The sequence below is a fragment of the Myotis myotis genome, unplaced genomic scaffold (assembly GCF_014108235.1).
Source record: "Myotis myotis isolate mMyoMyo1 unplaced genomic scaffold, mMyoMyo1.p scaffold_m19_p_9, whole genome shotgun sequence".
In the NCBI taxonomy this organism is placed as follows: domain Eukaryota; kingdom Metazoa; phylum Chordata; class Mammalia; order Chiroptera; family Vespertilionidae; genus Myotis; species Myotis myotis.
In genome coordinates, this window is record NW_023416401.1 from 42783675 (window position 1) to 43021174 (window position 237500).

The following is a 237500-nucleotide window of genomic DNA, read 5'->3' on the forward strand; positions in this document are numbered from 1 at the left end:
ACTAGGTGGGCGAGATGAGCGTGGACTGTCCCCCCCCCAAACTCCTGGGAGAGAGGGAGATGCACTCTCGCTCTCTCCTCTTTTCAGTGAAATATAACACACATTCCGATCGCAGAGCTTTCAGACAGTCTCAACTGATAGACAGACACATCGAGCTGCTTTTCCTGCTTCAGTTTTTACTCCTCCTCCTCTCGCCAACGTCACCCTGACAATTACAAATAGGTCTCTCACAAACCATACCTGTCAATCTTTTTAATTGCTTTGTTTTCTTTTTTTCCTGGAGCTAAACAATATGACACAAAAAAGGAAATCTTAATACAGCACAACATAAAAGATTGTAGTTTGGGGAAAGACACAGGGGTTTGTTATTGTAATCCACTGGCTGATACTGGGTAAAACCATGTGTTCTAAAGCCAAGTTAAGTAGACACTGGCAGATTTTTAAACCAGTTAGTACCCCCCCACACACACCTTGTACATTCATACCACGTACCCACATAGACATAAACTACCCTTGGATGAAAAATGTCCTACATTTAAGATAAAAATACCTGTGTCACCTTGGCAATCTTAGTTTGGGAGTTAAATTTGCTTGGGGATGGGTGGCTTTTATATTTTAGTAATTCATGGGTAAGTGCAAAGCAAGAGGTTTTTAAAATTGAAATGTATACTTTTAATAAAAAATTCAAGATGGACTTAGCTCATCACACGAAAATGTGGAAAATATTTAATTTGGTCCCTCTATGAAAAGTGAATTGATTATTTGGTCAATACAGACAATTAGGGAGAAAATTGACACACTGCTACTGCAGCTCTCTCTAGCTAGGTTATAAAATGAGGTCTTCATACATCATTGCAACGTCTCCAATTCAATTAAGTCCTTCAGCATTCCCACCTAGAAGTTTAAAATGTTTATGTGCTCTGGGAATTTGGCCCTCTGGTTTCCAACACGTGTGTTCTCTCCCAATGGGTAACCTGTATCTGTCTTGTAGAGAGGCTACTTTAAAAATTCATGGAAAAACACGAAATCTAGGCCAAAATAAGTAAAATGTCTTAGTTCATACAACTTATATGGGGCAAACTGAGGGGCAGAGATGCGAGCAAGGCGTTTGGGGGACAGGGGACCAGGAGCCTGGGGCTCAGAGGGGGCACTGAGCGCCTCCTCCCCGCCCCCCCGTTCGGTGCTTGAATGCGCTCACCAGCAGCCAGGGATCCCCACGCGGCTCAGGGACCCGGCCGTGCCCCGCCGCCCCGGCCGCGCTCGGGGTTGATTCGTACCACCTTGCAAGGAAGTGAACGCTTCGCACGGGAAGGGGAGGCGCCTGTGCCGGCCACCGGCCGGCGCGCCTCCGAGAATGCCCGGAGCTGCTGCCGGCTCCCGGCCGCGGTGAACGTGGGACACACGGGACCCCTCGGCGCCCCCCTCACCCTTCAGAGTAGTCAAATCCGGCTTTTAGAGCGTGGAGAGGGTGGGGATATCCGGTGCCTCCCCGGCGCCGGAGGAAGGGGGAGGGCGGAGAGGCTCCCTGGCCAGTCTGCGCCGATCAGATTCAAACCAAAACAAAAAGATTAAAGGAGCAGCTACCGGGGCGGCTGCGATCCTCCGGCCAGGACCCCGGGGGTGGCGCGTCCGGGAACGCCGGGGGCTGCGAGGACTCCGGGAGCTGCGCGCCTGAGGGGGAGCGGGCGCCCAGCGCGGAGGGGAAGGGGGGGAGCCGAGGGGAGGGCGAGGGCCGGAGGAGGGGCGGACCCACCGGCTCCGCCCGCGCCAAGCCGAACTCAGCTGCCCGGGCTGGTCGCGACCTTGGCCTGCAGCGGCTCAGAAAGCCGGCGGAGGCGCGGACCATGCTGCGGCTGGCGCCCGCCGCGGCCCGAACTATCGTGGACATGTCGTATTCCCGCCACTTCCTGGACTTCCAGGGCTCCGCCATCCCCCGCGCCATGCAGAAGCTGGTGGTGACTCGGCTGAGCCCCAACTTCCGCGAGGCCGTCACCCTGCGCCGGGACTGCCCGGTGCCACTCCCCGGGGACGGAGACCTCCTCGTTCGAAACCGGTGAGCCCGGCGCGCGCCCTCGCCCCGGCCCCGCCTCTCCCGGGCCGTCCCGTTCGCCTGCGTCCCCACACCCCGGCGCGCGGTGCACAGCCTGACTTTGCGAGATTCTGGGAAGTTGAACCCGCCGCCATCTGGCGAAGGCGAATGTAATGTGACTGTTGCTGTTGTGAATATCCGATGCCGCCGAACGTCCTCATAACTGGGGGTTATTTTAATTTGGGATTCCCCTCCCCTCCCCCAGTCCTCCCTCCTCCCCCTCCCGCCCCCGAAATAAAACCGAGGGGACCCAGAAGCCGAGGCTTCCCGCCTGGCCCACCCGCGCGCACCCAGGGCTCCTGCGTTCACATAGTCTTTAGGGTGGAGCAGGGACAGCCTGGACCCAAGCTGCGACCTTTAGGTAACGTGCTTTGAAGAAAGGAGGCCGGGGACCAGGCTGGTCTTCCTGTCCGCTCCAGGTTGGCAGTAGCCGCGCAATGGCAGAGCCTGTCTTTGAGTGTGTTGGTGTGCACCTCGCTGGTGTCGTCTGCGTGTTGTCAGTGATGTGTGACTGCTGTCCGTGCCCCGGAGTGTAACGACAGGTCAGGCGTGTGGCGCGCGTCCTCGGCGTCTGGGGCGGGGGCATGGCTGCGTTTGCCCGCTCGTTCTGTAGACCTTCGGGGACGCTGGGGTTCTTGCCTGACCTCTGTCTTTTCCTCCCCTACACTCCGCACCTTAATGTGTTTCCGCCTCACTAATCTTGGGTAACTGGTGAGGCAACAGGAAGGAACGAGATCTTACTCCGTGGAGCCAGGCCCTCGGGTCTCTCCGGGTGGGTCCACTCCCCGCGGACTTGCAGGCGGGGCGTGCCTGGTGGCTCCATCCCCTTCGCAAGAGCAGGACTTCTCCGCCTGCTCGGGCCAGTCCGAGGGGTTACAGTGTTGCATGTATCAGGTTGAGTAATACTCCGAAGGGAGGAGAAAGTTCTGATCGTAACTGTGTTGTAAATTGTGTGCTAGCAAGTACTTTCAGACCCCTGCAAGGAGTAGCTGGATGCAACGTTTAATGAGTCCATTTTGGAGATTCATATCAGCCTTCCAAATAATATTGCAAGACTGAAGAATTCTGCTCTCAACGTAAAACTTTTGGAAACGTGTTGGAAATGTAAAAATTTAGTGAACCAAGGATGGGATTGAGTAGAGATGGGATGTGTGTGTCCTTTAAAAAGTTTGCTACCGTGGAAACAGCTTCAGAGGATTTTCTTCATTATGGGATGCAATGCTAGGGCTGTTCAGGACATGGGTCCCGCCAAGATAAAAAGGAGGGCTTGTGTGTGTTCGGAAATACAAAACACACCAGTGACTTGCTGGAAGCTGAGAGGAGCCCCAGGCTGAAAAGGCAAAAAGTTTCAGATAGGCTTTTGTTTCCTTTTTCTGATGAAGTACACTATTGATTGATCAGTGATATAAACACACACAGCTGCTTGAGTAAAACCCCTTTTAGAAAGGGGTTATGGGATGGGAGGGGGCCACTGAGCTTGGCGGAGGTGGGGGGTGGTTAGAGCACTACTGGCGGCAACTTGAGGTTGGGACCACCCTCCAGCCCCGCATTGGTGCTCTCCTGGCCTCTCCGCCAAGAGTGTACATCAACTTCTAGGATGCCCCCCTCCTGAGACTCCTCTCCCTTCACACTCACAGTCCCCCCTCACTGCCCCCTTCCCCACTGGGTGTCAGGGCACCCCTGGAGCTGCATCACTAGCTTGAGTCTTGGACTCCAGGTCAGTGCTCTGGACCACCGACTCTCACGTTTGGAGCTCATCGGTTTGGGTTGCTTTAAGATCCATACCTGTTCCCCTCCACCTATGCCAAGAATCTCTTTAATATAAATAGTATATTGATATGTACAACTTGACCTCTAACTTTTACCTGGAAGCCCACAACAGAAAGAAAATGGAGTCAGTTTTCTGCCTGTTGGCAGGGGGCAGAACCTCTGCTTCCCCTCTCCCCTACTCTGCTGGCAAACCTGCTCCTATCCCCCAATTGTAGGAAGATCCTTTATTCTTGCACACAAGGTCAGCGGAGGTGGCATTTTACGGTCTCTCTCTCTCTCTCTCTCTCTCTCTCTCTCTCTTTAAGAATAGAGGCTTAATAATTCACTGAAGGTTAGTTCATCTTAATTCTAGGCCAAATCTCCCCAGAACAGTGTTAATTACGTGAAAATTTTATGCATGCGCTTCTCCTTTTTATCATGATAAAACTGCTCTGGAATGAATAGATTAATCCCAAATTTACTTATTTGGAAAGGTGTGTGGAGGTCTGACTTTTTCTTTCACTTGGACCACTTACACATCTCATAACATTTCAACAGAAAATACAGATTCTCTCTTCGCAGGGAGGGAAGTGCTTTTGAGCTCCACAACCATTAGAATAATCAAGTTCACCATTTAGGAAAGGTGTGAGAAGGGTACATAAACTCCCCCATAGACCTACAATTGATGTTCCTTTCTACAGTTCTCACCTTCCTGTTTCATACATCGGAGGACAACTTCAATGTCCTGTCCATTACCGGATCTCAGAAAAGGAAAAGACCTCCGGTGAAGTCAGTTTGAGCGCTATTTTTAGCATTTTTAGTACCATAATGACACATTATTTCGTTTCTAAATATTTCTAACGATTTTCTGCTCCTGTGTAAGAAAATGGGGCTGAGTTTGCGGGGAGGGAAAAGAGAAGGGGGAGGGGATGGGGAAGGCGTTTTTTGATAAAGGGTTTGTTGCTCACGGGAGGGGAACAGTAGTATTTCTTCGGATTCTCCAGGCCAAATTGTTTTTCTTTTTCTTTCTTTCTTTTTTTTTTCTTCTTGTTATTTATTTATTTTTAAAATAAGTAGCTGGTTTGGACGACTTTGTCTCCCAGTATTGAAGGCATTTGCTTCGGACTAGAGTCTTCGCCTTGGGTTTTGTTCAGAAGCGTCCCGCTCTGCCCCGAAGGACTGCCCTGTTTCACAATAAACATGACGAAGGGGCTCAGCACTTTTTAATATAAATAAACGGGCGACTCTAGAAGGGTCTATATTGGGGGAAAGCCCACCTTGTCCTGAGGTTTCTCGACATTATTCTTTTGAGTGGATCCTGCCGTCGGGTCGCTGGAACCCTCATTAAAAGCACATATTTTAAATTAAAGGGGCACAAGCGAGCCTCCCAGCGCGCGCATCCTTCCCAGTGGTCTTTCCCCTCTCGCTCCCCCTTCCTGTCCCCTGCTCCCGACCCGGGCCCCCCTGTTCCATGGCGCGGCTGCTCTTGAACTTGCTTCTGGTGGAGTGGAGCTCAAGGGCTCCGGACCCCCCAGGCAGCTCTTCCCAAACCCCAGATAAGGACCTAGGCGCATCCGGGCCCTGGCGGGTCCCCACCACCCTAGGAGGCCTCGCAGAGTCAAAACAGGGGTCTGGGGAAAGGCGGGGGCCACGCCAGAGGCCGGGAGACACTGGAGAGGGCGAGGTTTGGGGAATCTAGATTCGCCACCAGCCCGAGATTCCTTCACCGCTATGCAGGCGATTTAGAAGAAGACAGGGCAGTTGGGAGGGGGGGGGGGTCACGAAATATGGGAGTGTCTAGGAAGCCAAGGTCAAGGTCCAGCCTCTAGCGGGTCTCTGTCCACGGGCTTTGCGCCTAGCCACGCAGGGTGCTCAGGGCTACCCCAGAACTTGACCTGCCCTGGGCTGGAGCGCCATGGTGAGCGCGCCCGCAGGACCCCTGCCTAGCCCCGGAGGCCCGCCGAGGTCCCGGGTGCGGACCTGGGCCACGGCCCCTCACCCCAGCGCTGGCTGCACTGCCCCAGCCGCTCCTGGAGTGGGAGACAGTGATCCTGCCTCTAGTTGATGGCGGTGGAGAAGCCACGCGGAACCAGAGGGTCGGGCAGTCAGAGGCGGCCCTTAAGTCCAAGGGAGGCTGCCGGGGAGCACTGACTGCCGGCACCCAGCAGGCAGACCCTGGCGCACCAGGGGGCTTCCGGGGAGACGGAGACAGGAGGCCACCTGGACGGGGCGTGCGGTGAGCCTGCGGGTGTCCTTCCCTGCTCTGGGGTGCGCCAGACGCAACCGCAACCTCTGACTTGATGTTTTAGGCAAAGCCCCCATGGAAAACTCAAGCTTCTGCTGATCGAGGGCAGCCACCCCAGCTCCCAGCAACGCCCCACTGCCCCCTCCCCCACCGCCATCACCACGCACACACCTGGCCCTCTGTCCCCTTGGCGTGCGTGCCCCCTCTCTCAGCGTTTCTCCTGATACGTGCGCTGCTGGGTTTCCCACCTCTCCGCTTGGAAGCGGTAAACCACAGCCTAGGGAGGAGAGGAGCTGGGGCTGAGTCCTCCAGCACCGCTTTTCTGCTCAAGGATTCTAGGTGGGGAGTGGGGAGGGACCCGAGGGGCCGGCCAGCACCGTGGAGTCCCTCGGAGTCCTAGGCGGGGTCTCCCCACACAAGAAAGGCGCCTCTCCAGCCGAGACTGTGGAAACGCCAGAGGGACCAGACTGAGGGGGCTGGGAAGGGTTAATTGCGGACTCCCCACTTCTCAAGCAAAACCTCACTTCACTTTCACTGCAGGAAGCCTTCCCGGAGTTTGCCTTACAACCTAGGCTGGGTCTCCGAGAGGCGCTGCAGCTGGGCTGGGCCCTGGCTGCTTCTAGGAAGAAGGCAGCTGGCTCTGCTCTGGGGAAGCTGGCCCTTTTTACAAAGACGGGGCCTTGAGAACTGAGTAAATTTCAAGGAGAGAGAGAGAGCAGCCTCCCCCTCCTCCCCAAATAGAATACAAGCATCTTGGCATTAAATGCCAAATGGGAAACCTGCAGAAACCATTTCCCCATTTCTCATTACTGCGTATCCTTTATGGGAATGGAATTCTGTGGCTCTTAGAACTCAGGGAGGCTGTGTGGTATGCTAACTTCTGAAAGCTGCCTGATGAGCTAGAAAGAAATGGTTTCCTGCTTTCTTTCTACAATATGCAGAGAGCTCGCAGTACTGTAGACACACAAGGCAGAAGCATCAGGGAGCATTTTTAAGGGCAAAGTATTACCGATAGACCTGTGGAAGTGGATCCTGGCACAGAGCAGTTTTGGTTTATTAAGTTAAATTAAAAGTGAATTATTTTAAAATGACCTACTTACCAGCTTTGCTCCTGCCACCAGATAACACCATCCTTTCAGTTCATTACAGGTGGAAATGACATTTTTAGGATCCTCCATTATGTGCCTAAGCCACCTCCTGACATCCTTAGTTGACGACTTTTTTTCCCCCCTTATGTATCAGGATATTTCTGTTATGAGGTATTCTTAGATGAAAAAAAGCTGGTAAAAGTACTGGCCTCGCAATTAAATTGACTCTGGATACCAAAGTGAAACTAATCATCTGGTATTAATCAACTTATGTCTCTGCTTCTTGTTGAGGGAAAATAGAGTGACGATATGCTTTCCTTTTCATCTGAAAAGGACTGTAAAATGTTGAATGTTCCATAAAATCTCTCTCCTCTTATGAGACAATTTTTGCTCAATTAATCAAAGTGCATATTTTCACACTGGACATCGTTACATCAGAAAGAAAATTTGCTGCAGCCACTCTAACAATGTTTTGAAACCACCCCTGCAGTAATGACCTTGCACATTCCATCAATCTTTAATAATATCATTGTCATTACTATTATTATCTGAAGTGTTAAATTGTGGCCAAAATCAATACTAGTGTACTTGGTTGAATATATTTTATCCCACTGTTGTTTTTAACATCTTTGTTAAGAGGCCAATTAATTTCCAACTCAGCTCCAGTGAAGTTTGTGGATAAGAAGGCTTCCTGACATATTTGTGGGTGTGTTTTGTTTTTTTGATTTATTTCTCCTTTTAAAAGAAAGAGGAGGGAAGTAAATGACATATGAAATAAATAACTTGATGTTTTAAAGTGATTGAAATTATTTCTAAACTGATGACAGCAAAACTCTGGTGGCAAATCACTGTTGAACTAAATACTCATTTAATTTCTTTTCCTCCACTGAATATCAGGACTGGTTTTTTCATATTCTATCAGAATGTATGGCTAAGCCAGCCCCCCACAGTCACCGAATTAGAGGGATTTTTTGAAGTGGACTATAAAGGCCTTGAGAACAAAACACCTTAATATATTTTTGTGATTGTTTTCTTCTAGATTTGTCGGTGTTAATGCATCTGACATCAACTACTCAGCAGGACGATACGACCCTTCAGTCAAGACCCCCTTCGATGTAGGTTTTGAAGGTGTGGGTGAGGTGGTCGCCTTGGGCCTCTCTGCCAGTGCCAGGTACTCAGTTGGCCAAACTGTGGCTTACATGTCACCGGGCTCTTTTGCTGAGTACACAGTGGTGCCGGCCAGCATTGCCACTCCAGTACCCTCTGCCACACCCGAGTACCTCACCCTGCTGGTAAGTGGTACCACCGCATACATCTGCCTGAAAGAGCTCGGCGGGCTAAAGGAAGGGAAGAAAGTGCTGGTGACAGCAGCGGCTGGGGGGACAGGCCAGTTTGCCGTGCAGCTTGCAAAGAAGGCCGGGTGCCACGTCATTGGAACCTGCTCTTCTGATGAGAAGTCTGCTTTCCTGAAGTCTGTTGGCTGCGATCGTCCCATCAACTATAACACTGAGCACGTGGGTACCGTCCTGAAGCGAGAGTACCCCGGAGGCGTGGATGTGGTCTATGAATCCGTGGGGGGTGCCATGTTTGACTTGGCGATAGATGCCTTGGCCACCAAAGGGCGCCTGATAGTAATTGGGTTTATCTCTGGCTACCAAACTCCTACTGGCCTTTCTCCTGTGAACGCAGGAACATTAACCGCCAAACTGCTGAGGAAATCTGCCAGCATCCAGGGCTTCTTTCTAAACCATTACCTTTCTGAGTACAGAGCATCCATGGACCACTTGGTCAAGATGTGTACCAGTGGAGACCTCGTGTGCCAGGTGGACCTGGGTGACCTGTCCACAGAGGGCAGGTTTACTGGCCTGGAGTCCGTGTTCCGGGCTGTCGATTACATGTACATGGGGAAAAACACGGGGAAGATTGTAGTTGAATTACCTCACCCTGTCAACAGCAAGCTGTAAAAACCGAACAATGGCATAAATCAGAAGAAAAAGGAAGTGGGTACTTGATGCTTCAGAATCACTCAAATCAATTTATTTTCAGTCATTAATGGAGATAATATTTCTTAAAATGAAAGTAAGTTGTTACAACATAGGTTTCTCTTTTTCTTCCCTTTTTTTCTTTTTTTACCCCTCTCTTGAAAAAAAAAAAAAAAGTGCTAATAAAACTTCCCTCCATGGCTCAGAGGTAAAACCTTTACATTCAACCCTTTGGTCATGGACAGTCTCATTCCAGATTTTATTGTTCCTGGGAACTAAATTAATTCCTGATGGGAGAGCTGATCAAATCAGTATGTCTTCAGCTTGATGAGATTTTAAAATTGGTCTTAAAAATAGTTCACAAATTCTTTGCTTTGGGAGAGTTTGGTCTTGGGCTAATGAGTAGTTAATAAGTGAGAGACACCGCAAAATATCAGCACTATTTCCGAGTGCACATTCTGAGGAAATGGCCCTTTGTAGCCTATAAATCACTAGCCAACTATCCAAACAGAAATTTGGAGGGATTCTTCCAAAACTTTGATTTTGTTAGATTATTAGCAAAAATGATCAAGCAAATACAGACCCATCTAAAAGAAGTCAATTGTATTAGAGGCTTTTGTGCCTGCGAGGCACATGTGGAATGGAAAATTTCACTCCTCCCTTAAGCAAATCGGTGCTGAAAACGTACACAGGCAAAAAGCAAGGTTGGGAGAGAGGACAACATATTCGGGGGCTTTAAGAACTTAATACATGTCCAGGAAAGGTGTGTGTCCCATCCACAATGAGGGTCTGCCTAACAGAACATGGGCCACGCAAGGGGAGGCCGCTCTGGGCACACCGTGGGAGGGTCCTCGCAGACGCCGGGGCAGAACAGAGCAGACTGCACGGCGCACAGTCGGGACCAAGATCTACAGCAAGAACACACTGGCTCTGTGTCAGGCTGTCTGGCATGGAAGGTGTGTTTCACCTCTGATCATGGGAACAATAGCAGCCCCTGCTCCTAGTTTTCCGTTTGACTTCTCCCAGGTTCTGGTGGAGTGAGATGCCTCTTGTCCCGGGCATCTGATGTCACACATGAACGTAACGAGTCAAGTGCCTTCTCTTCTGAATCATGCCTGGAGCTGATCCGCCCGCCTGCTAACCTTCAGCTCACCAAAGACGGCTGCAGCCTTCCTTGTGGACTAGGAAATCCCACGGTGCCTCTCTGATCGAAGGCAGAGCCCGCCAGATGATTTCACAGCCCGGGGTTTCCGCATCTCTCACGTGCTAAATAAATAGGAAGACAATTAAAGGCCCAGAAAACTTGGTGACCATATTTAATTTTTCTTGCCTTCCATCTGAGGAGCAAGGGACTGCTACTGCCCCATAGCTGTTTGTATCTGTTTTACAAGATTTACTCATTTTCAGGTACCTAATGTCGCTGCTAGCATGCATGCACAACAATACAATTTATATGGTAAATGGGACCAAATCACGGCTTCACTGAATGTTATGGCTGCACTGAAGGGAAATGTCACGGTAAATAGCTGCCAAATTATGGATCATGCCGAAGTGTCACAACTGCACTAAAGACAAATGGCACTGGAGGCTATTGCCACCGCGGGCCTGTGAGTTATGAGGAAGGGTAGCGGCCTGATGCGAGGCTCTTTGTGTCCTCATTATAGCAGAGGGTTACCGGTGCAGGGGACAAGGGAAGCCGGTCCAGTGCGGGGCTTGGTTATTAATCTGTCCCTTTCAGCCCTAGCGGCTGTGGCAGAACAGAGAGGGACTCAGCCTGGCTTTCAGATACACAAACACACAAGGGAAGGGGACAAGTTTCACGAGCGTAACCACCGGAAATGGCTGGTCACGGAAAACCGTGTCCATCAGACCATCTCATCAGAGCATAGTATTAAATTGAATGCAGTGTGTGTCTGCTGGCTGGGTTGCTCCTTATGCAGGTAGACGTGTGACGTGGGAAATCTAAGCAGAAATGCACTGCTCCCTTTGTGGAGACTTGAGGGGGGAGGACATCGCCAACTAAATTGCTTCTTCTAAACTGAAGTGTGTCCCGGTTTCTTTCATTTTAATGGGAGGGTAATAAAGATGAAAGACCAACATTTTTACTGATGGACCCCTTAAGCTACAGAATAGAAATTTATTGTGTTTTTGAAGGAATACACTAAATTCAGCTATGTAAAAAAAAAAAAAAAAGTATTTTTTTTCAAACACCCAGGTTTGAAATAAAATCTAATCTGAAACCCTCATGTTTTCTCTCTCCCCAAACTAAGGAACCACAGCACAGGCTGTTTGCATTTAATCTCAGGAAACAAGCATGAAAGATTCCGCCCATTCAGATAATGCCAAAAAGATGTTTAAACTTTTTTTTTTATTCTTCTGAAAAATGATTTGTAAATTGAGGGTCATAGTTCAGCACCAGTTTCATCTTCTGGTATTATCATTCAAGACTAGCCTCTAATGGGAGGTGAAGTGGTGCAAAGCTCTCAACACCTTTCTTCTGAACTGTATTACATATCACAAAAGTACATCCATAATTCAGGGCAATTGTCAGTCTTTGTTTTAGAGACAGGGCTGGGGCTGGGCGACCGCGCTGGATGAATTATTCCTTGGTTCTCAGGGTGGCCTCTTTGCACGTCTGCCTGGAGGTCTGGGGCTGGGCAGATGGAGGATTTGCCTCTGGTTAGTGCACAGAGAGGAGGGATTCTCATCCCTCACCATCCCCTCGATTTCACATTGGTTTAGCATGCAAACACTACAACGGTGTCATTTCAATCCCTCTGACGGTGACTTCTGCTGTTGACTGATTTCAGCATTTAAAGAAATTGGAATAGTTTACAAAACAACACAAGTTTTGCATGATCTGTTCGATAAATTGTTATTCTGTGATTGCATCTGAGTGGGGTTTCTCAGGAGCAGGACCGAGTTCTGTAAGTGGAATTACGCTCAGTATTTATCTAATGAAAGTGCGGCGACAAGTAGCTGCTTGTGATTAAAATGAAAATCCCGCGTTATGTACTTAAGGAACATTCCTGCTAATGAGGATGTAATGCCCTCACACAACACAGCCCTTCGTTCTGTGTTCACGGCCACAAGATGCTGGAAACTTGACAGATGATGTCATTTAAGACACATGCCTGCCGTAGGGACCTGCTTTTTGGCTTCCTGTTTCTGGCTTTTATTTGGTTAACATTTCTAATGGCCACCTGACTGGTAGTGGGTAATGTTTTAACCCCTTTGTAGAATTCCCAATTAGTCCAAATTTACTACATTTGGGGCCTTCAGAATGGGGCAGGGAGTGTCAGTGCTGAGAATATTTTTTGTGATCACTTTACCACAAGGACATATGGGATAAATACCATCTTTTAGATTTATATAAAAACAGATGAGCACTGTGCGACTTCCAGAAAATATATGATACAGAAAGAGCAAACACAATCAACGGTGGGGGATCATTTCCTCCGGGTTCCAATACAAGTTTTATGAATGTGACCCAGATGCGAAATGGCCTGATTTGATAGACTTGTAATTACTGTTCCCTATACTTTCCACTCTCTTGTTTTATTAAATAACATTTGTTATTTATGGTACTTATTTAAAGACACAAAATTTATCTATGAAAACATGGCTAGTTAATTTGGGGGGCTTTTAGAGCACTGTGTTTTTTTTTTAAATTAGATTTTCTGTAACTAATTTTTTTTAGTTATGGCCCAGAATTAAAGATTTAGCATCATCTTTCAGAAGTCAAAACGCAAAACTCGGGGTTATCAATGTTGTTGGGCATTTTTTGACTTTGAATTGTTTTCCAAAACCTTTATCATTATGTTATTTCAACTTATAAAAGGAGGAGGGTTTGATATGAGAACTGTATTGCTGTTATCATGAGCGAAGTATGGGACATTGGCAAAAATTATTTTTAAAATGCTAAACAAAGTACATAATGAATATTTGACCGACATGTTTTAGTTCACATAACTCTTGACCTTAGAATTCATTGATATTCAAAGAACGCCAGACAAGGTGCATATTTCAGTTACGCGTGCTTGCGTGTTCTCTATCAGTCAGTCCTTCACTGGGTCTGAGTGGCTGGTGAGATGCAACAGACAAACCGTGGCCTGGGATCCACACCATCCTAAGCATCTACTGTTGACACCGGATGTGCCCACAGCACGGCTGCCCCGCTGTGCTGGCTCAGAGCATCCTGGAGGCACAGCCCCTCAGTCCCTCAAGCAGTAGGGTGAGGACTGCATGGGGTATAGTTTGGGGAAACTAGCAAGTGCCTCATGCGCCTGGGGAGCCCTGAGCCAAAAGTGCAGAGGCTCCAACGGCCCCCCAAAGGAAGCCTTTCCCTTGAAGGGCACTATCTGACATTGTCTTTCTGCCAACATGAAATTAAAGTAATAATTAAAACACACCCTGCTGACTGGTGGTGGCATCCAACACAAAAAAACGGAGCTGTGCTTAGAGCTCAGGAAAACGTCCCGTAAAATTGCCAGCTACTATCGTGCGTTACCCCCTCCACATACACAGCTCAGCCGCCTCAGGGTGACTTGGACGACCAGCTTCCTTGGTCAGTGGGAGTCGAGGAGCATGCTTAGGGAATGAAGGGGGTCCCATTAAGGTCCCTTGCTTTGCCCTCTGCCGCACCTGGGTGATCAGCCAGCAGAAAACTAGACCTGGAAACAGCCGGGGTGCTCTGTCCTTCCTAAAGGAGAAGACGCAGGTGTCCTTTAAAAGGTAAAATTTGGGATATAAGGGCCATCTAGTTCTGCCCATTTTGTTGAGACAGAAGCCGAGACTAGGAAGAACAGGTACCTTGTCCAAGGTCACTGGACCCAGAAATGGAGCTGGAGCGCAGATGTCCCCAGTGCCAGGCCATCTTTGTAGGACGCCCTTTATAATCCGCCAAGCTCCCTCGGCATGTGCCTGAGTAAAAGTGTCACAGAATAACAATTGGCCTTTATTACAAAGATTTTTGTGGATGAGATGATGACCAACCCAGGAAGAATATCACAGTTCTGACCTCAAAAGTGTGTTCCACTAGGGACCCCCTTTAATCCAACACAAGGGTCGAGAGCATTGGATTCTGTCATCTAAACATCACACAACATTTGGGGAGTCGGGGGAGAGAGAAGTAACTCAGTGGAATTAATGTCTGAATGCGCACAATTTAATTTTAATGCTACAAAGAAGGTCTCCTTGCCTATCAAGGGGTGTCAAATAATGAAAATCAAATCAAGAAAAGCTTTATTTTCATGTATTGGTGTGTTTTTTTCTAGAGTGGCTATAGCTGCTTCTATTATCACCTCTAGAAAGCTGATAACGTTTGACCATCATATTGTTAACAGCAAACTAGCTAGAATCTGAATTTGCTCCCCTGAAATGGAATTCTGAGTCCCGCTGACTCGGGGCTGTGATCGGTGGATGGATGCGTTCTTGGCAGTGGGGAGCGCAGGAAGGTGAGGGGGTGTGTCTGGGGAGAGGCACGCTGGGTCCCGCATTTCATGCTCACGTGTGGCAGAATCTCATGTTCTGTACAAATGACAGGTCATAATTAAGACTCAGAAACAAGCCCTTCAGAACCACACAGCATTGAACATTCACGTCTTTCTACATCACTTCTGTCTTCCTTGAACGCATGCATAACAAGCGTAAACTTTCGACTTCACACGAACAAATCCTTTCCCAATAGAAACAGCTTCCCTTAACATTGAAAAACCCTTCCCGGGAACGGCAGCAGTGACAAGGCAATCTCGTTCTGTACAAAACCTCATTTCTCACCGGGGACCGGACGGGATAGCGGGCCCTCGCTACGTTGTCCGAATTTACATTTGGAAATTGAATTGTCTCCTTGAGGGTTTTTTACTCAAAGTAACTTTTGGAGAATTCCTTACATCGGGCACATCCAGGTAATTGGAATGAGACAGAGCTGGAGGAGCCCCCTGTCCCAGCTCATTCTCTGATCAGTAGAATTAAAAGGGCTATCATTGTCATTATTGAAGAATATTTATCGTCTCAACTTTTACACATGCTTTATGTAACACCTTGGAACTGATGAATTTGATGTATTAGCATACAGTGTCACTAATTTCACCTCTGCACTATTAAATAGAAAAAGACTGTTGATTTCCATTCTAGAGATGGGACTTCGTATTGAAATAAAGTACAGGAAATGACTCCCTGGATTGCTGAGCCCCTCGTCACGCAGAGATGGGGTCCATGGACAGTTCTCAGACCGAGGCTGTTTGCACTGGGGCGGAGCTTCTCCGACGTCATGGCTCCCACGCAGCCCCTGCTGCAACATAGGGCCCGGCGCGGCAGGTCCACAGCGGGGCCTGGGAACCTGCATTTCCCAGGCAATGCCCAGGCTGCTGGTCTGCAGACTGGACTTTGAGTAGCAGGAGCTGGATCAGAGCCTTTGAAAGACTCCCATCTTGCAAAATGCTGTTTTACTCTAAGGCGTTTCTGAGCCGCCTGGAGGCTCCCTCTGTATGAATTTCCAAAACCAGCGCGTAGTTGCCTTTTATCATCACAATGTCAACTTCTTTAAAAGGACCGTCCATGGGCTGTCGGGTACTATGGTGGAAACTGTTTCCACACAGTCCTCCTGGGGCAGGAAGGACGTTCCCAAGGGGTACAAGGTGTACCCTAGGGCGACTCAACTCAGGTGACCCCAGACGCCCTTTAACTACAGGCAGATCATGGAAGGACCGGAAACTGCTGGGTTCCTCCCACAGAGCTGGCATGCTGCTCCTGGGAGTCAGAGGACCTGAGATCGAGTCCCCTTTCCCAGGATGGGCACCGCAACACCAGGGAGACTTGGGACCCACGGGAGCCCAGATTGCTTCTTTGTCTCTTTTCTGTCATCCTCTGTGGGGGGGCTAGAACCACACTGTCCAGAGCAAGGGAAGCACCTGGGGGAATGTCCCAGCCACGTACTAACGCGCCAGTCCCTTCCCCTCTTTGCCTTTGGGATGACAGAGGCACAGAGGAGACTGGAGACGGTGTGGTCGGAGGTGTTCCCAAAAGGAGTGGAGACTGCTCCCCACACCGTGAAGCCAGACCGTCGGTTATGGCCCTGTGGCCTCAAGAGACGTGAGATTAGAAAAATGAGAGGAAACACGTGAAGCAGACAGCAAAGTCTTGACATTCATTACCCCTGTGATCCTTCCCACCCAGAAGTAAAAGAACCTAAGTTTTCTTTTTAAGTATAACACAACTAGTCTATGACGGGTGCACGGTGGATCTTTATTACGCCCACAACAAGTATACAGAGTAGTGGATGCGCATATTACCCTAAAAAGTTAGGATGCTTTGGGGTGCCAAGTGTCAGAAAGTCCAACGGAAACTGGCTTAAACATTAAGGAGAGTCACGTACATGGCAAGTTCGGAGGGAGGGCAGGCTTCAGGCGCAGGTTCATCAGGGATCCAGCTCCACTTCTCTGGGACCCTCTTCTCAGACTGCTCATCAGATGGCTGCTGGCAGGAGCAGGCTGTACTCTCACTCCGACCACACCCCGCCCACCAGCTCTCCAACAAAAGGCCTCCCCTTATGCTGGATCAGGTCAAGGGACCCTGTAACTGTGTCAAGAAGAGTATCCAAACCGCTAGAAACGAGTGGTCCTGTTCAGGAGGGGCAGGATGGATCCTGGGGAGGCAAACTGCTCATTGCCCCATGGAATCAGTTCTGGTCAACTGTGAGAAGGCGGGAGCCCCTGTTAGGTGGCGGGGGGTCCTCATGAACACCCTTGGGCTCCTTGAAGCCAGGGACGGAGTATGTCATGGGGTCTCCACACCTAGGAGCACGTCAGGCGTTTAATAAAGGTATGTGTGTATATTGCCCTGAGCCCAAGCCAGGCTGATGCTGGGTCCCTGCATGAGGAACCTCAGCACAGAGCCCAAGAGCCCTCACCCTCCCATTTCCTGGGTGCTGGAAGGTCCTGAGTGCACCTGACCCTGAGGAGGGAGCAGCTGGCTGCTGGGCGAGGCCATAGCAGGGGTCACCCAAAGGACAGCTCAATACCCCCAGTTTTCTAAAAAACAAAAAAACAACAACCCACTTAGAGCAAATGAAGGATGGGTCATTTTGCAACCACAGAAAGAATGGAGTTGTGTGTGTTAGTGTTAGTGTGTATCTGTGTGTCCGTGTGTCTGTGTGTGTGTGTACCCATGTGCCTGTGTATCTGTGTGCGTGTTTGTATGTGAGTGTGTGTATGTGTGTGTTTGATGGCAGACGTGAGGCCCTATACCCTGTGTATTCACCTTGTCCAAGCCTGTGAAGGCAGGGTCATTGATAGCAGCGCCCTCCACCCAAGCACTATGTGCGGGGCTGTTGCTGGCAGGAGCCTCCCTCCATTCCATCCTGCTGGCCCTCGCCCTCTCTGTCAACACTCAACTCTCGTCCACAGCAACCTGTCCAGGCTGCCAGGCTGCAAAGACGGTAGCATTATTTGTCAACACTTCCGGAGGCCTGGGCCACCTGCTCATTCTCAACTGACATCTTTGGGTGTTCAGTTAAAATGGACCCGGGTGCTCGGTGCACAGGCAGGCTCCCTCGAGTGAGGACTCCACGTGGAGTGGGAGCCCTGCACGAGCAGCAGCAGCAGCAGCAGGAGGAGCCAGCTCCCGCGGCTGACAGCCCACTCCCCACACACGCGGCAGAGCAAGGACGGCCCCTATTACATGGCTGAGCGGGGCCCGCGCTGGCATGCTGTCATTCTAACGTGTGCAAGTCAGCAAGCTTAATTGCTCTTGTCCTTTCAAGATGACTCTCCACCAACAATCTCATTATCGGACACACATGTTTATTTCCATTTCCAGAGCCTTCGTGCAGACCCGAATGCAATGAAGGAGGAGAAAATATTATGTTAACCAACAGCATTGTTTGTTCTCTTCCTCCCCTCCCCCCTCAGAGCATCCCGTGCTCCAGAGCTCCCACTCCTCACGGTGGGAAGGTCAGAGGCCTGGCTGGGCCCCAAGGCCCCAGCTTGGGCTCCACTGTGTGCTTGGGTTGAGCAATGGGGGGCATCCAGCCAGGTGACACTTGTGGTAAGGAGCTCCAGAGGACACCCACATACAGGATAGAGGCCCCATTTGCCCAGCTCAGCGTTTGAGTCTCTACTGTCAGGTGCTGTCTTAGTCGTGGGAGCGGGATCCTGTCTGCAGGAACCTGCACTTCATCAGGGAGGGGGCACCTGCCAAAGAGCCAGACAGGGCACTTAACAAGCACCTACTAGGCACCAGGCTTTGTGCTAGGTGCTTGGTCCATTCATTTCACTTCATCCTCAGAACAGTGTGCTCTGGACTGACACTGTCCAATGGACATGAGAAGAGGCATCAATGCAAGCCACATGGGAGCCTCAGCATGTTCTAACAGCCACATTGAAAAGGGTGGAATTAATTATCCCAATATATTTTATTTAGTCCAATATATCCAAACTATTATGCTGCAGCTTATAATCAATATGGAAATTACTGAGATACTTTATTTTTTTTCAGTTTGAATTAGCCACATTTCATGGGCTCACTAGATAAGAAGCTCATGACTTCACTGTGAGGTCAGTTGGGTTCTTAACTGTGAGCTCAGTGGGACCCTAGACTGTGAGATAAGTCAGGGGTTCTAGACTGTGTGATCACTTGGGGTTCTGGCTGTGAGGTCAGTGAGGTTCTGACTGTGGGATCAGTGGGGTTCTGACTGTGGGATCAGTGGGGTTCTGACTGTGGGATCAGTGGGGTTCTAGCTGTGAGATCAATGGGGTTCTGGCTGTGAGATCACTGCGGTTCTAGGCTGTGAGATCACTGGGGTTCTGACAGTGAGATCATGGGGGTTCTGACTGAGATCAGTGGGGTTCTGGCTGTGGGATCACTGCGGTTCTAGGCTGTGAGATCACTGGGGTTCTAGGCTGTGAGATCACTGGGGTTCTGACAGTGAGATCACAGGGGTTCTGACTGAGATCAGTGGGGTTCTGGCTGTGGGATCAGTGGGGTTCTGGCTGTGAGATCACTGCGGTTCTAGGCTGTGAGATCACTGGGGTTCTGACAGTGAGATCATGGGGGTTCTGACTGAGATCAGTGGGGTTCTGGCTGTGGGATCAGTGGGATTCTGGTGTGAGATCACTGGGGTTCTGGCTGTGGGATCAGTGGGGTTCTGGCTGTGAGATCACAGGGGTTCTGACTATAAGATCAGTGGGGTTCTGGCTGTGAGATCACTGGGGTTCCGGCTGTGAGATTATGGGGATTCTAGGCTGTGAGTTCAGTTGGGTTCTGGACTATGAGCTCAGGCACCATTTTTTAAACTCAGTAATACCTAACCTATCTCACAGTGTGGTGGGCACTGACTTAACTGCTTATGTAATATCTTCTGTAATCCAGATAACCACCTGTGGAGCAGGACCTATTATTACCAACACCCCATTTTACAGATAGGGGAACTCAGGCACAGAAAGCCACAGAAACAGACTTGAAGCCACGGAGCTGGGAATAAAATAGCTGGGCAGGGACCCAGGCAGCCTGGCTTCAGGCTCTGCAGATTAACCAGCAGGTCCCGAGTCCTTTCAAGACCTCACACAAGCCAGGTGTTCAATACACATGTGTAGGATAGGTGACTGAGGGAGAGACTTAATCTCCAGTCAGTGATGAAATTGGCACCAAGAAGTTCAGTGGATTCGTTCCCTAATGTCACGCAGCTAGAAAATAGCCGAGTTGCTGTTAAAGTGGGAGTGTCTGACTTGGGAAGGTGGGGAAATCCTAGAGGATGTCCAGAGGGAGAGCGTGCTGTTTCCGGTCATTTCCATGGTGATGGGCATTTAAGTGCACACATCGTGATGGGGAAGGAATTTCTGACAAGGAGAATGAGACAATCCAAGGCCAAGGGTCAGGCTTCACCCATCCCAGTCGGTGCAGGGGTGAGGTAGACGAGGATGACACAGGTAGTGCATGAGGACCCTACAGGGCCTCGATGGGAGAGGGGTCTCGGGATCCGAGGGAGTGACCACCTCAGCCAGACCTCAGAGGAGAGGGACACTGTGGTCCTCCACAAGGCTCGTCCCTCCCAACACACACTCCAGGCTCCCCCGCCACATCACCAGCCCTCAGGGAAAGCTGTCAGACTCACAGTGAAATCCCCCACAGGAAGCAGACAAGCGGGATTGTGGGCACCAGCCCACCTGGTGTGGAAGACGGAGCAGGCAGGGTCTCACCTGGTGCTTGGTGTGGTCTGGGGGGAGCTGTGGTGACTGCCTGAATGCCTGCCACTCCTTTAGGGGCGCACCCCAGCAGACCCAAACCCTTGGCCCATGGCCCCAGGAAGTAGAACCTGCTCTGCACACGAAGGAAGGAGGCTGGGCAGGGACAGAGCCCCTTCCCCCCCCCCCCCCCGGCTCCCTTTCCTTCTTTCCTTGCTTCTCTTCCCCTCCCTCCCTTCTCCTGTAGAAAAAAAAAATTGAAAGTGGGAAAATCTTGTTCCCTACCCATCCCTGCATATTAATTCAGCATAAGGTTCAAAGTCCTTTTAAATATTTCCCAACCCTAGGATTCAGATCTCAACTTTATTATTCTTTTATGAAAGAAAAACTGTAGGTACACTTTCTGTTTATTAAAAAATGTGTAAAATGGCACTTTTTGGTGGCACAGCTCTCCTGGTATATTATTTATTGCGAAGAAAAATTATCGTGCTGATAAAAAAATAATGTCACTTAAAAATTAGGTGGTTCCCAATCAACTTGTGGCAGTAATTGCTGCGATGTCCTCTTTGATTTAGATATAGTAATATCAATGTAATTGCCACTGGGAAAAAATTATAATGGCTGTTAATGATCACTAACACATAAACGGCAATGAGCAGGAACATGTATTTTATATCAGATTCAACCCCAGAGCAGCCGTAGGAAACCCAGTGGCTCCAGCAATCTGGCACCAACCCCTCAAGGAGCCAAGCCCCTGGTCCTGGCTAAATGAGGGGGTGGGTGGTTACGGGAGGGCAGGGACGCCCTCGGCCTCCCCCGGGCTCCATCAGGGGGCTCCTCTGGTCTTCCTGCGGCAAAGTGGGGAAGCACTGGGAGAAGCCAATGGCCCAGAACCTGCTTCCATCACAGGGCTGCACAGCGCTCCGTGTGTGCATATGGAGGCCGTGCTCTGTGCCTCTGCTCATTCATTCTTGAACTCATTCACCTGCACGCCATACACTGCACTAAACCAGCATTCAAAACCCAGAAAACGAGGTCTCTGCCCCCTGTTCTTCCCTCTCTCCCCCCCGCCCCACTCTAACCCCAGGGGCCAGCACTGCTTTGGTTTTGCAACGTCTGGATCTCCCTTCCATTCGCCACCCAGGCCTGTACCCAACAGCCAGCCCACCATGGAGTGGGTGACAGATGAGATGAGCAGCCCTAGTGCCCACCGTGGGTGGTGCCAGGTGGGCACAGGGGCCACGTAAGTCATGGACACATCCACTGATGGGACAGGCTTCTCATAAAAAGAGGCATCATTTTAGCTCTTACAAAGATGAATTCCCTAGACGACACTAGAGCGTAATCACTAACCTGTTGAACTTGTTAGCCTGGGGCAATGAGGCTCCAAGCGGAGACAGTGTGGGAAATGAGGGAATAGGAAGGGACCCACCTGGCCAAGGTGGGACCAGGGACCTGGGCGCTGGACTAGACTGGGCCCTGCTCCTGGACACGGGCAAGTCATTTGGCCTCAACACCAGCAAAGGGGGACTTGGGCACACAGATGGTTCGGAATGTGCAGTGGGCCCAGCTTCTCCGTGGAGGTCTGTGAGCCTCTGGCCACAACACTGATGACCAGTCACTACACAACCTTATTGAACTTGGGGCCAGTAGCTCGAACTCCTTCCTGAATGAAGCCCATCCGACACACCACCTTCTCACGAGGCACCTCACGGTCTCCGGGCACTTAGGAACACCAGCTGGCACCAGCACCAGGCTGGGCAGTGTTTTGAACTGCAAAATCATCACAAAGAGCCCAACCGGAGAACAATGGGCACTAAGCAGACACGAAATGACACGTGTTCACAGGTGCGAGCCGAGGCAGGAGGCAGAGCTCGCCTCACTCACCTCTGCGGGGAACGGCACATCACATGTTCCGATGCTCTACACCTGTCGAATGACCTGACGGGACCCTGAGTACTGATTTGGGGTTACAGGTAAATTTTGGTGAGAAGGCAAATTCACAATATGGGATCTGCTAATAGCGAGGATCAACCGCACATATGCAGAGCTCCCGGTCCCTAGGAGGCATCCTGTGGACTGGGACCCCTCAATCACTCTAGGAACACCACTGGTGTCCCTTTGAAATCCTACCATCGGGTGAAACCTGCAGTGGAGAGTAAGCAGAGAATGTGGGAGGGCCGGCGTGTTTTCACTGACCCATCCATTCTTGACAGACATCCACTGAGGATCCATTCTGTGCCATGCATAGGGGACAGAGAGCATGGTACTGTCCTCCGCAAGCGGCTTAATGACCACACAAGTGGGTGGTTTCTGACACCGTCACTACAACTGTTGATAATGTCAGACACTCAGATGGCACTTACTATGCCCAAAAGCTCGTCGCTCCTCACAGCAACTGTATGAAGTAGGAACTCGCGTTACTGTCTCACAGATGAAGAAACCTAGGAAGGGTAAGCAGCTGGCCCAGAGTGTCCTTACAGGGTCTCCAGAGTCTGTGCGCTTAAGCAGCACTGTTTCCTCTGACCACAGACTGTGGCTATTGCATCACTGGTCAGTGACCAAATATTTGAAATACCATGACCCAAAGACGGCTGACCGAAGGCTGAGGCCTTGACAATGTCCTCCATTGTGTCTCCATGATGCCAGCTCATCAAGTAAACTCATTTAAAAGTCATTCAATTTAATAAACATAATTAAATCCTCTGGCAAAATCATGTGTTGGCCTAGGAAGAGTTTCACAGTTCTAACCGTTGCTCAGCCTGTGATGTACAGGGAGATACTGGTTGTGAAGGAAAAGGGGGACAAAGCTGCACTTGGGGGTGTCTGCTGCTGCACAGGTGGTGCCTGGAGAGTCTTCACCTCTCTGGGCTTCAGCTTCCTTATCTGAGAAGTGACTTCCAGGGCCCCTCCCAGGTGAGCTTTCCCTGCCGTTCATAGTAGAGACATGATCAGTATCACTCGAGGGTATATAATGCATCCACTAAAAGTCTTTAAAGAAATTCCTGATGCATTATGGGATAAAAATACCAGGTTATACGGCAGCACGAATAGCATGAGGCTGATTTTTGTAAACCATCCACGTGCTGAAAATGGCCTGGAAGGAAGCTGGCTAAGATGCTGACAGTGGTTCTCTGCCAATAACAGCAGCAGAACTTAAGTTACTTCATATGCTTTCCTGTGTTTTCTGAATTTTCTATAATAATAATGTCTTTTTAAATATATATTTATTTATGTCAGAGAGGAAGGGAGAGGGAGAGTGAGATAGAAACATCACTGATGAGAGGGAATCACTGACTGGTTGCCTCCTGCATGACCCACACTGGGGATCGAGCCATTCGGCATGGCTTCCGGCCATCTCAGGGCAGGTAGCTCAGGGCATCAGTAACAGGGTGGGGCCATTCCCCAGAGGGCAGTCTTGCAGGGATTGCAGATCCCATGGCGGCTGCGCACTGATCCCTGGCCTGGTAAGTTGAAGAGCCCATTACCTGTGCCTAAGACTCAGCAGGACTCCAGCACTTTACCAGGGGGAAGTCTGAAAATCCCCAACCTCTTTTGTCGGCACCTGAAACCTCACCATAATCTCCATGGTGTTGGAGACACTGGGTTGGCAGCCCATTGCCCCTCGGGGCCCGACTCGGTGGAGAAGAAGGAGGTGACATGTGAGAGACCAGTGGACTTTCTGACAGTCAGAATATCACACACCCTCGTCTGCAAGGAACACAGACGGAAAAGCCTACCTTTGTTTAGTGAAAATAAAAGGGCAGAATGAGTTGAGTGTGCACTCAGAATAAGTGACCGTGCCTGGGTTGGAAGTTAGTTCTGGGTGGGAAAGCTAAAAACCACCGCCCTGGGCACCAGAGGACTGAGGACTATGTCCATGCTGGCGGCTCTGCCGCTAGGTCTGAATCACTATGACTTCTCGTCCTTCATTTATCACTATCGTTCACCTCTGCTCGGGGCCCGGTAACTTGGTCCAGGCTTGAGTTTGAGCAATCCATGGTGTTTCCTCAAAGGCTTTGCTGGACCACTCCATAAATTCAAGCAACCTGCTAAAAGGCTCCAACTTCAGAAATGCCTGCCATTTCACTTATTTCTAGTCCTGGAGGGAGGCTGGGGTTCATGTGGTAAAAATGCTCCCCAGCCTTGTCCCCTCTTCCTGCGGGACTAACCCCAGCCCTCTCTGAGGCCAGTCGTGGCCCCGGCTGAGGCCGAGCCAACCTTGTGGGCAGAGGAGCTGTGGACCACTTCCAGGCCGGGAGGACGAACCCCCACCTGGGAGCTTCCCCTCTCCCTATGCCCCACTCAATGCAGCGGGCTCCCTGCCCTTTGGAGAGCCTGGGGCCCCGAGACCCACACAGCCTTGTGCCTGGCACTGGTCAGTAATGCCCATTGGTTAGTCCAGTGAGAGCAAAACCTGTTGTGTTCAGCCTGCTAATCCTGGGCTATCCGTTCCAGCAGCGATTGCTAGCCCAACGAACGTGGATGGAAACCCAAATTTCAGCATTTTCTAAACAGATGCTCATGTGTTGTTTGAGGTTTTTTGTTTTTTCAGAAAAATCACAAAGTGAGGAACGAATGTGCTCAATTTCTCTAATGGACTTCCCTCCAAACAATTCCTGCCTCAGGGAAGAGGGAACCAGCCCAGCCTTGTGGGATCCCTGAACCCTGAGCTCCATCGGCAGCCTCCCAAACAGGGCAGAGAATCACCTCCTGAAGAATGCATCCCGGGGGCCTTGGTCTCAGCGCCCCCTTCTGTTACGATAGCTTCCAGCTTCTACAGTGTTAGTCCCCCCTCTCCTCTGCCCATGCGATTTGAGGTTTACTAATCCCCATCCACTCCTCCTTTGTGGCTAGACCTCCAATTCCCCATCCCTGGATCCCTGTCAAGTCCACACTGCCTTCCATCGCCCTTCATGTGGGCTCCCACTCCTAACCACACCTGTTTCCATGCTCCACTGCCCTCACCGTCATCTCATTTTCAGAAGAAAACTTTACCTTCTCCTGCACCTGGAAGGCAGAGGAGCCATCTGGAAGGAACCTGCTCCCCCCCACACACCTGCACCTGCCTCAAACCCACGGCCTCTACCTGGAGAGCACGCGTCTGTCCTCACACCGGGTCCAGCCCCTCACCCAGCTGGGGTCCTCCTCCCGCTCCTCCAGGAAGGGCCTCGTTCTCAGACGTGCCTTTGCTCCTTCACTCCCTCACCGCTGGCCTTCCCCCCTCCAAGCAGAAATGCGCTCCGTATTCACGCTCACAGTGTCCTTCATCTGAGCAAATGCTCACAGTCACCATGTCAGGACTCAAGTGCCCGGGCCCCACCGGTGCTCCAGGGTCAGCAGGGGACAGTGGGTGGACCCTGACTCTTCCCCAAGAAGCAAGGACAGGGGAACCTGGTGACACACAGATCAGACCAGGCCTTAGCCCTGGCACACGTGTTCCCCACAAATCGGATCACAGTTAACTTTTGGGGCATGCATCAGTCTCCTAGGGCTGCCATAACAGATCACCAAAACCGGGGCTTAAAACAGAAATGGATTCTCTTGTTGTCCTGTAGAGGACTGGGGCTTAAAACAACAGAAATGGATTCTCTCATTGTCCCCTAGGACCAAGATGTCAGGGGACTGCAGTCCCTCTGAAGGCTCCATGGGCAATTTTCTCTGGCCGCCTCCAGCTGGGGGAGGTTTCTGGCCAACCTGGCCACTCCTTGGCTTGTAGACGCATTGCTCCAACCTCTACCTCTGTGGTCACGTGGCTTCTCCGCATTCTGTGCCTACATGTGTCTTTTCTCACAAGAATGCTATTCACTGCATTGGGGACCACCCTACTGCATTATGACCTCATTTTAACTCAATCACCACAGCGGAGACCCAATAAGTCACGTTCATAGGGTCCGGGGTTAAGACATCAACCCATTCTTTGGAGAGATACAATTCTACGCACTACAGAGCATTCCTGAGATACCAGGCTCTCTGTCACGGTTTCTCTCTTGAGTTGTTTAACTTCACCTTTCTCATGGGCCCTCCCATTCTACAGACGAGAGAACCCAGACTTAGAAAGTCAGCGTCAACAGCCCAAGGTCTCACAGCTCACATACTGCAGAAGTTGTTCTCAAATCCAGGAGTCACCCTCCAACCCAGCTCTTACCCATGGGACCAGGTGCTAAAGGAAAACCCGTAGATCATTTCAGCCTCATCAGGATCCGTGATCTGCGTCCAACGGCCGCTTGAACCCAGAGTCAGGACTTAAGGGGTGTTGGCAGAGGCTCTGGCTGGTGAGGGAGGACTTCAATCCAAGAAAGCCAAGCGTTGTCAGGATGGAACCCATGCACAGAGAGCCTTTGCAAAAGCAATTGAATGCTTCCAGCCCCCACCCCACTCCTGCTCCATAAATAATTGTCAGCAAGGGCCCTCACACCTCACCCCACTGGTGTCCCGCCAGCCCCTCCTCACGCCTCCCGCATCCCTTCGGCGGACTCGGCTCAGGCCCACAGGTAGAAGCGCCAGCCATGCGTCATGGTGCTGGCCTGAGTGTAAAGCTAACTAAACTAATTAATCACAACAGATTAATAAGAGTGACAAGGTGAGAAAGGTGACATTCTCCCAAATCTCCAATTTGGTTTGAGTGCACATATTTTTTTAATCCCCGCAGCAATTTATTTTCTGTGGAGCAAAGTTTCTCCAAGAATGTCCCAAAATGTAGTCAAGGTTAACTGTGCTGTGAGCTTATTCAATATTTATGATTCTTTTTATTTGTATTACTAGGACTTTTTGGGGACTCCAAGAGGCCCATTAATCAAACAGAGTGACAAAATGAGCCATGTGACAATTGGAACAAAGGCTGCATATTATTATGATTACATATAGATATATAATATTTTTGATTCAAGAATAAGAGAGCCAACTTAATTTCATCAACAGTTCCTGATTAATTGTTACAAAGTGTCACACATAAATTCCCTTCCATCGAATAATCCTCTCGGACGGTTAACCATGTCCCCAGCGAGCTGGCTTTATTGAGGCTGAGTTTCCGAGAAGAGAGAGGGGTGGGTGACACCAACAGCTCGAGTGACTGCAGACAGTCGGTGGACAGCGTTCCGGAGCTGACAGTTCTGAAATACAATTATCAGCGTGATCTGCTTAGGAATTCATCATCAGCTCCTGCCTTCTGAAGACTTAAAAAAATACCGAGACATACAAAGAGAAAGAGGTGATAAGAAGGCATCATTTTCCTGCAGCCTCATAACTGTAAATTGAAGAAAATTATTTTCTTTGCCTGCAGCTCATTGGCATATAGGCAGCATTATATTATAATTTCATAAGCATAAATCCTTTGAATAAATTTCAGAAGAATAAACTGAATTAGAAATGCAAGTAAAGTGTCTAAAAAACTTAACTGCACTGGGCAGGGAGAGGAGAGTCGAGAGGCACAGGGAAGAGAAAGCCGTCTGGGTGCCTCTCCTGGGCTCCCTGGCCTGGGAGACCTGTCTCGGGGAAAGGCAGGTTTGACCCCATTCTGTGCCCGATGGTGAAGACAATAACCTCCTCTCCTCCCCCCTCCCCTGTTCCAAGGAATCTGAGTCCTAATTCATCATAAATTAATTTAGAAGGAACAACAGGCTTGGGGCCTGTTATAATTATTGTTATTTGTTTATTTATGGTCATGTTAACCATTATTTATTATTATGTTAAGCATATGTGAGATCACAAAGGTTGCTCCCTGTGGTTTCCTAGCAACAAGTCCGTGAGCTCTTCTCCAGGTCCCCAAACTGCCCACTCCATCAGGGTGGGTGGGGCAGACACCAGGCTGGGGGCCCCTGGCTCTGTTTTCCTGAGGGCCTGTGGATGGATTGTGGGGCGAAGGGGTGTACTGGCCCCCAGGGTGACGGCTCCTAGCTGCACAGCCGATCATTTCTAAACAAAGACCATTTACAGGCAAACCCCGGCCCCAGACGAAGAACAGCGGCTGGCGTGGGTTGGACAGAGACGTGCTTTCCAAGGCCAGCCTTGGTCCTGGGGGAGCTGGCAACCAGACACCCTCCACTGGCCAAGGGGCATCTGGGAGGAGCAGGCGGAGGGTCAGGAGGGGCAGGGGACTCCCTGAGGTCCTCACACGCCCACACCAGTCTGGGGCAGCCACATGCTACTCCTGCCTCCCCAGGGCAGCCCGGACTGGCTTCCCCAGCTTGTCACCACGTGATGGGAGCACAGGGACAGAGTCCCCAAGTTTCCACTGTGTTCAGGCAACTCCTTAGGAAGATGAATATCTATCTGCAAAGTCTCTTGTGTTCAGGCAGAAATGCAAGGAGGGACTGGGTTTCCATTACTTCCTGCACAGGACCCCCCTGTGTGAAGGAAACTCACTGGGGGCCCACACAGCGGATGGAGGAAGATCTTCGGATGCAGAAGGACTTCAGGGAAAAGCTCAGGAGATCTGACCAATGTAGAGGCCTGGCTGGTCCTTTCTCTGGCACCCTCAGAGGGCCCTCCCCACCTCTCCTGTGGGGGCCTTCTAATCTGGTTAGAAATTCCTGGCAAAGGGGCTGGGGCTGCAGAACATTCTCAGGATGGGGAGGCACCCCATTGCACACCGGAATCCCCCTAATAAACTTTTAATTCTAAAACAGTTGGATTCACAGAAAAGTTGCAAAGACAGAACAGAGCTCCCATATACCTCATACCCAGTTTCCCCTGTTACTAACATCACCTATTACTGTGATGCATTTGTCACAGTTAACGGACCAATATTGGCACATCATCATTAACTGAGGTCTCTACATTGGTCAGATCTCCTGAGCTTTTCCCTAAAGTCCTTCTGCCCCAGGATCCCATCTAGGAGACCATGTGACATCTCCTTTGGCTCCTGTGGGCTGGACAGTGTCTCAGGCTCCCCTGGGACTGACGACCTGGGCAGTTTGGAGGATGGTCTGGTATTCTGTAGGCTGTCCCTCCATCTGAGTTTGTCTGGTGTTTTTCTTCTGGGTAGTATTACTGACTGTGCATTTGTTCCCCAAATTTATGTTGAAATATAACCCCAATGTGACTGCTTGGAGGTGGGGCTGGAAGGAGATTAGATCGTGAGGGTAGATCCCTCAAGAATGGGAAGAGTGACCTCATAAGAAAGGGCCAGGGAGCCAGAGAGCTCCTCTTCCTGCCACGTGGAGTTCCAGCAGAGGGGCTCCTGCGTGACCCTGGGAGCAGGGCCTTCGTCCCGACGGTCTGCACGGGCAGCAAGAAGTAGGAGTGACTCTCGTTCTGTAAGCTGGAACTTTGGGGAGACTTGTTGCCATGATATAACCTAACTTCTCCGACTAGCAGTCCCATCCTGCTCCTTCTCAGAATCATTAGGCCCTCGTTTGTGGGTAGGAAGGGGGGTCATAATGATAAAGCTAAGTAACTGAGTGTGGAAACACAATTTGTGCAACACATCGGCTCTGTGGTGCAGGGTGACTGAGCGAACGCACGCAGACACCGGAGAGGGCGGTGCAGACTTTCCTCACCGGCAACTTTTCATGCTCCTAGGAAAGCTGGTAATTTTCCTCACTGGAGGTCAGCCAGCCCGGCTCCTTCACCAAGCGCCCACTGCAAAATCCCCCCAACACTGTTCCTCAACTACCGAAGGGACAGTCTAGAAGGCTGGGCATCTTCTCTCAGCGAAAAGGGAGTCAGACAAGAGGGCATGCTTCCCTTTCTCCCTTCCTTTTCCTTTCTTCCCTAAAAAACGGAATGATGTTGGGATTAACTTGCATTTCGCAGCACAGTGGATATGACGGTCAACCAAATTAATCCCATTATGCAAAACCCAGTTCACAAATGGTTTTGCATTTTTGCAAAACTATGTCAATTTCCCCATAAATTGGAGAGACCATGTCAGTTTTCTGGACTGCATGTGGACGCTCCCCGGTGCTGTATGTCTATATTCCTCTAACGCAGTGGTTCTCAACCTTGTCTGCACATTAGAATCACCTGGGAATCTTTTTAAAATCCTGATTTCTGGGGCTCATCCTCCGGAAATTCTGTTTCTTTGTTACTAATGTTGTGGCCCCACCCCATAACAAAGAAACAGAATTTCCGGAGGATGAGCCCCAGAAATCAGGATTTTAAAAAGATTCCCAGGTGATTCTAATGTGCAGCCAAGGTTGAGAACCACTGCTCTAACGTGAAGGAATTGGAGCTCTGTGGCACAAGTCAGGACTCATCGCTTTAATGCTGGTATTTTTGTTTACATGAGATGTGCATGAGAATCCCCGTTTATCTTCACGTTCATTTAAAATCTTCCTCCGCATCATACTCACCATGGTGGGGAGGAGAGAGAGCACAGTTAAAACGAAATCTTTAATTATCTTGATATTAAGAACACGGTTTGTTCCTCCTTTCCACGTGGGGATGCAACCCACCTCCCCTCCCCAGCCGGGGCCTCCGCTCGCCCTCTTGTCTGCTTTGGAGTGGTCGCCGAGCAGGGACAGTTTCCCAACTGCTGTCCCCTTGGCCAGCGCAGACATGCCTGTTGGTGGCCAAGTCTGCTTGGCATGGACTGTGGTCTGTGAATTCCCTGTGACTGGACCAGCTTGTCAAATTAAAGCTATTCCGGTTTTGAGCGGCAGAGCAGCCCGGATCTGGAAGGCTCCGCTCTCTGACCCCTGTCACCAGCCCTGCAGCCTCTAGCATCTGCTCTCCGGGCGCTGGCCGTCTTTCACCTGGTTCATTTCAGATGCAGCCGCCCCCTCCCCACGAGCTGAACCTCGCCTTCTCTCTTTCTCTCTCTCTCTCTCTCTCTCTCTCTTTCTCCCCCCCCCCCTCTTTTTTTCTCTCTCTCTCCAAGGGAGAAAGAAAAGCTCTCTTGTTTTGAAGACTGGCGCACTGAGGGCTAAATTACTTACTGAATTCAGAAAATCTATTTTCTAATGGTTATTCTTTCTTTGCATGGCACTTTTCATTCCGGTAATGCTTTCCTAAGCGGCGAATTGTTGACTTTTTATGCTTTAAATTTATTAGACATGTGTCAAGCTGTCAACCTCCTACCGTTTGCATTTGTGTCCACCTTGCAAACAGCAGGGAAAAATACTTTTTTTTCCCCACAAACGTTCACTTCTTGGCAGTTCTGAAACAAATTTCTGAACAGTTGCTGTTCCTATTGATAGCAATAGTTTGATGTTTCAAAAAAAAAGCAGGGTTTTATTTTCCCCTAAATTTTTGACGTGTTCTGTCATATCATATCAAATCACACCCCGATGCATCAAAAACATGAAGGAGGGGCCCAGCCTGCTCCGCTCCCCCAGATCACGCGCCTTCACCGAACACCCACCCATCTGTTCACCGCTTCATCCTTTTGTTCTGTCTGCAACGCTGGTATTCCTCAATCAATTCTACCCCTGCTTCTTCGAGGATGCGGCTCTCCAGCAAGGCATCCGAATCTTGGTAGAAAACAGTTTCCAGGAATTAGGACACTATTCAAATGCTCCTACAGCTGGGTGACTAGGATTTAGACACAACCAAAGAACCAAATACAAACAACAACAACAAAAAAGGAGGAATAGACCAATGAAAACCAGTAGCCTCAGGCAAACATCACCTAAAATAGCTGAGACTGAAAAAAAAGTCAACAATCAAATGGCTTCTTCCAGAATCTTCCATTCCCAGGAAGGGCCTCCTGCTCTGCCCTGGACTCCTGTTGTCCGTCTGTCCAGTCTGTCCAGGAATGCAGGAGGACTTCCTGGATGAGGTGGTGGGATCATAGGTGTGCCCCACCCCAGGCCCCTTCCCACACCGCCTGCCCAGGACACTGCCTGCCCATTCTCCTTTGGTGCAGGTCACCTTCTGACGTTCTAGGTGGACTTGTATTTGGGGGAGACACTATTCACACCGTGACACCTGCACTTTCTCACTGATGTAGGAATTCTTCCCTAAAACAGGCCCCAGCAGAGACTGCGTGTCGGCAGTCACCACAGGTCAGCGAGGGGAAAACAGAACGTCCATGTCTGTGTGGGGGTTGTTGTTTGGGTCAGTGTGCAACATACACATTATAATCGTTCTGTGATACATGCATAGAACTAACAAACACATCCACACACACTGTGGCGCTCACCAGCTTCTAGCCATGGGGTCACACACTCAAAAACACAGAGTTGCTGCCTCCATGAAGTCTCTCGTCAGTGCCGCTGGTATTCCCCTCCCCCACCCACAATGAGCCCAGCTCTCAGTAATTGCTCCTGTGCGGTCAGTAAGTGGGACTGGATAGAAGGAGAACACCTGTGGGGCATTTTCACCCTCTGGGACACATGCTACTTAGTGGTTTTTGTCTCTGGCTCCGGAGTTCAAACCCATGGCTCGGCCTGGTCATGCCGTGTGATCTGGGCAGATTATCTCACTGGGCTGAGCCTCAGTGTTCCACCTGGGAGGGATGAGAACTACCCCCCAACCTCACCTGCTGCCAAAGCGGATGACGTAATACTTTATGTCAAGGACTCAGCCTCATCCTCACCTCCAAAACACTTCGCAAAGATGGCGAGTGGGACTAGGAGGAGCAGGTGTGCGGCCCCAGCTCTGCCTGTGCTGCCTGTGGATTTGCACGGCCCCCGGGGCCCTACCTGAGCACTGGTGCTGGCCCTTCAGGATGCGGTACAGTTCAGGCACCTCCTTCCCACGGAGAACAGGGAACTTTGGGAAGCAGGGTGGAGGCTCACCTGGAGCTCTTTCACCCTCAACTCCAGCCTCCCTGGCAATGAAAACATTTCAGGTGAGGTAAGCTGAAGCTTGCATGTGTGCATGTGCACGTGCATTTGTGTGTGCATGTGCACGTGTATGTATGCATGCGTGTGTGCACATGTGTGTATGTGCACAGAGAGAGGAAAAAAGAGATTACGAGCTCCCTCCCCAGGCTAATGAGGCCTCTAAGCATGGGGCAAATCACACTGGACCATTTTCCTGCGGAAAAGCACAGCAGAATTATAACTGATTTGTTGTCCGACATTACCCATAGGCCTTTTTTAGCATTTCTTCTTTCCTGGCTGTTACTGCCCATTGAATTCCAATGTTCTGGATTAATATCCTCTGGTTAAATCCTGCCGTTTTCCACACTGGTCTCATTTTCTTTCTCATCCATATTTCCAGGCTCTTTGAATGATTTCTCTGCCATCAGTGGTCTTCTCAGCACCTCCCAATTTTGTAGAATCTGTGAATTTAATTGATAAGTCTTTATCTTCTCACCCAGATAATTAAGGGAGATGTTAAATAAAGTCGGGCTGAGTGCTGACCCCAGGGGCACCACGCTGGACCACTGGACGTGATACATAGCTACTTGTCATCAACTTTGTTTGCAGGCCCTTTCGCCAATTCTGGTCAACGTGGGAGCGCTCACATATACATGGGAGGGAATTCATTTGGTGGCACCGATCAGAGCAAACCCAGCACCACAGAATTGGCTCTGGTGGTGGGTCATGTACCTACGGGCCCCGGGGCCCTGTGCATGTAGCACCCAGAGCATTTAACCAGGTGGCATCTGGCTCCCGCCCCTGTGAGTGTCTCAGGTTCCCTTCTCAGCTCCTCTGAGGGCAGCGCTTCCTTTCTGGGCCAGACCTTTCCCAACATTTGAATATAAACAGGCCGCTCACGCAGATCCATGCCTTCACACCCCTCAAACCCAATGATCCCCTGTCTCCCATTTTCAATAAGAGCCAACGCCCTCCTGGCTCAGCCCAGGGATGTCAGCATCGTCCTGGACTGTGCTCTGCCCTGCACACCCCAAAGCCTGTCTGTTAGCAGTGCCCATTGGTGCCGCCTTTGGAGTGCGGGGCTGGGAGATGAGTCCTGGGAGCTTCTGGCAACCTCACAGGCTAGAGAGATAAGAGTCGGATCTCAGAGATCCCTGAACAGAATCAAGGTCTCAGAAGAAAGAGGACACAAAGAGTTGAGTTTAACATTCATGGCTTTCCACCCAATTAGCCAAATTCTTGACCTGAAAGTAAATAGAGATCAACGGAAACACAGACCATACTACTGTGTTTTGGCCAAACAAAAATAATCAGATTTCTAGAACTACCAACTAGGAGAATAATAATGTTGGATGTTATTAATTAATCTTATTTAGTACATAAAAACTGTAAGTTAGACTAGAAACAGCTCAGTCCGTATTTGGACTAATATGATATGTTCCATTCTAACAGACTACCAGAGGATAGAGTGAACCATGTCTGGGGTTTTATACTCTCTCTGTGGCATTTAGAAAATAATAATAATAATACTAATCATATCAAGAAACAAGACCAAGATGGAAAAAAGGCAATGGAAATAGATAAATGACCTGACTAAGGATTGTAGTTGTCAGATACTCACTTTGACATAACTGTGGTTAATATAGTCAAGAAAATAGCTGACAATGTGGAGAACTTCACCAGAGAACCAGAATCCATATAAATAAATTAAATAAAATTTGTAGAAATGAAAGATGAAAAAATTTAAGGAATCAATGATGGGCTTAACAGAAGATTGGATTTGGCAAAATAAAATAGAATAAAAGAATAGAAAACACCCACACTGAATCACAGAGAGCAAATACAGCGAACCATATTGGAAGAGAATGAGATACATAGGGCATAGAGAAGACTCTAACATATATGTAATTGGAGTCTCAGGAATGGAGGACAGATAGGGGTATACATCATATTTGAAGAGATAATGGTAACCATTTCCTAAAAATGATGAAAGACATCAATCTATATATCCAAGAAACATTATGAGACTCAGGTAGGCTAACTACAAAACCCACCATACCTAGATGCATAGTGATAAAACTGCTGAGAAAATCTTAAAGTAGAGAGAATTAAAAGGCACATTATGTTTAACTGTGCAACATTATTACTAACAGTCACTTCCTCAGAAAAATTTATGGATGCCAGAAGACAAGAAATAAATCAACATTTTTAAAATGCTGAAAACAGTCTAACTGCCAACCTACAATTCTGTACCCAGCAAAAATAGTTTTCCAGAATAAAACAAAATAAAAATATTTCCAACAAATAAAAGCAGATACATTTTATGAACAGCTAATTACACTAAGGAATATAAAATATTCTCCAGATAGAAAGAAAATATACGAGACACATTAACAATGGTACAGAAATGAATGAAAAGAATGGGTTTATGTAGACTTGATATACATATACTTAAATAGAGAATGAAAAAGTGATAATGATAATGCTAGGTGTGGTCTAAAATAGTAGCAAAAACGCATGGCCTTATTGGCCTTATTATCATGACCTTGAGGTCTGGAGTGGGAAAATGGAGTTAAAAGGTTCTTAGGTCCCAGCATCCCCTAATAAGTGACAAAAGCACTAAGATATTCAAAGATTATAATCGCTATGGTAATTATTAACAGGACAGTAAAAGAAGCTATAACCAACAAGCTATAAAGAAAAAAGAAGGAATAATAAAAATATTTGAAAATATTTTGAACTCAATTATAATAAAAATGTGACATATCAAAATGTGTGGATTTCTGAGCAGCTAAATCTGTGCTTAGAGAAAAATGTATAGCTTTAAATGCACATATTTCTTTGAAAAATTTGAAAGGTCTACAATATACATGTTCATTGCAAAAAGTTAGGAAAAAAAGAGCAATAAATTACACCCAACTAAAGCAGAAGAGGGGAAATAATGAGGATGAGAGCAGAATCTATGAAGTAGAAAATATGCTTATAAAAGGGAGAATTAAAATAGAGTTATTTGAAAAGACTAAAATTGATAAGTTTGTGAAAGAAGGCACAAGTCATCAATATCAGTAATAAAAAAGAAGGTATTTATGGATTCTTATTCTATAGGCATTAACTCTCCTTTGTTGCTGATGGGTATGCAAAATGGTACAGCCCCTTTGGAAGATAGTACGGTGATTACATTGTGTCTGTTTCTTATAAAACTATACTCTTACCCTCTGATTCAATAATCAACTCCTTGATATTTACCCAAGGGAGTTGAAGATTATGTGCACGTAAAAATCTTCACATGAATATTTATAGCAGCTTTACTCATAATTGCCAAAAATTGGAAGCAAGCAAGATGTCCTTTAGTAGGTGAATGGATAAGCAAACCGTGACCCATCCAGACAATTCAGCACTGAAAAGAGATGAGCTACCAAGCCATGGAGGGATCTTATGTGTATATTATTAAGTGAAGGCAGCCAATCTAAGAAGGCTACATCCTGCATGACTCCGAGTATAAGACATTCTGGAAAAGGCAAAACTATGGACACAATAAAAATATCGGTGGTGGTAGTTAGGGGTTGGTTTGATGGGGGGGAGGGGGAATGATAGGAAGAGCATGGAGGATTTTCACGGCAGCGGAACTACTGTAAGATACTATAAATGTGGACACATGTCACTAAACATTTGTCCACACCCAAAGTATGCACAGCACAGAGAGTGAAGAGTAATGTGAAATAGAGACTTTGGGCAATAGTGATGTGTCAACGTAGGCTCATTGATGTTCACATATGAGCCTTCCTGGGGGGATGCTGAGAGCTGGGGAGGCTGTGGGGGGTGTGGGGGGCAGAGGGCATCCGGGAAATCTATATACTTTCCTATCAATTTTGCTGTTAAGTTAAAACTGCTTCTTTAAAAGTCTATTAAAACTTTTAATACATTAAAGCAGAAATAAAGTCATAGTGCCTTTTTAAGTAGCAGCATGCTTAAGTGTTTTAAATAAAAATGTGGGTGCCCTGGCACACGGGTCCTACCCCAGACGTCCTCTCTGGCATATGCAAACACCGTGGCTGGTGCAGGGAACCTCAGCAGTGGTGCACTCACTGGGTTTCCTGGGTCTCTATTTACTCATCTTTAAGCTGCCACGGTGGGGTGGGTTTGGATTAGATCATGTCTAAGGCCTCTGGCAGCTCTGAATTCCTCTTATCATCACATCATCTATTTCGGCAGAGTGTTCACCACCTATGAGGCACAACAGCCTGGCAAACAGAAGGCGGGTGGTGAATGTTTAGGAATGAATGTGTGAATAAAGGAAAATAGATGAGTGAATGAGTGAGTGAGTGAATGAACCAGTAAATGAATGAATACGTGAATGGATGAATGAGTGAAAGAGTGAGTGAGTGAAGTTGCAGGGCTCAGTTGTGCCTTCGAGGAGCCCCCTTCTGGTAGGAAGGCTGCACTGTAAGCAGACGGCCACATTAGAGTGACTTGTGCTGTGATAGCAGAGGCACAGGGTGCTAAGAGGGTGTGTGTGCTTGTGTGTGTGTGTGGGGGGGGGGGCGCGGGGAGTGGGGATGGGAGGGGACACTGACCTGTGTGGGGCCCGGGCGTACGATATGAGTGGCTTCTTAAAGGACAGCAGCAGTTAGTCAACTCTGGTGGAGGTGGACAGGGGAGTTGAATGTTTCACCTGTTCACGCTGAAATGGTCCTGAGTGATGGCCAAGCCTCCCTCACTCTGTGCACAGGCTCAGTGAGTGGACCCATCGTGGTGGAATCTGGGTGTGGAGAATATTTTGGGAAAGGCGGCTTCGCTATGGCCCTGGACTCTGGCCTGGCATTGGCTGCTGGCTTGCCCGTGTGCCAGGGTGGCTAAGGCTGGGCACAGTCTCCTGCAGGAGCTCTGCCTCTCAGGGCTCTGTCCAGGCCCCACAGCACAGCCCTGCCCTGACTGAGGCACAGAGTAGAGGTGCTTCTCCTAGGAAGTACCGAGGTCACTGCCGTGCAGCGGGCGGTCCCTGACACAGCCTCTCGCCTCAATGCAGGTCACTGGAAGGACTGAGACCACAGCCTGGCCTTCTAGAACAGCAGCCACTCACGGGGAGAGCAGAGCCACGGCTCCAGGCCATTCCCTATGTTCTTGCTTCTGCCCGAGACTCCAGCCTTGCAGGTGCAGCAGCCCCCACCTGCCCTTGGCACCTGGGAAGAAGGCAGGTGAGACAGGGCAGGGCTTTGGACTTCTTAACCCCATGTGAATGAACCACATCTCAAACAACACAAGGCTTTGCAAAAAGTGCTAAAAAGGAGAGAAGGAAAGAACAAGCCGCAAAAGCTGAGCTGTTGATTCAGCCAAAATGCCAGGAGAGGCGGCAAGTCTCCCAGTAGGAGCGCCCGCCCGCCTGGGGCACTTCCTGAGGCGCCAGGTTTCCCCGCTGGAGGGAACTGAAGAGCAACATGCAAAAGACTCTTGCTGGGGAGGTGTTTGTATGAAAAATGCAATTGCTGTGCTGATGCTGGTGGTAATTCCCAAACACTGGCCCAGGCCCAGCCCAGCCCAGCCTCCCAGGGTGGTGCTGCCTTTTGGGGAAGGGCTGACTGCAGACAGGAATTCTAGGGACACACAGGTACCCACTCACCTCTGCAGACTCCCGTAGAGCAGCCCAGTCACTTATTGCAATTTGAAAAATACGCCAGACATATCTCACACTCAAGAGATATGCTTGAAACCAGGAAAAATTGAATTTTTTCCATATTCACCACCAGAGATTGCCGCGCTACACGGCCATATGCAGATAGGGGACACTTTCCTGCTTATCGTGTCGATGACAGATCCCACCTGTCTGTAGAGGAATAGATCATTAATTTCACCGGTGCGGGCTTCTTCCACGTGCAGCATAGCTGTTCGCTTTCAACCACCTCTCCCATTTGGGAAGACACTGCGTGACCTGTGGGTGCCTGGGCCGAGGGATCTGAGCTATTTCTTTTAAAAAATAAAACAGGCCATTGTTGATAGGGCATTTGCTGTTTGCTGTTTATGTTGTCATTTTTTAAAAATATTTTTTTATTGATTTCAGAGAGGAAGGGAGAGGGAGAGAGTGATAGGAACATCAATGATGAGAGAATCATTGATCAGCTGCCTCCTGCATGCCCCCTCCTGGGGATCAAGCCCACAACCTGGGCATGTGGCCTGACCGGATTTGAACCCACAGCCCTTCAGTCCGCAGGCTGACACTCTATCCACTGAGCCAAACCAGAGTGCTACTTTGTCATTTTAAAGCAAGTTTTTATTTAAAGATTAACGTGGAAGTTACATGTGATTGCGGGAAATTCCAATAATTCTAGAAATTGGAGGTAAAAATGCACACATCTGTGCAGGACATGAGCAGGTCGCCTCCACCTGGGGCCATGCATGGTCCCTCCTCTCCTTCATCTTCTACGGAAGCATTCTGAAAGTCAGATGAGACTGGTCAACCAGTTGTCTCCTTGTGCCACCGCTGTGCACTGGGAGTAAGTCACTCACCTACCACCCGTTTATGCCCGTGGTCACTATTGTGACGATTGTGGGCCAGGCCCTGCTGGTGCTAGGGACCCCCAGACGCAGGAGGACTGTGTCCTCCAGGGTGTGCGATTCAGGTGAGAGGAGACAGGAGCCCTGTGAACCTGTACACAGGGTGGTTGCCAGTGCTGACCTGAGAGCCTGCACAGGGGTGAGTGGTCCTGGGGAGGATGGTCGGGGAGACCCATGGAAGAGCAGGGGTGGAGCACCTGCTGGGGGCTCCAGGCAGGGCCTGGGTGCAAGGAGTAGACTGGTCTGTTCAGGGCAGGTGGCCCCCTGACTGCTGGGTGGGTTGGTGGGGAAGGAGATGCCCCAGGCCTCTGGGTTTCTGGGAGCCCCAATTCCAAAAGCTCTCCCATCTCCAAATAGCCTGTCCGACCAAGGCAGCGACTGGGAAGCTGTGGTTGGTTTCGGTTCCTCGGCCCAGGCTTTTAGGAAGCAGTTTGTGGTCCCAAATGCTCCTGCCTGGAGATGGAGTTTCTCCCAGGGGCAGCGGAGCCCAGGGCAGTGTCTGCTCTGGAGAACTCCGGGAGCTCCCTGTTGCAGCTGCAATGAACCCCCATGGACTCAGTTGCTCAGAACAATGTCATGTATTATCTTAGACTTCTGGGGTCAGGCGTAAAGTGGGGTGTGGGGCTGTACTGCTGGACGCTCAGGGGAGAGCATTTTCTCTCCTTCCCAGCTTCTCGAACCTCTTGCACTCGCTAGTCTGTGCCTCCTTCCTCGTCCGAAGCCAGCATCTTCCGACCTCTCCTCTCTGACTTCTGCTCCTTCTCTCAGTCTCAGGCCTCCTTACAAGGACCCGCTCATCATGGCAACTCTCCCAGAATGCTCTCTCCATTCAAGATCCTAAACCACTTCTGCAAAGTCCCTTTGCCAAGTAAGGAAAAACCTCACAGGGTTTGGGCGCTAAGGCGTGGGTGTCTGTGGGGAACATGATTCTGTCGATCACAGGGATGACCTAGTACACAAGTGACAGTAACAAGTAGAGTGCACTGAGCCTATTTTGTGCGGGTACTTCCTGGAGGTTCTGTGTGACTGCTGCCCCGTGGGAGACACCACTCCCTCCCATGGGACTGCAAGGCGGGCCGCCATTCAGACAGGAAGGACGACGAGAGTCTCCTGACCAACAAGGACCCACAGGGCGCAGCCGTGCGCCTCCAGCACGCTCCACCGAAGCGGCCCCTCATGCTCAGCTGCGGTCACAGCTCCGGGGGTGTGGCTGCTCCGGACTCAGCCTGGGGAAGCCGTCCCCTCCTGAGGGCGCCCTGATTCAAGCCCAGTGTTCACCAAGCATGCACGCCATGCCTGCCAGTACCAGGCTCTGTGCTGAGCCCAGACCCGGAGAGCACAGAGCCCCGATTCCCTGGGCTCCGCAGCCTTGCAGGAGACAGACGGCCCTATGCTCCCCCCATTACCTCTGCCTGGAAAGGTTAGGGAAGATTCCCAGAGGAGGAGACATTTGGAGGGGAAGAACAGGAGGAGTTTATCATGTGCATGAGGCCTGCGGCTGGGAGGGAGAAGGAATCTTCCAGGCACTGAGAGACACAGAGAGACAGACAGAGATAGAGATGGGAAAGAGAGAAAGAGAGAGAAAGAGAGATAGATAGAGAGAGAATGAATGTGCTTAAGAGAAGGAAGGGAAGCCAGATGTCCAGAGGTGGAAGGGATCGCCGAGGGCAGACAAGGGACAGGGAAGAGGAGAGTGAGAAGCCTGCACAGTAAGACAGCAGCCTTTCCAGAAGCAGGGCCATGGGGAACTGAGGGCGCTGAGAATGCAGACGGTGAACAGGGAGAGAGGCTCTTGGCACAAGACAGGTACACGTCAGAAGACCTGGCTTAAGCCGGCTGCTCCTACCCGCTGGGCCACCTCGAGGCGCACGGGAAAGAGGGAAGGAGGACATCGCTGCGAGGTCTCCAGGCTCACAGGTGCACTTGGTGGGGTGGAGCCTGCACCCTCATTGCAGTGGTTACTCTTCCAAAGCCATGGAGAGGCTGCTAGTGGCACAATGGCGTGAGAATTGGGGACCTGCCAGATTCCCGGGGCCATCAAAACCAGAGAAACCCCAAACCTGGAGAGACTCCCAAAAATGAAGCCCTTAGGTCTGGCAGCGGAGGCCTGAGCTGGAGACTGAGAACAGCTGTGTCTCCAGACCCAAAGGAGGACTGCTCCTGCTCCCGCCACCGCTCTGGCCTGGGAAAGATGGTCCTCATCCACCCAGAGGGAGGAGACAGATTCAGGCATGTTCACCACCCACGTATTATCAACCTAACACAGAAAGCACCTGATTACCCTCCCCCGCCCCCCCCCCCCCCCGCCCCGCCCAGAGGACAGCCAGGAGAGTGCATGCACCTGTAAGTGCTGCATTTTGGGGCCTCAAAAACACACGTTACTGAAATGTTAATAGCTTTGGGGAAAGCTCACAGCAAACTATTGGGTGGAGGGGGGACAGTTTACATTTTCTGGGTTTTGAACCATAAATATGAGTTAACCATTCAAAATTAAATTTTAAAAATAATAAAAATGTGAGTGTTTGATAACAACCACTTATGTGTCCAAATATATAAAGACATACATCTGTGAGTGTGTGTGAAAGACAGAAAATGCCCCGGAATGTTAACAGATGTGATCCCTGGGGAGATTGTTACTTTCTTCCTGTTTCTCTGTATTTACGAATTTTCATAGTGAGCACGCAGTGACGTTTTATTCTGAAAAGAACTGGCCCATGGCTGCAGCTCGTTGGGCGGGGGAGGCTGTGCCTTGGGGCTGGGCCCAGTGTGGCTGGCACTGAGCAGCGTGCTCCCAGGCCGCTGCGGTCGTGCTGAGATGCGGCTCCTGGACGGCTGTCCTGCAGACCCTCGGAACTAAGGAGACCGTGCCACTGCGTCCATCCACAGAGGCACAACCAGGCGAAGAGACGCACGCTTGCAAAGCAGCGAAAAGCATTTGCTTCACAGTTAACGTGGCTGCACCTGTCCAGGGTTCTGGGACTGGGATGAGCCTCGCTCGTCCTGCCTGGAGCTGGGGAGACTGTGCAGCCCCGCGGGCGCCGTGTTGAAAAACTGAAGGTCAAGGCCCCATCCCCTGGTCTCCCAGGCGTTCTGGTCCAGGAAACGGCTCCTGGGAAATTCCTGGTGGACTCCCGGGCTCTCCAGAGTGAAGAGATGCAGGGAGAGATGGCCAGTGGGTACACAGCCACCCGGCCCCTGCCCCACCCTGTGCGGGACACCTCACATCCCCGTCCATGGAACCTTTTGGAGACTCCTGTGTGCCCAGAGCATGTTCACTACCTAAAGACAAATTGGCACAGTGCTCAGACTGTTCTCCCTTCAAACTCCGCCTCTGTGTTATAACGATTCACATCGAGACTTCAGAGGAACAGAAAGTCTCTGTAAATACACTCCTCAAAATTTTCATTCTTCATCTATCAGTCGCTGTTCAGTTCATTACAGTGTTATTAGTCAGTCTTCATAAAAGTGCTATGCATCTTTATTAAAAATGGAAGCTCACATCATTTTATGTTCCCATAAAAAGGGGTGGTGGTAGCTTTGATTAATTTCTTCACATACAGTGAACTTTACAGCAAATTGGACAGTGTAATTCAATTCCTATTTCTGCAGATTTTTTTTGTTGGTAGAAAATTGATATCATTCATATGTAATCATATTGCCTTTGCAAGAGATATTTAAGAAATAATATCCTGAGGTAATGATCGCATGGCTTAATTATTAATAGCGTACTTTCACACATGGGTAGTGTGCGTTCCTTTTGTCAGGCCTGACGTCTATCAGAAAGTATTTCTTCAATCTGAATTCAGCTGTGTGCCACCAGTGTGAGCGCGTGAACTCGCTTCTTAACTTTGTCTCTTTCCTTAACAGCCCCAGCATCACTTCTAGGGCAATCATTCGTTTTTAGTGGTTTAGTAACCTAACTGTAAAAGTCCAAGCCAGAGGGAAACTTCAAAGGTTGGTTTAAAATTCAAAGTCCCCCCTCCCCTCAAACAGCAAGGAAGTATATTGGGTCCCTTTCGAATTAAGCAATTGCCAACCAAAGAGTTTTCTGGCTTTGATGGAAGAGAGATAGAGAGACAGAGACAAAGACAGAGAGACACACACAGAGATAGACAGACAGACAGGGTGAGATTCAGAGGCTGGTTCAGGCAGCTGTGAGGCTGGCAGTGGGGGCGGTGCAGGCCAGCTGGCTGGCCGGAGACCAGGAGTGGTCGCTGTGATGGCCTTAAGTCTGGCCTGTCCCTGCAGACAGGATGGACCCACCCTCAGAAGGAGCTTGTCCCTCAGAACTCCGGATGGGAGGGGGCACCAGAGGCGGGACTTGGGGAGCCAGTTACCCAGTGCATCTGTCTGTGGCTGGGGCCGGCTGGGGTCTGCAGGCCGCGCGATGTGTTTGTGGAGTCTGGTTAGACCCAAGAATGTGTGCGTAGAAAAACTCATGAATGAAAGATTGCTTTGGGGAAAAGGTGGCTAGATGAGCTACCAGCCTGTGAGTCCTATCTTCTTAATCCTCTTTTCCAGACCAGGGCTGGGCTTTGAGGCTCCTACACCAGGTGGTGGCAGGACGCCCAGCCCCAGGAAGAAAGAAAACAACACTTTACCTGAGCAGAAGGGGGGGCCTAGACTTCGGGGCCCCTATTCTGACCTGTGCTGGTCCCTGAGGAAGACACTGGACATGCAGAGGGTGGGGAGGCAGGGAGGCCGAGAATGTGGGTACAGCCACGTGGGACGAGGTTCCGGCAGGAAAGCCCATCATTCATGGGCCCTGCAGGGCAGCTCTTGGACAGTATTTAGGCCTCTGATTGGAGCCCCAAATAGAGAGGCTGAAAAAGATCATCTGACCCCATAAATCATTACCAAACTTATTTGAAAGTTGCTGAGCTGCACGTGTGACTCAAGGGGCTTTGTCCCTGACGTCTGGACAGTCGAGAAAGAGCTACTGGGGACTTTCCCAAGTAAAGGGAATCAGGAGAGAGAATAAGGGTTTGAAATAAACACGTGAGACAGTAGAGTATCGGCCACTCGTCCAAGGGGAGGACATTTCAGCCATGAGTGGCCGGCCGTACGTGCCGCAGGAAAAGGGGCGGTGAGCTTGGGAATGACAGGGCTGCCTCCCCAGCTCATCGGGGGACGTCCAGAAGGAAGGGGCCCCCTGGGTTACAGGTACATGGCGAGGGGAAGCGGGTCCACAGAGCGTCCCTCCCCACGGAGAGCGGGCCCCGTGCCTCCCTGCGTGCTCCTCAGCCTCCCGAGGCCCTGGGTGGGCGCTGCCTTCTGCTCACGGGTGAGCCTCAGAGGCTGGGTGACCTCTGCTAGTGGCAGTGTTGGGTTCTCCACTAAATGGTAGAACTCTTAGGGAAAACGAGCCCTGCTAGGATCAATAAAACAACAAAAAACATCTCACTATTCTGCAAGATGTCTAAAATATGAAAATGTGTCCTCTCTTGCTGTTTGAAAACAAGCCACCCCCCATGGCGTCCAAAAGAAGAGAGGGGTCCGGCCGTGGTCCCTGGGGCCAAGCCGGGCGGGGCTGGCTCCTTCGGGACCCGTTCCCTCAGGGGGCCTGTGTGAGGCAGCTCTGCGGCGACCCGAGGACGGAGGTGCCCGGCACGGAGTCCCCTCGTGGCCCTCGGCTGCTGTACTTCTGCGAAGGTAACGAACCCCAGGAACTGCCGGGTGCACAGTGTCATTTCAGAAGCTGTTCGGGGGCCCGGCTGTAAATCGGCCGTAAACACTTGCCGAGTGCAAAGGAGGGGTTTTCACTTTGGGTTTTGTGTTTATCGTTTCTACGCTGGAAACAGAATTGAATTCGTCGCAGCAGAAAAACAAAGACAGCTCTGAGTTATACTGTAATTCACCGCGGGAGATTTATGAATATTATTTTCCTGTAAAACCCAGCATTTTTCTCTTTACTACTTGCAACCTGTACGTGGCGTGAAGCTGTGCACCTAGCAGGGTTTCCGATCTCGGCCGCGCCAGGCCGCCCCGCTCGCAAGTGTTGGCGCACACGTGGGTGTGCGGCCCCATAAATCCTGCCTTTATGTTCGGCTTGTCCAATCAGCTGCCCGTATCCAAACTTCCTAAGTGGCTGCTTCTCATTCAAAGGCCTAGTAAAGCTGCGATGACTACGGCTGCAGGACGCCTTGTTTCAGAAGTGCATTAACTAGTTTTATAGACGTGGTTGGAACACTTGTGTGATTGTGTTTATGAAAGGGAACCCCGAGACAGAAAGGTAAGTGGGGAGCGATGAGAACTACTCAGGCCTCTGCAGCTCCTATGTGCAACTGAATCGGCATGATATGCCGGCGACACTGCAACAGAAAGCTTTGCAGCCAAGTCTGGGTGAGCAAAGAAGGTGAGGATTTTCTTGGAACATAAAGAACTAAATACACGAGGGTCTGCCTCCCGGCTGGGGACCGTTTGTGGCCAGAGGTGATGAGCATGCTCCCAGGTGAGCTTAGGGACGGCCAGTTCTCCCCAGACCCGACCCAGGAACGCCAGGCCACCAAGTGGGGTGCCTGGGGGACATGCTCTCCTGGCACATTGGGAACTGGGTTCGGGTCCCCAGCAGCACCCCCTGTCCTGCCCGCTGCGGGGTTCAGCTCCAGACACAGAGGCCTCCCCGCAAAGATGGATGAGGGCTCCCATCCCTCCATCCGCTCAACACTGCATTTTCTGTAAAATGAAATCTCAGATTTGCTGTAAATCCAGACCGGGGAGGCCCGAGCAGATGGGCAATGTTTAAGTTACAGACCTAAGGGAAGCTTTTGCATTAAAAAAAACAACAACTCTTAAACTGCAGCTCTTAAAATACAGAAAGATCTTCTGTTTTCCATAGTGACTCACTAAACCTTTATTTAGACAGTTGGTAAAAACACCACATCACATATTTCACATGTTTTTTTCTTTTTTCACTGCTGCAGTTTAAAACAGCACCGTAGTTTTGTGTTTTTTTTTCCTAGAGGGAAGCAGAAGTCTACAGTAGGGCATTTTTAAAGCGAAACCTCGCTGTATTTTGGAACAGCTCCTGCTCCCGCCAGAGCCGCGCAGCACCCTCTGCTGCACGGAGTGGGGAGAGGACCCGGGCAGGTCCGGCTTTGTTCCTCCCGGCTCCACGCTTCCCAGAGAGGAATGTCAATGCCCATTCATTCAGAAATACAACACAAGCATCAGGATCTGAAATCCATTAGCTTCCTGTTCTGGCAGTTTTCTCTGCTTGTTCTCGCCGGGTTGTGGGTGAGCTGTTTGAGCAAAAGGAATCAGCTCCCTGAGGCCCAGCAGGTGGGTCCACTGTGACCCTGGGGCCACGTGGGCTACAGTGCATGGGGTCAACAGCCAAATGGCCTTCTTGGATCAGGCCTCCCAGGGTCTGGACAAGGAGTTCAGGGGTGCCGGCTGGCCGGAGATGCCTCTGAGCCAGGTGCCCACCTCCCCGAAGGCCTGGGTGTGCATGGGAGCCTGGGGTTAGCAGAACAGGCCAACACCCTCGCCACTACCAGGAGCGTCATGCAGAGTACCTTCTAGCTCTTCTGTAGAAAGAGGAGGCCAAGTGTCCTAGTGCACATTTGGGAAGGGTACACACACACACATACACACATATACTTGTAGACATACACACATGAGTATATACAGGCACATGCACACACACAGACACATGCACACACACAGACACATGCACATGTATACATACATGCAGCCATGTGTATACACATGCATACACATGGCCATACATGCACATGTATATCCTTATGCAGACATTTGTGCACACCCATGCATGGAGCACACACACACACACACAAACACACGAGAGACATAGCTGGGCCTGCCGTGTGTGTTCAGTACCAGGAGCAGAACCTCAGTCCCAGGCCCCCTTTTGGGTCTCCTTTCTCCCATGTGGGGGTGGGGGCACCCTGAATCCCTAAGCATTTCCTCCAGCACATTAACCCCACAGCAGGTATGGGACGAAGGGAGGAGCTCTCCTTTTTCCCAAGGTCAGAAAGGGCTTCCTGCGCCTGCATTGGGGTTGACCTCAGTGGGTCCCTCTCCCAGGGGTGCTGCTCCCCACCCCGACCACCTCCCCAGTACTTGCCCAGCTTCATGGCGTCCTGGCTGGAAGGGAAGACCCCCACTGAGGGCACCTCTTGGCAGGGCCCAGGGCCATTCCTGTCCTGAGGGCCTTTTGTCCCAGGCCACGGGGAACAGAACGAGTCCATGGTTCCCAGACAGCCCAGTCTCTGTCCCACTTCAATAAACACCTGCTGATGTTAACGCAGACCTGAGCCGGCCCTCATGTCTCCATGGGGAAGGGCTGAAGTTGGACCCCAAGAAATGCTCCCATTAAAGGACCTGAAATGACTTGGCTCATCAGGGACCATTTCTTATTTTCCTTTGTCCAGAAAACGGTATTTTTGTGCAAGCCCCGTAGTCCTGTGGAATGGGAACTGCACCTTCCCCGCCTCAGGGGTGTCTATGGGGTCATAATAACCATGGGATCCCACTGCCGACTGCTGCTCTGTGGCACCCACAGTGTCAACACCACGCCTCCTGGGCGCCAGCCTTTCCCTCCAGGAGCTGAGCAGCCCCACCTCAAGGCTCCCATGGAATGGAAACAGGTGTTCTGAGGCAGCACAGCCAGCTCTCCCGCCCACACGGGCTTGTGACATCCCAGATACACACTCCTGGGCCCTGGGCCCACCACAGCAGGTCCACCCAACGACGGCTGAGTCCGCATGCAGTTCTCAGGGCCTGAGTGCACGGGACTCAGTGGAGGGTGCCCTCCCTGTGTCAGCAGCCCCGTTGTCCCACCTCCACAGGCACCTGAAAGCTTTCACATTTGCTGTCCAGGAATCGAGTGCCTTTGTAGGCTTGGAAGGCACATTCCGACAGGAGGGAAAACTCTGTCAGGACGCCCCTTCTTCTTTACAGAGGTCGAAGACTGACTGCTTTGTAGGAGCAAAGAGGCCCTGTCAGTCACGGGCAACCTGTCCCCTGTTACAGGGGACCCAAGGCCTGTGGCTGTAGGGCCTAAGGGGGAGCCACAGCACCAGGCTCCAGGAGGTACAGGCTCTCTCAACCCTGGGGACATGCCTGGGGGGCTGGCATGTGGCCTGAGGTGAGAATCCCTGGCCCCCTGGCCCCTGACCCATGGCCCCTGACCCCTAACCCCTGGCCCCTGGTCTCCACACTGGCCGGCCTGGGCAGGTGGGCCTGGGCTCTGCAGCACTATTGGGGGAGCTGGGGTCCAGACCCTGCCTTTGGGGACCAGGAGTATCTGACACCAACTCATCTGCAGAGAGGGCCAGGGACACGAGCCAGCCACCCCCAGGTGGGTCCAGTATGTCCACCAAGTATCTGTGAAACCTCATTGAAGATGAGGATCAGCTGCTAATCTCTCTGTTACTTTAAATCTTTCCTACAACAGGGAGCTTGACCCTGGTGCATCAAGGAACCTCAACTGGGGGTTAGTGAGTCACTCACAATTCACACTCAAATTCACACTCACAACTCACACTCAAAGCCACACACATGACTCACGCAGTGGGGACTTGGCCACCAGGCTCTGGCTTCCATCTGCCCTGTGGGCTGAAGACCTCTTTGAGGGGCATCTGTGTGGCAGCCCCTCGATGCCTGGAAGGGGCGGGGTGAAAGGCAAAGGTCAGGCAGGGACACCACGCCCACAGCAGGGCAGCCTGCAGCAGGTGACTCGACCTCACCGCATGCAGTGATTGACGCTCAGGCCTCTGCGAGCCCTTTGCCACTCCCCATGGCCACTGGGAACAACCAACCCTGAGCAGGCTTTTTACAGTCATTTCTTCACCTCACAGAACAGAAACCACCAGGAGGGGCAGCGTGGGCAAGAAATAAACAGCCTGCCAGGGGCTGCCGGAGGGCAGGGCTGCCGGGGACACCTCTGGGCTGGCGCCGTGCTAGCTCACCTGTTCCCAGGTGGCCTTCCTCATCAGGGCCAGGTGGGGTGGTGGCTGCTGGCCCCACCAGCTGCAGTTGGCCTCCCGTCTCTCTAGAGCTGGGCCAGGCCTCAGGTGTCCCCTGGACCATGGGGGGACAGAAGCACCTCCTGGGGCTGTGGGCCAGCGAGCAAAAGCCTTGCATAAAAAATGTCAGGTCGCAAAACAGCAGAACCATTGCCAGGACCTTCTAGCACTTTCCTTTGAGAGACGCTTGGCTCAGGGCCACCTCACTTCGTCCAGGGGTTTCTAGGACCCATTTCTGTCATTGTCTCCCTGGTTCTCCCAGCCATACCCCTTCTCTACCTTGAAGTGTGGGGGGCTGAAGGGCCTCTCGCCCCCAGACCTGACTCAGGGTGAAAGACAGACTGCTCAGTTGTTCCCAGGAGGAACCCAGGGAGCTTGTCAGGTGCGTCACACCCACGTCACGGCTGAACCCAACGTTTGCCTGGCTTCCCTGTGGTCAATGGCGATTTCTGTCTCCCGTGGCCGGTCACAGAGCGTGGCTGAGAAGAACAAAGACCCTGATGTTTATAAAGCACCCATCCCCACACTCCCAGGATGGCGGAGTCTTGCTCTCACAGTGAATATTTGCGGGATGTGCTCGTCTTTGACCTTGAGTGGTCCCTATGGACCTTTATCCTGTTCATGGGACCATCTCTCCCTGTGGCTCAGATTTGCGTCTGGGATCCCACCAACCCGCCAACAGGCAGACTGGAAGTGCTTCCCGCGGCAGACCCGAGTCCCTGCAGCGCCAGCAAGATCTGACCCCATGGAGCCTTCCCCGCTCCACGCGTCCACTCTGACGGCCCCACAGCAGAGTCCCTGTGACGTGACCTCCGCCCCCAGGGCCATGACAGGTGCCGAGGGGAGGCTCTTGTTCGTTTGGGCGCCATTGATTAGGGGCTGGGGGTTGGAGTAGAGAAAAGAGAGACCTGAAAAGTGGCTGTCAGGGCTGGGGAGAGAAGTCGGGGGAGGTCGGCAAAGGTCCCGACTGGGCTCCGAGAGGAGCAGGTGACTGAGGTGGTAACACTGTGTGGCTGGTTGAAATCAGCCCCGAGAGCAGGACTCCGAGGATCTCCTGCACACAAAAGCGTAGATATGTGAGTGATGGTGTGTTCGTGAACGCGACGTGCCTGGCTATCAGACCATCACCTTGCACACTTTCCCTTTCACGGTAACTGTTACGAGGGGCTTACAAATGCTGAGGGCCAGTGCAGTGTGATGGTATCTAAGTCCAGAAATAATTCTAAGGCGGAGCACAAACTGCGTTGAAGCCGCACTTGGAGAGGATCGCGGCTGGTAATATATAAGCCAGGGAGGTAAAGTTCAAGTGGTGTGTAAATGTCACCAGGCCGTGATATTAAAAATGCCACTTCAGAGCGTGCACCGTTTGGGTGGAGCTGGTGATGATTAAATCTCACGTTGCACCAGGCAGCGCGTTCGGAGTGTTATTCCTGCGCGGGCGCGTGGACTGGGCCCGGCCAGGGCTCGAAGAGCAGGGCCCACACCGGCAGGAACAGCCCGGCCAAGGGGAGCTTCCAGGCCGCTGTCCAGTGGGAAGGGGCCTCTGACGTCCAGGACAGCAGGGCCAGCCCCTGTGTGTGTCCAGGGACGGGATGGTCTACTTTCTGTCGGGGTGGGTTGGTCACATGGGCACTGGTTCGTTATTTTTGTACAATTTGAACCGACCATGCATTTCCTTTCGCTCTGACAAGCACTCACGGAGTGCTGCTGCTGTGGGGCTGTGTTGGGTCATGGGCACCTGCTTACTTCTCGGTGGAACGTCAGAACGCAGGACAGAAACCAAACTCCATCAATGCGAGTATGATGCTGCTGGTCCTCACAGATATAATTCAAGACCTGAGTGATCGCCCCGGTGCATGAGCCTCTGAGAGCATTCAAAGGCGTTTGCGATGTTCAATGGGCCCATTGAGGCGGGGGTGGGGGGTGAGGGGGTTGGGGGATTGTTGAGCATGTAAACATCATGGAAATGTGCAATCTGCTGCCGGATTCAGAGAGTAGTGTGGTCTCCTCAGTGCCTGATGGGAAGGAGTGGCTGCAGACTAGCTGGGTGCCCAGGAGCCTGACACAACCCAGGTGGGACCCTCTGCATCCCAGGAGATGGCCCACTCCAGACAGAGCCAGGGGCGTGCCCGAGGTGGAGAACCTGTGAGAGCCTCCGCCCCTCACACAGTCCGTGGGCAAAGCCTGAAGTCCAGGAACAGTGTGGGGGCCCGGGTTCATCCCCACCTGCGCAGCTCAGCGTCTAGGGAGGAACAGGAATCCCCCTCTCCCAGGAGACATGCACTGCTCCAGGAACGTCGGTGACGCTGTGATGTCTGCCACAGACCAGCCATGTCTGTCATCGTGACTGCACTGGAATGTCCCCAAACTATTCTATTTGCAAGCCAATGAGGCAGGTGAGGGCCCATCACTACTCCTGGGATGCTCTAGTCGGGCTCCCCTGTGCCTGATCCTTTGTTAATTTCCATTTCAAACAGGCTCTGGATACAAGGGAAGCCTGGACAGTTGTGAGGAGTAGGAGCGTTCCTCCCAGCAGGAGACACTGTTTTCCAGAGAGGCTCTTGGGAGCTACTCCCTCGTGGGAGGTCCTGACCCCTCCTCCTGGAGGCCGTGCACAGGCTCAGGGACTTGTGCCCGACATGGAGACCACCTTCTGTGTCCTTTTCCAGGAAATGAAGACACCTCGGGGGAATTCGGAGGGAAAGCCACCTTGTAGACCAACAGGAGTGACAGCCTTCCCCCTCAATGCATCTCCCCTGGCCAGAGTCCCAGGGATTCCACGACTTCCATCGACCTTCGTCCCCTGCGGCTGCTTCCCTCTGCCCCCTCCGCAGAGCTGCTGGCCGGTGGGGTCTCCTGCACCCAGCAGGAGTCTGTGCTCTACTCTGGACCTGCTGGGCTAGGCTGCCCAACAGTGAGGTGACAGCCCTATGCGCTGTGTGAGCAGGCGCCGGGACAGGGTGCGTCTGCTTCCAAACTGATGTCCCTTCAAGGAGGCGTCATCCCGGCAAAACTGATGGCATTTATCGATCCTCTCTGCGGGCTGCAACCTGATTTCTGTTGTGGTTCTGGCCTCGTGTCAGTACTGCCCACAGTAACGGCCCAAACCACTGCGCTTTGTAATGAAATTATGCTCCTTCGACGTGTTGTAAATCAAACAGCTATGACATCAGCCCCATAACTATATATCACGGCTTACCTTTGCACACACAGGGCCTGATATGGCTCCGCTGGACCTGCCACATTTATTAATACTGGGTAGCCACAGCCCCTATTACATCACAGAAGTCTAATCGGTAACGCACTGGGAGAGAGGAACACAGAGGTGACCTGGCCCTGGCTCGGAGGGAGGTGGGTGGTGGCTGCCTCCTGCCCCCTCTGTCCCTTGCTGCCAGGGTCTGCCATCTGCGTCTGGAGGTGTCTCTAGACCCTGCTTGAGGCTCACATTATGTCACAGTCACAGGGTTCAGTTGCAGTGCAAAATACACAACTTCTCAATACTTGGTTCGTTGGTCAGATTCCTTGATAAATGGTCTCTCCTCGTCCTGGGAGCCTGGGATTGCACTGCCCTCGGGGAGCACCCAGCCTCCCAGGTTTGCATTTTCAGCGTTTTCATAAAATGCAGGCCCAAGAGAACGGGGAGACAGTAACCAGAACAACTGAGTCAAAATATTTCATTGAATTCTTATTAGTAAAATGTTTACATTTTGGGCCTCTTATTAGAGGTGCTAAAATGCTCCACTGACAGGCTCGAAACTGGCCCTCCTGGGCTCTCCCCAAATGCAAAAGTGCTAAACAGCGGAGGGTGAGCACCGTAGTTTCCAGGAGAAACCAAAGCGCAGCGACACGGAAAGTCACTCAGCACCATCCGGGCGAGCTCGTGAGTGGCCCAGACCCTGCCGGTCCTCCCGAGCTCGGGGAGGCTGCTGCCAGGCCCAGGCCTCCCACCAGGTGCAGCAGGTGCCCCGGGCGGTACCGGGGAGGGCCTGGCCAGCAGCGTCTCCAGGCAGGAGCTCTGGGGCTGGGAGGCGTCACATCCATCTGAATTCACAGCAGCAGGGGCCCTTGTGCCAGGGCCATGGGGCCGTCATGGTCCATAGAGGGCTGGTGCCATCTGTGCGAGTCCCACCTGTGATTCTGAGCAGGTCCCATCCTGCACACCTGGGAGGACGGTGGCACGCAGGGGCCGGGGACAGGCTGGGGAGGGTGTGTGGGGGGGGGAGGGGTGCCAGCTCGAAAGGGAGAACGGCATCCGACTTCCCGAGACCGTGGAGCCCACGGAGCGAGCGAGGCTGCAGGTTTGGCACCCACTCCAGAACCTTCCGGCTGAAAAAAAGGTTGTCTTCATTAAGAGCATTAATATTCATGCGGCATGGTAATTTTGACACAGAAAAGGTCTCTGTAACCTTTTCTTGTGTGAGAATTTTTTACTTCTCAAGGAAATTACAGTCCAGCAATGACTTAATTAATGCGGGTGTCTCAGCCAGGTTTGGACGAGCTGTCAGTTTGGGCTTCGGAGCTGTCAGGCTCGGGGCTGGGGCTGCAGGCGGGGGAGGGGACAGCCACCCCCACCCCAGGGCTCCCGCTGGGGGGGCGGGCACCTTCCCACATTTGTTTTAATTTAGCAACCAGCTTTCCCTAATGCTGGGCCATTTATTATTGGGATGGAGGGCAGGGCTTGAATTAATAATCCATTTTTCACCAGGCATATTTATTCTTTCTGTTGTAGCGATTTTGTTCCTAATCCCTTTGGCTCTGGTAAATTTGGGCAGAAGTGACAACCTCCCAGAGAGCAAAGAGGAACCATCCTCATCCTTAAAGAAACACCGTCATCCCAGGAAAATGGCCCCGACAAGATAAGGGGCCAACAGGTCAGGGTGCCTTTAGGTTTCCCCAGCACCTGGCTGGATTTGACAGGAGCCAGTGGGGGCTGAGCACAGGGCCGCCACTCCAGTGGCCCTGCTCCTGCCCCGAGAGAGTCCTGGCAGTCCGGTGGGGCCACCTCCCTGAGAGTGGCCGTGGGGGGCGCTGTTCGCCTCTCTACTCTAGGCTGCCTTTGCCTCTGGGCCTCCGGGCCTCCTGGGCTGCAGCCCTGTCCTAGGATCCCAACAGTGAGGGGGTCTTGGGAGGAGATGCCACCTGAGGAAGCAGCAGGCTTGGGCTGCTTGGCCCACCGGCTGGGACCTCAGAGCCTTCCTCCCACGCCCGTAAATCCACGCGCGGCCACTCCTTCCGGTGGGACTGGGTCACCCTCTGCACAGCCTCCCAGCTTCCCATTTCTAGAAACACCGACACAGTCGGGCGTCGTGCTGCAACACCATGCGGGGAAATACCGGAGAGGCGGCGTCCTGAGCTTCTAAATGCCAGGGGGCTTTGGGACAACAGGATTCTCCAATACCCCAGGCAACCTGGAAGCTTCTGGAAGGCTGAGGGCCAGAGGCCTGGCTCCTCACAGGCGGATCAGGAGGACGGAAAGATTCCGGCTGCTTTCAGAGTCCTGGGGGAGAAGAGCAGGAGCAAGAGGAGCCTCCACTGCAGACAATGCCACGCGTCCCGTCGCAGGAGCGCCAGCCGGGCCAGCGGTGGTTTAAAGCTACCGACTTCCTCCTGCTCCCAGAGCACAAACCCAGGGCTCCTCACCCGGGACGCGCACAGCGTGGGGAAGGAACGGTCTCTGAGAACCCCGCACACTGTGTTGGGTGCCCCGCAAACCGAGGGAGGAAGAGGGGACATGGACGCCGGCGTGCTGGGTGGCACAGGCACCTGGGACTCCATTCAGTTCGTGTGACTACCCTGAGGCACCGAAATTCCAGTGGAAACATGGGCTCCCCAAAGCCCCCTACACGTATGTAAACTTACGTTTTACCCTGTGATGGAAGCTCTGGGAGGAAGGAGCGGCCCGCCCTCCAGCTGCCCAGTTCTCCCTGAACCCCGGGGGTGCACCTGCTGCCAGACCGTCCCCGAGGGAGGGCGGAGGACCCATAATGCCTGCCCTGCCCAGGCCCTGTGTCCTCAGTCAGGTACCCAAATAAAGCCGCACTTTATACCTCCTGGGCCAGGGCAGGCGGCCAACGTGGTGGGCGCTCCCACCGCAGAACAGAGCCAGAGAGGAGAACCACTCCAGGCCCTGCATGAGGGCGGGAACAGCCTGCCCCTAGGGACAGCCAGGGCCCAAGGCTTCCCAGCACTGCATTTGCGGGTTTCCCAGGACATCAGTGAATGAGCCACATCCGCCCTGTTCCTCAGACATTTACTGAGAAGCCCCCTGCTGAACAGGAACCACAGGAACTGCAGCCGGGAGGAAGGAACCCTAACCCAGACCCTCCCTCATCTCATCCTGCAGATGCGAGGTGGAGCCTAGGGAGTCAAGGCTTGGCCTCCTGGCATGTGCAAGGGCGTTTCCCGTGAGGTTATCTGGACGGAACCCCTCTCTTCTCTAAGGGGCTGAGACCAAAGGAGAACCCTACACCCAGGGCACACCCACGTTCCAGGGCTGCCAGCCGCTCACTGCCCACTCACCTCGCTGGCACGCAATCGCCCGAGACACAGGGACCCCGGCCGGGAAGCCAATGGAAGGACATGCTCTGAACACACGTCACTTAAACAAACCTCCAACTGCCCCTCCTGTCACCAGAGAAGCGGTGAGTGAAGGACACGTTTCTCTGCTGAGCCGAGGGCTGCGTGTGGGACAGGGAGCCCGAGGTGCTGGATCACGGAACATGGGACCCTCCCCACCCAGTGGGCCTTCCCTCCTGCCCACAGGACGGATGTGTGACCTCCTGGAGGGTGAGCTCGCAGGGCAGCCCCAGCTCGGGGCAGGGTGGGGACTGTGGACAGATGGATTCTGGGTTGACATCCCTGTCTCAGCTCTGAGAGCAAGCTGCTTCCAAGCAGAGAATATTCATAAACTGCTTACATAACCCGCTGCTGACACAGATTTTTCCTGCAAACGACAACAATAATTTCCTCGTTATGTCATAACTATAGGGCTGTACTTCATAGCTGTGACATCCTAGCCTGGAAATATGATCATATCCTGCATGGAAATGTTATTTTTATTTTCAAAACACTTCCCGATGCATTCTCCTATGTCAGTCTCCCAGTGTTTTTATGAGATAGGCAGGACCCCAACTACTAGCAAGGGGACCCTGCGTTGGGAAAGGGGAAGTGGAGGCAGGCCACGCGAGAAACCGGGGAGTGGTGAGAGGGGCACGGAGAGGTTCTGCGGCCAGGCATCGTCTCAGCCAGTTCCTCCTCAGGTCAGGGTCCCCTCGGCCGTGGGTGGAAGGTGCTCCAGTCTGCGGACGCCCTGCCAGAACCTCTGGAGACACAGACGGGGCTCCCGGGTCCTGTGCTAGAATCATTTCTATCAAATGAAAGAATCCTCCAGAGCCGACCCCGCACAGGGCCAGGCCTCCCTCTGCATCTTCTCTTCACAGGCCAGCATTCTGGGCCTGGTGGGAACAAGCGGCTCCGTGGGCGTCAAGGGCCTGGGAGTCCAGGGGCTGCAGGCTTCAGGGTCTCCCGCCTCTCTGCTTCCCCTCCTTTCCCTGCCCCTGGGGTAGATTTTCCTCGGGCTCCCCTCTGGGCCCCTTTCCCTCTGCACTGCAGTTCTGTCTCCTGTCTGACAAAGGCCCCATGGCCTGGTCCAGCCCAGCTTGCCTCTCCAGCCTTCATCCCAGGCTTCCTGCCCATCTTCCCCTGGAGGGCACTCCAACCCCCCATGCAGCCCACAGACCAGGCATCCTCGTCGCCCCAAGCCAGCTGTCCCCTGGGCACATCCCTTTGTCCTGGATTCAGCCCTGGCTCTGCCCAGACTCCTTGCTCAACTCCACCCGGCCCAGCCCTGGCCCCCGTGTCCACAGAATACACACAGGTGGGCAGGACCCCATAATCAGAGATGTCAGAGACTCTGTAACTGCACGTTAGAAACAGGCGGGACCTTTAAGAGAATCTGGACTCCGACCTCCTGTTATATGAGGACAAGAGGCAGCTGGAGAGGGGCCGGGTGGCTCAGGGCCACGGGGCTAGAAATGGGCAGAGGAGGACATGACTCGGCAGATGAGCATTCTTCCGAAAGGTCCCTCCTAAGGCACATGGCTGGGCCGGGAGGGAAAGGCAGACACCTGTTCATCAGGTGACCTTCAGTCCTGCTCAGGTACCCAGTCCCACCACAGCTAGACATTCTGTAGGCGGCTTCAGAAAAGGAAACAAAACACACACACGTTTGCTGGTTGAGCTATGGGCTTCCCACAGTTTCTGAGAGCAAAACACAGGACTGGGCACATTCAGAAAACCCATGAACAGGTGAAAAACATGTCACTGTCAAAACAAAAGAAGGGCAACCGAAGTCTGTCTCAACCAAGTTTGCTTTCAGACCAGGCAAAGTACAGCATCCGGTCATTTTCATTTCAGCCGTGTAATGTCACATTTACACCCTGTTGTCCAATTTCTTAGGGGAAAAATATCCTTGTTTAATCGGCACCATTTCCGCTGCTGTCTGCTCTCCGCTGGCCGCCGGCTGTGGGGATGTCTGGTTTTCCACTTGGTGATTTAGATGCTCGGATGACACGTCCAACCTTTTAAATAAATCATTCATTTTTTTTAAAGGTTGGCGATGTCATCATGCTATGATGCACCCAATTTTAAAATAACTGTTTATTTGATGTCAGGTACACAAGACATAAAAATAAATGTGACTTGGTAGAACTTAATACGAAAATTTGATATCTGATTTGGATTTCCTCAGTCGACAAATGGAAAATGTTTGGCCAAGCTCAGGGGGAAACGGGAAATTACAGAGCGTGTGTCTTCAGTGCCCAGGACGCTCCTGCCCGTGGCTCCCTGCCCACTTTCTCAGGTGTCATTCAGCATCTTCCCTCACCTCTGCTCTCAGTTCCTACCCAGACATTCACATGTGGCTCCTACGCTTGGGTCAGGGCCGGCCTGGCCCAAGCGTTGGAGCCACACAGCACGTGTGTGTGTGTGTGTGTGTGTGTGTGTGTGTGTGTGTGTGTGTGTGATAGGAATTGGGGGCTGGCAGTATTGTGTCTTAAGTCTTCACCTCTCACTAAGAAATGAAAACTCAAAGGTATTTGAAGGAGATATTTGGGACAAGATATGGGAAGATCAAAGTTACTCAATAAGGCAAATGTGGAAAATGACCCACCCGGAGCCTTCTCCCTAATCTCCGTGAACCAGGGAACCATGATTCACGCTTACTTTCATGCTGTGAGTCCATGTGCAGGGCGCGTTCATGGATAAATTCTGGACAGAGCTACATGCATTGGCCTCCACGGCACCCAACTGCAGCACTGCCATGAGGTCTGTGTTGTTTACTGCAGAAGGCTTACTACGGTAAAGAGCACTGTTGGATTCTTAAGAGCAGTTGGTAAATTGATGCATCTCAACATCACAATGCTAGTTACCTACTTTGTGTTGGTGCCCCTGGCACACAGGATGCTCACAGAGATGTTCTGACACTCTCACTGGGACCACGTCTGTGATACTATTCCTGGAAGCCCTGCCACGGCTACAGTATTAGCCAGTTCATGACTAAGAAGAAACAGCACCTTCGGGCATTATCTGCATGCAGCAGAACATGACCGTGAATTTTAACTCGGGGACTTTTCCTGCGCGTATGCAACAATGTGGGTGGGCTGTCTCAGTTTCGTCTCCTTTAGCTAACAGGTGGGCAGGAGCCAGAAAAACCCATGTTTTCAGTTCTGGTCTCACATTATGAGACAGAGGCAGATAGAAAGCTGCAGGAATCCTAACAATCAACAAGGTTGAGACAAACACCATCAGGACAAGGAACGTGAACTCTAACTTTGCTGAGTAGGAAACTCCAAAGTACAAAAGGATATCACGAAACTCTCAGCCCCACTAGTAACCAGAAAGAGAACAAAAAACAGACATGAAATAGTGGTCCAGGAGGGGATGAGGAGGAGGAAATGAGATAAAAGGGGGGATCAAACAAACAAACCTCAGAGGAGAGGGGCCTCTCAGGAACTGACAGTAACGTGCCATGAAGTGAAGAGCAGGGGAAGCACTTCCATTTCCACCTGAGGTTAAGAAACGGACTGAAAGTAATGATTTAAAAAAACTGGAGGAGGGGAGATTCTGGTTACTAGGTGAATGTTAAAAAATAGTTGTATTTCTGTATACCTGCAACAAACAGAAAATTATATTTTAAGATGACACTATATACATAGTATTTAGGACATCAAATATATAGAAATAATCTAATAAAATATATGCAAGTCCTTTTCACTAAATGGTATAAACTATTTTTGAGATAAAACAATGTTAAAGACAGACATATATAAAGGGACATACTATGTTCATGAATTGGAGGTCTCTATATACTAATAATGTTAATTCCCCTCAAATTGATTTATAGTTTAAATACAACCCTAATCAAACTCCCAGCTGTTTTCTTTCTCTGTGGAAACTCAGAAGCTGATTCCAAATTAAAACGTAAAAGGGGCATAGATTCTATCCTAGAAAGACATAAACTAATGAAACTGACTCTAGAATTAAGCAGAAGATCTAAATATAGCTATGAGAAGTAAAGAGATTGAATTAATAATTTTTAAACTCCCCACCAAGAAAGCTCAGGCCCATATTGGCTTCAGTAGTGATTTCTACCAAATTAAAAAAAAACAATGAATACCAATATTTCTCAAAATATTCGCCCTCCCCCCCCCCCAAAAAAAAGAATTGAAGAACATTTACCAACTCATTCTATGAGGTCACTATCACCCTGATACCAAAACTAGACAAAAACATCATAATAAAAGCAATCTACACACCCAAATCCCTTATGAATACAGATGCAAAAATCCTCAACAATACACTAGCAAGCTGAATCCATCAACACGTAAGAAAGATTATGCACCATGACCAAGTAGGATTTATCCCAGTATGTGAGACTGATTTTATATCCAAAAATTAATGAAGTGCCCTATGTCATTAGAATAAAGAGTAAAATCACATGGTCATCTCAGCAGGTGCAAAAGAAACAACCTGACAAAATCAAACACATTTTCATGATTAAAAAACGCCATAACACTCAGTGAACTAGGAATATATTAATAGATGAGAACCTCCTTAGTTTGAAATAGGACATATAGGAAAAATCCAGAGTAAACATCACAGTTAGTGGAAAGAGATGAAAGCTTTACTCCTAATGATTGAGGCAAGGACACCACTCTCACCACTTCTAGTCACTATTGTACTGAGGGTTCCAATCAGGGCGATCAGGCAAGAAGAAAATAACAAAAGATATCCATATTGGAAAGGAAGGACTAAAACTTCACCTGTTTTCAGATGACACGATCTTGGATATGAAAATTCTAAGGAACCCACGAAAACCTTTGAGAGCTAATGAACTATTTCATTAAGGATGCAGGATGCAAGAGTAATATGCAAGTGTGTTTGTATCTGCTAGGAATGAATCATCTGAAAATGAAAATATGAAAACAATTACATTTACAGCAACGTCCCATAGAATGAAATATGTAGGAATACATTTAAGAACATAAAAGTAACATTTGAGACACCGTGAAAACTATAAAACGCTGGTGAGAGAAAAGAAAGTCCAATTAAATGGAAAGATATCCCATGTTCATGGAGTAGATGACCTCCTAGTATTAACAAGGCACCCCCACCCCACTTTGATCTACAGATTCAACAGAGTCCCTATTAGAGTGCCAACTGCCTTTTCTGGCATAAATGACAAGATGATCCTAAAATTCATATGGAAATACAAGGGACACAGAATAGCCAAAATGATCTTGAAAAAGAACAAAGCTGAAGACTCACTTCTCTATTTCAAAACTTAGTACAAAGTTATAAGTAATCAAGATCTTGCGGTGCTGGCAGGTGCAGTGTCCCCCACCCAGCCCAGCCTGGAAGATGCCGTGGGTGATGTGGTGGCAGAGGTATTCCAGACTTGGGGCCTAACAAGCTGTTTTGGTCACATTTTACCTGCTTAACCCTGGCCCTCAGTTGCTTCCCTCTGCTGCCCCAGGGGCTGAGGAAGCCTTCAAGCCAGGTCTCCGTTCCAGATCTGCAGGATTCTCCCACGTTCAGCCACGTGTCTGCAGGGAGAGCCCCACCCACCGCTCCGCCCTCAGAGACACCAGAGGACCTGCAGTGCCCTGAACACTGAGGTCGGAGGTGCGGGCTCTCCCTCAGCCCACTGTGCCCTCCTTACTCCAGAGCCTCCTGGGCCATTGGCCCCCGTGACCCCAGCACATGGAGGCTGTGCTGGCCTCAGCCCCGTGGCTTGTGGGTGGGCGATGGCTGGAAACACGGGTGCTGGCCCTGCAGTCCACGTGCCACCATGCTGCACGGGCCACGTGAGCAGATGTCTGACCCTCTCACCTCCCGTAGCTCAGGAAGCAGGGCCAGCAGATTCTCTGAGATATGATGTGAGAACCTGCTGCAGCCCGTACCCTGACCTGAGGGACAGGAGGTGGGAAAGGTGGACAGGGATGAGGCCTGGCAATTTCTTGTAAAGATCTGCTTAAAAATTACATGTGCCAAGAGAGTGAGCTGGGGTGGACGCAGCGGTGGCTCCTCCCCGGGTCCCTGGGAGGAGTGCGCTGGCCTGTCCCTGGGCGGGACCACCGCAACCCCACTGCAGAGTCCATGTATCAGACAGTTAAGATTTTGAACAGAAGGTAGCATTTCCTTTATCGTCTCCCATAAAAATAGCAATTTGCTGCAGCCTGTAGCTGGTGGGCTGGGGGTGCGTTTCCTGATAACACGGCGATGACAGATAGGCCTGCGCGGGAGGCTGCTGGTGGCGGCTGCGGAGCATAATAAATTGCGAGGCGCCAGGAGAGGACAGTGCCCCCGCGCCTCCTCCAGCAGCCCAGTAACGCGGGTGGCTCCGTAATGATGCTGCGTGAAAATATGGGATTAATTAGATGGGGCTCGAACACGCTGTCCTGCCATTGAAGGCGGGCGACCACGGCTGCCCCGAGCGGGCGGCGCTGAGGTGAGACAGCCCTCCGGCTCTCCTCCAGCTGATTATCCCACTTAAGGTCACGTAGGCAGACTCCCGGGCAGGCCTGGAGGGGCCCTTTGTCACATTGATTTCATTATTTTACCTGCTTTACGGAAAGGCAACACCAAAACATGACGATTTGTCAATAAAAAACGGTCGGTTTGAGGCCTGAAAAGGCAGGGAGGGAGGCTGGGGGAGGGGGAGGGAGGCAGAGCCCACCCACAAGGAGCATTTTATGTTTCCTTTTGAATTTAACCACTAAATTCCCCCTTCAATGGACAGAGGGGAAATCAACCAGGGTGGCCTCACAGGAAGAGGGTCTGGGCTGATGAGGCTGGGTTGGCCCGCTGAAAGAATGTTCTAGAATGGCCAGCGCGGAGGCCTGGGTAGGCAGGCCGGAGTCCCTGCCCGAGGCTGCCGTGGTCTCCACACTCGGGTCTGAGGAACATGGACACAAGAAGTGCTCCCTGGGCCAGGCCCCAGCTTCCTCTCGAAAACCTGATAGGAGCTAAAGGTAGTGAAGACAGGCCGCTGCTCAAAAGACCTAGGACACCCGTCCCTCACTGCGGACTGGCCAGGGGCCTGTCTTCTCCAGGCTGGGATAGCAGTCACTCCACTCCAGGAAGAAGCTGCGAACAGAACCTTCTGGAAAGAGCCAGCTGGAGGGGTAATGTCACAGGAGCTCAGAGGCAGATCCCCCAAAGCCAGGGAGCCCACTGGATGGATTTCTGCTTTCCCCATAGACAGGCACTTACATTGCACTTACATACACATTCACACAGCACCAGCACATTCGGGCATACACAGACTCTCACATAAACTACCATGTATACTCACATATGAACACACACAAATGCACACATATACACATGTACACACACTCTCTCACAGACTCCTATTCATACTCATATATTAGCACACACACATGCATGCACACACATGGGTTGTGCACACAGACAAGAGTTCCATATGAACAGATGCACACACGAGCACATACACACAGGCTCCCATATGAACACACACAAATGCACACACATACACATATGCATGCACATGTACACATGCACACACACCCCAAGACCCAATGGGATGAAGCCATTTGATGAGCCTCATTTAGTTCTGAAAGTTGCTGGGGTTTAGAATTTGGCATCTCCGCTACAAATTCCTAATCCTCTGAGAAGATAGTGGATTTTATATTTGGGGTCTTCCAGATTCATGGCAGGATTTCTGTTGTTGTTTTCACTTATCCTAGAAATATGCCTCCCCAACCCTGCATGGCCAGGCTATGAAGACATAAATCTATCCTTTAAAACAGCAGATCTAAGGAATCACTTCCATCCAACTCCACAGAGAGCTATTAAGAAGAGAGAAGTCCTTGAAAACCGAGATTTAGAGGAGGTGAGCACGGGAGTGGGCAGGAGGGGCTAGAGAGGGACAAAGAGGAGAGAAAAAAATGTCGATTAGAAAATAAAGTAATTTAAGCTGAATTACACTTAAAATGACCTTTGCAATAGGTAATAGGCAATCTGAGACAGGAAGGAGGAGCGGAGACCCAGCAGCCTGAAGTGGCTTGAAAAATGGGAAATCTGAGAGAAAAAGGGTGAGCGAGGAAAGAGCGAGATGTAAAATGAAGGCTGACAGGAGAGAAGTCATTTTGTGGAAGGTTAGGATCATTAGCACAGGGAATGCGATTAGTAGCGAAGTTCTCAAAATTAAAGAGACTTTTACGGAGGAGAAAGCTGGCGGTTGTTCCCACGAGAGCAGATGACGGGGCGAGCGTGCTGCTTGAAGGCCGGCAGGAGCACCGGACCACGCGGCCTGCCTCCGAGGAGGAGCACAGGGTGTTTGTAAACGAAATGCCCTGTGTGGTTTCGTTGGTCTGTTCTGGATAAAATCCTCAAGGAAAGGTGAATCTTTTCAGCAAAATAATGGCTCCTCGGAAAAGAATGTATTGTCAGCTTCCCTCAGTTCATTTGAAAAACAAGCACCTTGATTTTCTCAAATTCATTGTTCGGTGGTGCTTTTACTTCACTGGGGTTCAATTTCTTACTTCGTGGGGTGTGAGCAATTTTCCCAGAAATTTAGAGACTAGGTATAAAAATATAGCTTTGCACTCAAATTACTACATGAAAACATACACAGGTTTGTTCTGTGGGAGTCATGTCAATGACGTCACTTGTCATGTGAGAAAGACCGCCATAGGAGGGTCTGGCGCTGAGCCAGGAGGAAAGAGAAGGCGCTCTCAGCATCGCTTCTGACCTAGACCCGTAGCAGCTTCCTCGTTCATTCCCCAGAGTTCCCAAAGCAGGGGCTGGGGTTTCCAGACGTGTTTTCCAGGTCCCTCTATTGCAGACGGAAGCAATGCCTTGGGGCTGTGGCTGGACAGCCGTTCGCTCCGGTGTGGAGGCCTGGTGATGGCGAGAGCGGCCTGCTCTCCATAGCTCAGTCCACGGCGGACGCACACGGAGCAGCACCAGGCAAGGGACTTCCTGACACTCACAGGTGAGGGACTACTTAAAGTCACCCACCGGGAAGGGCCTTGCAGAAAGAGGGACAGGGCGTGGGGCTGAGACCCAGTGACAAGAAGAACTGGCCCTGCCGAGCCACAGCTCATAGGCCTGTGTAGCCAGGGGGTGGGATGCTCAGTGAGCTGTGCGTGCTCGGGAACCAAAAGGTGGGCGTCACTCGGGTCTTCTAGCAGGGCGGCAGGGTGCTGTAGAAAGTGGCCACAAATTCTTTGATGTTCCTTCCAAAAGGTGGAGTCAAGTCCCCTCCCCTTGAGTGGAGGTGGGGAGTCACTCCCAACAAGCAGCAGTGCCAGGGTGTGACCCTGAGGGCAGGTCACAAACACTGCCGCCTCGCTCTCTCCACTGTCTCCGGCACGCTGTCTGGGGAAGATGCTGCCCTGTGCTGAGGACACCCAGCAGCCTCAGGCAGGCCCCGGCGGAGACGCAAGGGAGCGTGCCAGCTGGGAAGAGGAGCCTCCAACCTGGGTCCAGCCTTCGGGGACACCAGCCGCTGCAACACCTTGACTGGGAGCTCCTGGGACCCTGAGCCAGGACCACTGGTTAAGCTGCCCCGGAAGCCTGGCCACAGCCACTGTGAGAGGGTGTTTGCTGTAAAAGGGCATCCTGGATTGTGGGGAAGGAACAGAAGCAGCAAGTGAGGCAGAGACGGCGGCCGGAACGAGGTGGTGGCTGTGGACGCTGGGAGACTGTGGGCTTTGGAGCCCCCTTTAGTACCGTGAGGGGCGGGAGGCCCAGGGTGGCTCCTGGCGTTTGCTGAAGCACTGAGAGATCCAGGCACCATCTACGGTGTGGGGAAACTTCCGGAAAGAGCAGGTGTGTGTGGTCAACAGCTGTATTTAAGAGGGACGTGGTGACGATGATGATAGTGGCTCAAGCAGTACTTGTTCTCTGACCGGCACTCTTGTGAGAGCTTTGCTATATCAACCCAGACAGCATTTCATGGGTGAATGTTTACAGAGACATTAAAAGACAATTATCAATGAACAAAATTCACTGAGGCTCATGAAGGGCTTCTTATTGAAAGACTTTAGCGTTCACCAAAGCATCCATTTTCAAACAAACAACCCCCCACTGAGATTTGTATTAAAATGTAGACTCCTGGGTCCTCCTGGGGTGAGTCCCAGAAACCGTATTTTAATGAAGTTCTAAGGACTTCGGATGCCAACGGTCCCAAGGCAGTGACTTCAAGAGCAGGCTGGGACTCACTGGTGTGTCTTGAATTTGATCGAGGGAACTGTGACAAGCAGTTGCACCCAAGTTAGATGGAACAGAATGGACAGCCTCGGGGTGTGTCCCAGGAGTGAGGGTAAGAGCGGTTTTGTGAAACTTCTTCCCGTTACATCAACATTTATGTGTGTATATGCATCATGCGGTCGTCATAAGAAATACATGCTTCTCTGTGGATCACAGTCAAAACAATTTCAAAATCCCTGGCTTAGGAGACATACTTTGAGAAATGCTGCCCAAGGCTGCTGAGCACGATTCACACAGAAGCACAGGGGGCTGTAACCTGGGCTGGGGCATGACAAAGCCCCTGGGGACTCGCTGGGGTGAGGTGGAGGGGGGGCAGGAGAGCAGCCATGTGGGGACCCAGGCAGTCTGAGAACTGAGGAGCCCTGGGACCCTTTCTAGACCCTGACCCAAGCTCCAGGGGACCCGGCTAGTTCCACTGTTTGGATTAGCATGTCTTGGTGGTGGAGACATTCATGTTCTCTCTTCACTCTTCTTACTGTGGGGACCCAGGTTTCGGGGTGGAAACCTGAGGTCTAACTTTCAGTGTCATGTACTGCTGTACTGTGGGGAGGACCCTCAGAAGTCCTTCCTTGGGGAGCTAAAGAGCCAAAAGATAATGTCCTTTTCTTTTTATTCCACGTTCAGGACCAATAGAGAAATAGGATGCCAAAGGCTACACTGCTAATAAGCCGATTGGAGGACGTGGCTTTAGACCCAAGGCTAAGAAGACTGCTAACTTGCCCGGTCCCTCCAGCCCAGTGTAGGCCTCGGGTCACCCACCCGTCTGGGAAGTCTGGCTCCGAAGAGCAGAGCAGTTACTCAGGAGAGAAGAGGTAAGAAAGGAAAGCGAATTGCTGGTTCTCCCAGACTCATTAGACTGGCTCCACGAACAACACTGGGGCAGAGTGAGCGAGCAGGTAGGGGACCAGGACCTGATTCCAGCAGAGGTCCTTCCTGTGAAACATGATGCCAGGGAAAAGGCACCCCACCCTCCCCAGGCTGGGCCACCAGGACTGTTTCCTTCCTACCATTGCTGGGATGTCTGACTGCCAGGGCCGCCCACGCCGAAAGCCTTTGTGAGCCGATTGCCTGCGGAGAGATGATCACCCATAAGACCACTGCCCTGATACAACATATTTTTCAGGTAGAGCAGATGCAGAATCCAGATCAGGGGACTGGGTGCCCCAAGGTTTCACTGAGGCGATCGGCGGCTGTTGAACACCTTCAGCGACGGCCCACTCTGGAAGTCAGTGCTGCTTAGGCTGGAGGACCCTTCCACCCCAGCTGCCAAAAACAAAGCAACAACGACAGTTTTAGTAACCAAAACCACAAAGAAAACTCAATGGCCTGCCTGAGACCATTCTTCTCCATGAGTGCAGCGCCCAAGATCATGGGGCGCACAAAGGTTCTATCCTACGATGTTCTCCTGTCCTGGCGGTTCCTCCTTTCTTGGTTAGAGCATATTTATAGGGCCCCCTTCTCCCTCTTATGCCTTCCAATGAGGATGTGCAAATAGACTCAAGATGGCAAAGGGTGTCAGGGGAACCATCTCAGACATGAAGAGGTAGGGGTGGCTTCTGGCCACTTCTGACTATTTAAATATATATTATAAAAGTTATTTGGTATACAATGGTATGCAATTTAGTCTCTTGCTCAGATAACTAAACATGGCCAAGATGATTATTATACAGATAATTGGTAGGAATTACCATCAGTCCATTTGAAGCAACTGACTCAATTACTTTCCAATAACGGGGGCAAGGAAGGGGGTGTTTCTAACACACACATCAGAGACGGGGGAAATGAAACGCTCTCACTCCACGGGCTGTGGACCGAAAATCTCTCTTTGTTTGGACATCTTGCTCCATGGCCAGTGCTAGGCATCTCTGGGCTGATTCTTCAGGGCAGAGGGGCAGACAGGCATGGCCAAGAGCCAACTTCCAGCCCAGGATGCAAGCCAAGTGGGAATCCTTTCACGTGCTTGGCTTCCTGGAAGGAGAAATGTTCTTATTTAGTTATTTTTAAACACAGAACTATTCACTTCTTACATCACCATTAACCAAATTTACCTACTTTTAAAAATGTTCAGACAACCATAGCTATTCAGATACTAAGGGTAATACCCTGGGTGGAGAACTCGGATTTAAGCTGCCAATTCCCCCAAGGCTGCCACCTTTTTCACCCACCTCAGGAGTCTGCAGAGAGTGCCAGAAGCTTTGCTCTCCTCTAAGCTTTCCTCGTACAATGGCTGTAGCTGCCCTGCACCCTAGACTCAGCCCTCTCTCCACCCAAACACCCAGCTCCAAACAGCCATGACAGCGGGTTGCTACAACTTCCTCACTCCTGCTCCGTCATTTCTCTAGGAAGGGAGGTGGTAGCCCATGCTAGTTTGCCATCTAGTCAGGAAATGGCTCTTGCAATTTACTGACACTCAGATTGATGTGTCAAACCTGAGACATTGTCTATTAATGCCCATTGGAACCCATGAGAATGAGGTACTTCCTCTCCTCTTAGCCACTCCTGCCCCCTTATCCTCCCAGATTAATTATAGTACAGTCTTTGTGGAACTAATTTCCAGAGTGCATATTATGACCCTGTAAATGTTGTCCACAGTTGATTTGACTTCTGTCTTATATACCTGTTTACTTTTTCTGGCATTAATGTCACTTGACTGTTTTTATTGGCTTACATTTTTAAAAAGTGGTTACTCATTCTTTCCAAACTATTCAAATCTTCATGATATATTTTCTATGCAAATGAATCACTAAGTCATCTAACAGTTCTCTTTTCCTTTTCATAGAGCCTCCCTTTATCTTCTCCAATAAGCATAACCCTTGGAAGGATACCTAAGAGGTAAATCTATGGAGAGACTGGGTATCTGACCATGTCTTTATTCTACCATTATACTTGAGGGACAGTTTAGCAGGATATAGAATTCTTCTTTGATAATAAAATGTCCCCTTAGGACAGTGGTTCTCAACCTTCTGGCCCTTTAAATGCCGTTCCTCATGTTGTGACCCAACCATAAAATTATTTTCGTTGCTACTTCATAACTGTAATGTTGTTACTGTTATGAATCATAATGTAAATATCTGATATGCAGGATGGTCTTAGGCGACCCCTGTGAGAGGGCTGTTTGACCGCCAAAGGGGTTGCGACCCACAGGTTGAGAACCGCGGCCTTAGGAGTTTGAAGATACTCCTTTTTTTTTTCTTCCCTTTTAGTATCCAAGACTGTTTTTAGAAGTCTGATTCCATTTTGATTTCCCATGTGTGACCTCTTTTATTTTTCTCTGCCTATTCTGGGTTTCTGGAATTTCATGGATCCTTCCCATTCATTTTGCTGGATACTTAATGGGTCCTTTCAAACTGGAAAATCATATCCCTCAGTCTGGTAAATATTCTTGACTTAATTCTTTGATAATTTCCTTATTTCTATTTTCCCTGTTTTCTCTTCCTAGATTTTCTCTTAGTCAGTTGTGGGTCTTCGATACTATCATTTTTTTAAATCTCCTATATTCCATTTCTTTGTCTTTTGGTCTTACTTTCTGAGGACTTTATCTTCCAATTTTTTAAATAGTTTTTAAAAAATAGCATCTACTTTAATCTCCTGGAGTTCTTTCTTGTTCTCTTACTGTTCCTTTTTTTTAAAATACAAACATTTGTTATTTCATGGAAGCACATATTATCTAAGTGCAGTTTTTGAAAATTTCTGTAAATGTGAATTCCTCCGCCCCCATTCATTTTTGATCTTTTTTATTCATGTTGGTTTGGGCCTTATGCCCATATTTAAGTAAGGCACTAAGCTGGCGGAGGCTCTGTGTGGGGCTTCTTGGTGGTCGGCCACAGTACAGACAGATCTGCAGCTGGCCTTTTCACTGGCAAATCCTCAAATATGCATCTGTGGAGATCTCGCTAGGGTGGTGCAGTCTCTCCAGAAAAGACCCTCCAGTATTCTACCAGGGGCCACATATTTGGTTTCCATGGCACAGGAGCCCAGTTGGGGAGTGACTATGGAGGTCAGTATATAGAACTTCTTCCAATAACATTGTATACATGGTACAACTCTCTTCCCTCTCCCCCGACTCTTTGCTGTGTCCGCAGCCCCAGAGCCTTTCTGTTTAGATTCCTCCAGAAGAAAAAGCTTCTAGTTATCTCTTGGATTAGGAAGTTTGGATAGGTACCTGCCTGGCTGCAGAGGTCAGGTAGAGGGAGGGGCCTTTTTCAGCCCCAACCCCACTGCCATCTTCTGCACTACCTGTGGCATTGATGCCTGAACTTCTCAGGGCTTTGGAACAGATGTTGGCACCTCGCTGATTGGGACCTCCCTCTGTGGGCACTGAGGGCCTGTTTTCTCTTTCTGTTCCATCAGCACCACTCCTCCAACCCACTTGTGGACCGTGGCCCCTCCCCAGACTGCTTCTCTGCCCTTTCTTCATCTCCAATTATAAAGCAGTGCCAGGTTTTCTCATCAGCCGGTGCCACATCTCCAAATGGCTTTTCAGTGGCAGGCCTATCAGGAAATTAACTCGTCATGCAGTGACAGCTGCTAATTTTTCCCCTTACATGTCAGATGGATCGCCTGCTGAAGCTAAGAATGAATCACCAATCCCTGATTAGAAGGTGCTTCCGAAACCTATAACTGCCATCTGAGCTAACTTTTTCCTTCATGTAAAATGATATCACCCTCGAGGAGAACAAAACGAATTGTATTCTTCACCAAGAGGAACAGGAGAAGGTTGCTTAAGTGAGCCCCATGCTCTCTTAAACTATGGGCTAATATTAAACAGTAAAATAAGTGAAAACTTAAGTTCTTTTTTCTTAGTTTGCTAAATAAATGGCCTTTCTTGTTCCTTAATTCTCTCCCCACAACCAACTCTGGGTTAGGATTCTAGGCTGGTTCTTCCATGTTTTCCCTTATGCAATTAGTTTATGTTTAGGAAAACAAAGTTTGCCAGACTTGGGAAATGTGAATGTTGCTCAATGATCACAGAATTTTCTAGACGCTGTGCTACTGGGCAGAGGGGCTCTTGTTTCTAGAACAGTGGTTCTCAACCTTCTGGCCCTTTAAATACAGTTCCTCATGTTGCGACCCAACCATAAAATTATTTTCGTTGCTACTTCATAACTGTAATGTTGCTACTGTTATAAATCATAATGTAAATATCTGATATGCAGGATGGTCTTAGGCGAACCCTGTGAAAGGGTTGTTCGACCACCAAAGGGGTTGTGACCCACAGGTTGAGAACTACTGTTCTAGAGGGAGTGGTGGGTCGGAACTGTGAATTTTGGCGTGGTCATGGCCAGGCTTGGGCCTTGATGGTTCTTTATCATGACTCACTCAGCCTGGGCCGCGATGGCTCTCCACTGACATCTATGAGGTAACTGAGTCTGGATCCACCAAGGATCCTTAGCCATCTTTTTTTCTGGGATTCAGGATCCACATTTCAGGACTGAGCTGATACATGACAGTGGAGCTTTCAGTGCTACTAACACATTCTTAGCACTTTTGCTTAGTTTTTGAAGCAAACCAAGCCACATACAGAATGTTCTTTGCACTTATCAGGTGATGTGGGTCTGTCTGCCTGTGTGTTTGTGGTGTGGTGGGAGATGTTCGGTGTCTCCTCCCTCAGATCCAACTGGTCACGAAGGCCTGTAGCCACCAGAAGGACACCTGAGTCACAGTATCTCATTAAAGTGGCCTTATGTGGCCAAAACTTGCTTCTCATGGCAACTGCCATTCCATAATTCTGTACCATACACAGGGAGCAGTGGCCAACTTTCGCCGTAGGGCCTTAAATCTAAACCATGCCTCTGTTGACTTGGGCAGGGCAGCTGGTCTTCCTTGCAAGCCAAACATCCCTGAGGTACAGTCACTTAATTGGATATAGCTTAACACCAAGGTGGCCTGTCTGAATTATAGTCTCCAAGGCAATATTTTGTTTGCTTTGTTTTTTACTTCTTTAAGGTTCTATTATATTCTCCAACAAAAAGTTCAATAAAAGCAGTAACCTGGCCATGTTTCCTTCGTGGATAAAATGTGCTGGGTGACCGTGCCCTGAGCATAGCGGCCACGCTTCATTATTCCAAGGCACACGCTTGTGTGTAGGCTCCTTGGTCCCTTCTGTGCCTATGGTCGTGCTGTGAGAAGAGACGTACTATTAACCCAGCTCCAGCGGTGATTATAGGAAACAATGCCCACTGAATCCGTCGCAATCCTTCTGAGCCTCAAAACACCTTCTGCACAGTTTTATTTTTATGCAAAGGCCTGCTCTTTTCATTGTGTGTACAATGTGATTGCTGGTTTGACATTGCAGGCTACACTGGTTTGATGAAGGATTAAATGCCACCTGAGACATATTTATCCTAAATAAATCACACACAGTAAACTGCAGCGTGTCAGTGTCAACAGCCTGGACTGCGGCAGAAAGGTTAGCAGTACAGGCCTGAGCACAGGGAGGAATTAGCATCGTGCCGACCACAGCTACCATGAACAGGGATGAGCACGAAGAAATATTTCCAGTGGAAAACATGCCCCCTCCTTTCTCTTTTCTTTTCTCTCTCTCTCTCTGACTTTTTTTTATTATTAACATGTATGAGAAGCCTGGAGAGGGGCACCAGTTTGTAAAGGTCACCTTTATCCTGATAACAAACGGAGTTGATCCTGTCACTGTTTGCTGGAAACAGTGTTTAAGAACTGACTCGCCCTGCCATTTTTAAGGAACATGAGCAAGTCATACTTAACTAATTATGAATCTCAGTGTTGAACTTGAAATCTTACCTTTTGTTTTTTGGGGGAGGAGTGGCTGTGTAAAGGGCGGTGGCCCTAGGACAGACAGGACTCCAACTCACAGAGACAAGGTTGGGCTCTCAGGGCAGAGGGCTCGGCTTCTCGGGGAAGCTCATCCCCCTGTTCCCAATCCATTCAGAAAGGTGTTCTAAATGGTACTTCTAATTAAACTAAAAAGGGACCATTCTCTCTTCCTTTCCTCATGTCTGTTCTTCACAGTTTTTAGATATTAACCATGATAGAAGACATTACTGTCACCAGAACCTGCCTGGGTCCTGTGCCCACCAGGCCGTGGAGGTGCCGGTGAGGAGCCAGTACACCCGACAGTGGGCAGATGGAGGGGAAGCCTGTGTCAGACAGAGGCGCGAGCTCTGGTTACTTTTCACAGGTGCCCATTGGTTGACTGCTGGAAATACAACATCATCATTCTCTTTAATGCTATAGTTTTATTTCAAAGAAAAAAGAAACAGAACAAAACAACCTGTGCATGGGGGAAGTGGATTATTTTACAATTTTGGAAAAGGAAGAAGAGCAATTTTATCAAGAAACAAATGACTGGGACGTAACCTTGCACTCCACAGCTACAGTGGACCCAGAGCCTCACAGACAACGCGGGTCAGGGCGGGCTGCAGGTGGGGCTTCCTGTTGGTAATGTTTAACGTCAGTCTCACACTGACATAAATTACAAATAAATCCCTCAACAATGACATAGATATGAACGTGTTATAAAAAGCAAAATATTGGCATGAACAGTATTTTCCAGAGTGCGTGTTTCATATAGAGACTTTATTATATGAAATGAAGTCAAAATTAGAAGCATTGGGTTGACTAAAACAGGGTGCATTTTAATGAAACATGAACGCCAAGGCTTTCCTTAACCGCAGGCTTTAGAAGGTTCTTTTAAGCAGAAGGCAACCAGAGCTCTGAATACACCTGCCATGTCTGAAGAGAGCAAACTGACGCGGGAGATGAATGACAGGCTTCCTTTGGTCTGGGGACACATTTCAACAAAATGAACAGGGGTGGGTTACATCAAGACAGTAATACTTGCAGTTGCAGTTTTAACCGAATATAGAATAAAATGTGTAAACGGCTACATGCTGGGTTGCCGAGCAGACAGGTCTCAAGCCACAAACACACTGTGCTTACACGTCCACCAGTGGGGCACGGCCCTTTGGGAACTGAAATGGGAAAACATTTGTATGTGTGTGTGTGTGGGGGGGGGGGGTGATGCAGAAAAGAAAACTCAGATTCTCCTCGGCACAATAGATAGAACAGAGGGAAAGACCTTTAACAAAAGAACCGAACAGTGAGCAGATCTGGGGTGCAGGGCCCTGCCTCCATGTGCAGCTCTGCCGCTGGCCCACTGGCTGCACGGCTCTCATCCCTCCACTGGGGCGTCCTGGGACTGCGCGCTTTTAAGCAGCAGTGTGAACCTCGGACGGAGAGTGTGTCTGGTGCTCCTTTGAGCTACACTCATTGTTGGGCAGGGACCACTGTGTCCACATGTGCTGATCTTTCCACACATGACCTCTGCCTTAGGCTTCCTGGAGTTCATGACTCTCTCTTTGGCTCTGAATGACTGTGGCTGCTGGGGAGCCCTCTTGGGTGTAAATGACCATGCTTGTCAACTGTTCCGCTCCACTGGGGACCATGGCCCCCGCTTGCAGGATCTCCTGCGAGTTTGCTGTCTCTATCACAGTGTGGGAGTACATGGCCGTCTCATCCTGCACCCCGGGGGGCAGTTCGGTCACAATATAATGGGTTGCGCCCTCCGGAAAGTTGCCACCAGACTCACGAACCATGGCCTGGACCAGCTCCTCGGTGACAATGATCTGTGAGATCTCCCCGTCCTGCTCAGCCAGCTCCGCATGCTGCCCGGGGACCCCCGCCTCCTGCATGACGATCTGCGAGCCCTCCCGGGCCAGCATGTGGACCGCGCCCTCCTCGTTCACGATGACCTGGGTGACACCCTCTTTCAGCAGCTGCCCGGCCGCGGCCGAGTCGCACACAGCGAACTGAAGGACGCCCTGGACCATCTTTTTGAAGGCCACCTGGGCACGCTCCTGTGAGGCGACAACAGCAGAGGGTTGCACCACCTGGGTCAGGACCTCCATGGGCTCCATGGTGGCTGGGCTCCCCTCCATGTCCGGGAACACGTGGACCTCGGCGGCCTCAGCGGGAGGCACCTCCTGCCCGGGCAGCTGGACCAGCACATCTCTATGGCCAGCCCTGCCCTTGTCCACAGGCCCAGCCCTGCCATCTGCCCCTCCCAACTCACTGACCGCACACAGCAGGGCATCCAGGGCAGAGGCCGGGTCAGGCTGGGGGATGGCCCCCTCGCTGAGGTCTAGGATCTCCTGCTTGGTCACCTGCTGTATCACCGCACCACCAGGGCTGAGGGGCTCGGCCATGTGACCTTCCATTGAGCCCCCCACCACCACCACCTGGGTGGCTTCCTCCGCCATCTGCTCCGGCAGTACGGGCCCCGACGCCCCACTGCCCATGTGGGCTCCGCTGGGGCTCGCAGCAATGACCTGGCCGTCTTCCGTGATGTGCACCACGCGGGCCACCTGGCCGGCCAGTGCCAACGTCTGCAGTGTGGCCGCAGCCGTCTCCTCAACGGAGGCATCCAGGGCGAACTCCCCGTCGTAGCCCTGGATAATGATGACCTGCTGCACCTGCTCGGGCGCTGCCGCTGCCCGCCGGCCACTGCGCAAGGGCCTGTCTTTGACCGGGGACTCCTCTGCCAGCGCGGCTGCAGTGAACGGGCTGTCCGTCTCCACGAACGTGGCGCCTTGGCCCTTCAAACGGCATTCGTAGGACTTGGAAACTATGCCTGTGGGAGACAGGGCTAGTTAGAGCCAGCGAATGAGTTTATTCTTTAAAGTAAAACAATTCTCCCGCAGATGCTTTTGAACCTCAACAGAAACATCACTGTGAACCCGGCTCAGGAGCGGTGTCCTCTCCTGGCTGGGATCCCACAGAGGCAGCCACCCAGGGGCCTGGCAGGCGCTCCTGGTTCAAGAGCGAATATAGCTGTGAAGGCGCAGGCCCTTCCCACATCCTGCTCTGACTGCCCCCTACAACTCTTACCTGTGTTTGCGTTCCAGTGCCTGGGAGGGAGCCAGGCTCCCTCACCTGCTGTCATTTCTAAGACTGTCAGCCACTGGAGGGAAGTGAAGATCAGTACAGTCAGCAGCAGTGTCTTTGGACCCAGAGGAAAATCTTCCTTTAATGTCCAAATATTAGACAGGGTATATATTTGTGTACTCAGCCAAAAGAATGAAAGCCCTGCATATCAGATTCTAAAAATATGCCATCAATAAACAGCCGCGTGAGGACAACACAGCAAGTATTTACTGAGCAGCAACCATGCTTCAGACACAAACTCCAGTGAAAAGCCGCCTGCTTGTCCTGCCATGGGCCACCGGGCCCGACAGGATGGGGCTGCAGCAGGGCTCCCAGCTCTCAGGGCTGGAGACTTGGGCTGCACTCTGCTTTGCGGACAGGAAGTTCCAGAAGCAAAGCTGGGACAATGGGCAGAGAACTGAGGGCCAACGCCAGGCAAGGCGGGATATCAGGCCTCAGGCAGGGGCCCAGGTGAGTGCACATTTGCCTTCCCCAGTGTCATCCACGATGCAGGCTGATGTTTAGTAACTGGAAATATGAATGAAAATTATAATCTTTATTTTCATTAAAAAAGAGACTGACTCCTCAAAGAGAGTTCCTATTATTTTCTTTAAATCTCAAAATTTCTATTGGTTTCCTTAATATCAGCACCTTCCTTCCTACATAAGAATGATCTATAAGTGATTCCCATTATTTCCATATTTCAGTGGCAACTACATTGTAGAAATATTCCACTTTACTCCCTTTAATGTGCTTTTTTGTAATCCTCACCCGAGGACATTACCCCCACCTCCACTGATCTTTAGAGAGAGTGTGGAAGGGGGGCAGGGAGAGAGAGAAACATCAATCTAGGAGAGAAACATCGACTGGTTGCCTCCCGCATGCTCCCCAGCTGGACGCGGGGATCAAACCTTCAACCGAGGTGACAAAACATCCATGATTCTAGCAAAATGGCCACCTAGAAACTCTCATGCACTGCTGCTGGGAATGCAAACTGGTGCAGCCACCATGGAAACCAGTATGGAGCTTCCTAAAAAAATTAAAAATGGAACTGCTTTATGATCCAGCAATTCCACTTCTGCGACTATATCTGAAGAAACTCAAAACACTAATTTGAAAGAATATATGCACTCCTATGTTCACTGCAGCATTATTTATAATAGTCAAGATCTGGAAACAGCTCAAGTGCCCATCAGTAGGTGAGGGGATAAAAAAGCTGTGGTACATTTACACAATGGAGTACTATATGGCCACAGATAAAAGAACAAAACCCTACCATTTGCAACAGCATGGATGGACCTGGAGAGTATTATGCTAAGTGAAATAAGTCAGTCAGAGAAAAACAAGTACCATATGATTTCACTCATATATTCAATCTAAAGAACAAAATACACAAAACAAAAGCAGACTCATAGAGACAAGATTGGACTGGTGATTGCCAGAGGGTGGGGGTGGGGTGGGAGACTGGGTGAAAAAGGTAATGGGATTGAGGGGTACAGATTGGTAGTTGAAATACATAGGAAATACAGTCAGTAATATTGTAATAACTATGTATGGTGGCAGGTAGGAACTAGAAATATTGGGGGAAACACTTCTACAGTATACGACTATCTAACTGCTATGTTGCACACCTGAAATGGATACAAAAGATACTGCATGTCAACTGTAATTGGACAAAATAAAAATAAACGGCTCCACAAGCTAGAGTGAGCCTCTGATTTCTCGTTTACTCACCTAGCAGAGTGAAGACAACAAGGACCACTAAGGAAGCCACCAGCCAGCTCCCCTAGGGCTCTGCAGACTGTCTTGAGGTTATATGAGCATCAGGAGAGCTTTGTGGGAATCAGCCCCATGCTTACATGGACCTGCCTGTTGTGCCCTGCTATAGGGATCCCCTACCCGACCCTCCTGCTTGACAAAAAGCACCCAGCCTCAGGCAGATTCGGGGTCAGAAGAATCATGAGACCAGGTTAAAGCACTGGATCCTACCGAGAAAGGGCTGCTCACTGTCATCCTCTCAGCTTTGACCCTCCCTGACTCTTTCTCCTTGGAGGTCAGAGACCAGGTTGGGTGGGCGGGGCACTGCTGACCTTGGTCTGTGTGCTGTCCACTGGACCCCCAGCTCCTGGCCTGCTGGGCTCCCCAGATGGCTCCGGAAAGCCTGCAGCTCCTCTCCTGGGATGGGGCATGCTACTTACCTTCACGATACGCTGGACTTGGTCCTCTGTTCCTGCCCATTCTGTCTTCCTTACACCCTGCACTTAAGTTAATTTCAAGGTCACTTTCAAACTAATTTAGAGTATGAAAAGAAAATGGACACAAAAGTAAAGAAGACAGCCTTCAAATCACCCCTCCCCAATTAATTACAGGAGAGAGCATACTGCCTTTTCATTAGACAACAGGAGAAGCTACTGTGGTTGGGACAGATGAAAATCTTACTCTTAGTTGCCTCTGAAGGAATGCTCGCGCCCAGTGCACGCAGGGTCCAAGTGGTCTCCCCCGCAGTCTGCACTGGACAGAGACCCTCAGGGCAGAATTACCCAGGGCCCTTCATAGCTCTGGCGATTGTGCCCTCCTGAACTACTTATTTTATTTGCATCTGGAAGTGGGTGAGGCCCCTCTAGACCATTACAGTAAACCACATGGGTAAATACTGCTGTCAGGTGGTATGCTGAGGCTCGGCAATGCCAACATCCTAACCTCGCCCTCGAGCCTCGCTGTCCCAGCACAGTTCATAAACGTGAGTGCAGGTCCATCTTTTGATTCAGCAATTTAATAACTTTGCGTGTGCTGTCAGTACTGCTTTGAAAAATAGCACCTATAAAATGTAACAGCCTCAATCAGATTGAAAAAGATCCAGCCACTGAAGATTCGTCCATTCTGACCGTAATGAATTAATGTTGAGCCACGTGGAGGTTCAAGTGTCATTTAAACTAATGCGAATCTCTGCTGTGACTTTAAATTCTAACTGGATGGTGCCCGAGAATTCATTGGGCACATCGACTTCAAATTCTGAGATCTTTCTAGTAAACACGAACTGGAAAGCTCACCAGTGCAAACGGCCAATGGGCGTGGTATTTGGAAAACAGGAATGCCGTACAGGTTTGTCCTTACCTGCTCAGTCACCATGATAGCCCCAAACCTGCACCCATTTTAATGGATCTCAGATGCCCAAAATAATATCTGTTACACTTTACATTTTTCAAAGACAGTGTTAGATTTCAGGATAATAATAGCAGCTTATAGCTGGCGTGTCTGAAGCAGTCCTTTTTGGACCCATTTCCAACAGGACAGTACGTGGCTTTGTGGAGAAGGTGCAAATGAAGCTAAAATGCAGCCTAGTGCCTGCTTATGAAATTCCAGCACACTGCTCAGTTGCTTTGACAAGAGCAGAGGTACTGCCCTCCCTTTTCGTACTAAGCGCACTGAACACTTACAGCCCAGGGGGAGTGGGACGGGTTCTGGGAGGGTTGAGAACCTGCTTTGGGAAGTGATTTCTAATCAGGCTCACCTCTCCCGGAGCTCATCCTGCAGCCTGGCGCCTTCCAGCCCGTCCTTGTTGAGGAGCCAGTCTCCAGGGCTGACAGCACACACCCCACCCTGCAGGTGCTGGGGTTAAGTGGCACGCGCCTCCCCGAACCCTGCTCCCGTCTGCTGCCCGCTGTGCCCCTGGGACGCTGCAGACAGGGCTCAGTCCCTGACTGCTTCCTGGCTGTGTGTGTGCTATTCTCTCCTCACTGTCATCATTTTTTCCCACAGAATAAATACCTTATGCTTTTGTTAAGCTTACATTTAATTAAAATGTACAGAATTTGTGCAGTAAACTCGAATGAAACAAATAAAACAAGGGCCCCCTCTCTTGAAGGCATACGTTGTGAATGAAAAATGTCATTACAGACTAAAAAATTTTGCAGTAAACAGGGCCTACGGAGAGAAGTTTCCCCTGTAATGACATCCATAAAATACACAAATGGCACTTTTAGTACCATCCTGAATATGGCATTTTCTGTGCTCTACACACAATCTAAATGGTTTGATCATAGAGCATAATACTCCATTGGGTTTATAGAACAATCAATGTTCCATAAAATGATGTATTTATCCAATAGTAGGCTCAGCAGTTACTGGCGGGTGACATTGCAGGACACGGGCCGGCCTCCTCGGCAGTGCGCGGCTGTAAAACTTATCTAACACCCACTTCAACAACTTCATCTCATCTGCGTCAAGTAATTTGTTGAAGCCTCAGCTTGGTTTTAAAAAAAACTTGTAATAAAAATTCATAGAATTTTCAGGAGAATGAAAGCCGATGACAATAGAAAGGTCACATTGTGTCTCCACTAAAGGGGTCAAAGGTGGCTAGCAGTTCTAAAACCGAAAGTAGATTTCATGCATCGCGTAGCAGATAAAGATGGCATTAAAAATAAAAAGACTTGTGTGGGTGAAACGCCTCGCACGTTAGGGAAGCTGGACAGTATCCTAGGTGAGCCGCTCTGTGGCTGTAGCCTGAATTTATTTTAAATTTCTAAGCTTCTCCTGAATGGCATTCATGTGTACACATTGCTAGGTGGCGTCTCAAACACTGTGTGTGTTTTAGACTATATTTTGGGAGGGCATAAACTTTAAAGTGCTAGGTTGGCTCCTTGTCATCATTAAAAGCACCCTGGATGTAATACGATTAAAAATGTAATACTCTGCGTATAAAAATCGGGGGCACACATGACTGTGGTTCTTGAGTCACATTTAATTTTTCTCAACTTCAATTTTAAGATGTAATTTTAGCAAGAGTGTTAAGAAAGCATACTTAATGTCTATTACAATGAAACAATATTAACAGATTATGTTAATAAATTAGGGCCATATATTAATGTCACAAAGCTTGTAAGTTTCTCAAATGAATGCAGGAAAAATGATAAATAAAAATTCAATGAAATATAACCACCTACAAAATTCAAAGCTGGAAGTAAATTATTCTTGCAATAGCAGTTACTAATAGTTTAGCCAGTCAAATCGATAAGGAGAATTGCTCTATAGTGTATCCAGGTTTTGGAAAATAATTGCCTGGTGTAGGTCAGGACACCCCGAGGAGGGCTCCCACAGACTCCTGTGTGCACAGGTGAGTGCCTTCTGTGCTGATCCTGCACAGGAGCAGGAGTCCACCCCACATGGAAGGCTCTACACACCCGTCTGTGATCGAGACTCTGGTTACAGAAACCTCTCGGTCCTACTGAAATGACAGTTTCACCAGCATTTTTCTTTTAAGAGAATGGGGAGTGTGTGGGAGGCAGCTGGCTGATCAATGTTTCTTTTTCACATCGATATTTCTCTCTCTCTCTCTCTCTCTCTCTCTCTCTAAATAAAAAAAGCATCTTGGTAAATATCTGCTTTATACCACTCCCCCCCCCCCCCCTCAAAGATATATGTTAAAAGAGTTACAGTAAAAATCTGCTCTGCCTTCAATTTCATGAAGGCCATCCTATATAATAAAGAAGGCATATGCTAATTAACCCTCACACCATTGCAAAGATGGCGGTGCCCACAGCCAATAAGGAGGGAATACGCTAATTGACTGCCTTGCCCTCAAAGATGGCAGCGCCCACAGCTACAGGATGGCGGTACCCAGTCCCCTCCAGAATCTCCCAACCCCCTAAGCCCCCCAGCCACCCAGGGCTGGCCCAAGGCGCAGGTAACCAGGGCCAGCTGAGGCTTGTGCTGCCGGCAGTGGCAGCAGCACAGGTGTGATGGGGCGTCGCCTTCCCCTGATCGCCAGGTTGCCTCCTGCCCCCGAGGGCTCCCAGACTGTGAGAGGGGGTAGGCCTGGCTGTGGGACCCCCCCCCCCCACTCCAGTGCATGAATTTTCATACACTGAGACACTAGTTGTTTTATAAGAAAGATCAGAAAAATTATTTTTCTGTGAAAAATTAACCAAAGTCCACATCATTTCTGAGAGACTATTTCAAATATATAGTTCATGCTGGGCAAGTTTTCCTAAAAATTTCCAGGAAGCCTGGATACAATTTTAGATAGCAAGACTTTTAGTCTTTTTTCCTTAGTTAGCATTAGGACTGCATTTAGGGTTGGTGGTGTTTTAAGATGATCTTATAAGACCCCTGAAATAAATTCTAAGGCATTTAGAAAAAAAACACAACTAAAGATAATTTTTTTCTCAAGTGGGAAATGCATAATGAGCTAGGATTCAACTTTACTGTGAAGAGTCTCCATGGGCCGAAGTATTTCCACGGGCACTGATGAGTAACAAACAATAAAAGACAACAGTTTACCTTTAGAGTCACAAACCCTAAGAAATTGGCTTCTACAGAGGATCATTTTCCTGCAGGAAGCTCCCGCAGTGGTAGGAGCCCTGCCTGCATGCACATCTCACTCCAGAGCTAGGCATGGTCTCCCATGTGCAGGTGGCAGCTCTGGGAGGGACTCTGATCTTGTCACTGACCACTAGGAGCATGTGTCTCCGGTACGGGGGGGATGAGGAGGGAGGGGCTGTCAGGGTCCATCACTGGGCCTTGGGCTCTGTGCACATCTGGATGGCGAGGTCAGCCCCAGGCCACTGGGAGGGGACTGCCTTGGACGCTTCCCTTTTCTCCTTCCAAGAGCTCCACCCTTGGAGTGCACGGCCCTAGGGACCCAGCCCTCACCCTGCCTCCCTATGTAGCATGTGAAATGTAAGACGTCCGCCACATTCCTACCTTCGGGAACCCAGGGCCTCAGGGAGTCTTCCTTCAAAGATTGCCGGTACCCTGCAGCCTAGCCCACCGACAGTCAAGGCTGACTCCGCTGGACTTAATTAAATTAAAACAGGCAGTGACATTCCTTTTCATTATGGAATCCCAAAATCAGGAATCCCAATAACCTTTCCCTAAATGCCCTCTGAGAGTCTTATAAAACTCCCAATATAGATAACACAATCTTAGGAGACAAGGCCTATATTTCAAAAGTTGTACAGGTTACAGACAATTAAAGGAAAAACTATGCAAATAAGGCCAGCCAACCAGGTCCTGGGCACTCCTCTAAGGGGTGGACCAAACGTGTCTCATTTTGTTTTCCTGGCAACCCTGTGAAAAGATCACATTCCTTTCCGTAGGCACGTTCCGATTTCCTGCGTATTACAGCATCTTCATATCTTTCCCGGGGAAACAAGAGGAGACAGACATTTGTCTTCATTGCAGACACTTTTGCATGAAGGTAAAAAGCAAACCGCTCCTCGGTAACAGCACAGAGGCACCATTAAAATCAAATTTACAGTAAACAGACCTGCAGCTGGGGCAAAATGCGCACCGTTAGTATTTTAATTATCAGCAAAGCTTTCGGAGCTCTAACATCTGCTCACAGCCGAGGGACACAGCTGCTGCCTACACTGAAACAATGCGGATTCTCCACATATTCAAATGGGTCGGCTGTGCTGGGCACATAGCTCTCCCTTCCCGTTCAGCCAGCAGGCAAGTGTGAGGGTGCCCTGTGCATCCAGAGGATAGGAACCAGGAAGGCCTGATCTCTACCAAAGTCTGAGATCCAAAGACAGAAGGGCTCCTTGAGTCTGGGCAGTGAAACACTTTGAGATGGTGCCGAGGTCACTCTCACCTGGGTGCAGCCGCCAGGTGCTGAGGACCTGACTCTTGTGCTCAGAGATTTCTAGGACAAGCAGAGTAAATTGAGGCCCCTGAGAGCCTGCTGACTGAGTCTGTTAATGTAAGAGAGAGCGGGGGGCACGGGCCTTCCTCAGACCTTTTCAGGTTGACTCAGGGACAGCACTGGGCGTGTCCCTGATGTGCGGCTGGGCCTAGCCCTCAGCCTTTGTGTACATGGAGACAGCACAAAGGAGGTGGTAGGGCCACGGTCAAGGTGGAAATAAGAATGGATTTCCATGTTAACCAGTGAATGTTACAACCTTTACTTTTAACACCTTTCTAAATATCAGTTAAACTCCTATGTAAAAACTGCAGCAAAACTACATACCTGGAATAATAAATTTTAAAACTGGTTAAAAATACCAAACAGAAGACAAATTATAAGGCTTGAATCATTGCGCTGAGATGAGCAGAATGAACAAAAATGAACTTACAAATTACAAGGAGAGTGGAATGCCAGCAATGGCCCCGTGGGTTGATCAGACAGTGACTGTCCGTGTCCCCTCCACACGCCGGGCAGGTTTTCCAATGGGAAGTCATGAAGATGCAGCACCTGGGGCGGGACACAGGGCCGACTGCAAGGGTGCCTGTGTGTCTAGAGTGATGCATGCCATGGTCAAGTCCTCAAGCAAATGCCCATGGTGTGCACTTGAAAATGGGTATGTGCTTAGCAAGGTGGCATTATAGTTGGGGGACAGGGCTGTTTTGGGAAACTTGGAACCCATCTCTCTAAAATTATTCGTTCCCTAAGGAGTCTCCAGGCTTTGGTAACTGGGCAGCCCCAATTGCCTCTCCACTGAGACACTGTTTTACAATGGATGCTACTGCAGCCCTCGAGCACATAACCACTGCACCAGGGTATCACTCCACGAGGGGCACACATGAGTGCCCAGGTGATACACAATCCATAAGGACCTCCTGGAAGATGTTTTGCAGAGACCAGTGATGTGCACAAGTGGGCAATTCAAATCACATGGAATCAAAGCTCAGAGTTCCCATGAGCATGGGGACGAGATACAAGTGACACGGTGTTCCTATGGCCACACAACCGCTGGCCTGCATGGAGTCACCAGCAACAAAGCTCAGGGAAGAACATAGGGTGTGTCCTGGTGGCTGCTCTTGCCTGGGAATGTCCCAGGTCACACACACAAAGCTACAGGCCCAGAGCTTCCAGGGCCGTGGGCAGAGAAGGCAGGCTCCCCTAGCTGCTATGATGGGAGACGGGCCCTTCTCTCCTGACCTCTTTCTGTGATCAACAGGTGCCTCATCTTGATACTCGAGGGGGTGAGCCAATCAGTAGTGAATGCATGACTCCTAGACAATACTGCCCCCCCCCCCGCCCCGTCCCCCTAGTCCCTGCCATCTCCAATCCTCCCAGGCCAGTTCTGTAAATCTGGGACAGTAGGCTGGTTGTGTGCATTGCAAGTGAGAGAGGTTCACCAGCTCCGGGGTTCACCAGCCCCTCCCATCAGAAGCCTCTACAGGGCCCGCACCTGGGCCAGACTAATGCCTTGCAGCTGGAACTAAATCTGCGACCCAAGCTGAGCGACACATGTTAATTCTTTAACAGCTGTTCAAGTTTTTAAGGCATAGGGCATTTAAGGAATTAAAACCTCTGAGGTTCGGAATTTACTTCCGTATTAGCTCTTCACTCCCACTAGAGCCTTGACTCAGATCTCCTCCCCATCGTGCAGCTTGAGTGTAATTCCCGAGTCTCACTGGGGCTTGTCACCATGGGAAGTAAGAGTACGCAGTAGACAGTCCTGAGGAGGAGTCCACGCGAGGTAGAGGAAGGCAGGGACCTACCTCGCTCAGTACCAGGCTTAGAAGGAGAAATACCCAGTGAGGTCAGCAGCATGACTACTAGCATAATGGTTGGTTCTCCAAAGGTGATTTGTGCCCGATGCCTTAGGTGAGAGGCTGCCCAGTGGGAAGCTGAGCTATTCGACACCAAGAGATTTGCTCCGGCTCCACCACGCTGACCTCTGCCCAGCCCTTCACACAACAATTTATTTGGCCCACACATAGCTTGGACACACTGGAGGAGGAAAGGCACATCGGGGAGGAAAACATCAAATCCCGAAAAGAGGTTTTTTAGATCAAACCTTCACAGAAAATGTGTACCTGGAGAGAAAGCCACCCCCCCCCCCCCCACACACACACACTTAAATTCAACACTCTGAAAAGGAACTATAAAGGAAGGAGGCAGTTAGCACAGAGACCGCACAGCCATTCAGCGGGCCGAGCCAAAGGCAGTCTGTTCTGCCTGTACCAGATCCCCAAGTGGCTGGTGGGGTTGGGACTACACCGTGCTGACGGCCACACTCTGGCAGTGGACTGGCTCAACTTTCTGTCGGATTATGATTTTAACTTTAAGAACCAGACTATTAAACTATAAGACAGTTGGAAGGTGAAGCAGTGGTGGCTAGAGTGGGTGGAGGGACCCTTAGCTACTGGGCTCCGCTGGTCTTTGTGAGAAGGCGCAGGGTTTGAAACCAGGGTTACATGTCTCTCAGGTTCCCCTCCTGGTGGAGTACGTGACTCCACAACAGTGCTGACTGCTGCAGGGACTGATGAACGATGCCCTCCACCACTGCTGAGGCTACGGAGGCCCCCCTACTGACTGTCACCGTGAACTTCCCCAGTGGGAGGGTGCAGTCAATGCCTGCCTGTGGGTCATGAATGACAAACATTTTCTTAAGTATCTGACATACCTCCACCTCCACAACACAGCAGCTGACTGTCTTACTTTGATTTGGAAATTAATGGGCTGACTGTAGCACTGCAGCTCAAATGGACTTACAGTTATCATATTTGGCCCCATGTGATTTCATATAAGAATTACTTCTGATCATCTGAATGGAAACTCAGAAACATTTAATCTGGCCGGTTCACCACATGCAAAAATACCATGCGTTCGGATGGGAAATGCCCATGCAGGAGGAAAATGAAAGCTGACATCGGTTTAATGAAACAACAGGGCACAATTCTGAGGCTCACACGAGTGTCCACCGGCTCCTTCTAGTGAAAAGCATGCTCCCCTGGCCCATCCCATTCCTGCAGGATCTGCAGCCCAACACAAAGCCCTGTGGTCTGCTAGCATGAAACCTCATGAAATTACTCAAGATTCTCGACATCCAAGTCCCCATGTTTTAAAAAGAGCAGGGTACAGGGTGACAAGTATTATAGCTGCGAATAAACAGTGCGGCACAGAGAGGCGCGATCAATGGAGGCCCAGACTCCGCATTCATGAAGCAGCCGTGTGAATAGCACTGCAGAGAACAAAAGACAGTGACGATAAAATTGGGGCTTTTGTTTCATAAGCTGGCACAGATGGGCCTGGCATGCTTCATGTTTCATTTTCATGAAAATTCAGCCACATTTCAGGGCAACATCTCCACTGTTTGCAGGCAAAGGGGCACACGCAGGAGGCCGACAATGTGCCAACTGTTTTGCTGAATGCCCCGACTTGAGCCAGAAAAGGGAATTAAACACGCTCTGGGGTGAGTGCTTAGAATCTCATATAAACAATGTAAACGGAATGGTTCAGTTATTAACAGGCATGTTAATTAAAACAAGTGACTGTTAATTTCTAGTTAGACATCGAGTTCTAATATAAAACTTTCTGTTGAGATGACCATAGCTACGCATCACACACTTGTAAGTGCACACACGCACAATACTTTTTTCCTAATCAAGCTGAAAAAACTGTCACTCCTCATTCAGACACACATTGCTACCCTGCATCCCTTCACTGAATGACAATATCTTAGAGGGAGGGTCTTTGCCACCATGGCATCTGCACCAATGTGCTTACACTGAATGCTGAGTGCGGCGTTAACCAAAGCAAGTACCCAGAGAACCCTGATGGACAAACATCTTCAGTCTTGGCTCCAAACAGTAGGTACACAGTGCCCTTTGAAATAGCACCACATGTAACAATCAATGATAGCTTTTTTCCCCATAAACCAGTCAAATACCACATGGCTTTAGTCATATCTGGAATGTTTAAGTAATTTACTTCCAATGCAATACAATTAATATATTTCACACCACCTATCTTAAACAGAACAATGAAAATCTCATTGTTACTAACGATTTTCAAACCTTAGACAAGGGCCATGGAAATGGTATTAGCACAGATCTGGTTCCCGATTGGGAGTGTGACAGGTTGCTCCGAATACAGGCAGAGTAAGAAATGATGAAACAATGCAGCAAACACTGAGTGACGAAAACCTAAATCAGCCTGAACATGCTAAGGTGACAGGGTCCATGAACAGTATGGAACCTTCTGGTGGCTTTTTGAAGTCAAAGCCGGAACTATCAAGGCATCCTGCTCTAAGGGCCTGTTCTCCTTATGGAAACAACACCCTTCATGATGCTGTACGTAAGCAAGTTAACTCTGCTTCTGCTCAAAGGGAAGACATTCTCCCCAATACCATGACACACTTCTGAAAACGGACCTAACACTAACTCTGTAATTACGAAAACTTTCCCTCAGGCCCTCAAGGTGCCAGGACAAGGCCCACCGTCTTACTGCTGGGACGTCTGCAGTTGTGGACAAGCTCATGCAGCCATGGCTGCACATTTCTCAGGCCTTTCACAGCAGTGTACAGCAGACGCCAGAGAGTAAAGGGGCCAAACTTGTTCACAACTGCCCAGCAGCTCCGAATGTCCCAATGTCAACTTAGCAATTAAAAATGCTGTGACTGTGACAAAACCGGCTGTCTCCACAACAACACTTTCTTGTCCTGATATCTGATCTGTCGATTATTTAGACAGTTGGAGGCTGGGTCTGACATCAGACGCAAGGCACTGTACTTGGCCAGTTAAGCATTTTTTCCCAGTAGCTCAGGCAAGGCCGCTTTCTGAGGGCAGTTTATTAAATGTGACCAGGACAGCATGTTTTAGCTGCCGTACAAGTGAACTCAGTGCCTGGATGCTTTGAGAAAACTCTGTGGGTGGGAAAGAGAGCCCTGCACTCAGTGCCAGGAGGCATGGTTCACCTGAGAATCTGACTCAGCGCTCAGGCCAGACCACAGCCACTAGGGCAGGTCCAGAAACCGCCCCTGAATGCGGGGTCGGGGCAGGAAGCAGACAAGAGGAAGCTGGCTTGGCCAAGCTGGATCTGGGGGTGGAAGTAGGAGCCAAGAACCATGTCCCAGTTCTGGGGAGCTGGCATGTAGAGCAGGAGCTGCATCCCCTGTGCAGCTCCAGGTTATCAGAGGTAGGTTTTAACTCACTAGGAGGAAGACTTTCCTAAAAATGAGAGCAATGCACCCAGGAATACACACCATGAAAAGGTGCTCAACACCCTCAGTCACTAGAAAAATGCAAATTAAAACCATGAGGAGACACCACTACACTCTCACTACAATGGTTGGTGTCAAAAAGGCAAATGACACCAGTGTTGGTGAGGATGTGAAGCAACTGCAACTCTCTCACATTGTTGGTGGGACTGCAAAACGGCAAGGCCACTGTGGACCCAGTCTGGCTGTCTCTTACATATGACCCACCCCACTACCCCATTCCTAAGGAAATGAGAACATTCGTCCACACAGACCTGCACCCAATGGTTACTCAGCTGTGTTCATAACCACCACCACTGGGAACAATCCAAATGTCCACCATGGGGAGGGAGAACCACCTGCCAGTCTATGCAGGCGAGGAGCACGCTCAGTGATGAGAGAACAGTGGCTGCTGGGTGTAAACAGGTCTGCAGACTGAGGGAAGGCGACATACTGCTCAGTTCCTTTCATGTGACACCCCGGAAGAGACAATGCTTCAGGCAGGGCCAAGAACTGGATGCTGGGTGAAGAGATTTATTACAAAGGGACACGAGGAGACTCTGGGGGGACAGAATGTTCTGTAACTAGATTGTAGTGATGCCACATGACTGAGCACATTCGTAAAAGCTCATCCGATTGCAAACCTAAAAAGGATGACGTTTATTCTGTGCAAATTGAACTCAATTTTAAAAGCAAGTGCATGGCTATACAAACACTGAGTTCCTCGTCATGAAAGTTCTTGAGCAGCACCTAGATGATTTTCTGTCACAAGTGTGTGGGGCGAGAGTGAGAGGAACCGAGTGAGCTGTTATATGGACAAAGAGAGGGGAGATCCACAGCTGTCCCAGTGGTCATTCATGTCTCCCTTAGAACATGCATTTGACAGTCACAAAACACGGAAGGGTTTTCTGCCGGTGATGCTACCTCTTCCTTACTAATGCATTCATGTGGACTCCAAGACTCAGGAGCTCCAGATGAAAACCCACGCTTAGCCCCCAATGAGCTGTACAGGCCTGGACAATTTATTTACCTGCTCTCAGCTTCAGTGTCTTTGTCTTTAGAAGGGGACAACGACCATGGGAGGGTGTCTTAAGTTTTAGGAGCAGTGCATGAAGCAGCCAGAGCATCGTGCTTCATGCAGGGTCAACACCCTGCTCCTGACTCCCTCTGAGACATTCACATCTGAACCACGATCTCACTAAGAAAAACCCTCTGCTATGAGTATGGCCAGGGCTGTGGCACACACCTGAGCTGTGCCGTGGCGGTTTCCCGAGCGGCTTTTCCCAGCTACAGTGGTGTTGAGAAGGCTGTGTATCAGAAAGTGTGCAAAAGTTACTGAATTCACAGTTAATCAGTGGAGGAGGCATCAGTGTGGGTTAATTTCAATGGTGCATGTTTGGGGAGAAGAGCTCCACAGCAGCTGTGTGTTCTGATAGGCAGACAGAGTCTACTAACTACTAAATGCAGAACTCAGTTACAAGTATCAAGGCACTTATAATGTTTAATGATTTGATTACCTTTGGTTGAAATCAAGTATAGTCCTTGCAACTCTTGACCCTGCAACTAAGATGATATGTAAAACTATTCTGTGAACTCAGACAATTGGACAAGAAATGGAGAATATAGATACACAGAGATACCAATCCACTGACAAGGTAGAAAGGAAGAACCTTTTGCCCCACTGTGAATCATGGGGAACCAACTCAGTGCCACTCAGTTTAAACCAGGTTTTGCTTTTATGTGATTGCTCCCTACAAATACTCAGTGTCCAGGTTCCTTTACTCTCCCATCCCACCTTCAGACTCCAAAGAGAGCAAAAGCGGGCGGAGTCACGGGGCCCAGTTCAGGGCCTCCTCTGGCTGGAAAGGGCATGCCTCCTGCCATCGCAGCTGCTCCACCCATTCCCCTGAGCACCCCAGGGACAGAACACAGTGTGGGCTCTGGGAAGCAGAGGCTGACGGATGACATGCTGTGAGGAATGGGCTGCTATTTACAGGAAGTTGAAGGCCAAACGTTCCCACTGAAAGAAACAGGGAGGGGAGGCCAACACAACACCGAGTGACTGTGCCTCCAGCTCACACCCAGCTAAATTTAACTGTGTACAACCCCTCTGCCAGGGCTGGCACACAATAGGTTCGACTTATGAGAAAACTGAGAGTTAACCAAATAACTTCCCTGGGGAAATGTATGACTATGATTTTGAAACTTTAACCTGCATCAATTCAAAGCACCATCAATGACTGAAATCAATCGCTGAGAAACACTCCATAATGGATGAGAGAGAGAGAGAGAGAGAGAGAGAGAGAGAGAGAGAGAGAGAGAGAGAGAACGAACCTTTGGCAGCTCTGTTTGGAAATTGGTTAACAGATAATGTGCAAAACTCAAAACTTCCAAGTATTCATAAAATATAAAAAATTTAAAACAAATGATTTGACAGCTGCAAATGCAGGCTAACACCTAGCTGGATTACAGAAACAGTGTGGATAATTACTTTTTCCAGCGGTGGGGCCCATGCACCAGGTCCTGTCTGAATCCCCTGCAGCACAGTCGGCGAGCAGAACACAGAGCCCTGTCACGTCACCACGGCCTCCTTATCACCGCACATCAGGGAGAGTGACGAGGCTTCCCGTGACTCCAGCAGTCTTCCTTTGAAGGAGCCACACGTTAATTACTGTACTAATTATGGTTTTTGAATAACTAACTGAAGCGAGCAGCCTATGGGAGGTGCAGGCATAAACCTAAGGCTGAGAAAACACCAGTTACTGAGTCATCAATGTAGTGACACGTGGAGCAGGTTTAAAAGGAGTGGAAGCAGGAGATTTTAAAAGACAAGCGTCTTCAATAATTAGGGCTCCGTAAAGCAAAAAGAAACATTATTTCTTAATGGCAAGTGCATCTAAACTGTGATCTAAAGATCTGAAGGTAAGCCTGCTTAATTCACGGCTTCTTCTTTTGTTATTGGGAAAACATAATTGTTCCAAATAATTAGCACTGGAGTACATCACCAGCTGACAACAAAATTATAGAAATCTTCATATTCGGTTCCCTCTCACTGGCTATTAGGAGCCGTTTCTGATCATAACCCATTAGCTGAAGTGCTGCAAGTTCCTGATTGCCACCCAGTCACCTCAGATATCTGCCTCAGTTAACAGCCCCACTTACTCGCGTCTCCTTGACAGTGAAATGCTCAGGATTGTTACAGCTGCCACACAGAACGGCGCTCCACGTGTGCACTTAGAGATTAGGTGATACAATCACTGAAACCTGGCTCTTAAATACACTTTTAACTCAAAACCCCACATGAAAACCCGAAATGACACTTCTCAGTTTTAACAGTGGGGCCACCATCTCTTAGAAACCAAGAGGGCCCTGTTTCTTATCCTGCGATGTCCATGTTAATTTAGTGCCTTGTACTTCTTCCTTTTACACAATATTCCTTCCTTTTATACTCTATCTCTTTAATTATTAAGTACTCTTTAACACTTAACTGACAGGTACAACATTTCAAATTTTTTATTAGTGAAAACAAATCCCCCATTTGCGAACAATGTCGGTGTCTACTCAGCTTGTTCCCCATCATTGTAAACTGGCTCAGGGGCAGCCTCTACTCTGCCTGGTGCCCAGACAGCTGCTGGGACAGCTTATTGATAATGTACCACGTGGCCAATGAAAATGTGCTGGAATAATGCCGTGATCTTGTAATCAGTAATGCCATTCTGAAGTTACTTTGGAAATTCTTCTATGCTAACAGCTTAGCTGATAAACTCACAAAGCTTTATGTTTTATCCCATGAGGGACAACTTTGATTACTCTAGTAATTAATGATGTTGGAGAGTAATATGGATTTTCTGTTAAGATTTGAGTTTGAAGTTAATTAGTCTTCACGTTATGATTTGCTGATTAATTATGGATATTTAGTTATAAGGAGATGTTAATTATTAATCTCAAAAAATCATTTAGTGTAATTAACTAAAACTCTGACATCAGTTAAAATTCCCATTGAGGATAACTTCTAGGATTATCATTTATCAGGAAGAGCATGGAGCATGTGCCCTATGAAGGGACCCGTCCCTGCTCCCAAGAAAGGCTAGGGTCACCCCTCCACTGAGGGCACTGGCCCGAGTGCCAGCTGGGAAGCCGTGTGTGCCAAGGTACAGAGCTCAGTCTTTCATGGCAAATTCTCACCGTGTGGAAAACCTCATTTCAGGGCGATGAGACAAAAGGAGTCCCAGTCTGAGCACCGCCGTGGAGCCCTGACAGGCGCCGGCTTAGCCTCTGAGCATACTATGCTCTTGAGATCAACGGGCTTCATTAGCTCTGGGACTCGGACATGAACTTCAGTGCTGCATGGATCTTTATTTTCAGTGGCGGCAGCTTCTGCAACTATCAGGACGATGCTGCAGCACAGCGCTAATTAGTGCTCTAATCCACAGAACTCAAGTCACCTTTGTGCAAAAATACTCTTCTTTCTTCATCGTTCCCCTAATCTGTCAGCGACACACTCTCTGATACCCAGAAGGGGAGAGGGTGTGATTAAGAAAAGGGTTAAACCAGAAAGCATCATTGGCACATCACTGTCCTGGAATTTCCCTGAAACAGAGACTCTGAACAGGAATCTGTTTACATTATCTCTGGATCATCTTGACAATATTTATTCTCTATTTACCTAAATGAGGCAATATGATGATATTTATTGCTCAGAATGGCTAAATATAGACTTTTCTTGAGCACTCAGTCCCGTGGTGGGAGGTTTAGCTCTAATCTCCATCTTCAAGCTGACAGGCAGGAGAATTCCTAATGAACGCCTCCTTTCATCTGGATGTCTGTGTGTATCTGACAGTATAAATATTTAGCAATATCGGAGTCAGCTTGTGATTCTACCCAGATGGACTGATTGACGCCTTGGCTCGACACTGCCAAAGACAACCCATGCAGTTATATAAGCAATTTCCCTCTTACTTCCTCAGAAGCAATTAGGTGGCCAAAGGCAGCAATCCCAAAATAGTAGGAATACCTCCGGTATCAGCTGACAAGTCTGAGGGGTAAATAAAATATGGTACTTAAATTATTACCACTTTACTTTCATGAATCATGGGATTAAAGCTTTCACTTCTAAAGTACATATAAATTGCAGGGTTTCTTATGTCTGTAATTTGCAAGAATCTAAGTTAAAATACCAGCTAATCAGTCAGCTCACATTCACCTTGGGGAAAGCACCACCCTTTCTTGTCATTTCTGCAAATTGCATGCCTAAGCACCAATGTTATTTTGAGAAGAAAAGTCGCTCGTTGTCAATAACATACATTGCAGTCTAGTTAAAACAACATTTGTTAAGATTTAATCGCAAATGTAATCCTCTTTTAAAGTTTAGACAGAATGCTCTGAGAAATTCAAGGGACAGATAATAAATCATTTTCCTCATCGTGGGTGTGAACAGGTAGATCTGATTCATTCAGGTATTGTCGTTCTGACAACAAATGGGATCAGTTCTCCCTTGTGAAACAATAAGGACTCACACTAAGAAGGAACTAGGTGACACCACCCCCTCCCACAGCACAGATTTTATTTTCTGTCTGCATTGTTTTCTTCTACGTGGATCATGATGGAAATGAAATAAAAGAATTACAGTATTTTTCTCATCACCACTGCAGTCAGGTGCTAAGGTTGATAAGCTCCCGTTGAACTCAGAATGGGGTTTGGAGCCTCATCCTCACCTCTGCATTAGGGACCCTCTGTGTCACCTCAGTTTGCATAGTGTAAGATGCCTATCGTGGTTATGTAGGGACTTGCGCACTCACTTCTGCTTTGGGAGAAAAACGCTCCATGTTATTTTTGGCACCAGCAATGCTGTGGCTTCCCCCACACCTCACCCACTCCTGCCCCCTCTGCTTTCTTTGTTTTCTATTGACTCATCCCAATCTTTGTATAACCCATGCAATCACCCAGCAGAAAGGGCAGGCGAGACATTATTCTTCTTGACACTAATACCTACAGATCCTATTCTGGTGATACCTCTCCCTATCACAAAATATCTCAGCGAGCAGAACCCTCAGAAGTCAGAGACTGGCATCTGTAATGTATTCCAGAGGCGAGCGGGAGGTGATGCCCACTGTAGCCGGATACGCACAAGGCTTCCCTGGGAGGAGCTGCCCAGCTCTGACCTGGAGCAGCTTGGGGCACGTCAGTCGTACCTTCTTGCGCATGGCAGTTTTTTATTTCTAAAAAACTACTGCATGCCTCTGGCTGCCAGAGGGAAATAAATGTCTAAGGTCTTCTATTTGTTGGATGTGATTAGTAATGAACTGGTTATTGATCAGATATAGAGGGCCAGGGTCTGAGGAGCATTCTATTGGTATCTATTCCATCGGCCATATTGCACTTCAATCAATAAAGTTAAACTATTATTTGCTTTGAATCCTGATTTGAGGGCTGGAAGCACTGGTATGAAATGATGGAGAATGTAAGAGGCCACTTACATAATGTAACAGATATCTACCTTTCTCATAATTGTTGAAAAAACCTCTGTGTTCAGAGATGAATATGATGTTCAGCTGAATTGGGGAACAACAATGGGAATTAGAAATAAAGTTTTGAATGAAGAGCACTTTTTTTTTTTTTTTTTTGTCTTTGGGATGGTTTTGGGGGGATGCAAAATGACATGACTCAGAGCTTAACTTCATGGTCCCACTATACATTCCAGGAAGGCTGGGCAGCTAATTTTTGCGGCGCTGCGCTAAGTGACAGATGAAATGTCCGAGTGGCTGCAATGATGAGTTTCCATCTCTCTCCCATGGCTGAAGGTTACCCACTCTAATGAGGTACAATAGCCTACAACGGCACTTAACCTGGTGGTACACGTGGCAGGACTGTTTACCTAGAGTTATGAAGAAGAAAAGCAAGTCAAGCAAGGCATCTGCAGTGTGTCCATTAACCTCCTACACGACAACAGGATTTCCCCCAAGAGGTGATATATAGCTGAGCCTCTACTGTTCTCCCTTCTACACAATGGTATTATGCTCCAAGTGACCAGGCACCAAAGTATGTGTTTGATAAAGTGATCACCTAATTAATAAATCTGAAGTGGTTAGGGCTAAATGAATTTTGGTTTTATAATTAATGAAATTATATCTATAACAAATAATTCATAAATTCTACTGATAGGGCTAATTTTTAAGAATCCAATATAGAGCAAACACATGAAGTTATCTCACTACTTCTATCAGACAGTAACGATTGAGAGGATGGTCAGCACTCTGAGAAACTCTCTCCTGGCCAGGTCCTGCTGCCTCCACACCACGTCACAGGCCATGGACATGAGCAGAGGGCTCGGTTCTGTAGTGCACAAGGCCATTTCTAATCCTTTCCAAGTGAGTCAAGCTAAACTCTGATGATCAGGGTTATGGAAAACAGGACTTGACTGGTCATTACCACTCCTGCCATCTTATCACATTAGATGAATAAGAAGAAGATATAAAAATAATGCCGTTTCACTATAAATGCTGATCATCAGGTTTAATGTGATTATCTCAGGAGGGTCAGGGGAAGGGGAAGGGACGAGGGCATGGTTGTTTATCACTGTTTCTTTTAAAAATGATATATCCCACGGGAAGTCATTGACAGAAAAACTGGAGACAGAAAACTCTCTCCAGCTGAAGCCAGTTTTGGAGAATCTGATTAGGTCTCGGCTGCAGTGCTGGGTTTTCTTCCATTTTTGCCAAAGGGCCAGCTATGATGATTAACGTCATTTGTCTGAATCATTACTCTGCACCTTGGTTCGGCAAACACTAGGAAGATGGCATGGTAATAAATGACCGCCGGATCCTTCCCCGCTTTGGCCTCTCTTTAACTGCCAGCTCTCCTCCGTCTGCACCATCTCTCTGGACCTCTCGAATCCCCAAAAGGGACGGGGTGTCTATTTGTTTTCCACTAGGTTACCACTCTGTCTATTGTTGTTTGCACTAAAGGGTATAAATTCAATTCATTCTTGTGACAGAAAAGCACTGATACAGTAAATTTTCTGCCCAAGAGAAGACAAAGCGAAGTTGCTGGAAAGGAGCAGGACCTGGAGCACCAGTGTGTGCGAAGACTCTGGCACCCAACGCCCTTCCCTGGAGTGCAGGTCCTGGGGAGGCCCACCAGCATGGACATGTGCATGAAGCTTTCCAGCCAGTGTCTGGGCTAGAAGGGGTTTTGTGAACTATAGGGGGCCACCTGCATCTATCTCAATGTCCAAAAAAAGCAGAGAAGATCTGGAAGGCTCTGAAGGTGCTACGTGAGAAGACTCCCACCTTTGAACAAAACAAAAGCATGGTAACCTTGACTGGTTTTGTGGAGAATCAGGCTGCAGTGGTGAGAACAGCCACCAGATGGAATTCTCTACATATCAGGTTCCTTCCTGCAGTTCTGGGAAATGGGTATATGATCTAAATGAGGCAATAAACTGGAACAGGAGCCCCGATCATAGCTCACACAATCAGTGATGTATATAAGGTGACAAAGCCCTTGTTGGCCACCCACTGACACCAGCTTCCATCCTGACTTCCGCTGAAGAAAAACCCTACATGTCCCAAAATATATGTAAGCGTGCATGCTTGGGAAATTTAAATTACACAAATAGCATTACAGACCTTGTTTACCAGTAACTTTTCTTTGCCAAGGGTAATATACTTTGCTAGGTAGGCTGTTAAAACATGAGTTCAATGCTGCAAACCCTAAAGAATAGCTCCAAGTCCCTACCTTCTCACACTAGGTCCAAGTCTCAAAAATACTTGCTACAAAATGAATCTGAAATCCTATAATTGCCCACAATTCCAGGAACATTACCTTGTATACAACTTTACTTATTATGAAAATGTTCTGTAGGTCTGCCAGAAGTTAAGAAGTTATCACTTGAAAATCACTGGCTAATCTAGCCTGTGCTAAGATGGATTTTTAATGAAAGTTTAATGAATGATAAATACTCGTTTCTTGATAAATGTTTAATTATGCCAATAATTACCAACTGCTGAAAACTACTGTTGTGTTAATAATGGCATTTTAGTACACATGCAGTTTCATGAGTCACGGTGCAGTTAAAGATCAGAACTCCATCTGTCTCATGCAAACCAGCAAAACAAAAGTCTAATTAATATTTTGATCAATTTTCTCCACACTCTAAAGACTATCAATGACCTTTTAAATTTTTTTGATGTTTTCCCTTTTATGGGAAATAGGTAAAGAAGAAAATGTGCAGAGCCATTTTAAAATTAGTTGATGCAAAAATTGGTTCGAGAATAAAAAATAAATATTATTGAAATCCACTGGCTTTATTAGCTTACTGCATTATTAAATATAACGACCATTTTCATATGACTTAAGGCGATTTTTAGGAGTGATGAACACTGAGCTATTTAATAGCACAGTTGAACATCCCTTAACAGGTGCTATATGGGACCTACCAGGTGTTTTTAAGACATGCGCATGGGGTCCTATAGGTGAGTGAACTGCTATTTGAAGGAGGGAATGACAGCTTTTAGGTCAGCAAACCCCAGACTGGCAAACTGTTAAAGAGAAGTCACTGTGGCTTCATGGGAGTGGGTAAAAGCACCCTGCTAGGGCTGGGTTAATAGGCCAGCACAGAGGAGAGGGGGTAGCTGGGAGGTGCTGTCTGTCTCCCCTGGGGGCAGGCAGCACAGCAGGACCTGGGCTCACCTAGCAGCTTTCCGTGCACTTCCTGGGCGGGGCCCACACTCACTGTACTGCTTACACAGCCTCTCTAAGCCCCCTGGGCAGAAGAAGTACACAGAAAAGAAAGTGTGCTGAGGTCAGCAGAGTCTAAAGCATTTATTTTCAGTATCTCATCAGGCTAGAGAAATTAGGGAAATGTGGCATGTATTCTAAATGCCAGGCTGACAATTCATATTTCCAATAACTTCCACTTTGAAAGCAACTCAAATTATACAGATAATTCCCAATTATGTGTGAAAGTCTTAATTTAATCCACAATACCATGTGTGGAGATACAATCGCAATCCTTCTGATATTAATGTATAATAATAATGTGCTGTACTTTCCCAGAGACAAAGTGAATCCAGTGTATGGCTTAGATGGTTGGTGCTGCAGCTATTAAAACTGATGAAGTTCATAGGTAAATTTTTAAAATTTCCAACTTGAAAATTCAAAATTCAGGTGTACTAATGAGCTTGGCACAATCACGCTCAGACCACTTTTCTTTTAACAGTCCATGACCAAGCTCTAAAAGATTGTGTAACTTTCAAAATTAACTCTTCTCCCAAAAAGACTTCCTTTATATAGCACTTAACCTGACACATCTAGTTTTAGAAATCCTTCCAGTACTTCACTGTTGCCACTTGTTTATACTCCCATGGTTCTTAGATGGACTCTGAGTTATCCTCCTGACCTGACATCACACGTGTGTTCCTGTTGCTGCAGGAGCCTTTGTGGGAGGAGCTCATCTTGCACTTGTAGTTTGTGTGCTTTGAAGCAGAAGCTCCTTCTTGTTAGACAATTGCAGCTCTACATCTATATTTAAAGTATCTGTTCATCTTGACAACAGTTCGTACAAGAATACATCAAATCATAGAAACAGGCAATAAACTACGTGCTGAAACAGGCACACAGCGGGGAACACGAAGGTGGGGAAGCAGTGAAGGGTGGACACGCTCACACACACGCACTGCCCCATGGAGGTACAAATGTGTCCCATGTCCCACCTCATTTAATTCAGGGCCCTGTGTCCTTGAATTGCTAGTTCCCACTCTTCCTCAGAAATACCTTCCCCAAAGAAGGAACAAGAACCCGACTCCTGCTCAGGTGTCTCTCACTCTCCGTCGCCGGCTGCCTTTCTCACAATGTATGGTGATTTTATATGTATTCATACCCAGAGTGCAGACTCCTGGAAGGCAGGGACACGAGTGCTTCCTGATGTTGCCCTGCATGCAGCACGGTGTCCGACACAGCAGATGCTTGATAAACACTGTGAATTAGTGAACGAAGCACCGTCACCCTAAAACTAGGGCTGCTGTGAGCTTCCCTGCCCAAGCAGCCTGCAACCGAGGCAGGAGAATTCTCCTGTCACCATACATGAGCTACGCTCAAAACGCTACCTGAAGGTGTGCGTGTGGCCAATCACGAAGACTCGTAAATGCTGCAGCTACCCGGAAAAGACAGCAGCCACATCAGCGTCACCACCTCCTGAACTGCATTTCGAATGGGTCTGCAGGAGTTGCTGGTCCCTGAAATACCCTCGCTTATGACTGACTGGATCAAGTGTAACAGTGCAGACGAGGGCCAATGTGCTCACTGAAACAATGTCTGCCTAGGGTTCATGCGGTCCATTTATTTCAATTACGGACACAATTAATACTGGCCTTCCTGACGTGGCATTGCTCCCTTTACCAACGTAAGACGTTCATCTGATCTTCACCGGGTGTTTAGATAATAATCAGAAACACAAAACTTAGACTATTAGCAATGACTCAGGAGGGTGAGTTATAAAGCATTCCGTGGGATTATGACAACTGAAATTAACTCTAGTATTTTAATATTCCTTGTCTAAGAGCACTAATAATGCGATGTGCTGAATGCAAAGATCAGCAAGATTAAAAGGTTTTTAGGTAAAAACTTTTAGACATCTGTCGGGTATGACAACATATTAAAATGTGCCTTCGTTGTCTCTTTACTTAACAGAATGTTGTCACATTTTCTGTTTGGGCAAGAAGAGCTGCCCATCCTCCCCTCGCAGCCCATCTGGTTTCTGCCCCAGCTGCCTCAAGACAGCACTCTAAAGAGAGATGTGCTATTTGTGGGTGATGCTAGTACATGGGACACTGCACTGTTTACTACACACTGAAGCCCTTACCGCTCCCGCCCCCCACCCCCCCCACACACACACCACACACGGTGATCACCCTCCACCAAACAGCACAGTGGAAAAGGAGGCACCTGAAGATCACCAAGCTCACAAGGCCTCACTTAGGCCAAGGGAACCAGGCAACTTGGCAGCATGATGACTAATTATTTTGTTCAAAAGATGGAAAAGTTGCTGAAGAAATTTTACCATTGCACTCAAGGCAATTCTCACAAGGGGTATTTGGAATTAGGAGAAGCCATTTTTAAAAGCCCCTTCCCACCAAAGAAAGCCTTCAAAGGAATTGTTTTATAAACAAGAAGAAAACCCTTTTCCATTAAATGCCTTTGGGGGAGGCCTGGTGGAGCAAAGATGGGAAGGGAAGGGGAGGACCAAGAATGGACAAGGGTGCCAAGCGCAATGTCCCGTACTTGCACGGACCTGCTCCCTGAGTCCGTGCAGAGCTCACCCCATGAACGGCACATTTATAACACTATGCTGATATTCAAATGTTCTGTCTTAAGCTAAAGAAAGATTGAATACCCTGCTGTTGTGTGGCCAAGATTGAAGAGGTGTCTCCCTGACATTGTTCAAAGTTTATGAAAATATATGAATGCTCAAATGTCATTGGCTTTGCGCCTCCAACAGACTGTGGTTTTATGAGAAATCAGTCTTTTAATCAAAATGATTGAATACCTTAAGGTCGAACCCAAAGATATCAGTTAATATCTAGAAACGTGCTATTTCTGCAAAGTTTGCCAAGCTGTACATATTGTGGTACATTTTAAAGTGTTAATTTGTGCATTCCATACTGAAAATTGATCTGGAGTTGTAGCTTTTTGTCAAGCAAAAACATATGGTTCGAGCTCTGTGCATTTTCCATGATGGCTGTTGAAGCTGTCACATGTGCAAACTTGATAACCGATGTGACACATACGCAAATAATTTGCTTGTTTAGTAACAATTCACAAATTCATTATTCATGCACACACAGTTTTAAAAATGATCAGATGGAAATAGTCTCCGTTTTGTACAACTTAGTCTGGTTGGTGTGCAAACCCAGATAAAATAAAGCTGGGAACAAAGTGGTATTAAACAAATCCAAGAATTTGGGTATTTTCAGATAATTATTGAACCAGATGGTGTTTTTTGTTAATTCTGCCATCAGTCTGAGAACTTGATGTCTTACATCTGCACTTGGTAAAATAAATTTTACCACTGACATTATTTCAGTTTTCTTAAAATATTTCAATCAGCTTTAAACCAAAATTTGCAAACATCTGCCACAGTATATGCCATGAGATGGAATTATATGAAAAAATTCCTTTAAAAGTATACGCCATTACACAAAGTTTTAAATTTATCACCCTTTAAACTAAGTTCTCAGAATTACTGGTCTGAATGCTTAATAAAAAGCAAAATGAGAATAAGATGGCACATTGGAAATGAACACGGTTAATAGGTCACAGAAAAGTGTGAGCTCATTTGGAGATACCGTTGGAATTCCACACCATGTTGTTTCGCCACCTTGACTTAACAGAGAAACACTAAAAAATTCCTCTCTGCATCCTCTAGGTAAATTTCCATGCTGTGGATACAAATAAATGGTGGCTCCCTCAATCAACAGCTGATGAAGGAACTCACTTACGCAGGAGTTAGTGAATGTCTCGGCACCGCTGCTCAAGGGCTCTGGCCCTGGAACAAATGAGCAGGGCTTCGGAGACACAGGGGAACCTCCCAAATAACTTTAAGGTAACATTTCCACTAAACCCACAAACAAACCTCATTTTCCAGCTGAGTCATGAACTCACACCTTCTGGGCCAGTTTTAGCTTCCAGGCCAGATAATGAACTTGGAGGGAAGGGCTGAAATTCCTACCCCCCACCCCCTTTTTCTCTTCTTCCCCAAGCCCAGACCTGACACAAAACTGGCTCGATCACTGCGCAGAGTGCTTTCCAAATGGAAGGCACTGAGTGCTGTGGACGGAACAGAACTGACCATCAGAAAGTCTGTGGGTCACACGAGAACAGCTTTGGAACCATGGCAGGGCCACAGAAGTTCATGCAACGAGATTCCTGTCTGAAAGGGGGCTGTTGTGTTTCTCATGGACACTGATGAGAATCACTCCCACCACCCAGACCTGTATTCACACGGTGCTCAGAGCCAGAGGCGCGAACCTCCGCAGCTGCGACTCCTCAGCCCTGAGCACCTGTGCCTCCCCCATCGCTGAGAGCTCTCCACCAGACGTGACGTTACCCCGAGAGAGTGGATGTCTGGCTACAGGAACAAGTGGTCAGCTGTCAGAGTTAAGTCACAGGCAGCTCTGAGGAGCCAGACCCCAGAATTCAGTGATGTACTTACTGAGGGCTGCTTCACCCCTCAATCACTCAGACAGGGGTTATTAAAATTTGCTACCATTAATTATTAATTACACTCATACATGATACATTATTAATAATGTTACATAGCATATATTATTAATTATAATTAAGAATATAATTTGTATCAGTTGATCATAATAGTTAATTATTTGTTCATTATAATAATTAATGATAACAAATTAATAGTTATTACTTCAAGGCTTACCATATGATGTGTGCTAAGTGGTAACCTTTACATGCATTATTTTATTCATATATCTTAGATGGTACATTCTAGTATTACCCCCATTTGACAGATGAGTAAATTCAAGTTTAGAGAGGTTAGGCTATTGCCCAAGGCCATGCAGCTGCCAAATGACAGTACAGAACTTCAACCCTGGCTGGTCTGACTCTGAGCAGTGGTCACAGCACTGTGTGGGACAGTCCACTGTGGTTGTACGACATCCAAAGTGATGGTCAGGCCTGCACTTCCTTCTCCCATGACATGTAGGCTACTTTCAATAAACAGCTCTTTAGAAATATTTCTCTCTTTCTCTCTCTCTCTTTCTCTCTCTCTCTCTCTTTTCCCTATTTCTCTTTCTTACATCAAAGGATAAGAAAAAAATGTAAGACACTTGTCTCATATAGTCAGGTTATTTTCAAAAAAAACGTGAAACAACTGAACTATGACCTGCAGTCGCTGTCATCACACAGTTGCTGTGCTTCTCTTTTGTAATTTGATGGAAGAAAAGATATATAATTGTTTTCTCTTTAAAAAAAAATAGGTTTAATTACTGGCGATGGTGAAACCTTCCCAGATGCTTGTTGTAAGTTCTATTTCGTTTCATGATGGATCTGTCATCTTCTCTGCCTGCTGTGACTGAGCTTGCAGTGCTTTCTGACTGACATGTATGAGCTCCTTATATGAAAAAGATATAAAACCTCAATGTGTTATTTGATGAAAAGACATTTTCTCAGTCTTCTAGTTGCCTTTTTATTTTGGAAACTTTGGACATGCTATTCCTTTGTTATTTTTTGTTATTTTTTAAAATTCTAGGAAAGCTTTCTCATTGGGATTTTCATCTCTTTTCAAATATATTTCTACATAATTTTTATTTTATATTTAACTCTTCAGTACATCAACATTTATCTTTGTGAATTGCGTCCAATAAAACGCTAAACAGATAGTCTGCTATTCTGATAAGTCCAACACAATGTATAAAATATTAAATGATAGATCCCTTCTACATTGATTTGCATCTTTAGGAATGCAAGCACACATGCACACACACATATACCCCACAAAAAAAAATACAAATATACTAGTAGATTACTTGATTAATCTGCTTGATCTCGCTTTCTTTCTTACACTTTCTTGGAGCTTTGGTACCAGATGTACTCAGCTTTGAACCCTGGTTTTGTCATTTAATACATCACAGACAAGGTTCAGTTTTCTCATCTTAAAAGGGGACAGGATGTACCTCCTATGGCTGATGTGAAGATTAAATGAGGTGAAATATGCCAGGCTCCTGGGCTGTGTCCAGGCCACAGGAAGTGCTGCTGTCTTCCATCCTTGGCACAATGTTTTAATTAACATAACTTTGTTTGCATATAACTTTAGTTCCTCTGCTCACAGTTTATTAGGATTACCCTATAGACTAGGTTAGGAGGAGCTGCTGTCTTCCCATTGTAAAACACTGAACATCTTCTATGCTCATTAATAAAAACATTTCCAAATATAGAAATCAACTTTTTTAAATGGTCATGGACAATGTTCTCTATTATTATTATTATTATTATTATTATTATTTTAGAATTTGTATGGAATTATTCTGCTAGTATTTTTGTATATTAATCTTGTATCCAGCCATTTTACTGAGATATTAATATCAGAGTTTTAAAATTCTCACAGAACTTCCCAGGCACATAAAAACATCATGAGCAAAGTGGATCTCTCATCCTTCTATGAGGCAGGGTTATGTGGGAATTGGACAAAAAGTTTCAACCTTCCTTAAGCTGACACAGAATATATGAATTTTAACTCTTAAAAACTAACTTCCTGCAAGATTAAAGTTTCCTTCTAGCAGGTACAGAAAACCTGGGTGAATTGATTGCATCCGCTTAATTGAGTCCTGTAACTGAAAAGTACTCTGTGAACTGCAAAGTCCTTTACAAATGCTTGTTAGTATGCATTATTAGTAATTGTAATGGTAAATCGCTCACATATTATTTTACCAAGATCTCAGACAGAAGTACACATTTTCTTTCTGCACCTGAAACACAGCAGATACTTAAGAAATACTTGTGGAAGAAAAAAAAAAAATGAATGACTTGATTCTACTACCACTCAGTTTTATGTTAGCCTTACTCCTGAGTCCTCCAAATCTGCCAGTGAATGGATGGGTCAGATAAATGAAGTCCTGCCACTTGGCCTTCAGGGCAACTGGCTACAAATGCTACTGCTTCTCTCTCCTCAGCTATTCTGTTGTGCTTCGATAAAATATAGAGGTAATATTAACAGTACTGGCCCTGGATAAAAAATGCTAGGATGAAATTAAGTTGATGTCATCCTATTGTGGAAAATCAGAAATAGAAGACAAAAATATGATTTTATTATAACTGGACCAAGAGAAAACTCATAGGATGAAAATCACTCACAATTATAATAGGTTTGATTTAACCTTAATTATCACCAATACCCTTACCCTAAATTCCTTGTGCTCAGTAGGACAGGTTGGAAATTAATGCAGTGCAGCATTATTAATCTTACCATGCCATTAAACCTCAGCTGCCACTCAAGAAAAACCACTCCACATATGAGTCCGAGGAGCTCGGAGCAGCATAGCACCAGTTTAGTAAGCCTGGGATCGGGCTGAAGCTGGCAGTCAGACATCCCTCTGGCAGCATGAGAGCCCTCGGGGGATGCCTGACTACGGCTTAGGCCCACTCCCCGGCACTCGCAGCTGTTAGCCCGCCTTGTGGCTGAGCAGAGCTCCCCCTGTGGGAGTGCACTGACCACCAGGGGGCAGCTCCTGCATTAAGCATCTGTCTGCCCCCTGATGGTCAGTGCGTGTGATAGTGACTGGTCATTCAATTTGCATATTACCCTTTTATTATATAGGACTAGCGGCCCGGTGCATGAAATTCATGCATTGGGGGGCGGGGGGTGGGGGGGAGGTGTTCCTCAGCCCAGTCTGCACCCTCTCCAATCTCGGAGCCCTCAGGGGATGTCCGACTGCCACTTTAGGTCACAGAGATCGGGCCTAAACCAGCAGTTGGACATCCCTCTTATAATCCAGGACCACTGGCTCCTAACCACAGGATGGCTTAAATGTAGTTCCTGTCTACTTCCATGCTATTAAAATTTTTTTAAGTGGACAAAAGAGCTTTTAAAAATATACACATAGCCAAGACTATCAGTTTATGGTATGTTTTTATTTCTTGCCGGTAGACACCATTAAAAGTTATAAAACTACAGCAATTGCTTTCATTTCTATCTCTCCGATTACCCTGATAGCTGCAATGTCTAAAGAACTTCAAGATCTGTAAAGCCTGTCACATTATAGAAACATGTCTCTTTAAACCAAATGTGAAATTTCAGTAATTGAAGTGATAAATCTGGTGTTTTTGCCGGGGTGCTTTTGATGAGAACTACAGCAGTAAATTAGGACATATTCTGGGCTGCTGTATCATGGTAAAAGCCTTTCCATTACCTGTTGTCAGTCACCAGGGATGGGCAAATAACTCAGTTGTCAATCTAGCTAGAAAGCTCCACGTTCTGTGTGTTGATCAATAGAGAAAATATATATGAACTCTCCATTATCTTCTCATAATTCTTTAGACAACTCTGTTGTTTTCATCCCTGTACTGGAGCACATCTCATTTATTCAGAACGAGATCGGAGATCTCGGAATATTTCATTACTTTATGGCTCGTTATGTCATCTTGTTTTCAGTGGTACATGAGTGTTCATTTCAATAAGTACAAGCATCTATACCTGGGTTGCCGAGGGTAATTCTACACATGATAGAGACTTAATTAAATCACTAATAACTGCTACCTCCATTTCATTATTGATCTTTCAGCGAAAATATTTATTGCCTTATATTTCTCCTTTAAAGGTCTATTCTTTAGCATTTCTCAGATCACAAAGTATTCTAGAAGTTATATCCCTGTTACATTATTCTAAACAACAAAAGCAAAATGCAAACATTTATATTCTCTCCCAAATCTGTGTGCTTATAGGAGAAAGAATAGGCAATCTACCATTTCAGTTACCACAGGTGGTCTACTCAGCTCCACCAGGGTCCCCTGCAGGCTGGCCCAGTGCTTGGAACCAGGTAACAGGATGTGTGCTTCCTGAATGACTGGAAATTCCAGCCCACGTGGGAGAGCTGCTGTGTTGGAGCACAGCACTCATAAACGGACTTTCCATCATCTGCACAACCCTGTTCCATTCTCACATGGTTTAAAAGAAGAAAACATAGCAATAAGGATACATTATTTCCAAGTTTTACTTTGTCAGCTTGGATAAGAAAAAGAGTGAAAGTACTTAAACTATCAATGAAAAAAAAAGATGATAGGGAACAATGTCACTCCTGTCCCTAATCCTGAACACAGGAAACTTCATCTATCACATTTGTTATTTTGGTTGATAATTAAAAATGGCCAAAAGAAATAAGAATCTGACCACTTAAAAGGATAAGTGGGGAGATTAGAAGAATCTTTATCTGGAATGAAAAGGCCAGGCTTGGTTAAGAATGTGCAGTTGTCTGCAACTTTATTAAAAGCAAACTCAGAGTTACTTGGAGGAAGATAAAAGGCAAAAAGGAAAGGAGAGAATGGCCTGACCTTCAAGAAGGTGTGAAGACTTACTCAGGTTGGAGGAATTAAAATGGGGCACTCAGTGTCAGCCGGAACTGGAAAGGACAGAAGAGCATTTCAGAATGGACGCAACCGAGAAGATGGAACATCCCTGAGCACCGTACCTCACAGTCAGCTAATACAGGAAAGTCTGCATTGCTTAACACCGAGGCCCAAAGGGAAACTGTACCTGCTTCCTTTACAAAGAGTAAAGCTCGACAAGCGCAAACCAGGGGACTCTGGGTGAGTGTACGGATTAGCCTGGCTCCTTTTGACTTACATCTTGACTAAGCTGGGACCAGGGGACCAGAACAAGCAGCACCACTCATCTGGTAGCAGTTACAAGTTCAAGGCCTTTCTTAGAAAATAGAAAAGATTCTGTAGGATCAGACCTGCCATCTGAAGACTTTCTGGCAACAGAAATGTTGAGGAATGAATAAATTTCTCCAAGAAATCAAGCTAAGGAATAGTGCTCTGTGCACAGGGGTGCTGAGCCTAAATGGGCCAACTTTATGTTCTGGATGGTACTCATCTGTAATTGTAAAAGGCAGAGGCAAGAACACATGCAGACAAAACTAATCAGACAAATGGAACACCTGCTTAATTTATTTTGAGAAACTATATGCACTTCAGAAAAGTTTTATCAGAGTTTCTTCGGGGGGAGTCCCCTTGTGGTGCTGCACACTCCCCCCGGCCCCCACGCTGATGGTCTAAATGACACAGCTGCCCCTTCCACCGGGACCCCAGGCCTCAGTGAACACATCTCACTGAATGTGAGCTTCTGCATCCACCCTGCCTCGTGGCAAAAGTCCAGAGAACATTCCTGCTGGTGTTCTTTCATCTCATGAAGAAGCCACATGTTTCTCTCTTTTAGACAAAGCCTTTTGGGGGCTCTTATTGGAGCAGAATGAGGGGGGAAATGGGGTGTGCTCCAGAATAAAGAGGGTCCTTTTCTCCACTGCCATGTGAATCTGTCATTAAAAGTGCAAAAAAAAAAATGACTGCTCATCACTTAATAAATATGGACCTACAACAATCCCCATTGTGAAACATCATGTCTTCTCTAAGAGAGAGAAAAATGAGTTTCTCCTGAACCTGTATTTGAATTTACATGGAACACACTTTCCCCAAATTGCCCACATGTCACTGCACCCATTTTTATTTTTAAATCAGGCATTAAATATACACCCCAACTCTGACGTAGGCAATCTGCAGCCCAGCAAAGTGACTCTGTGCAATTACAGGCTAAATACAGAAAGCGAATAGTAAGGGGAAGAGCTTCCAACTCTACCAACTCCATGGCCATCAGGCATGAGCCTCTTCCCTCCCAGAATCAGGTGCTCTGACAGTGACAGTCTGTGCCCCGAATTATCTAGGAGCTGCTACAAAAGATGAGCCCCTCTGTAATTATAGAAACTGGGCTACTTTGGGATGTATTTAAAGTGAAAACAGGGTTTATTTTAATGAACAATATAAGCCACTTGTGCAGTGAGGTAATTCTACCCCCTTTTCTATTAGGTTAACATCACCAAAGCAACTCAACTGCACAACCACACATGCACAACAAAGCAGGCCTTCTCTCCCTAGTCCCTGCCGGACTGCGAGGTTTTAGAATAGTCAAATCCTATCTATCAAGACACTGAATCAGTCGAGCTCACGAGGAGTACCTGCTTCTAACCTGTTCATTGTTACTAATTTAACCCAGGTTTTCAATAATTGGGAAGAAAAACTTTTATTTGAAGTCAACAAAACCAGAAAACAAAATATTAAGGGTTAAAACCATTATAAATTACTTAAGCACCACACACGCCAATTCCCCGGCCTGCTAGTTCACGCTACTGGTTCTGATGGTGCTTTAAAGCGCCCAACATTCATTGAGGCAAATTCACAGAATGGGTGGAAGTGGATTTCTGTGCAGGTGAGACAACAGGCCCAGCTGTACCCAGCGAGCACTGAGCCAACCAGCGGGGAGGGCCCAGTGAGGGCAGAGGTCTGAGACCTCAGGCACAAACACACCCCACAACGTTCACTGCATACTGATAAAAAAACTCAACTAACCAGGAATCCTATATAATAAAAGGGTAATATGCAAATTGACCCTAACAGCAGAATGACTGGGAATGACTGGTCACTATGACACACACTGACCACCAGGGGGCAGACGCTCAATGCAGGAGCTGCCCCCTGATGGTCAGTGTGCTCCCACAGGGGGAGCTCTGCTTAGCCACAGCCAGGCTGACGGTTGCCAGCACAGCGGTGGTGGCGGGAGCCTCTCCTGCCTCCTCAGCAGTGCTAAGGATGTCCGACTGCAGCTTAAGCCTGCTCCCCGCTGGCAACTGGATATCCCCCAAGGGCTTCCGGGCTGCCAGAGGCATGTCTGACTGCCAGCTTAGGCCCGGCCCCCCAAGGCGTGGGCCTAAGCCAGCAGGTGGACATCCCCTGAGGGGTCCCAGACTGCGAGAGGGCACAGGCCGGGCTGAGGGACGCCCCCCCCCCCCCGAGTGCACAAATTTTTGTGCACCAGGCCTCTAGTATAGAATAATTCTAATCGTGGTGGCAGCTAATAACAAGTGTGAACATATAAAGAGTGAAGCAAAAATGGGAAATCCACAAATCCATAATTTCATTGGAAAATTCCAACAGTCATCTCTCAGCATTCCGTAGACAAGTTAGTAAGGATACAGACTGGGGACCACACAGTAAGCTTAATCTAGCACATCACCTAGAAAACACTGCCCAGAAGAGGCAAATACATCCCCTTTGCTTATATGGAACACTGTAAAGATGTCCATCTACTAGACCAAAAGGCAAACTTTCACAAATCTCACAGAACTGGCTTATACAGAGTGCAGTATCCAACCACAATGCAATCAAATTGATAATAAGCAGAAAAATAAAATAACCCACAAACATCAATAAGTCCAAGAGCAATTTAAAATAACTCGAGATTAAATATAAAATCAAAACAGAAATCAGAAAACATATTGAACTGAAAAATTTAAAAAATTCTAGAGTATCAAAACTTGTAAGGTGCGGCGAAGGCATTCCTTAGAGAGAAACTCAGGCCCATGAGTGTTTGTGCCTACAAAGACAAGAAATTAGAAGAGTGATTAAGCACTAAAGAAATTAGAGAAATAACGAAAGTAAACAAAAATAGGAAGGTTCAACAAAGCTAAAAGCTATTATTTCCAAAAGACTAATAAATTAACAAACCACTCTCGAGAAAACAGAGAGGCGGTATAGAGGAACAACACTGGGGGGAAAGGGGCAGAACCCACAGAGGGGCTGAGAGGCACACACCTTGCCCACGATGGCGCCCTGGTCCCTGGAAATCCCCTGCCACCCAGTGAGCTAGTGAATGCCTCTACTGCAGCCTCCCACAGGGATCCCAGAATATTGTAACAGAGATTCCACAAATGGAAATTCTTTTTTTAAAAAAATATATTTCTTTATTGATTTCAGAGAGGAAGGGAGAAGGAGAGAGAGATAGAAACATCAATGATGAGAGAGAACCACTGATTGGCTGCCTCCTGCACACCCCCTACTGGGGAATGAGCCCGCAACCCAGGCATGTGCCCTTGGCCGGAATCGAACCTGGGACCCCTCAGTCCGCAGGCTGATGCTCTATCCACTGAGCCAAGCTGGCCAGGGCGGAAATTCTTTTTAAAAGTCAGTCCTATGTTCTAAGTCACCATCAAAATGCCTGTGGACTCGCCGCTCACTTTCTGAAACATACTTCCCCAGGTCAGAGGCATGCTGTCCTCTGAGGTGTAACCCAGCTGGTCACCTTGAGCCATAAGCTGGACAGTGTCTCAGGAGTGTGGGGTCCAATGCTATCTCTAAAGTGTCCCACTTTGTCAAGGACCCTCCTTAGGCAGAGTGCATGACTGATGAGAAAGCAATTCTAAGTGTAATTTAGAAAAAATTTTAAAAAGAACTTTTTAGTTCAAGGAGGCAAGAATGTAAGTTTAGAATTATGTTTTCTAGAGAAGTATGGATGTATACATATGTTCAAATAAGCAAATGGATGTGATAACCTCAGAAAAAATAAGGCAATCTATATCTAAGGTTTTCAATCTCATTAATAAGAAGAAATATTCCACATAGCTTGTAATTTTGTAAAATAAACCTCTCTTAAGGAAAACTAAGATTACCCATCAATGACAATATGCCAGCTAAGCCTGGGACCGGGCCTGGGCTGAGTCAGCCTGCTCTACACGAAACCTCGTATAAACAAAAGCTCTTAGGAAAAAAAAGGGCAAGTTCTTTTGTTTTAGGGACCAGGAGTGCAACAGAAACAAAATATAATAAAAAATGAAAATCCAGGTACAGGAATTATGCATTTCACACTGAATAATTATTTCTGGGCTGCCCGTAAATCCTCTCTGGTAAGCTGTGCATCTAAAACTCACCGAACTGCCAAGGGGTAAACGCGGCTCCATCCATCAAGCAGCCACTTGACAAATACATTCCATAATAGAAGTTTATTTTTATGGGAGGCTGAATCAAGGACTTTCCCATGCATACAAAAACTTGTCAAAATTATTTATGAGTCTTGCTGAGACACACAATATGTCATATCAAACTCCCACTTCCCTCCCAAGCACAGACTGTCAATATCACTGCTACTATCAATAACTCGGGCCTCAGGTAGAGGCCGGGCGGAGGTCACTGTCCTCCCACTGGACGAGAGTCTCTGACCACGTGCAGCTGGGGAGAGGCCACTCACCACCTCCAGAAGGAGTCCTTAAGGTAAGCACGGGGATGGCACCCAGAGACTTTGCAAAATGGGAATGTATGCCTGAAAAATTATGGTTGATTATGACGGAAGTAAAACAAAAATAACAGAAGATAGCCCATCATTCATTTTGCACACAAAATATTAGTTAAAGCTGACAAAACAAACCACTGACAATCAGGACAGCAGCCCTTCCTGCTGAAGGCCTGTTCCGAAAGGTTATTTCCGTGGCTTGAATGAGATGGGATGAGGTGTTTCTCAGGCGGGGAGGAATATGCGTGTGAAGGCCATGTGGACTTGGCGCTGTCCTCCACTCCCGCTATCATTTTATTTCAGAGGCAGCATTTCTTTTTAGTGAGTCAGGCCTTCCGTTGCTCTGACCTGTCACTGTCCCCAACACAGGTTTCTCACTGAGAATCACAGAAAGTGTCCAGTGACCCTGGAGAGAATTTACAGCGATAGTAAAGGTATTCTTGTTTTCAGCTTTGCGGGCAAAGGAAGCCATGTTCTCCTAAATTAGCCCCAGGAACTAGTCAGACAGAGTGAAAGGGTGAGTATTTCTCAGTGCCCCCCCTTATCCCGAGAAAAAGGCTGTTTCCTCACTGCCATTCACTCGGGAGCTGTGACACACACCAGGAGAGGCGGAGAAGCCCGTGAACTGGCTGAGAGCCCACATCGTGCAGACCAACAACACTGTGGCTTCCTTTGGGCCATGAGGCACTGGATAGGCAGAGAGTGAGACACAGACTGAAACATGCCCTTGTGGAATCTGCCCACAACCGACTGCTCGCTCCCATTCCACTTGTATAATCAGGGAGATAAGCAGTGGCCAGATGTTCCTGGTCCCAGCACCACTGCCTGTCCTGCTGTGATGGCTCAGCTGCCTCCTGGGACATCCCCTCCAGGGGGCACTGGCCCCAGGTTCTGAGTAGGTTCTGACTTCAGGTCAGATGACCTGGTCATTTTCATTCCTGTGTCTGTCCCAGCGTTAAGCAGAATTTTATTCACACTTGACACTATAGAATCACACTCAGTCCAGAAAACAGGGTCTGTACTGGGAGTAGACAACACAAAGTGAATGGCCAAGCATCACCCTGGATGCTAGAAATGTGACTTTATCCTTGCATGTGGCTTAAATTCACTAGTCTTGATGTATGAAATTAACCTTTAATTTGATTCCTGGAATGCCTAAAGTTAGTACTTAAAAAAATTAGAGTAAAATGACAGAAGCCTACCTTTTTCTGCAGAAATGTGGGATGACTACTTGCCAAAGTAAAATTTCCCTTCCCGTAATCCAGAAAAATTCTCGCATAAGAAGCATCTCCCTTTCGGTTTTGAGGTGATTTGAGGCATCATGCAGAGCTGGGGTCTGAGCCCAGTTTCAGGCCTGCCCCTGGAGCCTACAGTTTGCAACCCGCAGCTGGCTGTCTCCTTCCTTTGAGAGCTCAGGCAGGTTTCTCGGCCTGGCCGCTGCTGGCCCTTTGGGCTGGAGAACTCTGAGGGGGCCCATCCTGTGTACTGTGGGGATCCACAGCACCCCGTCCTCTCCTCTCCATGCTGGTGGCAGCCCCCATCCCACCAAGTTGTGACATCCACAATGTGTCCAGACATTGCCAATGTCCCCAGGGAGCAAAATGCCCCCATCCTGGTTGGGAATTATTAAGGGTCTAATCACTGACTGAAATGACACTCTCCTACTTTTCACTGTCTATTTTCTGCCCCATCTTTACAAAAGACACTCGCAAAACCTTGGTTTCTTTGTTGTTTCTGCTCTTAACGTCTGGGTATGGTCCCTGCAGGTTGGCATTAATCAGGTGACCAGATAAAATGCAGGACTCCAATTAGAATTTCAGGTAAACAACAAATAATTTTTTAGTATGTCACAAATATTGCATTACTATTGTTTATCTGAAGTTCAAGTTGAACTGGGTGTCCCATATTTTTATTTGCTAAATCTGGGACATCTCAGGGTTGAGAAAAGCAGAATCTCGCCTTGTGTTTACAGGTAGATAGAAATCAGCGTCAGAGATACAAACTTTGCATTTCAGATAACTTCTGAGGAATGGTGCTATCACATGTGTTAAATATATTGCTTTCCTTTGGTAGTTCTTACTGACAGTGCGTTAGTATTTGCTAGTTCTGTAACATTGGCATTTTTCATTATTACTTAACCTAAAATTGTGCTTTGTCCAGCGAGGCTGTTAACTGTTGTCTAATAATGGTTTGTAACTTTTAAAAAAAGTCTCTCTTTAACAAATGTCCATTAAATATGTAACTTTCTGGAAATTTTATGGTAACATCTTTAGGTTCTCAGTCCAATGCCAACTAGGAAGCATCTCATACTATCCTGACATTCTATACATGATATCAGTCCATTTACTATACCCTCTAATCTTCTTATACTCTAATGGTTACCTTCATTATGCCCAGAAAATTACTAAGTGCATGAGTTTTCGCTCACTTTACTCCACCTATCTTCCATTCACCTATCTGCTCAATCTTTCTCTTCCTATAAGTCAACATCAATTTTCTCTCTCCCACTTAAAGCTACACACATGAACACACACCATTAAAACAACTCAGACAATACAGATATACATAGTAGCCTACACATGAACACAAACCACTAAAACAGTTCAGACAACAGAGATACATGTAGCAGAGAAGGTAGGTCCCCTTCAGAGCTCTGTGCTCATTACTCTATTTGCAGACACACTAACAGATTCGTGCAATACACAAGGTTTACATCTTCATAAGCAGAACGGAATATTACCCATTTGGGGTTCCAGTCTGTGACAGTTACTGGGGCCTTTCTAGCTTACCCGACCATGCCAACCGTTCAGTGTTGACTTCTATTGTCATATCAACAGTGCAGACATGGCCCCACCTCCCTCCATTTTCCCTCTGTGCCAGGAACATGAGAAGGAAACATGAACATGTCTGGTGCCTGCCGCTGGGGAGCTCAGGGTCTGGAGGGACCTCATCTGACGGGCACTGATGATACGGCATAGGAATTATCCACCTGTAGCAGGGAGCTTCAAAAGGCAGTCCTGGAAGACAGCCCACAGAGCGCATGGTGGGTGGAGCAGGGACAGGGGTTCTGGGAGAGTTGAAAAGGGAGAAATAATGAAAAAGTAAAAATGGATGGATCTTTATAAACTTAAACCCAATGGCTACTTCTTGGCAAGTTATCGCTTTAATCACCTAAGAATGGATGTGCCATGTTTGTCTTTGAAGGAAAAGTTGTCTGCTGAGAACAGTGACGCAGGCACACTTTAGTTCAGAAAGCCATGTTGGCCTAATTCATAGTAGGTGGATGACATTTCAGTAGTAGTCTTTGTGGGCTGGGCCCTGCCTGGTCTGACCGTTTCTGCCTCTGTAACAGGACCTACCGTGACCGTGAATAATAGCCACCCTTTGTAACCGTGATAACGTGACAAACTGAAAAGCACTTCGCAACCATTTTCACTTTTTATCCTCCCAAGAATCTTCTGAGCCAGGACTATATGATGCCGTCTAAAATTAATTATTTGTGGCCCGGCGGGCATGGCTCAATGGTTGAGGATCAACCTATGAATCAGGAGGTCACAGTTCAATTCCTCGTCAGGGCACATGCCCGGGTTGTGGGCTGAATCCCCAGTGTGGGGCATGCAGGAGGCAGTTGATCAATGATTCCCTGTCATCACGAATGTTCCTCTCTCTCTGTCTCTCTGTCTCTCTCTCTCTCTCTCTCCCCCTCTCCCCCCCTCCCCTTCTCTGAAATCAATAAAAATATATTTAAATAAAATAAATTGTTTGTGACTAGGCAATACAGTCACCTGATTCAAAACTCAATAATTCAGTAAAGATAAACATGAGACTATAGCGAAAATGAGTAATGCCCTAAGTATAATGTGTACAGGCAAGGTGGACAGACTCTCCTGGGAAAATGACCTGGACAGACCACATCACTGTGCTGGAATACAGTCCTCTAGTGGAGGGACAGGGACCTTCCCACATTGCAGGAGGCCAGAGGTGGTGGCAGGCCTGCAAGGGAAAGATGGGGCCAGCTACAGAGGAAATTCACTTGATTCAGAAAGAAATTTTACTTGGTATTTTCACTTTGCCTTCGCTGAGCTGGCTGGGGAAGAAAAGGAGTAAAAGCATCCCTGCCCCAGGAGAACGAAAGCCTTATTAAGAAACACTGCCCATAGGAAAAAGGTTCTTCGATCTGCAATGAGAGGCCCATGTTCACACTCCAGCTCCAACACCAATGGGAAGTGACACTGTAGGGACCACAGTCCCCTGGGCCAGCCCCAGCTGACAGCTGTCACCCAGGCTCCTCACCTTGAAGATGCAGATAAAACTCGCAAGTCTCACATGTGTGACAAAGACTCCATGGGACCATGAATGTGAGGGTGATTGGCCTGAGATGTATAAACGTCTGGGTCACAAAGAACAGTGGAGAAGAATACAGAGTAGCATGAACAAGTTAAGATTTGGTAGGAAATGTCTTAGGAAAAGGTGATGTCTTCCCAGCTGGCTCTGAGGGCTGGGGAAAGTCTGAGTGGGGACATGGCACCAAAGCATCACAGAGTTTCGGAGCTGAGTGACCTCAGTCATGTCTATCATGAACAAGTGGACACTGCCTTGGCCAAGATGACAGCAGCCAGCCAATATGGGAGCAGCTAGAGCCCAGGAACAGGACGCCCGGGCATGGTGGGAGCAAGCAACTTCAGGGATGAAGAAACATTTAAACAATTTTAATAACTGCATACTTATTTCAGTGGTCAGAAGGAAAACAGTCATCTAGTCCATCAGAGCTGTGATAGCTAGGGTTGTAGAAATGAGGCAGAAAGCAAGAATTCCTCACTGACAGGGAGGAGAGTGTGTTAGGCGTGCACTGGAACTGTAGGCATGGATGGCTGGAACACTTGGTTGGGGACAAAAATGAGGTGCTTGTTGTGTGTGTGTGTGTGTGTGTGTGTGTGTGTGTGTGTGTGTGTTTAATTTGAGAGGCGGGTAAGCAGAAGTGGAGGGAAAGAAATCTACTTGGAACGGGAAGAAGAGAATAAACTGAATCCAGTGTTTCAACTAGAACAAATGTTTACCCCTCTGACCTTCCCAGTGCTTAGGACAGTGATGGCGAACCTATGACACGCGTGTCAGAGGTGACACGCGAACTCATTTTTTTGGTTGATTTTTCTTTGTTAAATGGCATTTAAATATATAAAATAAATATCAAAAATATAAATCTTTGTTTTACTATGGTTGCAAATATCAAAAAATTTCTATATGTGACACGGCGCCAGAGTTAAGTTAGGGTTTTTCAAAATGCTGACACGCCGAGCTCAAAAGGTTCGCCATCACTGGCTTAGGGAAAGACGGCCAGAGCTGTCCCATCACTTTCTTAGGCAGGTGAGCAATTAAGTCCCAATCACTTCACTGCATGCACACAAATTATGGTGATTCAAACCTCACTTGGAATGGTGAAAATGACCTTCTCATGGCATCGAAGGGGGCTAAGGGGAAAGTCCAAACTCACGCACCGCAGTACATACTGCATTACCTCCTTCCTCAGAGGCTCCCCTTCCCTCTGCAGTGCACCTGAGCAAACACTTCTCTTTCCTTCTGTTCAGCCCAGTGACTCAGTGAGCAATGCCGCAGGACAGGGAGCCACCGCAGGCCGACAGCGGCCCCTAATTGCAAGGCTCTTATGAGTGTGAACCTGATCATTCACTGAATTGTTGAGCTGATGGGATTCTTGTAACTGCTTATAAATTGATAATCTAAATTAATTCATTCCAGCAGAAATCGATTTTGCAGCTCCTTGAGAGCATGTACTAATGCTTACCTCCCACTGCTCGCCGCATCCTATGCTTCATAAAACTGGTTGGAAACAGCTGGATCCAGGTGACCTGCTAGCTCATTAAATCTGTTCCATGTTCCTTCTGGTAAATGATATTAAGCTGGAATGTCCTAACGTTGATTTTTTTCTTTAATTTTATGACAGAAATAACCTAATTTGTAACACAAAATAACAATCTCCTTGGATTACTTTGCCTTGTTAAAATATTTTATGCATTTTTCATTTACACAAAGGTAATGGAAAAATGCTTAAACTATCTGTTATTTAAACCACAAGAGAGATGTTACTGAAAGTCTGATAGCAACAAAAATGATCGTCTCTTCATAGTCTTTACTTTATATCTGCAATAAAAGGCGGACAATTCAATTCATTGGTTAGTAAATAAAGTGCGATGGTTTTTATTTTATTTTCTCTGCATTGCTGGAACTAAAATCAGATTGCTTTTTAAATTCATTTAGAAATAGGATTCATTACTTTCCTTTCCTCTTTCTAATCTAGAAACTAATGTCCACTCAGAACTTCACGTTTTCTTCATCAACAGGAGTTGTAACCTAATTCTAAATCTTATATTAAAAGAATCATTTTCCAAGCTACTCTCTCCCAGGTTACTGAGGTTGAGGAATGAAATCTGAACACCTGCTGTTGTGCAGGAGAGTATTAGATACTCACTTCTAGTAACCTCCTGATTTCATATCCGTTTCCTAAATAAATTATAAACTAAAAACAGGTAGGGTGCCAGATCAACACAGGGAAATTTGTCATAAAACCTGTCAGGAGATAGAGGGACCACTTACTTTTATTGCTATATTAGGTGACAGGTGTTTCTCCAATCAAGGGAGGTGACCAATCAAAGCCCCTGATTCTCCTTCAGATGCTCTGACACTGACAGGAGTCACACTCATCATTTTATAGCCTCAAAAGCTGGAACTGTTAACTAAGAAAACCCTTCTTGGTCTGCCTTTCTAAGAGGAACCACCTAAAGGCAGAGACTTTAAACAGGTTGATCCTCATAAAACAACCCCTAAATTTATAAACATTTTAAGACTGAGCATTACTTGTTTAGTACTAAAAATGAACTCTAAATACTATCCCTAGCACCGAACTCATCATGTGATAAGTTAAAAATATCTAAAGACCCTAACTACTTATATCACAACAGTTAAAAACAGGATTTTAGCCCAGCTGGAGTGCTCAGTGGTTGAGCATCGATCTACGTATGAACCAGGAAGTCACTGTTCAATTCCCAGTCAGGAACATGGGCTCGATCTCCAGTAGGGGGCGTGCAGCAGGTAGCCAGTCAAGGATTCTCTCTCATCATTGATGTTTCTATTTCTCTCTCTCCCTCTCCCTCCCTCTCTAAAATCAATAAAAATATATATATTTTTAAAAACAGAATATTACCATATTAGGAATAAGTGACTATAATCCCAATCTTTTACAGATGTTTTTAAAATTCATTTTTGCTTTGAGGTACACAGTTCATGATAAAAATAATGGCACAACCACACACTCAAAATGCACGTGGATTTCTGTGATCTAATGCAGTTTTCTAAGGCAAAGAAGAAAGCCCTTAGCATCTCTCAGCTGGGAATGGCATGTAGCCTTCAAGTCTGTCCACTTCTGCATCTCCCAGCTGACTCCTTCTTCAATGCCCTCCTTAAAACGAATGCAGAATTCACTGACAATTTCTTTGAATACTTTAATTTAGAAAAGCAGAGAATAGAAGCACACTACTGCACAGCGGGATGTAAGGCAGAATGACCAGAGCTACATGTGCATTGTCGGCAAAACACTCCAGACCTGAGGCAAAGCGCTGCTTTCAAGGGGAAGTTTCTCTGATGGTATAATGCCTACAGCTGTGATCTTGAACTTCCCTCTTCACAACCTGCCCACCCAGACCCCAACCCAGTGCAGACTGGTCACTGTTGTGCAGTTACTGTGGTGGCTCCCATCCAGAGTGCACAGGGATGTCTCCTCGGCAGCCAGGGCATGTCAATGTCTGCAAAATTTCCAGATACCATTTCTCTGAAATTTTTATTTTATTCACTTTTGTGTCCTCAGTTATTTCTTCACAGGAAATCTGTATGATTTTCAGCAACTAGTACCTTGACCCAATTTGGTTTTCACTTTTCATAACTTCTTACTCAGAAATAATTTCAAACTTAAAATTTGCAAGCAATAGTACAAAGAATCCCCTTCCACTTTTGTCTCAGTCCTCACTGTAAACATTTTGCAACATTTGCTTTCTCTACTCTCTCTCTATACACACATATTATTTTTTCCGTTATAAACCACTTGAAAGTAGGTTGCAGAACTGATGTTCTTTACTTCTAAATATTTCATTGTAGGCTTCCTAAGAACAGGGACTTTCTCTTCAAATTATATAAAATGTTCCAGTATTTTCCTTTACAAGAAAACCAACAAACCCACACGATTCCCAAACCCCAAACAGACAAACACACACAGGATACAAAGACAGAGAAGTCTGGGTCAGGACCCACACCAGTCCGTGCACTGCACTACCTGGCCTGCTGGTCAGCTCCTCTATGCTAGGACAGTCCCATTTTCCGGATCTTCTCGGCTCTTGTCATTTATTAAAAGCACAGGCCAGTCACTGAGCAGAATGTTCCTCTATGTGAGTTCACCTGATCCAAACTGTTTTCTACATCCTGTACCCACAAAGCATCTTCCATTCACTTCAAGCATTTAAAATCCAGCTCAAAATACGTTTTTCCAAAGAGCCTTGCTTTGGTTAGAAAAAAGCAGGGCTCTTTTGCTGCTACTTTCTTGCTGAGTATTTTGTGTTTCAATGTTTAACACTCTTGCTTCCAAATGATTTTTTAAAAAACACCCTTATTGAGGAAATACTTATAGTCAATGAATTAGATACAATTTATATGTGTGGGTCAATGAGTTTAACAATTATATGACCCTTGTAACCACCACAAAAAATAAGATAAGGATATTTCCATTACTCAGAAATGTTTCCTCATGCCCCCATTCCCGCTCCAGGAAACACAGGTCTGGAGCACGTCACTTTCAATTAGGGTCACTGTTACCGATTTCACAGTAAATGGAATTGAATAGCTTACTCTTTTGTACCTGCTGAGTAATATTCCACTTTATGGATAATTGGCCTACCTACCCATCTGTTGGTGGCACTGGGGTTACTTTTAGCTTTGGGCTGTTACGAGCAGAGCTATGATAAGCATTCATATGTAAATCTTTATATGGACATATGCTTTTATTCCTCTTGGGTAAATTCCTAGCGGTGGGATTGCTGGGTCATATGGTAGATGTATGTTTAATTTTTTAACTTTATAAGAAATTGTTAAACTGTTTTCCAAACTGGCTCTAGCACTTACATCCCCACCAGCAATGCACGACAACTCCAGATGTGCCACCCTCACTAACATTTGGCATTTGCAGTCTTTTTCATTTTAGCCACTAGTGGCTGCATGTCATTATAGTTTTAATTTGCATTTCACTGATGACTGGTAAAGTTTATTAGCATCATTTTATGTGTTCTGGGGTCATCTGAACATCTTCTCTCACATATTCTCTCTCATCAATGTTTCCTTTTTCTGGGCTGGACTACTTGTGTCCTAGCTAAGAAGTCTTTGCCTACACTACACCAAGGTCAAAAAGACTTTCTCCTATGTTTTCTCTTATAAATTTTACAGTTTTAGCTTTACAGTTGGTCTATGATTCACTTCAAGTTAATTTTTGTGAAGAGTGTGAGGTAAGGGTGATAGATCATTTTTTGTTATTTATTTTAGCCCTGCCGTGGCAAGACACTCGGGCAATGGACATGAACCCTCTCCAGTTGGGCTGCAGGACCTTGAAAGTAAATAAACTCATTCCTCCCAGTGGGGGTCCATCAGCTGCACAGACTCCCACTGGGAAGAATGAGTTTGTCTGAGTTCCACCTCACACCATTCCTACAGTTCATTTTGACATGTACACATGTTGCTTTCCCGCCTTTCATCTGTTTCAATCACTCTTCCTGCTCAGAAAACTCTGGGGCCAGGCAGATCCTTGAAGAATTCCCTCCCAATGTAATACCATGGCTGCCTGGATCTGCACCCACCTGGGTCCACTGCCAGAACTCCCAAACCTGCCATTCTTCCCCGTTCTCGTTTCCACAGCACTGCACCTTTAACAAACCATATGGCCTACTTACTTATCATGCCTTTTGTTTTGTGTCTGTCTCCCTCCAGGGAGAGACGTGCTCCACAGGCAGGAACCTTTGTTTTGTTGGTTAAAGTACCCTCCATGCTCAGAACAGGGCCGAGCTTAGTGCTCAGGAAACCTGTGTGGAACAAGTGAGTCTCCTGCAGCCCTCACCGTGGCAATGGTACACAAGCACAGATTCAGTTCTCACGATGCTGCGGTCCAGGTGAGAGGAGATGAGAGTCCTTGGACCTGGACATCCGACCAGCACCCCTGGTTCAAATCAAGGTTGGGAAGTGCTAATTACATGAGGTTCGTGCAGAAAAGTGAGCCTGGATCTATTCTTGTCTTTCAAAATTGTGTGATGGGACTAACCAGTGCTGGAGGATTCTAAAGAGGGGACTTGCTGAACTTTAGGCTTTAGACCAGCCGTGGGCAAACTACGGCCCGCAGGTCAGATCTGGCCCGTTTGAAATGAATAAAACTATTGAAAAAAAAGACCGTACCCTTTTATGTAATGATGTTTACTTTGAATTTATATTAGTTCACACAAACACTCCATCCATGCTTTTGTTCCGGCCCTCCGGTCCAGTTTAAGAACCCATTGTGGCCCTCGAGTCAAAAAGTTTGCCCACCTCTGCTTTAGACACTGAGTCTAGGAGGCACCTGAGAGTTTAAGCAGATGAAGTGAATTAAGTGAAGTAGCAATGGCCACAGTGAAGATTTACTGGGCTCAGAAATGTTAGAGAAATCACTGGACATAAAGCTCAACTATTTCATAATACTATGGAAAGCCCATTAAGGTAAAGATAAATTTTAGGAAGTGCTAAAGAAAAGCCATGTTCAATTAGTACCAATATTGAACTTATTGATTTAAAAAAATATATGTACATAAGGTATAATGCTAGCACTCCATTTTCAATAGAATAATTATTGCACATGACATCTCTTCACTGAGAGAGATTACTAATCTTAAAAACAGAATTGTCAGATTTCTACTATATTTGCATTTCTCTAAATGTTAGTAGTGCCGAAACATTTAAAATACATGGTTCTACAAGCCAAGCATATTATAGTAGGTAGGCTGGTTAAAAACAGAGCCATGTGATGTCTTTCGGCCCTCACTCCATTAAACAGAGCCCAAGTGGAAGTGTGTGCCTAGAACCAGGGACACTGAGTTTGTACCTAGTCTCTTCCGCTTTCCGCACATTTTGGTCTACAGGTGTTAATCTACATGGCACCCAATTCCTAAAATATAACTTTCTCATGATTTACTTGAAGTGTTATAAGCAGATAATCAAATAACTAGGAAAATGTCTAACTGAAAATTCAGTGTGCAGTCAGTGAGACACGTCCCACAGTGGTTTAATAGACTACCGCCCTTGGTGCCACGCCAGCCCTTCCCCAGAACTTCTCAGATTTCATCAATCTTTGTTGACTGGCAGCTCAGCAGCTCCCTCACCTTCACTGAGCCACAAACATGTCTGGGCCATCTGTGTCCTAAAGACAGGGAGGACATACCGGCCTCCCCTCCCCCACAGTCCAGTTGACATTCTTCAGTAAAATACACAGAAGAACAGATTGCAGTTCACCCATAGGGCAGTTTCACATTTCGCAAAGCTGTATGGTGCATAAGTCTCATCCATCCCCATCTGAGGTCGTCTCAGACTGGAGGCCAAAGTCACAAGCCGAGTGTGAGTTTTGTTTTGCTTCTGTTGGGAGAGTGAATATGGCAGTGATGAAAGCTCAAGAGTTTCCCACAAACCACTGCTGCAAAAAAGTTCAAAAGGAGCTGAGCCCTAACACTGATGCTGTCTGAATCATCTGTGGAGCTATAAAAACCATGGCTGACTGTTCAGGAAACCCTGTCAATTCCTTTGCTTTTGAAAGAGATTTCTGCAGTCACCTGCACAGTTTCAAATGTTTAATAGCATTCAAAAAGAGAAAATAATCAGGGAGTGCTAGAGTGAGTCAAACCCAGGAATTTAAGGGAGAAAAGATAAAATTAAGACAAAATTTACTTTAATGACCACAATTTTGCTGTAATTTTTTTTTCCCTTGGCAATTGCCCAATTTAACCAAAACCAGTCCTACTGAACTTGGTTGAGATATAGTAAGTGACTAAGTACAACATTTGGTGATGAACTTCAGGTTCACAGAAGGAACTGAAATCTGCACAGTGTCTCATTTGTCTGCTCACTCTCCCGTGACCCCAGGGACCTCAGCCTCATGGATGCTACTGCCTTCACTCAACAATATCAATAACAAGTCACAGAGGCCACCAAGACTTTTCCTAAAAGTTATATTTTTGAATCTGGTAAAATATAATTTAAAAAAGTCTTAGCTCAGGACCTCATAAGCTACTTAAGGGTAAGTGAATTTATAGAATATCTATTTAAAAATTAAAGTTATGGATTCAGCATATAGAAGGTAAAGAAAAATGTAAAGAAAATACCTATCATAGAAAAGGATCAATTTTTTGTGTTTTTTTTATTGACTAACAAATACAATTCTAATATCTAAAATGCCAAGTTCATAGAATTTTCAGAATAACAAAAAATTGGTTCTTGCTGCATGCCTTTCTTTCCTCTCGTGCCTTATGAATAATCTGTGTTATTTCACTGTATACAGAATAACAGCAAAGGGAGCCCAGGCAGAGCGAAAACTGCTGAGTTTTTACAAATCTACTCAGTCGTGAAACCACCACCACCACTGAGAACTGGGACATTTCCATCACCTTGAAAACGTGTGGGCTGTTGCCATCAACTCTGTGTACCCCTGTAGTCAATAACCTTCCACATTCTGGCAACCAAAGACATGCTTTCTGTTATCAAAAATGCCTTCCTAGAGTTTCACATACATCCATTCATTTGCATCTGCTTCTCTTACTCAGAATAATGGTGCTGATGGTCATCCATTTTGTGAGTTCATGGCTTTTCTCACCAAGTAGCACTCCATCACCATCTTCTTTTGATGGGTGTTTGAGTTGTTTATTCTGAATAAACTTGCTATGAGCACTCCTGGACAAGTCTTTAAGTAGACACATGTAGACATGAGCAGGAGAGGCTATTGTTGTGCTTCCCCCTTTCCAGCACACACTCTTAATTGAGAAGATAGGACTCTACACTTGAGCTTGGCACTTTACGTAGATGCTCACTGGGTCTGGTAATACAGTATGACCTATAATAGTAAGCCCACCATTCTCTTCATATTGCTGCAATAAATTTGACAGACATTGATGATGTTACCATCTATCAAAGAAGCTATAAAATAAATGTGATCTTAACACCTTTAGACTTATCGGTCTATAGATTAAAAGCTTGAAAAAAAGTCACTTGTACTGATAAAACCACATGATTTCTAGGCAGTATTAGCTTCTCAATGTTAAATGCATTTTAGGAATAAGCATTTAAAAGTATTTGTGGTACTTTATCAACTACACTTACATTTATACATTGATTATATATATATATATACACACACACATATACGTATATGTGTGTATCTGTATATATATATTTCAAATATATATGCGCATATATGTATATGTGTGTGTGTGTGTGTGTGTGTGTATAAAATTTTTAGTCAAAATGTGTGGTATTCAGGTTGCCCATCAAGAGCAACGTAGAGTTTTAAGAGAGATGATTAATTAGAAAACTAAAAACTTTCCTGGTTATTTTTACAAAGGATAACACTAATTTAAATGATTGTGAAAATTAATCAGGAATACAAAAAGCTAAGTTTTGCTCTCTTGTTGCTATCATAATCAGGTGGTAGACTCCAAATTTTCCTCATTCAATTACATCATAAAGAAAAAAAAGGATGTTGAATTAATATGATGTTGAAAATAATTGCAATTTTAAAGAAACTTGCATATATAGGTTTAAAATATTAAATTAGTCTTTGAGAAGTTGATTTGTATTTATGTAGTTTTCTTTATACTCCATTTTTCTAAGGAAACTAATTGTATTAAAAAACGGGCAGTATTTTTCCAATTTTTCTTCTGAGTTTTTTGCCCTGAACAAGATCATATTAATAGTTAAAGGGTATTTTAAGAAAGCTAAAATGACCAGAGTAGTGAAAAAAGTGAAATATTAAACTCTTTATTTAATGGGGTGATTCAAATAAAGAAGTCAATATGATACCAGTAAAAGATACTAAATAAAAAGGATCTAATCAGAATTGTGCTCAAATACTGAAGGTATATTCAGGCTTTTTTTGTCACTAATGTATTACTGCATGTGTTAGAAAAGGTCATTTGTATGGCTGTTAGTATATATCCTAAAAATATTATAATAGATTTTTCTGATATACTGAGGAATTGAACTAAATGAATATACCTTTAAAAGGTGAACAATTCAATTTTACTTCAATTCAGAATCAAACCCAATGATCTTTAGTGAACCTGAGAAATCAGGTCCGTGGTCATATGTTCCCTCAGACACTGGCCTGCTGAGGAAGAAATGATGAGTTCACCATGGATTTCCATGGAATATTTGATCACACAGGACTCCTCTCCAAAATCAAACACAGAATTCCCATCCCTGTCCCACTAATTGCTATGTTTGCAAAACTACATTTAATTTTATTTAGTTTTGGAAATAGCAAACATTTCTTCTGTAATGAAGTCACATGCTTCATAACTACCGAGACTGCCTGATTGTTTAAATCATTCAAAACAGTAACATTGACAAAAGCAACAACACTGAAGGTGACTGTGTGCTCGCCCCTGGTGAGGGACTGGGCAAACAAACCGAGAGGGCTCACAGGGTATCAGTTCTTTTGTTTCCCATTTTATCATGGGATTCCAGCACTTCCTATTTCATTTGAAGTGAACTGCCAATTCTTTAGCAACCAACATTGTGTGCTGCAAGACTGATGGATTACACAGTGCAAGGCGATGTCTGCCTATAACAGCCCTGATCTGTACACTCCCTGAGGATAAGGGTAGTGACAAGAAATGGGAGATCTGGAAGTGAGCTCTCAATGACTGGACCACAAAGTGTGAGACAGTTAAAGCTGGGACCACTCACACTGCCGCCCTGACTGAGAGACGCCACAGTGAACCTGTGAGTATTCAGGGCGGCAGGTTACTGCAGATCCTAAAATCAGTCAGGGATCAGAACAACAAGAAAGTGTCTAGGCTACACTCTTCTCCCTCTGACCCACAGGGCATAGCTGCTGCTTGGTTTTTGAAAACATCATGTCCCCAGTACATAAAAAGCGATTAGATATAGTAGCAACATTATCAGGAAAACTAAATGATGATAAAAGGTAAAGAAAATTCAGAGAACTTTACACCTGAAAGAAGCCTTTCAGGAGTAACAATGAGCCGAGCTGATGAGTTTTCTTTGGGAAAAAAAAGTGTTCTAATTCATCCATTTTTAAAAAATGCAACTGAATAGAAATGACAAGACCTATCAGTGCTAAAAGTTTCTTTTTTATTTTACATAATTTGGAACCACCAGAGACAGATTTAATTTGCCAATTTAGAACAAAGTTTCAATGTCTGCTTGGTAGATGCTACAATATTTTTACCTGCATACCCGCTGTGTGATGAAGAGAGGAAGCAGAGGTAGTGCTCACAGAGACAGTGATGGAAAGTTCTTCACTTAACAGGCACCACACTGATTACTGGCCACTGGAGTATTGGGAGGAATACATCACAGATGAATAGCAAGGGGCCTCGGATAACAGAATCTGAGCTTTTAGTGCCTAATGAGTGTGCTGAACCTAATGCAGATTTGTTCAAATCAACACTGTCATCCGAACATGCTAATTACAAATTAGCTTGATAATTATTCCATAATTGCCAATAATAATGATTGGATTTCCTTAGTTATCGAGAAGAAGGTAAGTTAAAGATTCAACAGCAGTGCTTTGAGAGAGGGACTGTTTATTTTTTATATGCTGAGGTATTTTAATAATGGGTTTGAAGGTTAGATTACCTTTAACAGAACACTTTGTAGAAAACTGTAACAATTTTTATAGAGACAGGTAATTTCCAAACCTTTAAGGATATAAGGGGTGGAAAAGTTACAGAAGAAGGGAATAGTCCCCGGATGCTAATAAACACCCTGGGCGTGTAGGTATGAGTTTTGAAGGTGCCTCCAAAATGAGCACCTTCACCAGTGGGGACATCCATGAGTCTGCAGCTCTGCGAAGATCAAATACCATCTTCCTCTGAGGTTATTCCTGGGAAGGAGCCATTGTGAAGACTCAAAATGGTTTTGCCGCATCCTGAGCTCACATTTCAAGCCAACAGAAAGAGTGGGAAATGGGGAAATGTACTATTTCAGAGCACAGTTACAAAGCCCGTAAATCATGAAAGTCTCATGCCAACATTTGGCTATGAGTTTTGATTTTATGTGGCATATATTTTAGAATACATTTACAGCATATATTTATTGTTTTTATAGCTTAAGGCAAAGAAAAATTGTAACTGGAAAACATCCACATTTGAAGTGAAACCTGTCTGCTTGGGATTCTTCTCAGAGACCAAGTTTTGGAGCATCTGCCTTTGCCCATGCATGTCCCAGTCCCTTCCTGCTCCTCCTGCAAGGCCACTGACACTCTTAGGGCCTCAGAAGAGACTTTCTGAACTCTTCGAGCCCTCAATCCCTCATCCTTTGAAGTCCTTTAGCATTTTAGCCTGTATTACATGACTTAGTCGTCTTCTATTACTTCATCATATTCCTTAATAGTCTTCCACAAAGCTAGCTGGCCTTGTCTGACACCAGAAGTGGGTTACGAACTACTTGGGAGTTAGAATGCCAGCTGCACTTCCCTGGGAGACCAGTGTCTCAAGCTGGGTGAGAAACACCTCGTTTGCAGGCTGCCCAGAGCTATGCAGACAGCAGAGGCACCCGGCAGGGTGCACCTCTGTTGGTTAGGTCTACACCCTGCACTCCGTTTGAATCTGGAATAAGCAGAAGATTTCTGACTGATCCAGATGGTTCAAGTCCCTGCATTTTAACTCGCAGGCGTTTCCTGTTTGCTTTGATACATACAAACTTCCATTGTGTAAAGGGCTACTGCCAGCATTATCCAGACCACCAGCAAAGCCATCAAATGTATCAGGGAGTAAATGAGTACATTAAAAACACATTAACTGGGGCTCAAAAACAAAAACACTAACTGCATAAATGGTTAAAATTCTGTGCCCAGGACACAGCAGTCCTTACTGGTCTCTGCCTGTCTAGGTGCACTGCTCCTCAGAGGTAGAGTGGCCTGCATGCTAGCAGTTAAGCCTCAGGAGCAGTTCGAAGGGCTTGAACTTGTCAGTAGAGATGTTTTCTTCAGAGATCAGGGGAAATTCCCCAATTTAGTTAATCCGCCAACTTTAAATAATCTGATGGTTCCTGTCAGACCTACATGACAGCACGATGTGGGGATATCTGCTGCAACAGGACCACTCAAGCTCAGTATGAAAGCACAGTGCTCTGAGAGGCTCCCGTTAATCTCAGCAAGAGATTACACTGAGAGCCAAGGGCAGAACCTTCGAGACAGAATGTCAGGTTTCCTGCTGGTTAGGCATCTCCAACTCTGAGGCCTGGGAGTCAGAGTCTGTGAAATTACATGGGATGGGCTCCTGGCGGCAGCAAAGTTTCCTTGTTGTTTATTTAGTTCCAAAGGCGCTCCCTCTTTGTGCCAAATGCCCTGGCTGACAGCACAGGAACCCTGCACTTTGTAGACAGGGCGCACTCATTGAATTACAGGCCGCAGGTCTGGAATCAACCTGTAGGGCTGCATGTGTGGGAAGACATCCTGGCCAAGCAGAACAAAGGACTCAATATAAGCAAATGTCATCTCTATAAATAACATCATAAAACGATGAACTTGGCAGAGGGCATAGGGACATCTATAGACGTGTCCCTCTGACGAGGAAATAATAAAGGACCATAGCATTCCCATTTCTGATGTGCTTACTCCTGACTACAAGGTGCTACCTGGCACTGGGTCAGCCCATCTGCGTTGAGGATGTGAGACACTCCACTTCCATTGAAACTGGTCTGAAACATGCAAAATTCTACAGCCTCTAACTTTGTAAAAGCAACATAGACTGAAATGACTAAAATCAGATTATATGTGTATGTGAGAAATATTTTAATTGTAATTGTGAATTAAAACATATAAATAAAAGGAGAATGCTCCTAAGTTAGCTGAATGGGAAAACCTTTCCCTAATCTGTTGTGATGGGAAACCTCTTCAGCAATGTTCAGCTCATGTTTGGACACTGACGAGATTACAGCAGAAAGAAAACGTCACCAAGAGATCTGAGATGCTCTAGTCCAGAGGTGGGCAAACTTTTTGACTCGAGGGCCACAATGGGTTCTTAAACTGGACCGGAGGGCCGGAACAAAAGCATGGATGGAGTGTTTGTGTGAACTAATATAAATTCAAAGTAAACATCATTACATAAAAGGGTACGGTCTTTTTTTTTTTTTTAGTTTTATTCATTTTAAACGGGCCGGATCCGGCCCGCAGGCTGTAGTTTCCCCATGGCTGCTCTAGTCTCAGGCACTGTCTTGTCTCTGAACATTACCTATTAAGCAGATATCACATCATTACGCCCCAAAGACCTCCTTTTGCAGGTTGAAATGAGAAAAATCAAAGTTTCACTGGTATCCCCATTGATATTGACCATTTGGGCTCCTATTTAAATAAGTATTGAAATTTAATCTGCAGAGAAATGGTGTTATCTATAAGTTATTATCTCCCTACACCTATTATAGAAAGTGTGAATTACAATAACATTTTTAAAAGTAAACAAAATGTATGAAGAATGAATCTTTTGTTTATTTTTTAAATTCCAAAAGCTCAAAGTAGAGCTTCTATTAAGCCTTGTATTTTTATGAATGACCTTCAATCATTGACAAATCCTTCTCAAAGCTACTTGGCCACAAGACACATCTCCCACAAGATAACATATGCTTAGATAACACTGTATCAGCCAATTCAAATACACATACTGTAGGATATTTAAATGTGTAACCACAATACATGGGTTACCATCAAGTTCTCATGGAGCAAGGAGCTATTGTGCAAGCCACTATTGTGACATAAGCAGACTTACATGGATAATATATTGCTGTAATTCTGCTTCAATTAAAAGCATATTTCAGCAGGAGCCCAGGGTGTCGGCTCTATGCATTTTAATAACACCAGCCTACAGTTCTGCTTATGTTAGATGTACATTACTCAGATGGTTCGGAACTGTGCTTCACATAAATAAAGACTGAGCATATTAAGACAAAATCCTGCATGACCTAAGTATGTACTAATGGCATGGTCCCAAAATCTGCTGGTGGGTCTACATATTGTGCATGAAATTTGGTAAATCAATACCATATAAGATTTTACTAGTATTTTCATTTGAAACCATTTCTCATTCTTGTCCTCCCAAAGACAGACAAAGCAGAAGCCTATAGCAGAAGAGAGAATTCTGGAGGGGGCCAAATTTCACCAGATGTGAGAAACACAGCATGTAACTTGAGAGTTACTGAGGCCATAATGATTCACCCTACATTTAAAGGAATAAATCAGGAACTCACAACTTTTATTGCACTGTGACAGTCCTACATTAGCGACACCTCATGCCCCATCCACCAACTTCTTTGTAGGGCATTTAAAAAGTTTTAATATAAAAGAAACAAACTACATTATTACTGGTAGTTTTTCCTATGTATGTTATAATACCACAGAAGCAAAAATATAACTTACGTAAATTCTAACATCTCAAAGCAAGGCAGTTTTATGTTTAGCATGATTAACACAACCAGGTAAAGTTGCCCAGAGTAAGTTGGTACTTGGAAAAAAGTGAGATGTCCTTAGAGCCATCTTTAAATGAATAGCAAGTTAAAATATGTCAATGACATTATTTTTAAGATCTCTCCTATTTTAACTCTTTATTATTAAGATTTATATTGGTAATTAAAATTTTTCAAAATGAAAGAGTTGAAAGCTGATGCTTACTAAAGCTGTGGTTAAAGAGTGATGTGGCAAGTGTTTCAGGACCAGCAAATCACAGCTGTGCAGTAAGCTGCCTGATAGCACAGGACCATGGCATCTTCACGGGGCACACAGGATTTGAGGGCACATCATTCCACCTCGCATTTGCATGGATTTATAGTGTCCAAAGTCCTTCCATAATAGCAATTAGGATATATCTCTGAATACTTATGTCTATATGAATACTTATATGTACTATGATGTATTAATTCAATTGCCATAGGTTACGGGTTGGACTGTGTCCTTCAAAAATTCATGTGTTGAAGTCCTAACCCCCAGCATCTGACAATGTGACCTTATTTGGGAATGGAGTCAATGCAGAAGTAATTAGTTAAGCTGAGCTCATACTGGTGTAAGGTGGGCCTTTCAGTCAACATGACTGGTGTCCTTGTAAGAAGAGGAAGTGTGGACATAGTCATGCACACAGACAGAATTCCATGTGAGAACTGCAGTCAGACTGCCACAAACATAAGGACTTGCAGAAAGTAGCAGAGACATGGACCAGCTCCTCCCTTAGAGACGTCAGAGGAGGTGGTCTTGTTTGCACCTTGACTGTGGACTTTTGGCCGCCAGAGCTGTGAGAATACATTTCTGTTGTCTAAGTCTCTTAGTTCATGATACTCTTTTACAGCAGCCCTAGAAAACTAATATACCATAATTTGTTTCAATTATCACTGTAAGTTTTATAAGATCAGCAATATCTAGCAAAAATTATAATATTGGGAAAGTGCAAAAGGATATTCAGTTGTCAATGTCTGTCCTGATGGTGTTTGCCGAACCACTTCCAGCAGACCTGCCTTAGGGAACCAAGAGTAGTTGGTACAAGTACCATCAATTAAGCTTCAGAAAACCTGCTGCTAGTGACTCAGTGCCTGTTCTGCAGTGTGTTTATGTCATAAGTCTCCTCTTGAGTCCACTAACTTATGTCTGATGACAAAAGCAGGAATTATAACATTGTCTGATGTTGTTCTCAATGTGTGTAGGTACACAAGTCTATTCCAAATGAGGGATGATAAAGGGTAGGAAAGGGAGGCCAAGTCCCTTCACTCAGACTGCTAAATCGCTGACACCAGGCTGTGATAAGCCATGCATAGGTAATGCAATACTGAGAGCAATCACTGAAAAGGCTATATAAGGTGAAACACTCAAAATCAAAACTAAAATCTACAGTGTTCAGTAAACCACTGGAAGGCAGGGAAAACCTGAGAAGTGAACAACAAAGAACAAACAGAAGCAAAACTAAAATGGCAGATGCAAGCCCTAACATATCAAAATTACGGTGTGTCTAAGTCAGTGGTGGGCAAACTTTTTGACTCGAGGGCCACAATGGGTTCTTAAACTGGACCGGAAGGCCGGAACAAAAGCATGGATGGAGTGTTTGTGTGAACTAATATAAATTCAAAGTAAACATCATTACATAAAAGGGTACAGTCTTTTTTTTCAATAGTTTTATTCATTTCAAAGGGGCCGGATCTGGCCCGCGGGCCGTAGTTTGCCCACGGCTGGTCTAAGTGGTCTAATACACTAACTAAAAGATGGAGGTTGGCAAGGAGAATGTAAAAAATCTGGTCCAGGGAATATCTGTTTCATTTCAAATATATGTAGGAAAGAAAATAAGAAGGATAAAACAGAACACATAAACATTAATTAAAAAAACAAGACTGGATATATTATTATCAAATAGAATAGACTTCATTGCAAATAAAATCACTGGGGTGAGAATGGGACATTATGTAAGAAGAACAGGTCAGTGCACAAGGAAGATAGCAATGCATCCATGTCTGCACCAAGCAAGGAGCTGTCACGCATGTGAAGCAATAGCAGTGCATTATCTGGATCTGGGAGCTTGTGCAGACTAGGTGTGACCGAGTCTGAGTGGTGGTGAAGCAATGGGGGCTCAAAATGAAGCTGCAGTCTCTTGCTTCAACACTTGGGCAGTAAAAGCATGAAAGGCGGACTAGAAACCTAGGAGGAGGGAGATTTATGGCAGGGGGAAGTAGGGGGTAGGGAACACACATCTCTGTCCCCTGGGCATGTGCTAAATGTTTCCACATGGATTCCTGTGTTTGAAGGAGAAGGTAACAGTAGTTGTGGATATGTCAGTTCCAAAAGTAGAAATCAGCAAAGTGATGGCAGCAGAATGAGAAGGGAGTGGAGGAGGAAGAACTAAGGAGACTGGTAATCACGGTATTGAACGAAAGAGACCAGGAGTAAAAAGGGAAGAACATCATCTAAAAAACATCTCCAGCCTGGCCTCTGTGGCTCAGTTGGTTGAGCATCGACATGAACTGGGAGGCCAAAGTTAGATTCTTGGTCAGGGACATGCCCGGGTTGTGGGCTCAATCCCAAGTATGGGGTGTGCAGGAGGCAGCTGATCAATGATTCTCTCTCATCATTGATGTGTCTTTCTCTCTCTCCCTCTCCCTTCCTCTCAATTATACACACACACACACACACACACACACACACACACACACACACACACATTTTTAAAAATCTCTAAAGTTATGGAATCACAGAGATATATAGCTAAAATACAGCCCTCTGAGCCCTACTTAAAGCCATTCTGACTCTTGGGGTTGACTCTGAATTTGGGCAGACAACCTCCACAAGTGACTGTGGTATCAGCAGCATGTGTATCAGACTTTGAGAAATACTGGAAATACCAGGTGTACCGGTTAATAATGAGGATTTTGTAATCAAAGAAAACACGATAATTTCAAGAGAAATATCAAAAGTGCTTTATTCAAAGTAATGTCCATCGCTAGCTACACATTTTCCCCATCTTTCAGGGAATTTGTGGATACCGTCCCAATAGAACTTTTCTTGTTTTGAGGCAAACCATTCAGAGACCCAATTTTCCACTTCTTCAGACGTTTTGAAGTGCTGCTCAGAAAGTGCGTGTGCCATCAATTGGAACAAGTGGTAATCTGAATGAACAAGGTCTGGTGAATACGGCGGGTGGGTTAATACTTCCCAGGCAAGATCTTTTAACGTGTCTTTAACTGGTTTTGAAGTGTGTGATGGTGCGTTATCATGAAGCAAAATTACTTTGCTGTGTCTTCTGGCCCATTCTGGTCGTTTTACAATCAAAGCGTGGTTCAAATTGATTATTTGTTGTCAGTAGTGATCAGTATTAACGGTTTCACCTGGTTTTAGAAGCTCATAATACACCACACCTTCCTGATTCCACCAAACACAGAGCATTGTCTTCTTTCCGAAGCGATTTGGCCTTGCAGTCGATGTTGATGGCTGACCTGGATCAACCCATGATTTTGTGCGTTTGGGATTCTCAAAATAAATCCATTTTTCATCACCAGTCACAATTCAATGAAAAAAGACTTTCTTTCATGCAATTTTACTGATGACTTTTCGGTTTTCCATTTGTCTTTCATTCAGTTGATGTGGCACCCATTTTCCTTCCTTTAAAATCTTTCCCATTGCTTGTAAATGATTGGAAATTGTTTGCTGAGCAACGTTTAATCTTTCTGCAAGTTGTTTTTGAGTTTGACATGTATCTTCATCCAATAATACTTATAATTGTTGGTCTTCAAACTTTTTTGGTTGACCTGGACGTTCTTTGTCTTTCACATTGAAATCATCACTTTTAAAGCGTTTAAACCAGCGTTCATAAGTATCTTGAGATGGAGCATGTTCACCAAAGGCTTCCTGAAGTATACAATAATGTTCAGAAGAACTTTTCTTCAAAATAAAGTAATGAATTAAAACTTCCTGCAAATGCTCTGTTTTTGGCACGAAATTCGACACTTTTAAGCATAAATATATCTATGATGTTAACACCTTCAGAAAATTTGACATATGAAGTTTTGAAGCTTGTTGTCAATTCAACAAATAGCATACATATCAAATCACATATGTATCCACATATGTGTAACTCCTTCTATTGAAAAAATCCGCACTAGTAACCGGTACATCTAGTAAATGAGAATCCACTGGATCAAAAAGCAAGAAAATATTAAGCTTCACCACCAACTGTAAAATGAAAACTGAGTTAGGTGTGTGTAATGGAAGACAATATATCTAAAAATAAGTCGAACTAGAAAGATAGAAAAAAAAGAAAGGAAAAAGCAATCTACAAGTTTAGTTATAAGAAGCTAGTTCAAAAGAGCTAAAAAAATTAAACAGAAGATAGGTTATTGAATCAAATATTTCAGATGCATTCCCAAAATTTTCTTAGCTGACAAAGCAGGATGAATTACTATTAGCCTATTCATATAGAAAAAACTCCAAGGTTACAAAGAAATGAAGTAGTTTTTGAACCAATCATCAGATTTGTCTTCATTCACTTCCTTAGTGATTTTTTAAAAAAATATATTTTTATTGATTTCAGAGAGAAAGGAAGAGGGAGAGAAACATCAATGAGAGAGAATCATTGATGGGCTGCCTCCTACACACCCGCTACTGGGGATCAAGCCACAACCCAGGCATGTGCCCTAACTAGGAATCGATCTGTGACATCCTGGTTCATAGGTCGATGCTGAACCACTGAGCCATGCCAGCTGGGCACTTCCATAAGTGTTTTTATTGCAAGCCATCTTCCAGCTTTCAGAAGCTGATGGGGTATAAAACTGATGCATCAGATACAAGACACAGTCAGGCAGAGGGAGGTCACATGCAGGTGACCATAGGCACAGTGCCATCGGACTCTATGGCGTGATCCTTTCAAGGACTAAGTCTTCACCCATAGACTACTGCATCCCCTCATTTTGTGTACGCTGCAATGGGCTACATAAGCAAGTCTGTTACACAATTACTCTGCTTCTTCTCATCTTATATCCAGTGCTTATCTTATAATCGTCTAAATCAGTTTCACAAAACAGGTGCAGGCAATAAAGGTTATAGGCACTGACAAGTTTGACCATGACTGCAAAAGCCATTCCTATTCCCCAAGAGGGCGCCAAAAATATTCCTGTTCACTCAAGGTCAACAGGCAGCTGTTAAATGCCTGGCCTTTGACCTTGGCTGCTTATTTATTATTTTTTTTTAATGAAAAGCAATCCAAATTCAACCAGGCATTGGTCATTTTACTTATATGTTTATATGCATGGAATTTTTCATGAAAAGATGGGAGGGTTTTTGCAATACTTTTTTTTTTTTTAACATATATTAATTCTCCAGTGTAAAATCTGCAAAGTGTGGCAAAATGTAACCATTCTAATTTTAAATATTAACTAGCATAAACACTGCTTTATAATGATGTGAATGGTTTGAAAAGCTGAATATAAAACCAATAAAATGTATAATAATTTGCTATCAATTAACATTTTCTATTCCTAACAAATTTCAAGAGTTACATGAATGAAGGAATTTTACTATAAAATTTGGATCTACTACAATGTAGAAAAATGAGAGTTCACTAAATGTTCTTCTGATATGTAAAAAATTTAAAAATATGGTCAGTTCCTAGCAATTATATCAGTGTTTGACCAAGAAAGGTAACAAACATATAAGAGTTACTAACATGACTAATGGTTTGAAAAATGTCCCACTCAAGAACCAAGCAGGTTCAGAGAATCCTCCCAAAAGAGGCCAGCTGCAATGATTTCCAAAGTTATAAATGGATTATCACATGGGGCAACATGCACAGGCTTTCATTTTGACCCATATTCCAAAGACTGTGAAAAGCCAGAATGGAAGAAAGTAATTTTTGCAAATTAGCATTCTAAAGTGCTGGAATGTACTCAAAGTTTGTGAACCAAATCATTACCTATTTCAGAGTGTCTTTTAATGAACTGGATATTCAAAGCAACACATATCCCAGTGGTTTGTTGCAGTGCTTGGAATGTTTTATTCTGGGCAGAAAAAGTAATGAAGGTTAATTAATGGAGGAGAAAGAAAATTAGAATTAAAGAAAGGGTGGCAGAATTTTACAAGGAAACTGGAGTAAAGGCTGGTGGCTCTAGGATTCTATGTAGAATGAAGACTAGATGTTCAGTGTCAGAGCAGAATAAGCCATTTTTCACAAAAGAATAAGAAACAGTTGCAGTGCAGGGAATAATTGATAGTCTGTGATCAATTAAGATTTCCTTGTTGGAACATGAGATGCTAGTAGCATTCATTCATTAATTCATTCAACAACCTACTTAACCAGATACCAGGCCTTCAAAGGGTTTGCAGTAGGAGAGACGAACAGCTAAACCAGCCAATTCACTGCACTGTGGTAGATGCTAAGGAGGGGTAAACACAAGTGCTTTGGGAGCCGAAAAGAGCAGACCTAGCCTTGGAAAACCAGGCAGTCTTGGCTTCCCATGGCAGTGGGCTTGGCAGAGCTGTCCTCACCAGGCATCTCAGTGGCTGAAGCTACGGATGCAGAGAGGATAAGGAGTGATGAGCGGAAGGGCCGGGATCGGTCCCGAGGTCCTGACTCACCCACTCCTACAGTAGACATCTACGGACCACAGTAGACATCTACAGACCTCCTCGGTGCAGGTGCCACACAGGCCACTGGATAGTTCACAGGTGGGAAAGACAAATAAGGTGCCCACGCCCAGGGAACTTAGGGATCTGGCAGATTAAATTAGAGACATTTACAGTTTGGGGGTACATTGGGAAATGGTTTAGTCCCTGAAGACAACAGAGGAAAACAGCAATGGGGATTTTTGTGTGCTCGGGAATTTTCAACAGAAAGTTTGAGTGCTTCCCATCAATGAGATTCCTGATGTATAGATTTCGGTATGAGAAAGACACATCACTGATACTGCGTCAAAAGCCAGGAATACAGAAAATTGTAAACAAGGTTCATTGCTTAAGTGTTTACTGAATAAGCAATGAAAACAGGACACATCATAGAGAAAATGGTTTTCCAGGCTCTGATGAAAACTCTTTTTAGTTAAATGCGTAACCTAATGAACCTAGTTTTCCAACTGTGTTACCATTCATAGGCCCAAACTAAACTACTGCTGTTCTCCAAACTTTACAGAAATGTAAATTCATACTGCAAGTTAGGCCCGATCAGAGTGCACAGGAACTGGCAAAAGAACACAGGGGCTGGATGGGTGATTGATTCTGATCTCCAAGATTAGTAAATACTTTTTTCGAAACCCAACTAAACACCCATAGAAACCTCTCCGTGGGAATTTCTGAGCACTTTACAAACTTCTGTTGGGGCAGGACCATGTCCTCCTCCGGCAAATGGCTCAGAACACAGACTCACAGACTCACAGACTCTACAGCTAGACGGCCGGCAGCTACATGCATCCCGCTTACATATTGTGTCATCTTGGATAGGGACCCAAAATCATAGGGCCTTGGTTTCCTCAACTGCAAAATGGACACAGTAAGTATAACAGAACTGTTGTGAGGAACAAAGGGACTCTATGAATATGAAATTCACAAAAGTTAGAAAATGTAAATCACATAAAAGACCCTAGCCTGAGGTCATAAAATAGAGATGTAAGAAAGGAAGTAACACTCCCTGAATTCTTTCTGTGCTTCAGATGCTCCACCCAGAGTTTAGCTTTGACTGATATTACCTGGTTTAAGCCTGCAATGAAGAGGTACTGTTACCTCACTAAGGGTGGATCTTATTTGAGGATTTCAATGTCACAGAAAACCCCAGATGCTCAATTCTACAAAACCAGGGATAGTAACACAACTAGACTGTGAAGTGTAAGCACTTGTGGTGTTAGTAGCCGGTCAAACATGTTACACAAACACACACAAAACTTAGGCCCTGAACTTGCATGAAGCAGCCAGACTGCAGGGTGCAAACGGCCACTGCCACGAGCATTCACTCCAACAAGGCCCACACTGAGGCCATCATGCTCTCAAATGGCACCGTGCCTGTGACTCTGATCACTTCTCTTACGGAGAAACCTTGAACCCCAAAATTTTCATTTGTACTTTAAAGTTTCATCGTACATGACAAATGGCAGAAAATGTATCAGTCCATGCGAGTTTAAACCCAGAAACTACCACTGAGCAAGGCAAGCTAATTAAAGCACAGCTCAGCTGGGAGAGCTCGCCCAGAAGAGTAACAAAGGGACTCCCTGGGGATTCTGCTGGGAGAAGCCAAAACTGGCAAGTCCACAGCAGGTGTAGAGGAGAGGTTTCAAAGATGTCCAGAAACACACCTTCAAGAGGACAAAAGGACACTGACATGAATCAACTGAGAATTCCTTTCAAATGCGGGATGGACACATGCGCGTTAAAGAGGCAGAACTGTTCTGTCTAACCAAAGAGACGGTGTTAGACCCGAGAGGGTCAGGAGTCCAAACTCAAACCATGGGCTCGGGAGGAAGGCAGGGTGCCTGACTGTGCTGCTTCCTGAGCCATCCCTCTGCCTAGAGAGCTCCTGTCCCAGGGCTCTGCCAACTCCTCATCGAGCCCAGCATAGCTCAGGCATTCTCTCCTCAGGCCTCTGCGTCAGCCACTGGAGGTCACCTCTCTGGACTGCTCTCACAAACCCTGATTTCCTGCTCTTAGAATATTTACCACTATCTCCAATTAGCTTGCTTGGGTATTTGCTTTTGTCTGACACTCTTCACACACACACACACACACACACACACACACACACACACACACATGCGCACACACACACATGGGCACTGGTCCCCTTTCCTGACCTCTGACACTGCTCTGACCCTAGGACGTACAGGGGTTTCTCACAGATAACAAGGACCATAATAAACACTTGACATTAAATGTGCCATCAGTACTGACACTCACTCGTGAGCACTCAAAGTGGCGAGTATACAGTGGTTCTCTGACCAGTGCTCCCCAAGGGTGCCACGGACAGCTTAGGAAGCAGATGACGCTCAAACTCATCTTGAGAAAGGTGTCCCTTCCACCATGGACAGGGAGCAGCGGTGGGAAATGCACTTTCATGTGAGAACAATGATAACCATTTTCCCCAAAGCACTTATACTGCAGTAAGAGTTGCTGTCTGTGAAGTGCCCAGCATGGGCCAGAGGAGCACTGCGTGTATCACCTCTTACATCCCGACGATCTGTACTATCACTCAGCCTAAGGACAAGAAAGCTGAGGTTCAGAGAGTTTCAATACCAGCCAATGGGAAAGCTCCCTCTTCCTCCTACAGCAGAGCCCATCTCCACATTACTCGTGAGTGAGATAGGAACTGTCAATGCAGACATCAGGAGTTCACTAATTAGATACTTGCTTCATAAATATCTTTATGTTTACACAAAGTGACATTTCCAAGTTCTTAATCTCTATTAAGAATAACATATTGTAACCCTCTCCTGTTTACTCCTTAGAACAATTTCAAAATTCAATCCTTCATCTACTGTTCCATTAAGAAGATAGAGAAAAAAGACAGTGAACCACTCAAAAAACAAAAACAAACAAACAACAACAACAAAAAATACCACAACCCAGCAGTTAATATAATTAATGCAACACATTGCAGAGAGGCTGGCCAAATGTACCTCCCCCATGGAAGAGCATCCACCAGAGGAAACAGGTAACAGGGCTGACTCACAGCTGACCCAGGGACATCTGAGACACGGTGTGACCCTGTTGGCAGGTAAGGCTGTGGCACTGCTGGGGGTGTGACGAGGACATTAAAGACAGATAACCCCAGGTGGCATTCAGAAAAGGACACACACCTGGCACACCGCACCCCCCAGTGCTCAGGTCAGGGGCATCCTGGAGACACTTCCAGGATCCCAGTGCCACTTTAACTCAATTGTTACCTGATCTGGTTTCCAACTCAGTAAAGCAACACTGATTATGAATGGGTTCACAGGTAGCTTTCTACAGGAAGATGTGTTGATGATGGCTGACATGAGAATTCCAGTCTGCTTCACTATTATATGAAGAATAACATTCCAGTTTATACCATTATCTTGCACAATTTAGTTATTGTGACTTGGTCAGATTATGTCTGGTTGTGGATAAGATCGTTTGGGAGAACTGCAAACCTGAGAGCCAATCCTGCAAGCCACTCAGGTCTTGTCCTGTCTTAGTAGCCCTCAACAAGAACACAACCTCCACCCTTAAAGTCCTTCCTGTTCCTCAAACACATTCCCTACTGCCTTCCATTCACTACTCAGAACTCATCTCCACCAATGAACCAACCCAGAATTAAGTCACCTGTCTCCACAGTTGTAGCATCACCTTTACAACAGCCAGACATATAATACATCTCTATATCATACTAGGGGCCCAGTGCACAAATTCGTGCACCTTGAAAGGAACTGTGGGCTGTGAGGCTGCGGTGGGCACAGGAGAGGGTCTCAGACCACCCTCTGCGCCCCCGCCTGGCCCCTCCCGCCGCGGCCCCCAGTTCCCTGTCTGCAAGCAGCTCTGCGCTGATGGCTCCGGCCCCGCTCGCACCTGCTGCTGGCATGAGCAATTGGGGCCAGCACCAGCAGTGGATATGAGCAGGGCTGGTGCCTTCAGTGGGTACAAGCTGCAGCTGCTGCCCTGGTCACACCTCAGGAGCAGGGGGAGGTGGAGAAACCCTCAGGGGCAATCGGGGCCAGCAGCCACGGCTCCCACCCGCTGACAGTGCCGAGCAATGGGGACCAGTGTCGGGCACCGGCAGGGGCTGCAAGTGGTGGCTCCAGCACCGGCAGCAGGTGCAAGCGGGTCTGTTGCCGGCAGTGGGTGCAAGAGGCGGCTGCCAGCCCTGATGGCCTCTCAAGAGTAGCTGGACTGTGGTGCGTGGGTGCAAAGAATTTTCAGTAACCACCAGAGGCTCGCCTGGATGACAGCGACCCACACCTCGCCTTCGTCTGGTGCCCCCTCTCACCTGCTCCACCATCCCTACGCGGCCGATGCCCACCATATTCCACGCGCGCCCCCTGGTGGTCAGCGCACATCATAGCAACCAGTTGTTCAGTTGTTCCTCCCCAGCCCCAATAGGTCTATTTGCATATTAAGGTTTTATATATATAGATATGCTAAAAAATACAAACTCCACTTCATATATATGATATATAATAATGTATCTCTATAAAACATTTGGTATTGATACATCTCTTTATAGATAATATATGATATAACATATCTCCACATGACATACACTATATAATACATCTCCATAAGACATCTGATACATTATACATCTCTACATCATATGTAATACATATAATACATCTCTCTAATACTTCTGATACATATGCATCACTACAGCAGCTGGAGCTGAAAGCTGTCCAGGTGTCTCCCCTGAGGACCAGACCCTGTGCAGCCCTCTGAGTTGCCTGCTGGTCCTTCACCGCTGCAGCCCACCTCACACCCACAAGGTCATTCTCCCTTGGGGTCCACATGCTGTTCTCAGTGACACATTTTCCAGCTCCTGCTTCGCTTTGTTCAGGTCTCCACTCAAAAGTCACTTCCTTACAGCTTTGGAGATGGGCATGTTCATTATCTTCATCATGGTGACTGTTTCCAGGATTTATACATGTGTCAAAATTCATCACATTCTCCACTTTAAATTCATGCAGTTTATTGTATTTTAACTGTTACTCAATAAAACTGTTTCTTAAGAATCATTTTCTTAGAGACTTTTCCCTGATAATGTATGAAAGAGTTCTAGCCCCTCCCAGGCAGACTCCCTCTCTCATCCAATTCTGTTTTGCTTCTCTTCTTACCTCTTTCTCAACATGGCATGGTGGTGTGTATTTATTATTGATTTCCTTATTACCTATCCTCCTGAGAGCTGGGCCCTGTCTCCAGGGCCAGGAGCCACGGCTGGTACCAAAGAGCACTGAGAAGCCAGGGCACACTGTGGGGTGACTCTGGTTGGGCCCTGCCTCCCTGCACAACCTTCTCCTGATCTCCACTGACAGCGCAGCACTGTGGCCATGCTCAGGAAGAAAGGAGAGAATGTCTGTGGGCACAGCACAGAGCCTGGAACATACCCAGTGTGAGATGCCATCAGCTACCAAGAATGCACAGAGAATCACAAATGTGATTCTCAGCCACTAAGTTACACAGTCTTTCTATTCACAAGTTAGTCATTGCTCTAAAATGAACAAGGATTTTCTTCCCTGGCCTCCAGGGCTGTTGATCACTTAAGTGATGATTTCTCATTAATGGCAAGGGGTAGGTATACTACTTTTGAGTAACAAATTCTAGGAAAACTCCTTACAATGCCCTGTGATTGCTCTAACAATGCTTCCTAGAGAATCCCACTGAGAGATTCTCATTTGGTGTGTATTTTAAATTTTCTAACTTAATATCTGTTCATGTGTCTATTAAATCTGATGAAAAATTTCCTAGAATTACTGTCCACTCTCCATGCATCCTATTCTGTACAACTGTCTCATTCTCCAATTATCCTTGGCCTTCACAATGATCTCAGATTCCCTGGAAACTGTAGGCAGACTTTTAGAAAAGTACCAATATTCTGAGTTTGTGCTTTCCTCAAAATCTCAACAATTAAGAATTATGAAAGAGATTACCAGGAGATTAGGGTTGTAATGCAGTATTATTTGTAATCTCAGAAAATTACAGTGCATCGTTCTGAGAAGACGCAGTGAGCTCATCTATTAAAATATTATCTTTTATTTCAGGGGAATTAAAGCAGAGAGGGGTTAAGTGCTCACCTATAACAGGGACCCTGAGCAATAGGACCAGCTTCCAGACCCATAAGCTCCTGGTTCAATGGGCTTTTCATTCGTCAGTGTCCTTGCTTTTATAATGTCCAGTGGTTCACTTAAGTATCTGATTTCAAATGTGTTTGCCTGATAGAAGCGTATCTGCTGAAAACATCCTAAATGGCTTATGTACTATGTCAAATATTCTTCCTCTGTTTATCAGCCACATAATGTCATTGCTCATTTTCTTCTGCATCTGTTCGTTGTGTCTGCTCTATAAAGCAACACAATGGCTAACTAGACTTGAATCTTTTTAGTTTGCTTTCCAACTTTTTGAGTGCCTGTCCTTTTCATATGCTGGCATGCTTTCTAATTTGCCTGCTGAAAACAACAACAACAGCACCTTTACATAAAACACATTAAGAGTTCAAAGTTATGGTATTTCTTCTTTATTTCTGACTTTAATTCTGGAATGCATAACTGATTTGAAATCTTATTTTAAGGCCAGGTGTTCTTGCTGTTGTTTTCTGATTTCTAATTAAAGTTATCTACATTTTAACATGGCTTTCTTACACACAGCCAAGATGCTTAGAAATTTCGAGGTATTGTTATTTTAACGCCCCCTCGTACTCTTTTAACATTTGTTTTCCCTCTCTTCTCAAAGGTGAACTTCATTTTTCCTTAGGATTAATAACAAATGGATGTGATAAGTTATTTTCTTAAGAAATGTAATTTTCAAAAATCCAAATATAATATTTCAGAATGAATGATAAAGTGATAAATTAATTTGGTATTGCTTGAAATTCTAAGTTTTCTATACGGGAATTCAGAACTAGACAAATAATTTGGACAGAATTAAAACCTCAACAGTGATGTCTATGGATACACAGTATTGTGTAAGAAAGGAGAGACTAGGGGGAAAGTCAGCTAGAAGCCAGCAATCTGAAACATGTTTTATAAATAAACTGCACAGTCTGAGTAATGAAGACTAAAAGCAGGTGAATGTCAGTGGACACCTCGGATTAACAAGCAGAAGGTCATAATAAATAACAGAAAGACAGGATATTCCCACGGCACTTGAAATGAAAAAAAGTACCAATGAGAAAAGGCTCCCATTAGACAAAATTAGTGGACAAAGGATTATGAGATGAATTTACTCTTCTAAACAGAGCAAGGTAAGCAGAAAGGAGAAGGAGCAGGGAAAATGCTACCTTCTGCGAGACAGAAAACTCCTTCTTTACAAAGGTGATGGGGAGTCCCAGCTCTGAGGGGCGCCTGGTCCACTGCCCACTGAGAGAGAGGTGTCCTGGCTCCCACCACTAGCCCTGCACTTCATTATTTGACCTCTGAGGTCATTCTGTGTCCCCCTCTGTTCTGTGGGTATGGATTTATAGCATGTTTCCAGTGTTCTTGTGTAAAAAACAGTACAAAGGCGCGGGGCTGAGAGTTCCTAAGAAAAGGGGAAAGCACTAAAGCACTGAAGGAGGCTGGTGGAGACAAAGGCCTGGCGAGGGGCGGGAGTCCTGCTCTGAGAGCAGTGCTGCTCCGGCTTCCTTCACAGGGAACTTGAGAAAGGCTGGCTGCAAACCCCGGGCCTGCCGACCTATGTGTCTGCACGGGGCTTCCTTTCAGTGTGAGCCTGTGTGGCCTGGGCCTGGCCCCTGCCCAGATGACAGCACAGAGACAGGGGCAGCCACTGAGGGGGAGGGGAGCGCTGCACCCTGCTGCTGCAGCTGGTGCTGAGCGCCCATGACTTTCAGGGCTGAAACATTTCTCAGATTTATTTTTTAATTTAAATGATGCCATTTCACATCACACTCTACTGAAGGACTCTGTGGACTTTGCCAGGTCCAGCTCTAACAAAAATGACACTTTAAAATTCCCAAACGAGCTGCAATTAAGAAATGGCTCGGCTAAGGCTGGCATGGAAAACATCTTGACTGGGTCTTCTTACTGAACAATATTTTTAATTCTCCCAGGTCACATGAAACCAGTAATAATTTCAGCTAAAATTAGGTGATACAATTCACTAGAAGAAAGAAAGCAAACTATACAGAAGAGACTGGCCTGAAAGATCCACAAAAGTGCTTGTCCCCTTCTTCACAATTACACAAACACAGGATAAAAACAATGAATTGTCCTGGAATGGCTTCAGCATCATCCAGCTTGGGACAATGAGTGCGACAGCAGAATCTTACCTGTCAGGTGACAAGAATGACCTGCTTTTTCTGATAGTCAAATTGATGAGGTAAACCATTTATACTACTAACTCCTGCTTCAAGGACTAAAACAAACACAGTTTTTCAGTGAAAAACTGTTTTTGAGAACTATAATGGTATTAATCCAAAGCCAATCACACTTTGTATGATTAAGCACAGTTAAAGAGAACTAAAATATATTTAGAAATCTCACTCTCAAAGATAGCAACATAGATTAGCTGTCCAAAAATGAAGCTTAAAAACTATGTTATTTTAGTCATTATTTCCTAGGATGCTTTGTTGTTATTATTTTTACTTTTAAAAACATGTTTTCATTTGCCAGATTTATGCTTAGTTTTTGTATTTAATTTTTAATGTATGTCTAATATAAACCAAATCACTAAAATCCTGTTTAGTTTTTAGTTTCAATCCAAAAAAAGAAAAGAGAACCATATGAATTGTTATGAAACATGCATTAATTGTTAAAATGTATATGTTATTTAGAAATAAAATATACACAAAGTTAAATAAGTAAATAAAAAATTTAAAATGGGGATAAAATATCTCTCTGTTCACATTTTCTGACAATTCACAAAATAAAGTACATCTTTTAAATCAGTAAATTTGAAACTGAAAAGCAAATAATACGTTTGATAAAAAAGAGTGATTCAAATGATGTACTTCTTCCTGGGGGCTGGGGCAGAAAATACATCCCACAGTTATTAGAATTGCACAACCTCCCTGATTCTAACAGTAAGTCTGGCTTTGTGAAATTTGAAAATTTCACATTTAGTCACACTATTATTCACAAAACTTAAAGTGATTCTCTAATTTGGAATGAATGGTTTGAAATGGTTCTCTTTCCTCTTTCAGTTGAGTTGATTCTATAAGGTGCTCTGGCCTGTGTCTCGCTGCTTTTCTGTTGTACATTCCTAAACAGGGTGATGCACAGTAAATTAATAATATCCTAAAACCTCACACATAACAATGATTCACTTGGGGTGAGGGAGTTGTGCACACCAGTGACCGGCCTCTGGCAGCAGTGTTTAATTGTGGAAGGAAACAGGGTGCTCAGGGAGCCTGTCACTGGTTGCCATCTGAGGGTTTCAGGTGAGCAGGGGAAACCAGAGAGGCAGTGGGAGGGGGGAGACAGCACAAACAGGCTGCTCTGGCAGGAGGAATAGCAGTGTAAGGAATGGGGCGCTTTAAGGAAGCAGTTTTAATTATTATGCTATTACTATAAGACCCGGCTTTGTACTTATGTAAAAGAGGGGGGTGAAGGGAGAGAAAGGAGGAGAAAATTAGATTAATGACAATCAACAGAGAATTAATAAATTAAAACTATATAAAAAATTAGATTTATTTGACACTGGTGCTTATGAAGAAAATTTTAGCAGTATTATATGTAAGACTAATAAAATGAGGGGAAATGAAGCCTTCCTTACAGAAAACTCGTCAAATTGTGAATGGCATTTAGAACTGATTCAGGAATTTACTCAATCTTTTTATTTTTTTAAATTTTAGAATTAGAGTTGCCATATATTCAAATAATATTTAAACTACAAGAGTGGTTTTCTAGGAGATTCACGCTTCCTTTTCACGAAGCAAAACTCTTCCTTTTCTTCAAATATGCATAATAAAATGGGCAAGAGGTGTGTGAGGGAAGAAAAAAATCGCAAGCAACACAAGACTGGGGGTGGCTCTAAAAACACTTACAGACACTCCGAGATCCATGGAGCTGGGCAAGCAATTTGTTCTTCTAGCATTAGGATTTCCACTACATCTTGCAGAAGGATATTCCAAACTTGCTTTAAAGTCTCAAATCTAGGAGGAGACTTTTAGTTAAGCCTGGGGTTTTGAGGGCTAGGGAGGAACTTCAGCGCACTCTGTCCATAACTTCTGATTTCACCTATTAGGAACTGGAACCTGTGCAGTGTCACCCAGCAAGCATGGCATGAGTGAAGGAAGTCAGCAGAGGTACAGGAAGAGGTCAGGGTTGCTGGCTATTACATGTGAGACAGGGAGATGCAGATAGAGACTAAGGAAAAATCAGGTTCCCCTAATGTTCACCCACAAGCTGCCTCCAGAGATTGAATGCATGGTTCCAAGCTGAGACTGCTCCTTGGCTCCTGTGAACACTGGTGTAGCACTCAAAATGTTTCTTTGAAACTTCTTTAAAACAACACAGGCTTTTCCCTTTCTCTGCTAATTACATACTTTTTTTTCTAAAGAAGCCCTTCATTGCTCATAATTTCAGCTCTCACTTGCTTGGAAATCTCCTCAGATCAATAGCATACAGTCAAGTAAAGGCTGAATGGGATTGCTGTTTGCAAAGCAAGGATTCGTTTTTAGTTTTTAAGTGCTCTTGTGTTTCATGTTAAAACTAGAGGCCCGGTGCATGAATTTGTGCACGGGTGGAGTCCCTTGGGGTGGCCTGCGGAGATCAGGCCCCAGTTCGCACCCCGCCTGGCACCCCACCTTGGCGTGGCACCGCCCCTCACCTGTTTGACCATCCTGCCTGCAGGGCGATCGATTGGGGCCTGGCCCCCCACCCCTGCCCAGCTCCCTCAGCACCTGGGAGCCGGGCGGCAGCCCCACCCCCTGCCAGTTGCCATCTGCAGGGCAATCAGCTGTGTGATCGGGCCCTCACTTGCACCCACCTTGGCAGGACGCCACCCGCTCACCTGCTCCACTATCCTGCTGTGGTCCCGCTCTCATCGGGGCCCATTGGGGCCGACAGTGCCTCCACTGCTGCCCGCTGCCAGCATCTCACCACCGACACCTACCATGGCCCATGCCACCCCCGGTGGTTAGTGCATGTCATAGCGAGTGGTTGAACTCCTGGTCTCCTGATCAAACTCCCAGTCGAATGACTGCCCGAGGGGACAATTTGCATATTAGGGTTTTATTATATAGGATATTAAATTCAAGTCCTAGCTGGTTTGGCTCAGTAGATAGAGCATCGGCTTGCAGACTAAAGCAGTGGTTCCCAACCTTTCAGACTTTACAGACCACCAGTGGTCTGTGGACCACCGGTTGGCGACTGCTGGACTAAAGGGTCCTGGGTTCAATTCTGGCCAAGGGCACATCCCCGGGTGGCGGGCTCAATCCCCCCCTATAGGGGGCGTGCAGGAGGCAGACAATCAATGATTCTCTCTCATTATTGATGTTTCTATCTCTCTATCTCTCTCCCTTCCTCTCTGAAATCAATAAAAAAAATTTAAAAAAAATTAAATTCAAATACAGGTAGCTGCACATTCAGGGCTTTCTGTTAAATACCTGCCATTTTTTGAATCTTGAGTTCTGGCCTAGGTTATAACAAAGTCTAGTGTGCGCTCTGCAGTGGACTGATTCCAGGGCTGCTGGCCATACATCTCGGATGGCAAAACTACATGTGTTGCAGCCCAATGGAAATCAATAAATATTAACCTTTCCTGGCACTTGTACATGGATGCTTTATCAATTGCTGTCAGGTAACAGAACGGTCACTGATGAACTGTCTTTCTCAGCTAAAGAATCCATATAAATTTAGAAATCAATGTAGAATAACACACTTTTTAAATTCAAAAATCATCAACAGATTTTATTTTCTATGAAAAGAATGTAAAAGCTAGCTCACATCTGAGTAGATGCCTTTGGTGGGCAATAAGTATAAGCCCCACTATAATCCAAAGCACTAAATATTCCACATAGCTTTCAGACCCCACAGATGTAATGAGTACACAGGTTGTATGTAATCTGGTTTCAAACATTTGGTAACATGCTAACAAGTGGGAACACTTTATTTGATTACAACACCCTATTTCTGTTAGCGATCCACATTCTTCCAGGTGAGCCGCAGATAATACACAGAATAGCCTTGTAAAGGTTTAAATAAGGGGAAACTGTTTGGCAGAACCAGTGTCACTTTATGAGGCATTTAGTGTGGTCAATTTATGAGGCATTTAGTGGTGACTCTTTCTCCAATCCCATGCCCCTGCAGGGCCACACTTAGTAGGACACTGTCCTTTCATTACTTACCCTGTTTGTCAAGAGAATGGATTTCAGGCTGGAAGATTCCACTCACACACTAGGCTCTTCATTCTAGTTACTTTATGAGGTACATTCTGGTTCTCCCAAGACTTTGATTGTTGTAGCTGTGGTTCAATTTGATTGAACAGTACAATGTATCAACCAACTTATGAGGTCCATTCAAGCCTAAACTGTCTCCTTTGAATTTGGGGCTTTAAATACAAAATGTACCTGCATTTGTGATCTCGCTCATCAGTAGATCCATGTCTGAGCCTCCATGAAGAACAAACAACCTGTGTGTTCGTGGTCCAGTTCCCCTCAAATATACTGTGAAATTTCAGTAGGGCAGTGACTTAGACAAATAATTCAATCTTCACATGGAAAATGAATGCTCATGCACAAGGTAGCAGCTGTAAAAGAACTCCAATGTGCTAAAACATTGAGTAACATAAAATCTAAACGTTAGCTGTGGAGGTAATAATTTTACACTTGTTATTCTTTCAGTGACATCTATATTTTTAATCTCTAGATGAGTTGATGTAAAAAAAATCAGAATTCTTAGGAAAATAACAATATACTAGTTATATGTAATTAGGTTGTAAATTCTAAGCATGGCTTTTTCAGTGGAAATAATGCTAATGAATTCATTTTCACAATAAATATTAACTATCAGGCCCAATGATTTTTAAGGTGACTGCTTTGGGGATAGAATCTAGAAAACCTCTACAACAGGGTAATAATAGATCTTCCAATAGGATCTAATAGTCATTAACTCTTCAAAAAGAGGTTGGTTCTTAAAAGATGGTGGGAGAAGAAAAAACAATGAAAAAATACCCCCAAAATATCAAGTCCTTGGTATCACACCCAAGACTTGGTAAACGTAGGACTTTCCTATAAAGGAGTGCACCAGGCAGGTGTGGGCACTGACCTCACTTACAGGGCACACCTAGAGCCTGGTTACTGCAGGCCATCAGTGACCTACGAACATGTGCTTCAGGCCCAAACACCAAGTGCCTTATAAAAGCATGTGTGGAATGGCTTTATTTATTTATTTATTTATTTATTTATTTATTACTTCGGATTAAAACGATTTTTACAAACCATTCAAAGAAAGTCTTGTCTCTGTTGTAAGGATAAGTTTGATTAGATCTGACCCCACACCCATGTGTCAGTAGGTACATTTCCCAGCCTTTCTATTGTTATCAAAACTTTAGCTCAGAAAAGAAACAAACAGAAGAATATAAAAATCTTGCTAGAACATCCGAGATTATGAAGAGCTCTTAAGACAAGTGTGATGATCTTCATTCTTCTCTGGTCACCAGCATCCATGAGGCTCTACATACTTTCACGACCTCAAAAAGCCCACCATACATTTTGCAGGGAAGATACATGCACAGGGATTCAGGTGCAGATAAACATTGCAATATCCTTTTCTCTGACATTTCTACTAATAGTTTATAAACTCAGTGCTCATCAGCCTCACAGAGTACCTAAACTCAGCCATGGAGATGATTTTTGAGGCTGACAGGTTTTATTCATGCCTGTTCCTGCCATTTTGCAGTTATTGAGAACATAAAATCTCTGTGTATAAGGAGGCTTGAGAACATGAAGAGCTCTGAGTGAGAATATGAAGAGTTTTGTGCAGGAGGAGGAGGGAGAATATGAAGAGCTCTGTGCGTGAGGAGGAGTGGGAATATGAGGGGCTCTGTGCATGAGGAGTAAGAATATGAGGAGGGAACTCCTCCAAACCCTAGCAGAGCTTTTCCAACTTTCCATATGAAGGAATAAAACAAGCATTAATAAATATAGCACCATTGTTGGGGAAGCTTTTGCTCTATTTCGTAGGGTTCAACTCAAGGCTGTGTATTTTCTCTTCTACAAGCATCTTTGATGTAGCTCTACATTGATATCATCAAACATAGTCTTCATGTAATAGGAAATAAATGAAGGGAAAAAACCCAGTAACTTTATTTACTAAAGAAAGAATAATTTATATACTTAACCCATTTAACTGTACTCTGAGAAATTCTGATTTATTCTCATTCATTATAACCCTATTTTCTTTCAGATATTCAAATACATGCTTTCCAATGCATTTTATGCATTGATTGTGGGTGTGTATCTGTTTTTCCCTGCACATCTAGAATACCTTCCCAACCTCTCAATCAATGGATCCTTAGGGAGCAAACCTACTAAGAGCTCCAGCTTCATGAATGCAGGTCAACCAGGGAGCCTCACCTGCCCTGGGACCCATCTGGCTAAGGGAAGTGTGTGAGTGATGGACCGCACCAGCCCAGCAGGGGGAGGAGGCTGAAGTGCACACGGTATGGATACTGAAGACACCTTCAAATAAATGCTTGAGAAAATTCAGGATTCTGATCAACAAGCAATTAGGGATTAGAAGGAGTGGTTTGTAATCATGCAGGGCATCACAAAAATCACTGAATAGTGTTCTGGTGACAAGTAACAGAAAGAAAAGGCATCCAACAGGAAAGCCTCGAATCAAGAAGTTTCAAGAGAGAAAGAATGATGGGGACACTACCCCCTGAAGTGTCTCCAGCCTCGATCCCCCTCCACCCCAACTCCACTGCATGATTCAGTCAGCACCTTCTGGAGCCTTCCCTCACTACTATCTGACCTGAACTAACAGAGGATGTGTCTGTGTAAACACCTGAAAGACAGAAGGAAGGAAGGAAGGAAAGAAGGAAAGAAGGAAGGGAGGGAGGGAAGGAAGGAGGGAGGGAGGGAGGGAGGGAGGGAGGGAGGGAGGGAGGGAGGGAGGGAGGGAGGGAATGCATGGTTCAAGTAACCCAATTAAGAAATAAGCAAATATAAAAAGAAAAGAAAATGTGCCCTGTGGTGTGTGTCAGTGGATAGAGAGCCGGCCCATGCACCGAATAGTCTCACATTTGATTCCTGGTCAAGGGCACATACCTGGGTTGCAGGTTCCACCCTAGGCCCCTACTGGGGCGTGTGCAGGAAGCAACCAATCAATGTGTTTCTCTTACATTGATTTCTCTGTTCTTCCCCACCCCCTTCCTCCTTCCCCCTCCCTTCTATTCTCTCTAAAAATCAATGGAAAAAATAATCCTCGGTGAGGATTTAAAAAAAAGAAGAAAAAGAAAATGTAGTACATTCAAAATATAGAGTCCCCAACACAGTTGGTGCTGTGACTTGCTGTTGGGAGAGGGACTGGAGGTCAATCGAAGGATGTGGACATGTGAGGAACCAATCTTCCCTGAGTGAACTGTATGTAACAGATACCTCATGGACACTTGTTTTATTTTCCTCTTACAAAGCAGGACTTATCGTTTCAGTGTTTGAGGAGACAGACAGCAAAGTTGAATACTTCACAGGCACAAAGCCAGTGAATGACACAAATCTCACCAGGTCACCCTCCATTACTCCCCCAGTTTCCTTACACTCTGGCTCCTCCCCACCTCTCTGGTCCCATCTGGAGCCTCTCCTCTCCAGCCCTGGCCAGTAACCCTGCTGCCAGGACCTGGCTCTTCCACCCAGAAGGCTAATCTCTGCCCTTTCCTTCCCCAGCAAGTGCCCTGCTGAGACCCTTTATGCATTCCCTGTTTTACTGGAATCTTAGGAGAAAGTAGATGATTTAATTGGTGAGTACTATTTGAGGAGCATTGTAATAGAGACTTTACGTGATGTAGTAAGCTAATTCCCATGATCTCCATGACTGGACAGGTTTCTGAACCCATTTCCTACATGCAAAACCTGAAGCTAACAGATGTGCTAAGTGTCCCATGGCCACACGCAGGGAAGGGCCAGAGTCAGCTCAGAGTTCAGGCTTATCTCTTTCTAAGACAATCATTTTGTCTACCATACCATACTGGCCATCTTGACATCACTGGCAGGGAGGGACCTACTTCCTTAATTTTGATTCTTCAGGTGTTCAGAATAGTTTTAGTAGCATTTGCTGCCTTCTCTTTAAAATATAACAAGCAACATGTTACAGAAAGTACAGAAAAGCTTATATCTTTAGGTCCATCATTGTTTCTAAACAAGTACATACATTAAAAAATAAAGCTAGGAACATTCCCAACATATCATTTTAACATCTTTCTAGAAGCTCTTAAATTATAGAAGTAACATGTTTTTGTTATGAAGAAAAGCCACTGGAATACAGTGTTCCATAAAGAAAAAAATGTGCAGCATCCATTCATCATCTAAGCTTGTCCCTGGGATGACCAATATCAACAGGCTAGTGCATGTTATCTGTATGAGTCTCTGCTCGTACAAATATACATGCAGGGTGCTATTTCTCCACCCTTTTAAAGAAAGAGATAGTCACAGCAGGTCCATTATGTGCAATCTCCTTTTCTGCATGTAAACACTTGTCATGATCAGGTGAACACACATGCATCCAGTTCATTTTAACAACTGTGTCTTTATCCACTCTATGAGTAGTCCCCTCCTGATGGCATTTACATGGTCTCTGGCTCTTGGCCATTATAATAACTGACAACAAAGTTTCCTCACACACTGGGACACTTATTCCACAGAATGATGCTTAACAGAATTGCTGAGTCAAATGGTATGTGCACTTTAAAATTTAAAGTACGTCTAAACTCACTTTCCAATAGTGTTAACAACATACTCTCACGCCTGGAACATATGAGATTTCCAATTTTCCAACAAGTGCTCAATCACTGGTTATTCTCAACCTTTCAGGTTCCTGCCAATGGATAAAAATTGGCATCTTATTGTCTTGAGGTACTGATAATTAATGAGGTTAAACATCTTTGTATATACTTACTGATAATCTGAATTTTAAAATGCCTATTGCAATTTGCCTTTTTTTTAAAAAAAAAAAAATCAATTTGAGAGAGGTTTCTGTGAATCAGGAATAGTGACCTTCAGAGTGAATACTGGGCTATATTAATCCTATCTCTGTCCTACATGTTGTCAATATTTTCTCATAATTGATTGTAAAACTTTGTTTACTTATCTTTTCCTATCTAGTTCAGTTCTTCATGTCTTATGAAACCCTGAGGTCATATATATATTATGACATTTATCTTTATCATCACTTGACTATGTAAGAATTTAAAATGAAAGTGAATATTTCATGTGAATATTTTTAGAACAAAGATATAATGCCTTTTTTATTAATTGACATCATTGCCTTTCTTCTTCACACTTCAATTATTAAGTGTTTGAGGTTTATAAGTAAAAGACTTGGAAACACAATAGTCCTAATTGGACTTCTGATGTCAAGTTATTACTGAGCTACTGAATATCATTATACATTAAAAAATCTACCTGCTATCTTACACTTTGTATTTAAATAGAAAATATCATAGTGATTATCTGTCAATATAGAAAGTTTTAACTAAAATAACAAAAGATCAATTTTCTTGTATTTCAATTCTAATTTTCCAACATATTCATTCTCAAGAGTCCAGCTTACAGAGTAAAATATAAGAGAAATGTGGAGTGTGGCAGTCTAAGGATGCTTAAGTATGCCTGTTTAGATAAATGTCTAGGTATTGCAAACAACAGAAACTATGTCCTAAAATAATAAACAGATGACATGATCAAAAGTGCATGTTTAGAATTTAAGGGACTTCTTGACCTACCTTCTGGATCAAAGGCATCCCTGCGCTAGCTTGTATTAAACCTTGGATCACGTCTTATCCTGCAATGTCAACTCTGTCTCCATGCTCTAAATGATTATTTTTTCTCCTCGAGCTTTTATAACCTTGCCAAGGACAGGGAGCTAGCTGTCTTTCTTCAGTGGGGTGACTACCACCTAGCCCTATTTTGCTTGGTGCACACACAGGCAAGTTCCTTTGTGAGCTGAACATTTGCTAGAGGTCATTCAGACCATAATTTCAGGTCCCAGCCACTATCCTGATGGTCCTTCTTAGGAAATTGGACCCAGTGGGAACGTTTTCTCCCTCTGCTTAGTCTATGGGTCAGCATTTTCCTTCCCTTGTAGTTCTTAATTCCCTTAAGTGGCAATTATTTAAGACACAGTTAGAGAAGGTGCAATCTACATTCATCCAATAAAACCTAAATATTAAAAAGGACAGAAAAATCCAGCATGATTACTAAGGATAAATGAGACAGCATTTAGCATTTGAAGGTACCAATGAAGTGGTACATGAGTAAATGGATACAATTTTTAAAAAATGACTGGAGGTTAAAAAAATTAAGACGAACTAAAAGGGCATGCTATGTGTCAAAGAGACAGAGCGTCTTAATTATAAAAGGTTAATATCACAGTCACAGTCAAGAAATAGGTAGAAAAATCACTGTAATAACTACTACCTGTAAATCCACCCAAAGGTAGAAAATAGAGAAAATCTAAATTTTAGAATTTTAATAAATATCTGATAAAAATTAGTTAGATTAGTACTATGGTCCAAAATACACACTCTTAATAGATACAACCTATTACTGCTAAAAGCATTATGCCTAGAAATGAAATCACCATGTCTGTGAAAAGACATATTAGAATAATTATGATCACTGCATGGACATAATAAATAAATGAATTCTAAGGTCAAAGGTTCTCAAAGAACCAAAAAAAAAGAAAGGTAAGAATTCTGAATTTTATATGGTGCATTCCATAAGCAAATGGCAAAATTACTGGAATGGGTAAAAGATAGGGCATGAATTAAAATGGCAACCCAAGTCATGAAACACACTGCAGAAATTCTAATAGGAGTATTATGCATATAATAATACTAGAGGCCTGGTGCACGAAATTCATGTGGGGGAGGGGTGTGTGTCCCTCAGCCCAGCCTGCACCCTCTCCAATCCCAGACTGCTGGCTCCCAACCGCTCGCCTGCCTGCCTGCCTGTTTGGCCCTAACCACTTCTGCCTGCCATCCTGATCACCCCCCAACCACTCCCCTGCCAGTCTGATCGACGCCTAACTGCTCCCCTGCTGGCCCAATTGCTCCCAACTGCCCTCCCCTGCAGGCCTGGTCCCCCCCCAACAACCTTCCACTGTAGGTCTGGTCCCCCCTAATTGCCCTCCCCTGCTGGCCTGGTCACCCCTAACTGCCCTCCCCTGCAGGCCTGGTCACCCCCAACTGTCCCCCTGATGGCCTGGTTGCCCCCAAATGCCCACTCCTGTCAGCCATCTTGTGACCACATGGGGGTGGCCATCTTTGACTACATGGGGGCGGCCATCTTTGTGTGAGGGCGTGATGGTCAATTTGCATATTGCCTCTTTATTATATAGGATAGCATGTGAACTATGGGTATTTGCAACAGAGTACTTCCAGGTCTAGCAAGTATCATCTTTATGAAATACTAGAGGCCCAGAGCACGACTGAAATCGTGCAAAGAGGCACCCTGCCTCCTGCCATGTGAGGAGGCACCCCGTGGGGGGCCGGGACCCGTGTAGCACCGGCCACCGCGTTGTGTTGGCTGGGGTGGGGGTAGGCACTCCTGTGTGTTGTGTCTCCGCTCCAGCCCACCCCCAGCCCCAGCCTCTCCGTGTGTTGTGTCTCCACTCTGGCCCATGCCCAGCCCCAGCCTCCCGGCAGCCACTGGGGTGGGGGCAGCATGCAGACTCCTCCCGCCCATCTGAATATGCAGCGCCTCCTGAGCAGTCGTGATGCAGCCTTCTCCTGAGTGGTAGTGATGCTTGGCTAATTAGCATATTCCCTGTTTATATATATACTAGAGGCCCGGTGCACAAAAATTTGTGCACTCGGGGGGGGGGGGGGTGTCCCTCAGCCCAGCCTGTGCCCTCTTGCAGTCTGGGACCACTCGGGAGATAATGACCTGCTGCCTTAGGCCCACTCCCGGGTGGCAGAGGGCAGGCCCAATCCCTAGGTGCAGCCCTTGGTTGGGCTCAGAGCAGGGCCGATTGGGGAGTTGGGGCGCCGCCCCCTGTCCTGCACAGAGCAGAGTGGATTGGGAGGTTGCGATGCCACCCCTAGTCACACTCAGGGTAGGGCCGATTGGGGGGTTGGGGCACCGCCCCCTGTCACACTCAAGGCAGGGTCGATGGGGAGGTTGCGGCGCCACCGCCTGTCACGCACAGAGCAGGGCCGATCAAGGGGGTTGGGGCGCTGCCCCCTGTCACTCACAGAGCAGGGCCAATAGGGGAGTTGGGGCACAGCCCTCTATCACTCACAGAGCAGGGCGGATCAGGGGGTTGGGGCGCTGCCCCGTCACACTCAGGGCAAGGCCGATGGGGGGGGGAGGGTTGGGGCACCGCACCCTGTCACACACAGAGCCGCAGGGCGATCAGGGGGTTGGGAAGCTCCCCCCTATCAGGCACAGAGCAGGGCTGATCGGGGGTTGGGGTGCCTTCCCCTGTCACGAACAGAGCAGGACGGATAGGGAGGTTGTGGTCCCACCCCCTGTCACACACAGAGCCGCAGGGCGATCAGGGGGTTTGGGTGCTGTCCCCTGTCACACTGATCCCAGGTTCGGGAGACCTCGCGGCTCCGCTGATCCCAGTGCTTGGAGGCATGTTACCCTTTTACTATATAGGATAGAGGACTGGTGCACGGGTGGGGGCCTGCTGGTTTGCCCTGAAGGGTGTCCTGGATCAGGGTGGGGGTCCCCACTGGGGTGCCTGGCCAGCCTGGGTGAGGGGATGATGGCTGTTTGCATCTGGTCACACCCCCTTCAGGGTAGAGGACCCCACTGGGTTGCCTGGCCAGTCTGGGTGAGGGGTTGAGGGCTGTTTTCAGGCTGGCGGGTGACTGAAGCTCCCAACCGCTCCTTTTTTCCTTTTTTTTTTATTCTGGGCCAGCTTTAGCTCTGAGGCTCAGCTCCAGGTATGAGACCTCGGCTGCTGAAAGCAGTTTCTGGCCTTTGTTTACCTTCTGTATTTGAAACAATGTTGCAGTCCTGCTGGCTGAAGCCTGGCTGACTAAAGCAGGTTTCTTGGGGTTTGTTTAGTTTCTATATTTGTAACAATGTTTCTTAGAAAGCAGCTGAGAGGCCGGCAGGGCAGGCGGGGAACCTGGCTTCCTCCGTCACTGGAGCAAGCAAACCTCCCTGTTCTCGTCAGCTGCCTGGCTGCCGGCCGCCATCTTGGCTGGCAGTTAATTTGCATATCTCAGTGATTAGCCAATGGGAAGGGTAGCGGCCGTATGGCTAATTACCATGTTTCTCTTTTATTAGATAGGACTAGAGGCCCGGTGCACAAAAATTTGTGCACTGGCAGGGAAGGGGGGTGGAGGGGTGTCCCTCAGCCCCACTTGTGCCCTCTCACAGTCTGGGACCCCTCGGGAGATAACCACCTGCTAGCTTAGGCCCACTCCCTGGGTGGCAGATGGCAGGCCTGATCCCTTGGTGCCTGCCCCGCCTCCCCGGGTCGCACACACGGCAGGGCCGATCCGGGGGTTGGGGTGCCACCCTGGGTTGGTTCCCACATGGGACGCCCGGGCAGGCCAGCTGATCGCTGCTGCCCCACCTGGCCACCCCGGGTCGGGTCGTGCACGGGATGCCTGTATGGAGGCCAGGCTGGCTGGCCGATCAGTGCTGCACCGCCTTGCTGCCCTGGGTCAGGTCGCACACAGACGCCCACCGCCCCGGGTCGCAGATAGCAGGCCCAGATGGCAGCAGGGTAGGCAGGATGGCGCTATCCCTCCCTGCCTACAGTATGCAAATTAGCCGCCATCTTTGTTGGTGGTTAATTTGCATATCGTGCTGATTAGCCAATGGGAGGCATAGCAAAGGTACGGTCAATTACCATGTTTGTCTATTATTAGATAGGATAATAAAACCTTTTCCCGTGTCTATATTTAAGAGCAGGTAAATATCTATGAAATTTTAAGGACTGACTCAAATCCAGTTATATTCTTAAGTTTTTAAAACTGAATATTCACAAATTGGTCTTCAATTTAACTGACTGTCTGGTATATCAAAAAGCAGCATTTTGCCAAGAAAATTCAATATATGATGTCTATAAACATGGTAGCACATCTCAACTTCTGGTTTTACAGTGGATTTTCATACAGACAAGAGAATCTATTCTATTAGGGACCAACCGCTTTTAAGGTTTTGCTCCCACAATCAGGAAAGGCCCAATCTCTATAATCAATCCCTTTTTCTAGAGCAGTGATCAGCAAACTGCGAAGTTTTAATCGTACTGTATGTGCGCACCTGCACGTGGTATTTTGTGGAAGAACCACGCTCAAGGGGCCACAGTTTGCCAACCACTGTTCTAGAGCATTCCTAATGCTCTGCTTCTGTGATCGAACCCTGATTTTTGTAGTGACATTTAACCCAAGCATCACATATTTAACAGTTATCCAACATGAAATAGCAGCATGGTGCTGGTTCCACTGACACCAGGGGTGGGCTTCAAATGCATTTACTAGCCTGGTGAGCTTGGTCAATTACTTTACTTCACTTTCTCCACCTCACCAGCACCTTGGGAATCATGGTAGCCCAGCTTTGCTCTGGACATTAAATGAGATTATACTGTTAAAAATAGGCTATTAATTTGAGAAACTGTGTGCCCATATGAAATAAAAATTATCAAATATAATATGGTTAATTCTTTAGAATACAATGGCATTATTTCAATGCTACTTTCTAGATCTTTTCTATATTCTATAGAGTAGAAAAAATTATTGTGAAAGATATCGATTAAGATGAAATCAACTAGAAAAGTATTATTAAAGCATATGGATCTTTTTATAGTTCCTAAACTCACTATTTCCCTCTTTCCTGGGTCCTTTCTGGTGCTTGGCAGCCTGGACTGTTCTCTCCACCTTTACTCTAAGCCGCTGTCTGGGCTGAGCAATACGGTGAGGAGTCTTCAGAGATAACTTTCCTAGAAGGGGTCCCACAATAATTAAAAAATTATGGGACTTTTTCTTTATGGACCTTAGGTGGCAACTGGGCATTCATTTGTGTAGTTGTTTAATTAACATCCATTCTCCACTAAAGTGATAAGCTCCTTTATGACAGGACCATGCCTGTGCTGCTCTCTGTACGGGGGTACGCAGTTGAGTGAGGAGGGACATATCATGGGTTGGAGAAAGCCCAAGATTTATTTGCTGACAGTTCAGTAGATCTCAGACAAGAGTCGTTACAAATTCTCAAAGTTAATTTCTAATCATGTCAGGTCTTTTAAAATGTCCTCTGCAACATACTAAGAAGCAGAATATAAATCTCATAAATTCAATGAAGTTTATCAAACCTTACCCACTAAAAATGTTAAAAACTATTGATTTAACTTTTCAGTGACATGACTCAGAACTCGTAACCAGACACAGTGAAAAGGCTTTTCATGAATAATTTGAAACTATAAAGAACAGTTGGAATACTGTACTTCTTAGGGTGGTTGGTTGTTGATCTGATTCTACAGGGTAAAAAATGTAACTGGGACCATCACATCACAATCTTCTAGAACACTATGGTTTGGGGTTTAAAATAGGATTCGTATCAGAGACAAGGGTCCTATGTGTAGAGAGCGCCTGGGAAGGCACATGGGCATTTCTTTAATTATTGTCAGCTGAAGCCAGTGGCTCCGCAAAGCCATGTCCTGGAAACACATCCTTTGCCAAAAGGCAGGAGTGTTGTCAGCTTGACCTTCAGCCCAGGTGCCAGGGGGTGGGTTTTGTTATTTAAATCCAGCCAAGCACCAGGAATGAATAGGACTAGGGCCCACCTAAGAATGCAAATAATCTCCTTTGTCTTGACTTTTAGTAAAACTTCCTGTTTTATGCTGGATAAAATAAATACACTGTATCTGCTCTGGGTCACTGTCTCTGTCCCTGTCTCATCATCAGAGGACAATGGTCCCACCCGGCCCCAGCTTTTTTCTTCCATCTCTGTGTCTGTCTCTTTCTTTCATTTTTTCAATCCCCAGCCACCCCTACTCAAGAACTGGACCACTCTCTAGCTGCACTGGATGCAGAGAAAAGAGACATATTTACACCTATGTATGGCTGCCTTAGCAGCAGAAGCAAGCCACACACTTGAGGAAATCTTCCAGGAACTCTACTTGCTCAGGAGACAGAAGCAGTGGTGGGGAGGAATGTCCTGTCCCTCACTGTGTAGAAGCTCAGGGCTCACTCAGAGGGGCACTGATCAAAGCAGGAACACATAACAATGATGTGTGACTGAATACAAACACACAGATAAAGTGCTTAAGTAAATCACCATCATACTTCAGGTCTAAATCAAAGCTTTAGGCCAAGCACATTCAATTTTATTTGTGTTATGATAATGAACTACTGTTTCTTGCATGTTGAGTGAAAATGATTATACATATTAATGTAACAGGTAACTATCTTGACAACTTAATGCATAGAAGATGAGCACACACAAACTAATCCGGCCATAAATAATGAAAATATATAGGTCTGGATTTCAAATGTAAAAAAAAATTTTTTTTTAATTTGGTATGTTTCAAACTGAACATAAACATTCTTAAAATGTCCAACACATTTTCTTAGAGAAATTGGGTGAAAAAAGATAAGTCTTAGAACAGAGTTATATCTAAAAACAAAATTAATTCTTTGACTGGTTAAAGACTCCTGATCTAAAAGCATAGACCACAAAAAAACTTTTTTTCATTATATATTGTGGGAAAAGACCAGAAATATGGACAAGGATGACACCTTAAAACAACAGTCAAGTGAAAGAAAAAGAAACCTAAATTGTACTAAGTCACTTTTAAATTTTAAAGGGCTATCTCTGCTTTATCTCTCTTGGTCCTTTGGCATTTACTGCATGGTTTATGCAGTCCACCTTTTCAATTCACTCCCCAGATAGTCCACTTATTAACCTGCTCAGTGCCACCTGTCTCTTCTGTGCACCTCTCCCAGTCCTGTTCTCACAAAATCAAGTTCCCCAAGCTTGCCCTCCTGCACTTGAGATGTATCATCTTCCTTTGCACTTCAATTGAGCACTATCGTTCCATCCCTATAGCAAACACTGTCTACCACACTCGTTCTACACGAGCGCTTACAAATTCCATTAAATTCCATTACAGCTAAACGTGTATAAGAGGGTCTACATCTGACCCCTCTTCTGTGGAGTCCTTGATTAAGCCTGAAGCTCACTCTGTCTGAACATCAAGGTTAATCTAACAGAGCCAAGAAGTAGCACAAGCTCAGAGTGTTGACTAAATGCCCTACAAAAAATGTCAATAGATTCAATAAATATTTGTTTATTAACATAAAGAATGTTAAAATATGATACTTAATCACCTGACAAGTGGGAAAGGCCATGAGATGAGTACCTCTTAAAAAATAGAGACTTAGGTGAAACCAACCACAGAACTACCAAACAGTACTCTAAAGTTTCAAGAAAACAACCGAGGCATTTTCATGTCTCTTTCATTTCATACTAACAACATTTTTAATCCAGAGAAAAGGGTATAAAAATGTGAATATGCCAGTTATGCCAACAGTCCAGGGTACCTATGTGCATGTAAAATATAACTTGGAAGATCTACTCTTGTCACTCAAGAGCAGCACCTACTGGCATAATTAAAAAGAACCCAGAAGACACAGAGTAATTTCAGTTCAATATTTTATTAATTAAATACTTACAGATCACTTAATATATGCCAGGCACTATTGTAAGTACTTTACAAATATTAACTTATTTAATCACTCTAAGACATTTATCACTAAAAGAGATGAATTGGCATAAACCTTACTCCTAAATCTGTCCCTGGCCAACATATGGAAAGAAACTGGTATTGTAATTCATTCTGCCCTAGTGAACCAGACAACGAATGCAGAAGAAATCCTGAAAGGCAGTTCCCCCACAAAGAATTCTCTCCCAATAAAAAGAAAATTAAACTTTATATTCCATGCCATGTGCATCATTCATCTACATTAATTGCAAAGGAGTCTCGCCTTTTCCTTTATAAACAGGAAATCATTTATGCTCAGTTTCTATTTTAAGCATGCATTAAAATTATGATTTTTCATAAGATGAAAGACTGACTCTCTGCCAATCACGCTGACATGCTCCTCAACAAATGGCAGTAATAGCTGTGACAAGGGTGAACTTGTCTGAGCAGAGCATTTTAGGAAGGATCTAGACCAGCCATCAAAAATGCTGTTTTACTCAGTCGGGGCCTCACTATGTTCTGCTGCAATAAAAGCTATTAGGTGATTTAAGTGACGACATTACTATGATGGATTTCATCTATTAAAAGAATGTATTTAAGTGTTTTTAATCTTACTTAGAAATAAAAAATGGAAAAAATAAGAAAGGGTAAGCATGTCTGTAAGCTAAAATATTTTGCTTTTTCATATTTTTTCTGCATAAATTAACTTTGTAAATTTACTCAATTGATTTATATATTTCAGATACTGATTAGCATGTATCATATAACATCTTTTTGGTCTATTGAATTTTAGAGTCTTAAGCCAATTAGTATAATTTCTGTATTAACTTCCCCATTTTCATTTTCCCCATCCCAATCAACTCACTTTCCTAATGACCCTTCACCAACAGACAAACCTATTTAATATTTTCTAATATAGATATATATACAAGATATATAAAAGATAAGGGCAATTGGGTTTTTATATGTATTTATATTTAAAATTTTTAACTGTGGTAAATACAGGCAACATAAAATTTACCATTTTACTTTTTAATCTTCACCTGAGAACATGCTTTTATTGATGTTAGAGAGAGAGGAAGACAGAGGGAGTGAGGGAGGGAAGGATGAAGGAAGGGAGGGAGGGAGGGAGGGAGAGAGAGAGAAAGAGAGAGAGAGAGAGAGAGAGAGAAAGAGAGAGAGAAAGAGAGAGAAAAACATCAATGTGAGAAACGTCCATCCGCATGTGCCCCAACTGGGAATCCAACCCAAGACCTTTAGTTGCATGCTCCAGCCAACTGAATTATACCAGCCAGGGCACCATCTTAACTATTTTTAAGTGTACAGTGCAGTACAGTTAAATATATTACACCGTTGTGTAATTAACCTCCAGAATTTTTTTGTATTGCAAAAATGAAACTATGCCAGTTAAATAACAACTCATATACAAATCCTATATAATAAAAGGCTAATATGCAAATAAACCAAATGGCAGAACAACCAAACAACCGAACACTGGTTGCTATGATGTGCACTGACCACCAGGGTGTGTGGGCGGAACATGGCGGGTGTTGGCCACGGCAGGATGGTGAAGCAGGGGAGCGGGAGCGCCAGACCAAGTTGGAGTGCTGGTCGTTATCACTGGGGTGAGTCTCTGGTGGTTACTGAAAATTCTTTGCTCCTGTGTGCCGTGGTCCTGCCCAGCCCTTGCACCCGCTGCTGGCCCTGGCCCCTCTTGTACCTGCAGCTGGCGCTGGAGTCGCTGCTTGCACCCGCTGCCAGCACCCAGTACTGGTCCCGATTGCTCGGCGCCATCAGCAGGTATGAGCAGTGGCTGCCAGCCCTGATCACTCCTGAGGGCTTCTCCATCTCCCCCTGTTCCTGAGGGGCGATTGGGGCAGCAGCCACCGCTCACATCCACTGATGGTGCCAGCCCTGCTCGCACCTGCTGCTGGCACGGGCCCCAATCGCTCTGTGCCATCAACAGGTGCGAGCAGGGCTGGCACCGTCAGCACATGGGAGCGGCAGCAACAGGAGTGGGGTTGCTGGCAGAGAGGGGACCAGGGGCTGCAGCATGAGGGGCCGGGCAGGGTTGCAGAGGATGGGTCGAGACCCACCCCTGTGCCCACTGCTGTCTTGTGGTCCACAGTTCCTTTCAAGGTGCACGAATGCGTGCATTGGGCCCCAGTATAAATATAAAACGTACAGCTATTTTGGAAAATAGTTTTCTTTAAAAGTTAAATATACACATATCATCCAGGAAGCTTATGTCCAGGTATTTATTTACCCAAGAGAAATGAAACCTAACTTTCACACAGAAGTCTATATGTGAATGCTTACAACAATTCTATTTATAATTGCCAGAAAAAGTAAACAATCTAGATGTTGTAATTCATTGTGGTTTTGATTTGCATTTCTGACATGTGATGTTGAGCATCTTTTCATGTGTTTACTGGATATTTACACATCTTCTTTGGAGAAATGGCTATTCAGATCCTTTGCCATTTTTAAATTAGGTTATTTGACTAGTTATTATTAAGTTAAAAGTTTTATTTATATATTCTGTATACAATTCCCTCATCAGATAGATTTATAGTTTATTTTACCATTTTATAAGTTTTCCTTTCATCTTCTTAATGGTATTCTTTGAGGCATAAAAGTTTTTAATGTTTACATAGTTCAATTTATCTATTTTTTCTTTTATTGTCTGTACTTTTGGTATCATATCTAAGAAACCCCTGCTTAATCGAAGGTCACAAGCATTTGTTTATATTTTCTTCTAATGGTTTCAAAATTTTAGGTTTTTACATCTTGGCCTAAGAAAATTTGTTATCTAGACAGACTGGAAGTCAGGCAGGTAAAACAATGTATATTCACAGGAACACAGGGTTACTGTGCACATGTAGGTCTCCTGGTTCTGTATGTTGAGAAGGCACACAAGCAGGGGGCTTGAAGCAATGAACACACACAGAGAACACATCTCTGTTTCTGAATTCTACTCTCCAAAACAGGAGCCAGCGCTCCTGGAAGAAGAGGTGGGTATCAGGACAAGAGCGGGAAAAATCACCAATGAGCCTGGAGCACATGTGCTGCCTGAGGTATCATCTCACACCTGTCAGAATGGCCATCATCACCAAATCAACAAATGACAAGTGCTGGCGAGGATGCGGAGAAAAAGGAACCCTCTTGCACTGCTGATGGGAATGCAGACTGGTACAGCCACCGTGGAGAACAGTATGGAGTTTCCTCAAAAAGTTAAAAATGGAACTCCCATTTGACCAAGTGATCCCACTTCTAGAAATCAGAAACACCAATCAGAAAGGATATATGCACCCCCCCACCCTATGTTCATAGCAGCACAATTTACAATAGCTAAGATTTGGAAACAGCCAAAGTGCCCATCAGCAGATGAGTAGATTAAAAAACTGTCATACATCTACACAATGTACTACGCTGTTGTAAAAAAAGGAGACATATATAATTCTTTAAATAATACAGAATTTAAAGTTTTAAAAAAACTGGGAGAGAAGGGACAGGTGTTCCTTAAAGAAGAATTCCAGTTAAATGGTAGAAGGAATGAGGGAAAGGGAAAATCACTAGGTTTCCACAGGTCTTGTTGTAGGCAGAATTCACTGATAAATGTAAAAAATTATCTCTCCCATAATGTGCATTAACTATACAGGGGATAACAATAAATCTTTTGTAGAGAAACAGAGAGATACCATGTATAGACCATCCAGGTTATGCTGTCTGTCATGATGTACCCCTGATATGCTACACAGCTATTCTGGGGAATTCTAAAAAAAAAAAAAAAATCATCTTGATTAATCAGAAGTAAACATCATCAGACTAATGCAAAATAAATGACAGTGTGTGAATAACTGATACATATTCTTTAAAAGTCTCAAGCACATGAAAGATGATGAAAGACTAAAAACTGCCATGTACTGGAGAAGACTGAGCAGACACAAGTGGTTAAGGATGAGTTGGTGCCTGAGCTGAGCTCTGGAGGAGGAAACAACACAAGGGGAATCTGGGATACCTGCATCAAGTGCACAGCGAGGGAAGGCACTGGGCCAGCTCTAACCCTTTGGTGGACATGTATTGCAGCTATCTGTAAGGTCCACATTTGGCAAAGTAGAGTAAAAAAAAAAATGTATGGAGCTTTCTGTACTATTTTTTCAACTTTTCTGTATGTTTTAAATTATTTCAAAATAAAAAGTAAAATCAGACAACTTGCTAAATGCCAATTCTATTCACTGGAAACAGAAATAATGAAATTGCAAGTGAATCATAAGGTGCATTTTCACGTCTTCTAAACTAAACTTCAGAGCTAATTACACAGTACACTCAAACTTCCCTCGTAATTTAAAGACCAGTAGTGCTGCTCTCCGCTGATGGCACCATCAGCTGCAGGCCTTGTCAGTGATGGGGCAGAGGCCATTCGCTCAGAAAAGTGCCTTCTTCCCGAGCCCAGGCCCCTGCTGGCCACGCCCAGGATTTAACAAGACCCGACTTGCGCCTGGCCAATCGGCAGGGCCCACAGCCGGCTCCTCTCCCCTCACTATTCTCACGGGGGGGCACTCGGTTTCCGGTTGCTGCGTCGACTGGAGGTCCGGGTCGGGTTAGCTAACTCAATAAAGGACCCTCTGCTTTTGCATTGGACTGACTCCCTGGCATGGTTTCTTGGGGATCTTGAATTCTGGGCATAACATTTTGGGGGCTCGTCCGGGATCCCCAACACCATGAGGGACCCCCAGTCCGGAGGGCCTGACTGACCGCGGTAGGTCTATGTTTTGTTTGTGTCGTGTGTTTTGTTTTGTATCTATCCGGTGTGAGCTCACTTCTGAAATCTGTAAATGCCTGTAAATGCCTGTAATAATGATCTGAGTGGATGCACAGGATCAATAGGCGGGAGGAGCCGGGGGACGCCCTGGTCCTCCATCTGAAGGGGTATAGCTTTGCTTCCGCGGAGTCGGAAGGTCTGTAGGAAACCCCTTAATCTGAGACAGGCAGGAGGAGAGTCGGGGGGCGCCCCCCCATCCTCCATCTGAAGAGGGGAAAATTTGCTTCTGCGGAGTCGGAAGGTCTGTAGGAACCCCTCAATCTGAGAAAAGGCGGGTCGCTCCTGCTGGTTGGCGCGCAGCCATCGTCTAGCTTTCGGTTTTTGCTTCCATGGAGTTGGAAGGCTGTACTTTTTTGGGCCCTTTAGTTGTTTGTGTTTCCGTTTTATTTTGTGGACTTGCTGGATTAATAATTTCAAGGAGATTGGGGGAGGCTTTAGAGCTCCCTCAGGAATGGGGAAGTTGTTAGGAATTGAATGGATTGTTTAAACTCTGAATAAATGTCTGGTGAAAGTGTGTGAGTGTGGAGGGAGCGGGACTGCCCTCCCCCCTCCTTTGTGTGGCGGTAGGGCGGCCGCCTGAGTGAGGGTCTGTGTAAACAGGTCACCCCCTCCCCAAGTAAATGCGTCTGGGATTTCTATGCACGTGTAAGGAGAAAAGCTGGCTTAAAACTAATGTGCGCACCGTCCGATTTTGGATAGGGTTTTGGGCTAGCGTCTCCTTTCAAATGTGCAGGATAAATCCCAAGCCTAACCCATAATAAAGAACAGTTTTTCCAAAGAGGGAAAAAAAAAACAAAACACAAAAACTGGTCCTTTGTTAATTAAGAAAGCTTTTCTTAATGGAGGGAGGAGATAGTCGCCTCCTGCCTGCAGGAAAATCTTAAAGAATGTCGTCAATTTACATCTGAAAAGACCAGGGAGGCCAAAAACCTGTCTTGCAAGGCTCGAATGTGGTTCTCCAGAGCCGCTTGAAAGTAAAAAGTAATTTGCCTCATGAAAAATCTAGAAGACAGAATTAAATCTGTTGGTTAAGTATTGAGAAATGAAATCTAGAAAACCCTGCTTTCCTTAAACTAAGGACAATTAAAGGTTATGTCAAAGTTTTTAAAAGGATTTCAGGTAGAAACTGTGGTTTCATACTGATCTTAAAGGGCTCCAGTTACCTTGCCAACTCAGTGTTTGGGAGATCCAGGATATGCCTAAGTTTAACCTAGGTTCTAGATAATGTGTTTACTTAAATATGTATCTTTGTTGTTTAAAATTGTTTAACTAGTGCTAATCACCTAAAAATTAAGGCTAAAAGTTCTAGCTACCTGGAAAGCATGGCCTTGGTGTGATAGGAGGAAAAAGAAATGTTAAATGGATGGTAGACCAGTGAGCTGGGACTGGTCACTAATGGTGAATTGTGAGAAGGGCTGAACGTGGCCTAACTTCTCTTTCCTTGGTACCCCTGAAACGTCAGAGGGTACTTCTGGCCTTGGTTTTCCAATGTGTTTAATCTGTCAATTTTGTTGTTTAGCCGAAATCCTCTTGAATGACATTGAATGATTCTTTCCTTCCTCTTTAACTTTTGGGGGATTGTGTGAATGGATTAATGGCTTCTAGATGGCATTCACCATCTCTGAGACTTCCAGAGAGAAGTCAAAACTCGAACTGGCTACACAACTGAAACTGATTTGTTGGTATTTTGTGGTATAAATGTGGACCGTTTCTATCTGGATGAGACATAGGTCAAAAGTCCTGTCCTAGGATGTGAGAAAGGGAGGCCTCCACATCTGTTCCTGTCTGCTCAAGATCCCAAGACTGTAAAGGTACTTGTTCACTAAAAGGGTGTAAATGTTTATTTGATGTTTGTATGTCTACTTGGGTATAATTATTTGTTCATATAAATGTGGAAGTATATTCTGTGCTAGGTTGGGATTTTGGAATTCTGGGGTAGATTTAAAAGGTAATTGTGGCTTTTCTAATCTGATTGGGACATTTAAGGGTGGGGCTCACAGTTCCTCAGGGCAGAGATTCCATGGGCCCTTCCCCCTGCCTGTGCTGAATTAAATAATGCAGGCCAGTGTCATTTAGCTTGCTGGTTAAAGGAAAACAATGGGCCTTAGAATCTGTAAAGGTGGGCGGGAATGAAGCTGGTCTAATGTACTGAAAGGGTTTGGTACCTGTTGCTGCTAGCAAAGGAGGGGCTGATACCCACTTCTAGCACACTCCCTTGAAAGAGGCCTGGTTGCTGCTCTGCCAAAAAGGGAACTGGTAGAAAGACAAGAAAGCAGAGCCCTGTAACTGATAAACAGGGTTCCATCAGGACTTTGAAGTTCTCCAAGAGAGGAGGACTCTTTCCTTGAGAGGGCTCCAGAGGGCGCACGAGGACATTTGGTCGCGCCTCCGCGCCATCTATGGGACCAGCCCAACCCCAACTCCTCATCAGCACAGACCAGGAGATTGGGTCTACATCAGAAGGTACTGCTGGGAGACCCTAGAGCCACGTTGGAAGGGTGTGGTGCTGAAGACCCCCACCGCTCTCAAGGTAGACGGCGTCACGACCTGGGTCCATCCGGAAAGACTTCATCACCAAATAGAGTGTCGATCGAGATCCACGCAACCCGCTCAAGCTCAAGCTACGGCGTGCTCGACCTGCGTGATGCTGGTAACATTAAATAGATTTAGATAATGCCTGCGCCTTCATGGACACGGCTCCAAAATGACAAGGACAATTCATAGGATCACATGTCTAGTATCATGTTTTATTGTATTGATATGTTATATTGACCTTTGATTCTTTTGCAGGTTTGAATGTATGTTGGCTGTCCTGGAAGGGAGCTGTGTGGGGTGACCCCCAAAAGTAAAGGGTGTCTAGCTGCCAAGAGGACAAGTGCCCAACTGGGCAGGGAAGGGTGCCCATCAGGTTTTGGTCTCTGTTGAGAGATAGCTAACAGTTGACAGCCTGTAATACTGTCTTGTAGGCCTGAGTCACCATGCCCATGTCAGGGGTAGTAAAGCTGGAAAAAGCCTGTTTAGACTAGAAAGTCCGAGGCATGGACCAACAATTACTGTTTTGTTTTAAATCCATGAAAAGAAATTAGCAAGGAAAGTCAGAAAATCTTAGAGTAAATCAGTATGTTTTTCTCCTTATGTAATTCCTCCAAAATCTGGCAATGCTAAGTAAGTACGTTTCTTTGCATAGATTCAGTAAGACTGGTGCCTAGTAGTGGTTTTATTAACGGAAAACTTTGACTGGAGTATCATGTTTTAAAGAGCCCTATCTGAGCTCTAAAGACTTGAAGCCACTAAGAATGCCACGAAGAAAGCCTGGTATCCTGCCTGGGAGCCCTGAAGACGGCTGGCGCTGGAGCGTCAGGCCCATGCCCTACCATCACTGGCGGTTGGTAAGAGTAGAAGGGGAGCAGTAAAGATGCCTCTGCATCCCTGCAGAACCCCCACACACTCTGGGCCGCAACGAGTAGGAGGGCTACTGAGATGGGCCTTAAAGCCTGGAGCATGGGCTCAGGTGGAGTTGCTACAGGTGAGAGATTCACCTAACTCAGCAGATACTGCAGGCAGGCCTGATGGCAGCTGGATGGCTTGGCTTCCTGGCCCTACGGGGCACATTAAGGTTCAACCATGAAATTCCAGCAAAGGTAGTCAGTTACCATTCTTGTTGTGTTTATGCAAACATCAGGACAGTAAATAAATTAATCTTTATTTGGCTTTTTAATAGCCATGGAGGAATTTTAAGAAGAAAAATCCTATTTCAATAGAAGTTGTTAAAGCTAAAATGGTTTCTTTCCCTTCCACCGGACCATTTGTTAAGTGTATAAAATAGTTCAGTTGATAGTTCTGTGAACTCACTACGGGCCCCTAGCGACAGTGAAATAGAAGTGCAGTCCGTCTCATGATTGAGCCGGAAGTTCCAAGACAAGGGGGGAATGATGGGGCAGAGGCCATTCGCTCAGAAAAGTGCCTTCTTCCCGAGCCCAGGCCCCTGCTGGCCACGCCCAGGATTTAACAAGACCCGACTTGCGCCTGGCCAATCGGCAGGGCCCACAGCCGGCTCCTCTCCCCTCACTATTCTCACGGGGGGCACTCGGTTTCCGGTTGCTGCGTCGACTGGAGGTCCGGGTCGGGTTAGCTAACTCAATAAAGGACCCTCTGCTTTTGCATCGGACTGACTCCCTGGCATGGTTTCTTGGGGATCTTGAATTCTGGGCATAACAGTCAGCACCTGCCTGCTCCCCTCACATGAAACTGCATTTTAGTCGGGGTCAAGGTATGTCTGTGAGGAAGTGTAAAGGTTTTAATATATAAATTATGTTGAACTAAACAGTTGGTAAACGGTCTATAAAAATAAAGCCATATCAATCATCTGATACAATCACACTGCCCCCACTGTAACTTCCAGGATCAATTTTTTCCCCTTAAAATTTTGATAAATGAAGTTGTCAGGGGGGATAAGATCACAATTTTGTTTCCTTTCTTTAAAAAAAATTTTAATGTTCAGAATTCAGCTCATAAATGCTGCAAATGTCAGTCCAGATAAATCACAGTTTTGCCTGCTGATGAGGTGATTGCACTGCAAGTGCCGGTGTAACCTGCGGCAGCCAGGAGAGAGCCTGAGCAAATTCCCCAGGGGCTCTGGATTCTACAGGCTCGTTATACTCAGCTAGGCCTCTCAACAAAAAAAGAGGATAGAGGTTTTATTCTGGAAAAACTTAAACAGTACTTTATAACTTCTCTGTAAGATCAGGTAGCAAGAGGAGGAGCCTGAGAGCTCTCAGGGCCCAAAATCATCAAAGATGATAAATGGAATAGATTTACATGAATTTTTGATACCTTTAGCCAATTTTATTAGGTGTTACTAATAAAAGCTGTATTTTAATTATGTGCTCTGACTTTATTTTAAATGTTGTGCATGCCATTATGGACTTCACAGAATATTAAAATATACACTAGAAAGGACATTATTTCAGAATTATATTCTTTTGTTTAAAAATTAGTTTTAGAAATATATAGAAGGTAACATACAAAGACTAGAAATAATTCAAAAAAATTAGGTGATAAGTTTCCACTCTGAAAAAAAGTTGTTTACAGACATTTTTGACCTAACTTTGGATATCTGTGCAGACTGTCATGCTAATACATGTATGACCACTAACACACACACATATCCACAATATGAGATTCATTACTCTTAATGGCAAATTAAAATACATACAAACTCATTCCAATCCTTTCTTTCTATTTTCTACTATTAAAACAGCAATAACAAAGGCCACTAGCTTTTCTGGTAAAGAACGTCTCAATACAGATAATTTTTAAAGCTCTTTCATAAGCATTATTTCACTTGAACCTCATATTCAAAAGAAAGGCTAAACACAGTTATTCATTTTGCAATTGAGAATGCAGTCACAGAATGGTTGAGTGACTTGCTTAAAGTCACATATCTCAACAGCAATAATCTCAGGACACTAAACCACCTAGTTCACTGTCCGGCCATTCACCAGGCTCTGCACTAGCAGCAGTACAGCTGTGAAAACAATTGTCCTAGTGTTTTGTTCAATCATACATGTCTGCTACTTCCTAGTACATGTTTACAGATTATTTAAAATCTTAAAACTCCATAATGTTAAGGCTTCCATGATAAGAATCTCATTAGCTACAGGTGCTGTTTGCTCTCTTTTCTAAGCCCATGCATATGCAGGATTATGCAATTGGAAAACTCTCGGAGACAAACAGGCATGAACTTCAATGGGCCATAATGCAGTTATGTATCCCCCTCAGGCAAGGTAACCTCTTCAAGCCCTACTTTCTAAAATCATGAAATAATATCAGAATAGCACCTAACAAAGACATGTTTGGAAGATTTAATGGCCTAGCAAAAAAGTTTGGCACAGACACAATTATTACCCTTTCTCTTTCATTCTTTGTAATTCAAAAGGCAAAACATGACTGTAAAATAATAGAACTCTTCAGTACCACACACACACTAACCACCTAAAACAGGACACCCTACAGAGATTCAAATAGGATGGCCTTTGGGCCCTGGGAAGGCAGTGGCAGAGGGTGGGCCAGATAGACACAGGGTGGCAAATATTTCCTTACCCCTGCTCCACAGTGTCAAGCAGATAAAGGTAGCTTTCAGACACAATAAAGTTAGAAAAAAACATGTATTCATAGGCAGATGACATTTTAAAATATTTAAGAATGTATAATTAGCCCTAGCCAGTTTGGCTCAGTGAATAGAGCATCAGCCTGGGGACTGAAGGATCCTGGGTTCGATTCTGGTCAAGGGCACATGCCCGGGTTGTGGGCTTGATTCCCAGTAGGAGGCGTGCAGGAGGCAGCCGATCAAAGATTTTCACTCATCATTGATGTTTCTATCTCTCTTTCCCTCTCCTTTCTTCTCTGAAATCAATAAAAGTATTTTTTTAAAAAAACAATAATGTATAATTAGGTTTTAAAAAACTGATTTCAGTAATAATTCAACAAAAGACAGGTGGTGCTGAATACAGAGGGTCTGCTAAACTTACCAGTAAACAGTGTCAATAAACATCACCAATGAGATGATAGTCTTAGAGAGCAATTATATTACTGAAAAAGTGGTTGATGATAATCTTGACATTGCTCACCCACTGACCTCAAGGAATGTAAGATAGTTCTAAACTTAGGAACTCCAACAGGAGTGAGAGTGAGAAAGACTCAAAGAGAAAGCCAGTTACCAAAATACCCAATGGGCTTTGTCATTCTGGACACAGAGGACAGAGCCTTACAGAGGAGAGAGAAGATTTAGACAGGAGTTTGAAAGGAACAAAGACATTTAGCAGCCATTAGAAAGATAGTAAATTAACCCATGGATAGTGACTGAGGTTAAAGAATCCAATTGTTGAATTGTTAATTATTTTAGGAAGTCTTTTGTTAGTGGGTAAGTATCAGAGACTGGAAAACAAGGGATCCAGTCTGAAGGTGAAAAAGCAAGCAGGGAGAGGCTGAAAATTATAGACTGCAAGTCTAACATCTATATTAGGAAGAAAATTTGAGATGATAGTTATGGATGAGCTTAATGATACATCTGGGGAGGTACACATTAATAGGAGTGAGTCAGCACAGATTCACCAAAGGCTCTGTCAGAAAAAATTTCCTTCCTTTTTAGGTTGAAGTAATAATTGGTTTAGGTAAGGGAGAACCAATGAGAAACTGTCAGGATTTTCTGGGATTTTTGGACCTTTCCACAAAACGAATTTTATACAAAACGCCATGACATGTGTCAGAGCATCCAACTAACAAAAGGGGATGAAAGTAACAGGGTTAAAAATAGAGGGCCTGGGAATTGGGGAGAAGACTACATCTCCAAGGTCTATGTATCAGAAGACTAATGATTTTAATTAATGGTGGAGAAAATCATTTATTTTAGGAAATCTGAATATCCCGCTGAACCAAGGGGGTGGTGAAGAGACAAAGGGTGCAGCTGCTTCATCCTAACTGTGAAATTAAGCAAATGGGCTCAGAGGTGGAAGATGAAATTTCATCTGCCTGAATATGAAGTAAGACATTTGGAGAGAATTAAGGAATCAGTTAAGTACAGTTTAAATGGTTCTGAATTAGTTACCATTAGAAAGAAAAGGGATTTGGAGTTTAGATATAAGACTCAAACTTTCCCATTCTTATTCTCATAAGTGGGTAAGAGGAAAATGCCATGGAAGAGGGTTAAATGCAGTTAAATAATATGTTCTAAAGAATTAAAAAATTGCTTATCTTAGAGAATATGAAAATCCCAATTTGTGAAGAGAGTATGACAGATTCATCTGCTATATAGCATTGTTCAGGTAATAATTTAAAGAATATTTTAAATGATTAAGTCTTACTATGTAAGAACTGATGAAAATCATATAATTTAGATGTTTTTTTAAAAACTATGACAGCAGAAAAATACAAGAAATTTGGGGAAATACCATGTCTTCACTTAATGCTTAATTTCCTCTGAAAAGAGAACAAAACTTGATCATCACCTTTAGAAAAGATGTTAACCTTTACTACAGTTAAAGTCCAGGCTTCTCAGAGAAAACCCTGAAATACCTCAATCACCTTCAGTCCTGACTGGTGTCGTACTCTCGGAAAGTGGCCAGGCCACGCCTGAGTCTTCCAGGAGACTCTGTCCACAAGCAGGGAGCTTACTCCCCCAGCAGAAAACCTCTGAGCCGCCCAGGCACAACTCAGAGTCTGTCCTTTGGAATTCTCAAGAAAACTTTCTTAGGCACAATGCTTAGAGACGGAGGAAGGCTCATTTCACACATTCTTAAACGTATTACAAATGATGTAGTTGTAAGGCTGAAGAAAGACTCAGTCAATCTAAAAAATTTACCTGTTTAAAGTTTTCTCTTAACCAAAGCAAAACAATTACTGAAGAGCAATATTTTGCCTAGAAGAAGGAATACACAGTTGACACCTATATGTACCTATAGATTTCGTTTTGTGAAAATACTGAGGACTGCTACTATGACTTACACGGAAGAACATTCTTCACAGAATTATAAAAATATCAACAGAAAAGTAGGGTATACACCCGAGGATCCCACACATACAAGGAAAGGGGGGTCATTTTTTCATTCTGCACAGCAGTCTCCCTTGGTGCAGGACGGCAAAGGGAATGTTTTTCCCCAGGCAGCTTCCCCCCCTTTCTCTGGTGTCTCCTTCATTTAAAAGTTAGAGATACTTTACTTTAGGGGAATAACCCACTTTTCATGTCTAATTGGAGCCACGGATGAGAGAGATAGCACAGATCAGCTGCACCTTGAGAAGAGGCACAGATAGGACTTGAAACAGCACTGCAGACAACCACAACCTGAGCTGACTCTGCTTGGCCCTTTCAGACGCAGCAGTTCTGGAATCTGCTGTCAGGCACTCATATTAATGCAGAACCCACAGGGACTGATGGCAGAAGATGCTTCAATTTCACTTCATCAGTGCAGTTCAAAACCTCTTCAGTAACATCACCAAAATGCAGACAAATGACCTGTTTTTCTTTTTCAAAACTATACCTGGATACAACAGAGATTACTAAATCAAAAATTCTACTAATACTTTAAAAAGTCAATCATGTGGGCATAAGCAAATACACTGGAAATAAGACATCAGCAGAAAACTACAATAATATTATATGCAGACATTGTCCAATGTATAGATATTCTGCTAATTCAAATTACCACCAAGTTCTGTTTCTTTTATTGTAGAGAGTATATGAGCAGTGTTTACATATTTGCAAACCAAGTGTTGCATTGTGGGTGGATTGTCCCATGTCTTTCAGACACTGTTGTCACATTCACAGCATCACCCACACCCAGGATCCCTAGTCATGCCAGGCATAGATGGTACTGTGCTGAGAGCCTCATAGCTTCACAGCCATTACCTTCTTAAATTCACAATGATCCTTTAAACCAGCGGTTGCCAACCGGCAGTCTGCGGGCCACTGGTGGTCCGTGAGGTCCGAAAGGTTGGCAATCACTGCTTTAAACAGATACTACCACATGGATTTACACATGAGAAATCTCAGGTATGATGAGATCAGCTTATCTGTGGTCACACAGCAAATAAGAAAGAAAACAGACGCTAAAAGCAGCTCTAACTGATCCCAAAGCCACTGCCTAAAACATCCCTGTACCCATGGATATGATATAAACACAGAACTTCCTGAGATACTTGCCCACATTCATACCCATCACTTTGTACTTCTGCACAGTAAGATTCCAACTCAGGCATGCTGTTAATTAAACCATAAGCTGGTGCTACATGTCAGATCCTTCCAGGGTACCTGATGTGATCCAACGAGGCTAGGAGAATGGAGCAGCCTTTGCCATCACCAACATGTCCTGGGCATCAGAGCCCTCCTAACTTCCTGGGAACGAGGCACTATGTCCCCCCACCCTTGCTGTTCCACTCTCTCCTTGGTCAGATGCTCTTCCTTTCCAGGTATTCACTGGAAAACCGTGGTCCAAAGCAATCGGGCATAATACTTTCAATCACAAATAGTTTGTGAAAATAAATTTAAAATTTTATCAATTAGTCAAAATATGAAGAGCAAACAACTATAATTTCAGTTCAACTGTTTTGAATATTTGCTATTATTAACTTTGTTGTCCTTGGATGATTACTCTATCATATTTAGACTGTTTTCTAGTTGAGTGGGTTAAGACCGAAATGTCCTCTGTTGTAAGTCTTGGAGCAGATACTGTCACGAACTCTAAGACATTAAAGTAAATGGCCGTAATGGACAAATTGCAACATAACTACTGTGATGAATAAAATGAAGTGCTCTTAAAAACCGCACATATGAAAGACTTGCAGCCCTTACCTGCATGCAAGTAAGCCAGGTCAGGGTTCTCGATGTCAGGGTGCTGTTCCTTCAGGTGGTTCCGGAACTCCACAGGGACATTTGTGCCGTAGTCACACTTGGGACAGTTGTACATCTTGACCCCCTCGTGTTTGCCAGTATGCAAAATGTGTTTGCGGATATTTTCAGCACAGTTTGACCTACCAAGGAAGTAAGAAAGAAAAGGAAACGAATTAAGGCCCAATAGATGACATCAGACCACAAACACTGGCATAAGCTAACACAAAGGACTGCAATGTGTTGGGCACCTTTCTCACTACTGTACTAGTGCTACCTTGTACAAACACTCCTCTTATGAGGTCCGTAGTTCTTGTCACCCTGGTGCTCATTTCTGAGTAGGTCTTTCACCTTCAAGATTCATTCTATGCAGAACTGAAAGTACAAAGCGCCAGGTCCTTTCATTTTAATATCAAATTATTCTCGTATCCTGTGAGGGCAGTAAAGGCATTTCTTTTACCCCGAGAGCACGCCCTTCACACTGAGGACCAGCATGAGAGACGACACCGTCACCTCCATGAATCTGCAGCTTCAAGGAAATAAAGCAGCTCTGGCTTTAAGTCCTGTTGTGTAAGTGCCTGCCAGAAAGGCTAGGAAACAGTTTACAGCTAGGAGAGCAGCTAGAAACGCCCCCAACCCCCATGTGGGCAACACGTTAAGTGCCACCGAGTTCCCTTGTACTGTGCAGATTCTGACTGAAAATGACAACTCTGCACCCAGCTGACCTGAAGACAGGAGTCAGCTCCTCGCCCAGTGTTCTTGCAGATTCCAAGACGCAAGGCCTGACCTGACCAGAGGTGGGGGACCTGCTGTGCAAAGCCCAGGTCCCGCCTGCTCCTCCCTCCCCATCTCTGCAACAGGACTGCACACCCAGACCCCTCTGAACACAGGCACTGCTGCTTTGCTGCTTTCTTTTGTCCTTGTCACTGTTAGATGAGTAACAAAAAGAATCCCATTCAAATTTAACCAGAAAAAAACAAACAAAAAATCAGGCCAGCCTCAGATTTCCTACAGAGCAAAAAATGCCAGAGGAAAATCGAGCAGTCTGCTTATGGGCACTTCCTGAGGCCCTTTGGAGGAACAAAACCCAGCAGGATGGACGTGCTTACAGAAAAGCTTGCACGGCTGAACGAGGTGGGGACACGGTGGTAGCCATCAGGTCCCATGTCACAGAAGGCTCTGGAAAGTACCTGCATGGAGCGCCCCTCACCTCAGCTCTGCTCAGTGGTAGCATTTGTGTGTAACAGTCACTTTTCAGTGTGTGCACCCGGGAAACACTGGTGAAGGATGCAAAAATGGCCGTAACCCAACATTTCACAGTAACTACGCCATCACTCACATGTAAAGGCTGCACAGGACGTGAGAGCCAGGTGCCCATTCCTAGATGACAAGAGGAGTATGGAGAATATCACCTCAGCAAGGCCAAGCTCATGAATATGGCACTAGGAACAGAATTCCACAGAGGAGGGGACAGGGATAGTACCTGCCTCCTGCCCAGTACCTGTCTCTAAGGGGTATCCTGTTTCACAGGAACGTCCCATACTGGATCCAAGAGATGCTCCTTTGGAAAGGAGTCTGCCACCTCCTGCCCGTCCACAGGCGGGGTCTGCCATCAAATGTATGTACCCAACTACGTACGGTCAGAAAGAGTAATTCAGACAAATCCCTGTGTTTAAACTAGAAACACACCAAGATATTCATGCAGCTACGCAGCAATGCCCTCTTCTCTTTATTTTCCAAATAGACTTTAATGATTTATATGTTAGTATTTATATTTTTTATAAATTTAAAACAACAACATACATGAAAGAGAAGGTAGAGGAGGAGGAACTGGAACAACAGAGACCTTCTCAGCTGTTCCCAGCCTGCCTCTGACAAGGGCTCTTAGAACTCAGACCAAAGATTTTCAACACTTTTCATCCCATGCACACAAAAACTAACTACTAAATTTCCGTGGCATACCAAGAAAAAAAAACTTTTTTGCCAATCTGACCAAAATAAAAATAGGAATAATTATGATTCATTCACATCAGATGGCTATTGTTGTGTTGACTGTTGTCATTTTTTATTTGACAATTTAAGGGAAAAGAGGTCAGTGCCCCTAACTAGTCAGGCACTGCATGTAAAAATTACTGCACACAACGGTGGAAAATCGCTGACCTGGACTAATGTAAGACAGTTAGCGACCATATGCAAACACAGCCTCTCCTTCTTGTCACACTGGATCACCAAGCTTGCTTTTCATATAAATACCTATTGTTAATTAATAACCATCGTACCAGGGAGGACGAATAGTAAGCACCTAATGTCAGCTCCTGTGCCTCCAGTGGCCTTCCACCTTGGAGCTGTCCCCCGGGTAGAGACCTGGCATGGTCATACAGAGGACGGCCTGACTTGGGATAAGCGGACTGTGGAGGCCATGGGGTAGAACTTGGCGGAGTCGGATCTGGTCAGGTTTTCTGTCCCCAAGGCCAGTGCTTCTTAGTGCAGCCCAGCCCTCCTTACTTACAGCACTCACAGAGCAAAGGTACCAGAACACTCCAGAAAATGGCAGGTGGTAGAGTCCCCTGAATGTATAGATATTCTTGGAATAACAGCTCTGCCCTTTGTTGACAGAGTAACAGGAAAATATCTGACAGGGATGCAGAAAGATCCGCTTCTGTGACAAAGAGGACCACAGCTGGAGTTCCCACCAGCTGGGAGAACTGCTCCAGAGTCTGCCCCTGACTCTGCAGACCTGCCATGTGTTCCACCTACTAGACTCACCCTTGCTCACTGACACTGCGGAGAGAAAACAAAGCCATTACAATTCCTAACTAGCAGTTTATTAGGCCTGGCAATTCCTGTATTATTTCCTTATAGAAAAAGCCAGGCATTAAGAGTCATCAAAGACAATCACTGATCAAGTGGAGAAATCAAAATGACCAGAATATACCCATTTCAATGCAGGAAGCACACTTAGATGAAAGACAATGTAAGCAACGAATCCTAATCATCAGTGAAAGAAGGATGACTTTGAAGACAGAGTATTTTGTTTTAGAGAAGGGTGTATCTCGCACAAAAATAAACCAATATCTCTTAGTACCCAAGTGGCATGTGGAACCCTAATAATCAAGGGACTATTACTGAAGCAAGCAGAGAACGGAGTGAATATTAAAAAGGCTGAGAGGCTTTTTTTCATTTAAAAATACAGACTAAAATGAGGAAAAGTGCTATGGAACTTGATAAAACATTAAATACATGTAAAAAAGGAGAACAGATACGTTGCCTATATCTCATGGGTAACTGTATTTGTATGCTGTCAAAATCTACTCTTCCATATCTAATGCTGTGCAACATAAAACTTTTTAAGATATTGAGATAGAAAGCTTTTCTCACTTACAAAAACCGAACTATTCCAATCCAAGCCAAAAAAGTAAAAGCTATAACATATTATGTCACCATCATTTAAAGGAGAACAACTACAAAGTAGGGGCAAACAGTCCTTACACTTGAGAATATCACGCAACATTCAGTTAAACATGTCACAAGATTAATCAAATAATAAACAGACTGGACTCCTTCTGCTAAATAATTCTGAATGATATTTATTCCAAAAGTGACTCTTCCAGAAAACAGAACTTTCGGGTAGAGACTGGAATGGCACCACCAAAGTGGCTCATCAAGGACAGGTCATGCAGAAGTCAGGTGATCTAGATAGCATTCCAAACAGGGACATGTCTAGATCCCCAGGAAAAAGCAGCAGTTGAGCCAACTGGGCACGTAGTCTTTGAGTGGGGGACTGATATGTGTTCAGGTTGACACTGACGGTAAGGTAGAGATTGTGTTTATGACCATGTTCATAGACTGGGAGACTGAATCTTATTAAGATGACAATACTCATGATGTACAGAGTCTATGGAATTCCTGTCAAAAGCCCACCTGTATTTTTTATAGAAATTGAAATGCTAATCCTACAGTTCATACAGAAACACATGGGACCTAGAGAGTAAAAACAATCCTACAAGAGAACTAAATTGGAAAACTCACTCTTTCTCATTTCAAGCTTATTACGAAGCAACAGTGATGAGGACAGTGTGGGACAAGGACCAGGGCAGACACAGGCAGTCTTCACAGGGATGGAGCAGTGCTCCAAGGGAAGGCAGGTGATCCAGCACAAAGGTGCAGGGGCCTGGTGAGGACCAGGGACTCATGAAGTGCTGGCTGGACCACAACCTGCATGAACTGTGTCTATGCAAAGGCATTTTAAGTCACAAGGAGATTTCAGATTAAATTTTGAATACAACACATTGAAAATCTCGAGGCAGCTTACTATCTACCTATCACCTATCTATTTGTCATCAACCTACCTATCATCTATCAAGCAATCATTCTATTATCTATCTATCTATCTATCTATCTATCTATCTATCTATCTATCTATCTATCACAGCCAAAATTAGCAAAGGATTCGACATGGGAGCTAATTTTAGGGTTTCTTAAAAAAGTATGTAGCAAAGAAATATTTTATTCGGTTCAAAGGCAATGTATTTTAAAATAATAAATACAAAACCACGAGTACTTCTAAACTCCACAAAAATACTTGTCAGGACTACATATACACTTACTGCCTATTAAGACAAAACGTATAAATTTAAATCTATGTTCCTTAACTGAAGGAGAAGAAGCTTAAAAATAATTCTACTATTGTTTTCCTCCTTTATCTTATGTTGATTATTTTTTGAAAGTACCACTGAGGTTATTGAACAAACATACATTCACGTATTTAAAGATCCACGTCCAACAGTGCATACAGTCAGCCTCCCTACTACTACTGCCCATGCTGCCCAGACTGCCCCCACTGGGCCAGGGAAGTACAATTCATAACTTCTTATCGGTCTTTGGGAGAGGTAAAATCAACCTTTTCAAGCCATAGATATGCTGTATGTTCTTTTCCCCCCGACTTGTACATAAATTTGTTAGCATAATGCCTCAGCTCCTTGCTTTTTTTCACCTAACAGTGAGCGAGGTGTGGGGCTATTTCCCATTAATACATGTGAGTGTCTTGATGCCTCTCTCCTCTTGCTTCTACCCCTCCCCTTTCCTCTACCCTCTTCTTCCCCTTTTTAATAGCCGTGCAGTATTTCACAGTAAGGATACAGCGTGATCTACTTTACTGATCCTCCAATGATGGGCATGTAGGTTGTTTCCAATCATCTGTGGGTATAAACAAGGCTGCAGTGACTGAGCATGTTACAACATTTTCCATTCCTCAGATGCCAAGAGAATCTCATGATGCCAAGTGGAACTGCTTCAAGTGTCAACGGGCATATGCTTTTGTGATTTTGATAAATTCTGCCAAATTGCCCTCCAGAGAAGTTGTAGCAATTATACTTCCACCAACAATGTTTGAGAGAGCCTGTTTCTGCACAATTCTGCCAATGCAGTGTTACCAAAGTTTCAAATTTTTGCCAATGTGGTGGGTGAAGAATGATAGTTCACTGGAGTTTCAATTTTTAATTTCTAAAAGTTTCAATTTGCACTTCTCTGTAATCAATGAATCTTTTCAAATACGGAAATGCCATATGTATTTTCTATGTACTATCTATTCATATCTTTTCTTTTTCTACAGGGTTGTTAGTCATTCTCTTATTCATTAAGAAGAGGGCCTATATGACAAAGTCACAAATTTTTTTCCTTAGTTTCAATTTTTTCCTTTGACTTTGCTTATGCTATCATATGAAAAGCAGTTTTTTATTTCATTCATCTTTTGTTCTGGCTTCTTTACTTGGAGGTTATAAAATAATTGCCCTAGACTTGGTTCTATGGCTTGTATAGTTGCACCATGTTCCATTAAACATTAGATCCATTTGAAAAGTATCTTAGAGCATGATATAAAATGTGAATCCAGACTGTCAGCCAGATCTCTCACTACCAGTTATTAAAAATGGCCTATCTTTCCCTCAGACGTGAAATGGCACCTTCATCAACATGTTATTTATTTGAAGCTAATTCTGGACTTTATTTTTAAGTCCTCACACAAGTATATGTTTTTATTGATTTTTTTTTCTTTTCAGAGAGAGGAAAGGAAAGAGAGAGAGGGAGAGAAAGAGAAAGAGGGAGAGGGAGAGGGAGAGGGAGAGGGAGAGGGAGAGGGAGAGGGAGAGGGAGAGGGAGAGGGAGAGGGAGAGGGAGAGGGAGAGGGAGAAGAAAACACTGGTGTAAGAAACATCGATTAGTTGCATCCCATACATGCCCCAATTGGGAATCAAACCTGCAACCTTTTGCTATATGGGATGATGCTCCAACCAACTGAGCTACCTGGCCAGGGCTCTGGACTTTCTTTATACATATTCTATCTAATAATAGACAAACATTGTAATTAACCATACCTCCGACACACTTCCCATTGGCTAATCAGGGTGATATGCAAATTAACTGCCAACCAAGATGGCGGCCGGCAGCCAGGCAGCTGAAGCGAACAGGAGGCTTGCTTGTTCCAGTGATGGAGGAAGCCAAGGTTCCCCGCTGCCGCTGCCGGCCTCTGAGCTGCACTCTAAGAAACAATGTTGAAATTATAGAAGCTAAACAAACCCCAGAAACCTGCTTTCAGCCAGCCGGGCCGCAGAGCTGGAGCTGCAATAGTGTTTCAATTATAGAAGCCAAACAAATCCAGACACCTGCTTTCAGCAGCCGAGGTCTCAGAGCTGGAGCCGAGCCTCAGAGCTAAAGCCAGCTCTCAGTTCCAGTGACAGCCATAGAAAGTAAATAAATCCCAGAATAAAAAAAGAAAAAAAGAAAAAAAGGAGAGGTTGGGAGCTTCAGTCGACCACCAGCCTGAAAATGGCCCCCAGCCCCTCACCCAGGCTGGCCAGGCACCCCAGTGGGGACCCCCACACTGAAGGGGGTGTGACCAGCTGCAAACAGCCATCATCCCCTCATCCAGACTGGCCAGGCACCCAAGCGGGACCCCCACCCTGATCCGGGACACCCTTCAGGGCAAACCAGCCGGCCTCCACCCGTGCACCAGGCCTCTATCCTATATAGTAAAAGGGTAATATGCAAACTGACCCTAACAGCAGAAGCACTGGGAATGACTGGTCACTATGATACACACTGACCACCAGGGGGCAGACGCTCATTGTAGGAGCTGCCCTCTGGTGGTCAGGGTGCTCTCACATGGGAAGAGCTCTGCTCAGCCATAAGCCAGGCTGATGGCTGCAAGTACAGCGGTGGTGGTGGGAGCCTCTCCTGCCTCCTCAGCAGCACTAAGGATGTCCGACTGCAGTTTAGGCCTGCTCCCTGCTGGCAAGTGGACATCCTCCGAGGGCTGCCGGGTTGCCAGAGGGATGTCTGATTGCCATCTTAGGCCCAATCCCCTGGGGAGCAGGCCTAAGCCAGCAGGTGGTCATCCCCTGAGGGGTCCCAGACTAGGAGAGGGCACAGGCCAGGCTGAGGGAACCCCCCCCCCCGAGTGCACAAATTTTTGTGCACCAGGCCTCTAGTATATATATATTTATTGATTTCAAAGAGGAAGAGGGAGAGAGAGAAACATCAATGATGAGAGAGAATCATTGATTGGCTGCCTCCTGCACACCCCACACTGGGGATCGAGCCTGCAACCGGGGCATGTGACCTTGACCGGAATCAAACCCAGGATCCTTCAGTCAGCAGGCATATACTCTATCCACTGAGCCAAACTACCTAAGACTGGATTTTCTATTACAGGTGTCCCTCAGAGATATTGCAGGTCATTTCCAGACCACTGTAATACAGCAAATATCACAATAAAGTGAGTCACAAAATTTTTGGTTTCCCAGTGTATATAAAAGTTATGTTTACACTATACTATAGCCTATTAAGTATGCAACAGGGTTACTTATAAAAACAATGCACATACCTTAAATAAAAAATACTTTATTGCTGAAAATGCTAACCCTCATCTGAGCCTTCAGCAAGTTGTGATTTTGTTGCTGATGAAGGGTCTACTTCCATTTTATAAAAAATGCAGTGTCTGTGAAGCGCAATAAAGCAAGGTGTGCCTGTAGGTCTGCTGGCCTGTCCACACAGGTGCCAATCTATCATATGAACCATGCTCCAGGAGGGTCACCTCTGGTAGAGTGCACACTCTGTGCTGCTTTCTCCCCAGATCACAAATCCTACCCCAGTCCCATGTCGCCAGTCACTACTGTGGTCCTGAGCTGGCCTGGCAAACATCTTGAGTTGACCACAGGACTAGAGAGACCTGAGCCAATAATAAGTTACCATCATTAAGACACACGCAATTTCTATGTACCAATTTGGCCTGTTGTGTGTGTAAATTGATGTAAAAAAATTCTGAAAATCCTATCTAATAAAGAGGGAATATGCTAATTGACCCTCACATCATCGCAAAGATGGTGGCGCCCACAGCCAATAAGGAGGGAATAAGCTAATTGACTGTCCCACCCTCAAAGATGGCAGCGCCCAAGGCCAATAAGGAGGGAATATGCTAATTAACTGCCCCGACCTCAAAGATGGTGGCGTCCACAGCCAGAAGATGGCAGCGCCCAGTCCCTTCAGTCCCCCAGCTGCCCAGGGCCGCCCGAGGCTCAGGTAACCAGGGCCAGCCGAGGCTTGTGCTGCCAGCAGTGGCAGCAGCAGAGGTGAGATGGGGTGTTGCCTTCCCTTGATCACCAGGTCACCTCCCGCCCCTGAGGGCTCCCAGACTGTGAGAGGGGACAGGCTGGGCTGAGGGACCCCCTGTCCAGTGCATGAATTTTCATGCACCAGGCCTCTAGTTCTACATAAAGAAATATGTTAATATTGTTTAACACTTTGGTTCCCATACTTTCTGATCAAGGAACACTTTTTGTTGTTCAGTCTCATAAGGCTTCATGAGGGTTAAGGGGAATGACATTAAATATGTACAGAATATGCGGTAGGTACTGAATTCACTTTTTATTATTACTACCAGTCTTCCTGTTAAATGCAAACAGTTCAACTATCTGGATCATTACTAGCAATATTCTTACTGATTATAGAAAGCAATTTCAATTCATTTGAGTAAAAATAGATTCCTGAAAGTTATCTAGTGTATATATGTGTATATGTTTGGAAATGCAATTTTTTCCTGCCTGTTCAGAATATACTCTTTGAGCTTCTGTACTTGCCTTGTAGTTAAGTGTTTCAATACTACTCACTATAGTACACATTTATCCAAGAGTTCAGTGGAAAGAGGTTTCTGCCATATCTTTATAACGTGAATCCAAAGTGAGTAAGTGATAATTTTAAAAATAAAAAGCTTTATATAAATTAAACTTGAGAAGTTACCACATTTTTTTTTAACCAGCAGTATTTAATTACAAATTTCCTGAGCATAAAACCAGTCTAACAAGCCTGAGACTCTCTGTGGGAGAGAGAAACACACAGCTGCTCAATCACTGCAGGCTGGAAGAAAGTCTCCTATGTATAAGCTCAAACCTTGCTTCCCTTCACATAGCACAGCCTAGGATACACAGCCCTCTACCACCTACATTCTCACTAATGGGGTCATGAGGAAAGAGCTGGATAATTTCAGATTACCAATCTGTGCTATTTAAATTTAAAACTGGATAGAAGCTATACAAAAATAAAGAATTTCATATTCCTCTGCCTAAAATGGAGCATTCTGTTAACAATGTTTAGAAAATAGATAAATGTTATTTGGAATGCTATCACCAGAAGACAAAGGGATATAAAGGTCATTTCAGATCAAGGAGGAATGATGGTTTATATAACAAATGGTGTTGAGTCAACTGCCTACTACATGGAAAAATAAGTTATAGTCTTATGGTCCAAGCAAAAATAAATGTCCTTTGGAATTTAAGATTAACATAAGAACACTAAATTATGAAAGTGCTAGAAGAAAGTATTTCTAGAATCTTGGTTGGAAAGAGCTCTGCATTTCTCAGCTATAATTATGTGAGTGTTAGAAGCAAAAGGAACTTGTAAATACAGAGAAGCAGGCAGCGAGTGGTGCCCTACTGATCGTCCTCACTGCTCAAGTGGACCAGGTATGCAGGTGCCAGGCTGTGCTGCTGTCCCAGCACTCACGGCCATGCTCAGTGCAGCTGACACACATGTGCTCATGGAGAAGAGCCACGTGGCAGCCACAGCTCCGGCCTACCCCATTAGAATGTCCCCAGGAGCCAGCCCCTGGGCGGCGCTTCCACAACAGAAGTGATTCAGCCTAATCACTGCTCTGGTTTATGTGGAAAGTCTGTGGTTACAAAAAAATTATGTACTGACATATTAATTTCAAAATGGATTTATTCATCCTATTCTTTATTGTCTACTCCATAAAATAATCATTAAAATGAATCATTTTTCATATGTCCTCAAAGCAAATATGATTTGATAGGAATGTAAGTCATGTATATCAATAACCTTAACAAAAGGCTGGGCTTCATTAGGTGAAACATCACTTTCAAACAGAGTTGAAAATTCCATCTGTCACTTATAGGATTGCTACACTCCCCGCCCCTTCAGTGATATCTTTAATTGAGGATGCCCTGAAAATATCTTGCTTTCCCACTATTCAAAATGCTCTACTAACCTGATTTTAAAACATCTAACCACACACTTACCAATGGATTCACCAGTGCCTCAGACTGGTTTGTCAAACAGGAATTTTGCAGACTGTTACACTGCTCCTTGTGTCCTGACAGTAAGCATGTAATTCCCCACCTCTTCTTCACCATTCAAGGTCCCACGTCCACGTCCACAAGTTACTCCTCTATTCAATTTGTGCATATGGCGCCTACAACAGATAAAAGCCATGACCTGCTTTCAACCTAATGAGCTCCTTCTTACTTCCCACTCTACTGGAAAACAATGAAAAGCAAGGGAGGAAATTGGAGGCAGTGGCACTGAGCTTTGTCTCTGTTAGAAACCCAAATTATTTAGTGAGAACTGAGCATTTCAAAAACAGCCACCTGCACACACTTTGAAAAAATAAGAATTGTAAAATGCACCTGCGCAGGACTCGGGCTGCCCTACAGGCTGTGTGAAGGAAAGAGAGCAGTGCAGACCCTAGATCTTGATGCCTCCTGGTTCTTCTTCCCCAGCCCAAAGAGAAAAAATACATTTCTTAACTATTTTCCTTCTTAATATACTGATATGTCATTGGTCGAGGAAAAGAGCAACTTAGAGAAAGGAGAATAACCTCATAGACTTTCACCTGACACCAAGTCAAAAGGCTGAATGAATGCTCACGTAAGTGAAATCACTGAGTAAGCTGAGCAGGGATCAGGTGCCTTACACTAGTGCTTTTGAGAAACTAATGCCCCGAGTCTCAGGGAGAAATGTGCAGCAGTTATTATCGTTGTCTATCCTTTAACAAATAGATATATTCCAGCATACTTCGTCCGGCATGATCTCTACAGGGCTCTGGGGAGAAGGCCTTGCTGACCAAAGTTTCACATACTTCATTAAGCAACATGACATGTTTCTCTATGATAGGAATATTGTGAATCTTTAACATGCTGTTCATTATGAGCCTGAAGAAGTGGAAAAGGGTGAAATATATAGAGTGCTCGTCAAACTTATCTGACCACAAAAATAATTTCCAAGGTTGAGCTAACACCATCGCTGGAAGCTCAGGACGTGTGAAAACCAGAATGCCGGATTAGCCCTGCACAGCCTCCTCCTCTTCCCACTAACTGGCAGGTGTGCCCAACGCTGGTGAGGTTCTCTCTCTGCTTCTGGGCCACGATGTTAAGAAAGGACCTCTGAGACACACCCACTCCTTGTCTTTGGAGTGTGTGTCATCCTCTCCCTTTCTGTTAGCTTGCTAAACTGGGCAAAGTGAGATGCTGAAAACCAGGAAGGCATGTGGATGAGAAGCCTTACAGAAAAAGTATGAGAAAGTGCAGCCTTGGCCACCTTCTCTGTCCCAGCAACCATTCAAATCGCATTTGTGAGAGGCTAAGGAGGGCAAAAAGGTGCAGACACATCACAGGGGCCTGAACTACACAGATGTGCATGCATGAAACGTTGAGTCACCTCCAAAAAATACTACTTTACAAATCAAGTTTTATGTATTTCTGATGTGTGTATATATACATATGAAAATATACTGTAGTTTCTTCTAGCAGAAGTGGGGAACCTTTTTTCTCCAAGGGCCATTTGGATATTTATAACATCATTGGTGGGCCATACAAAATTATCAACTTAAAAATTAGCCTGCTATATTTGGTCAAACATTTAATTAACTCATCCCTAATGCCTTGGCAGGCCCAGACCAAATGATTTTGTGGAGCAGATGTTCCCCGCCGCTCTAGTGGAAACCTTTGCAAACTTAAGGTGATATAAGTAAAAGTTTTCCTGATCCAAAAACATTTCACAATATTTCTGAGAGTCTAGACCAGGCCCTGGTTTTACTTGGGACAATCTAATAAAGTTGGAGAGAAAAATAAAAAAGCTGGGTTTGTAATACCAGCCACTTTTGGCATCTGCACATACTAGCGTGGCTCACCAGTTTTGCAGACAACCACATAAATCACACAGGCACACAGGTTCCAGGTCTGGTAGGGGTAGGGAAGGGGCTGCCTGAGACTGTAAACGCTTCTTCAGTGCCAAGCAGACACCACACCCTCACAAATGGGCATGAGAGGAACCGGCTGGCACTTCACCTGTGCAGGTTAGAGTACGGAGGTGCAGCTCAGCACAGAAGGGTTATTTTCCGGCACCTCGGTCGATATTTCTGCTCCTTGGCCCATGGGATGGGGCACTTCCCTATCTTTCAAAGTCTTTTTAAAGAATCCTTCCCTGGCTCTAACTCTATTCCTTGTAAAGCTCTCGGAGTTAAGTGTATAGATGCCTGATAGTAGATTTAAAATGCATACTTTATTCATTTTGTTAGACTGCATCCTATCAAGGAGCATTTAAACCTTTTATAATTCTAAGCTGATATGATCACATTTGAAGGAAAAGCTAATAGAGAAGAGTCACTAAATACGAAAGAGTACTGACCATATTTAATCATCTGTGTGTATTTTTATAAAACTGCTCACAGAACCCACTTAAAAACACTAACTGGTTCATTTCAGTGCCTGCACACAATGCCCCTGTGTCCGGGTGAGTCTCTCGAATGTCTTGTTTTAAAGGAATATATAGTACTCCCGCAAGATGTTTTCCCATTTCTATTCTCTCCCACTCCTGAGGCCCTTGTTCTCCGTGATAAGGCAATCTCCTCCGGGATCGCAGCGCTGTAGTTTCCACCACGAGTGACAAGGACTCGACGTGAATAACTGCTGTGTGCAGGTTGTAATTATGTCAGCTGCAGTGTTGAACAAGGGGACTGATTAATGTGAGCCCCAGCCCAGGCGCAGTCCCTATCAGAACCTCTGCGCAGGCCGGCAGTGGGGACGGGTTAAAGCAGGAAGACACAACACGCGGAGTGCCCGTGATAGATGAATTGCTCCACAGTCTTCAGGCAGATGTTCCGGGACAGTATAATATACAATTACTCTGCCTTATCACTTTCCCAGGGACAATAAAGCTTCCTCCTCCTATAGCTCATGTGAGTGAAGGCAAAATCCGTTTTACTTTTACAATACTGACTCACTTATCACGGTGCCTTGATTGTGCTTTTACAGCTAAAGGAAACATGTATTCCACTTTTAAACTACAAAAGCCCTTAAAAAGGAAACAGGAACCTGGTTTGGAGCCTCTTTCACATCAGAGCACACAATGTTTTAAGATTGTTTTGTTAAAAAGAGATGTAAGGAAGTTAATGTATGTGTGTGCATATGTAGTTGAAAACTAGTCCCCATAACTCAAGAAGATTTGGATTGTATAATTATTATATTCATAACATTTTTCAAAGGCCATACAGAAATCATTAAATTAAAAGAACATGTATTTAAAACATATATGCTGATACCATCCACACATTTCTCAGGCACAGGCACTTGGCTGCCGGAATGTGATAGGACATATCCCAGTGACACACTGGCTCGTTCTCCCCACTCCTGCTTGGGGTCTCTGGGCCCGTCTTCCTTCAGAAAGCTTAGCTGGCCTCGACCATTTTAATAAGGTGCTGCAGGCGATGCTAAAACACACTCCTTTCAGGAGCTGTGGTGATCACTTCTACTACCTTATCTGTACTTACAGAAATGATGCCAAACATTTGTGGCGAGATGTACAGAACTATCTCAATTTTCATTTTTAAAGTTAAAAACCAAGCTAACACCAAAAATTGAGATGTAGGCATAACCATCTTGTGGTGACTGTAATTTATAATGAAACAAAGCAGCAAAAATCCCAATAGAATCAAACAAAGGAAAGCCACACAAATGTCAGTGACTGTTGAAAGCGGCACGCATTAGCCTGTGGACAATCTATAACTTAGGTTCACTTTTTAGTGGCTAGGACAACTGACAATACTCAGCGGTTGCCACACACCGTAAGTCCAGAAAACATATCATGTCCCTCTCACCCTAAGAAGGGACAGATTTGCCCTCACTTTTCCTATTATCACACTAACTCCAGCACCACCAGGATCCCTATTGCTGCCTTTCTCTTGGTAGCACCATTGCAGCAGTTACACATTTCTATAAATATGGCAATTTGAAGGTGGTAGGGGTCAATCTAAAACAGTACAACAGAAGTTATAGCACAGATGTACACAGAAAATGTAATTAGGACCATGGCTGATGAAAGACCTGGACCAAATTTACAATTATTTGTTATAAGCCAGACAAAGAAAAGGTAGGTAAAGTAAATGGAATGGGCTATAAATATCGGTGGGAGTCTGGTGTCATCACAATAAATGGCTAATGATGTCACTAGAGTGGCCTGTTAGATTTACTAGTCTTAGAAAAACCTTGAGACATTAGCAAAAATTGTTTAGAATAAGTCATAGAAAAGATGTCACATTTTAAAAGACAACATTTACAATGAATGTGTGCTGAGTGGTTACACTGACTTGTTAACTAGTGCTCAGCAAAGTTCTGAATTACATGTAACAGTTAAAGTAATGTAGCATTTTGTGGAAATTCTTCATGTAAAGCAAATAAAATCAAATGTTTGGTTGTGTGTGGCAGGGAGGGAAGAATGATACCATTATAGTCTCCATATTCTTGATTCAAAACTTTGAACATGACACAGGTGACAACTGGTGCTGTGCCATCCCCGCCAATGTGGGAACATTGTTCTAGCAGATGGACAGAGAGACCCAGCAATTCTGAAGCCCCATTCCCATCTCCAGAGAGAGATCCCATGGAGGGAGCAGTGAGGCACGGCTCTGATTCCCCCAAGTCCTGGAGGATTACTCAAAACTTCCTTGGTGCCCCTCACGCTCCACAACACCCCAACCTTCCATGCTATTAGCTAACATGCTGGCTCTTTCCCATGGCAGGTAAGCATTTAAGTAAAATTTAGAGCAATCTTAAGCAAACTAATGAAAAATACACACACACACACACACACACACACACACACACACACACACACAATGCGCTTCCTCTATCCCGAGCTCTTCCTGCCACCATCTCCCCAGGGTTTTCACAGAGTAGCCATCCAGTCAGAGCCCCTCCACGACCAGTCAGCACACATTCCTACCATCCCTTTACTTCTCAGTTTCTGTTCCCGTCACTTCGCCACAGTGGGTCTTCCCAGGAGAGCCGTGGCCTCTCGGTGACACGCAGGCGGCCTGCACTGTCCTCCTGTCACTGCACACCTGATGTGGGAGGCTACCTCTCAGCCTGTCCTAAGGTGCTACTTGCCCTCTGCTTTTTCCACTTTGCACATTTTCCAAGGGAAATATCAATTGCACCGATGCCTTCAAGTTCAACTAGATCAGTACTGACCACACCTGACAGGACTCTGTTTGGATAGCCTATGGGCATTTCCAAAGTTTGAACACAATGAAGGTGAAGTCTGGTCCCAAAGCACACTCATTTTCCTCCTCCAGGAATGAGGACCTCTCAAGTGGCAGTATGGTTCTCACCTCAGCCCTGGCCAAGGTTGCTCTGCAGTAAGGAACAAATCACAAACTTTCCCCAAAAGAAAATAAATTCAGGAGACCTTCTTGCCATATAGATGTTCTCACAAACACAGTAATCATCAAAATAGGAAAAAAAATCAACAAAAAGTTTGTGCTACGTTCTCTTAATTGAGAAAATAAAGACGTGTGATTCATAAATGATGCAATCTTGTTTTTTACAGACATTCTTAGGGGAAAGCAAAACAGAAACACACGCTACCACCTCAAGGGCCTCAGCTCATCCCATTAAAGGAGCTCACGGTGGAGATGCCAAGTTGGCCTAGATGCTGCCCTCACTCCCTGTACCCCACACACCGCTGCGGCACCCCATTCTAAATGGTCCCACTTTGCCTTCTTTCTCTTTCTTCCATAATTATACAGGCCTGGAGAGGCAATACTTCAGAATATGTTGAAACAAATGATCTGGAAATAAAATGAAATAACTAATATATTGCATTCTCAATGAACTAATGACAACTGGTCACATGCTCTGATTTACTTCAAAGCTCCTTTATTCTGCTTTGTTCTCTTCCTCACCCACAGTTCAGGGATGAAACCCACCCACACATGAAACCCTCCCACACTGCTGCCAGCCCTCCTGGCAATGACAGAGTTTCCCTAACAAGCACATGGCAGGAGCCTCTAATGCCCGGAGATATAGATAGTTACACAGTCAAGTGTTTTGTTGTGTGATAATAGCTCTAGTGTCTAAGGAATAACTTATTATGCAACAGACTATTGCCCCAAAAAAATATTTTCTATTTTTTTTTCATCTCTAAGGCCTTCCTTTCTAACATAATATATACAGATATATCTAACTACCACCCAAGGGACTGTCCATAGTAATTCCTTGTAGAAAGACCATCCCTAAAGATAGCTTTGGTCCTTTTATAATGACTGGATTTGGGATTCGAGGAGAGCAGGTTAAATAAACATGTTTATCTGCTTCTACTTTAAGAGATAGCACAGGGAGTGTGTGGTCACTTTGTGTTCAAATGGGTCTCCTAATTAATCTGTGATCCCAAAGCTTACTTCAGCTCCATCAACCAACAAAACAACTTTCTTGTACTGATAAACAAAAGGAATTATCTTAGATTTTTTTTTCCTTTTAAAAATATCTGAACCAATTAGCAATTTTTAATGCTATGGAATCTATTTGTTTTCAATTCTACAGATTCTTTTTACTTACATGAGTTTTGTTAGATGAGCATTTACCAACATTAACTAAAGGCCTGACAAACATGTGCTGTGTCAGGACAGGCTGTCTGGTTGAAACCAAAGTTTTAAGAAGCCCACGTGCTTAGGTGTTACAGGTACAAAAGAAAAGTACGGGTAAGACATGTTAGGTATGACAATCAGCTTGGCACTCACAGTATGGAAAGCACAGAACCAAATCAAAACCATGATTAAAAATGAAATTCACTAAAGAAATGATCAGAGAAAATGAGAAGATACTTATTCAGAAAGAAACCAATTTCGGCCGAAACATTTGGGGGAGGGGGAGGATACATTTACAAACAGCTAGTTTCATAATTCATTATAGAAAACCTGAAGATACAATTATGTCATTTTGTAAGGGACGCTCTCAAAAAATCCAACCTAAACTTACCAGAAACAACATTCCATTAGAAAGACAGCCTAACTCCACAATATCACCTTGACACATGCCAGCAGCCCCTCAGAGGCAGCATCTCTGCTTCAATGACCAAACCAGCTTCCCTCAGCACCGCCACACTGACACCTGCCTGTGGCTGGCTGAACTGTGGCGGGGAGATCGGGAGGGGCAGTTCAGGAGCAGGTACTGCCCACACCACACACCACACACGGACACACTGCCTTCAAAAAGAAACTACAATCTGAACAGCCTTGGAATCATCATAGTTTGCAAAGTAACTGGATTTTTAGGTTAGCACATTTGTTTTTTATTCTGCTAACTGGATAAGCAGTTACAATAAAGTAGAATATAAAGAGATTATATAATTGAGATAAATAAAACAGTATTGACTTGCACTTTAAATGACAAAAATAGTGTTGTTGTTTTTAATTTATGGGTTTTTTTTTTTTTTGGGGGGGGGGGGCTGGGAGGAGGGAACACCGGAGTTACTCTCTCAGCTAATTTAGATTTTACAACAGTATTAACAACCATAGTCACCATGCTGCTGTTAGACCCTCAGACCTGTCCATCTCAGAGCTGAGAGTCGGAACACCAATTTCCCACCCCAGCCCCTGACACCCACATTTCTGCTCCTGTTTCTATGAGTTTAACCTTGTATTAATTTTATTTTTAAGATTCCACATATAAATGATATCATGCAGTATTAGCCTATCTCTGGTGTATTTTGCTGATAAAATAGTATGATTTAAAGTTTATTCTGATATAACTAGGCTTGAGGCATCATTTGATTAATTTTATGTAGTATCATTATTCCTTTAAGAACTTCAAAATCACCCAAAATAAATAAATGCTTCCTCTGACTCTTCAGAACAAGAAATGGGTGCTGTTTGTTGGTTATATATGATTTTACTTCTCTACCTTGGTATCTATGATGCTCTACTACCCAGACAAACACTTACTTTTCCTCCTTATCATTATCTGGGGCAAATGCAAGTTTGTTCTATCCACTGTTTTCCCTGGTACAACCTGGAGACCTGCCTGCATAGGAAGCCAAAGGAAAACTGAAACTCTCTAAAGAGATCACCCAAAAGCAGAAAGTCTCCCCTGTGGAGTCCATCTCCCTAGCTCAGGATGCTGATGACACCCTGGCAGACAAGGACACAGATCCTACTGCACACTGAATTCTTGCTGCCACAACACCTAAAATAGCTGGCCTTACAGCTTTACGCATAAGACACATAAGATGTTCACACGGCAAATTACATAAAATGCACAATATTATCTAAGACCTGCAAAATTTTCATAACTGAGACACTTTATGAAATATATGTTTGAGAAAGTAACACAAACTTTTAAAGGGGAAGTAAAGAATTTTTGCAAGCATGGTTTTCTGGTATTACATCTTAAAATTACCTCCAAAATGCTTCCAGCAGAATGCAAAGTTAAGATAGAATTCAATCAAATTAAAAGTTGTCGTTTGACAAAACATTTCTAGTACACAAATACTTGTGACAAACAGCTAATTCTACCTATGGCACTCATATGTGTGAAAACCTATTGAATTCAATTATAAAAAATACTAGACAAAATATTTAGATGTTAGAAAGTATCACAAAAAGCAAATTTCTATTTGGATACCACACCTGGATTCAATGTTACATTCACCCAAAAAAGGAAAGAATATTGTTCATGAGATCAAAACCTAAAGTATCAATGACTTCTATGGTATACAATGGTCAAGAGCTAAGTAAACCAATAAGTAAGGGGAAAAAACTAAAGAGTATTTCCTACAAGTTTAGCAAAACAATAAAGTAAATCTTTAATATGAGGCAGGAATTATAGATTTTATTCCTCAGCTATATAAGATATTTCTATTTGGGGTTATAATTTCAAGTAATTAAAATGAGAACAAAATTAGTGAATAAAATGAAAAGTAGAATAGTAAAAAAAAAAACTTTTTAAAGAGTGTATGTATGGTTGGAAGTACTAAGGCTGTTATGCAGTTGAGAAAAATCCGACCCAAAGCAGAGTCTTAAAGAGGTGAGCTTACTCTAGGTCAATCAAAGTGATGCAATAAATAAAGGATCAAATGTCCAGAGTTTGGCTTGAAATTTTAGTTTTCTTCAATTTACAAAATAACAAAGTGCAGCATAGAATTATCCTTAATATTTTTAATACTGCAGGTAGTATTTTGTGTTACTTTTTGTGACTTCTCAGTCATTTACTATTTAACATTCACTTATTGTATTTCCCCCATAAATCTTAAATAAAAATATGGAAGCCAATGAGAAGATTATTCATGTAAAAGAAAGTCCAATTAGGGCCACCTACTATTATGTGAAAGCTAGTGCCCTCGGTGAAATAGTGTACAGTTTAATATTAATAAATCTACAGGGAAACAGATTCACATTGTTAGAGAGGGTACTTACAACATATTAAAGCTTTTCTAATTCTCATTAATATAAAAGTGACAATACATAGCAAAGGGAAATAAAAATATAGAAAATGTTAGATTGTTTCCATTTTAATGTAGAAACAAATCTAATGAATTTGCTGCATAAATAATATAGGACAGTTGCTATGAATCTCAATTTATGCTTTGAAATTATAATGAATAATAATTAATGGTGAAAAAATTTTGGAGTAATGATAAAATATACTGAGTTGTAATTGATTAGATGCTTGAATATTTTAGACAGTAAAAGCTTAGGAAAGGGGTACATGTTTACATCTAAATAGAATGAAATGTCATTGCCTAAATTAATAATGCAAACTTGAAAAATAGCCCCAGGTTCAAAAGACCAATTATAAAATTCTTTTGTAAACAAATCTATATCCACATTTTTCATAAATAGTTATTACTACTAGTATATGTGCACTAATGTTCAATTTATAAAATGAAAAAATATATTTTCAAATGAAATTTAAATAATACTGCAATTTCTAATGATAGTTACCTACCTGAAAATAAGTATTAATAATGGCAAAGATAAGAATACTCTATAGGAATTACTTTTATGTATCTATATTAAACAAATAAGAATCTAAGTGGGAAAAATTATTTAAGTATTTTAAGTAATAAACTATTATGGAAAGGTACCAATACACAAATATGACCTAATCTTCTTAGCAAATGTATTCATCTTATAGACATTTTTACCTTATAGATATTTTCATTATACAGAAATCATATATATTCAAATTTACTTGATCCTGTGAGAGAAGATGTTTTCTTATTGTTGTGAGGCAAGTATGGTAAGCATTTTTTATGCTATGCAACCAAAACAATCATTTTGAACTTAATTATCTGCTCATTTTTAAATCTTTTGCTTATCAATAAGAAAACAAAGGTATCTGTTGTAAATTCCACATTTCATTCATATCCCTAACTTCAGAAGCATTCATATATTTGCAAGTTTTCTGTATTTTTGTTCATAAAGCAAATCTAATCATATGGACACAGAATAATAAAACTCAAATGAACAAAAATTGTTCAAACTATTCTTTCAATAACAATTATTTAAAATTTTTTAATATAAAGTCACCCTTTTATCAAGGATTGTAAGCATTTCAAAAGAAAATGTGGTAGATTTGACTAGATTTAAATGTCCTGAGTACTGATTCATGGGACAGGCACAGTATTCTTAGAAAATACATCCCCTTTTCACTGCGGTGCATGCAGAGGTCTAACACAGTTAACAGAGATGGGTCCGGCTGGCTCAAGTGCATGTCTCAATGGAAGTGATGCTATTTCAGGGAGATCACATGGATAAGTGATATAACCTCAACCTTAGCAAAGATATAAGATAATTTCAAAGAGGAAACCTGAAATATTTTGAAATATATTTATGCAAACAAAGACTTAAGAGTCTACTAAAGTACAGTCCTAATCAGCAAAACAAAATTCAATTCCAGCCTTTTTAGTAATACTATCAAAATCCTTAAATTATACTTCTAGCAATTCCTTAAAAACACAAACAAACATAGATAAGCACAAAAATCTAAATAGGTCTTTTTCTTTTCTCTTTTAATCCTCACCCAATATTCTCCCATTTTTCCAATATATATGGGGTATATACATGACCTTGTTTGAAATAATAGTTCTGCTATTTAAAAATAACAGCTTGAAAACCATAGTTATGCAAGATAAATTAAACATAAGGGTAGTTACAATTTAAATGTGAAATATAAAATTTACAATGAAAGAAACAGAAAAGCCCCAAACAACAACTCAAACCTTATGCATAGAGTACAGACTAAAAAGATATAATCCTAACAGTAGGAGTGATAATTAAGGGAAATTTTTATAACTTTCTAATTTCTTTTTTGTGTTTTATAGGGAAGGCAACTACATGGTATGACCTCTTTAATAAGAAAAAAGAACCTCCAATAACATTTATTTTTTAAGAACTCAAGTTATGAGCATCTTAGAATTTCTGTGACTACCTCTAATCGGGTCACCATTTTACCAAACTTCCAAGAAACACCAATCTACTGTTCAGCAAAGACAGAACTCATAAAATGTTGAAAGAATGAATAATTAATGAATGAAATATATCTGTAATATCTCTGTACTATTAGATGACCTCTAAAATAAAACTTAATGCAATAATGAGGATAATAATAAAGATTATGGCAATATATTTACTGAATGCACAAGGTACATTGAGAGACATACAAAAACCAGTCTTTAAAAGAGGGCTTCAGATCCAGAGTCATAGAAGCATCAAATAGACTATCCAACCTATGAGGGAAGGTGTGGGCGTGAGGTGGGTAAGAGATTAGCCAAAGCACTTGCATGCAGGCATATGAGCATAACCAATGGACAAAGACAGGGGGCGGGAGGGAAGGTGAGGGCATGTGCTGAGGGTTGGGGGTGGCCGAGGAGAGGTCAATGGGGGGAAAAGGAGGCTTATGTAACACATTAAAGAATTTAAGTTTAAAAAATAAATAAGTAAAAAATAAAGAGGGCATCAGGTTTAAGGTACAGATTATAATATTTAACAAAGGCAGCTGTGCTGAAAGAACCATTCTCTGCATGTGTAACAGGCACCACGAGAGCTTCCGCTCCAGCATGAAGAAGGCCCTCCCACTATGATTCAGGCTACAGTTTGCTGGCGAAGCTCCTAAGGTAGAAGTCACTCGCTGCCTGCACACCCTGTGGTGTCTCACAGACACCTCAAGAATGCTGATTTCGCTCACAAGCTCCAGGTGCAATATCATCCCCATCTTATTGTCCCTCTGCCCTCTGTTCCTACACACACCTGGTCACAGAGGATGACTCCAGCTACTGAATCTCTCTCTTCTCTGCATGTCTGCTTTGCTGCCACTGACCACAACTCTGCAACAGGCAGGGCCCTTTGTCATATGGACCTCACAAGCACACATGCCCTCCAACATACCTTGAACATAAAAATGCTACTCTGCCAATATCTCCTGATTGCTTGTAGAGCATGCATGTGTCTGAAATTGACCAATCTTCTAAACTGGCTGAAATGCTTGCTCCGCTAGGACGACTCTTTCCGGCCAAACGTGTTCCTTCTCCATACACTGCCCTGGCTTCTATATTTACCCAGAGACCCTGTATTGAAATGATTTATGAACATTACAGGTCACCTATTATGCTACAGCACCCTTAAAGGCAGGAAGTCTTTCTAATGCTATCTCCATTGCCTGAGTGCTTCACCCATAGCAGGTAAGAAGCCATATGCGCTGAATGACTGGTTAAGTGAAATGGTTCCTTTGGCCAAGAAATTAAATCACTTGAAATTCAGGTGTACCAAAGGATTGTAAATCCTAAATGTAAAGATTATAGAAAATTGAAAACAATTTTATTATTTTTATAAGAGTCACTAAAATTAGGTGGTGAATTAAATTCCCAAACTAGTGAATGATGCTTTCAACTGCTAATTCATGCTTACCAGAGACACTGTTCTGTAACTTTTAACCGGGTTTTAACCCCTGGCGGTGACCCAAGTGTTCTACCTGCTCAGAAAGAGTCCTTACCTGTAGTCACACCAGGGGCACCGGTAGGGCTTCTCTCCCGTGTGCACCCGCTTGTGCCGAGTCAGGTGAGACTGGGTTGTGGAGGCAAAGTTACACTCGTCACATTTGAAAGGCTTTTCCCCTGTAATACATCAAGAAGTGTTGTACATGAATAATCATAAAAATTGGAAATGAAGGGATAAACCTGTTATTAACAATTAAAAAGAAATTTATTTCCATGAAATTTTAAGAGTACAGTTCAATGCTACACATATTTGGGACATTTAAAATTTATTCTCAGAGTTAGAAAGAAGACAGCCCCAATTTTTATTTCTCTATTGGAATGCAAGAATGGTACACAATCTATAGTTCACATGTAACTTACAGACAGGAATATAAATTTTAGCTCTGGCCTAGCACCGTATTTGAAGTCATTTGACAAACTATGTTACCTTAGAGCCATTATAAAAATCTCAATGAATATATAGTACAAAACTTATTATAATCTTAAAGGTAAATATGAAAAAAATAATAAAATAAAGCTATACATTGGTACCAAAGGAAATACTGTTAGAAGTCAAGGGAAATTACCATTCATTAAATGGAATAAAAGGAACAGAGGCTTCAAAGAAACATTCACACTGGTATTCACTAGCTCTTAAACTCTATCTCCCAGGTAGATATAACGGATCTATCCGCACATACGTCTCACCCACGACTCAGGGGCTCAAAAGCTCACACAGGACTCATGGCTGCCCTTCGATGGGCATCTTTCTCTCCTTTACTCACCCCTCCTCCACACACACATTCGAAGAAATCACCGAGTCTTATCAGTTTTTAGTTCCACTGGCCACACTGGCTGGTGAGCATGTGAAACATGGTATTTAACTTTAATTAATATAAATTTAAATTTAAAACTGATACTGGATTCACTTATTGAAAGAATGTGTATGTCTACCTGGGGCAGCTTGGGAATGTGAATCTACATTGTGAAGGAGAGTTTATCAATGTAAACACAGATTGTGGCCTTAGATGAAAATTTAGCCTCTGAGTGGTGATGTGCTTAGTAGAAGTGTCAATACACACACCAATTTCAAGCTCCTGCAATAAAACATCATGAAGTGTTGATAATAATGTTATACTGATACAATATTGAAATGGTAAGTTGGATGTATTTGGTTAAATTAACTACTTAAAGGGTAATTTCACCTGTTACTTTTTCTTTTTATAATGTGCTTACCAGGAAACTAAATATGACACATGTAGCTCACATTACAGGTTGATTGGACAGTGATGAACTAGAGAAATCCTCACCACCTCTTCCCCATAAGGTATAATGTAAGTACTGCCCTTCTCAACGGAAACTGGTCACAGAAATTCTGAGTATGATGGGTTGATTTTACATACAGCTGTCCCCGCTTAGCTGCCATTTCACTTGCAGGTTTCAGGTACCCTTGATCAACCGTGGTCCGAAAATATTGAATTTTCCTACCCATCAATCTTGTCTGCTCCTGACACCCAACCATGGACATCATCACAGAGCAGATGATCCTCTTCTGACATAAAGTCAAAGGTCAACAGTAGCCTAACACTATGGTTCAGAGCTGCATCGTTCTCCTCACTCCATCTCATCCCATCTGCACTGTCTCATTTAACATCATCCCAAGAAGGGTGAATACAGTGCAATCAAATATTCTGAGGGAGAGACCACATTCACATAGCCTTTAGTGCAGCATATTGTTATAATCGTTTTATTTTATTATTGCTAATATCTTACTAAAATTAATTTATAAATTAAACATTATCATAGATATATGTGTACTAGAGGCCTGGTGCACAAAATTCGTGCATGGGGGATTGGTGTGTGCCCCTCAGCCTGCACCCTCTCCAAGCTGGCACAATCCAGGACTGCTGGCTCTCAACTGCTCACCTGCCTGCCTGATTGCCCCTAATCACTTCTGCCTGCCAGCCTGATCACACCCCTAACCACTCCCCTGCCAGCCTGATCGACGCCTAACTGCTCCTCTGCCGGCCCGATTGCACCTAACTGCCCTCCCCTGCCGGCCTGGTCACCCCTAACTGCCCTCTCCTGCCAACCTGGTCGTCCCTGTTCTCCCCTGTAGGCCTAGAATCCCCCCAACTGCCCTCCCCTGCAGGCCTAGTCGCCCCCAACTGCCCTCCTCTTCTAGCCCGATTGCCCCTAACTGCCCTTCCCTGCCGGCCTGGTCACCCCTAACTGCCCTCCTCTGCTGGCCCGGTCACCCCTAACTGCCCTCCCTTGCCAGCCTGGTCACCCCTAATTACCCTCCCCTGCAGGCCTGGTCCTCCCCAACTGCCCTCCCCTGCAGGCCTGGGCCCTCCCCAACTGCCCTCCTCTACAGTCCTGATTGCCCCCAACTGCCCTCCCTTGCAGGCCTGGTCCCTTCCAACTGCCCTCCCCTGCTGGTCTGATCGCCCACAACTGCCCTCCCCTGCTGGCCATCTTGTGTCCACATGGGGGCAGCCATCTTCTGTGTTGGAGTGATGGTCAATTTGCATATTACTTCTTTATTATATAGGATAGTGATGTGGAGCTTGGTACTATCCACAGTTTCAGACATCACTCAGGATCTTGGAATGTATCCTCCTGATCATAACTGCATAACATTTAACTGATGCACACACACCTCACCTGCCTCTGCAGCCAGGGTAGCAGTTAGAAGCCAGACTTCTGGTTTCCTAATCCAGGTTTTGCCATAATTCACTCCCTAACTGTAAAATCTCCTGAGCAAAATCAGGAGGGTAATTCCACCAAACAAGCGGGGTAATTGTGAGGGTTAAACAAAATAAACTGATGAACAAAATGGAACCAGAACATGGATACATGGAACAGACTGGTAGGTGTCAGAGGGGAGAGGAGTGAGGTGACTGGATAAAGAGGTTAAGGAATTAGCTAAAGAATGTATATGTATAACCAGGGACACAGACAATATTGTGGTGAAGGCCAAGGGAGGAGGAGGTGGGAGTGGGTGACGGTGGGCAAAAGAGGGGAGAATGGGGACATATGCAATAGTGTTAATTTTAAAATTTTTTAATAATAATAATAAAAGAACACAAAGCATGTGTCCAGCACTTAGCAAGGTGCTCAATGACTTGGGATTTTTATCATTATGCGACTGGACTGCCTAACCACTGACTACTGCAGTCCTCTCACACAGCAATGCATCTCACCCAAGTCCCACTTCCAGTAGAGACAAACCTATAGCTTACCTAAGATAATTAACAGTGAATATAACATCAAGATATTCTTTAGCAGATCCTACCAGGAAATATTTTATTTATCCTTGAAAAACAAAAGACCATATACAAAGCACAGTAAAAATCTTGGGAGAGGATTTTTTACTCTTTTAGCCATGTGTCCTTAAAATAAATACCATCTACAAGATTCCAATCAAGTGGTCAACATGACTGTTCTCAGCTTCTTAATTGCTGTGGACAACTCAGTTATACTAACTGACTTATACAAAAACTCACTTTCATGACAATGGCAGGTTTTGCTTTCACTTGAGAGGTAATAGGGGATATTCACCCATTCATCTACTGAAGGATGTCTGAGTTCCTTTCATTTTGGAGTATGACAAATGAAGCAATTATGAATCTTCATGAGCAAGTCTCTGCTTGGGCCTACAGTCGTCCTCTTTTGGGTATGTATCTAGGAGTCAGATGACTGGGTTCTAGAGTAGGTACATTAATTTTGTGAAGCATTGCTAAACTGTTTTCTGAAGTGGTTTGACCATTTTACAGTCCTAGCAGGTGTGTATGAGAGTTGCTTTTGCTCCACATCATCACAGACATATGGTGTGATCAGTTCTTTGAATCTGTTTTTCTAATGATGCTGAGGATCATTTCATATGTATACTGGCCATACATTTATATTATTTGGTGAAGTGCCTGTTCAAATCTTTCGACCTTCTCAAATTGGCTGTGTTATAATTGTGTTTATAGAGTTCTTTATATATTGAAAATACATATCCTTTATAAGATTTGTGATTTACATGTATTTTTCCCCATGTATGTGGCTTGTCTTTCAATCTCTTCAGGGTCTGTGGAAGAGAAGTTTTAAATACATCAATGTATGATTTTTCAAGTTATGGTATTTTTCATTTCTGAATCAGGCTTCCCATGTGATATCAATTATTTGATTATGGTCACAAAGATTCTTCTGGAATTTTTATGTTTTTAGGTTTTAGATTTAGGTTATGATCATTTTGAGTAAATTTTTATATATGGTGTGATATATGAATCAAAGTCCATTTTTATTGCATATGGATAGCCAATTGCTCACCATGGAAGTAAGGGTCTGCTCTATAATCTTTACTCCATTTCTTTGATTATTTGCCTACCTTGATGCTAATATCAGAATGACTTAATTAATACACCTTTATATTAAGTTATGAAGTAAGATAGCATAAGTCCTCAAGTTCATTCATCTTTCTCAAACTTTTCGTTATTTCAGACTATTGCACTTCCATATGAGTTTTAACATCAGCTTCTCAATTTCTTTTAAAAAGAAAAGCCTGATGAGATCTGAAATGATCAGTGTGGAGGACATAAAATCTTAACAAAACTGAGTCTTCCAATCCATGAAGATTGTACATTACTCTATCCACGCCTTCTTTAATTTCTCAGGGCAGTATTTTGAAGTTGCCAATGTAGAGGTTTGCACATCCATTGTTAGATTTATCTCTAAATATTGTACATTGGTCAAAAACGATTGACAAAACATGCAAAATCTATTTTGTTCCCCTGATCTATCTGTGTGCCAATACAATCCTGTCATAATTATTGTAGCTATATAATAAGCCTTTAAGTCAGGTAGTACAAATCTTCCAATTTTAATATAATAAATCTAAGTGGCCAAACAATTTAAAGATATTTTTTAAATTAAACAAATTCACAACTATATTCTGGTATTTCCTTATTCCATTCAACCTAAGTTTGAAAATCTGTTGGCATGACTCAATAACTTGTTTGTTCTAGTAGCCTTGGTAGACAGCATTATCTATTTGTTATGAATTTGACAGGAATCATGGGGAGAAAAGGGTGATATTACAGATTCATTGCCTGAATCAGTGGTATAAATTGAAGGTCATCTAAATTCTTCAAAGTTAATGTTCTTGGTTTGGAGGTTAAACATAAGCACTTAAAAAACATAAATATAGCTTATTTCATTTAAATTTTATGGCATATTTATGTCACACAAGTTAAATTTAAAAACACTTTTAAAGAATAATGTCATTTATATTCTCTATAACTTTATTAATCTGAAGTTCACATTAAGCTAGCAATATATTGCAATAAACCAGTTATTTTGAACCTTCTCAGCTCATGACACATATGAACAAATGACTAAAATTCTGCGGCATGCAAAAAAAATATATTTTTTTGCTGATCTGACAAAAAAAAATAGGTAAAATTTTGATTCATTCACAGCAGATGGCTATTGTTGTGTTGGCTGTTGTCTTTTTTTTTCCCTTGACAATCTAGGGTAAAGAGGTCAGTGCCCCTGACTAAATAGTCAGATATTGCGTGTTTTAAAAATTCTTATGGCACGCTGGTAGAAAATCACGGTAATAAACTGTAAGTTGTTATTTCATATTTAACTTGACTATATAAAAATGTGTAATATTGAGAAAATCTGAATTATACACAGGCTGACAGATAAAAAATATAATATACCAAAATAAGCTACATAAATATTATGCTGTGGCCATTAAGTAAAGGCAGGCTCAAGCGTGTCTTCATAGTAGGCTCAGAATGGAGGATAACTGGTTGTACATTTATGTAAACTGCAGTTTATTCACGTCTGCACACAATAGTTAATTTGTAGCTCATTAATTTTGTGGCATGTTCAACACTCCTGTTTGAAGAGGTTAACTGTGTGTTTTTTAAGCCAGAAATGATAATTTCTTCAGGAAATTTTTTCAGGAAATACACTTCAGAAATAAAGAAGAACTTTCCTATTTGTTAGTTTCAATATATAGCCAAGAAAATTAACTCAACTTCTACATAGTAAAACCTGAAATCAAACCTTACAAATGTTAAGTAAGAATTTCAGTTCACTGATATTTGTTACTGGTGGAAATGAGATAGGTGCTATATGAAGAGGTGTGCACACTTGTTAAGAGAAAACTTCAGATGGACTGATAAGTTAATTTTGTCTACTGGGGCCAGTCCTTCTAAATCCTTTGTCATTCCACAGCCAGAAGGATGACAACATCTATAAGCAAGACATTAACTACTCTTGAAAATAGGGTTACCTGGATACGTCCTATTTAAAAAGCAGAATAAAGATGACATTTCCTTTCCTCCTATTTTCCTTAATATTACACACTTTTCTTTCTTTTTTAAAAATATATTTTTATTGACTTCAGAGAGGAATAGAGAGGGGAGAGAGAGATAGAAACATCAAGGATGAGAGAGAATCATTTATCGGCTACCTCCTACACGCCCCCTACAGGGGATTGAGCCCGCAACCCTAGCATGTGCCCTTGACTGGAATCGAACCCGGGACCCTTCAGTCTGCAGGCCAATGCTCTATGCACTGAGCCAAACAAGCTAGGGCCACACTTTTCTTTATGTGCAATAATTTTGTCCAAAATAACCAGGAAAAAATATTCTGCCTCTTCGGTTCCTCTGATAGAGTCAAGGAAAGATAAGGGGGCACCAGAAGGCCTGTGCATGGGGCAGGCCCTTGGGTGTCTGTCAGGCAGGCTGCCATGCCACCCGGAAGCTCACATTTGGCATCCACCACCCCCTCCCCCCGCCCCCCGGCAGCTGGGGCGGGAGGGGGGTGGGGGGGCGGGTTGAAGCTAGTCACTACTCCAACCACTTGAGAGGGTTGTTCCTGTGCCTGGAAGGAAGGGCTCTGACAGGGGGTGAAAGTAAACCTTGGGTTGAAAGATGTTCTGTGTCAGCCCACCAGGCAATTGGTTTGCGGGGGGTGGAGGGGGATTATTTCCACCATTTGGAACATCTTTGATACCTGTCCTTTCCGAGCTGAGTGTAATTGCGTAGGCAGTCTGTGGTAAAAAGGTAAACCGTGTCAAAGAGGAATGAAGCAGAAAAACATAGATTTCAAATGCACTACACAATTCCAGACTTGGGGGCTGGCGGGGGGATGGGGGGGGGGGTGGGCGGAGAAGCTGCATGTTGCTTAAATTTTATAAATCCAGTGTAAAAGCTAAGGACCTAGACTGAGTTACACTAAGCTGTTTGGTTGAAGTGTACAGTCTTAAGAACTGACTCTGGTATTAAAGAATCATGTGTGATTTGTGCCACAGTGGTAGGTAAGTGCCAAAAAGACAGATGCTCTGTCTGGGAGACATTGTCCTATACGGTATGAAGTTAATAGCAAAGTAATAAGGAGCCCCTGGACCCAACATAAAATAGAAAGTTGTGCTGCTCCATGCCGGCTTCCAGATCGATAGCCTGTAAACGCCTCAGCATTACCGGCCCCGCTGCGGGGGAAGAGCAGCGCCCCATGCTGGCAAAGGCAGCACACAGGAGGGTCGCCTGTTCCCCAGGGCCACCCAGCATGTGACAGGTGACAACAGTGGCACTGGAATGGTAACAACCAGTCATCAATAAACCGAAAAGAGTGAGAATAAAATCCCCGCACAAACACACCGTGCCACACACATACTTCCAGCTTCTCAGAGACAGTTGCAAGCCTGATGCCCACCCACGGGGCTCCTTCACCTCTTATGCAGAATCTTTAAGTTGCTGGATTAAAAATGTATGATCGCAGGTCACTTCTGTAAACTTAACATAAACATTTGTGTTTACAAAGTTAAGTCTGTGTTTACAACATTATGTTCAACACTGGAAATTTCTCTTGGGCTCAGTAATGACTCCTATCCCATAGGGAAATCTAAAGCATGTAAACTCAAGATCTAAAAGAAATGGCTCGCATTAATTTCCATTGACCTTACAAGTAGCATAATGGGTATTACAGCTACCTGCAGCTAACTTCTAAATATCACATATCAAGAATAAAAATGTACCACAAACAACATGTATCTTCATTTCATGCCATTTTGAGTTTAACTGCCAAACTCAGCCACACTCATGCTATCTTAATGAAAGTGCAACACTTAGTTACCAATTCTGTTACCACATAATTTAACATCTAAGCTAATCACTTTGAGTGCAGAAAGTGGTTGTGTTGACAATTAGAAGGGACAATGCCACAACAGCACTATTCCAGGCACATATAATTTAGAATTATTAAAATAATTACTTATAGGACCCATTATAGCACACCAAGTAGGTCAACAATTTTTATGAATGTTTAAACGTTTCACCTTTAAGTGTTCCTAATGAAGGCATCATTTTATTTTGTGAAATTACCAAGAATGCATTATCGTGAAAAACAAAACCCCCTTCAATGTCCACATCCACTTATGTTGCCCTCTTCATTGCTATCCACTCTTGATAGCAAAAATTGAAAAAGTAATGAGTTCAAACCTCATGTACCAGTGAAACACACTGAGAGATTGCTGGCAGCAGTTCTCAACCTGTGGGTCGCAAACAATGAAAATACATCCTGCATATCAGATATTTACATTACGATTCTTGACAGTAGCAAAATTACAGTTATGAAGTAGCAACGAAAATAACTTTATGGTTGGGGGTCGCCACAACATGAGGAACTGTATTAAAGGGTCGCGGCATTAGGAAGGTTGAGAACCACTGTTAGAGGGTTAGGTGGTTAGGGAGGCGAGACAGAGTGGGGCAGGGAGGCTGTAGGTAAGGGGGTTGAAGGGGTGATGAGCAGACTGACTGAAAGGGGGCCCAGAGAGGAAATCGGACCTTGGCTCAACCCATGAGGTCCTCCACCTGCGAGGTCCGAGGCAGAGTCAGGCCTACAGTGAAGGGCCTACTGTATCTGTGCTTTGGAGGCCAAACTCTTTTCCCTCCTGTTTGCTATGAGTTTACTGAGAACACCTGATCCATAAAACATGAGTAGGCCTAGTTTTCAACAATATAATAATAGATGAATTGAAATCTTAGGGTATTCAAACAATTTTCAGTGGCTTTTACGAAAGCCGAGCAGACAACCACGGAGGACCAGGAGCGATTCTGGGTGCCTGCCTGGACTGCTCTCGAGTACTGACCTGTATGCTGCCTGCGGTGCTTGGTGAGGGCGTGCCGGGTCCCGCCAGCGAAGCCACAGAGGTCACACAGGAACGACTTCTCGCCTGTTGCAACAATAAACAGATGAGGGACTGCGGAGGTCACAGATCATTAAAACATATCTATCAAGGCTTTCAGGGTTACTAATTCCTCCAATCAAATGTTTCCATGTAAATATGTCAAATGGGAATGAAATTACCACTGCGGTTTATTGACTGTGATAAAATCTGAAAAGCACCACTGAACATAATTACATACTTGTCAGACCCATAAAAATTAGCTTTATTATCAATGGAATGGTTTTGTACAACTTCATTTCTGGTAGATGTCTTCCAGATGGGGCTGCTTTATGCACTTGAACAGTTTTTATGCATATCCTGATTTTTTACAATTCCCATACATCTGGCCTTTCTGAGCTGAGTAAAGACTGCTCGGAATAGTTAATATACAGTATATATGATTTTGCTTAAATAACACAATGAATTTTCTAACAGCTAAAGGACACTGAATTGGTTTTACCTGATTCTATCAGGGTCTTCTTTAATAAGTTCCTACTTAATAATGTGAATTAAATGGTTTCCTGGAACATACTGAAGATCCAAGTATCAATAAAATCTACATTACTCAGTACCAATAGCAGTTCAATGCTGTTTATGTTTCTCAAACTTCCAAGGCATAAGAAAGAAAGGGTAGAGATTGCTAAAGAAATGGTACAACACTCCTATTATTCATCTTTAATGATAACTCTGGCCTGGAAACTGCAGCAACAATTAGAGACAGATTTGGCAGACTCAGTATTTGTTAAAAGTGTGTAAATGCTCATTTTTAAAGCATTTTTACACAAGCTAACATTTTGCCCTGCATGTTATAAATGCAATCTATCTTTCTACTGCAGCATATTTAGGCAATAAGTGTCGGTAAGCCAGGCAGTTTATCCCATAAGGCTCACGAAGCAGGGCCAGCGAGAATAAAATGCTAACCTTGGAGAGATCCAGTGAAATTATACAATAGTTTTCCCAAACTGAAATAAATCATTTGTATCTATCTTTATCTACTTTACTCATTTAGATGTTTTAATGCAACAAGTCTTCGAGGGCTCTGTCCGAGTCAGCCTGCTTCGTCCTCAACCATTTTGGTGTGTCACAGCGGAGATTTAGCGTGAGGGGGTTGGAAAATGGTGATTGCCTTTTTTAAACTTAGAAACAATAGTAACTATAAGAAGACAGAACAACTTTGGTAATCAAAAAGGTCTTCCCCTTGCATAAGAGCATGACTAGGTTTTCTAACTTAAACAAATATGTGTTAATAAAGAGTTTAACATTATGTTTAATCCTATTTGTAATGGCATGTTTAAAATGTTCATTATTATCATTTACAAAATAGAGCTGAATTTAAATATTTTTCCTATCTTTACTTTCCTATCTTGGGGTTAAGTTTATTCCTTGACATCACTATTTCAATACAGAAAAAAGGAATAGAGTAGATGGGCTGTGAAGAATAAAGTTTAATTATAATCACTCATTTAATTATTTAATCAATTAAAAATATAAATCTTTCTAACTAGCTATATTATCAATTAAATAACACGGAACGTAGACTTTTTTAAATCCACAAAGATAATTGCTTGTTAATATTAACATACTATTCTACACTGGGGTAGAACTCTTCTCCACTATTTATTCCTCACCACTCTCTTGTGGCATGAACTGCCTGTGCATGTGGGAATGTGTGTGCCAGTTCACACACACACGCACACTTGGTGGGCTGTGCCATTCAGCCGGCCAAACCTCTGATGAGGAAGGAGTACTCTCACCTGGTTCGGATCCCAGAGGAGTATGACCGTTTCTCTCACTGGTAAACTCTGTGACCTACATCTTTCTTATGAAATATACTCCCAAACATAGAAAACTCCTAATGATGTATGTTCTTTTCAGGTACACAGGCTTTGGGTACATATTAAGTTTTGTTCCCTTTCCCGGTTTAACATATTTACCAGCACAAAGACAACATTATTTTTCCATGTGATTTGGTTCTAGATACATCAGTGACCTTGAATTTGATGTGTAGAGTTTATTTGTGATGTTAGTCTACAATGGCTTGTATGTGAGATTTACCTTGGTGGCTTGATGTGTTTGGCATTCCACATTCAATTTTCACCTATTTTGAGGAAGCGGGGAGCGGGGGTGGGGGTGGGGGTGGCGGGGGGGAGAGTTGCGTTGGAATGGGCAACACAGTATTTTTCAAAAGAAAATTTAAGAAAAACTAAATGTAATATTTTACTACATGTAACAGGGGTTCATGTAACATGCCATATTTAGCTGATAGCAGAGATATAATAGGAGACTTTTCTTAACAACTTGAATTAGTTTCAAGTGTGCCATTTTGCATTCAAATGCAGAAAGACACGGAAACCAATCCTTTATTTTCTATTAGAAAACAGCCACTGTCCCCTATCTCTCATTATGGTGCAGACTACAAGACCTAACAACAAAAATCCATATTATTGATCCGGCCAAGTCTCCACAATTATTCTTTAGAAGGAAACGCCGACGATAAATTACATCTGCACTGGCTTTTCATCTGCTGTTCGATATAAGTGATCTCTCAGGGCAGGCTAGAGACCTTAAATCGTCAACGCCCTTGTCAAGGAAGCCGAGGAGGCCTGGGCTTCCACAACTGCTGCAGAAGAACTTTTAACCTATAATTTCTAACAATAATATAGGATTCTTGGCAATCAGAAGAACATTTGGGAATGCTGATTAAAATTTATTTTTTCCTTGAAACAAAATACTTTTTGAGAGATGTGAAGAGAAGGAAAACCAGGAAAATACCAAACAGCTCTCGGTAGTACAGCTCTGGTGAGGGAAGGAGAGTGCTTGAATGCACCTGGAAGGAGTTCGGGCCCACTGCCCGCAGATAATGAAAACACGTCATAAACACTGACCACAGCAGGTACTCAGGGACATGTTTGTGAAGGTCAGATTGAGAGTCCTCGGCACCACACCCAGCACAAATGTATATTCTGTGTGTGCTTTCCATCACTTGGTTTGAAAATCCATATAAATGTATGAAAATCCTTTAAATGTATAGCGGCTAAATTCAGATGAGTCTTTTTGTATTAATTATCAAAAATTCTTGAATCTGATAGCACTCTGCTCTTAAGAGAAATAATGAGTGGATTAATTTTTTTTAAAAAAGGTGCATAAAATGGAGATTTAATTATGTTAACAAATATGATGGTGCTGAGTTTATCTCAGTAATAAAATAAAAGACCAGTTCTTCACAAATCAAGAATAGACCTAAAAAGATGTGTTTAAACACATACACATATATGTACACACACAACAGAAATGAGCTTTTAAACAGGGAACTTGTTCTGTTTAACTGTACACGTGCAACACTCAGCTCCACACACACATGTTCAAATGTCAGTTTAACGCTACCCTCTCATTCACACACAGTGAACTGATACCATCCTCTTTGCTATAGAATTACCACAATCTTAAACTCTGCAAAAGGGAAATCATTTCCACGGGCCCCTCATGCAGGGGGCAGCACACCTGTGTGCGTCCTGTAGTGGTCTTTCATGGCGGAGGCCGTGAGGAAGGAGTAGTGACACGTGGGCCATGTACACTTGAAAGGCTTTTCTCCTGTGTGCAGCTTCATGTGATTGTTCAGGGCCCACTTCTCGGTGAAACTTCTATCACACAAGTGGCATGTAAATTTCCTGCATGAAGAAGAAAGAAAACCATGTAAACGTGACCCGCACAGGCCCCTGAAGGCCCCAGCAGCAGCGTGTTCTAGCCCTGAGTGGGGCAGCGCAGGCTCGGGGAGAACCGCAGGCCGGGCCTGTCATGTCTGTATAACCAGGCATTGATTTTGCTGTCCAGGCCTGGCACTCCAGCCATTTATTCTCTGCTTTGCGGTTGGGCCCAACGGGTTTGAAAAATTCTGTTACAGTCCAGTCACCCCTGAGGCAAATGTGAGAATAGATTTCACCTGTACAGGCCTACACCACTTATCCAGGGCATGGGCTGTCAGAGCAGAGGCTAAATGAAAAGCTATCCATACTAAACTACTCAGACAACCCCTGCTCTCTGCAGGCAGAGGCGGCTGCTGCTGGCTGCGTGGGAGCCCCCACTGCTCCTGGAACAGCAGTGCCCCTGCAGGCACCCAACTGCCCCCACCACAAAGCTCCCAGGGGAAGGAGGTCCCAAAGGCAGCTGCTGAAAAGCTGTCCTTCTGAGTCACCACATGGCTACATAAAAAGTTGGCTTTGATAAAAATAAAATTATAAATTCTTTTATTTCATAAAATAAAATTAAAAATAAGCCTTTGAGAGAAATAAATCTCAATTAGTTCCCATATGAAAAAAAAAACACCTGAAAATAACAAAGCAGTACTCACAATATTTCAGCCCCAGAGCCCACAGTTAAAGATACCTTCAATGATCAAAGCAGTATGAACCATGAACAAAACACTTGAATAGTCCCTCTGGTTAGTGTTCTGTCCTGTTTCACTATCACTCATGAAATCACTGCTAAAATTTACTTTTTATTACTAATACAATTTAGTTTAAAGCCTTCCCTGTACCTACTATAGTAGTGTCCAGCTAATTAATTCAGGATAATGAATAGTCAAATAAAAGCAAATTAAACCAAATATTCAAAATTAAAATATTTTAGTAAGTTGATAAGCACTATGCCACAGAAGAGAAACTACATAGCAGCTTGATTTGATTGCCTTAAATTGGTCTATACTTTTAGCAAGTTAATGCAACTAAAAAAACCAGGATTACAGTATGTGTTTTAAATTATGATATAAATATGGAGGTGTATATTCTTTGCATAAAGCCTTTAACTATGATTTTACAAATTTCCTTCATCTCATAAGGGTAGAAAAAGAATCTCAAGCTCCAAATAATTACCTTTCTCATTTTGGGGTAAATGTCGATTACTTTAACAAATTAATCATTCAGAGTTTCACATATTCTTATGAAATTACCTTTTATAAAAATCCCTCTTCATTTGCTACATGTGTTTATATTTTTATAACATTAGATCTTAAATGCAACGGGAGTGAAAATTACTAAATATTCATACAAAATATCTTAAGTGCTTCATTACTATTAAAATTGCCAATTAATATATCTATATAATGTGTGACATTATATTTGCAACCATTAACTCAGACTGACTTTGAAATTACTACATCATTTGATCATTGCTTACTGGTGCTACAGAATGACAAATATAGCTAAATACTTTGAAATGCACTGTAAAAAAAATATCATGTCCGTATATCTCTTTGACGGGTCTTCATACATTTAACATTTCAAAACCATGACAGGGATCTTATTTCTAAGATAAATTCCCCTATCTACTTATTTCTTCATGTATTTATTGTGGATCTAACCTTCTCCTACAAGAAATAAATAAGGAGGTTAAATAGATGCTATCTTTTAACAAATAGTTTCTCTAGACTGTATTACAACTTTATGAATGACAAAATAAATCCCTCATTTTTAAATCTACCATGATGTACATTTAACAAAATTACTTCTATGAAACCTCAATGCATGTGCTCTATTATTCATACGTAATAAAAATGTTAAACCAGAGCTTAGTGCCTGCCATGAAGTGACAAAAGCCAGATAACAAAGAACTGAGGCCACTGCTTGACTTTCATAAAACCTCGTGTCTTCCTGTTTGCTTTATGAACACAAATACGTGTACTGGTGACCAATGTAGAGAGTCCTTGTGAAGATTAAGACACCCATTAATGGGTATTTCCTGGGACCCCATAAATTCTGAGTCTCAAATACTGTAGACTAGCTGCCTTCATGCAGCAGGTCAGCAAGGACAATACCCACTGAGGGAGCCCTGGCCGGCTTCAGGTAGGTCTTCAGGACTTGAGCTAATGAGCAGTGCCCTGGGGACACAAGGAAAGGTGCCAGCGTGTGTGGGGACCCAAGGAAAAGTGTCAGTGTGCACTCCAGGTGGAGCCACAGGGACCCAAGGAAAGGTGCCAGTGTGTGTGGGGACCCACGGAAAGGGGTGCGCTGTTGGTGGAGCCATGTCCCTGGTTACCAGGGGTTCAGATGTCTATTATGCTAAAACTTTTTGGAATAAAGCCTTTTTTCAGGTGGTCAGCTGTGCTGTAGAAGTCAGTTAAGATGTTATCTTTTAGTGTAAATTCACATGCTGGTGAGTCAGCTCAGACTCCTGGCAACCCTGCGAATGAGTGAATGAGTGATGTCTACCATGTTCTGTCCTCAACAGATGTCCTCAGCTCCTGTGGACTCAGGCCTATGGCTTCGTTTATGGGGGCACTCCATCTCTTACTTGGTAAATTTATAAAGTTTCCTAAATTAAATCCTCAGCATTTTCCCAGCACTCTTGCTGTACTTACACTAGGTTTATTTACTGTAATATGTGCTATTCTGTCATTAGCACCCCCAACACATGGAAGGCCCTGGGCCTTTGTTCTCCCCTGTGAAAGCCATTGGGGGACCCCCTATGACTCACTGGTGACATGATTTACGCTCACAGAGTCAAGGTGAAAATCCATATCTGTAGACTTAAAATTTTGAGGAGAGAGTACTAAATATCCTCATTGTTAGATATATGACAAAAACTAAAAATTTTCACAGGGTGTCCCTTGCCATTATGTACAAAGTTAAACTAAAAAACTACTAGGGGGCTGAATTATGACTGCATGAATAACACCACTCCCTTAACAGACACTTATGCCTCAGTGGAACTCTGTGAGAGCAACTGCTTGTTTTTGAATGTCAAAAGGGCAGACAAGATATGTCAAAATATATTAACTTGCATTTTTAGTTGCATCCTTAACTTTAGCTTTCCATTATCCACAGAAGCCAAGTGGCCTAATTGGGGAGCTATACTTATTTTCTCAAATCATACTTTAAAATGTTATTTCAACATGTAAAAATCCTACTAGTTGGATTATTCATTCCATTTATTAGTAACATAATTTTTAAAAATGCCCCTATCCCACTTACATATGAAGATAAAAATATTTTGATGCTCTGGTACTTTACTACCTTATAATATTTAAAATATAGTAAGATGTGTCACTAGCATATTTTTATGTTCTTTACTAATCTCTCCAATTCAGGATAATTTGGAAACTAATTGCGTTGGCGATGTTTTTAGAGTTATATTGTACTAACTCTTTCTCCTTGAAAGCCTGTCTAGGTACACAACCAAGAGACTCTGGCACAAGTACAGATGTAGAAAAAAAATGTCCCCATTCAAATGTGAGCAACCTTAAATACCCACTGGGGGAGAAAGTAAATAATGGGCTTAATCATAAAATAGAACATCATCGTGCAGGTAAAATGATCGACTAGGACTATATTTATCAGCATGTGGGTTACACCATCTCTGAAACTTAACAGCATTAAAACAAGTTAGATACAAAAATGTACCACTGATATAAAATTTTTCAAAGAAAGGAACAATATTAAACAGACATATGAAATCCATGTGCAAAGATATTCATGGCATCATAATCTGAGAATACTGCTTGCTTCTGAGAAGAGGGGAGCAGGCGTGCATATGGGAATAGAGTGTTAACTATAACTGTATGATTTTGTTGTTTTTTTAAAAGAAGAAATTGAAGTATATACGGCCACATGTTAACATCTTCCAAAGTGTTTCCATTGTTTTTGAAATTTTTCCAAATTCAAAATGAATATTTTAACTAAACTATCAAACAATATTTCACATCTTCTCTACATGACACATTGGACCAGACTTGTCAAATTATTAAGTCACACAAATTCACATCCGCAAAAAAGAGTGCAGCAGTAAGCCAGATGTAGTATGGCACAAATGAAATTTAATAAAAGAACAAGCTAAATTTTTTCAAGATATTAAACAATAGTGCAGTTATTATCTTTGAAAACTGTGAAACAAAGTTGTTGACTGATCCAAAACTAAACTGATGTTGCAAAAACTTAATTGACAGGTACTGCTGGTCTTTATGAATAAACCAGAATACAGAGCAGTTAAAACAATACAAGGTTTGTATGATTCCTAGCAAAGCAGTCCAATCTATACTAATAAAAGCCTATGTGGTCATCACGCCCTCACACCGTGATGCCCTCACGCCATAACAATCCATCACCAGGAGGTTGCGCGCGCAGCGGGTGCGCAAGGGTGGGCGGGGCTTCATGCACAGAGAGGTGCACACGAGTGGGCGGAGACTTGATATGTGTGTGGCACGGAGGCGGGTCCTGGAGGCTCCTCGCTGAGCCACGGAGGCAGGTCCCGGTCTACCTGTTTGGGGCAATCCATCGAAGAGCCCCAGATGGGTGGGTGGGGCCTACCTCTATCGATTGTGGGGCTCCTGCATTGTGAGAGGGCAAAGGCCAGGCTGGGAGACCCCCACACACACACACTGAGTGCACAAATTTTGTGCACCGGGCCTCTACTGTAATAATAAATTTGTTCCAACAACTCTAAGTTACCAATGCAGTTTCTTTGGAAGAACAGCCTTTTTACATTTATTATAACTTAATAATTATATGAAACTATAATAAGATAAAATGAAAATAGATCATGATGGGGTCTTTGCCCAGTCGGCTTACCATATGAATTTCTGCTGGGCTACAAATATAACTCAGGACTCACTTTCTTAAACAAAGAAACACATAAAAAGGCAGTTAAAGACAACCACTGAAGGGCAACTACAATGCTCAACTAAATCACATGAGCACCTTATGCTAAAGAAGTACCCAAGGATAACAAAGCCAAAGGGAGAAGTTCCAGAAAGTCTGCCAAAATAACAAATGCAGTACCTATTAGCACCAGGACAGGGAGGGGCCTGCACAGGTCTGTCCTGGGAAAGAGCAAAGTAAAATGTACAATACTGCCTTGGGAGTTAAACTACTTATTCATGCAAAAAAGGTGCTAAATCCACATTATATACCCCAATATTATTCCACAGTAATCCTGTTAATTTTATTTCTATGAGATTTCAGAGTACTATAAACATGTTTCAACAAAATATGCAATTTTAAACATGTAAAATAAATCTCTCTAAATTAAAAAACTGAAAAGGTACACTGATAGCTAAATAATAACTATGAAGACACTCAGGATCCCTTTGGCCATTTTCTTCCAAATATTTGTGTGTGTGTTTGTTAGGTCCACAAAAAATTCTGACTCAATGAATAAAGTTATATTCTGAAACCAAAATTATTCCATGATAACACCAATATCCAGATTATTCACATTAAGCTAGAGTTTGAGAGAGGCCTGTTTCCGATTACATATAAAACCCGAGCATGATTTATATCAAGAAGCCACAAAGACCTAAGATTAGAAAGGTTTCATTTACTAAATGTAACTCTTCAGGCTCAAGTGCAGCTTAGAGATGAAGATGGAAACCTCCTGAGGGCTCTTACACAGCACCCAAGGGAGCTTGCTACTTAAGCCAAGAGTCTTGAGTGCATTTTTGCCCTGAACAGGTGATAATTAGCCTAATTAACAGGCTATATCCTTGTTAACTAGTTGGGACAGAAATTTAACCTCACTCATGCCAAAGCGTGTCATTTTAAAACCTCTTAAAATATCACTCAGATTTTAATTACTGTGAAATATATTTTTTGGCCCTTTCTATTCAATCCAAAGGTTGAAAAGCTTTGTGTCAAAATTACTTCTGGGAGAAGCATTAAGCAGAAGATTAATCCCAGGGTGACTTAGTCAACTAAGAACCAAGAGAATGACTACTTCTAAAGACAAGCATTCAAGGATTATAAGGGCTATGCCCACAAAGATTTGAATTCATTCTTCAAAATCTCATTCCTATGAAATTTTTCTCTGTCAAAGAGACCACAAAGTCTGACCTGCCCCAAACCATCCTAGTGAGTTTGGTTGGAATTTCTCCCATTCCACTGCATATGCTGTGTCCAATGCTCACCAGCATGACAAGTGTCTTGGATTAGGGTTAGGAAAAGCTCTGTGTAAAGGATAGTATTTTCTACTTGATGGGCCATCAGGTCTCTGATAAATTTACTCAGTGCTGCCTTTGCAGCTCAGACAGAAGTAGCCACAGACAGTCTATGAACAAACAAGTATGGCTGTGTGCTAATAAAACTTTATTCACAGAAACAGACAATCCCTGGCTTGGATGACAGGTCACACACCCCACCCACAACCACCATGGCAGCCTGATTTATAGGAAGTAAAAGAGCATGAACTGAGCTCTGCTGGGAAACAAAGGTCCACTAAGCCCCCTTCCTCAGGACCTGAGAAGTTGGTTTAGTCCTGAAATAGTTCATGTTCCCTGCAGGGCAGGGCTTTAAAACGCCAACATGAGAACAGGTGGAAGGAATTATACTGCATATGAGACCCATTCCAGTCCCAGGCTGCCCCATGCCTTTCAAACTGCCCCCTTTCAAGTGTATGGCAGAGCTGGAGGCCGTGGTAAGTTGAAACAATTAACTAGCCATAGAAGTCAAATCCTGGCACACAAGACATATATTAAATTGCCACAATCCTCTGGTCTGGACTAAATAAAATTTTATCTCTTCAGGTTAGGTAAGAAAACAATGGATTTATGTAAGGAAGGTTAAAATAGCAGGTACAAATAAAGGACTAATATTACTGTTTAAATAGTATGTAAAAAGAGTTTCTTTTAAATCATTGTTCTTAGTGATATAATTTGAGAAAAGAATGACAAAATGGATTTAAACCCATTTATACCTTCATCCCAAATACCCTGACCAATATCTAGTCATTGGACATTCACAACACAACCATAAAAACCTTCAAATTAAAAGGGTTCATGATTTCTACATCAATTCATCAATTTAAAAAAAAAAAAAAAGTATGTGTTGGAACCTATAGTGTATCTAGCAATGCTCCGTGTATGGAAGAACTACATGCCTCCCCAGGAGGAGCCAATAAGTCAGTGGTCAACATGAACGTCAGTGAAATAATCAGAACACTAAGGTGCCACATTATGTTGGACTTCTTAACAAAGCCTTAAAAGACATTTAGAAAAAGCATCAGTGAATATAGAATGAAACCGTTGTTAAATCTTTCAGGTAAGGTTTAGGTGAGTCCAAAAGGATAAAACAGGTTAACTAATGGAGGCCGCAGATAATGACCAGCTTGGAGGCAGAGAAGAGATGGGCAGAGACAGGTGGTGGTGTGTGTGAACAGTGAACCAATCCTAGTATCTGGGGGGAGAGGGTAGAGAGCATGCTGCATAGAAGGGAGAAAGGTGGGTTTACCTTTGAGTAGTATCCGTGACCAAATAGATACAGCACATATGCATACAAGCCACGAATATGTGCATGTCTAGAATAAACCCCACCGAAACAATGTCTACATCTGAGATTGATGATGAACTCTTTTATATTTGGCCAAGAAACACACAGTCTTCAAAACAGCATGTCAGCTACAACAAAGACTGCTGTGCTTCAAGCCATGTACCTACAGATGCACTAAAAGTGGGATTTCAGGGAGCTAAGAACCTAGGCCTATCTCGTTTGCATGGCAATGAAAAAAAACCTTTTACTAAGTGTTCAGATGACAGTCTCACCAGTTATAGTATTAGAATGAACTGGTAACAAATATTAGATAGATTTTACCAATAAGACCAAAAAATAGGCTTACAGAAAGGAGAGAGCACTAATTAAAATATATCAAATACAAAATCAACTAAAGTAATTTTCTTTTAAATTTTAATATATTAAAATTAAACATATATTAATGGAAGCTGAGTATGAACAAAAACTTCTGTCTCAATGCAGAAGTTTTGTCAGCTCCAATTATCCAACAAAGACCTACTGGAGTATGAATAAGGCAAAGACGACACGGCTGATTCTAAGTGGCAATTGGGTTCAACCCTAACACAGGAGACTTTAATGTTCACACCAGAGTCCTGGGAGAGCCAGACACTGACACCAATGTGCTCACTTCCTGACCCTGTGCATCAGTTAGGAGACAGGACCATCACTATCCCAAATGTAACTTCCTACAGGTCTCAAATATACAGTAGCTTAAACGGAAATGAAGACAATATTTCTCTACAAAAGAAATATAAATCTACATTGAATATACGTTACATATTTTTTTCCTAAAATATATTGTTGTAATATTGAAACATGTCCCATAGATGCATATATTTATATACCAGCAAATACAGCATATTTGCAATTTATCCTGTAGGTCCTTACATCTTTCTTATGGAAAGTGAATGTCTAGACATTTGACTATACCTGCCAAATTTACACAGGCCCCCCAGCCTGGTGGAGACTGTGTGACTTGCCAGGCCTGGGAAAGGCAGCCTTTCCCAGCTCAGGTGTTTCACTGTCTTGGCCTCTGTCATCATCGCAGCCTTCTAGCATGTCAGGATGATCTAGGGGACCATTTGAGCTCAAGGTAAGATTAGCTGGAAGGCTAGAGATGTGTTGCCCAGTAATCCCAGAGTTCAGGACAGAATTGACCCTTCCTAAGACCTCAGCCTGAGGAGCAGCAGTTAAGCACACTTCTAGAGTAAATATCGGGGTGTTTGTGCACTGGAGCGTCACCAAGACACAACATGAGTTCAGAAGACGAGTCAATGTAGATGTCGCCGAGCCTGACATGGATCAGAGCTTGCTTTAAATCATAACATCATTCATATATGTAGAAAGATTATCTTGTAAGGAATGTGATTTGTTCCGTTTTAAATCATAAGTTCAGGGAAAGTCCTAAAATTAGATTCACATAAGAAACAAATTTTTAAGGGATGTATAGTTGTTGTGATCCAACTGAGAATGAGTTAATAAGATACAAGCAGGCTCTGGGGAGTGGTAGCGGCCAGGGAGAGGTCAATGGGGGGAAAAGGAGACTCATGTAATACTTTAAACAATAAAGAATTTAAATTAAAAATAAACAAGATACAAGATGGCTCTTCACCATTGCTGCACTCTCCACTGTGCATTGGGTACAAAATAACTTGCATGAACCAAGCAACACTGGGAATGCATGCGTCTCTGAGGCTTATCTGGATGGAAAAGCCCTCTTAAATGCAGGGCAAAGCAATTAATGCCACTTCTTCCCAGTACAAAGAATCATCATTTACTGTAAAACTTGGATGTGTGCAGCTATGATTCCTCTTTTCACAACGTAGATTTGCAGTTTTCATTTACTTCTCGTATATTCTAAATTATTTTGAAAAGATAAATTCAGATAGGCATCTATAGAGATCATTTATACTAATTTTTCAAATCTTCAACACCTCAAACAAAAGACCATGTGGAATAACATTATCATTTATTATATACCTTCCAGCATTCAAAATATTAAACTAAATTTCCTTCTAATATAATTAAGTGTCTGAGCAAAAACAACTGGAAGGATGTATATAGGTGAAGAAATATATTTAAACTTGGCAGAAGTACAGAGTTAGGGAGGATAAAATACAGAACTGACTAAAACTATCAAAAGAAGGTTAACAACAGGAAAGACTTTTCAATTATGGGTTGGGAAGGAATAAAAATGAAAGTTAAAGTATTTGCCAGTTTAGACTTTATGCTAAAAAGAAAACATAGCCATTCAGTTCTTCATATTGCTACTATCTTTTGATTAAAGGTTTTAGACCAAGCATGTCAAACTTGCGGCCTGTGGACTGCATGCCTCGTTTATTTGGCCTGTGTGAGCCTTTGAGTTTGACATGCTTGTTTTAGACTGAAACACATGGAAATGAATTAAAGTCCCAGAAAGTATTCCCCCTAAGGGAATAATGAGGAAGCTTTGGGTCTAGTAGGAACAGTAGTGAAAGTTCCACTCGATCAGATCTCACTGAAGATCAGGCGGGGCCAGTGAGGCCAGAAGAGTCTCCCAAGCTCCTTGTGCCTGAGCTCTGGTCACCAACTCCTCGCCCCACACCTCACTCTGGGCACATGGTCACTGTGTGGCCCTCAGCTGTGCCCACACACTCCTACCTCAGAACATCTGCCAGACTCTGCTCTGCCTCAAACACCCATGTGGCGCCCTCTTCTTGTCACCTTATCTCTGAGGCTTCCTCTCACCACCTACCGAAAACTGCAATACAGTACCTCCCTCTATTAAGTCTCTGTGTCACCACGATTTTAATAGTGGCATGTGTGAGCTCTACTTTTACTTGTTGAGTATCTTCCCATGCTGGAGTGTAGGCTCCTGAAAGCAGAATGCTTGCCAGCTTTAGTTTCTGCTAACACCCCAGGGCCCAGTACAATGCCTGGAGCATGGTCAGTATCTAGCAAATAGCTGTTCAATTAATGGATTAAATACTGTAAAAGAACTACATCTACAGAATTAACATCCACTTATCAAAAAATACACAAAGGCCATACACATACACATACACACACACACGTCTGAAACAAATAAATAGAAAATAAGTCGGGGAGGAACACAAAGCAAGGACCAGTAATTGTCTTGGGTGGGAAGTAGGCCGGGGAAGCCTGAACGAACAGGAAGGTCGATTCTGGAAAAGCACTTTATATACTGCAGCATTGAAAATATTTATACACATACATTCCATCTTTAAGAATATATATGTATATGCAAACAGAATTTGAAAAGCACAATTTTGAGGTCAATGGTGGGAAAAGGAAAACATAAATAATACTTTCAACAATAAATATTTTTTTAAATAAAAAAAAAATGTTCAACCAAAATAATTCTTAAATAAAATTTAAAGGAATCACTATTTTCATCCACTGTTGGTTTTTCTGTGCCATACTTATAAAAAGAAAGGAAGATGTTTTGGCTTTTCAATTTTTGAAGTGGAAACCTCACCATATTTATATTCAGACAGTTCGGACATTACCATTCAATGACTTTATAAGCTTATACTGTGAATGCCACAGAGCTGACAGCTAATCATGTATACTGTCCACACAATTAAAGGATCTTCTGATTGCTGTGAGTAACCACATAATCACAATTGTAAAAGGGACAGTTCTGGGTGTTCAATAAGAAGGCATTACCAGATGTGGAGACTGGCAGACCAGCTCTTCCTGAAGCATCCTGATGCTGCTGTGACTACGTGCCACTCATTTGTCCACGCCATCATATGCACGTGGACTTTTTAATTATTCTCTACTTTCCTACACGTACATGCCCTAAAAGATTCCAAATAATTTAGGGACACATAAAATGCTCTGCAATGTCTTAGTATCTTTCACAGTAGGATCATATGAAGGGTATGAAAATGATGTACTAAGAAACATTTCTAAAATTTAATAATTGTATATAACTAAATTTTATCAAAAATCCAGAGGATGGTGAGAAGTTTCTGATAAATGACCTTCCCGGTGACATATTTTAAACCACAAAGAGAGCTGTTGAAGGAGGCCATGCCCAGAATGAGGTGGACAGCTGCCTGGACACCAACATGGCTGTGACATCGATGCCTTGACGGTACTTCAGCCTGAATTTCTACATATGTTCATGCAGCTGGAATAAAATACCTCTAGAATATGTCCTAAAAATAAAACCTAATTTCCACTGAAATTCCACTGAGTCCAGCCTTATGGATAAGGTGTAGGGAAGTTGAAGATTGTGAAGTGAAGCTACCAGAGGCTGTCCCTCTCCAGTAAAGGAAAGAAGGGCTCCGGGGAAGAGTCAGTTGCCTATATCTGGATAAGATCAAACAACCATCATACTAGTGAGAAATGCTAGCTACATAATATTCGAAGGCCCATTTCTAAGCATGGGATCTATATGCATCCAAATACTAGTTAACTCCACTGGAACAAAGAGAGCCAACTTCCAGGAGGCAGGGACTACAGAATCTTTATTCTTTAATTATCTAATGCAGTAAACCAAACCAACAGAAGTAACACTAATCATTATTCTGGCAGGCATAGCTGCATAATACAAAACCAGAAGTATAGGGATGGGGAGGTGGGATGATAATAACACCAAAGGAACAGAAAGTGCTTGCTGTAACCAACACCATAAAATCAGCTGCTCTAGGCCTTACAGAAAAGAAAGCAGGTGCTGGGTCAAATACTGGATTCAACTCCCCCCCACATCCCCCGCTAAAACTGAGAGACTAGGATAGGAAGTCATAACAATAAAAGGAATAAAGGAGACTTTTATACTATACTAGAGGCCCGGTGCATGAATTTGTGCACAGGTGGGGTCCAGCCAGCCCGGCCTAATCAGAAACAATCAGGCTGGGCTGGCTGGGGGGAAGGGCTGTGGGCTATTGGCCAGCTTCCCCCGGCCCCTGGTGGTGGTGGTGGTGGGGGGGCAAGATCAGGGGCAGGGGAAGCCAGGGGGAGGGGCTGCGGGCTGTTGGCCGGCCAGCGCTGCCCCCTGTTCAAACTCCTGGTAGAACTCCCAGTTGAACTTCTGGTCGAAGGGACAATTTGTGTATTAGGCTTTTATTATATAGGACTAGAGGCCTGTTGCACGAAATTAGTGCACTCGGTGGAGGGGGTCCCTCAGCCCAGCTTGCGCCCTCTCGCAGTCCGGGAGCCCTTGGGGGATGTCCAACTGCCACGGAGAACAGGCCTAAGACGACAGTTGGACATCCTTAGCACTGTCGCGGAGGCGGGAGATGCTCCAGCCACTGCCATTGCGTTCACCAGCTGTGAGCCTGGTTTCTGGCTGAGCGGCACATCCACTGTGGGAGTGCACTGACCACAAGGAGGCAGCTTCTGCATTGAGCATCTGACCCCTGGTAGTCAGTGCACTTCATAGTGACCAGTCGGTCTGCCGTTTGGACAATTTGCATATTAGCCTTTTATTATATAGGATAACCAGAAGATGCAGAGGAAGCATTCCACTGGAATTCACAAAATGATATCACAAAAACCTGCTTAAGAGCAAAGAACTAAAAGACAGAAGAGCTAGTATCTTCGTTTGTACAAACCAACCCCTAGAATATCCAGAGTTGTGTGGTAAATCTCCAAATATTACTAACATCCTATATAATAAAGAAGTAATATGCAAATTGACCGTCACTCCAACAAACAAGATATACACACCCATGTGGTCAAAGATGGCCGCCCCCATGTGGACACAAGATGGCCAGCAGGGGAGGGCTGTTAGGGGCTATCAGGCCAGCAGGGGAGCAGTTAGGCATCGCTCAGGCTGGCAGGGGAATGGTTAGGGGGTGATCAGGCTGGCAGGCAAAAGCAGTTAGGGGCAATCCGGAAGGCAGGCAGGTGAGCAGTTGGGAGCCAGCAGTCCTGGACTGTGAGAGGTCCCAGACTGGAGGGTGCAGGCTCGGCTGAGGGACACACACACACCCGTGCACGAATTTCGTGCACCTGGCTTCTAGTCTATATAATAAAAGCCTAATGACCATTACAGCGGAATGACCAGAACAACCGGTTGCTATGATGCGCACTGACCATCAGGGGGCAGACGCTCAAGCAGGAGCTGCCCCCTGGTGGTCAGTGCGCTCCCACAGAAGGAGTGCCACTCAGCCAGAAGCCAGCCTCATGGCTGGCAAGTGCAGCAGCGGTGGCGGGAGCCTCGCCTGCCTCCATGGCAGCGTTAAGGAGCAGCGAGCCAAGTGGTAAGGAGCAGCAAGCAGGCAGGTGGTAAGGAGCGAGGGATCCCAGACTGTGAGAAGGATATCTGACTGTCGGCTTAGGCCTGATCCCAACAGGGAGTGGGCCTAAGCTGGCAGGCAGACATCTCCCCGGATTGTGAGAGGGCACAGGTCGGGCTGAGGGGACCCGCCCTGTGAACAAATTTTGTGCACCAGGCCTCTAGCTTTTCATAATAAATTTTTATCAATTACTGGCATCTACTATTCTTCAAAAATAATCTACAATGGAGCACTGAAGAATATACACATGCTCACTTCGAAGTCGAAGGTAAAAGTAAAGCACCTGAAATAAAAGTCCAGGTGAAAGGTAATCCGCAATATTTCCTCTGGGGAACAAGGAGACTGAAAACACCAGGATATGTTAACTGCTATGAAGGAAACACATCCTCTGGTTGAATTTTAACTTTGACCTGAGCTGATACAGATCAGATCAGGGACTGACCTAGTGGACAAAGTTGGCAACAGAAGAAAAGAGGTAAAAATTTAATAATTTGATGATCATACTTAGGGTATATGTTTCAAAGTAAGTTGATTTAAAAACGTGGGCAGTTTGACAACTAATAAAACCAATTAAAATCTAGTATATGAAGGTAGTACCATGTGCCAAAGCAGTACATCTTACCTAATAATAGACAAACGTGTAAATTGACCGTACCTTCGCTACGCTATCCAGCCAATCAGGAGACTATGCAAATTAACCCAACAAAGATGGCAGTTAATTTGCATACATAGGCTCCATACAGCGGAGTGAAGCCTGACTGCTCCCCGGCCAGAGCAGCGAAGCCTGATGGAAGCCCTGTGTGTTTATGTCTCCTGTCAGGCCCCAGCAGCCCCAAGCCCCGCCACCTCGGTGCTGGGGCTGCTGGGGGCCAGATTGGAGACACAAACATGCAGGGGAGCCCAGCACCCAGCAGCCCCCAGCCCCACTGAGGTGGTGCTGGGGGCTTCCGGGGGCTTGATCGGAGACACAAACCAGCAGGCCCGGCCTCCAGCAGCCCCAAGGCCCACTACCTTGGTGCTGGGGCTGCTGGGGGCCGGATCAGACACACAAACATGAAGGCCTGGCACCCAGCAGCCCCAAGCCCCACCATCACGGAGCTGGGAATGCTGGGGGCAAAATCAGAGACACAAACCTGCAGGCCCAGCACCCAGCAGCCCCAAGGCCCACCACCTTGATGCTGGGGCTGCTGAGGGTATCAGAGATACAAACCCGCAGGCCCGGCACCCAGCAGACCCAAGGCCAGCCATCGCGGTGTTGGGGCTGCTGGAGGCCGGATGAGAGACACAAACACACAGGAGGGCCCTGCACCCAGCAGAACCAAGCCCTGCCACCATGGTGCTGGGGCTGCTGGGGGCAGGATGGGAGACACAAAACTGCAGCCCCAGCACCCAGCAGCCCCAAGCCCTGGCATCATGGTGCTGGGGCTGCTGGGGGGATCATAGACACAAACCTGAAGGACTGGCTGGCACCCAGCAGATCCATGGCGCTGCTGGGGCTGCTGGGGGCCGGATGAGAGACACAAACCCACAGGGGGGCCCTGAACCCAGCAGCACCAAGCCCCGCCACCACAGTGCTGGGGCTGCTGGGGGCAGGATCAGAGACACAAACCCTGCGAGCCCTGCACAGGACGGGTGCTCCGCTCCTGGCAAAGTGCTTTCCCTCTGACCCCGCTCTCCCTGGGAGTCCGGCGCGGAGGGCACGCTCCCTGGGAACCCGGAAATCTGCCTCTGGGGCGACTGCGCAGCAGCCACGCCTGGCGAGCCACGGAGAGGGTGACCTACCCATGAGGATGTGTACGCTAGCGGAGGCCACGCAGCTGCCATAGTTGAAATAGTCCTTGATGTAGGAGCGGGGATAGCGGGGATCAGAGTCGGCCAGGTTGGCAGTGGAACCCCAGCTCCCCACCGAATGACTAGAGCACATGGTCCTCAGTCACTTCCTGAGCAGCAGTCAGCCCCAACCGGGGATCAAACCCGAAACCTAAGTAGGTGCTCTGTCAGAATGGAGCCCAAACCTTTGCTGTGGCAGAGGAGCACCGGCCCACAGCAGGGGCCAGGGCAGCCAGAGGGGTTTTGTTGAGGGGCCCTGGCAGCGTGCAGCGCAGTGGGTTAGAACCTCCTCTTGATACAGCAAGGTTGTGGGTTGGATCCTGGTTAGGGCACAGACAAGAAGCAATCAAAGAGAGCATAATGAGCGGAACAACACACTGGTGTTTCTCTCGCTCCCTTCCTCTCTCTCAAATAATCAATCAATAAAAATTAAAATAAAAAATAAACCCTCTGGCTTGCAGTTGCTAAAAAAGTTAGAAAGTGAAGTCCCATCCCTTCCCGCTCATTCAACAAATACTTCATATTCTCCTTCAATAATCACACTGGGGATGGGTGTTTGTTGGTTTGTTTTGGTTAATCCTCACCTGAGGACATTTTTGCATTGATTTTTTTTGTTTGTTTGTTTGTTTTGTGTTTTTTTGTTTGTTTGTTCCGGAGAGTGGAAGGGAGGGAGAAAGGAAGAAACTAATGTGAGAGACATCAATTGGTTGCCTCTTGCTGAATCTCGGACCAGGGCCCGGATTGAGCCTGCAACCCAGGTACGTACCCTTGATTGGAATCCAACCGGTACCCTTCAGTCCACCTGCAGAAGCACTATCCACTCAACCAAACCAGCATTTTTTTTCTTTTTAAGTCCTCCCCTAAGGATATGTTTTTTTCATTAATTCTAGAGAGAAAGGAAGGGAGAAAGTTCCCCAAGCATTCTAACAGGGATGGAACCCACAACCTGTGTATGTGCCCTCACCTGGAATCGAACCCATGACCCTTGGTGTGGGGGAGGACACTCTAACTACTGATCCACACTGACCAGGACCTGGAGGTACACTTAAAAAAAATTTTCAGATCTGCCCTGGCCAGGTGGCTCAATTGGTCAGAGTCTCAACCTGTACACCAAAGGATTTCCTGTTGGATTCTAGGTTAGGGCACATACTTAGGTTTAGGTTAGATCCCAGTGGGTCAGCAGGTGCAGAGGCAGCCTACTGGTATTTCTCTGTCACATGGATGTTTCTCTCTCTAAAAATCAATTTTAAAAACAGCCTCAGGTGAGAATTAAATATATATATATATAAATTTTCAGATCTAAAATTTTATTTGGTTCTTTTTTACATTTTATTTTTCATTTACAGTTCACATTCAATATCCTATCCTATATAATAAAACCCTCATACGCAAATTGACCAAATGGTGGAATGACTGGTGGCTATGAACTGACCACCAAGGGGCAGACGCTCAATGCAGGAGCTGCCCCCTGGTGGTCAGTGTGTTCCCACAGTGGGAGTGCCACTCAGCCAGAAGCGGGGTTCACAGCTGGTGAGTGCAGTGGCAGTGGCGGGAGCCTTCGCGGCAGAACTAAGGAACAGCAAGCCGAGCGATAGGAAGCAGAAGCCGGTGGGCGGTAAGGAGGGAGGGGTCCCGGACTGTGAGAGGGCACAGGCCGGGCTAAGGGACCCCGCTCCCCCATCCCCAGTGCACGAATTTCGTGCACCGGGCCTCTAGTAGTTTCAATAAAGATACAATGATGCACTTTGTATTTTGGCACATGTGCAATCAAAATGAAGATGAATACAACTCCATCTCATGTAATTGTGCACTTATCCACAAGGCTGATACCAGTGTGCCGGGATGTACGCTTTTGTACACTTTTTACTTCTCTATGACTGCTGTTAAAATTCTATAAAAACCCTGTACAGGCAAGACAGTCTCTATCTGGTGGCTCAGCTATATGGCGTATGCAACCCGAAGCTCAATCTGACTGACAGCTAGCTTTCCCTGGTGAGAGTTCAAAGGAGTGTCCTATAAAGTTACTGATCATAAAACTATGGTACAGTACTGGGGTTTCCCCTTTTTTAAAATAATCAATAATGCTGCCAATCATTATTTATAATTAGCACAGAAATAATTTGTTTGATAAAACCAATCTGAAGATTTGAAAGAAATTTAAACAATGTAAACAATCTAACAGTACTATAAAAGAAAATTCCTAAAGTTACATTGCTTATCCATTGAGTGAATAACAAAGAAAATGCTACTCACAATTAATAAGAATATAGTACAGATCTTTCAGTGAAAGGTGTTCTATTCTCATTGAATAAATATATGAAAATAGTGAATTCACCTTTAACTCTCTGTGACTTTAAAGTCATAAGATAAAAAATTCAATTTCTCAAGAATACATTTAATTTACAGATTTTTAGTTAAATATCCACATTCATGAAGTCATTACTATTCAGTGAACAAATAATGAAGCAATATAAGGTGTTTTTAAAATTAAAAATGAAAGGGTGCTGAATATAACATGTATAAAAGTCAATGAAATAAGTACAAATAAACAGCGAGAAAGGCATCTTAACAAATTAAAGAAAATTGCCTTTGGATAGAACCACTCGATAGTTATTGATATGGTGGGTTACTTATACCTAGAAACTACAACTAAACATGGTGTATTCTATCCATTGCCTCCAGCAATAAAATAACCAAGCTCAACAAAGTTATTCCTGTCCAGAGCATGTTGTCCATTCTTTCAGCTGAAAGGAAACCTCTAGTAAATTCCTATTTATCTCCTTGCCAATCAAGGGGTGAATGACGGACACCAAAGCTGTCTTATCTGCGCCTTATGTCTGCGGCACATTCTGCTGAGTGATGTCACTGCTCTAGCAGACGAAAATAAGCAGATTATTACAGTGGCTAGGAGCAAACTACACATTTGGGTGTTTGCATGGACAGATTTACACACTGTCTGTCAGATAAAGCACAGTTTGCCTGCTGCTTACACAACAAGAATGTGTTGGCAGCTTCTTCCCAGGGTTAGTATCTGATTACATAAATAGGCCATTCCCCACCATTCCCCAAGACTGACAGTCTGTCTTAGTTTAAAGAGCAATTTCGGACTATCGGCTTTCCTGTCTTGCACACTAGGCTGATTAACATCAGAGCACTTCCTGGAGGTCCAATCAGGTTTTCTTCCTGCCTGATGCTGGGCCGTATAAAATGTGGTGGACACAATAGATGGGGAAAAGACAGCTTCAAAAGGTCTTCTAATGATGGCTCCTAAGGCATATATGGAAGGCTGAGTCATTTTAACATACTTTGTGCGTGTGTATATATCCAGCTATTACCGTTGAAATAATTCAATAGTATATAATGATTTTTAAAGCTAATGGTTTTATTTATAAAATTAAATATAAAGCATAATCACATAAAATATTTATCGCTATTTTTATAGTTGCCTTGTTTTAATCAATATTTCCATATTTCTATACATGAAATGAAACACCAGTGACTTACACAGTCATATAAAATCACAGCACAAAGCTGAACTAATGTTGAAAAGTTATGTACCACTTAATCTTTCCTACCCCGCTACAAAGTTCAAAACAAAATTTACAGAATCAACGCACTAGTGAATGTTGAGGAGTCTGAAAATGTGGCTTAAAATTTTACTTTGGCAGCAACAGAAATAGTACACAAAAAAATATTCATGAATTAATTGCTATGAACTTGCTGAAAATGGGTGATTTTATATTTTGGTCTGTTAAGGAATAGCAATAATGATAATAATAGTAATAATAACAATAATAACACCAAGGTTCTGCAATTCAATAAAAGCTGAGTTACAAACTCTTCTGGATGAAATTAATTATTCTATAATTACATACCTCTCAAAAAATACAAGCATGAGGTTTTCATACAAATGAAAACACTCAAAATGGCCTGGCTGATCAAAACAGATGGATTTCCTTTTAATAAAGAAAAAAAAAAAAACAGGCAGCAGTCATTTGAAAGACAGTGCTGTGCTGCACATCTCAACTCGAAGGTTAGGAATCCATTTGTTTCTTAATGGGCTTCCTCGGCCTCACACTATCTGGGAGCTGTCGCAGGAAAAAAGTCACGTATCTCCACTACTATTAATATTAATTTAACAGTCTCCGGAACATCCGCTATGGGCTAGATCCTATCTTGTGTTCTGGAAACACAAAGATAAATAGGACACAGGCCTCCTTCCTCAAGATATGTAAAATATGATAAGAAAGAGAGACAAGAAAACACAAATTATATTTCAAACTAGTAATTTATCTTTTTACAGATAAATGTATTTTTCAGATTCAACTGGCAATCTCCCCCAATATGAAGCAGTTCCATTCTCAAGACGAGCATCCGTACAACCAACCCACAGTGTTCTATTGAAGAGAGTTTCTCCCCCATCCCCCAAAACCACCTTCCTGCCTTTCCTGCAAAAACCCACCTGGAGTGAAATTAATGATCTTAGGAAGCACAGACCTGAACATTCCACACACATCAAAACCTACCTACAACTACCAAATGATCTGTCCTCTCCTCTTCCCTATCAGAATGGGTCTACGTTCACTTTTTACACTTATACATTAAATACCAATGCTTAGCTTAAACTGCCTTATTGCCTAAAACTAAATGTATTTCGTCTTTTCATTTGTTTCTTGACACCAACACTAATGAACTGTCATAGAAACAGTTGTGGGAATCACACAGGGTGAGGTTCCCTTCAATGGTACACGATCAGAGTCATAAACACAATATTGTCTCCAGTAATTTC

The 237500-nt window shown here is 44.9% G+C and overlaps 2 protein-coding genes and 1 long non-coding RNA gene across 3 annotated transcripts; 1 reads left to right on the forward strand and 2 right to left on the reverse strand.

Moving 5' to 3' along the window:
- Positions 1-1714: 1714 nt before the first annotated feature.
- ZADH2 (zinc binding alcohol dehydrogenase domain containing 2) lies at positions 1715-12740 on the forward strand. The gene is made up of 2 exons (XM_036320927.1): positions 1715-2053; positions 8211-12740. Exons 1-2 carry the CDS (start codon positions 1845-1847, stop codon positions 9133-9135), a joined length of 1134 nt encoding a protein of 377 aa, XP_036176820.1. The 5' UTR covers positions 1715-1844; the 3' UTR covers positions 9136-12740.
- Positions 12741-73578: 60838 nt separating this feature from the next.
- On the reverse strand, positions 73579-221946 carry LOC118663264 (zinc finger protein 407-like). The gene is made up of 6 exons (XM_036322715.1): positions 221919-221946; positions 216862-217028; positions 213283-213366; positions 204146-204266; positions 180501-180679; positions 73579-75991 (listed from the first exon to the last, which is right to left on the reverse strand). The coding sequence occupies exons 2-6, from the start codon at positions 216965-216967 to the stop codon at positions 74691-74693; spliced, it is 1791 nt and encodes a 596-aa protein (XP_036178608.1). The 5' UTR covers positions 216968-217028; positions 221919-221946; the 3' UTR covers positions 73579-74690.
- On the reverse strand, positions 147225-158113 carry LOC118663266. The gene is made up of 4 exons (XR_004970012.1): positions 156385-158113; positions 152022-152221; positions 151800-151915; positions 147225-149603 (listed from the first exon to the last, which is right to left on the reverse strand). It is a non-coding gene; the product is annotated as an uncharacterized LOC118663266 (long non-coding RNA).
- Positions 221947-237500: the final 15554 nt, after the last annotated feature.

Bases quoted from the DNA above. Each gene is read 5' to 3' on its own strand.
- ZADH2 (XM_036320927.1), top strand. From the start codon at position 1,845: ATGCTGCGGCTGGCGCCCGCCGCGGCCCGAACTATCGTGGACATGTCG. The intron at 2,054-8,210 runs GTGAGCCCGGCG...GTTTTCTTCTAG, and splicing joins GACCTCCTCGTTCGAAACCG to ATTTGTCGGTGTTAATGCAT.
- LOC118663264 (XM_036322715.1), bottom strand. From the start codon at position 216,967: ATGAAGCTGCACACAGGAGAAAAGCCTTTCAAGTGTACATGGCCCACG. The intron at 213,367-216,861 runs GTGTGCTGCCCC...TTGTTGCAACAG, and splicing joins CCACTACAGGACGCACACAG to GCGAGAAGTCGTTCCTGTGT. The intron at 204,267-213,282 runs GTCAGTACTCGA...GATGTATTACAG, and splicing joins GCACCGCAGGCAGCATACAG to GGGAAAAGCCTTTCAAATGT.